General features: G+C 44.6%; 3 protein-coding genes and 1 pseudogene across 4 annotated transcripts in view; 1 reads left to right on the top strand and 3 right to left on the bottom strand.

Moving 5' to 3' along the window:
* Positions 1-11,393, bottom strand: part of ckap2l (cytoskeleton associated protein 2-like) — an 81,124-nt gene extending 69,731 nt beyond the window's left edge. The window contains exon 1 of the mRNA XM_084307995.1: positions 11,253-11,393. Within this exon, the coding sequence (XP_084164121.1) occupies positions 11,253-11,292 (40 nt within the window). The 5' untranslated portion in view covers positions 11,293-11,393. The remainder of the gene's footprint in view (positions 1-11,252) is intronic.
* Positions 11,394-16,711: 5,318 nt separating this feature from the next.
* On the bottom strand, positions 16,712-21,788 carry il1b (interleukin 1, beta). The gene is made up of 6 exons (XM_084307324.1): positions 21,698-21,788; positions 21,410-21,464; positions 21,089-21,281; positions 20,085-20,261; positions 18,480-18,613; positions 16,712-17,504 (listed from the first exon to the last, which is right to left on the bottom strand). The coding sequence occupies exons 2-6, from the start codon at positions 21,443-21,445 to the stop codon at positions 17,271-17,273; spliced, it is 774 nt and encodes a 257-aa protein (XP_084163450.1). The 5' UTR covers positions 21,446-21,464; positions 21,698-21,788; the 3' UTR covers positions 16,712-17,270.
* Positions 21,789-44,370: 22,582 nt separating this feature from the next.
* Positions 44,371-205,260, bottom strand: LOC311224174 (metal transporter CNNM4; the record flags this gene model as incomplete). Its single annotated transcript, XM_084309047.1, has 7 exons — positions 44,371-44,712; positions 53,165-53,349; positions 79,665-79,761; positions 114,152-114,321; positions 123,644-123,781; positions 128,066-128,209; positions 203,793-205,260. The coding sequence occupies 7 exons, from the start codon at positions 205,258-205,260 to the stop codon at positions 44,440-44,442; spliced, it is 2,475 nt and encodes an 824-aa protein (XP_084165173.1). The 3' UTR covers positions 44,371-44,439.
* A 23,663-nt stretch (positions 205,261-228,923) lies between these two features.
* LOC311223355 (tubulin alpha chain-like) lies at positions 228,924-254,005 on the top strand (annotated as a pseudogene). The gene is made up of 3 exons: positions 228,924-229,038; positions 253,231-253,372; positions 253,466-254,005. The product of its transcript is annotated as a tubulin alpha chain-like (transcript).
* The last annotated feature ends 26,402 nt before the right edge of the window (positions 254,006-280,407 follow it).

The raw sequence follows: 280,407 nt of genomic DNA, 5'->3' as shown, positions 1-280,407 counted from the left end.
ATGTGGAGAGTGTCGTGTAAAGAAATCAGGAAAAAGGGAGATGGAGAGAAAAATTTGACCAGAGGTCGAAAACATGCAATTAAAATCGATTAGTGGCCGCTACTGTTAAAAAAGGAGTCGCCCCAGTGTAACACACCTCACCGTGTTCGTTTTAGCCGTCCTTCCCAGACCTCGTCAACACAGTCCGCTCAACTTTTCCCTCCCGCAAAAACTCTGACGGATATTTATATAACAAGCTCAACGCTTACCTTTTTTTGTCGACAACCGTCAGAATTTCTACGGGAGAGGTCCGGAGCTGGCCGTGTGAGGGGGCCCGGCAGGGCGGTCTACAGGTCAAGGGTCACCAAATGTTGTGGAAAGGTTGTTTAACACAGCAGGAGACGATATTTCCAATTGTAACAAATAGGTAATTTATTTAAGAAAAGAAGTTCTTTAACAGCAAGAGCTATGGGTCAAAGATGATCGCCACAGCTTGAACAAAAACACTCTGTCCTGGATCCCTTTGCCTGTCCCTAAATCCCCTCTCAGTCCTGCCCCCATGACAGATATGATGACGTATCACATCATGTCAGATCTGACATGACGTACATTAAGATGATACGTAGATTTAACATCGGAGAGAGAGAGAACATGAGGAGAGATAAGCAAGATATGATATCCACACACGATATGATGTAAAACATTAAGAACATCGAAGAGAGAGTGAGATGTGTGTGTTTGTGTGTGTGTGTGTGTATGTGTGTGTGTCTGTGTGTGTGTGCGTCTGTGTACAGACGTGTGTATTGTATGTGTGTATTGTGACACAGGGAATGTGTGTGTGTGTCGGTGTGTATGTCTGTGCGACTGTGTGTGTCTGTGTCTGTGTGTGTGCTGTGTAACTGTGTGTGTCTGTGTGTGTGTGCTGTGTCTGTGTGTGTGCTGTGTATGTGTGTAAGAGAGAAAAGACACAAGATTAGAACACACGATATGATGTACTGAAATGTCCATCTGCTATCTTGAGGCTGTTTTAAGAACATCAGCCAGACTGTCGCCCTAGTGTCTTTGAGCCCTGCTAGTTGACCTATATTAAACTAGTCAAGACTAACCCCTTTCCTACCTCCACCCTCGTATACACATTTTCCCCAACACTACCCTGGGTAAATAAAGGTAACAAAAGAAAATGTAAAAAATAGATTTAACTGCGTTAATTATATTATCGCGCGATACTAGTATCGCGTTAACGCAGCACGGCCCAGCTCTAATATATATATATTAGGGCTGGGCGATATGGCCAAAAACGTTATCGCGATAAAATTATAAAATTATTTTCATATAATTCGATATCGATAATTATCGTCGATATAATTTCTGTCAAGTTTAATTAACTTCTTATGCCCGGCGCCGATGGACGGGCTATTAATAGACTTGTTTTGCTGCTGCGAATGTCTCGAGTTTAGGCCTGCCACGATAACACATTTTGCTGGGCGATTAATTGCCCGTGAAAATATCGCGATAAGCGATATTATTGCGACCGGTTAGAGAATTTTTTTTTGAGAAATGTATTTCCCAAAACTTTTATTTTGAAGCCCACCGCTCCGTCTTTTCCGGTGTTTTAGACTTTTATTTTGAAGCCCACCGACCGGACCGGAAGTATTGTTGTGATTATCCTAGCAGAACCTATGAGCCGACAACTTGTCTCGTCCGGTTCTGTGTTTTTGAGCTAATGATAAAACAAATATTGAGATTGTTGGTGAACAACTAACTTTAGGTTAGTTTTAACGTTAGCTACTAACGTTAGATGCAGCTACTACAGGCAATCAACGATGAGGAGGAAGCGTCAAAGCAGTATATAATAGAATAGCTGTGGTGCGTAGGCACTGCAGCACGACTCGAAACTACCTACTACGTTATAATAAATGAATTCATGTTTAACTTGTCCCCGTGTCCAGTCCTTTGACTAGCCCCACCCGTTCATTGTAAACAATGATGCATGTAATTGTATTAACGTTATTCTGTGTTGTAGCTATGCTATACGTTGTATTTCGTTTGTTAGCTATTTAGCTAATGTTGTTAGCATTGAATGAGAATCAACACTCGATCTTTCATCTTTATTTAGCAGTCCAGTTTCTCCGGGCAGCGTGTGGCTTTTTCCAAATCCAACAGTGCAAAAATGCGGAAGCATTCGTCACCGCACGCCACTACGGTAAAGCGCCTTTCTTTTCAGGCCCGCTTTGGGAGCTGTCGCGCGGAAATAGGCTGTCTATTGCCATTCTCTTTGACAAACTCTAACCTTAACCAGCTCCTTAACAGCGCCTAAACTTAACCGTTCTAACCTTAACCAACTCCGAAACAATGCCTAACCTTAACCTTAACCATGCCTAACCTTAACCATAGAAAGAATATTGCCATTCTCTTTGACAAACTCTAACCTTAACCAACTCCGAAACAATGCCTAACCTTAACCTTAACCTTAACCATGCCTAACCTTAACCGGCGAAAGAATACACGTTAAAAAAAAAATCACGTTAAAAAGAATATATTTGACGGGATTCGAACTCACCAGCAACTAGCTGAATGCGGAAGCATTTTTGCACAGTTGGATTTGGAAAAAGCAAAAGGCCTCCGGGCAGTAGCGAGTAACTACTTGGGTCTAAAAATAGCTAACGTTACACTATAAATAACGCTACTTGGTTAAAAGGAGCAACACTATTGAGAAATGTAGTTAAGCTATGTGGCGTTGCCCCACGGAGCTCCTGTGCTGTGCTCTGTAGTAAAGCCAGCGGCCCGCCTCCCAACACGGACAGTGACTGACAAGGGGCACTGGTTCCGCCTCATTAAAACAAACGCGCAAATAGCAATTAATCGCGCCCGTCAAAATCATTGCATTAATTTTAATTATCGCGGCAATTAATCGATTTATTGCTTATCGCGGCAGGCCTACTCGAGTTGATGTCGTCATCAGTCCGCGCACGTTAGCAGTTAGCCAGAGCAAACGGTGTATCCCATGACAATGTACTAACTATCACCCTAAAATACACCGTTGCAACGACGTCCACCGCATACCCCACACTACTCTAACCGTGACCTCAGAATTCATGCCACACACCCACTCGGCACGTAAACTATAAAATAGCGGTGTGCAAGCTAATTATCCTAGCCAGCCTTGTTTACTACCCAGAGGCAGAGGTAGCGGGTCTCCTTCACTGTCGCCATCTCCTTCACTGATTGGTTGTTAGCGCGTGTGCTCATATCCAAGCTTGGAAAATCGATATATCGAAACTTTGCGACCACGTTTCATGTTTATTTCGAGGAAATAATTTATCGCGATAGTTATCGTTATCGTTTTATCGCCCAGCCCTAATATATATATATTATATATATATAAATAAAGAATATCTGCTGATATATCAGAATAATCTACTCCCAAATATCGGTATGGGCCCCAAGAATCCAGTATCGGACGGGGGTCTAGTTCTTCCGGCTTCTTTCTCATCTCCACCAGCTTGTTCAGTTTGTTAGTGTCTCTTGAGTTACAATATTACTAGGTAGGTCGGGGTGTAAAGGTACGCGTATCCGTACGGAACCGAACCGCTTCAGTGTGTACACCGTACAGTACCGAACGGCTGTGTAGTGTACCGAACGAATACAACGGTATGTTAACCACTAACGACCACCCACAATCGTCACAATCGAATATAATTTATTTTTTTTATTTATTCTTTTACAAGTCGATTATTAATTTCAATATAGAATATTCGTTGACAGCCCTACAAGTACAATTAGTTACTGCACACTACATCACCCCTGAGTGGAACATGGAAAGCCAAACTTTCCCCCACTGTACCGAAAACCCGTACCGAACCTTGACTTCAAAACGGAGGTACGTACCGTACCGTGGTTTTTGTGTACCGTTACACCCCTATTACTAGGACAGTTGAATGAAATTGGTTCTTCTTAGGGATGTACCAATATCAACATTTTGACTGATAATAACCAATGATATAATTTCTGTACTTTTTTTTCCCAGTGATAGCTTGGTGCCAGCTTAGAAACAGATGCATGATCATAACTATAAGTGACTGCTCAGTGCGTGTGTTCACTGTTTCCCTGTTTAACGTTAAACTAGTGTGCAACCTTATACACTAAAATAAATAACTTATTTGGAACTTACTCTTGTGTTTGCTATTTTATTGAAATTACCTTTTTAAATGACAGCAAATGGCTTTCATGTTTTTACCTCCCACACAGCCGCCCTCCAGACCACCCTCTAGTTGAGACACAGCCCCCCTCCAGACCACCCTCTAGTTGAGAGACTCAGCCCCCCTCCAGACCACCCTCTAGTTGAGACTCAGCCCCCCTCCAGACCACCCTCTAGTTGAGACTCAGCCCCCCTCCAGACCACCCTCTAGTTGAGACTCAGCCCCCCTCCAGACCACCCTCTAGTTGAGAGACTCAGCCCCCCTCCAGACCACCCTCTAGTTGAGACACAGCCCCCCTCCAGACCACCCTCTAGTTGAGACTCAGCCCCCCTCCAGACCACCCTCTAGTTGAGACACAGCCCCCCTCCAGACCACCCTCTAGTTGAGACACAGCCCCCCTCCAGACCACCCTCTAGTTGAGAGACACAGCCCCCCTCCAGACCACCCTCTAGTTGAGACACAGCCCCCCTCCAGACCACCCTCTAGTTGAGACACAGCCCCCCTCCAGACCACCCTCTAGTTGAGAGAGACAGCCCCCCTCCAGACCACCCTCTAGTTGAGACACAGCCCCCCTCCAGACCACCCTCTAGTTGAGACACAGCCCCCCTCCAGACCACCCTCTAGTTGAGAGAGACAGCCCCCCCTCCAGACCACCCTCTAGTTGAGAGAGACACAGCCCCCCTCCAGACCACCCTCTAGTTGAGAGAGACACAGCACCCCTCCAGACCACCATCTAGTTGAGACACAGCCCCCCTCCAGAAACCACCCTCTAGTTGAGAGACACAGCCCCCCTCCAGAGACCACCCTCTAGTTGAGACTCAGCCCCCCTCCAGACCACCCTCTAGTTGAGACACAGCCCCCTCCAGACCACCCTCTAGTTGAGACACAGCCCCCCTCCAGACCACCCTCTAGTTGAGACACAGCCCCCCTCCAGACCACCCTCTAGTTGAGAGACACAGCCCCCCTCCAGACCACCCTCTAGTTGAGAGAGACACAGCCCCCCTCCAGACCACCCTCTAGTTGAGACTCAGCCCCCCTCCAGACTACCCTCTAGTTGAGACACAGCCCCCCTCCAGACCACCCTCTAGTTGAGACTCAGCCCCCCTCCAGACCACCCTCTAGTTGAGACTCAGCCCCCCTCCAGACCACCCTCTAGTTGAGACACAGCCCCCCTCCAGACCACCCTCTAGCTGAGACACAGCCCCCCTCCAGACCGCCCTCTAGTTGAGACTCAGCAGTCAGCACCCCTCCAGACCACCCTCTAGTAGAGCCATATGAAATCCGTTTTATTATTTTCCAAATTCCATTTTATTTTTTCCCAAATTCAGTTTTTTCCGTTTTAATATTTCAGAATTCTGTATTTTGCTTTTTATGCTCATTTTACCATCAGAAATAGTGTCTAATAAGTGGGAATGAATAAATGTCTACAATTGAATATGATATAACAGTCCATTTAATGTTTTTAAGTGCTGCAACTCAGAAATACAGTTACATTTTACACAATACTTTTCAAATAATATTGTGACAAAATAAAAATACACATTTCAAGTGTAAACAATAGATACAGCTAGCTACTACTGACATTATCACAATGTCAGTAGCTATAGCTATATCTATTTTATTGTGATGAAATATAGTAATGCATAATTTAGGCACCTTTAGTTTAGTTTATTTCGTTTATAAAGGACAGTGTATTTATAATGACAATCGTTTGCATTAAACAAATGAATTGAAAATGGGGGACCCTGATGTAAACAAGACGAAAGTCTTTCTCTGGTCTGCATCCCCTTAACAATTGTGTGTATTGAGCTGTACTGTATTGTACCCATTCTGCAATCTGTTAATAAAGTTTTCAATCAATCAATCAATCAACCAGATCTAGCAAGAAGCTATCATTTCCATCTATAGTCCTATGTACTGTAAAACGTTTCATAGCTATTTAAGTTTATTTCGATTATAAAGGGCAGTGTATAATGACTCGTTTGCATTAAACAAATGGATGGGTGCACTAGATTTAGCAAGAAGCGATCATGTCCTAACGTTATAGTAGCTATTTAATCACAATAGTGTCGCAAGTGTTTTTGTGGCTCCAGTCCACGGAACGTTGACAGAATTAGCAAAACACCTTATCGCCGGAGGCATAAAAGTCATTAGGATACTGCTCTGCTCTGAATTGAGGGCTTATTGGGGAATTTATTAGCTTCTTGACGATGTAAACACCGAAGCAGCGAGACGCTTGGGAGACTGCCTGTGTTGTGTGTAACCCGCTCTAGCGTCCGCCTCCCCGGTCGCGTGTGCACCAAGCGTTCCACCCAAAAACGGAATTTCAGTCCAGATTAGGCCAAATTCTGCAATATTCCACGTTTTGCAGTTGATTCCATTTTTATTGGTCAATTCCGCGATTCCGTCCGCGATTCCGTGAACGCGGATTTCATATGGCTCTACCCCAGGGGTGGGCAATTATTTTTCCCGGGGGGCCGAATGAGCAACTGAAAATATGTTGGGGGGCCGGGCCAAAATTCCAAACTCAATTATGCATAATATACATTTTATTTCTATATAAAAAGCAGTAAATGGCATTGTTTTGACCCCTGGTAAGAGTGTATGTTATTATTTGGCAATTAAAAGGTGAGGTTAGCTTTCAAAAATATCATTTATTCAAATAGAATTTATTTCCAAAATGATAAACAAAATGTGAAACATTAATAACAAAGGGCATTTTGAGTTTCATATACTATTGAAACAAGGATTTTCTTAGCTTTCTAAAGACATCACATCATCTTATAGCAAAAATAAACAAGACATGTCACTGAACTGTGTAAAGAAAAGTTTCCCAGTTTTGTAGCCTTTTTTACTTTACATGCCTATATTAAACATTTAATGTTTTCAGAACTGTGCAAAAAAAATAAAAAAAAATATCAAGTGTCCCATTTCACTTGTTATATTTCCACATTTTAGTGTTCTTCAGTTCTTTTTTTTTCATTCAGTGTGAGAAATCCAGTCTCTGTTGAGCTTTAACAAGTCCATCAAAGTCAGGTTGCATGTCTGAGGTGGAGATGCGAAGCACAGCTGCCAGATGTTCATCAGTGAGAGAGGGTCTGTACCTGGACTTGGTAAACGTCATGACTGAGAATGTCTGTTCACATATGTAGGTGGATCCAAAGAGAACCAACATCTTCTGAGCATGTCTCCTAAGCGTATACTGTGCGTGTGAACGTTGACATAAAAAAAAAAAAGAAAAAAAAGAAAAGAAAAAAAAAAATATTAAAAAAAATATTTTTTTTAATTTTTTTTTAATTTTTTTTATTATCGTGTAATCTTTCGCGGGCCGGTCAGAATCATCCCGCGGGCCGGATCCGGCCCGCGGGCCGTACAATGCCCAGGTCTGCTCTACCCTCTAGTTGAGAGACTCAGCCCCCCTCCAGACCACCCTCTAGTTGAGAGACTCATCCCCTAATCTGGAAGTGGATCATCCGGTACCGGTGGAAGTGGCAACAGCGGCGGCCACGGCACCTCCTCCTCTCACCCGCTCTCCAGTTTACTCAGGTTGGTAGGCGGCTAACGTTTTTATGTTATTTATTTATTTTTTTTTAATTTAGTTTATATTCCATGTCATTTTATTCCACCTTTTTTATTGTATTCTACCGTTCTTGTCTGTCGCACCAAAACGACCAAATCAAATTCCTTGTGTATGTGTAAAACTATATACTTGGCAACAATAAAGACCTTTCTGATTCTGGTTCTTCTGAGAAGCGGATGAATGGGGAGAAAGACCCTGTGAACAGCTTTGGACACTTCATGGGGATTCATTCAGGTCTCATTTTAAGCCATCTGTTGCCATTCTAGCTATAACGATTATATGGTTTAGCCACGTTTTGCTAGTATTGTGTTTACATCCATGATGCGACGTCCAAAACATGATTCCCCTGCTTCGCCAAAGAGCACCGTCACCAGTAGGAGCGCACTGGCAGTGAGAGATGCCTCTCTTTGTTGCCGTTAGCTCCTGCATACTACCTCCTGCATACTAGCTCCCCATGTCATGTGTAGCCTATATTTAAACCACCTGGTAGTCCTCCACACATTTTCTGCAACACAGTCCATGGGTTGGTTTATTCTTTTATTTTTGTGCCTAGACTCACTCAAGGCAATGGACATGCATGCAATGCTTTGTGTTTGTTTGTAAAGGGCTTCATCAAGTGCCCTTTCCACTTGAGTGTCCATAATATACTCTCATCACTGGGACGTTTGCCTGCACAACACAGATGTGACCATGATGCAGATTATTACAGTGGTCAGACTCTGCCCTGGGTGAACATATGCCTTTGTCACCAGCTTGGAGCTGGAATGCAAAACAACAAGTCTCTGACTTAACCTGCTAAACATGCTTGTTTATACAGTGTTTCTCCCCCCCCCCCCCCAACCACCTCCAATGTAAATTACCCAGTATGGTTGACAATATCCCAATGTACCCAACCCCCCCCCCCCACACAACCCCACCCAACCTCCTCCAATGTACAGTTTCTACGTCAAATGTATATACTCCCTTTTCTTGACTCCTTCTGTATCACAAACGGTACTGTATTTGCAAATCTGGTATGTCATAAATGTATAGATGTAGCAGTACTGAATATCTGTATGTCATGTATGTCATATATGTCCTGATGAATTGAAAATGGGGGACCCTGATGTAAACAAGACGAAAGTCTTTCTCTGGTCTGCATCCCCTTAACAATTGTGTGTATTGAGCTGTACTGTATTGTACCCATTCTGCAATCTGTTAATAAAGTTTTCAATCAATCAATCAATCCCTCCAGACCACCCTCTAGTTGAGACACAGCCCCCCTCCAGACCACCCTCTAGCTGAGAGACTCAGCCCCCCTCCAGACCCCTTTAACCTAGAAGCACTATACTATATTGAAAATGGGGGACCCCGATGTAAACAAGACGAAAGTCTTTCTCTGGTCTGCACCCCCTTAACAATTGTGTGTATTGAGCCGTACTGTATTGTACCCATTCTGCAATCTGTTAATAAAATGTTCAATCAATTCAATCAAAACCGGCATGATCCTTTTTAGATACCTTTACATACAGGTATACATATGTGTGTATATCCTGTACCTACTCTTACTAGTTATAGCACTGGCCTATATGACTTACCATAGTTTGTATACCTGTATCATTGTACATAATACTATAACTGTTGTGAAGGATCAGATTAAACCGAATATATATATTTATTTATGGATATATATTTAATAGTATTTGTATATCGTTTGATATCCCCTGTATATTCCTTGTACAATATGCACTGAATATCCCTTTAGTCTACTAAACAGCCCATAATAGTTTCATTCTACCATTGGACGAGAACCTGGCGCCAGCAGCCATACCCCCTAGGTTCAAGTTCAATCGTGCCGACCAACATGTCGTGGCAAGCCCGGTTCCGCGTAGGAATACGTCTGGCGAAATACGAATGCTACTATTTGTTCGCAGCGCATATATATATGGCGCAAGTAAAGTAGAGCTTTCTTTTAGTCCATTAGTTCTTTACCCTCCAACCTAGTAACAGACGCGAAGCCTCACCCACGACGCACGTGTGGTGCAGTAAGGCCTACTTGGCCTCAGAATAGGCATTGAGATATCGTGTGGATTAATAGTTGAATTGTCATAGTTTGGCACTATACCGTCGAGTTGGACGTATTTCTATTAAGCTAATAATAGTCTATTATGTATGGTGCATCGTTCGGTTAGAGTTATAAAGTGAGCAGCACCCCCATCGTTCCTGACGTTATCTGGAGTCTTAACCAGGCTGGGCAGACCACTTGTGGTGCTTGCATCCGAGGAGCTCCGGGCCAGGACGAGTGGACCTGTACATTGGATTACTTTACCCGGACGACGGCGAGCCTTCCACGGCTTGGATTATCTACATGCTTTGGGTGCTTTGATTATTCCATGGATAACGGCCAACACTGCTGAGTGTTGGAACTACCCCCCGGAGAGGAGTCCAGGTGAGACGGCGCTCTACACCAGTGAGGTCGCCTCACGTCTCTCCGTTGTGGACCGGCAGCTACCGTCCACCAGAGGGTCCAGCTGTATTCATCTGCGGACCGAGGTTCTGTGGGCATCGTGTTCAGGACTCTGAATTCTCCCAAGAAATCGTCGGCCAGATGGGATACCGCCAGCGGCTCTTCTAACCCCCCCCCTACTGTCTTACAACCAGCGGGACCCCCCCTTAGTGTATCCAGCTATAATCATTTAAGTACCATCGCTATAGTTCCCTAAAGAACCGGGTTGTATACTTACTCCCTGCGTAACCAGAGATTGGACATTCAATGTTGATTTACCTACGAATACTCATTTGCCATACAAGTGCATTTCAAATCATAAATGTCATCAAGTGAACGTTGTATATACCCTTTGCTATATAAAATATTCGATTTGTACATTTGTGTGGACTTCGTTTCATCAGGTGGGAAAGTGTTCATCATATCTATATCATGTACTGGATGGCCAGAAGTTAAAGTACAAGAGGTAGTGGTTTAATAATACCATACTTATCAATACAGTCAGGGAATTGTACCCCTCAGTTACAATAACACTGTACATACAACTGATCAATGTACAGTTCCCCCCCCCCACCCAACCTCCTCCAATGTACAGTTTCTTTTTTTGTATCACAAACAGTACTGTATTTGTAAATCTGGTATGTCATAAATGTATAGATGTAGCAGTACTGTCTATCTGTATGTCATGTATGTCATATAATATTATAACATATTATGTCCTGATGAATTGAAAATGGGGGACCCTGATGTAAACAAGACGAGAAGTCTTTCTCTGGTCTGCATCCCCTTAACAATTGTATTGAGCTGTACTGTACTGTACCCATTCTGCAATCTGTTAATACAATGTTCAATCGATCAATTACTGTTACTGGTCTGGGATTTAACGTTAACGACACACCACAACAAAGCGTTATTAACTGGGGTTTGGTGGTTAGCTGACGCTAGTAGCTAGTATCAGCTAGCAAACGATTACTAACTTATATCAGTTCACTTTGCGTTGGCAGTCTACCTTTTCTGGAAAGTTTCGGAACAATCCCTCCTTCGTCCATTATTATGATAATAATTCAGTGTTTCTTCGTCTTTAGGAGAAAAGGTCCTCCTACTTGTTCTGCTCGGTAGTTAGTGAGCGTTAGGAATAGGCAGCAATAGCTGGGAGCTGCAGCGAACTAGTTACAAACTCACCGCGGAAGGGACCGCCCTCGCCTCCCATTGGACCATTCGAATAATCCAAAAGCTGATTGGAGCAGATAAATGTAAACAATGCTCGCAGTAACTGCCAGACATACCATCACTAACCGTCTTTGACCTGATTGATTGATTGAATGAATGAATGAATGAAAACTTTATTAACAGATTGCAGAATGGGTACAGTGCAGTACAGCTCAATACATACAATTGTTAAGGGGATGCAGACCAGAGAAAGACTTTCGTCTTGTTTACACCAGGGTCCCCCATTTCCAATTCATCGTAACATATATGACATACATGACATACAGATAGACAGTACTGCTACATCTATACATTTATGACATACCAGATTTGCAATTACAGTACTGTATTTGTGATACAAAAAGAGTCCAGAAAGAAAAGAGTATATACATTAGGCGTAGAAACTGTACATTGGATTGGGTAGGTGGGGGTGGGACTGTACATTGGAGGTGGTTGGGGGGGGGGGGGGGGGGGTGGGTAGGAGTGGGGGGGGGGGGGGGGTTGGGTAGGAGGGGTGGGTGGGGACTGTACATTGGAGGTGGTTGGGTGGGTGGGGGGGGGGGGGGGGGTAGGAGGGGTGGGTGGGGGACACTGTACAACTGTACAAACAACACTGTACATTGGATTATTGACAGGACCATACTTGGTAATTTACTGTACATTGGCGGGGGTTGTGTTCGGACATTTACAGGGGCCAGTTTCGAGTTGCAGTCTCCCTTAGGTGTTTTTTTAGAGTGTTTTTGAAAGTGGGTAGTGATTCACATTCCTTTACAGCTTTGGGTAGGGCGTTCCACATTGATGTGGCATAATTGCGAAACGTGTTTAGTCCCTTGTTTGAGCCGAATCTGGGTTTAACATGATTTGTGGAGCTCCCTCTGGTGTTGTGATCGTGGTATTCACTGACCTTTGGGAAGTATTTAGTCATGTACATGGGTACCTTGGTCGTGTAGTGTATCTTGTAGACCAGGCCCATTGCAAGTTGCTGTACTCTGTCGTCTACTCTAAGCCATCCTAGGTTGTCAAAGTGGGCAGGGGTGAGGTGGGTTCTAGGAGTAAGGTCAAGCAGTAGTCTGACCAGTTTGTTTTGAGATGTTTGTAATTTTGTTTTTAGCGCCTTTGAGGTGCTTTGGTACCATGAGGTGCAAGCATAGTCGTAGTACCCTTGAATGAGTGCTCCTGCTAGAGTCTTCAGGGTATTCTTGTTTACCAGTGAGGAGATCCGGTACAAGAAACGAGTTCGTTGGTTGACTTTTTTTATTACATTGGATGCCATTTTGTCACAGGAAAGATTTGCCTCTAGGATGGAACCCAGGTAGGTAATATCTTCTTTCCTTGTGACAATATTGTCACCCACTGTAACTGAGAAGCCGTCGGTCTTGCTGAGTTTGTTATTTGAGCCGAAGAGAATGGACTCTGTTTTGCCCATGTGTAATGATAGTTTGTTATCAGCGAGCCATATGCAGATTTTGCTTAGTTCTGAGCTGAGGGTTTTTTCAACCTGTAATTTGTTCTTGTCAGAGACCAGCAGGGCTGAGTCGTCCGCAAACAGGAACAAGTTGCAGTCACAAGCTGACGACATGTCATTTGCATAAATTAGGAACAGTAGCGGACCTAGTATGCTTCCTTGTGGAACACCACAGTTTACTGTGAGGGGGGGGGATAGGGTACCGTTTACCTCCACCATCTGCTCTCTCCCCTCCAGGTAGGATTGCATCCAGCTCACTGATAGACTATCAAAACCAATTGCTTTTAGCTTGTCAATCAGAATGGTGTGATTGACAGTGTCGAAGGCCTTTTGTAGGTCCAGCATGACCATGCCGCAGTATTTGCCCGCGTCCACCTCTTGTTTGATGTGGTCGTTTAAATAGAGAAGGCATGTGTCAGTGGAGTGGGATGTTCTGAAGCCAGATTGGAATTCGTAGATTAGATTTTTTTCCGCAAGGTATTTTTCGACCTGTTCGTATACAATTTTTTCCATGACTTTCGAGATGGAGGTAAGGATAGAAACAGGGCGGTAGTTGCCTGGGTCTAATTTACTGCCTTTTTTGTGCAGAGGGGTCACTCTCGCAATTTTGAAGTCCTTGGGGACGTGTCCCTGTTTTATAGAGAGGTTTATTATGTGTGTGATGACTGGGGTGATGGCGGCTGCTGAGTCTCTGAGGAATTTGGAGGGGATGTTGTCATGGCCAGTGGCCTTGTTAGGTTGGAGGGCGCTCAGTTTTTTGAGTACCTCATCTGTTGTTACCATTTCCAGTTTGAAGTCGTCTTTGTGGACCCCTAGGTTTTTGTAGTAAGCTACTATGTGTTCTACCCCATAATGCCCTGAGTGGGAGGGTAGTTTGTTTACCAGTGTTGTGGCTATGTTTGTGAAGAAACTATTTAAGTAATTGGCTACATCCAGCTTTTCTGTGATGAGCGTGTTGTCCGTCTTTATGTTTATGTTTGAGAATCTGGTTTTAAGTTTTTTACTGCAGCCTAGTTGGTTATTGAGTAATTTCCAAAGTTCACGCGGTTTGTTTTTGTTTTCCTCGGTTTTGTCATTGATGAATTTTTTCTTTGCTGTTTTGATCATGGAGTTTACATCATTTCTTAGTCTGTTTCTTTCCAGTTTGAGTTCAGTCACGTGGGCTTGGAGTTCACTGCTCGTGCTTATGTTAAGCTTTGACTGACTTTTACGAAACTCAGAGCATTTTTTGTCTCTGGTTTTCATAGCGGTCAGTATTTCAGCGTGCATCCACGGCTCAGCGCGATTTTTTACCCTAGTGGTTCTTAGGGGGGCCATGTTGTTTAGTATCGTTGAAAATTTGGTTTTGAAGCCAAGCCATGTTTCTTCAACCAGTGTACCATTGAGTTCATCTGACCAGTCCAGACCCTCCAGTTCAAGGTTAAAGGCCTCGCTAGAGTAGGTTTTTAGGTCTCTAGATGTGACTGTTTTGTGACAGCCAGCCTTTTGTTTTAGCTTGATTGATTGATTGATTGATTGATTGATTGATTGATTGATTGATTGATTGATTGAAAATTGTATTAACAGATTGCAGAATGGGTACAATACAGTACAGCTCAATACAAACAACTGTTAAGGGGATGCAGACCAGAGAAAGACTTTCGTCTTGTTTACATCAGGGTCCCCCATTTTCAATTCATCATAAAGATTGATTGATTGATTGATTGATTGATTGATTGATTGATTGATTGATTGATTGAAAACTGTATTAACAGATTGCAGAATGGGTACAATACAGTACAGCTCAATAGGCCTACACACAATTGTTAAGGGGATGCAGACCAGAGAAAGACTTTCGTCTTGTTTACATCAGGGTCCCCCATTTTCAATTCATCATTATACACAACGACATACAGATAGACAGTACTGCTACATCTATACATTTATGATATACCAGATTTACAAATACAGTACTGTTTGTGATACCAAAATAGTCTAAAAAATAGAGTATATACATTTGACGTAGAAACTGTACATTGGAGGAGGTTGGTTGGGTGGGGTGGGGGGGGGGCTGTACATTGGAGGTGATTGGGTGGGGGGTGGGGTTGGGTAGGTGGGGTGGGGGAAACTGTACAACTGTACAAGCAAAATATGGAATATCGACAAAACCTTACTTTGTCCCAAGAAGAGGGTCTCGTGTATTATTGGGTTAGGACATTTACTGTACATTTACAGGGGCCAGTTTCGAATTGCAGTCTCCCGTAGGTGCTCTTTGAGAGTGGTTTTGAAAGTGGGTAGTGATTCACATTCCTTTACAGCTTTGGGTAGGGCGTTCCACATTGATGTGGCATAATTGCGAAACGTGTTTAGTCCCTTGTTTTATTTGAGACGAATCTGGGTTTAACATGATTTGTTGAGCTCCCTCTGGTGTTGTGGTCGTGGTATTCACTGACCTTTGGGAAGTATTTTGACATGTACATGGGTACCTTAGTCGTATAGTGTATCTTGTAGACCAGGCCCATTGCAAGTTGCTGTACTCTGTCGTCTACTCTAAGCCATCCTAGGTAGTCAAAGTGGGCAGGGGTGAGGTGGGTTCTAGGAGTAAGGTCAAGTAGTAGTCTGACCAGTTTGTTTTGTGATGTTTGTAATCTTGTTTTTGGGTAGGCAGGGGGGGGGGGGGGGACTGTACATTGGAGGGGGTTGGAAATATGCTGTTCATATGCTGCTCGTCATGCATACATATACAGATGTTTAGACAGAGACAAGAAAGGAATAAGCACTCAGTAGATAAGATCAGATAAATCAATGACAGTTTATTGCAATGAATGAAAAACAAGGTTAGTGGGCATCATTTCAAATAAATAAATTAATACATGTAATGATGCATAAATACATAAATAATATTTTTAAATGATTAATACAGTGACATGATACAGTTAGACAGTACAATAAAATACCAAGGGTGCTCACCAAACAATCAGCACAATGGTGCCATCTTGTGGTGAACTTAAACTATGTCAATACACCCAGTGCTAGCTAGCTGTACTTAGTACATAACAGTCAGACACTCTCTAAAAGCCTCTTTCTTTGCCCCACAGATAGTGGGGCAGTGCTTCCACCACCTGACAGTATTCTCATAGCCTCTAGCTTTGTCAGTGATGGAAGAAGTACACTGTTCCTTCACTTAAATAAATAATACAAATAAAAGTAATACGCAGATAAAATAGTACTCTGGTAAAAGTAAAAGTCCTTAATTTAAAATTCTACCTAAGTAAAAGTAGAAACATATTTTATATTGAATGTACTCAAGTATCAAAAGTAAAAGTACACAGTCATCTACATGATGTTTGTGTATTCCAGTCTCTGAGAGCATTCAACCCTCGAATCATTGACCTCTAAAGATATTTCCAGTTATGCTGTTCTGATTACGTCCTCTTGAAGTTGACGGGCTTCAAATTTGCAAGCACATTATGTTCATACATTTTTGCCATGTTTTCTATGCAAAATCCTTTTCTTAGTAAAAGTACAAAGGACAAGAGTAAAAGTACAAAGTTCCCCTACAATGTAAATACTTGAGTAAAGTACAAGTAGCCTACCTCTCTAAAATCGTACTTAAAAATACTTAGTTACTTTCCACCAGTGAGGTCTGGGTCTGTGGATGGTGAAGGTTTAGTTACTTTCCACCAGTGAGGTCTGGGTCTGTGGATGGTGAAGGTTTAGTTACTTTCCACCAGTGAGGTCTGGGTCTGTGGATGGTGAAGGTTTAGTTACTTTCCACCAGTGAGGTCTGGGTCTGTGGATGGTGACGGTTTAGTTACTTTCCACCAGTGAGGTCTGGGTCTGTGGATGGTGATGGTTTAGTTACTTTCCACCAGTGAGGTCTGGGTCTGTGGATGGTGACGGTTTAGTTACTTTCCACCAGTGAGGTCTGGGTCTGTGGATGGTGAAGGTTTAGTTACTTTCCACCAGTGAGGTCTGGGTCTGTGGATGGTGAAGGTTTAGTTACTTTCCACCAGTGAGGTCTGGGTCTGTGGATGGTGAAGGTTTAGTTACTTTCCACCAGTGAGGTCTGGGTCTGTGGATTGTGAAGGTTTAGTTACTTTCCACCAGTGAGGTCTGGGTCTGTGGATGGTGAAGGTTTAGTTACTTTCCACCAGTGAGGTCTGGGTCTGTGGATGGTGACGGTTTAGTTACTTTCCACCAGTGAGGTCTGGGTCTGTGGATGGTGACGGTTTAGTTACTTTCCACCAGTGAGGTCTGGGTCTGTGGATGGTGAAGGTTTAGTTACTTTCCACCAGTGAGGTCTGGGTCTGTGGATGGTGACGGTTTAGTTACTTTCCACCAGTGAGGTCTGGGTGTGTGGATGGTGACGGTTTAGTTACTTTCCACCAGTGAGGTCTGGGTGTGGATGGTGAAGGTCTTGTACGTGTTGGTGCTCTGCTGGGACACGGCCACAGGCTTGTTGTTGTCGGAGGACGTGCTGATGTACCAGTCCGGGTAGCGGGCGGACATGAGGGTGCTGGCGTCCACCCCTGTGTCCCGCCTGTAGAAGAGGAAGCGCACCCTGTCGCTGTCCCTGCTGATGCTCGTCAGCTGCTCCGTGTACTCCTGAGGAGAAGAGAGAAGGACACCGGGGTCAAAGGTCATTCATCACACTGAACCAAACCCAAGACCTGGCTAAGATAGGAAGTCTTAGGGGGGGCCGTTATGTGCCATGTCCTCTGTGTGCTCGGTTAGAATCAGTCGTTTCTTTCCGTTCCTGATGTGTTGATGATCAAGTAGGAGACACCTGGTCCATAGTTTCGCAACTATGCCACAACAATGTGGAACGCCCTACCCGCAGCCGTAAAGGAATGTGAATCCCTACCCTCCTTCAAAACCGCTGTCAAAGAGCACCTACGGGTGGCTGCAATTAGAAACTGGCCCCGGTAAATGTCAAAATACCCACCTCACCCAACCCCCTCTAATGTACATTTTCTTCCCCTTCTGATTGACATTTTTTTTATGATGTTCTCTCTTTCTTCATAGTACCGTATATTTGTATGTCTCTAATGTCTTGATGAATTGAAAATGGAGGACCCTTATGTAAACAAGACAAAAGTATTTTTATGGTCTTCATCCTCTTAGCAGTTGTTTGTATTGAACTGTACTGTATTGTACCCATTCTGCAATCTGTTAATAATAACGTTTTCAATCAATCAATCAGTCCTTGATTCTGCCTTTGATAAATCTGTCCCTGAAGCCATTTGTTTACCATTGGTTGTTAGGCCTCTATATACTGTATTTAGTAGGCTATCTATGCAAGACGTAGGCTGTATATTACACAGTGTTTGGTGTTACATTTACATACAGTCATTTAGCTGACGCTTTTATCCAAAGCGACTTACAAGTTTTATACGACAAGTCATCAGGAAGGGCACAACTCTATCAGCTGAGTAACAATGTTCATCAAAGTGTTGAGTGCTACAGTGTAGGTTAGTATATTAGGACAAGTGCATGACGGTAAGGTTAGTTAGGGTTCGATAAAAAAAAAACATTTTATAAAAAAAAATTAAATTCTTTTTTAAAATATTTTTTATTTACCTCCACGTTCAGGGTTGGCACGCCATCCTCCATGGAACAGGACAGGTAGAAGTTGGTACCCCTGATGCCCAGGGCCACAGGTCGGGCCCCGGCGCTGGGGGCCGCGCTCACATAGGTGGACATGTTCAGATGCACTGAGGAGAGGAGAGACGAGGAAGATTCAGATTCAGTTTTATTGTTGCATCTCGTCACATTTACAAACAAAAGGAGCAAAATTCTTGGGTCTCGCCCCCCCCGACCTACAGCAGTCAATAAAATACACAATAGAATACACACGAAAGAAAACACAATAAAAACCAGCATAGAATAGAAATACTTTTTTTTTTATTATAATAAAAATAGCATAATAATAATGATTTAAGAAAAAGTGACAGTGCTGAGAGTGGTGATATAAAAAGTGCAACAGTAGAATAAAATGTACATACAGTACTAAAAAATACTTAAAATACTACATACATAAAAACACGGAGTAAAATCATAGTTGTTTAGGTATTGTTCACAAGTCTGATGGCTTGGTGGTAGAATGAGTCCTTGAGCCTGCTGGACCTGGACCTTAGATCAACGTTAACAGAACTGAAAAAGTACTAAAATTTGTAATTTCGAGAATAAATAAAGGTTGATGATGACAATGACCACCCGAGACCTTGACATCTTTTTCTTTACCAGAGAGGTATACTTAACCCTTGCACTGCCACACTACCAAAACGGTTAACCCTTTCACTGCGGCAATACACAGAAGGTTAACCCTTCCACTGCCACACGACAGCCGGTCACCGGCGACCGTGGGTTGTGTGATAGTAAAGGGTTAACCTTCTGTCGTGTGGCAGTGAAAGGGTTCAAATAAACGGAGTTTTTCTCCTCAGCTAAAGCCAGAGTCCCTGAGCCAAATACTGAATGGAAATCTAGTCATAGAACTTGAATGGATAGAACAGCCAATCCTATTAAGACCTACATCCTTGAAGGGTGATTTGACAGATTTAACTTAATTTAACTACAACTTAAAATGGCTATGATGATACACTAGCATTCCTATCCATTCTTAGTTCTGTGATCCTAGTGGTCACTGGCACGCAGAACCCCCCCATGTCATGTAGGATGATGTCCGAAGCGGATTTTCCGAATGTTGATTTTTATCCTGAAGTCATTGCTAGGTAAGCTGCCCTTATATATATCTCCAGACTTCTGTCCTTTTATACTTATGCTTTTTTAATACCAGACGAGCAGCAAATGGGATGCTTTTAAATGTTCCTTTGATGCAGTCAGAGCTTGGTAAAGCTGCATTCTCCCACTATGCTCCCTTTTTATGGAATACGCTGCAGGGGGAAACTTTGTCTAGAGGCACTTCCTACTGTGAATGCTTTTATTAAAGGTATGCTACGACTAGCCCTTCACGAAACATGTAACTGTTTTACCTGATGCTATTGCTGATCTGATTATGCTTCTTGCCACTGCACAAATGGCCTTCTGAGTTTGTATTTGATTTGTATGTTTTTTGTTTAATGCCCTTGTTTTTATGTTGAAACTTTGTTCAGATCCTGTATCTCAATGGGACATTCCTGGATAAATAAAGGATAAATAATATATATTTTTTTTAAATATTATTACCTTTCCGGTCTGCGTTCCCCCCCTGGAGCAGCAAGGCGTGCAGCTGCATGGTCTCCTGCAGGAACACCCAGGCCCTCTCGTTGACGTCGGTCAAGGTGCACGGCACGGGAGACAGCTCCTCGTTCCTGGTGAAGGTTTGGACCGGCGGCTCGGCGAACACCTCCGACACAAGTTGCTCTGATGGGGGAAGAAAGAGTGAGACCACTAAGTTGAAGAGTAATTGAAGGGTTTCATTCCCATTTTTTTTTTTATATATTATAGACCACTTTCAGTAGAATTGACCTTAGTTCAAGCCACACCCTCTTTTCTTGATCCTCCGATCACGATTAACCCTTTCACTACCAAAGGGTTAACCCTTTCACTACGAGAATACAGAATGTTAACCCTTTCACTGCCACGCGACAAAGGGTTAACCCTTTCACTACCACACTACGGACGGTTAACCGTCTCTGTAGTGTGGTAGTGAAAGGGTTAACCTTCTGTAGTGTGGTTGTGAAAGGGTTAAGAAAAGACGGTGGGGCTTGAGATTGGTCCATTTCATTGCTAGGGGAACAGTTATCTAGTGTATTAGCCAGCGGTGCAGCAGGAACTTTGTGAATTGTGTATGCGTGTGTGTGAGTGTGTGTGTGAGTGTATGTGTGTGTGTGAGTGTATGTGAGTGTGTGTGTGTGTGTGTGTGTGTGTGTGTGTGTGTGTGTGTGTGTGTGTGTGTGTGTGTGTGTGTGTGTGTGTGTGTGTGTGTGTGTGTGTGTGTGTGTGTGTGTGTGTGTGAGTGTGTGAGTGTGTGTGAGTGTGTGAATGTGTGTGTGAGTGAGTGTGAGTGTGTGTGTGTATGTGTGTGTGTGTGAGTGTGTGAGTGTGTGAGTGTGTGTGTGAGTGAGTGTGTGTGTATGTGTGTGTGAGTGAGTGTGTATGTGTGTGTGTGTGAGTGAGTGAGTGTGTGTGTGAGTGAGTGAGTGAGTGTGTGTGTGAGTGAGTGTGTGTGCACACGTGTGGATGCTAACCTTCCACTACATTCTCCAGCAGGATGTTCAGCAGGTCCTCGTCTCTGAACTCTGACCCGCTGGCCTTGAACGTATCCATGGCGATGACCAGGTTGACCACACGCCTCATGGTCAGAGGATGCTGTGAGATCTCCAGGTTCAGTCCCTCGGGCATCTTGGAGCCGCTGCTCTTCTCGCCGCGAGAGATGATGCTCTGCAGAAGGGAAGAAGAAACAAAGGTTCAAGAGAAAACGTTGCGGGGGGGAGGGGGGGGGGGGCGTTCGTTCGGCGTTGTGTAACGTTGACCGTTCTAACCGGAAGCTTCTTGTATTTGTTGCTCACCTTCATCTGGCCGCATGTTGTAGACTCAAAGTCCATGGTTTCTGAGTGGTGCGATCTGAAAGACAACAAGCAGCGTTTATTTGTCACATACAATATATAAATAGTTTAAGTAAATAAAATCTAAAAACTAAGATCAGGTATAAGTAAGAAGTACAACTGAAGTATATTACAAACCGGTGTAGGGTTACAATATCAATGGTATAGATTGAAAAGTACAAAGGACATTTAATAATATAACCCCCCCACTTGTTAATGAATACTTCAATACTGCATAGAAAGCCCATTTACCTGTGTTGAAGTAAATAATCTGGTTTCACTGAGTGTCGCTGCTGTTTGTGTCGTCCAAGTAGTTCTTGTGTGACAATAGTTTTCTGACTGCTTTCGCCGACCTGGTGGGTATATATATACAGCCAGCCCAGGAGGAATTCCCCAGAGGAATTCAGGAAGTGAAAAGGATATTCTGCTCTGGTATTTGTTATTTCGCTGTGGTTGATGACGAAATACTGTACTGTACGTTTTTCAAAATGGACTCGCACTGTACATTTCATATTATTAGTTGCATTTGTAACATTTACCGTACCATATTTAATGACATACAAACGAACTCAAATAATAATAATAATATAAAGTAAAGGTGCAATAGGTGATCCAAATGTAAACAAACGAGTAGCCCCACCACCACCACGTTTTTATTGTCTAGCTGACAACTAGGGTGACCGGATGCAAAAAGTCCAAAAGCAGGACAACAGTAAGATTTTGGTCTGACAAAGTGGGACAGATAGATAATGTACATTTTTTGTATTAGAATAACTCGTCTTCACCAAATAGATAAAGGTTAAATCAAAATAAATACAAATTAAATACAGAATTATATCTCTCCACATTCATCTTGGCACTGGCAGCCGGCTTGTTACCACCTAACATCTGTTTTAAATATTCAAACTTTATCACTTGACAGGAATGTCTTGTGTTCGATAATTTTTTTTTGCTTCAAAAAGAGGGACATCCTCTCAATATGTGGGACGCGGTCTCAAATGGTGGGACAGTACAACCAAAAGGGGTTACAGTATAGCCCCAGCTAAGGACTAACACTAGACAACGGTTACAAATGCTGTATTTTGTCACTGTAAAAGGTTTGTAAAACACTAGACTAAAATACATGTTTTCTGCTTCATGAAAGTCCCCGTGACTCGTATGAATGTGTAGCATGTGACTGAATGTTGGTGGTGGTCGGAGGGGCCGTAGACGATGATTATTCGCCACGCTTCCGTGAGTCTGCCTCAGGGCAGCTCTGGCTGCAATTGTAGCTTACCACCACCGGTATGACTGTGTATGAACGAATAATGGACTCTGTGAAGCGCTCTGGGTGTCATGAAGAGCGCTATATAAATCCAAGTCATTATTATTATTATTATCAACAGATCAAACACCTTCAAGCATGCATCTAAGCATCATTAAAGGTGAATAATATAATAGTCATCTAATGATAATAAATCGCTTCATCCAAAACGCTTGACAATTTGTTCCTCACATTTTTACCCATTCACACACAGATGGCGGAGGCAACCATGCAAGGTGCCAACCTGCTCATCGGGGGTTAAGTGTCTTGCTCAAGGACACTTCGACACGCTGCCCGGGAGGAGTGGGAATCACTCTGTCGCCCCAGTATCCCAGATGGTGTAAGATAAACTTACACTGTGTCCTTTATGAAAAGGTTGGATGCCCTTCTCTGGTTGAAAGGTGTAACTATCATTGATATATATATATTTTAATTCTTTTTAAAGCCCCTTTTGGTAAACTTCACTCTTACATCACAACACTGTTGGAAGAGAATCTTGGAACCTACAATTATGTTTAAATGACTGGCTGGTTGTCAGGGTTCCTCAAGTTTGTTCTGAACTAAGAAAAACAGCTTTTTCCTTTAACCCTTCCAACACCTGGAATGCCCTTGTGGTGATATTGACATTGAATTTCATAACTAATATGTGTGAATAAATAGATAGTCATAGGGGCCCCCCAGGGCTGTGTTCTGAGTCCCCTCCTCTACTCCCTGTACACACACGACTGTGTGGCTCAGCGGAGTAGCAATACAATCGTCAAATTTGCTGACGACACAGTGGTGGTGGGCCTGATCTCTGCCAACGACGAGAGGGCCTACCTGGAAGAGGTCAAGGTCCTGGCGGGATGGTGCCAGGAAAACAGCCTCTCCCTGAACGTCAGCAAAACAAAGGAGATGATTGTGGACTTCAGGAGGTCGGGGGTCAAGGACTACAGCCCCCTCAGCATCGACGGGGCACCGGTTGAGAGAGTCAACAGCTTCAAGTACCTCGGAGCCCACATATCCGAGGACTTGACATGGACCACACACATTAACAGTGTGGTGAAGAAGGCACGACAACGCCTCTACTTCCTCAGGCGCCTAAGGAAGTTCCAAGTCAGCCAGAAGATCCTTAAGAACTTCTACTCATGTACAATAGAGAGCATCTTGACCGGCAACATCACCTCCTGGTTTGGGAATAGCACTGCAAAAGACCAAAGCAGACTACAAAGAGTGACACGTTCAGCCGAACGCACAATTGGAGGGGGGCTCCCCACCCTCCAGAACATTTACTACAAGCGTTGCAAGGGGAAGGCTAAGAGAATTATTAAGGACTCGAGCCACCCGAACAACTGCCTCTTTGAACTGCTGCCGTCAGGCAAGCGATACAGGAGTCTCAAGGCGAGCACAGAAAGACTCAGAAGTAGCTTCTATCCCCAGGCCATCAGGCTGCTAAACGAACAATGAATGAACACTACACAACAACAACCACCAAACACACATAGCACACACATCCACACGCACACACTCACTTTAAACAAACACACTGTAGCACCCACTCCACACACTTTATAGCACACACCCACTTTAAACAAACACACTGTAGCACCCACTCCCCACACTTTATATTTATGGATGAAGGATTGCACTACAACTCGTACACCTTACTGTAAATTGTACCTAAAATTGTACCTCATCCCATTTCTGCTTTGCACTAGATAGTACTGTACATTAGTACACTGCATAGTATTGTGTATTGTATATTATATGGTAACTCAGAACATTGTACATATGTCTATACCGAACACTGTGACCTCATTTTCTTCTTCTAAATTCATGCTATATTATGTTATTATGTTATTTGATACTATCTTGTCTAGCACAGTCTCTGGAGCGTAACAGTAAGAAGCATTTTGTATGAAAGTATTCTGTACTTCTGTATGACAACTATTAAAGAACTTGAACTTGAACTTGAATGTAGGAGAGACAGACATTCCAAACCAACCCCCTCTCATGACTGCTTACGAAACTGTATGTAGGAGAACAGTTGCAGGTCATAAAAAGCCCCACGCTAATGTAATCAGGGGACAACAAAGACTATGTAAATAAGTCACACCCCACAGACGAAACGGTGACTCACTCTAACTAGCAGACACATCCAAGGAACTATTAAGTCAGTATACTTTATATAGGAAATCTGGTATTAAAATATGTAACTTATTACATTATCTGGTATTAAAATATGTAACTTATTACATTAACCATATCAATGTAGAAGGTAACTTACAAAGAAGAATACCATTTAGAATGTCACCCGAGTATGAAAGTAATAGTGTTATTTCACTCTTGTTATAAATCCTGGTATATTTATCACAGTTATATTATCTGGTAAATAAAGGTTGGTGTGGTCTTCTATGATGTCTGGTATCAGCCTAGAAGCAATGACTGTACTGGGGTGATATGAGAGATCTATAGGTCATTGCATAAACCATGTACATTGGAAAATCAAAATGGTACACGAAGGAATGTTAAAGTGTTGGATTCATTCAGAGGAGACTTGAGCAGCCAAGGAGGGGGGTCATCAAAAGCGCCCTCCTCTGTACTCATCAAGAGGCCACACCGACGGGGGCCACCAGCAGACCCCCCCTGTTCACTGAAGGAAGACACCGGCAAGGAGATCGAGGAGGGGGGGGGCGGACCGCCTCCCCCAGAAGATTATCTGAGGAGAACTCCATATATAGAATTAAGAAAGCTGATTGGACCAACGTATTATTAGAATAATGTGCTACTATTGGGGGAAATCAGAGTATAAATAAGAATGTAGAGGAGAGAGAGAGGAGGCCAGCCCACCGACCCGTCCCCAGGGGGGTCCGGCTGAGCCTCCATCCCTCCACCAGAGAATGTGCTGTTATACATGAGAGTAGAATCATGGACTCATTATTGTTGGTTAGAGTAACATGTACAGATTCCTACCTTAGACCAGGTTGTGCCCATGTGTATGGCTTAGTACATTCTCGTTTCATACATAAACATGACTACTATATTTTATGTGCAGAACTGTCTTGATGTGAAGAAGCCACCGTGTTTGGGCTATTTTGATTATATAAACCTCATCAAACGTTCTGTACAATCATGTATTATGCTGAATAATTCCTGTGTGTAACTGATGCCTTATCCACCTTTGGCCCTTTGGCAAATAAATCAGTTGAGTTGAAATATAGTTCCTTTTGTCTGGACTGCACGTTTATTTCTCATCTGACTAAGTCAGGGGAGAAGACCATGTTACCATCACTCTCCTTTTCCTCCTTCCAGTTAGCAACCTCATTGTGCTGCAGATTACCTTAGGTATTGTATAGAATATACGACACCCTCCAACTGACTCTGAAGTTGTAGGTTCTTCCTTCTCTTGCTGCATTTAAAAGTATGATCTCCGACCACTGTGTGTCAACTTGTAATTTTTGTGCCTATATGTATGAAATTGCTGATAAACTATGTTACTTGTGTTGTAAGCTTGTCGTTGCTGTAAATGAGGGTGACCTCAACGTCTCACAAGTTGAAATAAAGGTTTGAAATTAAAACATCATGGCCCCCGAAAACACACTGCAGACTTAACAGTAAACAATAATGCAGAAATGCTTTGCTGTATTCTAACATTTCTTAATCTTGACACATCCACAATATGTCTTACATTGTGTGGTTTTTCAGATGAAAAAAAGGGAGAAATTCCACCCACTCAAGTGTCCCGGCTCTTTGTGTTCGTGAAGTAACAGCGGCCGCGGCTCACGTTGCTTCACTTCCCATGTGACGACACGGGACGTGACATCATCACATCACCACCATCAAAGTAGTAGATTTCCACCAGACAGACAAGGAAAGCGTGTCTTGTAAAATATAGTAGTCGGGAGACTGGCCCACTTCTGTAGAGTGTCAGCACCGGTGAGCACGTCATCTCACACGGATAACCAAAGCCCCTGCGTTTTGCATAACTTCCTTTGGTTCTGAGAGTTTGAATGTGTAATCCCACCAATGACATCAGAAGGAATTGACCATTTTCACACGGAGGCCATTTTGCTCTTATGTCATGTGTGATGCCCACTAGAAGTGGTATCACGTTAACCCTTTCACTGACACACGACAGCCGGTTAACCCTTTCACTGTGACAATACAGAAGGTTAGCCCTTTACTATCACACGACCGACGGCGATGCTCCATCATTAGCATCATTAGCTCTGCGGATGCGTGTATAAAACGTGTATAAAAATGAGTAACTTCTTCAATAGCCACCACAAACACATTTGCTCAAGTGAGACAGATTAACCCTTTCACTGCCGCTCTACCAAAGCGGTTAACCCTTTCACTGCCACACGACAGCCGGTTAACCCGGTTAACCGGCGACCGTCGGTTGTGTGATAGTAAAGGGTTAACCTTCTGTCGTGTGGCACTGAAAGGGTTAATATCATTAGATTATGTGCCAAAACGTTGTGAACATACAGTACTTATACAGTATTACTTCCATCAGAAATAAGGTAGAACAGTCATGTCATACTTAATGGACAACATTAATATAATTTGGTCAATAGGTGGCAGTTTAGGACTTGTGTTCAGTAACTTCGCCTTCTAGGGAACCGTACCCTGCTACCTACGGGCGCACATTAAATAGAGTGTTGAAATACAATTCCCCATTAATAGGGATACTCGATATTGGCTTTTTTACTGATACCGATATACCGATATTGTCCAACTCTTAATTTCCGATACCGATATCAACCGATACCGATATATGCAGGGTTTCCCCCCCCAAAAAATTGAATAATTTCAGGTAATTAACATTACATATCTCTTGTTGTGGAATTAACACAACATTATGCATACTTTTGACAATAAATAAAATCAGAATTTGTTCTTACTTGCTTGCCTGGGTAAATAAAGGTTATATAAATGTAAAAAAAAAATATATATATATATATATATTTTTTTTTGAAAACCGATACCGATATTTTCCGATATCACATTTTAATGTCGATATCGGCCGATAATATCGGACATGGGTCATTAAAGTGTCAGAGCTAAGTATCTCCAAGGGGATTATAAAGGTTATGTTTGGGAAATATGTACTGTTTGGTAAATGAATATTGACATATTTGGTATAAGTGTTAAAAGATGGTACTTTAGAGGACTAGAATTAGCCCACGCTAGCTAGAATTAGCTAGGCACTGGAGCTGTCCCTCGTGCTCACTCTCTCTCTTTCTATCCCCCTCTCCGTTAAATGTAAATATAAATCCATTCCTTTGGGTTTCACCATGGTCACGGTTTAGCAATTCCTAGTAAGGCTGAGATCGACCATATACAGTACATATATATAAGATAAGATATTCCTTTATTGATCCCCTTGGGGAAATTCCAGTGACACACACATACAGCTCATCGTCTCATTAACAACAACATATCACAATCATTAAATTTTTACAGTAACAACGGCACAACATAAATTCAAACAGACATGTACATTTGTTGACACATGTCGACTATACAGAATGCCTGAGACACCATATGCGATAGTCAATATAAATGCACTTTCGATGCACATTGATTAAAGGTTCAAATGAACTTGAGTTGGAACATAAATATGAGTGCCACAGAGGTGGTGAGGTTATTCCTGTGCACTATAGAATAGTGGATATGACTGATGATAAACGAATGATGATAAAGGTAATAGCTATTGATGATGTAAGGAATTGTTTAACAGACAATTAGAATGACAGTGTTTTATTAAAAGAAGACAGATACGATGTTCTCTTCCAATATGCTTAGACTGAGGTAAACAGGAGAATGCTCCCTTTTCACGTGCTTATATTTAAGACACCAAATATGCATAAAGACATAATTAATTACAATGTACACAGTATATAATGCTGGATAACTACATTTGAAAGGAAAATGCTACTGAAGTGAACAAGGGTATCCTAAAAGGGTAGAATGTGTACTGTAATGATGAATATGCCTTTGAATTAATGACAAGAACAGAACTATAAGGGAATGTATTAAAAGTAAAGGTGGGCATAGATAATTTTTTTTAATCTAGATTAATCTATCTGCAATCCTGGATTAAAATGGCTCAATTTTTTTTTAAATAAATCTGCCGAAGGCATTCAAAATATGTGTGTTCTACCCAAATAATGACCAGAAGTAAGTCCTTACTTTTTCTTTCCTCCTTATGTTTCTCAGGCCAGGTGGCCCATTACACCATGAGCCCATCTCCCGTTTCCAAAATGCATTACAGACTGTTTGAAAAATCTGTTTTGCTATGATAATTGGTAATGAAATATCAAAATAATGTTCAATAAGATGTACTTGTGTTTAATAAGTTGTTTTATTCAGAAGTTAACACAAATAAATAATATTACCAGTACAGTACAGTATCTAGCACACTCTCAGGAGCAAAACAGAAAGAAGCATTTCAAACTTGAACTATGTGACATGGCTTGACTCAATCAGTCCACTCTCTATTTCTCCTTCTTCCACCAGTCACTCAGGCAGACCAGCTTGTTTTATGTAGCGGTGTCTACTTATAGTGCCTATAATATTTTTCCTGTTGGGTGCCAGACAGGGCCAAACCCTGCCAATGCAAATCAACTGCTCCAGTGGAGTTGCTCAGTGGCCAATGGTGTCAACTGTGGTTGTACTGGGCAGCTCCCAGGTGTGAATGGAACTGTGTGAATGTAAAGCAGGACGTTCCTGAAAAAGAGCATCTGTGCTCAGCGAACCTACCCTGGGTAAATAAAGGTAAAAAAAAAACGTTTTTATTTTTTTTAGATGAACTGCGTCAATTATATTATCGGACGATACTAGTATCGTGTTAACGCAGCACGTTAACGCCGTTAACGGCCCGGCTCTAATTAAAAGTAATGTAAAGTAATTGAACTAAGTGATGGTATAATGTTATAATGATTGATTGAAGATTCTTATGAATAAATTAGTGCTGTTGTAATAAACAACTGAGAGGATTCAGAACCAGTAACATCATGTCCGCGTTTCCTTTTGTCCATGACTAACTACAACCTGTTTCATAGGTTGAACATATATCTGCTATCAGGTGCCATATCCTGGTACCTGTAACACATGCTCAGGTTGGGATTCCTTTCCAACCTGTTCCCACCCTGGATGAGATATATATGTATATATAATATGGCCTATTACTTGAATTTAAAGTGGAACTATCTTATAAATGGCCTTTTCCAGTGTTTAGCATTGTTTTCTAGCAATGTGGGTTTGTATCAATGGGGTCTATGTCTCTAATTCTCATTTTGGCTAATTCGTCCAGTTCAGATGTCACAAGATTTCCCCCCATTGAACTAAACCATTCTGAAACTTACGCGTACCTCTGACGTGTAAGAATTCTCATCCGGGGGAGCTCCAGTAGCTCACCATGTACCTCGACGCGAAAGCGTCGGGGAATACCGTGCTGCGTCACGGATCTGGTTGACTCCAAGTTCGATTCCCGGACCCGCCGTCATTTGCCGAATGTCTTCCCCTGTTCTCCCACCCGTTTCACCCTGCATCTGTCGGTCATGCTTGACCAGAAAAGCGATAAACGCTAAAAAATGAAGTTTAAAAAAAAAAGAATTCTCATCCGATAGTAACGCCCCCTCTATGTTTGCCACCGTACACGCTCAACCATTATTTATTGCAGTACGCAAGCAAATGCGTGGAATTGAAGTTTAACAGTTAGTTAGCATTGGGTTAGCATTTAAAAACATTATGATCAAAACGGGCAAGATATGTTGTGCTGTTCCCGACTGCCAAGCAACTGTCAACTGTCTGCACATGTGTCAATATGGAGTCTGGAAAAGGTCACACAGTGTATCTTCATGGAGTCTGGAAAAGGTCACAGTGTATATTCATGGAGTCTGGAAAAGGTCACAGTGTATCTTCATGGAGTCTGGAAAAGGTCACACAGTGTATCTTCATGGAGTCTGGAAAAGGTCACAGTGTATATTCATGGAGTCTGGAAAAGGTCACAGTGTATCTTCATGGAGTCTGGAAAAGGTCACAGTGTATCTTCATGGAGTCTGGAAAAGGTCACACAGTGTATCTTCATGGAGTCTGGAAAAGGTCACACAGTGTATCTTTATGGAGTCTGGAAAAGGTCACAGTGTATCTTCATGGAGTCTGGAAAAGGTCACAGTGTATCTTCATGGAGTCTGGAAAAGGGCAGAAGTGTATCTTCATGGAGTCTGGAAAAGGTCACAGTGTATCTTCATGGAGTCTGGAAAAGGTCACACAGTGTATCTTCATGGAGTCTGGAAAAGGTCACACAGTGTATCTTCATGGAGTCTGGAAAAGGGCAGAAGTGTATCTTCATGGAGTCTGGAAAAGGTCACAGTGTATCTTCATGGAGTCTGGAAAAGGTCACACAGTGTATCTTCATGGAGTCTGGAAAAGGGCAGAAGTGTATCTTCATGGAGTCTGGAAAAGGGCAGAAGTGTATCTTCATGGAGTCTGGAAAAGGTCACAGTGTATCTTCATGGAGTCTGGAAAAGGTCACACAGTGTATCTTCATGGAGTCTGGAAAAGGGCAGAAGTGTATCTTCATGGAGTCTGGAAAAGGGCAGAAGTGTATCTTCATGGAGTCTGGAAAAGGGCAGAAGTGTATCTTCATGGAGTCTGGAAAAGGGCAGAAGTGTATCTTCATAGAGTCTGGAAAAGGTCACAGTGTATCTTCATGGAGTCTGGAAAAGGTCACAGTGTATCTTCATGGAGTCTGGAAAAGGTCACAGTGTATCTTCATGGAGTCTGGAAAAGGTCACAGTGTATCTTCATGGAGTCTGGAAAAGGTCACAGTGTATCTTCATGGAGTCTGGAAAAGGTCACAGTGTATCTTCATGGAGTCTGGAAAAGGGCAGAAGTGTGTGATTCGGGGGACTAGATCCATGCAGAAACATGACACTGTATCTAGAAAGCTAGGCTTCTTGTTTTGCTTTTATATCTTTGTTAAAGGAGGATATGCTAGTTTAGTGTCTAGTATATTTGCCACAAAGCAGTATATTATTTACAATTGTAAATAAAGAAACACCCCCCCCCTGTCATTGACATCTCCCACCTGTATGAATCTTGGATCTAGCCGAACTAGATTGCCAAACAAAATTCCCAGTGAGTGATGTCACGGGGATGGGAGAAAGTAGATTTTTTTTATTTTCAAGAAGTGCTTTTGACACACTGCCAACATTCCCTTCCGTTGTGTTGTTTGCACGCCCCCGTTTTTTTGTCACAACAGGTCCATTGTCATTCCAATCACAAGCGTAAACCTGGAGCTGTGGACTGCAACACTTATTACAAGTTAGCATGAATCACCTGCTGGGTCATAGACCTAATTCATAATAAACAGTGTTTAATTTCCTTTTACGCACAAGTACTCAATAGCTCTTGCCATAACTGATAGGAAGGAAGTAAAGCCATTTCCCCTCTGTGACAATAAAGGTTGTAGGAGTGCCACCCCCTGCCCACGCACCACGCTGTTCAACAATGTATTCTGTGTATTCCAAGGTTCAAAACAAATATGGGCCAATGTTCTTTTAAATTCTGGGGAGCCACAAATTGGAATTTGCTACCTTCACAGCTAAAATGCATTAGTAGCCGACACAATTTTAAGAAAAAAGTCAAATCATGGCTCCTCGACAATGTTAAAAACTAGATTTAAAAATGTATGGGGGGGAGAGGAGGACGGGATGGGAAGTGCAGAGAACATTTCATCAGCGACTCTGTGCATGTTCCTGTGGGTCACCCATCGCATGTCTGTGTGTGTGTGTGTTAATCTGATGACAAATAAAGACTTATACTTATTCAATGTGCGTGGGGCAGTGCCGTGTTTGTAGGTCTATAGGCCTTGATCAGACATCTTTACTTTGAGAAACATTCAAACCTAGAGCTTGCAGAGTGTCTAGCTTGCTAGTCTTTCTAGAGACCTTTTCATAAACATTCCATTTTGGCCCGCTCGCTGCCACGTATGTCGACCTGTAAACCCCGCCGTTCAGTCGCAAATATTTTTTGCAAGTAGGAATCTCATTATAATATTGAGTAGCTCAAGTATAGACTCCTCAATTGTAAATGTTGTATGTCACCATCTTAGTCCTTACCATACCATACCCACCTATGGCTAAAACTTCCACCTTAATCAGCGCTGATCGATGTTATAAAAATCAATAGTGCAGGTCCCTGGCTGACTATCAACTTAGCTGCAATGTTTGATCCAAATCAGATGAGAAATATGTAATTTACAATGGAAAACACACATGCGGATATACACAAGCTGGGCCCTATTCCCCGTACCTGGTTCAACTAAGTCGATCATAAGTCCCATTATCCAGATTCAATTAACCCGATGTTTGAATCCAGGCTTTCCCTGTTCCTCGAATGCTGATTCAGTCTCGTTAATTCGAACCAGACTTGATACTCAGGATAATTGCGCGCGACCGCCTCACCTGAAAAGACAGCAGGTGTCGATCGCAGAAATCCTGATTTTCTAACGGCATTGATTGATTGATTGATTTAAAACTTTATTAACAGATTTCAGAATGGGTACAATACAGTACAGCTCAATAGCCTCGCCGACAAGTTAAATGCATAATCTATAGGCTAATTTTAAATCCCTCATTACCCCAATCAATCAGATTATATTTCTTTAAATGTGCTGCTGGCAGTAGACTTAATGGAATGAATAATCAAATGAGATCTTGCTAGCAAAAATAATTAGTTCAACTCTTTCAGAAGAAGGATAAAAACAAGCCCAAATAATTGATACAAATTATATTATGAGGATATCTGTACTGTATGGGCTTAGGTATTATGTACTATATAAATACATGGTTCCCAAAGAGAGGCTTGGAGGGAGGCTTGCAGTTACACTATTAATCAGGTTTTAATCTGTTTCGGACATAATCCATACATGCATTGAATTGATTACCCTGTGGTGACCTATATTAAGAGACATTCACCAAGGTGGGCTTGTGCCTTTAAGAGTGTGGGTTGTACTGTTTAGGGGACAGGTTAAATACCACTTCCGGTTCCGGGTTAACTTGGTTGTCATTTGTAAATGCTATGTGAGTGAGAAGTAAAGTACCTCAACTCGAACCACGTCTCTGGCTCGCTACTTTCTTATCGCCACATTGGTGACCCTGTGAAGAACATTTGTAACGTTAACAGCATTTAGCGTTATGTCTCAAGACAACGGCGTCGCGCAACCGCAAGCTCCCGCGCCGAATGCTAACGACGCTAACATGCTACAAGCGAACATTTACGCTGCGACCGTCAAGTTGCCCGACTTTTGGCAGCATAATCCCCGGCCGTGGTTTCAACACATCGAAGCCCAATTCCAGCTGAGAGGAATAACACAGGATATAACTAAGTACTTCCATGTTGTGGCGGCGTTGGATGCTTCAACGACGGCACGGGCGATGATGCTGTTGGAGGATCCGCCGGCAGCTGACAAGTACAATGCGCTAAAGACATTCCTTCTGAAGCTATATGAACTGTCAGAACTGGAGAAAGCGGACCGCCTGCTGTCCCTCAACGGCCTCGGCGATGGCAAACCGTCGGAGTTGATGGAAAAAATGCTGGCTGTACTGGGATCAGCTGATCCCTCTTTTCTATTTACACACATTTTCTTGCGACAGCTTCCAGTGCCTGTGCGCACAGCACTGGCGAGTTCCCTCCTCTCCTCCACCAAGGACTATCGCGGCCTGGCTGCAGAAGCGGACAGGGTTTTCCTGGCCAACAGGCAGCAGCAGTTTGTCCATGCGCTGCTGCCCCACCAGGGCACCTCTGCCCCACCACTGGAGGCCTATACAGACACCGCTGCTGCGGTGACAGCCCGACGCCAACCCGATGATGGGCTCTGCTATTACCATGCCAGGTTTGGGGACAGGGCCAAGCAGTGTCGCAAGCCATGCAGTTTCAAGGGGCAGGGAAACGCCAGGGCCGGCGCTCATTAGTGGCTGTGGGTGCCGGCCATGACTGCAAGCTATTGTTTATCACCGACTCCTTGTCTGGCCGGCGGCTGCTGGTGGACTCGGGCGCGCAACGCAGCATCCTGCCGGCACAGGGCGTGGACACCATGGACGGCAGACACGGGCCCCAGATGGACGCAGCGAATGGTACGCCCATACGTACCTACGGCACCAGGTATGTGGAGGTGTGTTTTGGGGGGCGCCGTTTCGGCTGGGGTTTTGTGATGGCTGCGGTGTCCACGCCGCTCCTGGGAGCAGACTTCCTCTGTGCTTTCAGCTTACTGGTAGATGTTAAAAACTGTCGCTTGATCGATGCGCTCTCTTTTTCCTCTTACCCCTGCACACTTGGGGCGGTTGGGGGGGGCGGAGCTCTCTGCCTGTTTAACACACTTGCCACCGGGGACCCGTATGAACGCCTGCTCGCCGGTTTCCCTGACCTCACCACACCCACGTTCTCATCGGCAGTGGCCAAACACGGTGTGGAACACCATATTACCACAGAGGGCCCCCCAGTCTATGCCCGGGCCCGGCGCCTCGACTCAGCCAAGCTGGCAATCGCCAGGGGGGAGTTTTCCACCATGGAGCGACTTGGCATTGTGCGCCGCTCGAACAGCCCGTGGGCTTCTCCATTACACATGGTTACAAAGGCTGGCGGAGGTTGGCGTCCATGCGGCGATTTCCGTCGCCTTAATAACGCCACAACCCCAGACCGGTACCCTGTTCCGCACATACAGGACTTCTCTACCCACCTGGCAGGGGCTGTCATCTTCTCCAAGGTGGACCTGGTGCGCGGTTACCACCAGGTGCCGGTCCATCCACGGGATGTGCCAAAGACAGCTGTCATTACACCCTTTGGGCTTTTCGAATTCCTAAGAATGCCTTTCGGGCTCATGGGGGCGGCGCAGACGTTTCAGCGCCTGATGGACTCTGTGCTCCAGGACATGCCATTTTTGTTTGTGTACTTGGATGACATTCTTATAGCCAGTACGTCCATAGAGGAGCACATGACACACCTCCAGCAGCTGTTTGAGCGGCTCAGTAAGCACGGCCTCATCGTGAACCCAACCAAGTGCCAGTTCGGGCAGTCCTCCATCACTTTCCTCGGACACCATGTCGCTCCACAGGGAGCCACCCCACTCCCCGCCAGGGTGGAGGCCGTGGCCAGTTTTCCTCGTCCCCGCACCGTACGGGCTCTACAGGAGTTCCTGGGCATGGTGAACTTTTACAACCGGTTCCTTCCCCATGCTGCCCACCTCATGCGGCCCTTGTATGAGGCCCTGCGGGGCAAAGTGCCCAAGGACGAGTTAGATTGGTCCTCGGAGATGGACAGCGCTTTTGGGGCTGCCAAGAACGCGCTAGCCAACGCTGCTCTGCTGGCGCACCCCTCTCCCACTGCCCCGGTCGCCCTCACGACAGACGCCTCTGACTATGCAGTGGGGGCGGTGTGCGAGCAGTGGGTGGGCGGTGCCTGGCAGCCACTGGCCTTTTTTAGCAAACAGCTCCGCGACAACGAGCGTAAGTACAGTACTTTCGACAGGGAACTGCTGGGTCTGTTCCTCGCCACCAGGCACTTTAGATTCCTGTTGGAAGGCCGCCAGTTCACTGCCTTTGTGGACCACAAGCCGCTAACGTTCTCCATGGCCAAGACCTCGGAGCCGTGGTCGGGACGTCAGCAGCGGCAGCTATCGGCGATCTCCGAGTTAACCACGGACATTCAGCACGTGGCGGGCAAGGACAACTTTGTCGCCGACTGCCTCTCTCGGGCGGTCATCGGGTCCGTCCACTTGGGACTTGATTATGCCGCCATGGCGGCAGACCAAGCCACGGACTCGGACATTCAGGCCTATCGGACGGGTCCTACCGCACTGCAGTTGGAGGATGTGGTGTTCGACACAGCTAACGCCACTCTCCTCTGCGACGTCTCCACTGGCCAACCGCGCCCTATGGTGCCTACGGCCTGGCGGCGCCGGGTTTTTAACATGATCCACAGCCTTTCCCACCCAGGTGTGAAGGCCTCGACTAAGCTGGTGGGGGTCAAGTTTGTGTGGCCTGGCCTCCGGAAGGATGTTAGGACCTGGGCTAGCTCATGTGTGGCGTGCCAGCGTGCCAAGGTGCACCGCCATACCAAAGCCCCTTTGGCACCGTTTATAGTGCCGGAGAGGCGGTTCGACCATGTGAATGTGGACCTGGTGGGCCCCCTGCCCCCCTCCCATGGATATACTCACCTCCTCACCATGGTGGACAGGACCACCAGGTGGCCGGAGGCTGTTCCACTGTCCTCCACTACGGCAGCGGAGGTGGCCCGGGCGTTCATCGGCTGCTGGGTGGCCCGTTTTGGCACACCGGGGGACATCACAAGCGACAGGGGCCCCCAGTTCACTTCGGAGCTCTGGACTGCAGTTGCGGAGCACCTGGGGGTGAAGATCCACCGCACTACGGCGTACAACCCGCAGGGCAACGGACTTTGCGAGCGGTTCCATAGGGACATGAAGGCCGCTCTTCGGGCTGCCCTTACGGATGGCGCCTGGGTTGACCGCCTCCCGTGGGTCTTGCTTGGTCTTCGTTCTGCCCCCAAAGAGGACCTCCAGGCCTCGTCCGCCGAGCTGGTGTACGGCCAGCCGCTGCGGGTCCCTGGGGAGTTTCTTCCGGGGGCCACAGCGTCCTGGTCCGTCGCCTCCCATCGAACAGCGTCCCGGGGTGTTGCCGATGCCCTTATTCCCATTCCAACATCCCGCCACTGCCTTCCCCAGTCCTACGTCCCCAGGGACCTGCCATTGGCCAAATATGTTTTCATCCGCCACGACAGCCATCGGACCCCGCTGCAGCCCCCTTATGACGGGCCTTTCCGTGTCTTGGAGGCAGGCACTAAAAACTTTGTTGTGGACATGGGAGGCAGGCCAGAGCGGGTCACTATAGACCGTCTTAAGCCTGCTCACTTGGACAAGGACGAACCAGTTAAGTTGGCCCTACCCCCGCGGCGGGGGCGCCCCCCGGTTTCGGCTCAGACCCCTGCCCTATCCTCTGTTCCGGCCTTGGCCCCTTCCGTGGCCCGGCCGCTGGTTCCACTTATCTCCCTTAATCCCCCTCTGGTTAAGCGCAGTCGGTTCGGCCGCTTGATCCGTCCCCCTCCACGTTGACTATTTCATGCTGTGATCTGTTCACTGATGGACTGTTCACTGGCTATTAATTAGTTGCAGTTTTTGTATTGGTGAATTCTGGGGGGGCCTGTGTGGTGACCTATATTAAGAGACATTCACCAAGGTGGGCTTGTGCCTTTAAGAGTGTGGGTTGTACTGTTTAGGGGACAGGTTAAATACCACTTCCGGTTCCGGGTTAACTTGGTTGTCATTTGTAAATGCTATGTGAGTGAGAAGTAAAGTACCTCAACTCGAACCACGTCTCTGGCTCGCTACTTTCTTATCGCCACAACCCTTTGGTTTATACCAGTGACACCTCATGTTCATCATCAGATAACAGTGCTTGAAAAGATAAATGCATTTTCTCAAATTCATTCATCAAAAACGTCAAAGGCTCATTCAATTTATCAAGTCACGTCACGTCATCAAATCCATCAAACAGCGCATCTCCTCATATATTTTAAACCCAGTTACAATATCACAATAACGTGTGACACTGTCACAGTGTCAGTGATACAATTAAACAATCCACAGATTCAGATTCCTCATAATTCATATCCACAATCCACGCTTCATATGCTTGAATGAAACACAATCCGGGTGCTCCGTTAAGCAAATACACAGCGAAGAATATGAAACTAATCAGAGCCAAACGCCCGATCATTCATTAAAAATATCCCAGCGGGATTCACATTTGCAATGATCCGTTTAGTCCGTTATTAAAATAACTGTGTGTCGCGACTCGAGCACCGTATCCGTATAACTATGACGTGCATTATTTAGGACAAAGTAAATTTAGTATCAGCATTTTAGGTCTATTATTTTACATTTCAAAAGCCCCCTCTAGGAAAACGAAGCACAAAAACATAATTCAGAATGGTATAAATGGGATCTACACTGTGATAATTATTTCAGAAAGCGAGCTGGCATTTCTTTGCGAGGGTGTGGCCATGGTTCATCCAGCTAACTGAACTAAACCCTGCCCTCGACCAGGTTCAAACATTCTGATCTGTTGCCATAGTGACTTAGAAAATCCGACGTCGGGGAACGGAAAGGTCTGGCTTAAGAATTATCCGGCTAACTCAGTTAGCCAGGTACGGGGAATAGGGCCCTGGTTGCGTGTATGCCTTCGACGACCAAACTGCATTTCCACGTTCGAGTTTTGCGCTCTGATTGGCCAGGTCATGTGACATGTGCGCCAATCGTGGGACAGCAAGTTCTGTGCCTATTTCCGGGTCTAACAGCCTGAAAACTACCTGGCGTTCTATCGCCATGCTCCAAGACAAACTCTAACCTTAACCAACTTCGAAAGAGTGCCTAAGCTTAACCGTCGGAATCAGGGCAGGCGTTCTATCGCCATGCTCTAAGACTTAGAGCATGGCGATAGAACGCCTGCCCTGATTCCGACGGTTTCTAAGACAAACTCTAACCTTAACCATCTTCGAACGAGCGCCTAAGCCTAACCAGTGTAGAAACTTGCTGTCCCACGATTGGGCGTACATGACCAGAAATGACCTGGCCAATCAGAGACGCGGAAATGCAGTTCTGTTGTAGAAGGCATTCAGGCGCCCTGGTCACCCCTTTTGAACAGAGGTGTGGAAAAGAGTGCATGGATAATGGACCTCTCTCAGGCCCGCCCTCTTTTCTTGATCCTCCTATCACAACAGTTTCTTCTGGAAGCAACCGTTGTGATTGGAGGATCAGGGAAAAGAGGGCAGGGATTGAGATAGGTCAATTGAATATATTGAAGAGTAGTACACAAACAGGAACAGAAAACAAATCAGTGGCAGATTTTCTGTAGAGAAATAGATCTCAGGTTTATTAATAACTTTCTTCATCTTCAAAACTCGTTAAGACAGTAATTTATAAAACAGTATTTACACATTGTTTCTCTTTTTAAGTTAAAGTATGCCAGGGAAGATGGAGGACGCTCCATTTTATTTATTTATTCATTTATTCGTATCCCAATTAACCCTTTCACTGCCACACGACAGAAGGTTAGCCCTTTACTATCACACAACCGACGGCGATGCTCCATCATTAGCTCTGCAGAGCATCACCGTCGGTGTGATAGTAAAGGGTTAACCTTCTGTCGTGTGGCAGTGAAAGGGTTAAAAGTCACTCCATTCTCCCTGCTCCCGAAATAAAGTCAATAAGAAAAAGAAAGAAAATAAGAAAAAAAATAAGATATATATATATTGTTTACCACATTTACTGACAGTGTTCTGAGGTACAAAAATAACCAGAGACTCAAACACACGCACACACACACACAGAACCCGAACCCTGTACACTTTGGAGGGGGTGGGGGAGTGTACGCAAATCTTAAGCTCAGCATGGATACACACACACATGTAGACACTTCAACAGCAATCTCTAACAGACCCGATTTAAAAAAATAAATAATGAATCCACTACTTTCTGAAGAAGAAAGAGTGTATTATGTACTATATTGAGGAAATCAGGAATGGAAATAACAGAACATCATGGTATAGTCACTGTAAGAAGCGGAAGGCAGAAGCACTGCTCATGTACACACACAGATCCTTTTAGACTGGGAGAAGTCCAGCGTAATTTTTAAGGAGATTTACAAAAACAAGGTTACAAAAGTACTCGTGAATAACGGTATTGAGACAGAGCGAGTGAGCGGGAAACTTTGGCATGTTTGTGTGGCTCCCCTTGAATACTGCCGTCCGTTTAGCTAAAGTGCTTCTGTTTTGTCATCGCAACGAGGTCCTTTTCACAATACAATGCTACAGACCCTCCAGAGTGCTTGGGGGGAGGAGGGGGATAACATGTGTAAATCTGTGGCAATTTCACTAAAAAGAAATGTATTCTCCCCACTCTGAACCTTTACTGTCTGGTATAATCCCAAACAGGTCAAGACATTGGGCAGTACCAAAATGTTATTTTTGGGGGGAGGGGGATGAGGGGGGGGGGTGGTAGGCAGGTTGTACCCAAAGAGTTCTAATATCTCTGGTTTAGTCCAACAGAAGTTGTGTGTTTTAAGGCAGCAGCGTCGGGCTGTGAACTGCACCGAGCTCAGAAACTCAAGCATCCTTCCCTCGCCTTCTCTCGTCTTTTTGGGGTTGAAGGAGTTAATCGTGACATGGGAAAGTCAATAGCCAATAGTCAAACCTATCAAACTATTTAACAACGCATTTTAATAACAGATCATTGGCATATCGTCAACGACAAAAGACAAAATACCCCGATATCAGTCCACATCATCTCAGCTAACTTGTGAGTCAAAGTTGGGTTGGGAAAGAGATAATATTTCATTGAAATATGACTACTCCTGTTGTCTCGTTCTCACTTTGAGATGTACCGGGACAGTTGAGGTTCAGCTCAGACCAATTTGATGCAAATACAATTTCAAACATTTTCCTACATGATATTTCTATACTCCATTTCTTTTTGTTAGAATCTGTTCGGTTGGAACCCAAATTTGCAAGTTATAGTGTGGTTTCTTGGGGGGGGGGTCTGGACAGCTGTTTTAAACGGTGCAGGTTTTGATTTGGTATGCAAGAACTACAACATTATGTAGAATGGGGGTCATTATCCTTTTATAAAAACACACAGTACCAGCTGATGTGGTCGAGTCATTGCAGCAGCCATTAACCCTGACTGATATATTAAAAAAAAAAATTAATTCTGATCAAATATCTAGGAAAAATTTAAACATTTTGGCTATTAATCATTTCTTCCCAGGCATACACAATGTTCAAATTCCATGCCCTCTCCGGGGGTCTTCCATGACCACAAATAACCCAGATAGGTGACCATATATTATAAGCAGAATCATTTAAATTTGATATAAAAACAGAAATGAAAGAAATGACAAATTAAAAATAAATCCCACAACCATTCTTTAGAACATCCTTTGGTTTCATAATTACACTGCAAAATATTGTAGGAGGAAAAAAAAGTGCTTGATCATCACCCTTCAGGAAAGCAAGAGTCCAGTTTTGGTTCAAATGCAAACACCTATTAATAAGGCAGAGAGAGGGGGGCGTCTGTGCAGCTGGCCAGCCCAAACTGAACAGGTAGTGTTTGCTACAACCAAATGATTCAGTAGTTTATCTTCACATCATATAGAAAACAAGATTATGAACGTTGCTTATGATTGTGGCTCTGATGGTGTGGACTGGTGATCTGACGGACAGGAGATTTGCAGCAAAGTGTCGACGAGGGCCAGCGGCGAGAGTGGAGACGACGAACCGTCCACAATACTGGGCACGATTTTCACGCTAAAGACTCAGTCATGCATGACCGAGTCGTGTGGCTGGGCACAGAAACGCTAATAGTGAGCGTTTATAATGTCTTAGCGTTGCAATGCACGCTGGACCGAGAGCCTGCCCCCCTCTGCCCTCTTGTTCAAATCAGAACGCTCTCACACCTGCTCCCCACACGCAATACAGGAGGAAAATAAAACACAAGACAACAGAACAGTACAGCGTTGCATGGTAAAACTACACCCCATCCCCCACCCCAAGAAAATATACACATCCGAGTTATATGCAAAATAAATTAAGTCAAATTGCCTATGTATATGAAAGTATATTCTAGTCCAGAGGCGAAAAAAAATAATGATTTCTTCCATCTTTTGGTTTCTGTTCCCACAGTCTGGCGTTGGCCATTTGGCCACACACCCACAATCTGTATTCAACCCCCCCCCCCCCCCATCTAAAGCAGGTAAGGACTAACGTCCTTTTTAGGCTTTGTCCCAATACCCTCAAATACCTTCCTTTCAATTTCAGTCATGTTTTGCCTTCATGACCACCGATTCCACTCTGACGTGTATGATGTTTACACACAGTAGGCTAACCTTACTAGCTCATATCCTGATGTTGCTCGTCCCTGGCTGTAATAATATTATGTAACACTATGCTAGCTACAGGTCACAGTAATATGTAAGGCTATGTTTGTTACATATCACAATCATATGTAATGCTAGCTACATATCACAGTAATATGTATTCTCAAGATTTGGTTAAGTGTATCCCATTATATATATATATCTCTCCTTTTCTTTTCTTTTTTTAATATAGCTATATCCTGAATATTATCGGGATACTCGTGTGCATGTAAACTCAAGGACAGGGCGGGAGGCTCCCGGGGGGAAAGGAGGCTATTGGAGAGTATAGGCACACAGCCGTAGTAACGTACCCTACACATTGAACACATTCATCATCATATTGATTGTCTTTATAATTACAACGCCGACGGGCTGCCGACACTGGCAATAAATCTCTCGACAAACCCTGGGCTAAAGGCTCTAGTGGCTGCTTCCATTACCAAGTCCCCCACACAAGTCTTACCAAGTCCCCCACACAAGTCTGAAGGACCTCTTAAGAATGTACAGTACAAACTAGTTAAAAAAAAAAAAAAAACACTGATGCAAACCATCAAAAGTATGTCTATGTCTATGCGTGTGACACACGCGTGTATGTTTCTTTTCTCTTCTCTTTTCTCTATTTCAGCATACATGGAATTTGTCGATAAATAGTAGTTCTTCTCTTTCTATATAGATTTCTACAGAACATATATTACTTTGTTTTTGTTTGGTTTCACTTTGACATGCGTGGATCGTCATTGCCTTATAGATATGTGTTATAAATGACGTCGGTGTGATGAGGAAGTGGATTTGCTACACATGCAGTGGGTTGGTGGGTTGGTGGGCTGGTTGGTGGGTTAGTGGGCTGGTTGGTTGTTTGGTTGGTTGGGTGGGTAAGCGTGGTTGTCATCCATGCTCATGTATAGTGGGCGTGTCTCCCTGAGTCTTTTGAATGGGGGGCTTTTACAGTGGTGACAGAATTGACTAATCTCAAACTCTGCCCTCTTTTCTTGATCCTCCAATCACAACTGTTGCTTTCCTTGGGGCAAGTCCGTCAGAGGAAAGCAAGAGTTGTTAATTGGAGGATCAAGAAAAGAAGGCAGAGTTTGAGATAGGTCTATTGGGGAGGGGGTAGAAGCAAACACACACAAAAGCACACAAGCAAACACACACACCATGGAACTCTTCTCCGATTGGCTAGTGAGATGGCCGAGGCCTCTCACTGCTCTCTCAGATACATTATCCCCAACAACAGGTTGCTGGTTCAGCCAAGCGGGTTCTCTTTCATACAAATAGATGGTGGACACACGCACCATGCACACTTACAGACAGACCGCTTCCCCTCGTTGTGGAGACAGTTGGGTGATTGGGGAGGGTTGTGAGGAAGCTACTTGATGACACCAACACCACCAGCCACAGATCGTTGTCTGGGATAGGGGAGAAAACAAGCTCCCTCAATACAGTTTGGTACACCTGTGTGTCTATGTATGTGTGTGTGCATGTGTGTGTGTGTGTGTGTGTGTGTTCATCCTTGCATATGTACACAATATGTACGCATGTGTCTCTTTGGGCCTTGCCATCAGTGCAAGGCGTGTGTATATGTCCGTGACGTGACCCCCCCCCCCCCCCCCCCCCCCCCACACACACCCCCCCACAATACACAGTGTCTCCTCTGTCCCTTTGGCCCCGTCCGTGGCATGACACATCCAGCACCCGTGTATGCAAATGAGGGGCCGTCAGACAATGTTGTCCGCCTGGCTGTGGTGGTTGGCTGTGGTGCGGTTGGGCGGGGCCAGGCAGTTCTGTTCACTGAGGAGGAGGAGGGTGGTCTCGTCCGGCCCGTTTTCCGTGGTGGGGGTGGAGTTAGGCGTGGTCCCCGTGGGTGTGGTGGGCGCAGCCAGGGGTGCGGTCTCATCCATGCGGGACACGCTGTGGCCACTCTCGGGGGACTGGGGCGTGCTGTCCAGGCGGGAGGCCACCAGGCCGTTCTGGTACTGCGCCCTGGAGATCTGAGCCGCAGGGAGATATTGTTGTTATTACTTGATTGAACCATTATCTGTGAAATGAAGAAAAAAAATCTAACCCTAACTAACCGTACTGTCATGCACTTGTTCTAATAAACTAACCTACACTGTAGCACTCAACACTTTGATGAACATTGTTGCTCAGCTGATAGAGTTGTGCCCTTCCTGATGACTTGTCGTACAGAACTTGTAAGTCGCTTTGGATAAAAGCGTCAGCTAAATGACTAAATGTAAATGTAGTTGTAGCAGTATTAGCAGTAGCAACAGTAGTAGTAGTAGTAATATAGTAAATACATATAATAGTATAATAGTAGTAGTGGTGGTGGTAGTTATATGGCAGTATTAGTATTAAAATGTATTATTATCTTTTTTCTCACCATCGCACATTGTGCTAACCATTGCACCTTACTGTACAGATTTATGTGTTTTATTGCAACCGATTGTTGATCGTCACTTCCTGGTTGGACGCACACAAATTCATTGCACTGTCTTGTACTGTGTAATGACAATAAAGTGAATCTCATGTCATCTCTCATCTCAAAAGCAGTTGTCATAGTAAATGGTGCATTTATATAGCGCTTTTATCCAAATGGCTTCAACATTTTTGTTCCTCACATTCACTCACACATTCACACACACCGATGACTGAGGCAACCATGCCTGCACATCGGGAGCAATTAGGGGTTAAGTGTCTTGTTCAAGGACACACCGACACGCTGCCCGGGAGGAGCGGGAATCGAACCGGGAACCTTCAGACTACCAGACGAACGATCTACCTCCTGAACCACTGTCGCCCCCAGTAGTAGTAGAGGTAGAAGAAATAGTAACAGTTGTAGTAGTAGTAGTAGTAGTAGTAGTAATGTGGCAGTATTAATATTAGTAGTAATAATAGTAGCAGTAGTATTAATAATAGTAGTAGTAGTAATGGTGGTGGTGGTGGTAATATTAGTAGAGTGGAATTGGTGGTGGTAGTAGTAGTAGTAGTAGTAGTAGTAGTAGTAGTAGTAGTAGTAGTAGTAGTAGTAGTAGTAGTAGTAGTAGTAGTAGTAGTAGTAGTAGTAGTAGTGCAATATTAGTATTCATAGTATTAGTAGTAGTAATAACAATAGTAATAATAATAGTGGTGATGATAATAATAATACAGCTCTTGCACATCACACACCTGGACTGCTACATACCTAAACTGCAATACTGATGTATACACTTGTCACTTTTACACACAAATCCTCATAGTCACATATGTATATCGTTTTATATTTCTCTCGTCCAACACATTCCATTGTACCGTTGACCTCGTCTTAACATATAGATGACTATTAAAAGAAACCTGAACTTTTCTTGATGTTGAAAAGCCAAAAAAGAAAAAAAACTAAATGAACAAATGATGAAAAAAGCCAGGTAGAAAAAAGGATATAGAGACTGTCATAAGGAAGGAAAGGAGGAAGGAGAAGTGAGAAGGGGAAGGGGCAGAAGTAGGAAGGGGCAGAATTAGGAAGGCAAAGGGAGCAGTCATCTACATATTATCCCCCTCTGACAAAGCAGTATTGAGGTTACAATCACATCACCCTTTATGTCACCAATGTACCGTACTTTTCGGACTATAAGCCGCGGCTTTTTCCCCCATTTTTCGACCCTGCGGCTTATATAACGGTGCGGCTTATATGTGGACCAAACCCGAAAATATTGCTTTTTTTACTGCATTGAAATGTCATTTATCTGTTCCCTTATTTGCTAAACTTAATACAACTTGTAAATTAGTTAATTCTTGTTATTTGTCCGACAGTATTGTGACAATCCCCTCTGTGCACGAACCATTACATATGGTAATTAAACATTAAAACACCTGCGGCTTATAGTCCAGTGCGGCTTATATATGTACACATCATTCAATTTAGCTGCTGCGGCTTATAGTCAGGTGCGGCTTATAGTGCGAAAAGTACGGTACTCATCCAAATTAAGGTGAAGAAAAATCTGGGTTTTACCTTTGGTCTCACAGTTTGTTGACATTTTGGGGTTTATCTAACACATAAAGTTATCACACAGTCACAATGTCTCGATGCTCCTCTTTATAAATGTAACATAACATAAAATAAAAACGCCAGCTGCAGCGTACAAGCCTAAATTGCATTGGTTCTCAAAGCGTTTACATAGGCTAGTATAATGTTTAGAGAAGCAAGCTTGTAACTTGAAAGTTGCTGGTGCAAATCCACAGACCCAGCTGGGAAACTGTGGGCAGGGGAAGTCATCGAGATGGAACCCTTGAACCCGACGTGCCCTTGAACATTGTGCTATACAGTAAAGCCAATACTCCCTAACAGTTGCACATCAGAGCAGCAAGACGTGGATTGGTGATCTTTTTGGCAACTATTGACAAACTGTGGTCTGACAATTTTCCACACAATTAATTATTAAGACCGACCTATTTCAGTTAAATATCTTATCTTTTATTAATATTTATCAAGTATTAAAAACAATATAGTGACAGAGATATTAATAAAAGATAAGGCATTGAAACAGGTTGGTCTAAGAGTAATTTCTTTCACTACCACTCCACCAAAGGGTTAACCCTTTCACTGCGACAATACAGAAGGTTAACCCTTTCACTGCCACACAACAAAGGCTTGACCCGTTCGCGTGAATATTAAAGGCAACCAACTTGTGTTTGGCTTTTCTCTGATTGGCCGCGACCCCCCCCGCCCCCACGTGCAGGCAAGCGGCAGCCGTCCCACGTCCCAAATGAAATCCAAGGAGCAAGCGGCAGCGCGGGCAACCAACTTGTGTACCAACCAACTTGTGTTCAGCTGCTGTACCAACCAACTTGTGTTCAGCTGCGGTAGCAGTGGAGCGCTGCTGACTGATTATTATGTTTCGCGTTTTTAACAACCAACTACCAGATTCACTTGTCACTGTACATCAATTTTTTAGATGAATGATTGTGGATATAATATAGAAAACACATCATTATGATATTGTCAGATGGCGCAAAATACAATGGTGAGTGAGAAATATATCTCCAGTGATAAAACCCAGTGCTCTATGTCTCTATGATACACAGCGTGGATGGGCTTTCAGAGGGAGAGGCATGCATGTACATAATTTCACCATAATCAAATACAGACATAATTGTGTGGCTTGACGCAGCAGCGGCGCACGGAAGCCGGGGATAAACCACCGCGTCGCCCCGCTGGCGCTTCAGCAGCCTCCACGGGCGAAATAACATATAACGTTACAGCGTACAGTTCCACACTGATGTACAGTGACACCCAGCAGAGTTTCTAGTTACAGTAGTGACGCGTGAATCGATAGTCCTAACAGTGTTTATTATTAAGAGTCAGATAGTCCGCACAGTGTTTATAGTCCTAACAGTGTTTATTAGTAAGAGTCAGATAGTCCTAACAGTGTTTATTATTAATTAACGTCATAAACCACATATCCGTTGTAGAAGCCCTTCAATGACAGCGCTCTCATATTTTGCGAATGCATAAACTATATCTTAAATTATGGCTATGTGTCTAATATGGCTGTCGCTTATCAATGACTTCGCGACAGCCATATTAGACACTCACTGTACATCAGTGTGGAACTGTACGCTGTAACGTTATATGTTATTTCGCCCGTGGAGGCTGCTGAAGCGCCAGCGGGGCGACGCAGTGGTTTATCCCCGGCTTCCGTGCGCCGCCCGCGGCTTGACTCGGTTCAGCTCCAGCAGCAGCAGCGGCCGTGCTCCGTTGTAGGAAGCCCTTCAATGACAGCGCTCTCATATTTTGAGAATGCATAAACTATATCTTAAATTATGGCTATGTGTCTAATATGGCTGTCGCTTATCAATGACTTCGCAACAGCCATATTAGACACATCGCCATAATTTAAGATATAGTTTATGCATTCGCAAATATGAGAGCTCTGTCATTGAAGTGGGTGGTGGCAGCGTTACTAACAGTAGCGATTTTTATTGTTTTGTCATGACCAAACATAATCCCAACATATATAGGAGGTGTACTGTATGTCAAATGTCGGTCATGTGGTGGAAGAGTTTAGTACAGTCACACAACAGAACACCAGTGTTTCTAGTAGATATGTTTATTAATATAAATAAACACCTCTGTCTGAACTGGTTCGACCAGCGCGTTGGTTCGACCAGCGCGTTGGTTCGACCAGCGCGTTGGTTCGACCAGCGCTTCTGCCGCGTCTCTCAGCGGAAAAGGGCGTGTGCTAGGGCGGTCACGTGGCCGTGTGGCCAATCAGAGAAACGCTGAACGAAAAGCTGAACACAAGTTGGTTGCCTTTAACACTTTGATTGCCTAAGGCTAAATTCATGATATACCATCCCTTGCCAGCTCTATTTGTCTATGGAAAAGTTCCCCTTCTTTGCAGGGCTATAACATTTTAAATTCTATTGCTAAATTGCCATTATTAGGGCCCATTCAAGGTCCTATATGTATTGTTCATTGTGTAGCAACGTTAAACTTTTTCATTCACATATTCATAGTAAAATATGGTCTAAAGTATACGGTAAGTATGTTTTCATCTCTTTCTGCAGCTTTCTCCAGAACGTGATTTATAGCCCCAAATGCATTATATTGATGATGAAATACAGTTTGGTAGGAATCTGTGCGAGATAAAAAATTTCAATTGGACGTACTTCTAGAAGTTTCTACGTATCATCTGATGATGACCGGATGGGCGGGGGATCGTTTATAATTCCGTGGGCAGCGTTATATCATTCATCTAGTGTGGGTGATATGATCATCAGAGCAGTTTATATCGAACACGTTCAAAAATAACGCTGAATCTTACCGTATCTTCCTCGCGCCGTTGGACGATGAGCGTGGAACTGAAATATTCCTATTATGGGATGTAGAAATACGCGATCTATTTCCAGGTTGTATAATAGTATATACGTCCAAATCATGTTGTTTATCGAGTTATTGGCAACGGATCGCTATGTATTGTGTCGAGATCGAGTCCCGGGACCTATAGAGAGTGCCCGGAAGTAATATGGACGATCAGCACTTCAACCACATAACTTCCTGTTTGGCGCTTCTGCCGATCGGCCACCAGATGGCGCTCTTGAACCGCTAGAGGTTTGAGAGGAGCTCAGAACTGTGTGTGAAGGCTGCGGATGGAAAATATGATTCCGATCACAGATTTTTGAAATATTGATATTAAAGACGAGTTACGGCGTCTTCTGCAACTTGAGCATGGCGGGGAAGGACGCCTAAACACGTTTTCGGCACTTAAAGTGTTAATATTCACGCGACCCGTTCACTACCACACAACAGAAGGTTAATGCTTAGCTTATGCCGATACATTTCGTTGTTAAGAATAATATCCAGTCATCCTATTTTGTGTGCTGCAATGGAGGTTACAATGACAATCAGCTGAATATGCACATGGCAGCGAGGGATTTGTCTTTGACCTCGATAGTTGGTTTAACCCTTTCACGACCACACTACCAAATGGTTAACCCTTTCAAGGTTAACTACAGAAGGTTAACCTTTCACTACCACACTACAGACGGTTAACAGTCTGTAGTGTGGTAGTGAAAGGGTTAACCTTCTGTTGTGTGGTAGTGAAAGGTTAACCGTCTGTAGTGTGGTAGTGAAAGGGTTAACCATTTGGTAGTGTGGACGTGAAAGGGTTAAAAATATCACCAGAGCATACAGAGACGGCGCAGTGGGATCAGAGGTCACTAATGAATGAATGAATGAATTCTTTTATTTCGAATGTTTACAAATAAATAAACAAATTATTTTTGGAAAATTTTCACAAATAAACAAACGAAAAGGATAGGTTTGAAGCCGAAGGCTTATAGAGCAACCTACCCCTAATTAAAAAAAAACGAATTCAAAAAAGTAAAAGTTTTCAAAATATAACAAAAAATTAATAAAAATCAACAATCAAAAATCAACAAAAAACGATCCAAAAAAGAACAAAAAAAGTTAAAGTTTGCAAGATAAAACAAACAAACAAAAAATCAACAATCAACAATAAAAAATAAACGTTCCTGAAAAGAACATAAGCCAACATAGAAAAAATCTAAAATGTATCTGCAATACCAGTTTCATGGTAAAAAAAATTGTAGGTTAAATTTTACTATAAGATTCTAGAACCCTGTTTTTAAACATATTTTTAAACTTAAAAATACTCCTGCTGTTTTTTTATTTCATCCAGTATATTGTTCCAGAGTTTCACTCCTTTAACTGACACAGACATACTTTTAAGTGTGGTTCGAGCTCTAGGCTGTTTCAAATTGAGTGTTCTTCTTAAATTATACGTCACCTCTCGTTCTTTAAACAAAATTTGTAAGTTACATGTCAGTTGATAACTTCTAGCTTTAAAAACTATCTCTGCTGTTTTTAGGTCAACTAAGTCGAGGAACTTTAATGCCCTTAGTTAAAAAAAACAGTGTGTTTGTAGGATGGAGATAACTAACATTGTTCACAACCATTATTGCCTTTTTCTGTAAGATGATAATAGGATTCAGATTAGTTTGGTATGTGTTTCCCCAAGTTTCTATACAGTAAGTTAGATATGGTAATTGTTGTGAAGGGCCAGATTAAACCGAATATATATATTTATTATATATATATATTTAATTGTATTTGTATATTCTCTAATATTCCCTGATATCCCTTGTATATTCCTTGTACAATATGCATTGAATATCCATTCTAGCCTACTGAACATCCCATAATAGTCCCCATTCTACTATTGGTCGAGACCTTGGTGCCAGGCTGCCATACCCCCCAGACCCAGTTCAAACGTACCGCTCAACATGTACGAACAAGTCCTAGTTCCGCGTAGGAATCTGGCTACCGCACCACTAATGGGACTATTTGTTCATAGTGCGTATATATACTGCGCTACTAAAGTAGGACTTCCTTTTCAGTCCAGTTTCTTACCCTCCAATAGAGTGACAGACGTAAAGCCTCCCCGCGACGCCACGTGTGGGAGTAAGGCCAAGTTCGGCCTACCATCGGTATTGAGACATCGTGTATATTAATATTTGAATAGTCATATTTGGCACTATATCGTCGAGTTGGACGTAGTCTATTAAGCTAATAATAGTCTGTTAATATATAGTGCTTCGTGCGGTGAGAATACTACCGTAGTCAGCACCCCATCGTTTCGGGCAGAAAACTGGCTGCTTATCCAGGATGATCGACCCCATGTGAGATTGCACCCGAGGAGCCCCAGAGCCGACGAGCGAGTGGACCTGTATACCGGATTATTCTACCGACGACAGCCCGCCTTCCCAGGCACGGATTATGCTTTGTATACGTTGATTATTCCATGGATAAAGACCCCCGACACTGCCGTGTGTTGGAACCCCCCCCCCTGGAGAGGATGCAAGGTGAGGAGACGCTCTGCAAGACGAGGTCGCTTCACGTCTCTCCTCCGTGGACCGGAGGACGCCGGCCCACAAAGAGTCCATCTGCTTTCATCTGCGGTCCAAGGATCGCCGGCGCATTGAACGGCACTACAGTGGGTTCACCTGGGATACCCTTGGCCGGATGAGGCAGCCGGACTCTACCCCCCCCCCCCCCTTCCTACTCCTGTCGGCTTACAAGCGACCGGATTAACCCCCCCTAGTGTATCCAGTCTATAATCATTACAGTATCATTGCTGTTCTTCCTTAACTATTCCAGGTCGTATATGTACCACCTGCGCCTTCAGAGATTGGACATTCTCTATTGATATACCGACGAATACTCTTGCCATAAAAGTGCATACTAATTCCCATTCATAAATGTGATTGATTTGATTAAGTGCTTGCTCTACACACCATCGCTGTGTAGAAATAAAGACCTATTTCTAATTCGTACATTTGTGTTGGATCCGTTTCATCTACGTGACAGTGTTCATCATAATATATTTATGCCGAGTACTGGGTGGCCGAATATTAAGTACAAAGGTAGTGGTAGTAAGTATCATATCTAGTAATACAGTCAGGGAATTGTACCCCTCAGTTACAGTAATAAAAGAGTACAATAAATTGTGTATAATGATCTCAAATTTAATATGTGTCTGGTTTTTCTTAAGATACCTAAGCTACGCGCTGTTTTTTTCTTTACATAGTTAATATGAGTTTTCCAGCTGAGGTTTTGGTCTATCACGACCCCCAAAAAAGTATATTCATTTACTCTTTCAAGATGAACATTATCTATGCATATCTCTACTTGAGTATGCGGATGTATTTTCTTATTACCAAACAAAATAAATTTAGACTTACTTATATTTAAGGAGAGTTTGTTAGTATCAAGCCAACATTTCAGCTTCCCCAGTTCACCTGTAATATTTGTTAGCAACTGTTGCAGGTCTGCACCTGAACAAAAAATGTTGGTATCATCTGCAAAAATTACAAATTTAAGTTGATCAGAAACAACTGAGACCCAGCAGCGGGGTCTATGACGATAGGAACGCCTCCCCCTACCTTGACAAACTGCAGGTCGGAGAGGGCTCGCACGTAGAAGTCCGGGGTGTACTGCGGCGAGGGGGCGCTGTTGTTCAGCTGACTGTTGCTGCCGCTCACCGACACCGACAGCGACTCGGTCCGATCGGCGCCGCTGAGGGACGCCGTGCGGTTCAGCCCGCTCACGTGGGAGGGGGAGCGGAACTCTGGAACCACACACACACACACACACACACACACACGATGCGTCATTAGTGATGGTTATAGGGTTATTAAAGTAATGGTGGAGGACGGGACAGTAGGTGCATGGGACTCAACCCTTTCACTACTACACTACAAAAGGGTTAAGCCTTTCAAGTCTGTGACAATACAGAAGGTTAACCATTTCACTGCCACGCGACAAAGGGTTAACCCTTTCACTACCACACTACAGACGGTTAACCATTTCACTACCACACTACATACAGTTAACCCTTTCACTGCCACGCGACAAAGGGTTAACCCTTTCACTACCACACTACAGGCGGTTAACCCCTTCACTGCCACACGACAAAGTGTTAACCCTTTCACAACCACACTACAGAAGGTTACCCTTTCACTACCACACTACAGACCATCCGATTATGAATAAAGCTCTCACACAGTGTAGATGTATAAACCATGCGGACGGACAGTCTGCAGTCCTTTGTCTTAGTGCAGGAAGACCAGCTGTCTGATCAGCCAATGTGTATGTTGTATGTAGAGAGATATATATATATATATATATATTTTCTAATGATATATAATCAATCAAATGTGTTCCGTTAGTGGAATAAATAAATAAAATACAAATCATAAAGAAAAATGTGATGATCGTAAACACACACACAGATGGAGCTCAATAGTGATGATTGTCTTAACACACACACACACACACACACACACACACACACAGAAAGACAAGAGAGAATCTAGGAGAGAGGGGGTCAAAAAAAGGTTAATGTCGGGTTATTACCTCACTCACACATACAAACTATTGATTCAGCAGCAGAACCGCAGGCGGTGCCATTCTATTAACCCTTTCACTGTCTGCCACACGACAAAGGGTAAACCCTCTCACTGCCACACTACAGAAGGTTAGGATAGTAAAGGGTTAACCTTCTGTAGTGTGGCAGTGAAAGGGTTAAGGGTCTGAAAGGGGTATTATTATTAATATTATTATCATCATCACATGTGTATCACACGGTGACATCATAAGGCACTGCTGGACATGAATGCATGCGAGAGAGAGAGAGAGAATGCCTTTCATAATCCAGACAGACACCAGCCGGTCTGAGCCAGACAGACAAACAGACCATGCTGTGATCTAACCCTTGCACTGGAGAACCATATATCACTTTGTTTTTGGAATATTTCAGAGAGCCCATGTATTTTCATGTGTAAAGTCAATCCAAATCACTTGGCGGGAGTGTGAATGTGATATATCACCAGTAGTCAACCTCTACTGTCTTTAACTATGAATAAGCACACAACACTCTTAACTCTAACCATTTCTAGAAATGGAATTATTATTGTTCTTCGTCTGAGCTACTCATTCATTGGCCAATAGCAGGTCATGGTAGTCGTCTCTCCATCTGGACACCGGTCCAATAGAGCTCTGCATCGCCCCCCGGTGGTTCTGGGAGAATTATCTCTATGGAAAAACTATAATTAGCCACAAGAACTTTACAAGGCAGCATAGAGTCCCACGGTGCTGTTAGGATTGTTAAGCAGAATAGTGACGATTGGTTGGATAAGGGTTTCTCAACCTTATTTTTTTTTAAAGTAATAATCTTGAAAATGTTTCATATAAAATACATTTTCTATTCTATTTTGCCACTCTCTATCACCGATTGATATAACACAATAGTGATTCTACCTATACCCTCAGACCCATGGCTTTCTATGCTGCAATGCAAAATGATTGTAAGGTAAGTTGTCCATTACAGCGGCATATACAATTTCCCCCCCCCCTAAACTGGCAGGCACTCAATATATTTACACAATATGTGGCATAATAACCCCACCGTTCTGGGACTGCAAGTAGGTTAAAACAAATATTAAGCCAGAGTTTATTGACAGGACCACTTCAGTCAGTGTTGTGGACGTAGAGTCCTCTATCGTGGTGTAACAGTCTATGTTTCAAAAAGCCACAGGCAACTTACACCAGTGTATTATACAGTATCGGGTTCGGGAAGTTAAAGCGGTTGCTAGGGGTTGTTAAGGGTTGCTAAGGACGCCGTCTATGGAGGATGGCTCCTATTCTATCGCATAGAGAAATGGATAAAACGTACAAAAACGAAGGGAGGGAGATTAAAGTCGTGAGATTTTCTGCTGCAACTTTTCAACAAGACTTCCTAACAATATTTTAACCTAAGAATCCGCTTGTCAACTGGAGTGATCCTCTACATAGGGTGGCTTGGCCCCAGACATTTTACACCGGCTTGATTTGATGGCTCAACGGTCGATGTTTATTTTTTTATTACTTAATAATTTTTCTGCTGTGGCATGCATGCATCAAATGTATCCAGGCAAAGCCACTGCTTGCGGCATGTTAATCATGGTGCCACTCCACACACACACAAAAACAAGCACATTACCGGTCAGGTATTACCAGTGGGCGTGAGTCGTCCACCAGGGGGCCTCAGTGAGTCATAGGAAACAGTTTTACCTGGACACGTCAGTTGGGTTAGCTTTCAAGGAATTACAGCAACTAGTTTATTTAGGAACTGTACAGCTAACATGCTAGTTAGCCATTAGCTAGAAACTAATTTATATCAGATGTGACACAATTTACAAGGTCTGTCATGCAAGGAATTAACTTTAAGGCTTGAACAGAAGGTGAAGGTGTTCATGAGGCTAACTTCTACCTCTAATTATCAATATTAAGAGTGAGTTAATGCTTTAAAGCTGATGACGGAAGGGCGATGGGACCAATTCCAAACAGAATCCACGATCCGACCCTCAACCCACATGTGGTAAATCTAATGGTTTTGGATGATTATCAAAATGATGAAACCGTGCCAGCCAGGCAGAGCTACCACCAGGAGACCATTATTCATGGACAACATACGCTCTGCCTCTAGGATCATGTGTAGAGGGAAAAGGGAAGGTACTAGGGTCAGGTTTGGAACTGGGGCCCAGGTGCATGGTGTGTTAACTGTGTTCTAATCTAGTAGACTACATACTAGTCACTACTAATCAGTACCCCAAGTCTTGAAAACAACCGTTTCTACTAGATGCAAATAGAGATACATTTCCACCCTAACATTGTGGGGAGCGCTTTGAGTGTCTAGAAAAGCGCAATATAAATGTAATGAATTATTATTATTATTAGAGTGGGAAGGACAACAGTGACCTAATTCATACCATATACAAATAGATATAGAAATGCTGGGGTGTCTTGTCAATAGTGTGATCTAGCCATCTTGCCTTTTCCTTTGTCTTAACACTTTCAGTGCCCAAAACGTCATATGACGTTTTATCAGCCCAATGCCTGAATGCCCACGACGTGTATTAGCGCTTTATTTTTTTATTAGCGATCTGATTTCATATTTCATCAACAGAGTCTCCCGTTGGTACAGCAGCTCCTCCAGCAGCTCAGAATGGAAAAAAGCGCCCCCTATCGTCTATCCCTGTGTAACTGCAGGTCAGTCGCTTAGACCTGGGATCAGTCGATATGTAGAGGCGGATAGGGCGATCTGCTCGCGGGACGGAAATTGGAATGATCTTTTTGGAGAACATCTGATCTGAGGTAAGGAATCTATTTTACCAGTCTTGGGATAATCAGAGTTGTATTCGGTGAGATCTCAGCGTTTGCCTAGATGTGTGTGTGTGTGCGCGATCGCTTTGAGGAAATCAGATAATCGATTTTCAGCTTGCGGCCCCAGCGTGCATACGTACACATACTATCGATAATCTAGCGTTTATTTGAAAACGATTCATAAATAGGCCGAAAAATGACAGTTTGTGTATTCTAGAATATTCCAGTAAATGTCTTTCATCATGGAACATTTATATTTTCCTTGAAAACGAGGGCTTTTCAAAATGCTATAAAACGAAAATGAACCGATAAAAAACAATCCGCTTCGACAATGTTGACTGGAAAATGAGTCATTGATAAGCGACGGGCAGATTAGACACATAGCCATAATTTAAAACATAGATTAGGCGTTTTTAACGCTAACATTGAAGTGGGTGGCGGCATTCAAGGAGGTTCCGGGGGCACCGAGCTCCGGCACGGAAAGTGTTAAAGGTCACAACCGTGATGTTGTCCTACCCTTCCTTCTCCTCCCGGGAGTGATGTCATTGAACTCTTCCCCTGTCCCTCACAAGGTGTAGTCGGTAAACAACCGGTGGGTTGTCATGGGACCAGTGTTTCACAGCACCGGTGTGCCTGATTGGTCCAAACAGAGTTCTGGTTACACCGTGCTGCTCCCATGCTCGCTGAACGTTGCCATTGTCTCTAAACCAAGGTCTTTAAAAGATCAGGTTTGGACAACGACTCAGGTTTCCTCGACAACAACGTGGAAGTTCAGTGACCATAGACCACAGCGACCCTTCCGGTATTCTGAAATCATGGCCGAGAGAGCGGGGGGGGGGGGGGGGGGGGGGGGGGAGAAAATGAATGAATGTGGATGAGAGCCTCGACATTAAGTGGTTGTTGTAGCTACGACTGCGGGGGTGCTGGAGACATGAACCAATAGACTTTTATATACACCCGAGTCTCCTGAACACGGAGCGACCAATCGCAAGTCTATCGGCACTTGAGCTATAGTCACTTTTCCGCACCTGCTCCTGAACTCTGCATGCGCAGATTGCCCACGGAGTCTAGGTTCATCAATCTGCGCATGCGTAGTTCGGGAGTAGGTGTGGGAAAGCGACTATAGCTCGGCTGAGAAAGTACCGATCAACTTGGGACGGGTCTCCCCGTGTTCAGGAGACTCAGGCGTATAAAAGTCTATTGGATCATGTCTCCAGCACCCCCACAGCCGTAGCTACAACCACTTAATGTCAAGGCTCTCATCCACATTCATTCATTTTCTGCCCGTGCTCTCTCCTCCATGAGCTCAATGTAACACGGAAGTGGTCTATGGGACTAGAATTCCATTTTAGAATTTTGGACCAAGTAGCTAGTAACACTGGTCCCATGGATCTTTTACTTCTGCAACCTCTGTAATATATAAACCTTGTACAAGACCATGGTCCCTCCTACACTAAACTACCCACGGGGGCCCCCAAACCCCCACCTGTGTTAAAAAACCCAGACATGCCGAAGGTTACCTGACAACCGAGAGAACAGAGAGAACCTCTTTATTAGAGCGAGGTGGCGGAGGCGAGACGTGGTCACTGAGAGGAGAGAGGGAGGGACAGGGGGGTTACCATCAGGATAGAGGGAGGAAGGGAAGAGTCTGTGAGAGAGTCAAGAGCTGAAATCGAGTGGACGAGTTCAAGCGAACGAGAAGTCTTCCCCCGCATTCGACGTAATTTCCTCAGCCATCCCAGAGTGCAGAGTGTCTAACACAACACAACATTAAATGGCCTTTTCCTAACGATCGTATTGGAGCTAAATATTAACTACCAGACATTACAGCTAATGTTAGCTAAAGAACAACAACATTACAGCTAATGTTAGCTAAAGAACAACAACATTACAGCTAATGTTAGCTAAAGAACAACAACATTACAGCTAATGTTAGCTAAACAACAACATTACAGCTAATGTTAGCTAAAGAACAACAACATTACAGCTAATGTTAGCTTAAGAACAACATTACAGCTAATGTTAGCTAAAGAACAACAACATTAGAGCTAATGTTAGCTAGAAACAACAACATTACAGCTAATGTTAGCTAAAGAACAACAACATTACAGCTAATGTTAGCTAAAGAACAACAACATTACAGCTAATGTTAGCTAAAGAACAACAACATTACAGCTAATGTTAGCTAAATAACAACATTACAGCTAATGTTAGCTAAAGAACCACAACATTACAGCTAATGTTAGCTTAACACATTGACGGCCACAGGGATTAGACAGGCCCCACTCTAGACGACCAGCATATGTAAACAGACTTGGGGCTGTTTGTAGAGCTAAATCTATACTTTATAGTATTGCTATCTGTCCATTCTCATTGTCAATTGAGACCATAAACATAAACCATCCCTTCAAAATGGATTAAAGAAATTTTTTTTTCATCAATACGTTCTAATTTTATAGCGCCGTGTAAGCGTTATACGGCATTTGGTCTAGTATATTTCCTGGAAGGGGAGATAAAGGGCTAATAGCTACTAACGTTATATCCAATGGCATTTCCGTTATACAAAAGCTACAGTTAAAACTCAAACTGCATATGATCGGTATGATCCTCAAGCATGTATGCATGAAAGGGGGGGGGCGGGGGACGTCGTTTCTGATTATTGATTACCAATAACCGTGTTCGTCTAAGTAGCCACATACGCTGGTCGGCTGGTTGAGTATCATAGCAAGCTCTGATCAGCATGTAATTTACGTGAAAAAGATCTTACCATGAGCCGGTTGGATCCCCCCGAGCATTTCCCTGTTATCGATCGCCATCTGGTAGATAGATATGTCCATTGGCTGATGATAAATCCTCTTATTGCATAGTGAAATCCGCAATCCAAAACGTATTCCGTGCAACAGACAATAGCGATCGCTTCAAGTGAATAGAAAACTACATTAGAGATAAAAAAAAAGCACCCCTAAGAGGATCTGGCCGGTAATGCACTTTCTCGAATTCAAAGAGTAGGGTACATCTGCAGTGCAGCTCGGCGACCTTGAATAGGTTATTAAAATGGAATAAAAGCCAAAACAACTTGCCACGGATATATCCGTCCTTCGGTCCATTAAGCATGGATTCGAAACACGTATATATCCGTGGTCGGGCGCCATTGTGTTAAGAACAACATTACAGCTAATGTTAGCTAAAGAACAACAACATTACAGCTAATGTTAGCTAAAGAACAACAACATTACAGCTAATGTTAGCTAAAGAACCACACCATTACAGCTAATGTTAGCTAAAGAACAACATTACAGCTAATGTTAGCTAAAGAACCACAACATTACAGCTAATGTTAGCTAAAGAACCACAACATTACAGCTAATGTTAGCTAAAGAACCACAACATTACAGCTAATGTTAGCTTAAGAACAACATTACAGCTAATGTTAGCTAAAGAACAACAACATTACAGCTAATGTTAGCTAAAGAACAACAACATTACAGCTAATGTTAGCTAAAGAACAACAACATTACAGCTAATGTTAGCTAAACAACAACATTACAGCTAATGTTAGCTAAAGAACAACATTACAGCTAATGTTAGCTAAACAACAACATTACAGCTAATGTTAGCTAAAGAACAACAACATTACAGCTAATGTTAGCTAAAGAACCACAACATTACAGCTAATGTTAGCTAAAGAAGCACAACATTACAGCTAATGTTAGCTAAAGAACAACAACATTACAGCTAATGTTAGCTAAAGAACAACATTACAGCTAATGTTAGCTAAAGAACAACAAAATTACAGCTAATGTTAGCTAAAGAACCACAACATTACAGCTAATGTTAGCTAAAGAACCACAACATTACAGCTAATGTTAGCTAAAGAACAACAACATTACAGCTAATGTTAGCTAAAGAACCACAACATTACAGCTAATGTTAGCTAAAGAACAACATTACAGCTAATGTTAGCTAAAGAACCACAACATTACAGCTAATGTTAGCTAAAGAACCACAACATTACAGCTAATGTTAGCTAAAGAACCACAACATTACAGCTAATGTTAGCTTAAGAACAACATTACAGCTAATGTTAGCTAAAGAACAACAACATTACAGCTAATGTTAGCTAAAGAACAACAACATTACAGCTAATGTTAGCTAAAGAACAACAACATTACAGCTAATGTTAGCTAAACAACAACATTACAGCTAATGTTAGCTAAAGAACAACATTACAGCTAATGTTAGCTTAAGAACAACATTACAGCTAATGTTAGCTAAAGAACAACAACATTACAGCTAATGTTAGCTAAAGAACAACAACATTACAGCTAATGTTAGCTAAAGAACAACAACATTACAGCTAATGTTAGCTAAACAACAACATTACAGCTAATGTTAGCTAAAGAACAACATTACAGCTAATGTTAGCTAAACAACAACATTACAGCTAATGTTAGCTAAAGAACAACAACATTACAGCTAATGTTAGCTAAAGAACCACAACATTACAGCTAATGTTAGCTAAAGAAGCACAACATTACAGCTAATGTTAGCTAAAGAACAACAACATTACAGCTAATGTTAGCTAAAGAACAACATTACAGCTAATGTTAGCTAAAGAACAACAACATTACAGCTAATGTTAGCTAAAGAACCACAACATTACAGCTAATGTTAGCTAAAGAACAACAACATTACAGCTAATGTTAGCTAAAGAACCACAACATTACAGCTAATGTTAGCAAAAGAACAACAACATTACAGCTAATGTTAGCTAAACAACAACATTACAGCTAATGTTAGCTAAAGAACAACATTACAGCTAATGTTAGCTAAACAACAACATTACAGCTAATGTTAGCTAAAGAACAACAACATTACAGCTAATGTTAGCTAAAGAACCACAACATTACAGCTAATGTTAGCTAAAGAAGCACAACATTACAGCTAATGTTAGCTAAAGAACAACAACATTACAGCTAATGTTAGCTAAAGAACAACATTACAGCTAATGTTAGCTAAAGAACAACAACATTACAGCTAATGTTAGCTAAAGAACCACAACATTACAGCTAATGTTAGCTAAAGAACAACAACATTACAGCTAATGTTAGCTAAAGAACCACAACATTACAGCTAATGTTAGCTTAAGAACAACATTACAGCTAATGTTAGCTAAAGAACAACAACATTACAGCTAATGTTAGCTAAAGAACAACAACATTACAGCTCATGTTAGCTAAAGAACAACAACATTACAGCTAATGTTTGCTAAAGAACAACAACATTACAGCTAATGTTAGCTTAAGAACAACATTACAGCTAATGTTAGCTAAAGAACAACAACATTACAGTACAGCTAATGTTAGCTAAAGAACCACAACATTACAGCTAATGTTAGCTAAAGAACAACAACATTACAGCTAATGTTAGCTAAAGAACCACAACATTACAGCTAATGTTAGCTTAAGAACAACATTACAGCTAATGTTAGCTAAAGAACAACAACATTACAGCTAATGTTAGCTAAAGAACAACAACATTACAGCTCATGTTAGCTAAAGAACAACAACATTACAGCTCATGTTTGCTAAAGAACAACAACATTCAAGCTAACGCTTGGCAACGTTATCAAAGATAGTAATGTTACCATGCATTATCAAGTTAGCAAATGTTACTAGTAGCAAATAGTTAAAAGTCTTGCATGTTCTGGCTTCTAGCGAGCTATTTTATTGATGTCAAAAGATTATTTTTGTTGCTGTTTTACTGGTAGCTAACTGAACTGGAAATACTCTACCAAGTGTATCAATTGGCTGGTAGCTAACTGAACTGGAAATACTCTACCAAGTGTATTGGCTGGTAGCTAACTGAACTGGAAATACTCAACCAAGTGTATTTGCTGATAGCTAACTGAACTGGAAATACTCTACCAAGTGTATTTGCTGGTAGCTAACTGAACTGGAAATACTCAACCAAGTGTATTTGCTGGTAGCTAACTGAAACTTGTCTAAGACGGGGAAAACCGAGTGACGTCAAACGAAGACATCTTGAAGCGCCTTGTCCAATGACAGAAATCGTCTTGTAGGCCTTCCTCGTCGAGACGAATGGCTTTTTGCATGCAATGTCTCCAGGTCAACGTGATTTTTTTATTTTTTTTTTGCAATGAGTGAAGAAGTTAAAAACTGTGGGGATAAAAAAAAAAGTAGACATCCAGCATCTCTTGCTCCAAGTACCTGAGAGAGAGAGAGAGAGAGAGAGCTGCTCACCTGAGAGAGCTGCTCACCTGAGAGTTAGGAAGGACAGAGGAGAGAAGGAGTGAACAAAAATGACGTAAAGAGAAAGAGACAAGACCTTGGTACAAACAGACCGGTGAGAGACAGGAACACTGTTTGAGAGAAGTAACAAGACAATGGCCCTCATTCAACAATACTCTTATTATTTTTCTTATATTCTTGCTTTCCTGTCTATTAACACATTAACTGCCACGCAGTTTGCCCCTCTCATACCACTCTCTGCCACCACTCTAAGCCTATGGAGATGTTCACCTTCTTTACAGGGCTATAACTTTTTAAATTGTATTGCTAAATTGACATTACTACTATGGCCCATTCAACATCGATTATCTATCGTTCAGGATGTAGGAACGTTATACTTTTTCATTCATAGATTCATACGAAAATACCGTCTACTCTAGAATAAAAATATATTTTTATCGTTTTCTGCCATAATTCCTAGAACGCTAGTTATAGGCCTAAACGCATAATATAGATTATCGATTGGAGTTTATTCATGATACACGCTATATTAAAAAATCCAACTGAATACGATCCTAAACGTTATGACTCATCATGCGCGGATGAACGGGGGGGGGGGGGGGGGGGGGTCGTTTATAATTCCGTGATAGTCAGTAAATGCTTTATGTAGTATGGGTGATATATTGATCAGAGCAGTTTGCATTAATAATAATAAACAATCACGCTGAAAGTATCGTTACTGTCCTCTTACCGTTCGCCGATGAGACTGGAGGAAAAAGATCCCACTTATTTGACGGCGATCGACTAGATCCATTTCCGGTTTGTATGGCGAAATGTGCGTCTAGAGTCCCGCAACAATATGTGAGTGCCGGGCGCATTTCCATGATGCACGGAGATCACCAGAGATCCATTTCCGGTTGTAACTCGCCCGATCATCCACCAGGCGGCGGTATTGAAGCGTTGCACGGTTGTGCCGAGTACCACTGTCTCAGCCGAGGCTGGGTGAGGGAATTATAAATACCATGGCGAAAAAATGAAATGTGATCTCAATAACGTCGTACGCCTTGGAATGGCGGAATTCGCATGACGTTGAAACCCGTCGTAAGACGTTTTTGGCGGTGGATGTGTTAAGAGAACAATAAGAAAATGACACAAACGACTCGCGACTCAGTGCTTGTGTGTGTTCCTGTGGGTCGCTCATCGCATGTGTGTGTGTGTTAATCTGATGACAAATAAAGACTTATACTTGTACTATCAGCAAAGTAGGCTTTGTCAATACTGAACGAGTTGACGACGATTGTCAAGAACCAATCGCGCAGTAGGTTGGGAAATACTGGAATGCGCTCAGAACTATAGGAGAAGAGAAGAGAAGAGAGGAGAGGAGAGGAGAGGAGAGAGGGGAGGAGAGGAGAGGTTGTATGCGTTCTATGCATATGGCCTGGGCAGCCAGCATCTAACTGTTCTAACAGCAATATATAATCCATTTCAGAAGAAGAACGCACGCAATAAGTTGTTATAATAATAATAATAATAGGGCGGCTGGGTGGCGCAGCGGACTAAGCGCTCTTCACCAATGCGAGAGACACTGGTATCGAATCCGGCTGTCAGCGTTGCCTCCGGCTTGGCCGGCCGTCATACTGGCTCAATTGGCAGAGTCAGCGGGAGGGAAGCCGGTGGGGTGGTATTCTGGTCGTTGTAAACAGCAACTCCTACAGGTCGGTCAGGGCGCCTGCACAGCGAGGGAGGGAGATGGTGAGGGTAGTGTGACCTCCCACACATTACACCTCACCAATGAGAGTCCGCGCTGGCAGGTGAAAAGATGCTGCTGGCTGTCTCCTATGTGTCGGAGACTTCAGGGCTCCCTAGACCGACCAATGGGGGGCACATGCGAGCAACAACCAGGAAGGGGAGGGGGGAATTGGTATAATGACTAAATTGGGATGGGAGAAAAACACAGAAAAACAGGAGAAAAAGTGGATCAAAAAGAAAAAAAATAATAAATTATTATTGAAAAGTTCTGAGTTTATAAAGTCGTATTTTTTGGGGGTATTTGGGGGCAATTGACCAATGGTTTGCTTTCAACCCATGAACTCCTTCCTCTCTCACCTTTTTTTTTTATTTAATTTTTAAATCTTTTTTCCCCCTCCTTTTTCCTCAGTTTTTCTCCCATCCCAATGTTAGTCGTTATGCCAATTCCCAATCCCCTTCCTGGTCGCTGCGCAGCTACCCCCTACACTACAGTCGGTCTGGGAGAGTGGAGGCTATCACATGCTTCCTCCGACACATGTGTTGCCAATCAACCGCTTCTTTTCACCTGGCAGCACGGACTCTCACTGAGAGGGTGTAACGTGTGGAAGGATCACACCCTCTCTCACCTTTTTATATATATATATTTTTTATTGTATCTATCTACTAAAACTGTATTGTATTGTTTGTCTTTGAGCATTAGGAAAAGCGCTATATAAATCTGATGTATTATTATTATTAGGAATGGTAGGCTTTTTTAATGTTTCTCATCTGGGTAAGAGTTTCTTATCTGGGTAAGAGTGCTCTCGACCACTCTTAGAATTTGGTCTTGCCTGAGAGAAAAGCAACAATAAGAAAACATTGCTGAATCCCAGGTAAGAACAAAATAAGAGGAAATGCTAGTTAAGAACGAAATCTGTTCTTATATCGTTTCATGAATGAGGCCCAATGAGTTTTATCTATGTTATGAGAGAAAGAGAGGGGGGGGGGGTCAAAGTGCATCAGTCGAGTTTTCAGAAGAATATTGTATTTTGTGCAAAAGTGAGGGAGGGAGAGGTCAAACGCCACCAGGATTCATTCCAATTCCCACCCAACATTTGCCTGATTATCAGACTGAATTCCTGTTCATCAGACCTTTTTCTTTATGCGGATGACTCAGCCATTCTGGTCTCCCATAAGGACTTGGCAGTAGTGGAGAGGACCCTTAGTGAGGAGCTATCAAATGTGCAGACATGGCTGTCAGATAACAAACTATCTCTTCATCTAGGAAAAACAGAGGCAATCCTGTTCGGATCAAAGAAACGGCTTGGTAAAGATATTGAAATGAAGGTAAGAGTAGGTGAGAAGCAAATAACAAACAAGGATTCTGTAGTATATCTGGGCTGCATACTGGACAAACATCTCACAGGAGAGGCCATGGCTAAAAAAGCCCACACTAAAATCTGCCAGAAAACGAAATTCCTAGCTAGACAAGGGAAACTACTGGACCAGGCAACACTTAAAATGCTAGCGGGCGCATTAGTACAGAGTCACTTTGACTATGCTGCCACCTCCTGGTTCAGTGGCGCTCCACAGGTCCTGAAAAATAAACTTCAGACAGCTCAAAACAAATTAATGAGAGTAGTCCTTAAACTACCTCCATGCACTCACCTAGGGCCAACTTTCTTTAGGCAACTAAACTGGCTTCCGGTCAATAAAAGGGTAATTCACATCAAATTAGGTCTCACACACAAGATAGTTCAAAATACAGGTCCGAAATATCTATCTAATTATTTTAATCGATTCCGTGACAATCATTCATACTTCACTAGAAGGAGCAGTACGGATTTTATTCTGCCAAAATTTAACTCCCTAATGGGCACAAATAAATTTTTATTTTCTGCAGCACTGGAGTGGAACAAGCTTCCAGTGGCCCTGAAAAACATCGAAGAGGGGGGAAGTTTTAGACATGCCACAAAGAAATGGCTAGCCAGTGAAGTATAGAATAGCCATAGGAAGGAGAGGGTAGGAAGTGTTTTTTTGTATGGGGTTGCTATTATGTTTTATTCTGTTTTTTATTATGATGATCTATGTTTTATTATGATGCTCTATGTTTTATTATGATGCTCTATGTTTTATTATGATGCTCTATGTTTTATTATGATGCTCTGTTTTAGTATGTTTTATTATGATGCTCTATGTTTTATGATGTCTGTCCATGTCCAAAATCAGGGACCATGATGGAAATAAGTGCTTGCACTTTCTCATGTTTTTATCCCTTGGATGCTGTCTTATACTCCACAATAAAAATCAATCAATCAATCAATCCATTTCAATTCACTATTAATTTAGTGAATAAAAAAATATTAAAATAATTTAAGAAAATATAGGCGGGACTAATGATTGGCAATTCAGGGTCTGGATCAAGGCACCCGCCACGTATATATACCCTACCTTCCTCTTCCTCGTTGAAGTCGCGCCAGAGTCTAAACAGGACGTGAAACTAACCTTTCAGTTAACCGACGACACAGTGGTGAGTTGATTCAGTATTATACCCACCAATTTAATTTCTTAGCAGCTATAATAGATTCTAGAATAGAAGCCTTTGCATAGAACATTTGTGTAGTTCTCGTTCTTCCAATATGGCTGCCTGTAACCACTGGTAACCACCTTTGAAAGAAAATGCCTCAGTTCCAGGGGTGTAAAGTACTTGTACTTCGTTACAATACTTAAGTAGTGTTTTGGGGGATTTGTACTTTACTCAAGTATTATTAGGTTTGTATACTTGTACTTTTACTCAATTACATTTCAGAGAAAAAAAACATACTTTTTCCTCCTTACATTTAAAATGCAGACCTACAAAGTACAAATTACAAATCTCGCAGGTCCAACAATTTTAATTAGTATATTTGTTTCTCTGGCCGAACTAACGTTAGCGTTATTAATCCTGCGGCCGCACTTTGTTTAAAAACAGCCAATCAAATCCCCATCAATAGAAAATGAACACGCCCATACCCATGCTGATTGGTCCTTGCTATCAGAAGAATAGACAGTCAGAGTGACAAGCTACAGAAGACGGCCACAAACGATAGTACGAGTGATGAAGAGGACGAAACGGAACATTTCATTGCCCCGGAATACTTTTTTTTTTTTTTTACTTTAACTTTTTAGTAAAAGTAGAGACTTTTACTCAAGTGTGTTTTTAGCCAGATACTTTTACTTGAGTAAGATTCTGAGAGGGTACCCATACTTTCACTTAAGTATAATTTCTGGGTACTTTTTACACCCCTGCTCATTTCTGTGCACTGGTGGAGTAGCTAGAAAAGCATGATATTACTGTGACTGGTTTCCAAGATCAAATGATCATATTTTTGCATAGAGCACCCATTGTTACATCCAACATGGAGGACAAAGGAGCATTCTGGACATTCTGTGAAAGCGTTTAGATGGACCACTGGACATGTACAGGAAACACACTCACATCATGCCTATCCTAACAAATAAAAAACTGAGAGGTTTTGGCATACATTTGAGGATTTCCTTCCTGTGACACAGGAGAGGTCATGGAGGACACCTGAGTGTGTATGAGTGTATGTAGAGTGAGTGAGTGAGTGAGTGAGTGAGTGAGTGAGTGAGTGAGTGAGTGAGTGAGTGAGTGAGTGAGTGAGTGAGTGCGTATGAGTGTATGTAGAGTGAGTGAGTGAGTGAGTGAGTAAGTGAGTGAGTGAGTGCGTATGAGTGTATGTAGAGTGAGTGAGTGAGTGCGTATGAGTGTATGTAGAGTGAGTGAGTGCGTATGAGTGTATGTAGAGTGAGTGAGTGAGTGCGTATGAGTGTATGTAGAGTGAGTGAGTGAGTGCGTATGAGTGTATGTAGAGTGAGTGAGTGAGTGCGTGAGTGAGTGAGTGAGAGAGAGTGAGTGAATGTGTGTGTATTTGTGTGTGTGTGTGTGTGTGCGTGCATGTATATGTATATATGTGTGTGTGTGTGTGTTTCAGTTCAGTTTCAGTTTATTTAAAGGACAGTACACATTAATCAACAATTCTGTAAATGTGTAAGTTTTAGCCAGCTGTAGTCCTTTTGGCAAGATGTTAGATGTGTGTGTGTGTGTGTGTGTGTGTGTGTGTGTGTGTGTGTGTGTGTGTGTGTGTGTGTGTGTGTGAATGTATTTGTGTGTGTGAATGTATTTGTGTGTGTATGTGTATGTATTTGTGTGTGTGTTCGGGGGGAGGGGTTACATGAGGGTACATGAGGGTACTACGACTATGCTTGCACCTCATGGTACCAAAGCACCTCAAAGGCACTAAAAAACAAATTACAAACATCTCAAAACAAGCTAGTCAGACTACTTGTTGTGAAGGATCAGATTAAACCGAATATATATATTTATTTATGGATATATATTTAATAGTATTTGTATATCGTTTGATATCCCTTGTATATTCCTTGTACATATACACTGAATATCCCTTTAGTCTACTAACAGCCCATAATAGTTTCATTCTCTCATTGGACAAGAACCTGGCGCCAGCAGCCAAGCCCCTTGGTTCAAGTTCAATCGTGCCGACGAACATGTCGTTACTAGCCCGGTTCCGCGTAGGAATACGTCTGGCGAAATACGAATGGTACTATTTGTTCACAGCGCATATATATATGGCGCAAGTAAAGTAGAACTTTCTTTTAGTCCCTTAGCCCTTAGTTCTTTACCCTCCAACCTAGTGGCAAGACGTTAAGCCTCACCCACGATACACGTGTGGTGCAGTATGGTCAACTTGGCCTCAGAATGGCATTGAGACATCGTGTGGATTAATAGTTGAATTGTCATAGTTTGGCACTATACCGTCGAGTGGGACGTATTTCTATTAAGTTAATAATAGTCTATTATGTATGGTGCATCGTTCGGTTAGAGTTATAAAGTGAGCAGTACCCCCATCGTTTCCTCGCGTTATCTAGAGTCTTAACCAGGCTGGGCAGACCACGTGTGGTGCTTTCATCCGAGGAGTTCTGGGCCAGGACGAGTGGACCTGCACATTGGATTACCTTACCCGGACGACGGCGAGCCCTACACGGCTTGGATTATCTACTTGCTTTGGGTGCTTTGATTATGCCATGGATAACAGCCAACACTGGTGAGTGTTGGAACTACCCCCCGAGAGGAGTCCAGGTGAGACGGCGCTCTACCCCGAGTGAGGTCGCCTCACGTCTCTTCGTTGTGGACCGGCAGCTACCGTCTACAAGAGGGCCCAACGGTATTCATCTGTGGACCAAGGTTCTGTGGGCACCGTGTTCAGCACTCTGAATTCTCCCAAGAAATCGTTGGCCAGATGGGATATCGCCGGCGGCTCTCCTAACCCCCCCCCCCCTACTGACTTACAACCAGCGGGACCCCCTTTAGTGTATCCAGCTATAATCATTTAAGTACCATCGCTATAGTTCCCTAAAGAACCAGGTTGTATACTTGCTTCCTGCGTAACCAGAGATTGGACATTCAATGTTGATTTGCCTACGAATACTCATTTGCCTTACAAGTGCATTCAAATCATAAATGTCATTAAGTGAACGTTGTATATACCCTTTGCTATATATTAAATATTCGATTTATACATTTGTGTGGACTTGGTTTCATGGTGGGAAAGTGTTCATCATATCTATATCATGTACTGTGTGGCCAGTAGTTAAAGTACATAAAGCGGTAGTGGTTTAATGATACCATACTTATCAATACAGTCAGGGAATTGTACCCCTCAGTTACAATTGGTCCTTCGAGCCGGAGGGTAACTAGTGTAATATTAATATAGTGTTATTAATATTGAAATGGCCTATGATGAACACTCCACGAAACGGTCCTCCTAACGTAGAACGCCCGCGGCGCAGACGACAGACACCTCAGTACTTAGAGGATTACGCTGTCAGTCAACTACCTAGCCTTCGACAAACGGTAAACGCGGTAAAAGTAGAAAGTAAAATTATGTCTGACCTTAACGACCAGGTTACCCCGACCACAGAGGCCCTAGTGGGTTCTAATGTAACTGACCAAGCTCACGGTGGGGACCAGGAGGGAGCTGACATGCCTTTACCCCCCCGCCAATACCGAAGAAGTAGTCCTCGACCAGCCCCGGGAGGAAGACAACCCTACAGAGAGAGAACTCTGCACGGAAGAAGAGGAGGAGAGCGCCGAGGAAATAGAGCTCCAGGACTCCCCAACGAGTACAGCCAGGAGCGGCTCACCTCTACAACCGTCTTCCCCCAGCGAAGCGGAGAGGATGCTATCACAGGCGTTCCTCGTCAGCCTGACAGCCTCTACCGAACGCGATCGACTCCAGGGTGAACGCGATCGACTTCAGGGTGAACGCGATCGACTCCAGACACAGCAACGGAGCGAAGAAGAGCGCATACGCCTGGAGATGAGACGCCTTCAGACGGAAGAGAATATGGCAAGAGACCGAGCAGACACCCAGCGTGCCGCTGCCGGTGCCCAAAGAGAAACAGAGCGCGACCTCGCTCTCATCCAGCGCGAAACAGAGCGCGACATCGCTTTCATCAAGCGCGAAGCCGAGCGCAACAGACTACAAGCGCAGCTAATGGAGCAGCTGATCACCAAGGCAACACCCTCTCCCTCCGCCAGGGGTTCAAGGAACTCGTCGAGACAACAGTCAAGGGCAGCATCCCCTAACCGAGCAAGCGACCCTGAACTTGACCAACAGACCAAGCCTATACCCCCCGCAGACCCCCTTCCCCGACCGGTCCAAGCGAGACCCAGCTACAAGGAAGGAGCGGCATACACTGCGGAGAAGCTAAATAAACGACTACAGGATCTAGAGGACCTGATAGAAGAAGAAGAGGGAGAGGAGGAGAACCAAGCCCGACGACAGCACAGTACTCCACCGGACCAGGAGGTCCAGTACAGCCCAGGCTATACCCCCGCGGCGCTGCGCTACAGACCCCCGACTCTATTCACGGGTGAGCATGACGCACGACCAGCCCCGAGGAATAGCACCTGGACCAGCGGGCCATGGTACCCTGCCGGTACCAGCCCACAGAGAGGCGCAAGAGGAGACTCGCCTAAGAGGCCTCTCCCCCAACGCTCGCCGATGTATCAGCCATCCACGGCGTCATACATTGGCACACCGACGTTTCCAGACTTCACCTATGAGAATCGAGCACAGTACACGGAGCTCCGGATGTGCTTAGAGACAATGATGGTGGATGTCGCTGATGAACGCCACAAGTATGCAATATTACTGAAGCACCTGAAAGTACCCCGAGCGCACAATATAGCGCTAGCCTATGCCACCTCTACGACCCCATACACCGCGGCTCTAGCAGCGCTGGACCAGAGATATGGACGTATATGGGATTACGTAATCCAAGAGATAAGGCATATTGACCGCCTACCCCCAGCAACAGACAATCGCTCATTAGACGACCTGTCTATAAAAGTGCAGTCCCTGGTAGGGATGCTGGGAGCGCAACGAGAAAAGGGTATGCACGAGCTATACGCCAACTCTAACGTCGAGAGGATTTTAGAGAAGCTGCCACCCGCCAGACAAGAGCGCTTCAGGCGGCAGAGAGACCACCGTGATCCTAACGGTCCCGAACCATCCCTCCTCGATCTAGCCGACTTCCTGGCGAGAGAAGTCAGCAGCCTACGACTGGATACGTTCGTGCGGAGCACACCAAGCTCCAGAGAGGGACCCAGGAGAATAAACGATGGAAGATCGGTGACTGTCATGCACCAATCAGAGTCAGTACCGAGCAGTAAGAACCACAGTACCCCCTCGAGAAAAGAGAAGTGGAAGATGGTGTGCCCGTACTGCGAGAAGGAACACTGGCTGTCACAATGTGACCTGTTCACAAAGATGAATGCAGAAGAAGTGAGTCAATGGATAAACTCCAACAGGCGCTGTTACCGATGTGCGCGCAGTCACATGGCAGCCGAGTGCCGCCTAAAGAAGAGGTGCAGTCGGTGTGACGGAGCCCACCTAGATGTCCTACACGACAGTAACAGAATAAAGCCTGCACCTGCACCATCGAGCAGCACCAAGGCAAGTGTCATGTACATTGACCCCGCCAGCAGCAGCGGCGCCCAAGTGCTCTTAAAGGTAGTCCGTGTAACATTGAGCTACCAAGATAAAGTCATGGACACTTACGCCGTCCTTGATGACGGGTCAGAGAAGACCCTTCTGCTCGCGTCCGCTGCGGCCCAGCTGGGACTGCGGGGGAGCGAGAACCAAATGACGATTCGGACAATAAGAAGAGATTTAAAGACGATAAAAGGCGAGAATGTCTCCTTCACTATCGCAGCAAGCGGGCAGCCAGAGCGACGGTATAGGATTACAAATGCTTTCACCAGCCAAGAAATAGGACTCACAGTACACCTACCCCATCGCCAAACTGATGGATAAATATGTGCACCTGCGTCAACTAACTATCCCGCTCATAGACGGCGCCACCCCGACCCTGCTGATAGGCTCCGACCATGCAGACCTCATAGTCCCGATAGACCGGGTCCATACAGGACCCAGAGGCTGTCCTGCAGCAGTCGAGACCCGCCTAGGATGGACACTACAAGGCCCCCTCGCTAAATCTCTCAACCGAACAGCAGCCACTAGCTGCCTCCACTCCAGAGTGACAGAAGAAGACACCACTCTCCTGCAGCATGTCGAGAGGCTATGGACACTAGAGACAATGCCCTTTAAGAACGAAAAGAAAGACATTCGTTCTAAAGAAGACATTTACGCCATAAACCTCCTCGAGCAAGGGACAAAGAGAGTCACAGTCGGCGGAGTGATGAGATACGCAACTCCACTCCTGAGGCGAGAGGGAATGCCCACCTTTCACGCAAAGAAAGACGCTACGGAGCGGTATCTATTGAACACAGAGCGGCGCCTAGCCAAAGACCCCGCTCAAGGGAGTGTGTACAGAACACTCGCCAGACAATATGACCCGTTGGGATGTATTCTACCTTACACCACCAGGGCAAAGATGATTGTACGAGCACTATGGGACAAGGACCAGGGCTGGGACGACCCAATACCCGCACCCCTTGCCTCCACATGGAGAGAGTGGGAGACGGAACTCCACTCACTCCCAGGCGTCAATATACGCCGCAGCTACTTCCCACCCACAGTGAGGCCAGAGACATGCAAGATGGATCTACACGTCTTCAGTGACGCCTCCGAAGTAGCCTATGGATCGGTGGCCTACTTGCGTGCCCAAGAGAAGGGAGGAGAGATACACACTGCTTTCATCCTGGCTCGCTCAAGAATAGCCCCACGAAAGCAACAATCTATCCCGCGTCTAGAGCTCTGCGCAGCCCTAGCAGGAGCGCATCTAGCCACGTTAATCCAACGTGAACTCACCATTCCGGTGCACAGAACAATCTTGTGGTCAGATTCCACGACAGTACTCACATGGATCAAGTCTGATTCATGCAGATACAAAGTCTTCGTGGGAGTCAGAGTCACCGAGATTCAAGAGTTAACAGAAACAGCGAGCTGGCGGTATGTGGACACCAAACACAACCCAGCTGACGTCATCACCCGGGGAATGTCCCTAGATGACCTCACCCGTCGCAACATCTACAGTGACGGACCAGAGTTCCTCAAGCTCCCGGAAGAAGAGTGGCCTACGCCCACCCCACGGGAAGCGAGTAAAGAGGAGGCTGAGAACAAGAAACCTATGTTCTGTGGACTGAGCACAGTCGCCTCCACAGACCCCAACATAGATGATTGCATCACCCTACAGAGTGCGCAACTAAAGACATTTCTGTGGCACCACCCAGAGATTCAGCCCACCACTGACATTTCAGCAGCTGACTACGAAGAAGCAGAACTTCTTCTACTACAACGAGCCCAGAGAGACTCGTTCCCCGATGAGCTAGACTGTCTACAGGGAGGAAAGCCCATCCCATCAGACAGCAGACTGCTCCACCTGGCACCCGAGAGTGACGCCCATAATCTCATCAGAGTGGGTGGTCGTCTGCGGAGAGCCCCCGATCTACCGGATGACGTTAAGTACCCGATAGTCTTGAACAGCCGACACAAGGTCACAGAGCTGATCATAAAGAAATACGACGAGGATGTACACCACGCAGGAGCAGAGAGAGTCTTCGCGGAGATCAGACGTCGCTATTGGATACTTCAAGGGAGAGAAGCAGTGCGACGCTTCCAGCGAACCTGTCTAGACTGCCGAAAGTGGCGCGCGCAGCCCAGCATACCCCGGATGGCTGACCTACCTCCCTGTCGCCTCCGAATCGGCGACAAGCCATTTCACTCCACAGGCATGGACTGTTTTGGCCCGTTGTATATAAAGAAAGGAAGAGGAACCGAGAAGCGGTGGGGTATTGTATTCAAATGCATGACCACCAGAGCGATACATATCGAACTCCTTCCAACCATGAGCACAGACTCATTCCTTATGGCCTTCCGAAGATTCACATCACGGAAAGGAAAACCGTCTACATTGTTGTCTGATCACGGGACAAACTTCAAAGGCGGAGAAAGAGAGCTGAGAGAGAGCTTCCAAGCTATGGGCCCAGAACTTAAGACCCACCTCGCTCCATCCCAGATTGACTTCCAGTTTAATCCCCCGAACGCACCCCACTTCGGTGGAACCTGGGAACGAGAAGTACGTTCTATAAAGACAGCCCTGTACGCCGTGCTTGGGGCCCAGACTGTGGCGGAAGAAGTCCTAATGACAGTCCTCACGGAGATCGAGGGAGTATTGAACTCCAAGCCCCTCGGCTACGTCTCCAGTGATATAGCAGATGTCGACCCAGTCACCCCCAACACACTCTTGATGGGGCGGCTGGACCCCGCGCTACCCCAGACAATGTACAGGCCTGAAGAAGCGAACGGCCGAAGAATGTGGAGGTACAGTCAAGTACTAGCTGACAAGTTTTGGAACAGCTTTCTACTCCACTACCTACCGTCTCTACAGACCCGCCAGAAGTGGGTAAAAGAGAGAGACAATTTGACAGAAGGAACAGTCGTCATGATTATCGACCAGTCACTACCCAGAGCTATGTGGCCGGCTGGCCGCGTAAGCAAAGTGATCACCGGTGCCGATGGCAAGGTCCGAGCAGCTGAGGTGCTCGTCCAAGGGCGAACTTACACACGACCCGTGGCGAGGCTAATAGAACTGCCCAGACTCCCAGACACTATCGATGACGACCATGACCCCACGACTTTGTGAGTTGACTGACCCTTACAGCGGACCTTGAGTGGTAGACAGTGCGGTTAATCTGTCTCTGCTTAGCTAATTAGGTGGGACTAATTAGGGGGCGGCTGTTGTGAAGGATCAGATTAAACCGAATATATATATTTATTTATGGATATATATTTAATAGTATTTGTATATCGTTTGATATCCCTTGTATATTCCTTGTACATATACACTGAATATCCCTTTAGTCTACTAACAGCCCATAATAGTTTCATTCTCTCATTGGACAAGAACCTGGCGCCAGCAGCCAAGCCCCTTGGTTCAAGTTCAATCGTGCCGACGAACATGTCGTTACTAGCCCGGTTCCGCGTAGGAATACGTCTGGCGAAATACGAATGGTACTATTTGTTCACAGCGCATATATATATGGCGCAAGTAAAGTAGAACTTTCTTTTAGTCCCTTAGCCCTTAGTTCTTTACCCTCCAACCTAGTGGCAAGACGTTAAGCCTCACCCACGATACACGTGTGGTGCAGTATGGTCAACTTGGCCTCAGAATGGCATTGAGACATTGTGTGGATTAATAGTTGAATTGTCATAGTTTGGCACTATACCGTCGAGTGGGACGTATTTCTATTAAGTTAATAATAGTCTATTATGTATGGTGCATCGTTCGGTTAGAGTTATAAAGTGAGCAGTACCCCCATCGTTTCCTCGCGTTATCTAGAGTCTTAACCAGGCTGGGCAGACCACGTGTGGTGCTTTCATCCGAGGAGTTCTGGGCCAGGACGAGTGGACCTGCACATTGGATTACCTTACCCGGACGACGGCGAGCCCTACACGGCTTGGATTATCTACTTGCTTTGGGTGCTTTGATTATGCCATGGATAACAGCCAACACTGGTGAGTGTTGGAACTACCCCCCGAGAGGAGTCCAGGTGAGACGGCGCTCTACCCCGAGTGAGGTCGCCTCACGTCTCTTCGTTGTGGACCGGCAGCTACCGTCTACAAGAGGGCCCAACGGTATTCATCTGTGGACCAAGGTTCTGTGGGCACCGTGTTCAGCACTCTGAATTCTCCCAAGAAATCGTTGGCCAGATGGGATATTGCCGGCGGCTCTCCTAACCCCCCCCCCTACTGACTTACAACCAGCGGGACCCCCTTTAGTGTATCCAGCTATAATCATTTAAGTACCATCGCTATAGTTCCCTAAAGAACCAGGTTGTATACTTGCTTCCTGCGTAACCAGAGATTGGACATTCAATGTTGATTTGCCTACGAATACTCATTTGCCTTACAAGTGCATTCAAATCATAAATGTCATTAAGTGAACGTTGTATATACCCTTTGCTATATATTAAATATTCGATTCATACATTTGTGTGGACTTGGTTTCATGGTGGGAAAGTGTTCATCATATCTATATCATGTACTGTGTGGCCAGTAGTTAAAGTACATAAAGCGGTAGTGGTTTAATGATACCATACTTATCAATACAGTCAGGGAATTGTACCCCTCAGTTACACTACTGCTTGACCTAACTCCTAGAACCCACCTCACCCCTGCCCACTTTGACAACCTAGGATGGCTTAGAGTAGACGACAGAGTACAGCAACTTGCAATGGGCCTGGTCTACAAGATACACTACGCGACCAAGGTACCCATGTACATGTCAAAATACTTCCCAAAGGTCCGTGAATACCACGATCACAACACCAGAGGGAGCTCCACAAATCATGTAAAACCCAGATTCGGCTCAAACAAGGGACTAAACACGTTTCGCAATTATGCCACATCAATGTGGAACGCCCTACCTAAAGCTGTAAAGGAATGTGAATCACTACCCACTTTCAAAAACACTCTCAAAAAACACCTACGTGAGACTGCAATTCGAAACTGGCCCCTACAAATGTCCTAACCTAGTTGTACAGTAAATTACCAAGTAAGGCTTGTCAGTATTCCAATGTACAGTGTAAAATGTGTGTGTATCCCCTACCCAACCCCCCCCCCCCCCCCACCTCCAATGTACAGCCCTCACCCAACCCACCCAACCCACCCAACCCCACCCCACCCACCCAACCTCCTCCAATGTACAGTTTCTACGCCAAATGTATATACACTTTTTCTGGACACTTTTGTATCACAAACAGTACTGTATTTGCAAATCTGATATGTCATAAATGTATAGATGTAGCAGTACTGTCTATCTGTATGTCATGTATGTCATATATGTTATGATGAATTGAAAATGGGGGACCCTGATGTAAACAAGACGAAAGTCTTTCTCTGGTCTACTCTGCATCCCCTTAACAATTGTATGTATTGAGCTGTACTGTACTGTACCCATTCTGCAATCTGTTAATAAACTTTTCAATCAATCAATCAATCAATGAGTATTGTGTGTGTGTGTGTGTTCGGGGGGAGGGGTTACATGAGTAGTGTGTGTGTGTGTGTGTGTGTGTGTGTTCGGGGGGAGGGGTTACATGAGTAGTGTGTGTGTTCGGGGGGAGGGGTTACATGAGTAGTGTGTGTGTGTGTGTGCGTGTGTGTGTGTGTGTGTTCGGGGGGGAGGGGTTACATGAGTAGTGTGTGTGTGTGTGTGTGTGTTCGGGGGGGAGGGGTTACATGAGTAGGCCACTGAGAAGTGTTGGATTCCAGCCTAACCCAGGATTAGAGGTCATGCTCTAGAGCCGCGGTTCTCAACCTGGGGTCCGGGGCCCGCGGGGGTCCCTGAGGGTGTCCCAGGGGTCGGACCGAAGAGAAAACATTGTGTGTCGCCGGGACCGTTTCTCCACAAGTATCTGAACTGTAGAATTCAAGATGGGGGTCCCTGAGACTAACTCTCATCAAATGGAGCTCCGCAACCTGTGTACTAATTCAGGGAATTTCCTTGACATGAAAAAGGTTGAGTATTATTGCTTTAGACTTAAGAGGATAGTATAGTGGAATAGAGTGATCACCACTATCTCTCTACACATATAAATATATATAAACATGTTGTATCAATTAATGTTAATCACAATAGCAAATACATGAATAACAATGTAACATGTTATTATAATCACTGTTATTATTATATCCAATTGAAAAGTACACAGTCTTCACCTGCATATTATTGTACAGTAGGCTGTGTACTTCTAAGTCTTTGCCACTAGGTGGCAGCAGTAGCTATGTTAGTGAAGACGATACAATGGAGAGTTCATTCTTTCAGACCTTCCAATTTAGACAGGCCTTCCTTGAAACAAAATTGAGGGGAGAAGAGGAGAGGGGAGAAGAGGAGAGGGGAGAAGAGGAGAGGAGAGGAGAAAAGAAGATGAGACATGAGAAGAGAGGACAAGGGAAGAAGAGAGAAGGGACGAGGAGACAAGGGAAGAGGAGAAGAGGAGACAAGGCAAGAGGAGAAGAGAAGAGAAGAGAGGAGAAGAGAATAGAGGAGAAGAGAGAAGAGAAGAGGAAGGAGGGGAAGAGAGAAAAGAAAGGTAGAAGAGAAGAGGAGAAGAGACAAGAAGAGAGAAGAGAAGAGAAGAAGAGAGGAGAAGAGACAAGAAGAGAGGAGAAGAGAATAGGAGAAGAGAGAGGACTATGCATAGAGTCCTCACCTAAGGTGGGTGCGGTGAGCGCCATGACACCATAGAAGGAGAAGGGTCCCGTCTCAAACTTCATGTTCTCGTTGCCAGCCTCCACCTCCACGCGGCCCTGAGAACAAACAAGATGGATGCCATGTCAAAGAACCATAACGGCAGAAACAACAACATTTGTTTTTACTGCAGTCAAGAATTTACTCCACATGTTTCTGAGGAGGACATTTTGGAATCAATCCCATGTACATGTCGAAATACTTCCCAAAGGTCAGTGAATTCCACGACCACAACACCAGAGGGAGTTCCACAAATCATGTTCAACCCAGATTCGGCTCAAACAAGGGACTAAACACGTTTAGAAATTATGCCACAACAATGTGGAACGCCCTACCCACAGCCGTAAAATAATGTGAATCCCTACCCACCTTCAAACCTGCTCTCAAAGAGCACCTACGGGTGGCTGCAATTCTAAACTGGCCCCGGTAAATGTCCAAACCCCTCCAATGTACAGTTTCTTCCCCATCGAATGTCAATCAATCAATCAATCAATCAATCAATCAATCAATCAATCAATCGTCCAAAGACACTGAACAACAAGCACCTGAAAGGGTTTGATTCCAAAAAGGGTAAATATCCATTTTAGAGAACAATTCCTTCATTTCATAAATGTAGGTGATATATCATCCTTAGAAATGCCTTCTTTTTTTTTGGCAAAATGTCTGAAGTTAGTCAAATGTTCCATTGTGAGTTGACTCGTTATCACTTAACAATTACTTTACAATCGGTTATCCCTTTACAAGATGAGATGACACTTTTTCCAGATGTTGATGGATACCTCGTTTTGGAGTGAAACTCCATGACCATTCTCCCACCATGTTGGAATAAACAACAGTTGCTTGCTATGTTTCTATGTGTTGATATAGGAGAAATAAATAAATGTTTTATTTGGTGTTTTATTACAGGGTTTCTGTAGACAAGTCATATAAGTGCACTTTCCCCGTGTGAAAAGCACTCTACCACTGCACAGAAATTAGGCATTTTCTTTTCAAAAGTAGTTACCGATGGTTACAGGCAGCCACGCTGGAAGAAAAGGTCAAGGTCAACTTTATTTATATAGCACATTTAAAATCAACCAAAGTTGCACCAAAGTGCTTTACAATATAAAAACGGAGAAATACACAAAATCAAAAGACACAATACACAATCACGACACGACCGGGGATGTATGACTTTACAAGCCTCAAAAAGCCAATGACGCAAACACTTAAATGCTGGATGCGTCACATTCCTGAATCCAGATTGACATGTGCACAAGAGAGGACAGATGAACGTCAAGACGGAGAGAGAGAGAGAGAGAGAGAGAGAGAGAGAGAGAGACACAGAGACAGAGAGAGAGACGGAGAACACACTACAGACTACATCCTTCCTAACTCTAACTAAAAGAGAGGCAGCAGAATGATAAGAGGGATGACAGATGGAGGGATGGTCCATGGAAGAGAGACAGATGGATGGATGAGCAGAGAGAGAGAGAGAGAGAGAGGGGGTAAGGAGGCCTCTGTGTTGGTACAGATAGTTGGCGAGAGAGAGACCAGCCCACTGGAATGTGTGAACTGCAGCAACAACACAGCACAGTTAATCCACACGAGCATCCACCCCCCCCCCCCCCACCCCCCCCATCAATCCATCCTCCCATCCCCCCCTCTCAACCACAAGTCAACATCCTGTGAGTGGTGGATGAGAGAGGCACAGGTGGTATGAGGACAAGAAGACGAAAGAAAAAGAGGTATTTAGAGCAATTGATCAGCCATTTTACACACAGTGTAATTAGGAATTAATGTCCTTGCATATCCCTCTGCGACACATAATGTACATACATGCTGTGGCAGATATCATCCCCCGTTCCATGGCTATGTGGAGGAAGGGAGATACTACTGTCACGGGCAGAGGAGAGTTAATTAAGGAGTTGATTAGGACTGATGGAATACACCTGTGCACCATGTGATCACCCACATCCCACACACACATAGCATAAAACCCTAGGAGAGACAGAGTAGAGTTGAGTGGAGGTGAGGAAGGAGCATAGATCGTGGAGTGTTATACTGAGTTTGTGAGGTGAGAGGTAGTTGGAAGGAGAGGTAAAAGCGAGAAGGTGTTCGTGGTACTGGACCCTGGACTGGCTGAGATACCCCCTTGTGGAACTGACCCTGGACCGGACGACAAACCCTGAGTATTGAACATTCCCTTTTTGTACGAGAGCCTGAAACGGGTTTTGACCCTGGACTGTTATTAGACTACTCTATTGCCCATCGGATTTGTTCTGTTAATCAATAAATATCATTTATTTATTGAAATTGTGCTTGTGTGGACATTGGAATTGTTTGTTTTGGTCCGTGTCGAGCCTGAACACCACCAGGCTCGTCACAATGCGTACATGTAGGCTTTCCATCAGAGGAGTCAAAGCGCAAGGTCGACCATTTGCGACACTCCCGAAGCAGGCAGGGCGGGTGTCTCGTTCAAAGACACTTCAATACGGCGGCTGGGTGGCGCAGCGGACATTGCGCTCGTCACCAACGCAAGAGACACCGGGTTCGAATCCGGCTGTCGGTGTTGCCTCCGGCTTGGGCCGGCCGTCATACTAACTCAATTGGCAGAGTTAGCCCCTCTGATTATAACATTTAGGTGTCTGCCACTGACTAACCAAGGCACAGCGCAGTAGGGCATTTTTCCAATATTGCTACCTTGATACTGGTGCTTTGACCGGCAACGTTATGATCACAAACCTGCTTTGCTAACACTAGTTTATAGCCACCATCCAGTAGAGCAAAGCCTGGTTCTCTAACCATTAGGTTAAAGTCACCATCCAGTCGAGCCAATCAGATCATCTCACCGTATGTCCTGTTTATGAGAGACTAACAACTCATCACGGCTTCCAGGAGTTAGAAAGACAGACCCAACAGACCAAAAGCTCATTATCTTTAAAGACGTAATGAGCCGTTTCAGCCTCTAGGTGTCACTAGAGCGCCACCAAAACAATGTGTGTTTATAGGCTGAAACAATGACGTTGACTGATCAAAATGTTCCAACAAGGCATGGCAGATCAAATACATATGACTCAAGATCTAGCAATATCATGTCAATCCTTCCGCAAATATTTTTTTTGTCAGAAACACATTTTAGGTTCAACTTTGGGTAGAAAAAGAGAAAGTTGACCAGCGCACGCTGCCATTCTTTTTAGCACAACAAAACAGAAAGAGAGAAATAAAAACCAGGCAGAGGGAGGGGTACAGATACACACACCCCTGTAGTGTGTGTGTGTGTGTGTGTGTGTGTCCAGTAGAATATGTTGCATGTGTGTGCTCCACTAAGGGTCAAATACTTGCAATATATCATACAACATCACACAGTGTGTATAGTATGGGAGGGGAGGAAGAGAAGACAAGAGAAGAGAAGACGAGAGAAGAGGAAAAGAGAAGAGAAGAGAAGAGGAAAAGAGCAGATAACAGAAGAAGAGAATAAAGGAGAGGAAGAGAAGACAAGAGGAAAAGAGGAAAAGAGAGCAAGAGAAGAAAAGAAGAGAAGAGGAAAAGAGAGGAGGAGAAGAGAAGAGTTAAAAGTTTGTTTTGTTTTTATTTGTCACATAAAGTACATGTACATTACAGTGAAATGTTTGGTTTTGTATGAGCCCCCTGAGAATGTGCTTCATACAGTAAAAAAGAATAAAGTCCAAATACTATACAAAACACTATACAAAATATATATATAAGTACAGCCAGAAATACAAAGTGAAGTACAAAATGCTAACTTTTAAAATGCAAATTGAGGTATGGGTGTAGTGCAAAGAGGAGAAGAGAGGAAGAGAAGAGAAAGGGAAAAGAGAGGAAGAGAAGAGGAGAAGAGTAAAAGAGAGAAGAGAAAAGAGGAGAAGAGACGAGAGGAAGAGAAGAGAGGAAGAGAACAGAAGAGAGGAGAGAAGAAGACAAGACAAGACAAGACAAGAGTTGATTGATTGATTGATTGATTGATTGAAAACTGTATTAACAGATTGCACACAATTGTTAAGGGGATGCAGACCAGAGAAAGACTTTCGTCTTGTTTACATCAGGGTCCCCCATTTTCAATTCATCATAACATTTATGACATACACGACATACAGATATACAGTACTTAGGGCTGACCTTCGAAGCTTTTTTTGGCAATCGAAGCTTCGGGGCCGAGCTTCGATTTTAATTCGAAGCTTCGAATTTTTTTTTAATATTTTTTTTTTAATATTTTTTTTTTAATTTTTTTTTGATATCTTATGTTGTGGGACTTGTACAGCACTTTCGTAAACGTTGTTGTTTTTAAATGTGCTCTATAAATAAAGTGGGTTGGATTAATTAATTAAGTAGCCCCTTTCGTGACTGACGCATCCAACAAGGTTTCACTCGGCTGTGTGATTTAATTCAAGGTGGATCGCTGTTGTCGTTTGAACAACTTCAGATTTCATGGGAACTACCAATCCCCCAAATCAAGAATGTTTAAGATGAATGAAGTAAGATTTTGATTATTTGAAATATGGCCTGTGTAGACTAAACTATGCACAGAATTATGTCAGTCTACAAGGTCCGGATTCTACATGGTCCGGCAATGTAGACCTTGTAGACTCCACTACAGACCAATTATCAGTGAATGTTCATGCATTTTTAAGAAGGGCAACTTCCACAAAAAAACAAAGAACTCACCAAAACATCTCAGTAGCACCTTATCTAAATGTTATATTTCATATATGGAGATTCATATTTATTTATGTATTGCATGCATTTCTACATTTTATTTCCTATTTTGTTTATTCATCCCAGTATCTTTCTTTCTTATGTGTGGAATTCTACAAGGTGCGCGCACACACACACACACACACACACACACACACACACACACACACACACACACTTACATTTAGTCATTTAGCTGACGCTTTTATCCAAAGCGACTTACAAGTTCTGTACGACAAGACAGCAAGAAGGGTACAACTCTATCAGCTGAGTAACAATGTTCATCAAAGTGTTGCGTGTTACAGTGTAGGTTAGTTTATTAGGACAAGTGCATGACAGTAAGGTTAGTCACGGTTAGATTTTTTTTTTTTTTTTTTTTATCATTTCAGATAATGGTTGAAGAAGTGAGTCTTTAGTCGACGGCGAAAGATTGGACGGGATTCGGCTGTCCTAACTGGGATGGGTAGTTCACACACACACACACACACACACACACACACACACACACACACACACACACACACACTTACATTTAGTCATTTAGCTGACGCTTTTATCCAAAGCGACTTACAAGTTCTGTACGACAAGACAGCAAGAAGGGTACAACTCTATCAGCTGAGTAACAATGTTCATCAAAGTGTTGCGTGTTACAGTGTAGGTTAGTTTATTAGGACAAGTGCATGACAGTAAGGTTAGTCACGGTTAGATTTTTTATTTAATTTTTTTTTATCATTTCAGATAATGGTTGAAGAAGTGAGTCTTTAGTCGACGGCGAAAGATTGGACGGGATTCGGCTGTCCTAACTGGGATGGGTAGTTCACACACACACACACACACACACACACACACACACACACAAATCGAAGTAAAAAAAAAAAAAAAAAAAAAACATTTAAACTTCGATTTTTTTTTTAATGTTCGAAGCTTGTGCCATCGAATCGAACGTTCGAAGCTTCGAAGCATTTAAGACAGCCCTAACTGTTACATCCAGACATTTATGACATACAAGATATACAAATATACAGTACTGTTTAAGAGACAGAGTTTCTAAAAGAAAATATATACATTTGAAGGGGAAGAAACTGTACATTGGAGGGGGTTGGGTGGGGGGGGGGTTTGGACATTTATCAGGGCCAGTTTAGAATTGCAGCCTCCCGTAGGTGCTCTTTGAGAGCGGTTTTGAAGGTGGGTAGGGATTCACATTATTTTGCGGCTGTGGGTAGGGCGTTCCACATTGATGTGGCATAATTGCGAAACGTTTAGTCCCTTGTTTGAGCCGAATCTGGGTTGAACATGATTTGTGGAGCTCCCTCTGGTGTTGTGGTCGTGGAATTCACTGACCTTTGGGAAGTATTTCAACATGTGTGTATGTGTTTATTTCTATACATCTGTGTGTGTGAATGTGAGTGCGTGCACAGGTGTGTGTAATAGGGGTGTAACGATGCGACCTCACAGCGATTAATTTCGATTCCGATTATTCAGGCAACGATTCAATGCATCATGAAATCTCTTCATTTGACCACGATTCGATTCAATTCGATACATTTTCGATTAATTTTCTATCAGTTAATTTCCCCAAAAATGTTGAATACACAAATGTGGCTGGGGGAACTGATTCACTCAGCATGAATGGACCATAGGTCAATAAAAAAAAAAAAAAAAAAAAAAAATTAGAATTTCTTTTTTTACATTTAGATTATAATCGATTCTATCATTTTCAAATCGATGCAGTTGAATAGTCACATTATAATCGATGCATTTCGATTAATCGATGCATCGTTACACCCCTAGTGTGTAAGTATGTTTGCATGCATGACATGTGTGTGCGTGTGCATGTGTGTGTGTAACACACATACTGTATCTGAGAGTCTTGGCCAAAGTGCATAAAGTGTATAAACGTGAAATGAATCATCAACAACACAAGAATCTTTGTTCCCCAGATGAACTCTCTCTCTGTAAACTATATTAAGGCTTCTGGTGGGACTACTGTGTGTACGTGTGCTGTTGTGTGTGTATATGTGTGTGTATGTGCTGTTGTGTCTCTCTGTGTGAGTGTGTATGTGCGAGTGTGTATGTGTATGTGTGTCTGTGCCTCTGTGTGTGTCTGTCTGTGTAAGTGTGTGTGTCTCTCTGTGTGTGTGTGTGTCTGTCTCTCTCTGTGTGTGTGTCTGTGTAAGTCTCTCTCTGTGTGTCTGTGTGCATGTGTGTGTGTGTCAGTGTCTGTGTGTGCGTGTGCGTGTGTGTGTGTGTGTGTGTAAGTCTCTCTCTGTGTGTCTGTGTGCATGTGTGTGTGTGTGTGTGTCAGTGTCTGTGTGTGCGTGTGTGTGTGTGTGTGTAAGTCTCTCTCTGTGTGTCTGTGTGCATGTGTGTGTGTGTCAGTGTCTCTGTGTGCGTGCGTGTGTGCGTGTGTGTGTGTGTCAGTGTCTGTGTCTTTGTCAATCATGTTTGACTGCCCTACTAGCCTTTCAACCATTTCACTCAATGATTTGACCTGTGTGTCTTTGTGTGTGTGTCTGTGTGTCTGTGTGTGTGGGTGTCTGTGTGTGTGGGTGTGCGCAGTTAGTGGCTAGTATGAGGCCATACTGTATGTGTCATAAAAGTAAAGGCTGAGCAGAGTTAATGGTTAATGTCAAACTGAACAGAAAACCACTTCACACAATAAACACACATGACTGTGACATAAGGCTATTCAGGCGTTTCAAAAGTCAGTGAGAGTCAACTTGAGCACCATACGTGGGGATATACACTCCGTGTGTGTTTAGAAGATGAAGATGATGATTACTTTATTGTTAAGATGTCTTTTCGCATATCCCTCATACTTACACAGTCACACACAGACATATATAAAGGCTAGATGACTCACCCGCGCTGCCGGCCAATGGAGGCCGACGTTGCCACATGGCGGCCATCTTGCCACAGGCAGCACGCCCCCACATAACATGAATGTCTATGGTGCATGTACTATTGAAATAACCATAGCTTGCTCAATCTTCAACCGATTTTCAAACGGTTTGGTTTGTTATAAACATCAGAGATGTAGTTATCATACTGCATATACTTATAATGGACTTTCATATGAAAATAATTTCAACATGTCCAAGCATTTATTACATTTGTATTAATGAACCAAACCGTTTGTAAATCCGTCTAGATTTCAGCGACTTAAAGAGTATTTTTGTTTATGCCTTACAACAGCTACCATAGAACGTACCAGAATAGTTGACTGTGACAAGATGGCCACCGGTGAACTACGCTGGAGACTCCGCCTTGCACCATCTAGTTATATATCTGCTTACAGATACATTACACACAGTCCCCTGCACATAATGCATTTCATCAGAGCATAGATTCTCCTGTATGTATGGGGGTTCGGTGCCTTGCTCAGGGGCACACACTGGGCCATCCTCGTATTATTATCATACTAGCATGGATTAGTTCCCGTCTCCTGAGACTTTTTACACGGCGCTGCCGTTAAACACCGAGATCGCTGCACACCGTCTCAAACACACCTGCGTGGCGCGGAGCTCCACGGGTCAGAAACATTTCATTTCAACCTTTATTTAAAATCGTAAGCTTCTGAGGTTTCCCTCGTTTACAGAAACGACGAGTTGTACAAAATGTAAACGGTACATAATACAAGCAATATTCACAGAAAATTAAACAGCAGAGTAAAAATATATATATATTTTTTTAAATAATTTAAAATAGATCAGCTAAAACAGTTACAGGTAGTCACACAGTGGTCTGAAATCATACGTTTAAACAGACCAAGGGAAGGGAGAACCTCCACATTTCAGAGAGAGTTGAAGGACATTCCATGAGTTCGAGGCATCAAAGGAAAAAGCTGACTTCCCTCGATCAGAACAAACTTTGAGGAACCCTAAGAACCATCCAGTCATTCGATCGAGTTGAATAGGTTCCAATATTCCAATCTAACAGTGAAGAGATATAAACAGGTTGTTTACCAATAAGGGCTTTAAAAATAAATAAATAAATACCAGTGTTTGTTGCCCCATCATACAGGACACACATGTCAGTTTAGTATCAAAATGTTACATGCAAACCCACCAATTCCGCAACTTGTGTAGCATCACATGACATAGTACAGGAAGTGAGAAGGACTTGGTTAATATGCCTTTGAAAGGTCTCTGCTAATATGGCGGCCATTGGCCAGACCGTCCAGTCTCTGGCTCTACTGGTCATGTCTGGTCTATGGCTCTGGCTCTACTAGCCGTCTCTGGCTCTACTAGCCATGTCTGGTCTATGGCTCTGGCTCTACTAGCCATGTCTGGTCTCTGGCTCTGGCTCTACTAGCCATGTCTGGTCTCTGGCTCTGGCTCTACTAGCCATGTCTGGTCTATGGCTCTGGCTCTACTAGCCATGTGTGGTCTCTGGCTCTACTAGTCATGTCTGGTCTATGGCTCTGGGTCTACGGCTCTACTAGCCATGTCTGGTCTATGGCTCTGGCTCTACTAGCCATGTCTGGTCTATGGCTCTGGCTCTACTAGCCATGTCTGGTCTATGGCTCTGGCTCTACTAGTCATGTCTGGTCTATGGCTCTGGCTCTACTAGCCATGTCTGGTCTATGGCTCTGGCTCTACTAGCCATGTCTGGTCTATGGCTCTGGCTCTACTAGCCATGTCTGGTCTATGGCTCTGGCTCTACTAGCCATGTCTGGTCTATGGCTCTGGCTCTACTAGTCATGTCTGGTCTATGGCTCTGGCTCTACTAGCCATGTCTGGTCTATGGCTCTGGGTCTACGGCTCTACTAGCCATGTCTGGTCTATGGCTCTGGCTCTACTAGTCATGTCTGGTCTATGGCTCTGGGTCTACTAGCCATGTCTGGTCTATGGCTCTGGCTCTACTAGTCATGTCTGGTCTATGGCTCTGGCTCTACTAGTCATGTCTGGTCTATGGCTCTGGCTCTACTAGCCATGTCTGGTCTATGGCTCTGGCTCTACTAGCCATGTCTGGTCTATGGCTCTGGCTCTACTGGCCATGTCTGGTCTATGGCTCTGGGTCTACTAGTCATGTCTGGTCTATGGCTCTGGCTCTACTAGCCATGTCTGGTCTATGGCTCTGGCTCTACTAGCCATGTCTGGTCTATGGCTCTGGCTCTACTAGCCATGTCTGGTCTATGGCTCTGGCTCTACTGGCCATGTCTGGTCTATGAATCACACTGTTAATGAACAAACACAGACGGCCTGGTCCCACGATGGGAGTCCGTCACTGCCCACACACACTGCCCACACACACTGCCCACACACACCCACAGAGCTATAATTGGAGTGGAATTAGATTTTTGGACGATGGACAATGAATTATCTGTACGAGGTTCCCGGTTCTCATGCGTCTCTGTCTCTACTAGCCTCACTCTCTCTCTCTCTCTCTCTCTGACACACAACCACACAAAGCTGTCCTCTGCAAAATGTTAAAATAAACTCCAAAGTGAACACCAAAATAGCTTTAGATAGAATGCGACCACACACACTCTTCAGAACTACGAAGCCAAGACCATCTCTCTCTCTCTCTCACCCCCCCTCACTCCCTCCCTCCCCTTCTCTCTCTCCCCGCCCCCCTCTTCCTTTTCTTTGTGTTCCTCACTTTACTCTTGTTTTACACGCTTAGCTTAATTTGTTTTCACAAAAGCAAGTGTACAAATACAGGAGCGCTTACAGTGTTTACATGACAAATATGAGTCACAGGAAACATGCAATTTTCCAGCAAGCGGGTTATTCGCGGGCCTCGTAAACACGCTCGCACTTTGAGGATGTTTTGAGAACCTTGTTAGGTCATTAAACCCGTTACATCCAGTCTTCCAGGAGCTGCGAGCAACGGTAGGGCCTGGTCGAGGAGCTGTGAGCAACAGAAGGGCCTGGTCGAGGAGCTGTGAGCAACAGTAGGGCCTGGTCGTGGAGCTGTGATCAACAGTAGGGCCTGGTCACGGAGCTGTGAGCAACAGTAGGGCCTGGTCGAGGAGCTGTGAGCAACAGTAGGGCCTGGTCGAGGAGCTGTGAGCAACAGTAGGGCCTGGTCGAGGAGCTGTGAGCAACAGAAGGGCCTGGTCACGGAGCTGTGAGCAACAGTAGGGCCTGGTCGAGGAGCTGTGAGCAACAGTAGGGCCTGGTCGAGGAGCTGTGAGCAACAGTAGGGCCTGGTCGAGGAGCTGTGAGCAACAGTAGGGCCTGGTCGAGGAGCTGTGAGCAACAGTAGGGCCTGGTCACGGAGCTGTGAGCAACAGTAGGGCCTGGTCACGGAGCTGTGAGCAACAGTAGGGCCTGGTCGAGGAGCTGTGAGCAACAGTAGGGCCTGGTCACGGAGCTGTGAGCAACAGTAGGGCCTGGTCGTGGAGCTGTGAGCAACAGTAGGGCCTGGTCACGGAGCTGTGAGCAACAGTAGGGCCTGGTCGAGGAGCTGTGAGCAACAGTAGGGCCTGGTCGAGGAGCTGTGAGCAACAGTAGGGCCTGGTCACGGAGCTGTGAGCAACAGTAGGGCCTGGTCGTGGAGCTGTGAGCAACAGTAGGGCCTGGTCACGGAGCTGTGAGCAACAGTAGGGCCTGGTCGAGGAGCTGTGAGCAACAGTAGGGCCTGGTCGAGGAGCTGTGAGCAACAGTAGGGCCTGGTCACGGAGCTGTGAGCAACAGTAGGGCCTGGTCGAGGAGCTGTGAGCAACAGTAGGGCCTGGTCGAGGAGCTGTGAGCAACAGTAGGGCCTGGTCGAGGAGCTGTGAGCAACAGTAGGGCCTGGTCACGGAGCTGTGAGCAACAGTAGGGCCTGGTCACGGAGCTGTGAGCAACAGTAGGGCCTGGTCGAGGAGCTGTGAGCAACAGTAGGGCCTGGTCGTGGAGCTGTGAGCAACAGTAGGGCCTGGTCACGGAGCTGTGAGCAACAGTAGGGCCTGGTCACGGAGCTGTGAGCAACAGTAGGGCCTGGTCGAGGAGCTGTGAGCAACAGTAGGGCCTGGTCGAGGAGCTGTGAGCAACAGTAGGGCCTGGTCACGGAGCTGTGAGCAACAGTAGGGCCTGGTCACGGAGCTGTGAGCAACAGTAGGGCCTGGTCACGGAGCTGTGAGCAACAGTAGGGCCTGGTCGAGGAGCTGTGAGCAACAGTAGGGCCTGGTCGAGGAGCTGTGAGCAACAGTAGGGCCTGGTCGAGGAGCTGTGAGCAACAGTAGGGCCTGGTCGAGGAGAACCGTTGGAAGGGTCCAGGTTCGATCCGATCACATTTTAATTGATCGGTATCGGCTATATTAATCGAAAGACCATTAAGAGAAAGCTGTGATGTAGGCTACTTTTTTCTTTAAGCAGAACTATTCAATTACCAAGCATATATTACCTCCATTTAAATGTTTTTTTTTACCAACTTATGAAGTATGCTATAAGCAGCTGTATTATCGAGGAAAATACAAATCACGGATCGGGATTCAGTATCGGCAGATACTCGATCTAGTAGTAGTAGTAGTAGTAGTAGTAGTCGTTTATTCAGTCATCATCTCACACAATACAATATACACCATCATTTAACAATATTTGATTTTACAGTGACTGAAAAGGTACAGACTGAAGCATAATGCTTATATATGCCTGTCCTATATTCTTAACAAAAATTAAGACTCCAAAACAGTATTCTAAAAGAAAATAGCAAAACAAAAACAGTATTATTCACCCTTGTAGTTTTCAAAAATAGCTTTACAAACCATTTTCTTAAAAAACAAAAGTGAATGACTCATTTTTTTTTTTTAACTTCATTTTTTAGCGTTTATCGTTTTTCTGGTCAAGCATGACCGACAGATGTAGGGTGAAACGGGAGAGAGAGCAGGGGAAGACATTCGGCAAATGACGGCGAGTCCGGGAATCGAACTCGGAGTCAACCAGGTCCGTGACGCAGCACGGTATTCCGCGACGCAGCGCGGTACATGGTGTGCTACTGGAGCACCCCGAATGACTCATTCTTAACTGTATATCAGCATTGTTCCACAAGTTAACCCCAATAATAGAAATACACCTCCTTTTAATCCCTTTCTTAGCTTTTTGAACAGTAAATTTACAAATATCTCTCAAAATCATATTTTCTTTCATGTATTGAAAAAAACCTTTGCACCCCGTCTGGGAGTAACTTTGCTTTAGCTCTGTACATTATTTGCATAGTTTTATAATAAACCAAATCAAATGACTCGGATCGGGGGTGCCCGCAGACCCACGCGGCCCACCCGGGCTCGCCTACCGCTCGCGGACGGATTTGTCGCATGTCCTCCCCCACATCTTCTCCCGTTCTCCCTCTCCTCTGTCGGTCATGTCCTCCCCCACATCTTCTCCCGTTCTCCCTCTCCTCTGTCGGTCATGTCCTCCCCCACATCTTCTCCCGTTCTCCCTCTCCTCTGTCGGTCATGTCCTCCCCCACATCTTCTCCCGTTCTCCCTCTCCTCTGTCGGTCATGTCCTCCCCCACATCTTCTCCCGTTCTCCCTCTCCTCTGTCGGTCATGTCCTCCCCCACATCTTCTCCCGTTCTCCCTCTCCTCTGTCGGTCATGTCCTCCCCCACATCTTCTCCCGTTCTCCCTCTCCTCTGTCGGTCATGTCCTCCCCCACATCTTCTCCCGTTCTCCCTCTCCTCTGTCCGTCATGTCCTCCCCACATCTTCTCCCGTTCTCCCTCTCCTCTGTCGGTCATGTCCTCCCCCACATCTTCTCCCCTTCTCCCTCTCCTCTGTCGGTCATGTCCTCCCCCACATCTTCTCCCGTTCTCCCTCTCCTCTGTCGGTCATGTCCTCCCCACATCTTCTCCCGTTCTCCCTCTCCTCTGTCGGTCATGTCCTCCCCCACATCTTCTCCCGTTCTCCCTCTCCTCTGTCGGTCATGTCCTCCCCACATCTCCTCCCGTTCTCCCTCTCCTCTGTCGGTCATGTCCTCCCCCACATCTTCTCCCGTTCTCCCTCTCCTCTGTCCGTCATGTCCTCCCCCACATCTTCTCCCGTTCTCCCTCTCCTCTGTCGGTCATGTCCTCCCTCACATCTTCTCCCGTTCTCCCTCTCCTCTGTCCGTCATGTCCTCCCCCACATCTTCTCCCGTTCTCCCTCTCCTCTGTCGGTCATGTCCTCCCCCACATCTTCTCCCGTTCTCCCTCTCCTCTGTCGGTCATGTCCTCCTCCCCCACATCTTCTCCCGTTCTCCCTCTCCTCTGTCGGTCATGTCCTCCCCCACATCTTCTCCCGTTCTCCCTCTCCTCTGTCGGTCATGTCCTCCCCCACATCTTCTCCCGTTCTCCCTCTCCTCTGTCGGTCATGTCCTCCCCCACATCTTCTCCCGTTCTCCCTCTCCTCTGTCGGTCATGTCCTCCCCCACATCTTCTCCCGTTCTCCCTCTCCTCTGTCGGTCATGTCCTCCCCCACATCTTCTCCCGTTCTCCCTCTCCTCTGTCGGTCATGTCCTCCCCCACATCTCCTCCCGTTCTCCCTCTCCTCTGTCGGTCATGTCCTCCCCCACATCTTCTCCCGTTCTCCCTCTCCTCTGTCGGTCATGTCCTCCCCCACATCCTCTCCCGTTCTCCCTCTCCTCTGTCGGTCATGTCCTCCCCCACATCTTCTCCCGTTCTCCCTCTCCTCTGTCGGTCATGTCCTCCCCCACATCTTCTCCCGTTCTCCCTCTCCTCTGTCGGTCATGTCCTGCCCACATCTTCTCCCGTTCTCCCTCTCCTCTGTCGGTCATGTCCTGCCCACATCTTCTCCCGTTCTCCCTCTCCTCTGTCGGTCATGTCCTCCCCCACATCTTCTCCCGTTCTCCCTCTCCTCTGTCGGTCATGTCCTCCCCCACATCTTCTCCCGTTCTCCCTCTCCTCTGTCGGTCATGTCCTCCTCCCCCACATCTTCTCCCGTTCTCCCTCTCCTCTGTCGGTCATGTCCTCCTCCCCCACATCTTCTCCCGTTCTCCCTCTCCTCTGTCGGTCATGTCCTCCCCCACATCTTCTCCCGTTCTCCCTCTCCTCTGTCGGTCATGTCCTCCCCCACATCTCCTCCCGTTCTCCGTCTCCTCTGTCGGTCATGTCCTCCCCCACATCTTCTCCCGTTCTCCCTCTCCTCTGTCGGTCATGTCCTGCCCACATCTTCTCCCGTTCTCCCTCTCCTCTGTCGGTCATGTCCTCCCCCACATCTTCTCCCGTTCTCCCTCTCCTCTGTCGGTCATGTCCTCCCCCACATCTTCTCCCGTTCTCCCTCTCCTCTGTCGGTCATGTCCTCCCCACATTTTCTCCCGTTCTCCCTCTCCTCTGTCGGTCATGTCCTGCCCACATCTTCTCCCGTTCTCCCTCTCCTCTGTCGGTCATGTCCTGCCCACATCTTCTGCCGTTCTCCCTCTCCTCTGTCGGTCATGTCTGACCAATAAAGCTGGAAAAAACGCTAAGAAAAGAAGACTCGGATGGGGATCTGGGACATCCCGTCGTTTGAACGGAGCACATGTCCAAAACGCTGTGCGTCTCTACAGCAGCATGTAGCAATGCATGTAGACTGAAATTCACTGTTTCAGTCGCTCCACTACATATTAGTTAACGTTTGTCTAGCAGAGTCACTTCAAACAGCAAACCTCAGCTCACGCCCGCCTCGCCGACCGCATCGCCATGGCTACGCTACGGCATGTCACTTCCACACGTCCCGTTGAATGTGTTATGGTTTCAAACCCGATGACTGTGCGGCAGTGATGTCATTTCATGTTTCGCCCCTAAACTATTCACAATATGTATGTAACCATTTGACTATTTATAGAAAGAAATTATCAATAATATCGTCATGAAGACATCTGTGCTGGACGAGCAAAGGCCTGGCGAAGGGTGCCAACCAGGTGACATAATACTTTAATTACAGTTACTTTAGTTTTGTTAGGAGGCGACAGGGTGAGGATCAGTTACTGCGCCATTCCCCAGAGTGCCATGATGCCAGTGTAGATCTGTACAAATGTGAAATGGAAAATTACCAGTCTTCCCATATGGCACCGTCATTGGCTGTAAATGCCAGCCAGCTAAATGCCGCATCCTCCCCCCCCCCCCCCCCCCCCCCCCACCAGGATAGGTCTCAATGGATTATTCCACATGTGGGGTCCGCTACATGTCCTGCCTCCCACGGGGAAGATTCCACAAAGATGAGCAGGGGGGTGGAAGACTTGAAGCCGGTATGATCCATGGATTACTGGCCCTGGCAAATGACTGTTTAGGGACAATGACATAACAGACACTCACAATGATGTGTGTGTGTGCGTGTGTGCGTGTGTGAAAATCAATTATACATAAGATCCTCTTCCGTGATTGGTTTACACACACTAGTGTTTACAGCCTCTATGACGTAAACACGGTGTGTATGAAAACTATATTAAAAAGGTGTTTAGTTGCTCTTTAAAGGTGTATGTTTTTACATGTTCAAAGTGTGTGTACATAGTGTGGGATAGAGGCTCCCTTCAGTGTTTGCGCGCGCGCACGCGCGCGCGTGCGTGTGCGTGTGTGTGTGTGTGTGTGCGCGCGTGTGTGCGCGCGTGTGTGTGTGTGTGTGTGTGTGTGTGCGTGTGTGTTGTTAGTCTATTGATAGCTGACTGACAGTAGGCCATTATGGTGGCCCCTCCCCTGATCCCAATAGGGATCAATTAGCGTAGAGCAGACCCCTATGAGACCTGTAACGCCCCTCCCTCCCCCTCCCCCGCTCCCTCCCTCCCAGGTCGCAGCTGGCCAAACCCCATTTATTTACCCTCTCCTCTCTGCCGAGCAATAGGTCAATATAATGCTTCATAACCTTTCCTGATTGGATGGTAATTAAATTATGATATTGTGGTACACATAATGCTGCCGTCTGATTCAGTGATGAGCAAGTATGAAGTCAGATTTCTCACAAAATGAGATATGAAATAAATAAGTGAGGGAATACAATTTGAAAGATTTAGAAAGCTTCGGTGCAGGGCGGTTAGGTGGCCGAGCGGAGATTGCGTTCGTCACCAGCCCCGGAGCTGTGAGCTTGGTTCGCCTGTTCGAATCCAGCTCACAGCTCCGGGGTTGTCACCAGCTTGGCTGGCCGTCTGCACTGATACAATTGGCTGTATCAGAGGGTGGGAGAAGCTGGCGGGGTGGGTCCGGGTCGTTGTAAACAGCGACTCCTACAGTTCGGTCGGGGCGCCTGCTAAGCGCGGATTGGACGTGAGGGGGATAGTGTGGTCCTCCCACACGCTACGCCCTCTCAATGAGAATCCGCGCTGCCAGGTGAAAAGAAGCGGTGATTGGCTGGACGTGTGTCGGAGGAAGCACGTGGTAGCCTCCACTCTCCCAAATGATCTGACTGTGGGGGGTAAAGCGCAGCGACCAGGAAGGGACTGGGAATTGGCATACGACTAACATTGGGATGGGAGAAAATCGGAGGAAAATGGAGGGGGAAAAAGACCAAAAAAAAAAAAAAAAAAAAAGCTTCGGTGCGAGTGCAACATTTTACATCGTTGTGTGCCGTTCAAAAGCTGATGAATTAATGATGAATAATCAAATGGATGATCCGACGTGTGGTTTTGCGTGCATCAGAACATCCAGACAATATTTCTACCGTCTACGTCATCTTTCCTTTAGTTGCCCCGATTTAACCCTTTCACTACCACTCTACCAAAGGGTTAACCCTTTCACTCCGACACTACAGAAGGTTAACCCTTTTCACTGCCACGCGACAAAGGGTTAACCATTTCACTGCCACACTACAGTCGGTTAACATTTCACTACCACACTACAACGGGTTAACCCTTTCACTACCACACTACAGAAGGTTAACCTTTCACTACCACACTACAGAAGGTTAACATTTCACTACCACACTACAAAGGGTTAACCCTTTCACTACCACACTACAGTCGGTTAACATTTCACTACCACACTACAAAGGGTTAACCCTTTCACTACCACACTACAGAAGGTTAACCTTTTACTACCACACTACACAAGGTTAACCATTTTCACTGCCATGCGACAAAGGGTTAACCCTTTCACTACCACACTACAGAAGGTTAACCTTTCACTACCACACTACAGAAGGTTAACCCTTTTACTACCACACTACAGAAGGTTAACCCTTCACTACCACACTACAGAAGGTTAACCCTTCACTACCACACTACAGAAGGTTAACCCTTTCACTACCACACTACAGAAGGTTAACCCTTTCACTACCACACAACAGAAGGTTAACCTTTCACTACCACACTACAGAAGGTTAACCCTTTCACTACCACACTACAGAAGGTTAACCCTTTCACTACCACACTACAGAAGGTTAACCCTTTCACTACCACACTACAGAAGGTTAACCCTTTTACTACCACACTACAGACTGTTAACCTTTCACTACCACACTACAGAAGGTTAACCTTTCACTACCACACTACAAAGGGTTAACCCTTTCACTACCACACTACAGAAGGTTAACGCTTTTACTACCACACTACAGACGGTTAACCTTTCACTACCACACTACAGAAGGTTAACCTTTCACTACCACACTACAGAAGGTTAACCTTTCACTACCACACAACAGAAGGTTAACCTTTCACTACCACACTACAGACGGTTAACCTTTCACTACCACACTACAGAAGGTTAACCTTTTACTACCACACTACAGAAGGTTAACCCTTTCACTACCACACTACAGAAGGTTAACCTTTCACTACCACACTACAGAAGGTTAACCTTTCACTACCACACTACATAAGGTTAACCTTTCACTGCCACACTACAGGTTAACCTTTCACTACCACACTACAGAAGGTTAACCTTTCACTACCACACTACAGAAGGTTAACCCTTTCACTACCACACTACAGAAGGTTAACCTTTCACTACCACACTACAGAAGGTTAACCTTTCACTACCACACTACAGAAGGTTAACCCTTTCACTACCACACAACAGAAGGTTAACCTTTCACTACCACACTACATAAGGTTAACCCTTTCACCACCACACTACAGAAGGTTAACCCTTTCACTACCACACTACAGAAGGTTAACCCTTTTACTACCACACTACAGACGGTTAACCTTTCACTACCACACTACAGAAGGTTAACCTTTCACTACCACACTACAAATGGTTAACCCTTTCACTACCACACTACAGAAGGTTAACGCTTTTACTACCACACTACAGAGAGTTAACCTTTCACTACCACACTACAGAAGGTTAACCTTTCACTACCACACTACAGAAGGTTAACCTTTTACTACCACACTACAGAAGGTTAACCCTTTCACTACCACACTACAGAAGGTTAACCTTTCACTACCACACTACAGAAGGTTAACCTTTCACTACCACACTACATAAGGTTAACCTTTCACTGCCACACTACAGGTTAACCTTTCACTACCACACTACAGAAGGTTAACCATTTCACTACCACACTACAGAAGGTTAACCTTTCACTACCACACTAAAGAAGGTTAACCTTTCACTACCACACTACAGAAGGTTAACCTTTCACTACCACACTACAGAAGGTTAACCTTTCACTGCCACACTACAGAAGGTTAACCTTTCACTACCACACTACAGAAGGTTAACCTTTCACTACCACACTACAGAAGGTTAACCTTTCACTGCCACACTACAGACGGTTAACCTTTCACTACCACACAACAGAAGGTTAACCTTTCACTACCACACTACAGAAGGTTAACCTTTCACTACCACACTACAGACGGTTAACCTTTCACTACCACACTACAGAAGGTTAACCTTTCACTGCCACACTACAGAAGGTTAACCTTTCACTACCACACTACAGAAGGTTAACCTTTCACTACCACACTACAGAAGGTTAACCTTTCACTACCACACTACAGAAGGTTAACCTTTCACTGCCACACTACATACGGTTAACCTTTCACTACCACACTACAGAAGGTTAACCTTTCACTACCACACTACAGAAGGTTAACCTTTCACTGCCACACTACAGCCGGTTAACCTTTCACTACCACACTACAGACGGTTAACCTTTCACTACCACACAACAGAAGGTTAACCTTTCACTACCACACTACAGAAGGTTAACCTTTCACTGCCACACTACAGAAGGTTAACCTTTCACTACCACACTACAGAAGGTTAACCATTTTACTACCACACAACAGAAGGTTAACCTTTCACTACCATACTACAGAAGGTTAACCTTTCACTGCCACACTACAGAAGGTTAACCTTTCACTACCACACAACAGAAGGTTAACCTTTCACTGCCACACTACAGAAGGTTAACCTTTCACTACCACACTAAAGGTTAACCTTTCACTGCCACACTACAGAAGGTTAACCTTTCACTACCACACTACAGAAGGTTAACCCTTTCACTACCACACTACAGAAGGTTAACCCTTTCACTACCACTCACGGTGACATGTCACTCCTCTTCAGCTCCAGTGGTTTCAGAGCATCTGGATTAGAGGAATGTGATGATGGACCGTTATTTCTCCCTCTGGTTGTTCTCTGATCACAGTTCATACAGCAGCAGGGGAGTTACAATAAGAAACTGCAGTGTGAGGGCCTCTCTCTCTCAACTATCTAAATCCGAAATACAGCACAAATGTGACATTGTGACATGGGACTCGATTCACTTCAAATCAATAATGAGTAAGTTTGATTTTCTATATAAAAAAACGTGCGTCATGAGAATATTGTCTAATGTTAATCTAAAATATGAACAGATACCTGAGAGATAATATTGCCATAGCAAATAAGCCACAATATCAGTTTACAATTTGAATTGATTGAATTGATCACATATGATAGTGTGTGATAGTCTGTTTATACTATATGCTAGTGTATTCAATACTATATGCTAGTGTGTTTATACTATATGATAGTGTGTTTATACTATATTATAATGTGTTTATACTATATGCTAGTGTGTTTATGCTATATGCTAGTGTGTTTATACTATATGATAGTGTGTTTATACTATATGATAGTGTATTTATACTATATGATAGTGTATTTGTACTATATGATAGTTCATTTGTACTATATGATAGTGTGTTTATGCTATATGCTAGTGTGTTTATACTATATGATAGTGTATTTGTACTATATGCTAGTGTGTTTATACTATATGATAGTGCATTTGTACTATATGATAGTGTGTTTATGCTATATGGTAGTGTTTATACTATTATGATAGTGTATTTGTACTATATGCTAGTGTGTTTATACTATGATAGTGTGTTTATACTATGATAGTGTGTTTATACTATATGCTAGTGTGTTTATACTATATGCTAGTGTATTTATACTATATGATAGTGTATTTGTACTATATGCTAGTGTGTTTATACTAGATGATAGTGTGTTTATACTAGATGATAGTGTGTTTATACTATATGCTAGTGTGTTTATACTAGATGATAGTGTGTTTATACTATATGATAGTGTGCTTATAGTGAGTGTGTTATGCCGACCAGGGTGTTAACACCAAATCTGGCTCTAAAACCTCAAAGCGGCCCGCTAATCTCCTTGTGGAGTTGATTGGCTTTGAACCAGACTTGGCAGACTGACTTCCAAACTGTTGTTGCGGTTGCAATGCAGACATACCGGCTGCATGAGTCCATTACTCTATTGAACCATAATAATAATAATAATAATAATAATAATAAATAAACTTTATTTATATAGCATGGCCAAAATGTCTTGAGGATTAGAAAGAAAAAGAAAAAAGAAAGAATCTAGGAAAATATCTAGGAAAATACAAACATCAGATCGGGACCGAGTATAGGAAGGAAAATACTCGATATTAAATTACATGGATCTGGAACCCCCCGTTAAAACATCTTTTAAACCCTAGTAAATGGATTGCATTTATATAGCACTTTTGTCCAAAGATAAAAAAGACAGAAACAAAGATTCCGCAATGGAATGCGCACCTTCCACTTCTGAACTGGCAAGAAAGAGTGAATGTGACATTGAGACCGATTGTACTTTGGGATGGGTAGTAACTAGGGGTGGGAATCACCAGTTTCATCACGATACGATATCGATTCTTTGAACAACGATACGATATTTTCCGATATCACAAAGTCTGCCACGATACGATACGATTCGATTCAGGTGCCTGCGATCGATATGAGACGATATTATATGCCCATTTAACACAATCAGTAACATAAAAAAAAAAAAAAAAAAGGCAATCAAAATATCATGACTTTTTTATTTTTGATCTCTTCCAGACATTTAAATGAAAAACAATCTATTGTTTTTAATACAAATATACCTCCTGTTCACCGTTTTTGGTTCGTTTTTTTTTATATATATCCTATTCACTGTCACAGCGCTGTATTTTGGCTGGAAAAGGCATATTGGGAGTCAGAAGGTGCAGTACCGGCCAGATCCTGGTAGTGGGGCTATCTCGAGAATGCAGTAACATCCCTCCTTCCCAGTCCCTAGTGGACCTCTGCTGTTCTCTCTATCGCTCTATCAGCTTAGCTTAGTTAGCTTACGCTAACGCAATGTTAATTTCGGTATTAAACGCAACGTGGGCATAAAGGAATGGCGAGGATGGAAAGCATGTTAGATGCATTTGACCCCTTGTGGGGAAAAAAACAACAGACATTTATTTCGGGTCGCAAAATAGGCGGACTCTGAAGCAATGCTGTCTAACGTTAACACACGCTGAGCTACTGTTGTTGCAGCCGGGCGGATATGCTCACAGGGGATTTTCAAAATAAGAGTATCGCAATATGAATCGATCTTTTTATGTTGCATCGATCCTATTTGATAATTGATAATAGATCGATATTAGGGATGCTCGATATTGGCTTTTTTACCGATACCGATATACCGATATTGTCCAACTCTTAATTTCCGATACCGATATCAACCGATACCGATATATGCAGGGTTCCCCCCCCCCCCCCAATTTTTTAAAATAATTTCAGGTAATTAATAATAATAATAATAATAATAATAATAATAATAATAATAATAATAATAATAATAATAATAATAATAATAATAATAATGGGGGGGGCGGAGCCAGGCGTTCATGGGGTGAGACGTGTTTCACGGGAGCTCCCTATTATCGTGCGGAAAACACTGTTTATTTTATTTTTATTTGTTATTGGTCTTTTTGTTGAGTGGTCGAGCATCTACTACTTTCATCGACCTTTTTTCAACTTTTCACGATGTCGAAGGGAACCAGAGCCATGAACGCTACAGCCGACAAAATGGCACCGAGCCCGTCCTCGCTTTCGCCTGAGATAAGTGAAATTCTCTCGGTCGTGACCAAACTCCATGCAGACTTTGAGGTACGCTTCGCTGATGCACAAATGAAAGCGCAGGCGGAACTTTTTGATACCTTCCATCGGGCAATGTCGGAGGAAATCAGGCTGGCGGTAGGTCCGTTGAGAGAAAAGATGGAGTCGCTACATGCTGCCGCCGCAGCTAACGCTAACGAACTAGCTTTACTAACGGTTGAGGCCTCTCGACAGGGCGAGAGGGTGGAGGGTCTGGAGTGTTCCCTGCTGGCTAGGCAGGCTGACGTCGCCAAATTACAGTCGGTAATTGCGGAAATGCAGTCCAGGGAGAGACGATACAACATCAGGATTGTCGGTGTACCGGAGGCGTGAATATTTTAGGCAACCAACTTGTGTTTAGCGTTTCTCTGATTGGCCAATACGCCCATGTGACCACGGCAGCGCGAGAGAGCTGCAGCTAGAGCTGCCGCGATAACCGCATTACCGCGGTATCGCTGTTGCATCACGCTCACCGCAGAGTTAGGCTGAATACCGCGTCACCGCTGTTTTTTTATCATAATAATAAAGTTGGCTTGCGGCTCTGCAGATATACCCTACTCGGTTCCAAGCGACCCTATTGGTCCAGCCTGGCTCTGCGGCTCTGCAGATACCCCCTACTCGACGCCTCTGAACGAAAACAGAACGCCGCCATCTTTACTGCCTCGCTAAGGATGCATTTCATTCAGGATTTGTTTGCGACAGAACCAAGTGCAATAAACAAAAAAGAATGGATTCACTGTGTATTCTGCCTTATTTATTGATGAAACAAAACCGACATCAACCCAATTTACCACCGAGCGGAGAGTTTAGTGTCACAACAAGATCGCTGATGTGTTAAGTTTGTTGTTGTTATCCGATATACACGAGAGGTAACGTTAAACCCGGGTTTGCTTGGTAGAATACACAATGAGAGGTAACGTTAGCTTTGGCAGAATAGACGCAACGAGAGTCTGGTTAATGTTGTTATTGATTGATTGATTGAAACTGTGTTAAACTCTGGCTTGCTGCAAGCCCTCGGACATCTATGCCCACGGAGCTTTCAGTGTACACAAGCGAGCGGCGGCGGCCCCGCCTGCATCCCCATTCCCCAAACGGAGTAGTACTTGGCTGCAGTGGAAAAGGAACGAAGTACCAGGTGCCTAAAGCGGGTCGAGTCGAGTAGGTAATATGCAGTGGAAAAGCGCCATTAGACTAGAGGCAGGCTATAAGAGTAGACTACTAAAAAAAAAAAATGCATTCAAACTTTTTTTATTTTTTTGTGCGCACTGTGCGGTAATTACCGCAGCGGTAGGAAATATTGCGCAAATTCGTGCGGTAAGGAAAATATCAATACCGCGGCAGCTCTAGCTGCAGCGCGGAAATAGGCTGTCTATTGCCTCGCGCTGCAGCGCGGAAATAGGCTGTCTATTGCCATTCTCCAAGACAAACTCTAACCTTAACCAGCTCCTTAACAGCGCCTAAACTTAACCCTTCTAACCTTAAGCAACTCCGAAACAATGCCTAACCTTAACCAACTCCGAAACAATGCCTAAACTTAACCGGCGAAAGAATGCACGTTAAAAAATATTGCCATTCTCTAAGACAAACTCGAACCTTAACCAGCTCCTTAACAGCGCCTAAACTTAAGCAACTCCGAAACAATGCCTAACCTTAACCAACTCCGAAACAATGCTTAAAGTTATGCCTAAACTTAACGGCGAAAGAATGCGAATGCACGTTAAAAAAAAAAAAAAAAAAAAAAAATTTAAGGGAATCGAACTTGCCAGCAACGGGCCGTGGGATCCACAGCAATGCAGCGCTGCTCTGCTGCTGCCGCGTCGCCGCGGGGGCGTGGCTAGTAGGGCTGACCTTCGAAGCTTTTTTTGGCAATCGAAGCTTCGGGGCCGAGCTTCGATTTTAATTCGAAGCTTCGAGAAAAAGAGAAAAAAAAATTATTTTTTTTTTATTTTTTTTTATCTTATGTTAAAAAAAATATTTATTTTTTATTTTTTTTATCTTATGTTGTGGGACTTGTACAGCACTTTCGTAAACTTTGTTGTTTTTAAATGTGCTCTATAAATAAAGTGGGTTGGATTAATTAATTAAGTAGCCCCTTTCGTGACTGTGACGCATCCAACAAGGTTTCACTCGGCTGTGTGATTTAATTCAAGGTGGATCGCTGTTGTCGTTTGAACAACTTCAGATTTCATGGGAACTACCAATCCCCCAAATCAAGAATGTTTAAGATGAATGAAGTAAGATTTTGATTATTTGAAATATGGCCTGTGTAGACTAAACTATGCACAGAATTATGTCAGTCTACATTAAAGGTCCGGATTCTACATGGTCCGGCAATGTAGACCTTGTAGACTCCACTACAGACCAATTATCAGTGAATGTTCATGCATTTTTAAGAAGGGCAACTTCCACAAAAAAACAAAGAACTCACCAAAACATCTCAGTAGCACCTTATCTAAATGTTATATTTCATATATGGAGATTCATATTTATTTATGTATTGCATGCATTTCTACATTTTATTTCCTATTTTGTTTATTCATCCCAGTATCTTTCTTTCTTATGTGTGGAATTCTACAAGGCGCGCGCGCACACACACACACACACACACCTACACACAAACACACACTTACATTTAGTAATTTAGCTGACGCTTTTATCCAAAGCGACTTACAAGTTCTGTACGACAAGACAGCAAGAAGGGTACAACTCTATCAGCTGAGTAACAATGTTCATCAAAGTGTTGCGTGTTACAGTGTAGGTTAGTTTATTAGGACAAGTGCATGACAGTAAGGTTAGTCACGGTTAGATTTTTTTTTTTTTATCATTTCAGATAATGGTTGAAGAAGTGAGTCTTTAGTCGACGGCGAAAGATTGGACGGGATTCGGCTGTCCTAACTGGGATGGGTAGTTCACACACACACACACACAAATCGAAGTAAAAAAAAAAAAAGTTGAAAAAAAAAGTTGAAAAAGAAAATTAATATTTTTTTTTTTTTTTTAACTTCGATTTTTTTTTTTATGTTCGAAGCTTGTGTCATCGAACGAAGCTTCGAAGCTTCGAAGTATTTAAGACAGCCCTAGTGGCTAGACGCAAGTTGGGCGTGGTTAGACATAAGTTGGTTGCCTTTAATATTTAGGCGTACCGGAGGGCAGTGAGGGAGGACGTCTCTCGGAGAACATGCCGGAGCTGCTGCAGAAAATACTGGGGAAAGATGTTCTTCCCGACCCGCCCTTATGTGAATCGGCCTACAGAGCGGGCAAGACCAGTCCTGATGTGGGCAAGGAGCCGAGGCCCATCATTGTCAAGCTAAACAGGCTACAGCAGAGAGAACTCATAATAATAATAATTTAGGACCTGCTCCGAGGTCATCAATTGGCACACATGCGATGCATGCATGCAATTCGTATCTGCGATTAACCCATCCCGTCGCCCTTCCCCCCCAAGGGCAGCCGGGAGCAGACAGGCGTCAACGTGAGCCGCGCCAGGGGACCAATCCAAGTGCTCCTGTCCGTCTTCGTCAAGGACGCCACAGCGTTAGCGATCTTGTTGTTGTGCATGTTTTTCCATTGGGTTTATCTTATCGGGGGGGAAACCCTTGCGAGCACGGGGAGAACATGCAAACTCCACACAGAAAGGCCTGGGAGATACCCCACCTGGATAACTGGCATCATGGAAACCTGGTCCCCAAGCGGGAATCGAACCATGGACCCTGGATCATGCGGTCGGCCCGGGCCAGAAGGGGGAATCTGGGTCTCGACAATCACAAAGTGGCCATTTTCGAGGACTTCAGTCACTTCACACCGGAGGTTCAGGCACAGAGGGGAGAATACAAACTGGTCATGGCCAAGCTATGGAAACTGGGCTTGAGGCCTACGCTATTCGCCCCCGCAAGATTGTCTGTGCTATGTAAGGGCGATGACCGTCGCTCATTTTGGTCGTTGGCCAAAGCGGAGGAATATCTCGGGGGGTTGGTCGAGACGGTGGCTTGATAGCTTTGTCGGGTGAGTGGCTTGGCGTTGTGGACCTAAATACATTGTTAGGGCGGACTACTCACAATTGCTTGTTATCAGGCCCAGACAGGCTAACTACCAGCTGCCCATCCGAGCTCTATGGAGGCTAACAAGCTAACTGAACAATGTACATGACAGATTCTAGCGTGCTAGCCGGATTCATCACTAGCTTACGCGCTGGCCTCGGGCTGGCTAGCGGGCTGCGTCTATCGTCTGCGCCGTGACATTTGAGACCCGTTAATGTTTACGTATTTTGGTTGCTGTTGCTGTTCAAAGTGACATTGGTTTGCACAATTCAATGGTGATCGGGTCCTTAACTAACTTCTTGTATGCTTTTATTTTTATATCCAGGATGTTTTGAGCTTTGGGCTCCAATAGTAGAAGGTCGGTTGAATATACATTTACAATATATGATAACAGGTTGGGTCGGGTATAGCTTTGCTTGCACTTTAGCCATAACCCTCTTTTCCTTTTCTTCTTATTGTCGCTGTTTTTATGTCGTCTGTATGCGCGATTTAAATGTGATCCGATTCTGCCTTAGACTATCTGCTGGTATGCTTTAATTTGATTTTGTTTTGAATTTTCCTTTATCCATTTATGCTATAACGTTGCGCCATTGATACGCAGACTCGGTAGTAGATGATCACAGGGTTGATGTTGAGTTATTATATAATAATGGCTATTTTTTCCATTATAGTTGTCTCGTGTTAGAGCCAAGGCTCACGGTGGTTTTCGACCGATATCTTTATTGAGATTAATTTTTATTTTTATTTGTGTTTATTGGACTAGTGGGGGTTTAATCAGGGGTTTATCTAGAGGGGGGTCGGAGTGGAGAGCGTCTTATTGGATCCATGACTCCAGTGGGTAATGAGAGGAAGATGACCATCCTCAGTGGATGGGGCATAGGGAGGGGTTTGGAGAGTGGGTATAGGAGGGTTAATAATAGGACGGGTGGGTTAGGGTTTAGAGTAGAAGGAGGGTGGGTTGTAACTGGGGTGGTATTGTTCTGTGTTTTATGTACCGTTGTCTTATATGTGTGTGATTGTTCCTCCTCTGAACTCCTGAGATTGACCGTCTGGGCCCGCCTGGATCAGCGCCTCGAGCCTAGCTGCACTGGTATGTTTAGAGCCATATGAAATCAGTTTAATTTTTTTCCAAATTCCATTTTATTTTTTTCCAAATTCCGTTTTAATATTTCAGAATTCTGTATTTTGCTTTGTACGCTCATTTTACCATCAGAAATAGTGTCTAATAAGTGGGAATGAATAAATGTCCACAATTTAATAAGATATAACAGTCCATTTAATAGGGCTGTCTTAAATACTTCGAAGCTTCGTTCGATGGGCATGGGATTCGAATATGAAAATAAAATTCTATTATTAAAAAAATAAAATAAATAAAAAGGTATATATATTTTTGCAAAATCAACTCTGCCTCTCTTTGTTAACTACAACAAGCAATGCTGTTTGTTATTTAAGATGAGATCGGACTCTGCACTGACAGATTTGTGTTCATTGTGCTGCTTTTATGAAGCCTCAAATGACTGCTTACAATATTTCATGAAAGCAAAGTGCTTTGTTTGTCTAATATTTAAAAAGGTTTCAACTTTACAGCACTGACAAAGTTGAACAAAGTGCTGTACAAGTCCCACAACATAAAAAAAATAAGTAAAAAAAAAAAAAAAAAAAAAAAAACTTTTTTTAATTAATTTTTTTTTTATAGTTGATTCCATTTTTATTGCTCAATTCCGCGATTCCGTCCGCGATTCCGTGATCGCGGATTCCATATGGCTCTAGGTATGTTCTCTACGCATTTAGACAAATTCGACCATGGCTAAATTGAATATTTTAATTTGGAACGCTGGGGGTCTTAACGCCCCTCACAAGCGTGCCAGTGTCCTTTGGTTATTGAAGAGAAGAAATATTGACATTGCTCTCCTTAGTGAGACGCATTTATTGGTAGGTGATGTGTCAAGGCTGGCAAATCGACAATATCATGTTATCTCCTCATCCTCAGCCGATGATAAGACGAAAGGAGTCGTCATAGTTACAAGACGTAACCTTGATATCAAAGTCCTGGACGTGTGGTCGGACACAGAGGGAAGGATTACTATAGCAAAAGTTGAGTTCTCTCATAGGAAGATGGCAATAATAGCATTGTATGCCCCTAACACATTTGATTCAGCGTTCTATAATACAATCACGAAGAATTTGTTGGAACTTACTGGATACGCTCTCATTGTGGGTGGCGATTTTAATGCGTGCTGGGATGCGGAGATGGATAGGTCCGGGTCCTCTGAAACAAGCGACCAACAACGGTCCTCTAAGGCCCTCAGGATGTGGGCCCAGGACACTGGGCTCACAGACCTATGGCGCATATCCAATCCCACCCTCAAGGATTACTCTCACCTGTCAGCCAGACACAAAACCTTCTCTCGAATAGACTATGCATTCGCGTCCCCTAATATGTTTGATGGTTTCGACGTCTCATTGGTTCCCCTGGCTCTCTCGGACCACAAGGGGATTTTCCTTACGGCAACCTTTAGCAGGCTCTCCACGAGAGCTCCCAGATGGCGTTTTAACTCAACCTTGTTAAAGAACGATGATTTCTGTTCTGAGTTCAGGAGTAAACTAGCTGAATTCTTGCAGATCAACGTTGGCACGGTCGAAGACCCTAGGGTCCTGTGGAACGCATTGAAAGGATTTATCAGGGGTCATGTCACACTTTTCGCCTCCAATTTGCGAAAATCCCGGTCAAAAAAACTAGAAGGACTGGAAACATTATATGCGGACCTATACGCATCCTTGCAAACTAACTATAGTGAACGACTAAACACACAACGTAAGATAGTCAAGAAAGAAATAAACTCCATACTTAAACAACAGTCTGAGTTCTTGATACATAGGACAAGACAAAATTACTACTTTCACAGCTCCAGGCCTAGCCATCTATTGGCAATGAAAATACGCTCGAATGATCATTTCTCGGATATCCCCTCGATCAAGACGAAACAGGGTACAGTCACTACTGATTCGAAAAAGATCAACGACACTTTTAAAGAGTTTTACTCACAGTTATATAGCTCAGAGGTTAATCTCGACGACTCTAAATTTGAATCGTTCATTGGCGGGTTTGAGATACCCCACATTTCTGAGGAAGAGGCCAAGGAACTGGGGAAACCGATCACTCTTGTGGAATTGAGGGAGACGATTGCTGAAATGCAGAGGGGTAAGGCACCAGGCTGGGATGGTATTCCACCCGAGGTGTATTTAGCTTTCTGGGACCAACTGGGTCCATTGATGCTCCATATGATCAATTATGCTATCGAACAAGGGGAGTTCTCAAGAGATGTCAACATGGCGTTGATTTCCTTACTTCTCAAGAAGGACAAAGATCCCAATGATTGTGGTAGCTATAGGCCCTTGAGTCTTCTCGGGGCCGATTTAAAAGTGTTTGCCAAGGTGCTGGCCCGCCGCCTGCAGAGATTTATGATGGTATTGGTACACTGCGATCAAACTGGTTTTATCCCAGGGTGCCTGGCTGCAGATAATCTTAGGAGGCTGTTGCATGTAATCGATAACAGTAAAGACAATACAGCTCCGTCCACAGTTCTGTCTTTGGATGCCATGAAGGCGTTTGACAGACTTGAGTGGTCATACCTGTGGAAGGTACTTGAGGTTATGGGTCTTGGAAAGAGTTTTATTCATATGATTAAAGTCCTGTATGCCTCGCCGTCTGCGATGATACTGACAGGCAAAAACTGTTCCACACTCTTTCCAGTCTCCAGATCTTCTAGACAGGGTTGTCCTCTGAGCCCAGGACTGTTCGCGCTTTCCCTCGAACCATTGGCCCAATTTATTAGGCAATCGGAGGACATCGTCCCCATAATGGTCAATAATACTGCACACAAAATTGCTCTCTATGCGGATGACCTGCTGATTTTTATGGACGACCCCTCCCGGTCGGCCACAAAATTATTGGGAATAATCGACGACTTTGGTAAAATGTCAGGCTTTAAGATTAACTGGAACAAATCAGCCTGCCTACCTCTTAATGAGCTGGCCAAGGCGGTACGACTACCAGCTGATATCCCCATAGTAGAACATTTTAAATACTTGGGCATAGAGATATTCCCCACGCTGAATCAAACTACTAAGTACAATTTCACGGGTACTTATGATAAAATACGTCAGGATCTAGACAGGTGGTCGTCCCTTCCTAACTCCTTACAAGCCCGGGATTCCATAATCAAAATGAACGTCCTGCCTAGGATAAATTGTTAGCTCAATGCTCCCCCTGCCCCCCCCAATAGACCACTGGCGCAAGGTACAATCGATGGTATCTAAGTTTATCTGGAATAACAAACGCCCGAGAAGCAAAAGGGCTACTACTCAACGTAGGAAACAAGATGGTGGCCTCGCAATCCCTGATTTTAAGCTTTATTTCTGGTCCTTCTCACTGAGACCTCTGATGTGCTGGCTAGACCCTGTAGATGCTGTATCTTGGCGCTACTTAGAAGCGGCGGCGGTCTCACCGCTAAGATTGCAGGATGTGGTGTACTCCACTGTCTCTATTTCAAAATGCCAGCTGAGGTATGGACTGATCATAACTCACGTGATCCAAACGTGGCGTAATGTACAGAGATCGTGTGGGGTTAAATGCCCATGGCACCTGGACTCTCCAATTTTTAATAACCAGCAATTACTTGTTGGGCACAAGCCGGTTAATATTCCTCAATGGCAAAGGAGGGGAGTTCATACTCTGGAGGATATTTATGATAAGAACGGCCTCCGTGCGTTTCAGGACTTAAGAGAATTTTATGATCTTCCCGGCGAGTCCTTCTTTCTTTACCTTCAACTAAGGTCAGCACTGAGGGCGCATGGCGTGCCGTGGGATCAAGCTTTGCACCCACACCCCTTCCTCAGGCTCATAGTGGACAGGACGACATCCAGAGGGTTTGTCTCAGACTTTTATACGCTCTTAATTCAATCCACGTATAAAAATGTATCATTGGATACAATCTGGCGTGTGGATATCCCGGAGTTGGACCCCGAGTTTGACTGGGATGATGTTTGGGCAAATGTGGCATTATCTTCCCGCAACCTTAATCACCAGCAAATTAATTTTAATTATATTCATAGGACCTATCTTACACCTAGGAAGCTATTTGCTATGGGCCTGATAACAGACTCTCGGTGCACTTTGTGCTCTCAAAAGGCCACTGGCACTTATATGCATATGTATTGGGATTGCCCACCAGTGGCCCGCTTCTGGAGGTCAATAACGGACAAACTTTCAGATCTGTGTGGCTTAACTATCCCATTCACAGCTGTTACGCTACTCCTGAACGATATAACAACACTACCTGCGTCCGTTCAACTAAAAAGGGTTGTCCTAGCGGGTGTCACAGCAGCGAATAAGCTAATAGCAATGAGATGGAAGGAGCCTGAGAAGCTTACAGTGATTAACTGGTCCCTAACACTATTGGATGTGATTTATCTTGAGATATCCACGGCGCGGGTGATTGGGGTGGGACAGGCAGGTATTGACCTGTGGTTTGCAGCAGCCGAAAAAGGTCAGGACCGCCGTGTGCGGCTGAGCGGGGTTGAGGTGCGTGTTCGGGTGAGTCCGGGGGTCTCTTGGGAGGGGGAGGAGGAAATGTTTTGTCTGTCTTGTTTTTTGTCTTGTCCTCTTGAGTTTAGCTGGGGATTTTATGGGGGGGCAGCTATTTAACTATTTCTTCACTGTTTGGTCACTTTTACACGGTCTCTGTGAGTCTATGGAACACCTCTACAGGTTTTTGTTTTTTCATGAAGGTTCATTGCTCTGTTTTCGGGTTGTGTTCTCAAAAAGTGGTCCTTGTGGTGAATTGGAGATGTGCGTTTTATTAATATAAGGTCACACAGCCGGGAATCGGGGCTGAACACTGGGAAAGACCATTTATTAGATAGTACCCCTTGGATTTAAAATTTTGAAGGTTGAACTCGGTTTTCTTTTCTCTTTGTCTGTATAAATTGTTATTCTGTATTATTATTGTTTTGTTATTTTCTTGTGAAGTTCTATGTATTGTAATTGTGTTTAATGTGTTGTCTTGTTTCATGTGAATAATAATAATAAAAAATTTGATAAAAAAATAATAATAATAAAATAATAATAATAATAATAATAATAATAATAATAATATAATAATAATAATAATAATAATAATAATAATAATAATAATAATAATAATAATAATAATAATAATAATAATAATAATAATAATAATAATAATAATAATAATAATAATAATAATAATAATAATAGATTCCATTTGTAATGCACTTTACAGTTGCGGGGCAATTCTCAAAGCGCTACAGTTAAAAGAACCTAAAAATAGGCAAGACTAAAACATAGAGTAACATAGAGAAACATAGAATAAATAAAACTGATAAAAGAAATTGGTAAAAGAACATAAAATGTGTGGAGCTAAAAATTTGATAAAAAGTCAACAGAAGGCTCTACTAAAAAGGTGAGTTTTGAGGCCTTTCTTAAAAACATCCACAGTCTGTGGTGCTCTCAGGTAGTCGGGGAGAGCATCTGTAGTGTGGCAGTGAAAGGGTTAACCTTCTGTAGTGTGGTAGTGAAAGGGTTAACCTTCTGTAGTGTGGCAGTGAAAGGGTTAACCTTATGTAGTGTGGTAGTGAAAGGGTTAACCGTCTGTAGTGTGGTAGTGAAAGGGTTAACTGTCTGTAGTGTGGTAGTGAAAGGGTTAACCATATGTAGTGTGGTAGTGAAAGGTTAACTGTCTGTAGTGTGGTAGTGAAAGGGTTAACCGTCTGTAGTGTGGTAGTGAAAGGTTAACCGTCTGTAGTGTAGTAGTGAAAGGTTAACCTTCTGTAGTGTGGTAGTGAAAGGTTAACCTTCTGTAGTGTGGTAGTGAAAGGTTAACCTTCTGTAGTGTGGTAGTGAAAGGTTAACCTTCTGTAGTGTGGTAGTGAAAGGTTAACCTTCTGTAGTGTGGTAGTGAAAGGGTTAACCATCTGTAGTGTGCTAGTGAAAGGGTTAACCTTCTGTAGTGTGGTAGTGAAAGGGTTAACCTTCTGTAGTGTGGTAGTGAAAGGTTAACCGTCTGTAGTGTGGTAGTGAAAGGGTTAACCTACTGTAGTGTGCTAGTGAAAGGTTAACCATCTGTAGTGTGGTAGTGAAAGGGTTAACCTTCTGTAGTGTGGTAGTGAAAGGGTTAACCTTCTGTAGTGTGGTAGTGAAAGGGTTAACCGTCTGTAGTGTGGTAGTGAAAGGGTTAACCTTCTGTAGTGTGGTAGTGAAAGGTTAACCGTCTGTAGTGTGGTAGTGAAAGGGTTAACCTTCTGTAGTGTGCTAGTGAAAGGTTAACCGTCTGTAGTGTGGTAGTGAAAGGGTTAACCTTCTGTAGTGTGGACGCCCCCAGCCGCTCCCAGGTCTGCAGCGCCACCTACCTGCAGGATGAGGACGAAGAAGTCGACCGCCTTGCCACGCTGGTAGACGTAGTGCGCCGCCGAGCGCTTGTCGCTGTCGCTGAACTTGATCTCCTGGATCACCTCCGGGTGGCGCAGGATCCGCAGCAGAACCTTGTCCGAGATCTGAGACGGACTGAACAAGCTCACCTCTGGAAGGGGGGGGGGGGGGGAGAGGGAGGGGGATAGAGAGGGAGAGAGAGAGAGTGAGAGAGGGCGGGGGGGAGGGGAGAGAGAGGGAGAGGGGAGAGAGGGGGGGGTGAGAGGGGAGAGAGAGGGAGAGGAGGGGGAGAGAGAGGGGAGAGAGAGAGAGAGAGAGAGAGAGAGAGAGAGAGGGGGGGGGGAGAGAGGGGGGGAGAGAGAGAGAAATTGAGATTTTCTGCACTTTTGACGCACAGGAAGATGTTAGGATCTCTCTAATGGCGAGTTTTTGTCCAATTACCCCCAAACTAATCATCTATAACTACACTATAATGTTTAGTAAAAGTAATAGGTTGGAACTTGGTACTCTGTATTGGTCGGAGGTTAACCCTTTCACTGCGACAATACAGAAGGTTAACCCTTTCACTGCCACACGACAAAGGGTTAGCCCTTTCACAACCACACTACAGAAGGTTAACCCTTTCACTTCCACACTACAGACGGTTAACCGTCTGTAGTGTGGTAGTGAAAGGGTTAACGTTCCAATTTTTAAAAGCCAAATTGCCAACACTAAAGGACCAGATGTAGCAGAGACTAACTACACACCCTCAAGACCCCCTACGCTCTGCATCTTCTGGCCGCCTCAGACCCACTCCTATCCGAGCTCCGGGAGGGTCATCAAGGAGAAGCCGCCTATTCTCAGTCCTTGCCCCACAATGGTGGAACGAACTTCCCACCCCAGTTAGGACAGCCGAAACCCATCCAATCTTTCGCCGTCGACTAAAGACGCACTTCTTCAACCATTATCTGAAATAATAAAAAATAATAATAAATAAATAAATAAAATCTAACCATAACTAACCTTACTGTCATGAACTTGTCCTAATATACTAACCTACACTGTAGCACTCAACACTTTGATGAACATTGTTACTCAGCTGATAAGAGTTGTGCCCTTCCTGATGACTTGTGGTACAGAGCTTTGGATAAAAGCGTCAGCTAAATGACTAAATGTAAATGTAATGCACTGACCTGATCTGCAATGCTAAGTTAGTTTTGGCTGAAATGTATATTAGAAGGCGTTGGATCTATTAATAGTCCGTTGAAGGGTGGGAATCACCAGAGGCCTCACGATACGACCACGAGTATTGCGATATTAATATTGCGATATATTGCGATTCATTACCTTTTTTCAACTGCAAAGTAAAACTTTGTCAACATGTTTTATCTAATAAAATAAAGTTCAGTCTGTTCATCTCACTTCAATCATTTTTATTGCAGAACATGGTATTTTCTCAAGCAGACAGATGTAAACACTAATCTGTGTTGCATATACCTGACAAACTGAACTGTTTGTATTACAGTCATATTCCAACTTAATTGAATGCACATGTGTGTGTGTGTGTGTGTGTGTGTGTGTGTGTGTGTGTGTGTGTGTGTGTGTGTGTGTGTGTGTGTGTGTGTGTGGACTACTGTACTATTACAGGTATTGAAATGAACAATGCAACTTCCTTATACAAAAAAATTATAATTATGAATAATTAAATATCGATACTTGGCGTCCATGTATCGATACAGTATCGCCACGCAAAGTATTGCGATACTACTACGTATCGATTTCCCCCCCCCCCCCACCCCTAATCAGTACTATATACCTGTATGTCATGGATGTCCCTATGCCATAAATGTCATGATGTCATGTATGTTGTGTATAGGGTTGGGCATCGTTTGGATTCCGGTTCCGATTATCCATATCGATTCCTGTTCTAAACGATTCTCGTTTCCGATTCTTTGAGGTGCAGGTCAAAACAGGTCACAGCTTATTTCGCAGGAGATTTATTTTTTTTGTAACATTTACATTTTTTTCATACTATTCACATTTTCAGTTGACTTGATACAGTTTAATTTGGTTGCTGTACTGTAACTAGGGTATTAATTAACAAAGTAAAAATTAAGAATCGAAATGCAAATATGTTACTTCCGGATATGTTACTTAGGAACCGGTTCCTATTAGAACCGGTTTTCGGTCCACCATTATCCCTGTACCCAAAAAATCCACGCCCGCTTGCCTCAATGACTACCGCCCTGTAGCCCTCACCTCCATAGCCATGAAGTGCTTTGAGAAACTAGTGAACAACACCTTGGACCCCCTGCAATTTGCATATCGCCCCAACAGGTCCACGGAGGACGCCATAACCCATGTGCTGCACACAGAAGCATCACCCCTGGACAAGAGGCAGGGGAACTATGTGATAATGCTATTCATCGACTACAGCTCAGCATTCAATACCATAGTCCCCTCCAAACTCGTAGCCAAGCTCAGGGACCTGGGCTTGAACTATGACCTCTGCCAGTGGGTCTTGGACTTCTTGACAGGAAGACCCCAGGTGGTGAGAGCAGGCAACTGCACCTCCTCATCCATCACTCTCAACACAGGGGCCCCCCAGGGCTGTGTTCTGAGCCCCCTCCTCTACTCGCTGTACACAGATGACTGTGTAGCACAGCGGAACAACAACACAATTATCAAGTTTGCTGACGACACAGTCGTGGTGGGCCTGATCTCTGTAAACGACGAGAGGGCCTACCTGGAAGAGGTAGAGGACCTGGTGTGGTGGTGTCGGGAGAACAGCCTCTCCCTGAATGTCAGCTAAACTAAAGAGATGATTGTGGACTTTAGGAGGTCGGGGGCCAGGGACTACAGCCCCCTCAGCATCTATGGGGCACCGGTCGAGAGAGTGAACAGTTTCAAGTACCTCGGAGTAGGGATGCCCCGATCGATCGGCCACCGATCGTTATCGGCCGATAAGCAGTATAAATATGCGATCGGTGATAATGCTTTATTTTCGCCGATCGTCAAAACCGATAGAAAAATATGATCCAATTCTTAGCGGAGATCTCACTCGCTGAGTTCTGTCTCAGAAACACGGAACTGCGGCGTCTGCTGCTCCTCCTCCTCCTCCTCCAGCCCCTCCCGCACCCATGTAAACACAGGTCTAGTCTAGTCTAGGACCTCCGTGAGCTAACGTTAGCTATCGTTACAAAATGACCCAGTCAACTATTCACTTTTAGTTTAATACATGAGGCATTGTTAACGGTATCTAGCCGGCTAGCTACTGATAGCTCCTGATATCAACAAATGCTCCAGCAAGTCTAGTAGTGCATGATAGCTCACGTTAGCTCACGTTAGCTCACGTTAGCTCACGTTAGCTCACTGTTCACAACGAAACGTCCCATTAAACTAAATAGTTCACTGAGGCGTTGTCTTAACGTTATCTAGCCGGCTAGCAGTAGCTACAGATAGCTCCTGATATCAATGTCTTATAACACTGATTCGATGAGTATTCGAGCTGAGGGCATGTTGAATGTGATCAATAGGGTCCAGCTGCAGCTCCGGAGAATCCTGGCCGTAGCTGGAGGCTACTCGAGTACACACAGACAGTGGAGCTGTTTGCAGATAGCGAGCATTTTGACTTGTTGCGTGGTGGCGATGTCTCGCAGATAATACAACTACACGTATGATTATATAATATATATATTTTATAAAAAAAAATAAAAAAAATATAAAATAAAAAATTCTTATATATTTTTTTTATCAAAAACGATCGATATCGGATCGGTATCGGCCAATATGGCTCAAGGCGATCAGTGATCGGTATCGGTGGCAAAAAACGTGATCGGGGCATCCCTACCTCGGAGTCCACATATCCGAGGACATGGACCACACACATCGACAGTGTTGTGAAGAAGGCACGGCAACGCCTCTACTTCCTTAGGCGCCTAAGGAAGTTCAAAGTGAGTCAGAAGATCCTTAAGAACTTCTACCCATGTACAATAGAGAGCATCCTGACTGGCAACATCACCTCCTGGTTTGAGAATAGCACTGCACAAGACCGCAGCAGACTACAGAGAGTGGCCCGTTCAGCCGAACGCACGATTGGAGGTGGGCTTCCCACTCTCCAGGACGTTTGTAACAAGCGTTGCAGGGCCATGGCTAAGAAAATAATCAAAGACTCTAGTCACCCAAACAACTGCCTCTTTGAACTGCTGCGGTCAGGCAAGCGATACCGGAGTCTCATGGCCGGTACAGAGAGACTCAGAAGGAGCTTCTATCCCCAGGCCATCAGGATGCTCAATGACAATGACACTATATAACAACCCATCATCTACACTCACTGCACACACCATAGCATCCTGTACACACTCACTTTAAACAAACACTCACCTTACCACTCACTTTAGACACTTTATATTTATCTATTATTAAAGAGATTTGCACTACATTCATACCTCATTTGCACCCTACCCTAAGTTTTGTATTGTATATATTGACTGAATATTCCTGTACTTACTTTTTACTTACTTTTTTACTTACTTCTTTTTACTGTATGTAGCACACTCTGAGGGGCTCATACAGAAACAAGCATTTCATCATAAAGTATTCTGTATTTTATTATGACAAATAATAAACAAACTTGAACTAGTGTTTCTGTTGCTCACATACAACTTTCCCTCAATACATCTCGAGGAATGAAGCCTGCATGTAAACAAAACTGCGGTATTAAGATGAAATTAAAGGGATAGTTCTGATTTTATAACCCTAGCCCAGGGGTCGGCAACCTGCGGCTCCGGAGCCGCATGCGGCTCTTTAGCCAATCAGCTGCGGCTCCCTACTTTTTTTTTTTATTATTATTTTGGAGATCGATGTCATACTGTGACACTGAAATGAAAATATATTTCATAAACAAAAATATTTAGTCAACAAAAATATTTCATCAACTAAAATATACAGTACGTCACACCCCGCGCCTCTCCCTGCCGTCTGCAAGTGGCTAATCTTGAGTAGCTAACCATGGATAAATCCAAAAAAAGGAAAGTCTGAGGAAAATAGAGGGTTTAATTCAGCGTGGACAGATTAATTTGCTTTCACGACTAACAATGCAGGCTTACCTGTATGCCTGATATGTGGTGCGAAATTTGATAGATTTTCCATAAATAAGGGAAGGACTCAAATATGTAAGGGATAATGTATAGCTACGAGGTCATTGTCGCAAAATAATTGACCGACAGAGTTTAAAATACAGAGGCGCCTCGCCGAGGTGTTTTAAACGTTAGTGAAGGTCAATTATTTTGCGACAATGATCGAGTATAGCTATACATTACCCCGCTTATTACATGGCTAACTTACTAACAATATACCTAATTCATTTTACATCGACAAGACGAGATCAAATGCAGACGCAGTTCTGTTCTGTCGCTCCCGCCGTCATCGTCACACAAGTTTCAAGTTTCTTTAATATTTGTCATACAGAAGTACAGAATACTTTTATACAAAATGCTTCTTACTGTTACGCTCCAGAGACTGTGCAAGACAAGATAAGTATGAAATAAAATAACATAGTAAAATTAGAAGTAAAAAAATGAGGTCACAGTGTTCAGTTTAGACATATGTACAATGTTCGATGCAGAATAGACGTAGTTACCATACAATATACAATACTGTGCAGTGTACTAATATACAATACTATATAGTGCAAGGCAGAAATGGGACGAGGTGCAATTTAGGTACAATTCACAGTAGGTGTACGAGTTGTAGTGCAAATCCTTTATCAATAAATATAAAGTGTAAAGTGTGTTTGTGTGATCTAAAGTGTGGAGAGTGGGTGCTGCAGTGTGTTGTTTGTTTGAGTGAGTGTGTGCGTGTGGGTGTGTGTGCTGTGTGCATTTGATGGTTGTTGCATAGTGTTTATTGTTCGTTTAGCAGCCTGATGGCCTGGGGATAGAAGCTTCTTCCGAGTCTTTCTGTGCTCGCCTTAAGACTCCGGTATCGCTTGCCTGACCGCAGCAGTTCAAAGAGGCAGTTGTTCGGGTGGCTCGAGTCCTTAATAATTCTCTTAGCCTTCCCCTTGCACCGCTTGTTGTAAATGTTCTGGAGGGTGGGAAGCCCCCCTCCAATTGTGCGTTCGGCTGAACGTGTCACTCTTTGTAGTCTGCTACGGTCTTGTGCAGTGCTATTCCCAAACCAGGAGGTGATGTTGCCGGTCAGGATGCTCTCTATTGTACATGAGTAGAAGTTCCTAAGGATCTTCTGACTGACTTGGAACTTCCTTAGGCGCCTGAGGAAGTAGAGGCGTTGTCGTGCCTTCTTCACAACACTGTCAATGTGTGTGGTCCATGTCAAGTCCTCGGATATGTGGGCTCCGAGGTACTTGAAACTGTTCACTCTCTCAACCGGTGCCCCGTCGATGCTGAGGGGGCTGTAGTCCTTGACCCCCGACCTCCTGAAGTCCACAATCATCTCTTTTGTTTTGCTGACGTTCAGGGAGAGGCAGTTCTCCTGACACCACTGTGACAGGTTCTCTACCGCTTCCAGGTAGGCCCTTTCGTCGTTGGCAGAGATCAGGCCCACCACTACTGTGTCATCAGCAAATTTGATGATGGTGTTGTTGTTCCGCTGTGCTACGCTGTACTCCGCTGTCAGTGCAGCCGGCAGGTGTGTCTGATTGGCTGCACTGATGCAGTGTGTCAGTGGGCTTGATTGCGAACAGCTGCGCACAGCGGTCATTATTGTTCGGCAGAGGTCCGTTATCGAGTAATAACGGACCTCTGACGAGCGCTATTGACCAATCACAAGCAAGCATTTCGGCGAATGTGAAAACGCCATGTAATAAAGCAGCATAGTTCAGGGTTTTATTTCAAAGTAGATCTACAGATGCCAGTGTTTTTTCTCTTTTTCTGTGTTTTATTTCAAAGTAGGTCTACACATGGTAGTCTTTTTTCAAAGTAGACTACTTTTTATTTTATAAATGTTCCACAAATAAGGGAAAGACTCAAATATACCTGAATAGTTCAGGGTTTTATTTCAAAGTCGGTCTACAGACACCAGTGTTTTGTCTCCTCTTCTGTGTTTTATTTAAAAATAGGTCTACACAGCCAGCCTTTTTTCTCCTCTTCACATCAGTTTGAGGTTTTCCTTTGTTATAACAGGTAAAAACAGCAATAAAAAGTCAACATTTTTATTTTTGTTTAACAAACTGTGTGCTATAAGTATAAAGAGAGGCAGAGTTGATTTCGCCACAAAAAAATATATATATATATATATATTTAATATATATATATATATATATATATTTTTTTATTTTTTTTTGAAATAATCAAATTTTATTTTCATATTCGAATCCCATGCCCATCGAACGAAGCTTCGAAGTATTTAAGACAGCCCTAGTATAAAGTATAATAAATCGCAAATTACTTTGGGTATGCAATTGTCAGGCGTTTTATGCTAAATGTGGGGTATGCTTGGGGATATAGAAAACGTTATCTTCATTTTAAGGGTAAATAGGTTGTGCTGAGCATTTTATTTTGTGGGAGGGGGGAAAAGTGGCTCTTTTGATAGTAAAGGTTGCTGACCCCTGCCCTAGCCCTATAGGGAGGTGTAGTCTGACGTCACTGGTTGTTCCACCCGTATAGGGATTTATCATTGGGAAAATGGATTATCGGCTATTGTAACAATTCTGCCGCATGGAAATTGAAAAGCTTTCCATTTTTGCACAAAATGAGTTCCCTTCTATCACTAACATTATTGTTTAAGCATTTTTGGTGATATTTCTTTATGATTAATTGCGAATATTTTCATGTTGAGCTATAGATTGTGGATGAATAAGCACAGAAAGGTACACCATGCAAATGTTAATGCTTTATTTGTTCTAAACGAGACGATTTAGAAATGGGCAATGGGGAAATACATTGCGTTGGACAGAGGGTGGAACACGAAAAACGGTAATGACGTAACCACTACACCTCCCTATTTGCTACATAGCAATGATGACGTTGAGTCCTTCATCAGCACAATCCATGCTGTTCCTCTTACTAGCTCCAGCTAGTTGGCCACAAACAAATACAGATTTAAGTGAGCCAGCTTGTACAGACAGGAGCTCGAACCCTTTGGTTTTGCAATGACTATGGATCAGCTCCAGTATTGGTCTCGTCTAGAATCTCTAGATGACATCATCACTAGAGACTCGTCTCTCTTAACCCTTTCACTACCACACTACAGAAGGTTAACCATTTCACTACCACACTACAGGTTAACCTTTCACTACCACACTCTGTAGTGTGGTAGTAAAAGGGCTAACCTTCTGTAGTGTGGTTGTGTAAGGATTTACGAGAGACAAGACTCTAGTGATGATGTCATGTGGCAGTGAAAGGGTTAACATTCTGTATTGTCGCAGTGAAAGGGTTAACATTCTGTATTGTCGCAGTGAAAAAAAGGGTTAACCCTTTGGTAGTGTGGTAGTGAAAAGGTTAAGGAGAGACTTGCTCATATTCACTAATACAAACTGATTATATAAGTAACACACGTGAATTATATTCTATCCCTTTAATCACAGTATTATTATTCTGCATAAGACCTTAACTAAAGTCAAATAATAAGATTAAGGTGTTTCCATGCATCATGATTTAAGATTTGAGGGAGCAACTTTAAGGAAGCAACAACTGCTCAGATATTTCCAGTTTCTGAAGTCTGGATTTCAGGATTCACATCAAAATTACATCACCACACATGTGTGTGTGTGTGTGTGTGTGTGTGTGTGTGTGTGTGTGTGTGTGTGTGTGTGTGTGTGTGTGTGTGTGTGTGTGTGTGCGTGCGTGCGTGTGTGTGTGCGAGAGAGAGAGAGAGAGAGGTGAGATGGTGTGCATGTCTCTTGTATTACTATACTTTTAAGAACCAATCCTTGACAAATCACCTTTAATGTGAGGACATTTTCGGTTGTGAGAACATTTTGGCCAGTCCTCTCACAAACAGAAGTGCTGATTATCGCGTTAACCCTTTCACTACCACACTACCCAACCCTTTCACTGTGACAATACAGAAGGTTAACCCTTTCACTGCCACACACAATAAAGTGTTAACCCTTTCACTACCACACTACAGAAGGTTAACCCTTTCACTACCACACTACAGAAGGTTAACCCTTTCACTACCACACTACAGACGGTTAACCTTTCACTACCACACTACAGAAGGTTAACCCTTTCACTGCCACACGGCAAAGTGTTTACCCTTTCACTATACCGTCTGTAGTGTGGTAGTGAAAGGTTAACAGTCTGTAGTGTGGTAGTGAAAGGTTAACCGTCTGTAGTGTGGTAGTGAAAGGTTAACCGTCTGTAGTGTGGTAGTGAAAGGTTAACCTTCTGTAGTGTGGTAGTGAAAGGTTAACCTTCTGTAGTGTGGTAGTGAAAGGCTTAAGGGTTAAGTGTGTGTGCGTGTGTGCGTGTGTGTGTGTGTGTGTGTGTGTGTGTGTGCGTGTGTGTGCATGTGTGTGTGTCCCCTACCGGTGGCCAGGAAGCGGTGAGCAGCCAGCAGCAGCTGAGGGGAGATCTTCACTTTGGATTCACTCTCACTCTGTTTGAAGGCAGAGAAATCTCTCTTGTTCTTGTTGGGCGCCACCTTTTTCCTGTTGCGGTTATCAGCTGGGGACAAACAAATAAACACACAGACACAAGAGTTAATCAGAATCATTTAAATGTTTAATTCAACTCAGTAGGGCTGGGCCCAAACGTTCAAACGTTTGGACCGTCGTTCGTTACATTGGCATTCGAATTCTAAATCAACATTTTATTAATTAATTTTAATTTGTAATACATTTGATTTATTATTTAAAAAAAATGTATGCGTCTATTCATTCTGTTTAAACCAATGGGGGTTTTATTCACAGTTGCAGATAAAGATTAGGCTACACTAATATTATAGTATTAAAACAATTTTTTTATTATTATTAAAAACGAAGGTTCGAACGTCTGTTCGAAAAACCCTGACGAAGTTCGAAGCCCAAAAACAGGCTTTGGGGAAACAGCCTTACGACTCAGACATGGTGTCACATCACCTGAAAGAGAATCTGGGTTTTTTAGTCAATTCACTTTTCAATTCATGAAGTGGATTTTTCGCCAAATTCAATATTGGATCAACTTTTGGCAGGTAAATGTCGTCTTATTCAACCAGCTATAAGATGATTGATGAATGAACGCTGTCGTTTTGAGTGCAAATGAAAACAGTCAGTTTGTCCTGCTGTTATCAATAGATAACATTAGCAAATGTAATCAGTGAGACGAAGAGATACGGTAACACTGACTACATAGTGACCAAGCAGCCAGTATACTACCACTAGACCCGCGGTTCTCAAACTACGGCTCGCGACCCAAAGTGGGGTCGTGGGTAGGTGACAGTGGGGTTGCGCATTTTCAAGTAAATAAACTAAAAATCTATTATTATTTTTTTTTATTTAAGTTCTGGCAACATATTTTGGCTAAATACGCCTCGTTTTATAAATGTGTATTGATAACAGTGCTGTAATTAAAGGTTATTTGCTGTAAATTAAATGTGGTAGTGAAGGGTTAACCTTTTTTTTTTTTATATTTTTTTTATTATTGCAAAACAAAAATGATTAAAAGTCAGTACTCAACACATAATGCATAATGAAACTATCAGTCAAGGTGGTTAAAATTACATGCAAGTACAGAAACAAGATAAAACAAAAAGAGTCTATAATAACATTTTAACCGTATACAGTGTATATCCAGCGAAATTACAATTATATAAATGTTTATATAGAACATACCCCTAATACCTATTTTCTAAAACCCTACACACATATGCTCCAGCTCGAACCCCCCCCCCCTCCCGGACCCCTCCTTGGATAGTACCTCCATTATCCCTCACTCCTAACCAGACACTACCATTATAAGCTAGCTTTTATTCTCTCCACCACTTCTACCCACATTGACATTTTGGATTCATTGAGACCCAGAATTCTTGCTGTAGATATTTCTTGATATATCACATCGAGATATGTAAGAAACCAAACTTTCCGGCACATTTTTTCCGGTTGAAACCAGCGTGATGCGATCAGCTTTTTAGCTACTGTGATACCCGATAAAACCAATCTCTTTAACTGTGGATTCACTGCAAACTCAAAAACATCATTCAATAGTAATACCGAGGGGTGTACAGGTATATTCCAAGATACGAGTTTTGATAATTGATGGGACACATCTTTCCAGAATGCCTTAACTGGTGGGCAGTCCCAATACATGTGCATAAATATCCCTTCGTCCCCATTTGTACATTGGGAGCATTTGGAGTCTTGTTTAAGCCCCATTCTGCACAGTCTTATAGGAGTCAAGTATGTCCTGTGAATATAGTTCAGATTGATTTGTTGATGATCCGGGTTCCTTGATGTAAGTCGGACATTTGCCCAGGCTCCTTGCCAATCAAAGTCATTTTCCAGGTCTGGTATATCCCTCCTCCAGACAGTGTCTAGTTGAAGGGTTTCATACGAGGACGTTAGTAATTGATAATAAAAACCTGATACAAAACCTCCCAATGTTTCTCTTTCATAGAAAAATGTGTGGTATCTGTGGTGTTCAACTGGTATGTGTAATGGAACACCGTGAGACCTCAAACATAGTCGTAACTGTATGTAAAAAAGCCATGTGGACTCGGTGAGGTTAAACTTTGTGCATATTTCGCCATAACTACAGAAGCCCTGGTTATTAAAAATATCCCCTATCCCCTATACGCTATTTAATTCTTTAAAATACAACAACTCTACTAGACTAGAAAATCAAGTTAACATTCTAAAGACAGAGATCAAAGCAATATACAGACAAAAATCGGAAATGCAAATACGCAGCACAAGACAACAGCAGTATTTCCAAGGTTCTAAACCTAGTCACCTATTAGCCATGCGATTAAGAATTAATGCAAAATTTGCAGATATAACTGCCATTAGAAAACAACAAGTACTTGTAACAGACCCCAAAATAATAAACGATACATTCAAAGAATTCTACTCCGACTTGTATAATTCAGAAACGACCTTTGATCAAAACAAATTAGACACATATCTTAATCAAATTACTCTCCCTAAACTTTCGGAGGACGACGCTAAACAGTTAGAAGCACCGATCACATTAGAAGAACTCAAGGAAGCCATATCCGGAATGAAAAACGGTAAGGCTCCGGGAAAAGACGGTATCCCATCAGAAATGTACCTTTCTTGTTGGGACATATTTGGACCCTTATTACTAAATATGATCTTATACTCAGTCAAGGAGGGGAGCTTCCATAAACACCACAATATCGCACTCATTTCAGTCCTTCTCAAAAAAGACAAAGACCCCACTGAGTGCGGTAGTTACAGACCTTTAAGCCTCCTCGGAACCGATGTCAAACTGTACTCTAAGATATTAGCCATCAGATTGCAAAAGCATATGACGTCTTTGGTTCATCCGGACCAAACTGGCTTCATAAGAGGTCGCCTGATCAATGATAACATAAGGCGAATACTGCACGTACTAGATGCAGACAAAGAGGACACCACACCTAAGGCGATGCTATCCCTGGATGCTATGAAAGCATTTGACAGGCTGGAATGGTCGTTTCTATGGGCAGTATTAGAAAGGATGGGGTTAGGAAAAGGATTCATTGATATGATTAAAGTACTATACAAGGACCCATCGGCCATGATTACAACAGGCACATTCATCTCCGAAATCTTTCCGGTATCACGCTCAGCCAGACAGGGTTGCCCTCTTAGTCCCGGACTATTCGATCTATCATTAGAGCCTTTAGCACAATATATAAGACAATCCCAACACATAGAACCAATCGTAATCAAGGGCACACAACATAAAATTTGTTTATATGCGGACGACGTAATATTGTTCATGCAAAACCCCAACACCACATTGCCGCATCTACTCAAGTTGATAGAGAACTTTGGTGATTTATCGGGATTTAAAATAAATTGGCCGAAGTCGGCTTTCCTTCCTATTAACATCCGTGCAAAAAAAGACACAACCCTCCCAGGTGCGATACCCATGGTTAAACATTTTAGATGCTTGGGTGTGGAAATATTTCCCACCATAAGACAAACGGTGAAGCACAATTACACAAAAATACAGAACAAAATCAAAGACGACCTGGACAGGTGGGCAAAACTTAAAAACTCAGTACAGGCAAGGGTATCAATAGTTAAGATGGATGTATTACCAAGAATCAACTTCATCAGCTCAATGCTACCGTTACCTCCTCCAGAGGGCTACTGGAAAAGATTACAATCCTCCACATACAAATTTATTTGGAATAACAAACCACCTCGCATAAAAAGATCCACCGCACAGAGAAATAAAGCAGACGGTGGCATGGCAGTTCCAGATTTTTTACAATATTTTAAGGCTTTCACATTAAGACCATTGAAAATATGGTTTGATCCCCAGGCTTTGGTATCTTGGAGAGAATTGGAAGAAAACATAGTAGCCCCACAGAGACTGAAAGACATAGCACACACTAAACTTTCAATCAAGCATTGTGAGCGGGAATTTGGCCCCATAATTACCCATGCAATCAGAACATGGCGGGAAACACAAAAAAAATATCCTAACCCTCAAAAATGGCATAATCACACTCCCATATTCAATAACAATGCACTCTTAATGAGAAAACGCCCTATAAGATTCCCTATATGGGAAGAGCAAGGCATACACTCATTAGGGGATATTTTTAATAACCAGGGTTAACCTTCTGTAGTGTGGTAGTGAAAGGGTTCAAACATATTCACATGTTAATTTCCATCGTCGATTTTACAGATGGATGCGATTGGCTCTCACCGTTAATATCAATGCATCCGTTCACTTTGTTACCTGCTGATCGAGAGCGAATGGAAACCCATCCTTTGTAATAACAAGCCGACTTACTGTAAAGGTCAGACTCATCCAAGATCTCTGATTTGATGATCTCCTCGATCACATCCTCCAGAGTGACCAATCCCAGCACCTCGTAGAAGGGATCTCCCTCCCCCTCGTTGTTCACCTTCTGAACAATGGCCAGATGGGATTTTCCTGTGAGAGAGAGAGAGAGAGAGAGAGAGAGAGAGAGAGAGAGAGAGAGAGAGAGAGAGAGAGATACAGACAGAGATACAGAGACAGAGACAGAGAGAGAGAGACAGAGACAGAGACAGAGAGAGAGAGAGAGAGAGAGATACAGACAGACAGACAGAGACAGAGAGAGAGAGACAGAGACAGAGAGAGAGAGAGAGGGAGAGATACAGACAGACAGACAGACAGAGACAGAGAGAGACAGAGACAGAGAGATTAATTAGATTAGATCAGTCAGTCAATCAGTATATTCATTAAATAGCACAATCCTATTCAATAAACCAAAGGGTCAGCTGACCTCATAGATGTTGTCGTTTTGGGTATTCTTTGGTACAGTGATACTTGGTGAGGTGCATTTTATATTATGCAAAAATTGTGGTAATGTGACAACCTTCGCACAGACGCAGCATACAAATAATATGGGGGGGGGGGGGGGGGGGGGGGGGGGGGGGAAAACCTAAATCTGACAAATCTATCAAATCCACCGGTATTTGACCCGGCAGTGTCACTGACTCAAGCGCTCATTCGGTCACTCACTCATTCGTTCCACTCCAGTTATTCATTCAAGGTTTAGCCAATCTGCCCCTAGTGGCGGCTCACGGGCAATGCATCTACGACACGGTGTCCTTTTTATTCTTCTTCACAGCGTGGAATTGTCATGATGACGCACCTTTTCACTGCCACACGACAAAGGGTTAACCCTTTCACAACCAACCACACTACAGAAGGTTAACCCTTTCACTACCACACTACAGACTGTTAACTGTCTGTAGTGTGGTAGTGAAAGGTTAACCTTCTGTAGTGTGGTAAGTGAAAGGGTTAACAAACTCACTGATTTATATGTGTATTCCATCATCATAAAGTGATAAAAAGCTATTTGGTAACTTTAGATGTGATCCAGCCACTCCTCTGCTTGCACTGCAAACAGCATGTTAATGTTTACGGGTCCTCGCAGTTAAGGGCTGGGCCTGGACTTTGGCCATGTGTGTTACTGTACCACCCACCCACCCACCCACCCACCCACCCACCCACACACACATATATATATATAAACCCACCCAACCACACACACATCTACACACACACACCCATGCCTGTGTTTGGAAGCAAACATACATGAATACACACACGCTCTAATGAACTCTTAAACCTGGTACTTAATCAGTGGTATCGACAGTTCAAATGTTGATACAGGCTCGCTCTCTCTTGTTGTCTCCAGGAGTTGGCCAACAGCGTGGCGTTGTAACCCGGGCTGAGGGCTGCATTATTAACCCATTCACTGCCACACTACCAAAGGGTTAACCCTTTCACTGTGACAACACAGACGGTTAACCTTCTGTATTGTCGGGTTAACCGTCTATAGTGTGGTTGTGAAAGGGTTAACCATCTGTAGTGTGGTAGTGACAGGGTTAACCTTCTGTAGTGTGGTTGTGAAAGGGTTAACCGCAGGGAACAAAATTAACTTTTTGGCTTACCAGCCAAGGTGGCTGGTAGATTTAAAAAAAACGACCAGCCAAACATTTTAAATCGCTTTTTAGTATATCGCCATGTGTTATTATTACTATATAATACTCTCATATCCAATTTTCAATTAATGTTATAAACAACATAAGGAATATTAGCATAATTTTTAGTGGACTGAAGAAATGAGTCAGTGTTAGTTTAAAATGCAGATCATTTATTAAAACATATATATTTAGTGTAGGGCTGTTCCAAATACCATTTTACAGGCTTTGAATACTCCTTGGTGTTTCTGCGTGAGTATTCGAATACTCTCTCAAAAACACTATTAAAAACAATAAGATTTCCAATTAACCAATCAATCACAAATCATAAGTGTTGGCTACCATTCTGTTCTATCCAGTAGCAACCTGAGACCATCACGTCAAATTGCGTTGGCAACATGCATTCTGATCACCATTGTACTACGAGTATGCTTCTGCGTGTATAGACAATTGTGTGTACATCCACACAGAGACGGAACCGATCTTTTTCGTTTTCATAAATAAAAAGATAAATAAAAAGTTTCTGTGTTTTAGACTTCACTCTTTTATTTTGAAACCCCCCGACCGGAAGTATTATTGTTGTCGTCCGGTTCTGTGCTTCTGAGCTAACGCTAGTTAAGCTAGCTAATATTTGTCTTTCTTTGACTTGTTGAAAATGTCTAGGATACAAATGTTGAGATGGTTGGTGAACAAGCGACTAACTGCAGTTATGTTGCAGTGTGCACACACACTGTTGAGTCTTGACTTTAGGCACAAAGCGGACATTTACGCATACAGTATAACGTAGAACATTTGCGCATATTGCTCCGGTCAATAATAGTTAATAAAAGTTGAGACGTATGTAGTACTTACATACTGGTCACAGGAGTCTTCAATAACGTTTGGATGGTAATCAATTTTGTGAATACATTTGTTGAAACAACATATTTGTTGGCAGACGACTCCTTATAAACACTGCTATCTAACGTTGGCAAGCTAAGCGTGCATAGCTCGACCTGTGTAACGTTAAGTAATTTGTGTTCCACTGGGAAAGACCGTTCATCACTGCATACATTTTGAAGTAAGCGGCGCCCTCATCTCATGCTACGAACGGACACACAGACGCGTCACGTATAGAAGCGACTGCTGACACAGAAGCTATTTCTTTTATGAAAATTCAGAAAGTTGGCTCCCAATTTTTGTACACGCCAGGGTGGCGAGTAGCCTCCGTAATTTACCAGCCAAAGAGTAAATCTACACGCCATTGGCGCTTGGCGGGTGCTTATTTTATTCCCTGGTTAACCGTCTGTAGTGTGGTAGTGACAGGGTTAACCGTCTGTAGTGTAGGAGTGAAAGGGTTAACCTTCTGTAGTGTGGTAGTGAAAGGGTTAACCTTCTGTAGTGTGGTTGTGAAAGGGTTAACCTTCTGTAGTGTGGTTGTGAAAGGGTTAACCGTATGTAGTGTGGTAGTGACAGGGTTAACCGTATGTAGTGTGGTAGTGAAAGGGTTAACCTTCTGTAGTGTGGTTGTGAAAGGGTTAACCGTCTGTAGTGTGGTAGTGACAGGGTTAACCGTATGTAGTGCGGTAGTGAAAGGGTTAACCTTCTGTAGAGTGGTAGTGACAGGGTTAACCAATGTGGTAGTGAAAGGTTAACCTTCTGTAGAGTGGTAGTGACAGGGTTAACCAATGTGGTAGTGAAAGGTTAACCTTCTGTAGTGTGGTAGTGAACGGTTAACCGTCTGTAGTGTGGTAGTGAAAGGTTAACCTTCTGTAGTGTGGTAGTGAAAGGTTAACCTTCTGTAGTGTGGTAGTGAACGGTTAACCGTCTGTAGTGTGGTAGTGAAAGGTTAACCTTCTGTAGTGTGGTAGTGAAAGGTTAACCGTCTGTAGTGTGGTAGTGAAAGGTTAACCTTCTGTAGTGTGGTAGTGAAAGGTTAACCTTCTGTAGTGTGGTAGTGAACGGTTAACCTTCTGTAGTGTGGTAGTGAAAAGTTAACCTTCTGTAGTGTGGTAGTGAAAGGTTAACTGTCTGTAGTGTAGGAGTGAAAGGGTTAACCTTCTGTAGTGTGGTAGTGAAAGGGTTAACCTTCTGTAGTGTGGTTGTGAAAGGGTTAACATTCTGTAGTGTGATTGTGAAAGGGTTAACCGTATGTAGTGTGGTAGTGACAGGGTTAACCGTATGTAGTGTGGTAGTGAAAGGGTTAACCGTATGTAGTATGGTTGTGAAAGGGTTAACCTTCTGTAGTGTGGTTGTGAAAGGGTTAACCGTCCGTAGTGTGGTAGTGACAGGGTTAACCGTATGTAGTGCGGTAGTGAAAGGGTTAACCTTCTGTAGAGTGGTAGTGACAGGGTTAACCAATGTGGTAGTGAAAGGTTAACCTTCTGTAGAGTGGTAGTGACAGGGTTAACCAATGTGGCAGGGTTTCCGTTCGAAAAAATTGTTGCCGGTCTCCGTGACCTGCAAGATTTCAATCTACCGGACAAATGAGATTAATTCCGGTCATAGTTTATTGAGCTTTAAAACAATTGATAGGCAGGCTATATAAAGAATGTCATCCTCAAGGCATGTAGATTTATAATAGTATTACTTAAAACTAGGCTACTTTTGCGTATACAGTCATTAATATATTCCAAATAAAATAAGTCCCTCGATACTCCGTGCTGCTGCTGACTTGAAATAAAATAGACCGCGTATGTGGGCAGTCGGTCCGACACTAAACAGCAGTCTGTTATAATCACATTTTTATGAGCTAACGAATTCCGTTATATTGGACATTTGTATTAATTATATCAAGCGAAGAACTGAGAAAGCAGAGAGACGGCAACATTATCGTGGTTTGCGTGACGACTCTCTCCACCTCGCAACGACTTATTTGCAAAGAGTATGGCGCTGCAGAGCAGCTGATTCAGCTGTTATTGGCTCTTTTCTGGGAACCGCACAGCAGCGCCCCCCACCCAACATTGGCTGAAAATGGCTGAATTGGAGTACTGCTGGAATACTGCATTGTGCTGCTGTTGCTATGGCTCTGCAGCTTCACAAACGTTCGCACACCCAGCACTAAGCTCTCGCTGACAACGTCGTTGTCATTATTAGAAGCAACGAGGAAACAAATGTAATGATAGTTTCGTTCATCGCATAGGCTATTTAATTTTAGCCTATTTTAATACAATTCAAATAATCAAATTGTGCTTAGACTCAGGGAATTATTTTCACCGGACATTAAGACCGGAGAGATTAAATATGTCGGACTTCAACAGATTTTGCCGGTCAAATACCGGTAATTACCGGCTAACGGAAACGCTGCAATGTGGTAGTGAAAGGTTAACCTTCTGTAGTGTGGTAGTGAACGGTTAACCGTCTGTAGTGTGGTAGTGAAAGGTTAACCTTCTGTAGTGTGGTAGTGAAAGGTTAACCTTCTGTAGTGTGGTAGTGAACGGTTAACCGTCTGTAGTGTGGTAGTGAAAGGTTAACCTTCTGTAGTGTGGTAGTGAAAGGTTAACCGTCTGTAGTGTGGTAGTGAAAGGTTAACCTTCTGTAGTGTGGTAGTGAAAGGTTAACCTTCTGTAGTGTGGTAGTGAACGGTTAACCTTCTGTAGTGTGGTAGTGAAAGGTTAACCTTCTGTAGTGTGGTAGTGAAAGGTTAACTGTCTGTAGTGTGGTAGTGAAAGGTTAACTGTCTGTAGTGTGGTAGTGAAAGGTTAACTGTCTGTAGTGTGGTAGTGAACGGTTAACCTTCTGTAGTGTGGTAGTGAAAGGTTAACCTTCTGTAGTGTGGTAGTGAAAGGTTAACTGTCTGTAGTGTGGTAGTGAAAGGTTAACCTTCTGTAGTGTGGTAGTGAAAGGTTAACTGTCTGTAGTGTGGTAGTGAAAGGTTAACCTTCTGTAGTGTGGTAGTGAAAGGTTAACCATCTGTAATGTGGTAGTGAAAGGTTAACTGTCTGTAGTGTGGTAGTGAAAGGTTAACCTTCTGTAGTGTGGTAGTGAAAGGTTAACCATCTGTAGTGTGGTAGTGAAAGGTTAACCGTCTGTAGTGTGGTAGTGAAAGGTTAACCATCTGTAGTGTGGTAGTGAAAGGTTAACCGTCTGTAGTGTGGTAGTGAAAGGGTTAACCTTCTGTAGTGTGGTAGTGAAAGGTTAACCTTCTGTAGTGTGGTAGTGAAAGGTTAACCTTCTGTAGTGTGGTAGTGAAAGGGTTAGGGCTGTCTTAAATACTTCGAAGCTTCGAAGTTTCGTTCGATGGCACAAGCTTTGAACATTTAAAAAAAAATCGAAGTTAAAAAAAAAAGAAAAAAAAAAGGTTTTTTTTTAACTTCGATTTTTTTTTCTGTTCGAAGCTTGTGCCATTGAAATAACGTGTGTCCATTCAACTAGCTGCTGTACTGCTATGGTAGCTAGCCTAGCCGCAATGCTATGGCCGATCCCATTCATGTTAGCATGTAAGCTAACAACAAGAGCTTTAGGTTTAGTCTCTCGCTTTTTGAGAGACATAAACTCTCCGCTCTTGGTGGTACATTGTGTTGATGACTCTGCACCCCCCCTTAACAACTGTTTGTATTGAGCCGTATTGTATTGTACCCATTCTGCAATGTTAAATAATGTTTATCCATTCAACTAGCTGCTGTACTGCTATGGTAGCTAGCCTAGCCGCAATGCTATGGTCGATCCCATTCACGTTAGCATGTAAGCTAACAACAACAGATTTAGTCTCTCGCTTTTCGATTTTAATTTTTAATTTTTAGTTTTTACTTCGATTTGTGTGTGTGTGTGTGTGTGAACAATCCACTTTATTTATAGAGCACATTTAAAAACAACAAAGTTTACCAAAGTGCTGTACAAGTCCCACAACATAAGATAAAAAAAGATTTTTTTTTTTTTTTTTTTAATCGAAGCTTCGAATTAAAATCGAAGCTCGGCCCCGAAGCTTCGATTGCAAAAAAAAGCTTCGAAGGTCAGCCCTAGAAAGGGTTAACCTTCTGTAGTGTGCTAGTGAAAGGTTAACCTTCTGTAGTGTGGTAGTGAAAGGTTAACCTTCTGTAGTGTGGTAGTGAAAGGGTTAACCTTATGTAGTGTGGTAGTGAAAGGGTTAACCTTCTGTAGTGTGGTAGTGAAAGGTTAACCGTCTGTAGTGTGGTAGTGAAAGGTTAACCTTCTGTAGTGTGGTAGTGAAAGGGTTAACCGTCTGTAGTGTGGTAGTGAAAGGGTTAACCGTCTGTAGTGTGGTAGTGAAAGGGTTAACCTTCTGTAGTGTGGTAGTGAAAGGTTAACCTTCTGTAGTGTGGTAGTGAAAGGGTTAACCGTCTGTAGTGTGGTAGTGAAAGGGTTAACCTTCTGTAGTGTGGTAGTGAAAGGTTAACCTTCTGTAGTGTGGTAGTGAAAGGTTAACCTTCTGTAGTGTGGTAGTGAAAGGGTTAACCTTCTGTAGTGAGGTAGTGAAAGGTTAACCTTCTGTAGTGTGGTAGTGAAAGGGCTAACCTTCTGTAGTGTGGTAGTGAAAGGTTAACCTTCTGTAGTGTGGTAGTGAAAGGGTTAACCGTCTGTAGTGTGGTAGTGAAAGGGTTAACCTTCTGTAGTGTGGTAGTGAAAGGTTAACCTTCTGTAGTGTGGTAGTGAAAGGTTAACCTTCTGTAGTGTGGTAGTGAAAGGGTTAACCTTCTGTAGTGTGGTAGTGAAAGGTTAACCTTCTGTAGTGTGGTAGTGAAAGGGCTAACCTTCTGTAGTGTGGTAGTGAAAGGTTAACCTTCTGTAGTGTGGTAGTGAAAGGGTTAACCTTGGCCCGCCCGCCGCAGGGAATCTGCTGGAATTCTCCACCTGCACAACCTAAAAGTAGTAACTTCCGGCTGACTTCCGGTTGCCAATGGTACTTCCTGTCCCATCCAAATACATTGGTTTTAGCTACTTTTCTCCCCTTATTTAAACAACTTTGTCGTCACAGAGAGGCAATGAAATGTTTGTATTATTATAGTATAGAATGTATTTAATAAGCAAACGTTTGTCAGCAGGGTTTTTGGGCTGTATTTCATGTAAAAACGTTCACTGTTAGTTTACTTGCTCACGCTAATTAAGGCTAATACTGGCTAACAGAAGCTAGCGCAAGAAACGACGCCGCAAAGTATTGTTTATAGTGCATTTCTTGCCACCTTATAGCATTTGTACATTTGTATGACAGTCTATAATGCTCCCGTGAGGTTTTTCCGGACGTTTTGGTAATGATTTTCACTATAAAATCATATTTCTAAATGACAGGAAGTTGATGAAAACTGGCCGGAATAGCTTTGAGCTAACGATCTTTGCCGATGCATTCCATTCTAAACGTAACGTTAGTTGTTCAAAACATTACCCGTCTATATAATTTGTTCCTCGACATTAGCTTCTAACTGTAGCAGGCTACAGCTTGCTGGCTAACGTTAGCTTCTAACTGTAGCAGGCTGCAGCTTGCTGGCTAACGTTAGCTTCTAACTGTAGCAGGCTGCAGCTTGCTGGCTAACGTTAGCTTCTAACTGTAGCAAGCTGCAGCTTGCTGGCTAACGTTAGCTTCTAACTGTAGCAGGCTGCAGTTAGTTTACAAAACATTACCCGTCTATATAACGTTGAGGAACAAATTATATAGACGGGTAATGTTTTGAACAACTAACGTTACGCTTAGAATGGAATGTATCGGCAAAGATCGTTAGCTCAAAGCTATTCCGGACAGTTTATCAACTTCCTGTCATTTAGAAATATGATTTTATAGTGAAAATCATTACCAAAACGTCCGGAAAAACCTCACGGGAGCATTATAGACTGTCATACAAATGTACAAATGCTATAAGGTGGCAAGAAATGCACTATAAACAATACTTTGCGGCGTCGTTTCTTGCAATGCATCTGCAAAGATCGTTAGCTCAAAGCTATTCCGGACAGTTTTCATCAACTTCCTGTCATTTAGAAATATGATTTTATAGTGAAAATCATTACCAAAACGTCCGGAAAAACCTCACGGGAGCATTATAGACTGTCATACAAATGTACAAATGCTATAAGGTGGCAAGAAATGCACTATAAACAATACTTTGCGGCGTCGTTTCTTGCGCTAGCTTCTGTTAGCCAGTATTAGCCTTAATTAGCGTGAGCAAGTAAACTAACAGTGAACGTTTTTACATGAAATACAGCCCAAAAACCCTGCTGACAAACGTTTGCTTATTAAATACATTCTATACTATAATAATACAAACGTTTCATTGCCTCTCTGTGACGACAAAGTTGTTTAAATAAGGGGAGAAAAGTAGCTAAAACCAATGTATTTGGATGGGACAGGAAGTACCATTGGCAACCGGAAGTCAGCCGGAAGTGCCTACTTTCAGGTTGTGCAAGTGGAGAATAGACGCCGGGGTGGAGGCGTACAACGCCCTTAGCCCCTGACCTCCCTCGCTGACACACACACCCCTTCCTTATCCAACACACCCACACACTCGCTCACCCACTCCTGCTCAAATACTAGACACTCGCTTTGCATACGCTGAAGGAGTGAGGACAGTGGAGAGAATCTGATTCCTAAATATTACTAACGGAATTAAGACACTTTGAACTGAAGCAGCCTCTGTTGTACTAAAGAGACACAGTGTGTCGGTCACACAGAGAGAGAGAGCGAGAGAGAGAGACAGAGACAGAGACAGAGACAGAGACAGAGACAGAGACAGAGACAGAGACAGAGACAGAGAGAGAGACAGAGAGAGAGAGACAGACAGACAGACAGACAGACAGACAGACAGACAGACAGACAGACAGACAGACAGACAGACAGACAGACAGACAGACAGACAGACAGACAGACAGACAGACAGACAGACAGACAGACAGACAGACAGACAGACAGACAGACAGACAGACAGAGAAGGTGGAGGGGATAGAGACAGAGAGAGAGATAGAGACAGAGAGAGAAGGTGGGGGGGATAGAGACAGAGAGAGAGATAGAGACAGAGAGAGAAGGTGGGGGGGATAGAGAGACAGAGACAGAGAGATAGAGAGAGAGATAGAGAGAGGGAGAGACAGACAGACGGATACCGACACAGAGAGAGGGAGATACAGACACAGAAGAGAGAGAGGGAGAAGAGGGCGAAGAGAGAAAGAGAAAAGAGGGAGAAGAGAGAGAGAGAGAGACTGTCATCCATCCCGTCTTTGTTTGGGGAAAGGAGGGGTCCTCAGACCAATGGGGATTATTTGGCGAGGAGCTGGTATAGTCTGTGATGATCACAGGGCCTAGACGTGACTCCAGAGAGTGACCCTTCCTGCCACAGCCAACCTGCCTGCCTGGCCACTGGGGATGGGGGGAGTGGCTAGGGCTGGGCGATAAAACGATAATGATAATCAATTATTGCGATATATTTTAATAATCGATATCGATCGATAATAAAAAAAATATCAATAAAAAAAAACATTACCTGTTGTTGTGACCTGCAACAGGGCAGTTTTAAAACCAGAGACAGTGGACAGACTTGTCTTTCTTGCCTGCAACTTAAAGTAATGGCTTTGCTTGTCCAAATGACAATACTGACCAAATTGAGATTTTTTTTTCTCTTGTCCATTTATTTAGTTTGCTTTCTAATTTAAAATACAGTTTGAAACCGTCTGTACACAGTAGGCTATGTGTGCTAGCAGAGCTAGTCTCCAGTCGCGAGTCACGGTGCACATGTGCGGTGGTTTGTCCACAAGAAAAGCGGCAAAAGATAGAAAAGAAACTAGCAGAGCCAGAACTGTTCAACTCCCCTGGAGCCACAGCCAGCAGAGAACCCTGTTAACTAGGGATGCCCCGATCACGTTTTTTGCCACCGATACCGATCACCGATCGTCGTGAGCCATATCGGCCGATACCGATCCGATCGTTTTTGATTAAAATTTTTTTTAAATTATTTTATATATATTTTTTTTTATATATATAAAATATATATATTATATAATTAGACTTGTACTTGTATTATCTGCGAGACATTGCCACCACGCAACAAGTCAAAATGCTCGCTATCTTCAAACAACTTCACTGGCTGCGTGTACTCTAGTAGCCTCCAGCTCCAGCAAGGATTCTCCTGCGCTGCAGCTGGACCTATTGGTATAACGTTACTGTGCTTTGGTCATATCACATTCAGGAAGCCCTCAGCTCAAATACGCATTGAATCAATGTTATAAGACATTGATATCAGGAGCTATCTGTAGCTACTGCTAGCCGGCTAGATGACGTTAAGACAACGCCTCAGTGAACTATTTAGTTCAATGGGACATTTCGTTTTGAACAGTGAACTAACGTCAGCTAACGCGAGCTAACGGAGGTATCAACATGGACTACTAGACTTGCTGGAGCATTTGTTGATATCAGGAGCTATCAGTAGCTAGCCGGCTAAATACCGTTATACAATGCCTACTAAAAGTGAATAGTTGACTGGGTAATTTTGTTTAAACAGTAACGATAGCTAGGTAGCTAACGTTAGCTCAGGTCGAATGCACTATAGACTCGAGCAGAGGAGCCGCCTCTCAGTCCTCTGTGTTTACAAACTGTACACGGGTGCGGGCGGGGATAGGGAGGAGGAGCAGCGGCAGTTTGCAGGTCCTGTGTGTCTGAGACAGACAGCGAGTGAGATCTCCGCTTGATCGGTTTCCGCGATCGGCGAATATGACTCATTATCGGAATTCACCGATCGCATATTTATACTGATTATCGGCCGATAACGATCGGTGGCCGATCGATCGGGGCATCCCTACTGTTAACTTTTGCTTTCAAACCAGCTGCAGCCTGAGAACTGGAGTGTGAGGGGCTGTAACACTAAAGATGGCGGCAACGACAAAGAATTGCTGCAAAATAAACACACATTATGAAAAATAATAATAATAAAATTAAATTGGCCACGGGTTGGCAGCGCCACACGCACAAATGCATTCTAAACATTCCGTCCTCTCCATGTTCCGACCTTGTGGCGTTGGTCCACTGGAATAGAATAGATAGAGAGCAACTAGACAGTTTAAAAGTAAGCCATTTCCTACACGGCCCCGGGCAGGGTCACACTGAAGGAGGCCGTGATGTCATTACACACAACGGCCCCGGGCAGGGTCACACTGAAGGAGGCCGTGATGTCATTACACACAAATGGCTGCATTTTATATAGTAGCTTTTATCCAAAGCGCTTTACAATTTTGTTCCTCACATTTTTACCCATTCACTCACATTCACTCACCGACGGCGGAGGCGACCATGCAAGGTGCCAACCTGCACATCGGGAGTGATTAGGGGGTTAAGTGTCTTGCTCAAGGACACTTCGACACGCTTCCCAGGGAGGAGTGGGAATCGCACCGGGAACCTCCGGATTACCAGACGACTGCTCTACCTCCTGAGCCACTGTTGAAAGGGGGGGGGGGGGTGAGAGAGGGATGGGGGGTATATTTAGTCTGGACTCTTGTCTCTACAGAGCGTTGAGTGGACTGGTCACCCATCAGGCTTCTGGTCGTAGGAGACTAGAGCTGATGTTGTCAGATTACAGTTGTGTCGCCAAATGTGATTTCTCCCCCACTGGCACTAGTGCCACCAAGTCAAATACGAACATGCACTTCCCCAAAAGAGAAGAGGTTGCATTACTCACAGTCCTAAAGCCCTGAAATAAGGTCCTGGAGCAGCAACAGCACAGCAAATGAAAAAGAATAGTCTTTGCAACCTCTACATACAATGAGGCAGATCACCACAAAAACCTATACAAACACGAGTCTAACATGCTAGTATATACTTGATTGATTGTATGTGACGTAGACACACTTCCAGTTTCGTATGATCAATCTGCTTGATACGTTCATCTTCAGGGTTCCCACAGACATTGCGAAATAAAAAATTCAAGGACTTTTAAGTACTTTTCCAAGCACTGTCTGTTTTTCATTTTCACGGATGTCACTCGAAGGATACAATTCACTTTTAAATGCAGTTTTTTTTAACCATCTTCTTGGCCTGCTTGCCAGCTAGAGCAAGCTAGAGCATCACACACGAAGAAGAAATGAGGAAAAGCAGTCGGAGCGCATGAGACAGCGACTCGTCAGATTTGATAAAAAAATTATAATAATAATTGATTTGATTCAGAACAATTTTATCATGGATGAACAAAACATTCAATGCAAATGGTTGATTTGAATTTCAAGGACTTCTTAAGCACCTTGTTAAAAAAATTGGCTGTTTTCAAGGAATTCCAGGTCTAGGCTTTTTCTTTTTTTTTCTTTTTCATACTTTAAGCCCTTCAAGGACCTTGTGCTGCCGTGTACTTACTTTTCAACTGTAAATGCAGGGCTCTACAGTGCGACCATATTGCTCGCATATGCCCCTAAAAATATGTGTGTGCGAACCTGAAAAATCAATTACTTGCACACTGTGCGAGTGCAGCTTACAGCCTCATTCGTTCTTATTTTTCTCCGCTGCGAGAATCGTTAAAAAAACTACAAGTCCCACAGTGCACAGCCGCATAAACGTTCCAATCACAGTAGTTTCCTGTGGTCACGCGACTGGAAACTGAAAGTAATGATCAGCGTCACTGTCTGAGTCAGACAATACAGCCATGTCGAAGCCCATTCATTTTTATTTTGTGCGAAAGATACCGGAGAATGAGAAGTCAGGCGAGGCAGCTCATGTTACAGAGGTGATGGTTAACGTTAACCAAGATACTGACGCTAGCCAGCATGCTAGCGAAGTTGGCCAAGCTAGCGAGGCTACACCCACTACTACCCCCACTGTAGCACCCAATGTACCCACTGTAGCTAGCGAAGCTACACCCACTGGAGCCACTGCAGCTAGCGAAGCTACATCCACAAATTTAACATGAATTGGCTAAACATTTTCCCATGGCTAGAGTTAGAAAACAATGTCATGTTTTGTAAATATTGCAAAGTAGGATTGATGCATTGCAATGCATTGTTACACCCCTACACCAAAGTAACTGGCCCACTGTGTATGTGTGTACAGCTAACTTGGCTAGCGTTATCAACCGCAGAGGTGGGCAATAGGGTCCAGCTGCAGTGCCGGACGGCCGGAGTGCAAGCGGTGTGACGTAATTGGCAGACTCGACTGTCAATCAATGGTCTACATGTTGATTTTTATCCTTAAGTCATTGCTAGGTAAGCTGCCCTTATATATCTCCAGACTTCTGTCCTTTTATACTTGCTTTTTTAATACCAGACGAGCAGCAAATGGGATGCTGTTAAATGTTCCTTTGATGCAGTCAGAGCTTGGTAAAGCTGCATTCTCCCACTATGCTCCCTTTTTATGGAATACGCTGCAAGTGAAACTTTGTCTACAGGCACTTCCTACTGTGAATGCTTTTAAAGGTATGCTACGATTAGCCCTTTATGAAACATGTAACTGTTTTACCTGATGCTATTGTTGATGTGATTATGCTCCTTGCCACTGCACAAATGACCCTCTGTATTTATATTTGAATTGTATGTTTTTTGTTTAATGCCCTGTTTTATGTTGAAACTTGTTGTGTGCTGTGTTGGTCAGGACTCCCTGGAAGAAGAGATCTTGTATCTCAATGGGACATTCCTGGATAAATAAAGGATAAATAAAATAAAATACCTGACACGCAAACTCATAAACAATGTTTCTGTACTGGAGGTGTACAGTATTTCAATAGGCAACCCTGAAAGGATTATTTTTCTAGAAGAGCAACACTAGCTCCCCCCTCTACTGATGGCCCTGGTGGTAATGCCAGTGTCTCCTTTTTGTTCAATGTCACTGCCTTTCTTATTAGGCCTAGTTGTTGGCTACAACTTTGCCACAGTAGGCATTAATCACTTAATTAATAGTTCAAATGTCTGTGTCCCATTCCCGTTTGCACACGCAGATGATACACACACACGCACACAGTGGGCCAGTGACTTTGGTGGTATGTGCTATTGCACAGATGTGTGTCCCGTTCCCGTTTGCACATGCACGCACAGTACAAATATACATTTATTTTTGAAAAAATAAATAAACTCTGTTACTTGAAATATTTTCACTGTGCTCCTAAATATTTTTGGGTGCTCCCTAAATTTCTTTGTGTGCTCCTAAATTTTTTCATTTAGGAGCACCTGTGCCCCTAGTGAAAAAGGTTAGCGTAGAGCCCTGAAATGTATCAAGTACATGAATTATGAGCCAAGCAGGCCCAGTCCTTATGTCCTTAACATATCCTTAACCGTATGTAGTGTGGTAGTGAAAGGTTAACCTTCTGTAGTGTGGTAGTGAAAGAGTTAACCTTCTGTAGTGTGGTAGTGAAAAGTTAACCTTCTGTAGTGTGGTAGTGAAAGAGTTAACCTTCTGTAGTGTGGTAGTGAAAGGGTTCACCGTATGTAGTGCGGTAGTGAAAGGGTTAACCTTCTATAGTGTGGTTGTGAAAGGTTAACCTTATGTAGTGTGGTAGTGAAAGAGTTAACCTTCTGTAGTGTGGTTGTGAAGGGGTTAACTGTATGTAGTGCGGTAGTGAAAGGGTTAACCTTCTGTAGTGTAGTTGTGAAAGGGTTAACCGTATGTAGTGCGGTAGTGAAAGGGTTAACAGTCTGTAGTGTGGTTGTGAAAGGGTTAACCGTCTGTAGTGTGGTAGGGAAAGGGTTAACCTTCTGTAGTGTGGTAGTGAAAGCAACAATGTTTTAAATGTGTCAGACTCTGAATTATAGACTTTTTATAATAAACAACAAATGCAAAAGACTAACAGAACTGTGACACTCGTTCACCCTATCCTCGGTCATCCTTCCTCTAGCTGCTAGGGAGAAAGGACTTTGGGTGGTGGAGGTAGAGGGAGGATGTGTGGTGGCCGGGCTCACTGGGCTGGGACATGGTGGCTGACGCCTCAGCTTGAAGATCTATAAAACGTTTTTAGATTGTAGTATTTGTAGCTAAACAATTATTTTGTTTATTAGCCTATTTGTAATAATTCGTTATTAGCCTAGGCAATTCCGTATCTTGGCTTACCGCAGTGCTTCTCAAACTTTTTCTGTCAGGCCCCCCTTTGGCGGACCAAAATATTTTGGGCCCCCCCCTCGCCCCAACAAAATAGTCATGAAATGGGCCATGTTTAAATTTATTGAAATAACACCAATATCATGACCTTTCAAATTGGCCCTATATTTTGTTTTCAGAGCCGTCATGGATGAAAAGCCAGCGTCACACAGATACTGTATGTGGTGCTGAATGGTATCAACACCTTAACTGCTGCATCATGAGATACTTGGTGGGCCATGAGATGAGATACTTGGTACTCAGCACCACACTCTGAAACTAGCTCTCTAGGTGGTATCAGATGAGATTTCAAAGAGTTCTTCCAAGAGTTTGGATGGAGATGTGTCAGGAAGCTTTGTCTCAATGTTGTCTGTAAAGTTTTTTTTTTTATCCAGAGTAACTTGGTGATCCCTTTCTGTGTTTTATTAAATAATGATTTTCAGATTTTGAGAAATGGTATTTTCATGGAGAACAGTGCAGCTGCAACAGATAGCACTTTAGTGATAATTTTCTGTAATAAAAAAAAAAATAAAAATCTCAAGGTCCCCCCTGTAATGCCTCTGCGCCCCCCACTTTGAGAAACACTGGCTTACCGGCTGCAGTGGACGTGGATGCAGATGTAACACTGCGCGCAAGGCAGTCGAATACACGCATTTCTGCACACTAATATGATATCATGTTGTGCCAACAGTATATGCATACTTTCGAGCGCTTCGCTCTATCCGCCATCACGAGGCAGAGCTGTCTGTGTCTCACTTCAGCACGGAGACAGCACCTTCCTTAAGTTAAGAAGTACCCGTATGTGTATGACTATCGCGACTCGCGAGGAGTGTGTGTAATAATAATGGCTCGCTGCAGCTCGCTTCTCGTGCAGAGACAGAGAGAGGAGAGATCATTCGCAACTTTTAAATAATAATAATAATAATAATTTCTCTAGAGTATCGATAGCAGTACCGATGACGTCGGAGCTTATAAATACTCCGGTCTTTTCTAATATAGTACCGGTTCCCGTTTAGAACCGGGTCCGGGGGGCATCCCTACCTCTAAGACATCGTCCTCTAAGTCTAAGACATATCATCCTCTAAGACAGTGGTTCCCAAAGTCGGGGTCGCGACCCAAAGGTGGGCCGCGAGCAGCCACGGGTGGGCCGCGAGATGATTTAAAAAAAAAAAAGAAAAAAAAAACTTTTTATTTTTTATTTTTTTTTATTTATTTTTTTTTATTTTTTTTTTGTCAGGCCACTGAACTTAAGCAGGCCAGGACAGTGTTTCTAGTTGTATTCTAAAATTCTATTCTATTGTATTCTAAAATGTGACTATATGGTTTTATATTAACTTAATAAATAAACAAAAACGAAAAATCTACTTATTTCAACGAACATTTCAAACTAAATAACAGATTATGCACATAAAACGCTGAAAACAACCGAAGCAACAATAGTATTTTAATGAGGCTATTATTATTATCATTATTATTTTGCAACAAGTTAGCCCTCTCATAAATAGCACATATAAATTAATAACTAACTTGAACTAACTTAATAGGATTGAAGTGATATTTGGCTTAAAAAATCGGTCACCTGGCAAAAAAAAAAAAAAAAAAAAAGCCTGACGATGTCCATTGGGCCGCGGCTCTCTGACGCCTTATTTTCTGGGCCCTGGCCTGAAAAGTTTGGGAACCCCTGCTCTAAGACATCATCCTCTAAGACATTAAACCTCTAAGACATCGTCCTCTAAGTCTAAGACATCAAACCTCTAAGACATCAAACCTCTAAGACATCATCCTCTTAGTCTAAGACATCATCCTCTCTAAGACATCATCCTCTAAGACAGGGGTGTCGAACTCATTTTCACAGAGGGCCACATCAGCATTATGGTTGCACTCAAAGGGCCAAAGACTGTATAAATGTTAATGTAATGTAAAATAAATGTAGCTACTCATTTACATATTGTTAAACATGTTGTTTCTGTATTTATTACTTATTCAAGTTATACATATTGCATATGCATTAGCATAGATGTACAAATATATGTTAGCTTATGTTATTTTAACAAATAAGTTTTGTTTATAAGAACCCCATATTACTCCATTAATCAATGATCAAACCATTCAAGTAAATAACAAAGAAGAAGATCATCAAATACAAGCTATGACATTAAGTTTGTTCAAAACCTTTTTGTCACAGTCAAGAGGGGCAGAACTAACAACTGAGCTGCAAAGAACACGTGGGACAGATGTAGCAGATGTTACAAAAACAAATGGCTGCACACAACCTTGCAGAGGCCATACATCCAACTAATGGAAGATAGTTGAATTAACTTTAATTAACAGATTGCAGAATGGGTACAGTACAGTACAGCTCAATACACACAATTGTTAAGGGGATGCAGACCAGAGAAAGACTTTCGACTTGTTTACATCAGGGTCCACCATTTTCAATTCGTAATGAAATTGCTATTATGTGTCTGCATGAACACACAACTGTAACTGTACTCAAAAATAACAAAATAAGGGTTGTCTCAGTTCACAACTATATTGGTCAAGTTTTGGGTGGGACTTGTTTGCGTCCCTACAGCTTCTTATTCAATTGAGCGAGATGCTCGGTTATGTCACACAGCCAGTTTGCATCTGACAGTTCAGACAATATTTCTTCAACCCTTTGTTACCTATTCCGCCTGGATCTTTTTTGTATTTTGGGCTGTAAAATCGTCAAAGAATGTCTGAGGAGTAAGTGCTTTTGGCTTTTTTCCTTTGTTACTTCATCAATACCTCAGATGTTCAACATACATGTATGTGTAAGAATGTGTAATAACTAAGGCTGTCAAAGTTAAAGCTTTATTAACGCATTAACCCACAATTATTTTAACGCCGCTATTTTTAACCCAAGATTAACACTTTGGCTGCCATGGGTTAAATTCATTATCAACCGTAGGTTGCCGGCTCTATTTGTCTATAGAGAAAGTCCCCTTCTTTGCAGGGCTATAACTTTTTAAATTCTATTGCTACATTGCCATTATTAGGGCCCATTCAAAGTCCTATATGTATTGTTCATTGTGTAGCAACGTTAAACTTTTTCATTCACATATTCATAGTAAAGTATGGTCTAATGTATAAGTATGTTTTCATCTCTTTCTGCAGCTTTCTCCAGAACGTGATCTATAGCCCCAAATACATTATATTGATGATGCAATACAGTTTTATGGCAATCAGCGCGATATAAAAAATTCCAACTAGACGTACTTCTAGAAGTTACTACACGTCATCTGATGTTGACCGGATGGGCTAGGGGGCGTTTATAATTCCGTGGGCAGCGTTATACCAATCATCTAATGTGGGTCAAATGTTGATAATAGCAGTTAGTATCGAAGACGGTAATTTTACACGCTAAACTCACCCCAGTCTCCGCGCGCCGTTGGGCGATCATCGTAGAGTAGAAATTTTACCATTATGGGATGTCGATTTACCCGGTCCATCTCCAGCTTGTATAATGGTATATACGTCCAAATCATGTTGTTTATCGAGTTATTGGCAATCGATCGCTATGTAGTGTGTCGAGATCGAGCCTCGGGACCTATAGCGAGTGCCCGGAAGTAATACGGCCGACCAGCACAACCTCTACGGCACTTCCTGTTAAGCGATTGCGCCGATCGGCCACCAGATGGCGCTCCTGAACCGCCAGAGAGCTCAGTGGGTCTTCCTGGTGGATCTCAGGCCAGCGGAGGGGAAATATGAATCCGATCCCAGATTTTTGAAATATTGATATTAAAGACGCTGTAAAGCGTCTTCGGCAACTTGAGCATGGCCGGGAATGACGTGTTTAGGCGTTTTCCGGCAGCCAAAGTGTTAATGTTTATATATATATATAAAAAAAAAAAAAAAAAAATGTTTACCAGAGCTCTTGGGGGGCCACATCAAATGACGTGGCGGGCCACATTTGGCCCGCGGGCCATGAGTTTGACACCTATGCTCTAAGACATCATCCTCTAAGACAGTGGTCACCAACCTTTTTAAGCCCAAGATCACCTTTTTTTTTTTTTTTGGTGAAGGCAAGATCTACCTATTGAAGCGTTGAGAAAAAGACAGCCAAGATTGTACTTTAAACTAAATTACTTTTATTTGCCTGTATTCTAATTACATGCAATGCTTTGGTCCAACATTAAAACGTCAAAGTAGAACTATTATGTACTTTCTCAGTCAGTGCTAAGTGCAGTCATCTTATGCAGAATCACTTTTCACATCAAAACAAAAGTAGAACTGTAATGTGGACTTTCTCATATTATTAACATTGACAAACATATTTACAATTAGCATTTTATAAAGTAGAACTGTAATGTACTATCTTGTCTAGCACAGTCTCTGGAGTGTAACAGTAAGAAGCATTTTGTATGAAAGTATTCTGTACTTCTGTATGACAACTATTAAAGAAACTAATGAGTACTTTCTCAGTCAGTGCTAAGTGCAGTCAGTGCTAAGTGCAGCATCAGTTTTCACATCAGAACAAAAGTAGAACTGTAATGTGGACTCTCATATTATTAACATTGACAAACATATTTACAATTAGCATTTTATAAAGTAGAACTGTAATGTGTACTTTCTCAGTCAGTGCTAAGTGCAGCATCACTTTTCACATCAAAACAAAAGTAGAACTGTAATGTTTACTTTCTCAGTCAGTGCTAAGTGCAGTCAGTGCTAAGTGCAGTCAGTGCTAAGTGCAGCATCATTTTCACATCAAAACAAAAGTAGAACTGTATGTGTACTTTCTCAGTCAGTGCTAAGAGCAGCATCACTTTTCACATCAAAACAAAAGTAGAACTGTAATGTTTACTTTCTCAGTCAGTGCTAAGTGCAGTCAGTGCTAAGTGCAGTCAGTGCTAAGTGCAGCATCATTTTCACATCAAAACAAAAGTAGAACTGTATGTGTACTTTCTCAGTCAGTGCTAAGTGCAGCATCACTTTTTTTTTTTAATTTTCATGGAAAGATCTACAGGGACAGTCTCAAAGATCGACCAGTCGATCAAGATCGCCGGGTTGGTGACCACTGCTCTAAGACATTAAACCTCTAAGACATTAAACCTCTAAGACATCATCCTCTAAGACAGGGGTCAGCAATCTTTACTATCAAAAGAGCCACTTTTCCCCCGTCCCACAAAATAAAATGCTCAGGGAGCCGCACAACCTATTTACCCTTAAAATGAAGATAACAGTGTATAACGTTTTATATATCCCCAAGCATACCCCACATTTAGCATAAAACGCCTGACAATTGTATACCCAAAGTAATTTGCGATTTATTATACTTTATACTTATAGCACACAGTTTGTTGCATTAATGGAATTATAAAGCAATAAAAAGAAAGTTTTGACTTTTTATTGCTGTTTTTACCTGTTATAACAAAGGAAAACCTCAAACTCTTATGAAGAGGAGAAAAAATACTGGCTGTGTAGACCTATTTTTAAATAAAACACAGAAGAGGAGACAAAACACTGGTGTCTGTAGACCGACTTTGAAATAAAACCCTGAACTATTCAGGTATATTTGAGTCTTTCCCTTATTTGTGAAACATTTATAAAATAAAAAGTAGTCTACATTGAAAAAAGACTACCATGTGTAGACCTACTTTGAAATAAAACACAGAAAAGGAGGAAAAACACTGGCATCTGTAGACCTACTTTGAAATAAAACCCTGAACTATGCAGCTCTATGAGTCCTTCCCTTATTTATGGAAAATCTATAAAATAAAAAGTACATTTTTCATTGTTCGCAAATTTCACACCACATATCAGGCATACAGGTAAGCCTGCATCGTTAGTCGTGAAAGCAAATTAATCTGTCCACGCTGAATTAAACCCTCTATTTTCCTCAGACTTTCCTTTCTTTGGATTTATCCATGGTTGGCTTACTGGGGGGTCGGAAACTCAAGATTAGCCACTTGCAGACGGCAGGGAGAGGCGCGGGGTGTGACGTACTGTATATTTTAGTTGACGAAATATTTTAGTTGATGAAATATTTTTTCATTTCAGTGTCACAGTATCGATCTCCAAAATGAGAAAAAAAAGTTAAAAAAAAATATATATTATTTGTTTGGGCCAGGGAGACGCAGCTGATTGGCTAAAGAGCCGCAGGTTGCTGACCCCTGCTCTAAGACATCGTCCCCCGCTGGTTATTTGAGTAGACTCTATGTGTTCTTCATGAACTTCAATAATGCAACGGCCGTCCATTCTGCACCAATGATCTTAGTTTGGCCCACTAACAATAAGAGTTCAAACAAGACATCAATGTGATATACGATGATGATGATTACATTTTAATGAGGGAAAGGCCTCCCTTGTTAAAATGGTCATGTCATGCCCTAGGTGAGTGAGGCTTTAACTCGTTAGCTGCCGTTAGCTAACACGTAGCCGGGGTTAGTTAACAAGTAACTGGCATTAGCTAACACATATTAGCTGGTGTTAAGCTAACACGTAGTTGGCGTTAGCCAACATGTTACATGAGCAGACCACAGTGACATTAAGGCCCTGTCCAAACGAACGCGGGGTGTTATGCAACCGTGATTTAATGTGCACGGTTGGACTGTTCATCCACACGCAACCGGGTTTTTGGAACACTGCAACCGTGGTCTTTGAAAACCGGATTCCAGGGTGGAGTTTTGGGCGCATCCCGGTTGCGTGTGGACATAGTAACCGAGGTTATTTCCAGTGTTTACGGCAGAGCTGTCCCAAGTAGCTGCGGCTACCAACTAAGCTCATGTGTTGTCAAGTTGTTATAAGGAACCCAGTCCAAACTACAACAGTCTGCATCCCCTTAACAATTGTTTGTATTGAGCCGTATTGTACCCATTCTGCAATCTGTTAAATAATGTTTTCATCCATTCATTCTACTAGCGTTAACGTTACTACGCTAATGTACACTAGCTGCAATGCTAACTATTATAATGGCAAATGGCATGTAGCTAACAACATCAGAGATCTTTTTGTGAGACTAAACTCTCCGCTCTTGGTGGTAAATTGTGTTGATGTTGGTTTTGTTTCATCAACAAATGAGGCAGAACACACAGTGAATGTATCCTTTTTTGTTTATTGCACTTTGTTCTTGTTGCAAACAATGAATGCTACGTTGCTAATGTTCATGCAAGGTCATTTAAAGATGGCGGGTTTCTGTTTTGAGCAGGACGTGTAGTAGGGCTGGGCGATATGGCCTAAATATGATATCACAATATTTTCTGACCTTTCGGCGATACACGATACGCATTACGATGTTTTTCTTTTTTTCCCCAAACAATTCATTATGAGGCTTACCAAGACAGTATTTGAGTTTGCAAGCTAACATTAAAGACAAAATAAAATACCCATGCATTTAGCATTTTTATATTATATATTAGATTTAGATTATTGGATTATTAGATTATATATTGCATATATTTAGCAATGAGATATTATATGATTTAGATATGAAATATGATGAATTGAAAATGGGGGACCCTGATGTAAACAAGACGAAAGTCTCTCTGGTCTGCATCGTCCAGTCCACTGTTGACTGTTGTTGTATTGAGCTGTACTGTATTGTACCCATGCTGCAATCTGTTAATAACGTTTTCATTCATTCAGTCGGCAAACAGAATAATTTTGATTGACAGTCGCGTCTGCCAATTACGTCACATCGCTTGCACCCGCCCTGCTGTTCTTAGCACCAATCGGCAAGCGCATATTCATTTTTTACTTCCGCCATTGGAGAGCTCAATGACAACAACAATGGCAGCGGTAGCTCGCCGCGGCCGACGTTTAGCTTTTAGCTCCGCAGGAAGACTAAACGACTGGAGGCATAATGATTTTACTGCAACGGATGTTATAATAAAAGCCTTTCCATACATCTGTCTGATTGAAAACGTTATTAACAGACCGCAGAATGGGCACAACTGAGTCAGCACGGGCTGAGATATGAACGACTAATGCTTGCTATATCTAGGTCGACCTCGGTCGTTGCTATGTAAATACACTGATGTTATTGAAAGTGTAACTATATAACATTAATGCCACAAAACGAATGCCTTTGTTATCATAAGTAGTAACTTTTGATGCAGTAGTGTGTGTGTGGGGCGGCGCTGTTCAAAAGTGTCAACGTGTGGACCAGATTGACGCGACACAAGCCTCTTGGGCAAAACATCACGATATCCACGATACGTTTAAAAAGTGTATAGTTAATGAACTGTACCCGATATTTATATAATATCGTCATATCGCCCAGCCCTAACGTGTAGTGACGTGTTCAACCCTTCTATTGGTTGAAAATGGCCTTCATGTTTGAACTACAAGTCAAGTCAAGTCAAGAGTTTTATTTGTCACGGCATACAAGCATACAGTGAAATGCGGGGGGGTCTTGCCCGCAACAATTGTGCAATAATACAATAATAAGAATAGGATGAGAATAAGACATTTGTGCAATAATACAAGTAATAAGAATAAGACATAACAGGTATATGTACATCACCACCTATTGCTTTGGCATTGTACTACATGTATATTACATCACTCGGTGCGAGTTTAAACCAGTCGTGTGTACAGAGTTTTTTTTTTTTTTTTTTTTAAATCTCGGTGTCAAAAATATCCATGATCGTGTGGACTGGGCCTAAGTCAGTGGTATACTATGAGGAATTTCGACAGAGCTTTTAATAATCCAGCCAGTTGATGTTAACATTACCTTGGGTTGATTTCTCATAAATACAATCACGCAACCCCCGGTCATTTACTTTGGTAACGTAGGCCGTCCTCCTCTAAACATGAGCCACTGTTACCGGCAGCTAACAAGAATACACTTAAAACAATCAATGTGTGTGTGTGTGTGTGTGTGTGTGTGTGTGTGTGTGTGTGCGCGTGTGCGTGTGAGCCCTCTCCCAGACCTCCCCATGGAGCTGAGTCAATATTTCAGAGGAAGTCAACCCACAGGGGACGTACTTACTGCTACTTACTGGAGAGTCACTTGACGACTCTTTACAGACAGGCAGACAGAGGAACAGCCTTCATTACTAACGGAATTAAGACACTCTGAACTGAAGCAGCCTCTGTTGTACTAAAGAGACAGTGTGTGTCAGAGAAAGAGAGAGAGAGAGAGAGAGAGAGAGAGAGAGAGAGAGAGAAGAGAGAAAGAGAGAGAGAGAGAGAGAGAGAGAGAGAGAGAGAGAGAGAGAGAGAGAGAGAGAGAGAGAGAGAGAGAGAGAGAGAGAGAGAGAGGCAGACAGACAGACAGACAGACAGACAGACAGACAGACAGACAGACAGACAGACAGACAGACAGACAGACAGACAGACAGACAGACAGACAGACAGACAGACAGACAGACAGACAGACAGACAGACAGACAAGGATGGTCTGCTCCAGTGTGCACGCAGGATTTGACCTCTGTCCAGAGACCAGTTCAAAAACCTGAACCACTACAGAATGAGCCGGCCGTTTGGCTGCTGTTTTGGGTACAGACACACAGGACGGTGTGTTTGTCACGAAACACGATGCAAGATGGTAAAATCAGCGCCTGTGCGCTAACACCTACTATACACAGGTCAGCTACTATTGTCATCTGGACACGGCAACGTGAGGTCTTGTAGTCATTGTACCAATGTATCCCCGTTGTACTATGTATTTTATTTTTATTTTGAGATGAGCGTAACCATGAATGAATGAATGAATGAATGAATGACCTTTATTTATAGAGCACCCTTCACAGCACGAATGCACAGGGTGCTTTGCACTACAGCTAGCATATAAAAACAAAAACAAAAATCTGAAATAAATGACAACAGCAACAGACAGCAGTTAAAAACAGTGAACCAACGAACAGTGACCGTGGAGTGCTCTGAAAGTAAAAGTGAGGACTTTGAAGTGAATTCTATAGTGTACCGGCGGGAGCCAGTGCAGGGATGCCAGAATGGGAGTGATGTGACATGATTTTTTTGACCTTGTGAGAAGCCTGGCTGCAGCATTTGACCATTTGCAGTTTGTCTGTGGATGATTTGGTTAGACAGGTGAAAAGTGAGTTGCAGTAGTCAAGCCTAGAGGAAATAAAAGCATGCACGGACAGTTCTAGTTCAGAGTGGGATATGATGGAGCAGAGTCTTGACTGGAGTCTACCAGGCTTTAAAAGGTGCTAGTAGAGAATAAAAAGGTTTGTGTCCAAAATGTATGTCATTGTTTACATGTCGGGTGCACATCCCCTCCCTACTTCCCATTTCCCCACGTGGAATGCACCCGATTGGATAACATTTGTGTTGGTGCTCTAGTGCTCTAGTCCCTCACCGCCCCACCCGTTCCCCCCGGTCCTCCTCCACTGCCTCCCTCACTGTCCCGTCATCCAAACTTAAAAACGTTGGCGATCGGGCCTTCTCTCGCACTGCACCCCAACTCTGGAATTCCCTCCCTCAGTCCATCCAGAGACTCCCCCACACTCTCCACCTTCAAATCCCACCTCAAAACCCACCTGTTCTCCCTAGCCTTCAACCCATAACCCCCCCCCCCCCCCCCCTCCAACCTGATTGATGTTTGTTACTGTCGCTCTATGTTGCTGCTTTCCCCTGTTTCCCCCGTGGTCTACTCTTATGTTCCTTTTTTGTTTCTTTGTTTTACTATGTTCCTCTGCCTACTGTCAGCGACTTCGGGTCCTTGAGAAGCGCTATATAAATGAAATGAATTATTATTATTATTATTATTAGTGCAACATCTAGTGGCTGAATATTATCTTTAGCGCCTTTAAAATCCGTGACATTCCTGGCACAGACATTCCCGTGGTGGTGTGACCGTGCTCTCCTCCGCACGGCATCGTCGGCAGCTCTTTGGTGACGGTGAGAACGTCACACTTTCTAGGACTTCTGCCCGTTCAGCCATCAAGTGACGCCACACCCATTTCAGCACAGATCTATCTGCGGAGAGCACCACACTTGTTTCAGCACAGATCTATCTGCGCAGAGGAGCGCCACACCCGTTTCAGCTCAGATCTATCTGCAGAGCACCACACCCGTTTCAGCACAGATCTATCTGCAGAGAGCGCCACACCCGTTTCAGCACAGATCTATCTGCAGAGAGCGCCACACCCGTTTCAGCACAGATCTATCTGCGGAGCGCACCACACCCGTTTCAGCTCAGATCTATCTGCAGAGAGCACCAGACCCATTTCAGCACAGATCTATCTGCGGAGAGCACCACACCCGTTTCAGCACAGATCTATCTGCAGAGAGCACCACACCCATTTCAGCACAGATCTATCTGCGGAGAGCACCACACCCGTTTCAGCACAGATCTATCTGCAGAGAGCACCACACCCGTTTCAGCACAGATCTATCTGCAGAGAGCACCAGACCCGTTTCAGCACAGATCTATCTGCAGAGAGCACCACACCCGTTTCAAGCACAGATCTATCTGCGGAGAGGAGCGCCACACCCGTTTCAGCACAGATCTATCTGCAGAGCGCCACACCCGTTTCAGCTCAGATCTATCTGCAGAGAGCACCACACCCGTTTCAGCACAGATCTATCTGCGCAGAGGAGCACCACACCCGTTTCAGCACAGATCTATCTGCAGAGAGCACCACACCCGTTTCAGCACAGATCTATCTGCAGAGCGCCACACCCGTTTCAGCACAGATCTATCTGCAGAGCACCACACCCGTTTCAGCTCAGATCTATCTGCAGAGCACCACACCCGTTTCAGCTCAGATCTATCTGCAGAGAGCACCACACCCGTTTCAGCACAGATCTATCTGCGCAGAGGAGCGCCACACCCGTTTCAGCACAGATCTATCTGCAGAGAGCACCACACCCGTTTCAGCACAGATCTATCTGCAGAGAGCACCACACCCGTTTCAGCTCAGATCTATCTGCAGAGAGGAGCGCCACACCCGTTTCAGCACAGATCTATCTGCAGAGAGGAGCGCCACACCCGTTTCAGCACAGATCCTATCTGCGGAAAGCACCACACCCGTTTCAGCACAGATCTATCTGCGGAAAGCACCACACCCGTTTCAGCACAGATCTATCTGCGGAGAGCACCACACCCGTTTCAGCACAGATCCTATCTGCGGAGAGCACCACACCCGTTTCAGCACAGATCTATCTGCGGAGAGCACCACACCCGTTTCAGCACAGATCCTATCTGCGGAGAGCACCACACCCGTTTCAGCACAGATCTATCTGCGCAGAGCACCACACCCGTTTCAGCACAGATCCTATCTGCGGAGAGCACCACACCCGTTTCAGCACAGATCTATCTGCGGAGAGCACCACACCCGTTTCAGCACAGATCCTATCTGCAGAGAGCACCACACCCGTTTCAGCACAGATCTATCTGCGCAGAGCACCACACCCGTTTCAGCACAGATCCTATCTGCGGAGAGCACCACACCCGTTTCAGCACAGATCTATCTGCGGAGAGCACCACACCCGTTTCAGCACAGATCCTATCTGCAGAGAGCACCACACCCGTTTCAGCACAGATCTATCTGCGGAGAGCGTGCCACATATTTATGTTGATAGCAGTGAGTGCTGCTCAGGAAGCACTATTTATTTGATTTTAATTATTTGATTTTAATACTTTATACTAATAAGTACCTTGCACAATATCATCCTTAACTGAGGATGAGATTGTTAACACTTTGATCGCCATGGTTAAATTCATAATTTACCATCCCTAGCCAGCTCTATTTGTCTATGGAGAAGTTCCCCTTCTTTGCAGGGCTATACCTTTTTAAATTCTATTGCTAAATTGACATTATTATGGCCCATTCAATGTCCTATATCCATTGTTCAGGGTGTAGCAACGTTATACTTTTTCATTTACATATTCATACTAAAATATGGTCTAAAGTATAAGTATGTTTTTATCGTTTTCTGCAGCTTTCTCCAGAACTTGATTTATAGCCCCAAATGCATTATATTGATGATCAAATACAGTTTGGTAGCGATCGGTGCCAGATGAAAAATGTCAACTGGAGGTACTTCTAGAAGTTACTACGTATCATCTGATATTGACCGGATGGGCGGGGGGTCGTTTATAATTCCGTGGGCAACGTTATATCATTCGTCTAGTGTGGGTCATATGGTCATCAGAGCAGTTTATATGGAACACGTTAGAAAATAACGCTGGATCTTACCGTATCTTCCTCGCGCCGTTGGACGATCAGCTTGGAGTAGACAGTTTTCGATTATGGGATGTTGATCTATATGAACCATTTCCAGGTTGTATAATACTATATACGTCCAAATAACGTTGTTTATTGAGTTAGGGCGAGCGATTGATTATCCAGTGTGTTGAGATGGAGTCCGGCTAACGATCGCGAGTGCCCGGACGAAATATGGATGAGCACTTCCTGTTTGGCGCGTCACTTCCTGTTGGCCGATCTGCCGATCTGCCACCAGATGGCGCTCTTGAACCGTTAGACAGTTGAGTGGAGCTCACCAGTACATCTCATGTCTCCGGAGGAGAAATATGATTTCGATCACAGATTTTTGAAATATTGATATCAAAGACGAGTTACGGCGTCTTCAGCAGAATGAGCATGGCGAGCAAAGACGAGTTACGGCGTTCCCGGCGATTAAAGTGTTAAATGATAATTAACATTACATAATTAGTGATAATTATGTAATTGATGATGTAATTGATGTTGATAATGATGTAATGTATTGAATATTGTTGTATGCCGGACCCCAGGAAGGAAGAATAGCTTTGTCAAGTGCAAAAGCTAATGGGGATCCTAAATAAACATAAACCCGTTTCAGCACAGATCTATCTGCGCAGAGGCCGGGGAAGGCTTCACACTAACTGGTCTGAGGCGACACATACAGAAGGTCTGTGTAACGGGAGGGCTGTGATGATGACAACACATAACAAACTGATGTCGCAACGTTCAAACTCCCTCTCTCTCTCATGGGCCAGAAGCCTGCCGTTAGCCCCGTGTTGCTAAATTTGACGCAGATGAGCCAGGGTTGTGAAATCGCTGGGGGAGGGGGGGGGGGGGGGGCGGGGAGAGGGAGAGAGAGAGAGAGAGAGAGAGAGAGATAAAGCGAAGAGAGATAGATAGAGATGGATTTGAAATTTTACATTTATTTGAAGGATAAACCCCTTGATATGCCATCTCGTTTTCAAGGGGGTCCTTAACACATTGGACGCCAGCGCCAGCGCGTTATTAAATGGATATAGTTTTAGAATGCCAAACTTGCGATTATATATATTATATATTATTATTACTTATTTTATATTATAGCTATGGATCTAATAATGCTGTCAACTGTCAGTGAGTTGCTTCTGGTCAACATGCAAAAAACTGATTGTTTTTTCATCCGTACATTTCCGTTTTGAATATGAGTATAGTTTGAGTGATTCTGAGTAATTCCAGGAAAAGACAAGAAAAAGGCATTTTAGTGTAATCCAGTTATCACGTTGTAATCTTTCGGCTGATTATCTAATCATCCTGAAATCAACGCTAGATTATTGGTAGGGATGCACGATATTGCTTTTTTGACACCGATACCGATAACTTTATGCTCCTCAAGCCGATAACCGATATCGATAACCGATATTTATTGTATTATAAAAAAAATAAAAAATAAACATGAAACAAAACATATCACAATACAATAATAATACATAAAAAGACTTCCCAGGACAATAACTTAACACCAACTTAAATGTGACTTAACCAGACAACAGAAACAAAAGCCAAAACAACAGTACTTTTGACTGATAAAGTGACCATATTTATTTTTCCAAATGAAAATTCACAATTCGTCAACAGCTTGTGGTGCATCCAACCTAAGACGCTCGAAGCTTTTTGTTCTTCTTTTTTCAAAGCGGAGCCTTGAAAAAGAGGCTTTGAGTGGACACATCACCACCACAACAACGGGTCACCTGCGGCATCACCACCGCCACGGTGTTGGGGGCCCGCGACGACAGCGCGAGCACGCTTGTACCTATTGACGAGTCGTTTGCTAAATTAAAGAAGTTTGACAGAAGGGCAACCAGCCAGGCAGCGCCGTTATCTCACAGGACGAGTAGCTACATTAGTTAGCCAACAACCAGCCAGGCAACGCCGTTATCTCCCGGGACGAGTAGCTTCATTAGTTAGCCAGCAACCAGTCAAGCTAACGTTAGCTGGCTCCAGCAGCTTGTTGATGTCGTCGGGAGCATTTAGCCTGCTGGCTACCTAGCTCCACTTCAACCAGCATCGGGAGATCCAGCAGCTTGTCGATGTGCTAATAGCCTCAGCAACCTAACGTTAGCTGGCTCCAGATCGACAAGCTGCTGGAGCCAGCTAACGTTAGCTTGCTGAGGCTATTAGCACATCGACAAGCTGCTGGAGCTCCCGATGCTGGTTGAAGTGGAGCTAGGTAGCCAGCAGGCTAAATGCTCCGCGACGCTGAACTGCAGGCGGTGGTGATGCCGCAGATGACCCGTCGGGCTGGATGTATTGCAAGTTGTTGCCCTTTTCCCTCCTTGTGGAACGTCTGCATTGCATTTATTACAAATAGCAAGCAATCTTTTTTCTCTGAAACTCCGAGTACCGATGCGGCCATCTTTGTTGTTAACGTTAACTTGCGTGGCTACGTCACAGCCAAGAAAGGGAGAGCTGGATTTGTGTAAAACGCCCTGTTCCTAAACCACACGCTGTCAGTCGTAGCACAGTACTGACAAAACGGGAGGAGCCTTTAGGCAAAACAAACGCACTTCATTCCAATTCACCCACACCACATTTTTTTTTACCAAAAAATATATTATATTATCGGAGCTATTAATAACGTTATCGAGTTTATCGGGATGACGTCATAATTGCTGATATCGGCCCGATAATTATCGTGCATCCCTAATTATTGGTATTATGTCTCCTCGTGTATACATGAAATGTTGCTTGATTATTGAATGTTATTTGATCGCCATTCCAGTTATCCACAGCGATCCTGTCGCCGACATTACAGAGCATTACACATGAACGGGCGGGGGGGTTAGTGTTCCATGCCATCGTTGTAAGCGCCTGCCTCGCCTGAGTATTTAAACCCCGCCCCCACGGCTCAGATCGGCTCAGAAAACACACCAGACCGTTTCAAATGGAGTGCAATAGCTCCGCAAGGCAGTAGAGGGCAGTGTTGACCGTCTGCGAGCTCAGACACATTCACCAGGGTCTGCAGAGGCTGCAGCCATGAATTATGAATAGGCATTTTTAAGAAGAATCCAGATCGATTGATCGCATGCTATACTCGAGGGATCGCGAATTACTCGAAATCGAAAATTTAACTTATTTTTTGTTAAGGAAACCAACAAACAGTTATAATCTTACACATACATGTGAAAAGATATGTAAACAAATTAAATTAAAAATTAAAAAATCATAAAAATTTATAATTTCTTTTTTTCTCATAGCTACAAGTAATCGAGGAATCGATTACTCACGCCCATCCATGGAATAGATATAGCGAATAATAGAAATAACGATCATAAAACAGAGTTAACTCGCTGTTGCCGTTATTCGATTGGCGGGCAATAACGAGTTAACTCGTTCTTGGTGCAGAATGTGTTAACATAAAATACAAAACATACAATACATAACAAAACAAAACACAGGACAACAAAATACACTTACACACTGACAGACGCTCTCCCAAGCTCACCCCCACAGTCCACACTGGTTCCTCCCAAGAGGATCACCAATATATAATATATGTTCGCAATAAGAAATTAGTTTGATCTGTAAACATGTAAAGTTTAAACCATAACACAGTATATAGAGAAGATAGATAGATTAGATAGAGAGAGATTAGATAGAGAAGATAGAGGGAGATTAGATAGAGAGATAGAGATAGAGAGACACCGTCTGAGAGAGAGAGAGAGATAGAGATAGAGATAGATAGATAGATAGATAGATATACAAAGAGAAGAGATAGAGTGATAGAGATGGACCAGCAGTCCTGTCTGTGTGTATGTTGACATGCAACATCACAAAGGGGCGAGGAGTTTGTATGGGAAAGGAATGCCACGCGCATACCACCCACGCACACACCCCCCACCCCGCCGCATGTCAACAACACTGACCTATACTGGCAAACACAGAGGAAACACACACGCACACACACACACTGTGGGTCAGGTCATACTCTCCCAACCAGTTTTTCCAGTGACAGTGTCTAAAACTGGAAACACTCTCACAGAGTTCCTCTCATGCAGATAAATGCTCCTTCCTTTTCACCCCTGAGCTTTAGCCACGCTCCTAGTCTATTGGAGGAGAGCGTCCTCCCAGGTGCCTCAGGGCCGTCTGACCGGCTGGTTCCATGATATCTCACTTTACAGTTTGTGGCACGTGACTGACCTTTGACCCAACAAGAGAAAACCTTCCGTCTATTTTGGTGGAAATGTGAATATATAAACAAGAGTGAGTTGTTTACAATAGCTGCGGTTGTTACGTAACTATCTTCGTAAACCATCTTCATAAGACGTTTTTGTACAAAGTAATTTACGAAAATCCTCCTGCGGATGCCTGAACGTGTGAAACGCGTCATTGAGTGGCCAAAATGATCGCAGCTGGATTCCCATGAATGAAGTATGTCACTCATTCTTAAACTGGAAGCGCGTTCTCGTACGAACCATCGTGATGTCCAAAAATAAATAAAGGCCCTACACAAACACTGAAAATGACAACAGACACAAAGGATAAGTTTAACAAATTCCATATAAATCAAATCTATAGCTTATTAGCTATAGTTTATTAACATTACGATGCACCAGCCTAATGACACGCACACAAACACACTGTATACGTGTGTAATGAATCGAATTAATGGAAGAGGACAGTGCCAGTTAGCCTAGGCATTGTCCAACTAACTAACACCTCTCCCGAAGGCTAACTGGCACTGTCCGCTTCCATTCATTGTGCTAAGCTAGGCTAACATGCAGCCAGATAGCTTTCTACTGAACGCACAGAGAGGAAACTGGTATCCATCTTCTCGAAGACGGTAAGCTAATTTCGCAAAATGTTGGCGTGTTCCTTTAAGACAGAAGCACAGGAAGACCTGCTACACTCACCACCTATTCTGCTGCTTATTAAGACAGAAAGACCTGCCACACTCAGCCCCTCTCACACTCACCACCTATTCTGCTGCTTATTAACCGTTTCTGCGCCAAAAACGAGTTAACTCGTTATAGCCCTCCAATCGTTGGACGCCAACAACGAGTAAACTCGTTATTGGATCCGTTTTTCTTTTATTCGCCATTTCCATTCATAATTCATCCTGCTGTGCTGTAGGACTGGGTGACACTCTGTCTGAAACCGCAGCGGTCCGATACCGCCGCCTAACACCTTGCGGCCGCTATTGCACCCCATTTGAAACTATGTGGTTTCTTTTCTCGGCCGAGCTGAGCCGTGCAGGCGGGGTCTATACACTCCGGCAAGACTCCGAGCTTATATCGATGCATCGACTAGGCCCCCCCCCCCCCCACCCTTTCATATGCAATGCTGGATAACGCTGGATACACTGACGCGAACAGTATTTGGAATGGCGATCAGATAATTGAATTATTCTTTTTGCAGTACATCATAGACAAGGTAAGGACTATATGTTATCGATCTTGCGTTGATCCGATAATTTTTTCCCCGCGATCGAAGCGTGCCGGGGTGGTGTGTGTGTGTGTTTGTTTGTAGCGATCAAAAGCATGGAGTGGCCCCGCGTCCCCGTCTCCCTTTCATGCGTGCATGATGAAAGATAATACCGATAATCTAGCGTTGATTTCAGATTGATTGTTGATCCAAGCGAGGAATGGCAACGTGTTTTGTGAATTTCACTAAAACGCTGTTTTCGTGTCTTTTCCTGGGATTACTCAGAATCACTCAAACTATACTCATATTCACCACGGTATAAAACGGAAATGTACGGATGAAAATGTTTTTTGTTTTTTGCATGTTGACCGGAAGAAACTCACTGACAATCGACAATGTTATTAGATCCATAGCTATAATATTTAATATAGTTTTAGTAGTTGCAAACACCGGCATTATCCCATTGAACAAAGCGCTGGCACAAACAGCCATACGCCCACAGCGCCATCTGGCGATCATTGTGTTAAGACAGAAAGACCTGCTACACTCACACTCACCACCTATTCTGCTGCTTATTAAGACAGAAGCACAGAAACTAATTTAATTTCATTCAACAACGTGTCGTTTCCAGCCTTTCAACCTTCATCCCGGCCATAATGTAAAGCCACACTAGCCAGGGACCAGGAGGTCTGTGTACTAACTAAGTACTAACCCTTTCACTACCACACTACAGAAGGTTAACCCTTTCACTACCACACTACAGAAGGTTAACCCTTTCACTACCACACTACAGAAGGTTAACCTTTCACTACCACACTACAGAAGATTAACCCTCTGTAGTGTGGTTGTGAAAGGGTTAACCCTTTGTCGTGTGTCTTCTGTATTGTCGTGGTGGAAGTGTTAACACTTTGGTAGTGTGGTGGTGAAAGGGTTAATGTACAAGTCAGCGAGAAAACACTATATGGTCAAATCTTCATTTGGAAAACATGACGGAAGAACAAGTTGGATGCCCACTACACAGACTGACCATCCAGGCATTCAACAATCCTTTTAGTTAACCCTTTCACTACCACACGACAAAGGGTTAACCCTTTCACAGCCACACTACAGAAGGTTAACCGTCTGTAGTGTGGTAGTGAAAGGTTAAACGCTACGCTAAGCTTACAACAAAGACAGCCGCGGAAATGTTTTGTTGTGGAATTTTCCGGCAAACTCCTTCACATCACTTAACAACGTCAAAGAGCTTAGACGTTATGCCCACATGGGGCAAACATACACAGGCAGGATATGTAGCCCAACCAGAGAGCGGATCAAGCATGCACATGGTTATTAGGTGCCAATATTAAATATATAGATTATATATATATTATATTTTCCTATTGACCAGATTATCAAAAGGTTTACACCACCCCATAATAAGGTGCAGAACAAAATGTAATTTTGAGGTGATGAAATCACTGTGCCCAGGCAGCAGTGGTTCGGGATTTTTTTTTTTTATAATTTTTCCACGTGGTAACTACACAGGTCACAACGTTTTGGAGTTGTATATATAGTGTATTTCCTGACTGTTGGGAACTAGGCTACACTGGCACACCTACTTCCAGTGAATGACGCTAAGTTAGGCTAACGGTGCGGCTGTCCCCTAAGCCTAACGCATGCACACAGAGAAGAACAGGGTATGTATCTGCTTGTCTAACTCCAGGGTAGATGGCAAATAAGCTAATTTCCAAAAAAGTTGGCTTGTTCCTTTAACCTTAACCAACGACTACATACGTCCCTAACCCTAGAATAACTGCCTTTACCTTGCGGGGTCCGGCCATGTCCCCACAACAACAAAGAGTCTTTGGTCCCCACAACGGTAGGAAAACAAAGGCACACACACACACACACACACAGACACAAGACACAAGACACAGTAAGGAAGCGGAGTGGATTCTGAGCACAGTCAGCACTTCTAGCTAAAGTGACAAGACAGGAAGAGAAAGAAAAGCACGAGGTGGATGATAAGAGCAGAGCGAGTGAGAGAGAGAGAGAGAGATATTAGAGAGACACACACGGATTATTAGCATCTAGAACTGGGCAATATGAAAGAAAGAAATTTGGGGCGGCTATGTGGCGTAGTGGGCAAGGCGCTCGCCATGAAATGCTGGAGACGCTGGGCTCGTCAGTTCGAGCCCAGCGCTCCACATTTGCTTTCAGTTTAGCTGGTCGTCCGTACTAATACACATTGGCCGTATTAGGGGGTGGGAAACTGATGGGTGGGGATCGGGCGTTGTGGACAGCGACTCCTACAGGTCGGTTGGTGCGCCTGCGCAGTAGAATCAGGAAGTGTCGGGGGCAGCGTGAGCCTCCCACGCGTTACTCCTCGCCACTGAGAGATCGAGCTGCGCAGGTGAAAAGATGCGACTGCTGTTACCTCAAGTACCGGAGGGGACTTGTGCTATGTATGACTTAGTCCACATTGCAGCCGGCTTGTGGGAGGCAAGAAACAGCGTCCGTGACAGGGGAGGGTTGAATTGGATGATACGAAATTGGGATGGGAGAAAAATATAGAAAATGGGAGAAAAAGTGGATAAAAAAAAAAATGAAAGAAAGAAATTTCACATCATTCAAATTCATGATCAACTAGATTTTCTTTCCGATTTCGATATGGACCAATATCACGATATCACGATATCTGTATGCAAAAATCAACAAGATTGCTGTTCATCGCATTGAACTGCATGATGATGACTAGAATAGGGGTGGACGGTATGGTCTAAAATTTATATCACGGTATAATTTGAAGCATAGACGGTAACGGTATATATCACGGTATCAGTGTTTCCGTTAGAATACTTTTTTTTGCCTGATAGGCAGGCTATATTTATAAAGAATGACATCCTCAAGGCATGTAGATTTATAATATTTTAACTTAAAACTAGGCTACTTTTGCGTATAAAGTCATTATATTCCAAATAAAATAAGTCCCGAGTCGAGACTCCGTGCTGCTCCCATTGCAAACAGCGAGGCTGGATGATGGATTTTGCTAGAAGCATATGTAGCTGCAGAGCCGCAGAACCATGGGCGCTTTCAGGAGCCATTGGCAATTCAGCCGTTGGGTGGGGGGGCGCTGTTGAGCGGGCCTGTGACCAGACCTAAAAGCGCCCATGGTTCTGCGGCTCTGCAGCTACATGCTATTCGCAACTCCACTGCTGCAGCCGTCCTCCCGCTGCAGCCGTCGTTATCATAACACTACACACATATCATAATGTTTACAGCAAACTGTAGTTGATCACCAGGTATGTTTTATTAACGTAGAATAATTCATATAAGAAAAACGATAGGGAAATGCCTTACCCTTCTCCACTGGTTAAAAATGCCAGGAACTGAAATTGAAACTTGCTGTGCGCCGCGGTGATATGTGTTTATTATGAAATGACAATTGCGTGTTGACACGCCCACTGCGCGAAGCCTCCTAAATAACTTTTTCCAGTTTGCACATATCTATTATCTATGACTAATTCTATCTATTTTTAGGGGCAAATGCGATTGAAATAGTCGCGCTGTGGTTACATGACGTCATTGCTCTTTTAGAGCTGCTCTACCGGTTACACGGTATAGTCAAAATCCATACCGTAGAGCAGATTCATACCGTTTATACCGTATACCGTTTATACCGTCCACCCCTAACTAGTCATACCACTGGCCAGTATGGCTTAGTTACTACCATAGTGTATTCATACTAGGGGTGGGACAATACATCGATCCAGATCGATATATCGATCTATTATCAATAATCAAATAGGATCGATGCCACGTAAAAAGATCGATTCATATTGCGATACTCTTATTTTGAAAATCCGGCGACGGCGACGTCATCGCCCCGCGCCCAGTGTTGTGAAACTCAAACTCCGTTAACATCAACAGCAGTAGCGTCTAGAGCGTCACTAGTGTGCCTATTCTGTGACCCAAAACATGTCCCTGCTGTTTTATTCCACAACGGGTCCAATGCATCTAACCTGCTTTGCAATCCTCGTCACTCCATTATGCCCACGTCGCGTTAAAGATCGAAGATAACGTTACTTTAGCGTGAGCTAACAAGCTAACCCAGCGCCATAGGCAGAGAGAAGTGGGGACTGGGAGGGTGCATTCTCGGGGATAGCCCCACTAACAGGATCTGGCCGGTACTGCACCTTGGGACTCCCAATATGCTTTTCCAGCCAAAATACAGCTCTGTGACAGTGAATAGGATATTAATATCGAGAGAGAAAAAAGAAAAATGAACCAAAAACAGTGAATAGGAGGTCTATTTGTATTAAAAACAATAGATTGTTTTTCATTTAAATGTCTGGAAGAGCTCAAAAATAAAAATGTCATGATATTTCCATTGCCTTTTTTTGTTGATTTAAATGTTACTGATTGTATTAAATGGGCACATAATATCGTCTCATATCGATCGCAGGCACCTGAATCGAATCGTATCATATCGTATCGTGGCAGACTGTGTGATATCGGATAATATCGTATCGTTGTCCAAAGAATCGATATCGTATCGTATCGTGATTAAACTGGTGATTCCCACCCCTAATTCATACCTGTACATAATAATACTGTAACATTCATCAGATTAGCATATTTACTCGGTAGTACTCGTTTATATATATTCCATTTTAAAATCAATTGTACATTGCACCACTACCGTTACCTTGCCGAAGTTAAGATGCCCAACTTATTTCCGTTGTACTGTACCGTGTGATGACAATCCATTTGAATCTAACCAAATCCAATATGAAGTGTGATATCAAACCAAATATAACCACTGTGGGTTTTGCCTTGTGCCGCGGGAACGGATCAGGAGACGTGGAGGCAGCCGGCGTCGTTCACCTGGTTTCGTACGCATGTCAAACAAACGTTCCCCGATTACACCCCACTAGGGCTGAGCCCAAACGTTCAGACCTTCGTTCGTTACGTTGGCATTTGAATTCTAAATCAACGTTCGAATTTGTAATCTTTTTTAAATATTTTTTTATATATTTTTCTTTTTTTTATCCATTCTGTTTAAACCAATGGGGTTTTTCTTCACAGTTGCAGATAAAGATTAGGCTACACTAGTATTACAACTGATGAGTTATATTCATTAAAGAAAGTTGATTTAATAAAAATAAAAAAATACTAATTTAATCCGATTAATGACTTTATTCAAATTGAGGATTTAGTTTGAGGATATTTATTTATAAAAAATAATAAATAAACAGAAAAATGTAAAAAAATATATTTTTGAATATTTTTTTAAATTATTATTAAAAACGAAGGTTCAAACGTCCGTTAGAAAAACCCTGACGAAGTTCGAAGCATAAAAACAGGCTTCGGGGACAGCCTTACATCCCACGCACAGAGAGCTGGCCAGGGGGGGGTACTGCCATCACCCCCGTCTACGTGACCTCATCAGCCAACCACAGCGCTGCTCTGATGATTATCTGAATTTGAAAAAAGTTTTAAAATTAAAAATATATATCTAACCCTAACTAACCTTACTGTCATGCACTTGTCCTAATAAACTAACCTACACTGTAGCACTCAACACTTTGATGAACATTGTTACTCAGCTGATAAGAGTTGTGCCCTTCCTGATGACTTGTCATACAGAACTTGTAAGTTGCTTTGGATAAAAGCGTCAGCTAAATGATAAGTGTTTATTTATTTTTTTATTCCTTTTTTTCGTCATCATTTAGAAATGAAATCACATAGGTCTATGAATCGAGATCGCAAATTTTTTTCGAATAATAATCGTGCAGCCCTAATCTGAATCCCTGAATATATATAATAATTAGGGATGTCCGATATTATCGGCCTACCGATATTATCGGCCGATATCGGCATTAAAATGTGATATCGGAAAATATCGGTATCGGTTTTCAAATTTTTTATTTATATCTTTTTTTACATTTCTATAGAAATGATGTCCAATATTATCGGCCGATATTGGCATTAAAATGTGATATCGGTATTAGAAATTAAGAGTTGGACAATATCGGTATATCGGTATCGGTAAAAAAGCCAATATTGAGCATCCCTAATAATTATTATTATATTGGTGGGGCACGTGACATATAATAATAAGAATATCGCTGACATTACCTAGATGGGGGGAGAACAGCACTTGATAAGTGGACGTATGAGTCTCTGCGAATCACGCTCTAGTTCTTTTTGTGACGTTTTTAGCTCTTATCAAAGTGTTAAAAAAACATTGAGACACTCGTCTTTTAAATGCCGTCTCATTTCTTAACAGTGCGCTACGGGTGAAGGTAGGGGTGGACGGTATAAACGGTATAAATTTGCGCTACGGTAGGGATTTTGACTATACCTTGTAACCGGTAGAGCAGCTCTAAAATAGCAATGACGTCATGTAACCACAGCGCGACTATTTCACTTGCATTTGCCCCTAAAAATAGATAGAATTAGTCATAGATAATAGATATTAGGCTTGGGCGGTATCCTTTTTTTCACACCGTTATACCATTATGACATAATACCCCGGTGTACGGTATGACTTTCATTTTCATCAGGGGGGGGGGGGCAACCCGTGTTACCAAGTAAACAAATCATCGTCAGCTCTCAGAATGGTAGCCAGAAGCCTGCAGCGTTAGCGTTACTGCGTTAGCATCTAGCCTAGCCATGGCAGACTATTTGATTCGTTAAGGGCTCGAAATTGCCTGGGTTTTGGTCATATGCCCCCGAAATGCTCCCGTTGTTTGGCTACTTCTATGTGCAGTGAAAACTACTCGAATGCTTTATAACCTAGTCATTGATTTAGTTCAGGGTAATCTAAGATTAGCTGCAGAGCTAACGCTAGTTAACGTGAGCTAACGCTAGTTAATCAAGCTCAGTAGCTCACAGAGAGAGATAAACAGCTGACAGCGGATAGTACAGGACGGTACAAATACAATAAAAAGGCGGGTGGGGGCTGTTAATAATAATAATAATAATAGATTTCATTTGTAATGCGCTTTACAGTTGCGGGGCAACTCTCAGAGCGCTACAGTTAAGGGACCTAAAAGCTAGCGAGAATAAAGGAAAGAAAGAATATAAAAATAGGCAAGACTAAAACATAAAATAGCAGAGAAACATAGAATAATAAAACTGATAAAATAAATTGGTAAAAGAACATAAAATGTGTGGAGCAAAAAAAATTTGATAAAAGGTCAACAGAAGGCTCTACTAAAAAGGTGGGTTTTGAGGCCTTTCTTAAAAACATCCACAGTCTGTGGTGCTCTCAGGTAGTCAGGGAGAGCATTCCACAGACTGGGAGCGGAGGAGCAAAAAGCCCGATCTCCCATAGTGCATAGATTTGTCCTTGGGCGCTGGAGGAGGTTTGCCTGGCCAGAGCGGAGATGTCGAGAGGAGGAGTGAGGGGTGATGAGTTCTTTGAGGTATAGGGGGGCGTTTCCGTAGAGGCATTTGTGGGTGAGCAGGGAGACTTTGAATTCAATCCTGAGTGAGACAGGGAGCCAGTGAAGGGACTTGAGGATGGGGGTGATGTGGTGGTATTTCCGCACTCTCATCAGGATCCTAGCAGCGCTGTTTTGGATACATTGTAGCCTTTGGATGTTCTTGCTAGGAATCCCGATGAGTGCGTTGCAGTAATCCAGCCTGGAGGAAACAAAGGCGTGGATGAGCTTTTCGGCATCTGACAGCGTGAGTGAGGGGCGTAGTTTGGCGATGTTTCTAAGGTGGTAGAAAGAATTTTTGTATAGTTGATTTATGTGTGCCTCAAAGGTCAGGTGAGGGTCCATTTTTACCCCTAGGTTGGTTATTGTTGGTTATTGTTGCTGTTGTGTAAACCTTGTACTCTTTAGTTCACATATAATAAGAGACGGATTATTTGCTTGCTCCACTAGTGCACCACAACAACACACATCAACTCTCGTCACAACGCTTTACGGTATTTTCACAGCACTGTCGCAACATTACCGTAAAACGTGAACACCGTTGTGACCCACTCGCTCCACTAGTGAGGACGCCTGGTCTCGCCCTCTGCTGGCGCGTGTGTGCACTACACTCAAAACTCCGTTTCACTGTAATAGAAGCTGAAGCGCATCTGTGATTTTGACGGTGATGGACGGTATTGATTTTCAATACCGTCGGGATTTCTAAATACCCTGGTATGCCGTAATACCGTCATACCGCCCAAGCCTAATAGATATGTGCGAACTGGAAAAAGTTATTTAGGTCGATCCCAGCGCTCCACATTGCTTTCAGTTTGGCTGGTCGTTCGTACTAATACATTTGGCAGTATTAGGGGGTGGGAAACTGAAGTGGATCAAAAAAAAATAAAAAGTTATTTAGGAGCACAGAGGCTTCGCGCAGTGGGCATGTCAACACGCAATTGTCATTTCATAATAAACACAAGCAAACTAGTAGCTCTTCCGCCCTGCGTTTGACGGCTGTGTGACAACTTCTCTCGCAAGTCGCGCAGTTTCTATGTGTAATGTAAACTCTGCGACGAGTCCAATGGTCTAACATGGAATGCCCACATCGCGCTAAAACCTTATGTAATGTTAACTGTTAACTGTTAGCAGGATGTCGAAGTAGTAGTAGCATCAGCAAGCTAACGTTAGCTGGCTCCAGTCCACTAGCAGCATGTCGAATTGTAGTAGCATCAGCAAGCTAACGTTAGCTGGCTCCAGTCCACTAGCAGCATGTCGAAGTAGTAGTAGCATCAGCAAGCTAACGTTAGCTGGCTCCAGTCCACTAGCAGCATGTCGAAGTAGTAGTAGCATCAGCAAGCTAACGTTAGCTGGCTCCAGTCCACTAGCAGCATGTCGAAGTAGTAGTAGCATCAGCAAGCTAACGTTAGCTGGCTCCAGTCCACTAGCAGCATGTCGAAGTAGTAGTAGCATCAGCAAGCTAACGTTAGCTGGCTCCAGTCCACTAGCAGCATGTCGAATTAGTAGTAGCATCAGCAAGCTAACGTTAGCTGGCTCCAGTAGCAGCCTCCTCCCTCCCTCTCTCTCTGCTAACAATCCTGATTCGATTCTTGAACCAATTTAATTAAAAGGGAAGATATTGATGGACATTAGCTATAGTATAGCTCAGCAGCTGTAACAGAATAACAGTGTTTTACCCTTTCAGAATAATTTAAAAAAATATATAAATGAATATACCGTGATATATACCGTTACCGTCTATGCTTAACATTATACCATGATATACATTTTTGACCATACCGTCCAGCCCTAGGTGAAGGAGCAGCCAGTGAGTGTCCTGTAGTGTGTCCTGCAGTGTGTGTCCTGTAGTGTGTCCTGCAGTGTGTGTCCTGTAGTGTGTGTGTCCTGTAGTGTCCTGCAGTGTATGTCCTGTAGTGTGTGTGTCCTGTAGTGTCCTGCAGTGTGTGTCCTGTGGGGGTCCTAATGTGTATCAGTGTGGGGGTCCTAATGTGTATCAGTGTGGGGGTCCTTCCTAATGTGTATCAATGTGGGGGTCCTAATGTGTATCAGTGTGGGGGTCCTAATGTGTATCAATGTGGGGGTCCTAATGTGTATAAATGTGGGGGTCCTAATGTGTATCAATGTGGGGGTCCTAATGTGTATCAGTGTGGGGGTCCTAATGTGTATCAATGTGGGGGTCCTAATGTGTATCAGTCTGGGGGTCCTAATGTGTATCAGTGTGGAGGTCCTAATGTGTATCAATGTGAGGGTCCTAATTAGGGATGCACCGATATGAAAATTGGCCACCGATACCGATTGTTCAACTAACACAATCGGCCGATACCGATACTTGTGGCAAAAAATAAGTATTTGTAATTTTTTTTTAATATTATTTTTTTTTATATATTTTTTTTAATATATATATTTTTTTAATGAAACTACTGTATATTTGTATGTGTATGTTTGTATTTGTAGGCCTCTTTACTTACTTAAAAAAAGGAAACATCAAGAAATATGTTTATGGTATTAATTCCACCATGCCATGTATCACTATTATTATTATATCCCTCTCCCAGTATCGTCTGGCCGCTCTGGCGGCCTGCAGATGGATACTATTCTCTCAACCAGAGCTTTCAACCAATGCAATAGAACCATTTTGATTGACAGTCGATTCGGCCAATTACGCCACACCGCTAGCTAGGGTTGGGCACCGAAAACCGGTTCTAATAGGAACCGGTTCCTAACTTCCGGTTCTGGAACCGGAAGTAACATATTTGAATTTCGATTCTAAATTTCGATTTTTTTTTTTTTTTTTTACTTTATTTTTTTACTTTGTTAATTAATACCCTAGTTACAGTACAGCAACCAAATTAAACTGTATCAAGTCAACTGAAAATGTGAATAGTATGATTTTCTTTTTGAAAAAAAAAAAAAAAAAAAATCTCCTTCGAAATAAGCTGTGACCTGTTTTGACCTGCACCTCAAAGAATCGGAATCGAGAATCGTTTAGAGCAGGAATCGATATGGAGAATCGGAATCGGAACCGGAATCGTTCAAATCCAAACGATGCCCAACCCTACCGCTAGCACCCACCTCCTGCTGTTCTTACCACCAATCGGCAAGCGTTTATTCATTTTTTACTTCGGGGCATGCCGCCATTGAAATGATCTGCTTGCGAGAGCACAACAAACTTAACGTAGCTAATACGTTAGCTTCCCACCGACCATCGCTCCACAGGATGACCAAACGAGACACAATGATTTTACTGCAACAAATGTTATAATAAAACAAAGCCTTTCTATACATTTGTCTGGTTGAAAACTTTATTAACAGATTGCAGAATGGGTAGTTGGGTACGGAATGGAACTGAGCTATGAACAACGGAGTAATGCCTTGCTTGCTTGCTATCTTCGGGTAAATAATATGCTGATATTATTGAAGGTGTAACACTAACTATATAACGTTAATGCCACAAAACGAATGTTTGTGTCATTTTAACAGCAGATACTTTCTTAAATGCCACATCGTCCCGACAGAGCGCTGTTGACGGGGAGCTGTGATGGGTTCGCTTGGTGGTGTTATTAGCATTGAACAGCTAACCGAAAGCTAGCGTTACCTAACGTTAAAGGTTTAGCCATAACGTTACGTTGGCTAAAGTTGGGGCTATTCATAATCCAGCAATAATGGCTGCAGACCTGCAAGCAAAGTACAGCAAGTTGGCAAAGGAGTATTCCAACGTAAATCACATTTTCACCAGTAACGTTAGTCTTCTGCCTCCCGGTAGCTCATGCTAGCTAACCTAACTCATGTTAGCGTCGTCACTGAGCGACCACCTCGCGTACACAATTAATGACATGTTGCGGACAGCCATATCGGTGACAATGTTTAGCTTTTAGTGCCAAATGATAAGAGTCTGAAGCGGAGTCTCAAAAGAGAATGTTGAATATTTAGTAGTAAATGCCACATCGTCCCGACAGAGCGCTGTTGACGGGGAGCTGTGATGGGTTTGCTTGGTGGTGTTATTAGCATTGAACAGCTAACCGAAAGCTAGCGTTACCTAACGTTAAAGGTTTAGCCATAACGTTACGTTGGCTAAAGTTGGGGCTATTCATAATCCAGCAATAATGGCTGCAGACCTGCAAGCAAAGTACAGCAAGTTGGCAAAGGAGTATTCCAACGTAAATCACATTTTCACCAGTAACGTTAGTCTTCTGCCTCCCGGTAGCTCATGCTAGCTAACCTAGCTCATGTTAGCGTCGTCACTGAGCGACCACCTCGCGTACACAATTAATGACATGTTGCGGACAGCCATATCGGTGATAATGTTTAGCTTTTAGTGCCAAATGATAAGAGTCTGAAGCGGAGTCTCAAAAGAGAATGTTGAATATTTAGTAGTAACTTTGATTCAGTAGCTTGTGTGTGTGTGGGGGACTGGGGGCTGCGCTGTTGGCAGGACGCAACTGAATTTATCGGCTACTGCCATCGGCACATTCCAGCTTATCGGCCGATAGGCCGATTGCAGTCAACAAGGCACTTATCGGCCGATACCGATACCCGACACATACATCGGTGCACCCCTAGTCCTAATGTGTATCAATGTGGGGGTCCTAATGTGTATCAATGTGGGGGTCCTAATGTGTATCAATGTGGGGGTCCTAATGTGTATCAATGTGGGGGTCCTAATGTGCATCAGTGTGGGGGTCCTAATAGGGCTGGGCGATATGGAAAAAAATCATATCGCGATAACGATATGATAATTTTATTTTATTTCTCGATATCGATAATTATCGAATTGTTATAAGTATAAAAAAAAAAAAAAAAAAAAAAATTTATTTTTTATTTTTTTTTAACAACAGATGTATGTTTATTTTGCAGCAATTCTTTGTCATTGCCGCCATCTTTAGTGTTACATCCCCTCACACTCCAGTTCTCAGGCTGCAGCTGGTTTAAAAGCTAAAGTAAACCGGCTTCTCTGCTGGCTGTGGCTCCAGAGGAGTTGAACAGTTCTGGCTCTGCTAGTTTATTTTCGATCTTTTGGCGCTTTTTTGGTGGACAAACCACCGCACATGTGCACTGTGACTCGTGACTGGAGTCTAGTTCTGCTAGCACACATAGCCTACTGTGTACAGACGGTTTCAAAATGTATTTTAAATTAGAAAGCAAACAAAATAAATGGACAAGAGAAAAAGAAATCTGAATTTGGTCAGTATTGTCATTTGGACAAGCAAAGCCATTACTTTAAGTTGCAGGCAAGAAAGACAAGTCTGTCCACTGTCTCTGGTTTTAAAACTGCCCTGTTGCAGGTAAAAAAAAAAAAAAAAAAACGATTTTTCGATTTTTTTTTTATTTCGATATTCGATATCGATTATTACAATATATCGCGATATTTATCGTTATCGTTATATCGCCCAGCCCTAGGTCCTAATGTGCATCAGTGTGGGGGTCCTAATGTGTATCAATGTGGGGGTCCTAATGTGTATCAGTGTGGAGGTCCTTGACAACCACTGTTCTACTCTGATAAATATGATACTTTATTTGTTTGATAAGTTATTATGACTGACTGTATTTTTTTTTTATCCACTTTTTCTCCCATTTTCTATATTTTTCTCCCATCCCAATTTCGTATCATCCAATTCAACCCTCCCCTGTCACGAACGCTGTTTCTTGCCTCCCACAAGCCGGCTGCAATGTGGACTTAAGGCCTCTACATGCTACAGCAAATTCAAAGCAACTTCAACACAACATCGGCGCAATTTCAGCGCGCTTGTTGCAGACAGTCTTGTAGACTGTGTTGCGAGGACGTTGCGTACCTGTCTCCAAAATCTAATCTAAAGACCCGTTGCGTTGGTATTGCGTAGCAGTGATTGGTTGGTAGTGAATGGGGGCGGGGCTGTCTGTCACTTCTAGTGTTTTCCTGGCTCGAGACCAAAAGAAAACTTTCTGACAGGAGCTCGAGACCAAAAGAAAACTTTCTGACAGGAGCTCGATAGCTAGTGTATTGTTTCATTACACTTGTTTAATTGTTTGTTTAAAATGAATCAAATGCAGGAACGTATTGCAGAGGAGGTCCGAAAGTACAAACATTTATATAATAGCGGGTCTAAAGACTACAAGGATAGCATTATGACGATGAATCCGTGGAAGGAGATTGGGGAAACAATGGGGATGGACTGGGTTGATGTGGCGATATAACTATATTACACTATATACAAGAACACAAGCGAAAACAAACATAAACAGGGCTATTATTATACTAACGATGTATGGTTGAGAAGGGAATCCGTTTGTAATTGCTAGAGTGCGCACCTTCGGCTGCCCAAAGTATTCAGGCGGGCTGGGCGCGCTCGAGCCGCACATCCGGGGTACATTTTGTTGCATCATAGGCTGCGCGTTGATTTTGCAGAAGCATAAAGGTAATGTGTCTGCAACACCGTTGCTTTGTCGATGTTGTGTTGAAGTTGCTTTGAATTTGCTGTAGCATGTAGAGGCCTTAAGTCATACATAGCACAAGTCCCCTCCGGTACTTGAGGTAACAGCAGTCGCATCTTTTCACCTGCGCAGCTCGATCTCTCAGTGGCGAGGAGTAACGCGTGGGAGGCTCACGCTGCCCCTGACACTTCCTGATTCTACTGCGCAGGCGCACCAACCGACCTGTAGGAGTCGCTGTCCACAACGCCCGATCCCCACCCATCAGTTTCCCACCCCCTAATACGGCCAATGTGTATTAGTACGGACGACCAGCTAAACTGAAAGCAATGTGGAGCGCTGGGCTCGAACAGGCAAGCCCAGCGTCTCCGTCATTCGTGGCGAGCGCCTTGCCCACTACGCCACGTAGCCGCCCCATGACTGACTGTCTTTTAGAGTCGGCTACTATTCTCTGAACTGAAATCTCAGCAGTCGGCCACATTGTGCAGAGAGCTAGTTCCTCGTGCGCTTCCCATGTGAGAAACCACAGTGCAGAGGGAAGTCAGTAGACAAGCTGCATGTGTGTGTTCTGCGTGTGCGTGTGTGTGTCTACTCAGTGACTCAGCAAACACACCTGAGGGCCTATCTCATAAAAATAGAATATCTAACTCTCTCACACACATACATTCATTCATTCATACATGCATGCAAGCGCACACTCACACACAAACACACAAATCCTCAACAAACAGCTGTCAGTTAATGAAAACATCTTAATAAAATATGTCAACACTTCATAAAGAGGGAGAGTAGAGAGAAAGAAAGAAAGACAAAGAGGTAGAGAGTGACAGATAGACAAAGAGGTAGAGACTAAAGAGAGAGAGACAAAGAGAGAGAGAGAGAGAGAGAGAGAGAGAGAGAGAGAGAGAGAGAGAGAGAGAGAGAGAGAGACAGGGAGGTAGAGAGACAGAAAGAGAGACAGAAAGAGAGACAGAAAGAGAGACAGAGAGATAGAAATAAATAGACACAGAGAGAGAGACACAGAATTAGAAATAGAGACATAATGATAGAAACAGGAAATAGATATAGAAAGGGGGGGCTGGGGCACACACCCATCACACAAATTAAGGTGTGGAGAGCAGTACTGTTTCTGCCACTCCTCTGACAGGCCTTATCAGAAGGGGATTGGGCTACCTTTGCCACAGTCATAAACGGCTGTGTGTGTGTGTGTGTGTGTGTGTGTGTGTGTGTGTGTAGGTGTGTAGGTGTGTAGGTGTGTGTGTGTAGGTGTGTGTGTGTGGCTACAGGGAGTGTCAGGCAGGGACAGCATTTCAAAAACCAAGCCCTTGTGCGACTGGGAGTGGAAGTGCGCGTGCGTGTGTGTGTGCGTGTACGTGTGTGTGTGTGTTTGGAGTACAAAGGTGAGCGAGGGCAGGAGAAGGAGAGAGCAACACAGGACACAATGAGCGGTTGAGAAGTGACGACAGGGAAACGAGGAGGGAGGAGAGGCAACAAGAAAGGGGAGTGAACGTAAAGGCTCACCATTAGCTAGTGAGCTAACGCCATCAGAACCACTGGAGTCCTGGGGGCGGTCAGGTAGTGTAGCGGATATTGCGTTCGTCACCAACACCGGAGACGCTGGATTCGCCTGTTCGAATCCAGCTCACAGCTCCGGGGTTGTCACCAGCTTGGCTGGCCGTTCACACTAATACAATTGGCAGTATTAGAGGGTGGGAGAAGCTGGCGGGGTGGGTCCGGGTCGTTGTAAACAGTGACTCCTACAGTTCGGTCGGGGCGCCTGCTCAGCGCGGATAGGATCTAAGGGGGGTAGTGTGATCCTTCCACACGTTACACCCTCTCAGTGAGAGTCCGCGCTGCCAGGTGAAAAGAAGCGGTTGATTGGCTAGACGTGTGTCGGAGGAAGCACGTGATAGCCTCCACTCTCCCAGACCGACTGTGGGGGGTAAGTGCGCAGCGACCAGGAAGGGGATTGGGAATAGACATAACGACTAACATTGGGATGGAAGAAAATCGGAGGAAAAAGGAGGGGGAAAAAAATAAAAAAAAAAATAAATAAAAAAATACAAAATAAATAACCACTGGAGTCGACCACGGGCAGGTTAGCTAGCGAGCTAACGCCATCAGAACCACTGGAGTCGACCACGGGAAGGTTAGCTAGTGAGCTAACGCCATCAGAACCCCTGGAGTCGACCACGGGCAGGTTAGCTAGCGAGCTAACGCCAGCAGAACGACTGGAGTAGACCACGGGCAGGTTAGCTAGCGAGCTAATGCCAGCAGAACGACTGGAGTCGACCACGGGCAGGTTAGCTAGCGAGCTAACGCCAGCAGAACGACTGGAGTCGACCACGGGCAGGTTAGCTAGCGAGCTAACGCCAGCAGAACGACTGGAATCGACCACGGGCAGGTTAGATAGCGAGCCAACGCCAGCAGAACGACTGGAGTCGACCACGGTCAGGTTAGCTAGCGAGCTAACGCCATCAGAATCCATCTGAACACGCCAACATTTTGGGAAATTAGCTTACCGTCTTCTCCAGAGAGACAAGAAGATGGATACCAGTTTCCTCATCTGTGTACGTTCAGTAGAAAGCTATCTGGCTGCACGTTACCCTAGCTTAGCACAATGAATGGAAGCGGACAGTGCCAGTTAGCCTAGGCGTTGTCCAACTAACACCTCTCACGAAGGCTAACCGGTCATGTCCGCTTCCATTCATTGTGCTAAGCTAGGCTAACATGCAGCCAGATATCTTTCTACTGAACACACAGAGAGGAAACTGGTATCTATCTTCTTGTCTCTCTGTGGAGAAGACGGTAAGCTAATTTCCCAAGAAAATTGGCGTGTTCCTTTAACGCACATGTCCAGTGAACAAGAGAATAACACTGACGAATACATTTCAGTGGACTGTTGTTGGCGATTGACAAGATTGCTCTCTATTTAAAAGTTGACCAACCACAACGAAGGCTGTAGTCTTCTGAACAGGGAGGAAGGAACTGGAATATGGAAGAACACTGTTAAGCAGAGTAGCCTACTGGCCCAGGGTAGAAACCTGGCTTGTGTCTCACTCTCAACCCTCCCCCAGTACAGTATATTCAGTCCAGAAGATCAGCGTCTTCTTGATGGATGGTCATTTTTGGGTGCCCATTCAGTAATGTTCAAAATCGGTGGATTGTCTACATATACCATCATCTGGGTTTTACCGAGTATGCTTAGCATGGTTACGTTCAGGAAGTGGATTTATACTTTTACTCCCAAAACATACAATAGAAGGTGTGATTTCACTGACATACCAAAACCAAAACAAATCCTGTGAGCTGCTAAGTTGTAACCCCCCATGCAGACAATGCACCTTTCAAAGTGTCGGTTGATGAACGGTTTACTTTTGTCTGCTCATGATGTCATGGTCCCCACGGCCCCACCAAGTGAGATGCTGCGTATACTGTAGACACTAACAACATGCAATGTGATGTCCTTGTTTTCCATGACGAGGGGGCGGGACACAAACGGAACCTCCCTCCTGCACAGTAGGAGCTGGTTTTGACCGGCACTGTTTGAACCTACTGAACCAGTTCTAAAAGCACCTGGTTTAGTAGCTTCTGTCCGATTGTGTACCGAGGGAATTCAGACACGACAATTGTCTTTATAAAAAAAATTATCTAAAAGACCTGCCTCTCTGATTAACCCTTTCACTGCCACACTACCAAATTGTTAACCCTTTCACTGCAACAATACAGAAGGTTAACCCCTTTCACTGCCGCATGTGTGGTAGTGAAAGGTTAACCGTCTGTAGTGTGGTCACTCTCTGGATTTCCTGTAGTCGTTTCTTTTTGCTTTGAAACCTGTTGCCGGACTCAGAGGGCCGGCCTATAATAGCAAACATGACGGACATTGTTGAAACATGCTATATAACCACACTTGTTGTTATCTACTCCTGGATTATTTTAGCTGAGCTACAAGAAGGCCGAAGGGAGATCCATTGTAACGTTGCTGTGGGTATTTATTCCTCCAATGGTGAGTGGCCAGGGGAATAATATCCTTAACGTCAGCCGGGATGCGCTTAACTAGGCTTTAGGCTTGGGCGGTATCATTTTTTTCATACCGTCATACCATGCTGACATAATACCCCGGTATACGGTATATGACGGTATGACTTTCATTTTCATCAGCGGGGGGGGGGGGGCTAACAATATACTCGTTATCACCATACATAACGCTTATATTGAAACACGTCGACATTAGGGCCGTTCTTTCAACCTAAAAGTGCACTTTCTTCAACCTCCAACCTAAATTCCTTAGCAACCCGTGTTACCAAGTAAACAAATCACGGAACGATAGCCAGTTAGCCGCGACCAGCCAGGTACTACTATAACTTTAGCTCCCAGTCCCAGAACGATAGCCAGTTAGCCGCGACCAGCCAGGTACTACTATAACTTTAGCTCCCAGTCCCAGAACGATAGCCAGTTAGCCGCGACCAGCCAGGTACTACTATAACGTTAGCTCCCAGTCCCAGAACGATAGCCAGTTAGCCGCGACCAGCCAGGTACTACTATAACGTTAGCTCCCAGTCCCAGAACGATAGCCAGTTAGCCGTAACCAGCCAGGTACTACTATAACGTTAGCTCCCAGTCCCAGAACGATAGCCAGTTAGCCGCGACCAGCCAGGTACTACTATAATGTTAGCTCCCAGTCCCAGAACGATAGTTAGCCGCGACCAGCCAGGTACTACTATAACGTTAGCTCCCAGTCCCAGAATGATAGCCACGTAACCCTTTGCTGGCGCGTGCTGTGCACTACAATCAACTCCGTGTCAGTGTAATATAGGGGTGGGAATCACCAGTTTAATCACAATACGATATCGATTCTTTGGACAACGATACGATATTATCCGATATCACACAGTCTGCCACGATACGATATGATACGATTCGATTCAGGTGCCTGCGATCGATATGAGACGATATTATGTGCCCATTTAATACAATCAGTAACATTTAAATCAACAAAAAAAGGCAATGGAAATATCATGACATTTTTATTTTTGAGCTCTTCCAGACATTTAAATGAAAAACAATCTATTGTTTTTAATACAAATAGACCTCCTATTCACTGTTTTTGGTTCATTTTTCTTTTTTCTCTCTCGATATTAATATCCTATTCACTGTCACAGAGCTGTATTTTGGCTGGAAAAGCATATTGGGAGTCCCAAGGTGCAGTACCGGCCAGATCCTGTTAGTGGGGCTATCCCCGAGAATGCACCCTCCCAGTCCCCACTTCTCTCTGCCTATGGCGCTGGGTTAGCTTGTTAGCTCACGCTAAAGTAACGTTATCTTCGATCTTTAACGCGACGTGGGCATAATGGAGTGACGAGGATTGCAAAGCAGGTTAGATGCATTGGACCCGTTGTGGAATAAAACAGCAGGGACATGTTTTGGGTCACAGAATAGGCACACTAGTGACGCTCTAGACGCTACTGCTGTTGATGTTAACAGAGTTTGAGTTTCACAACACTGGGCGCGGGGCGATGACGTCGCCGTCGCCGGATTTTCAAAATAAGAGTATCGCAATATGAATCGATCTTTTTACGTGGCATCGATCCTATTTGATTATTGATAATAGATCGATATATCGATCTGGATCGATGTATTGTCCCACCCCTAGTGTAATAGCAGTCTATGACGTCACGGTATTGAGAATCATACCGGCGGGATCTCGAAATATCCTGGTATACCGTAATACCGTCATACCGCCCAAGCCTACTAGGCTTGCCTAGTCTTGTTCGCATTTGTTCTAATATGAAGTTCAAACTACACTTTGAGAAATCTTTCAACCAAGCACGGTCTGATTCAATTCAGAAAAGCATATGACACAAATGTTGAATTGAAAATAATGTGGGGGGGGGGGGGGGGTTGTAATTTCAAAGCTGGTATGGAATCTGAAGCATCACTACGGGTATTGGTGGTATGGAAAGATCTGCAACAACAATACACAAAACTAAACCACAAAGCCTTCTATCTTCTAATAAAGCATCTAGTTGCCATGCCAACCTTTCAACACCATGACACTAGGGTCCCGTCAGTGACTTATACATGGGGACATTAACACTTTCCGTGCCACGAGTCCGGTGCCCTGGAACCCTGTTGAATGCCAACGCCCACTTCAATGATAGAGCTCTCATATTTGCGAACGCATTAAGTATATCTTTAATTATGGCTATGTGTATAATATGGCTGTTGCTTATCAATGACTTGTTTGCAGTCAACATTGTCTAAACGTATTTTTTAAATTTTTTTATAATCTGTTCATTTCCGTTTTATACCATTTCGAAAAACACTCGTTTTATGAAAGTTCCAGATGATTTCAGAAGATTCTGTGATAAACGCCCTTTACTGGAATATACTGCAATACACAAAAAACTGTCATTTTTCGGCCTATTATGAATCGTTTTCAAATAAACGCTAGATTATCGATAGTATATGTGTACTTATGCATTGCACGCTATAGACGCTATTCTCCATTTCCTGATCAGCACACACACGCACACACACATAGGGGCCATGTTGATATCTGTGAAAAAAGCTCTGATTATCCTAAGACTGGTAAAATAGATTCCTTACCTCAGATCAGATGTTCTCCAAAAAGATTATTCCAATTCCTGATCGCCATTCCAAATATCGATTGCGTTTATTGATCCAACGCTGGGTGGTCAAAACACAGATTCCACGCTGTTCTGATGGTGGGCGGTGACTCCAGTAGGCTCGGATTACATGCCTGAGAAGTAAAATGTGGAAGCAGGATTTTTCTTTTTCATGCGTTTCATTCAGTCTAATCCAATGGGGTGCAGTACCACAGGGAGTAGGGATGGGAATTGATCAGATTTTATCGATACGATTCCATTATCAATTCTGCTTATCGATTCGATTCTTTATTGATTCCCTTATCGATTCCCGATACATTTATAATTTAAATAAATAAATTGGAAATGCAACAGAACTAAGCTGGTTAGAATAACAACATGCAACTTGACATTTCTGATTGTCATTTATCATTTATTGTTGAGCCCCCATGTCAGAAAAATACAAAAACTGTAAAAAATAAATTAACTATACGCTTAAATAAAATAATGTATTTGAGAACTAATTTAATCTATTGAACTGTAGTTGCATTCAACAGTTCGTTATTGCAAAAGAGAATGTTAGCAATAACCTACCTGTATAAATAAAGGCCAGCTCAGTGTTCTCTCTGTCTCTCTCTGCAATGAGCATGGCTATTTAGCTAGCTAGCGGCTAACGTTACTTTGCCATGTAAATGAATGACTAGGATGCAAAGCACTTTCAGTTTTCACTGCACACACAAAATGGTCGCAATATCGAGCCCTTTAGGTTTTCCTAGTCAAGGAATCAAATAGTCTGCTATGGCTGCATGCGTGGCGCTAACGTTATTGTTTTTAAATGCGCAACTGTCGGAAAAACATGGCATCGATAAGAGGAATCGATAGTCACGGAGGCATGCGATTCCAGGAATCGGACAATTAGGAACCGGTTCCCAATCGATTCAGATTCTCGATTCCCAACCCTAAGAGGGAGAGATGATAGGGGGCGGTATTTTCCCAATGGAGATCATAGAGAGTTCCAGTGGTAAACGGGAGGCTAGATTGATGAAATATGAATGAAAATCGCTAATAAATAAAAATAAAAAAAACAATAAAAAACTAGATCTCTCGTCTCGTTGGCACTGAACGGTTGGCATGAACTAACGAGAAATCTCGTCGTTGGCACTCAAAGTGTTAACGTGGGCCTTACAAATAAATTTGATATACGTACACACACACACACACACAAGGTGTGGCTATGTGTCCTTGCCGCGTGATTACCAAACGTAGCCGCATTTCTGGCAGACGTTTCTGGTCATGTGACATGTGCGCCCAATAGCGTGACGAGCTGTGTCTTTGCCCATTTCCGCGTCGAACAGCCTGCAAACTACCTGGCATTCTATCGCCATGCTCTAAGACAAACTCTAACCAACTTCGAAAGAGTGCCTAAGCTTAACCGTCGAAAGAACTTGCCGTCACGCTCTAAGACAAACTCTAACCTTAACCAACTTCGAAGAGTGCCTAAGCTTAACCAGTGTAGAAACTGGCATCGGCCAATCAGAGAGCGTCTGCCAGAAATGCGGCTACGTTTGGTAATCACACGTCCTTGCCTCATGATCAAGCTTCCCAAACGTTTGGTCATGTACATGAATCCAGATCGATATATTAATAATCAAATAGGATCGATGCAACATAAAAAGATCGATTCATATTGCGATACTCTTATTTTGAAAATCCCCTCGTGAGCATTTCCGCCCGGCCGGAACAACAACAACAGTAGCTCAGCATGTGTAGACGTTAGAAAGCATTGCTTCCGCCTATTTTGCCCGAAATAAGTGCCTGTTGTTTTTTTCCCCACAACGGGTAAAATGCATCTAACATGTTTTCCATCCTCGCCATTCCTTTATGCCCACGTTGCGTTAAATACCGAAATTAACATTGCGTTAGCGTGAGCTAACTAAGCTAAGCAGCTAACCGTGAGAGGAGAGGAGAGAGGAGACTTGGGAAGGAGAAGGGGTGGGGGCACTGGGCAGTCTACCTTTCTGTGGGGGACTGGGGGAGGGGCATTGTGTGTGTGTGTGTGTGTGTGCGCGCGTTACTGAGGATGGACAGATAATGTTGATATTTAAACATGAATACATAATAAATGTATTCATGATCATGCAACATAAAACAATTGTAGGAAGTTTGGGAGAGGAAGGGGTTTTAGCTTGAGTGTTGTGAGTTCCAAAACATTTTACTTAAAGTTTAAAGCTCAATATATAAAAAGTGAACAGGAGGTCTATTTGTATTAAAAACAATAGATTGTTTTTCATTTAAATGTCTGGAAGAGCTCAAAAATAAAAACATCAATTGATATTTCCGTAGCCTTTTTTTAGTTGATCTAAATGTGACTGATTGTGTTAAATGGGCACATAATATCACCTCATATCGATCGCAGGCACCTGAATCTAATCGTATCGTATCGTGGCAGACTTTGTGATATCGGCAAATATCGTATCGTTGTCCAAAGAATCGATATCGTATCGTGATGAAACTGGTGATTCCCACCGCTAGAAATGATGCATCTTTTTGTTATAGGTCAACAACTCTCCTTTTAGCCAATTGGCATGAAGAAGACACACACACACGACCTCTCTGCTAAATTTCAGTATCCTAGGGCGAAAACTATGGCCGCTAGAAAGTAGGGAATTTTGTGGACCGACCGACGGACCAACTGACCAACAGTGTGACCCATAGAGTCACAGCTAAACATGCTGTACACTGACGGGACACAGGTCTGCTCTCTGATTGGTGCTCACTCGTGCTAGAGGAGGGGGAGAGAGGACAAAAAGTTGAAGAGTCAGAACTTTGTCCAGATTGTCACTTGCTGGTGGTCGCCCTCTCTACCCCATTGGCAAGAAAACCAGAGGCTTTTCTGTGGTGGATATCGGGACCCTAAGCGTGACACGTGAAGGCCACGAGGACCAGTGATGCCACTAACGCGTTACTAAGTAATCTGATTACTTTCCCCCGAAAATAGTAAACTAACGCGTTAATCTTTACAAGCCAGTAATCTGATTGCAGTTACTTGTTCAAGTGGCTGTGCGTTACTATTTCGTTACTATCTCATCATAATGCAGGCGGAATGCAGTATTTTCTTTCGTTTTCGACAGTCAAATATACGTTTGGAAAGCTTTTCCTTGTATTGGGGAGTGACGTCACAGCACGCAAACTCGCGTGTTGAGCCATGCTGGTGGGCGCGGCTGTTATTGTTATTATCAGGCTGACCTAAACTGCGAGCTAGCAGGGAGACGCTCGCGCTCGTAACGCTTCCTTGCACTGGAAGTTCACTAGTCTACTTAACGTTTGTGTAAACTAAGCCGGGTGAAAAAAACATTCACTTTGCGGAGGAAACAAAATACTGTCTACCGCATATGGAATATACAGCACAGCACGACCATCGACTTCTACAGGACTCGGAGTCGGAGCTGCACCAGCCAAACAGTATGTTCCACCTTTGAGTCTTTTGCTTGCACTATTCATGAACATGGAACACCATACTGCAGTATGTAGGTTGTCAGTAGCACACTGACAACACTGCAGTATATATATTCCCTCCCCGCCGTATGTATATTTCCCTCCCACCCACCCACCCCCTCCTAATGTACAGTCCCCTCCCCATCATATGTATATACTCTGTCAGGATCTAGGGGTAACAGTACTGTATATTTGAATACCGCTTATGTCACAAATGTATCAGTACTAAATACCTATATGTCCCTATGCCATAAATGTCATGTATGTTGTGTATGTCATAAATGTCTATATGAATTGAAAATGGGGGACCCTGATGGAAACAAGACAAACGTCTTTCTCAGGTCTGCATCCCCTTAACAATTGTATGTATTGAGCCGTACTGTATTGTACCCATTCTGCAATCTGTTAAATAAAGTTTTCATTCATTCATTCACACAATAATAAATAATAATAACGTAGAACCATATCTGAATGGGGCAGGCCTCAAAGGTAGGCTACATATCAGCCTACATGTGGTGTTATTGACCATTTATCTTTTGTGAAATCTATAGATCTATAGATAGCAAGATAGGCCTACCTGCCCTATTAGTACATTTTACTCAAACTGAGTACATTTTACTAAAATTTTTTTGTCATTCTAAAACTAAACCGCAATAATATCGCTTATCGCAATAATTTCTGGGACAATTAATCGCCCAGCAAAATGTGTTATCGTGACAGGCCTAAGTACAGATATGTAAAAGTATTACAGTGTTTCCCCTATATGCATTCAGCAGCGGCGCAGCGATTTTGTGTTGTGAGCACAAAGTTCATCATAGATCTAGCCTCTTTATTTTGCTCTCAAAGTGCACCAGATTGATGCATTTAACTTTAAAATGTAAAAAAAATTAAAGTTCCAGGAGAGCATGCCCCCCGGACCCCCGAAGAGGCACAGCACCGCTGCTGAATTTTTTTTCAGGGGAAACACTATTATATGCAGGTATCTCTACAGACAGATGTGAATAGATATATATGCGGTAAGAATAAATATTAGGGCTGACTGATTAGTCGACTAATCGGTCGAAAGGAGCCGTAGTCGACTGACCAACCTCTTAGTCAGATATACCAGGTCTGTAGTCAGAGGGGACTGTGTAGTCCCAAACAGGAGGTCTGCTTTTAGTCAGACAGCCTTTTCCGTGAGAGCAGCCCACACCTGGAACAGTCTGCCAACACGGCTCAGGGAGTATCAAAGTTACATTTCATTTAAAACTAACTTAAAATCATGGTTGAGAGATGGTCAAGTGTGCGACAATTTTAACTGAGGGGTTGTATTGTAATGTATTTTAATGTATTTATTTGTATGTATTTTAGTGTATTGTAACCTATACTGATTCCTACTGTGTTTTAATTATTGTACTATGTTTTAATTATTGTTGTGCTCATGTCACCTGCCCCAGAGACTACAGTTGAAAATTAGCCAACTTGGCTAAACTGGCATATTTACAGTCAAATGTTCCTTAATATGCACTGTCTCTGTATTTTAAACCAATAAATACAAATACAAATTAGTCGAATATTAAAAAAATATTATCATTCTTTCCAAAAGAAAAGAGGCCTAGAAGCATGGCTAACACTAATGGCACGCATACCAGAGGCTAACTGCCTAAGAAAACAGGCACAGAGGCACTGAAAGAGGATTTCACCCATCTAATGAACACACTAGACTAGACAAATATCAAGATGTATCCATCAGTGGACCAATTGCATGCTTTTGCAGAGGACAAGAAGCCTTCAGTCGACTCCTTCAGACATTAAGTACCCCCACAGCCCAAATGGAGTGATAAAATAAATTGTTAATATTTTTATATTATACTTTTTTTTTAACCAATAGTAGACTAACGGCAAATTTTGGCCAATCATAGTCGACCATCCAAATCCTTAGTCGGGGACAGCCCTAATAAATATATATGGTATATACAGCATTATTGTACATGCCATCAGTTATATGGGTTATATGCAGGTATATAGTAGGGCTGAACGATTAATCGATTTTCAATCGAAATCGCAATTAGCAAATCACAAAAAAAAAAAAATCGCAAATTTATTTTTAAAATTTTTATTTAATTTTTTTTTAAGTCCCATTGAGATACAAGATCTCCTTTGCAAGTTTATTTTAGACTTCAGAGAGGGAGAGTAAAGTACAGTAAAAAAGGTACCGTTGGGTACCGGTAGGGGTGCACCGATGTATCGGTCGGGTATCGGTATCGGCCGATAAGTGCCTTGTTGACTGCAATCGGCCTATCGGCCGATAAGCTCGAATGTGCCGATGGCAGTAGCCGATAAATATCCATCAATTTGTGTAGCGTCAAGACAAAAAAAAGTTCACTCGCGACCTACCTGCACAACGCCGCCCCCGGCCCACACACACACAAGCTACTGCATCAAAGTTACTACTTATGATTAACAAGGCATTCGTTTTGTGGCATTAACATTATATAGTTAGTGTTACACGTTCATAACATCAGCATATTATTTACCCGAACGTAGCAAGCGTTCATACTAGCTCAGTTCCTTCCGTTGCTCACAGAGCCCTGAGTTTGACCCATTCTGCAATCTGTTAATAACGTTTTCAATCAGACACATGTATAGAAAGGCTTTGTTTTATTATAACATTAGTTGCAGTAAAATCATTATGCCTCATTTAAGTCATCCTGCGGAGCTAAAAGCTAAACGTCGGCCGCGCCGTGTTGTTGTTCTAGAAAACCTCTCGTCAAAATCAATGGCGGACAAAAGCAGGAGTAAAAAATGCAACACGCTTGCCGATTGGTGGTAACAGCAGAGGCGGGTGCAAGCGGTGTATGACGTAATTGGCAGAATCGACTGTCAATCAAAATGTCATTGGTTGAGACAATAGTATCTCGCTGAAGCCCAGCAGGTAGACCATGCTGGGAGAACTAGTATCTAGCTGCAGCCCTGCAGAACATACTGGGAGAGAGATAGTGCTATTTCTTGATGTTTACTTTTTTTAAGTAAGTAAAGAGGCCTATGTTCATATCGGTGAGCACAATTTGTAAGACAAATATACAGTAGTTTCATAAAAAAAATATATATATATTACAAAAAAAAATTACAAAAAAAAATTATATTTAAAAAATATTTAAAAAAAAATATTTTGCCACAAATATCGGTATCGGTATCGGCCGATTGCGTTAGTTGAACAATCGGTATCGGTGGCAAATTTTCATATCGGTGCATCCCTAGGTTAGGGATGGGAATAGATAGGATTTTATCGATACGATTCCATTATCGATTCTGCTTATCGATTCGATTCTTTATCGATTCCCTTACCGATACCTGATCAATTTATAATTTAAATAAATAAATTGGAAATGCAACAGAACTACATTTAGTCATTTAGCTGACGCTTTTATCCAAAGCGACTTACAAGTTCTGTACGACAAGCCATCAGGAAGGGCACAACTCTATCAGCTGAGCAACAATGTTCATCAAAGTGTTGAGTGCTACAGTGTAGGTTAGTTTATTAGGACAAGTGCATGACAGTACGGTTAGTTAGGGTTAGATATATATTTTTTTATTCAGATAATGGTTGAAGAAGTGAGTCTTTAATCGACGGCGAAAGATTGGACGTGATTCGGCTGTCCTAACTGGGGTGGGTAGTTCATTCCACCATTGTGGGGCAAGGACTGAGAATAGGCGACTTCTCTTTGATGACCCTCCCGGAGCTCGGATAGGAGTAGGTCTGAGGCGGCCAGAAGATGCAGAGCGTAGGGGTCTAAGCTGGTTAGAATAACAACATGCAACTTGACATTTCTGATTGTCATTTATTGTTGAGCCCCCATGTCAGAAAAATGCAAAAACTGTAAAAAAAATAAAACATTAACTATAGCCTACACTTAAATAAAATAATGTATTTGAGATTCTCTTAAAATGTATTTATTTTTTTATTCTTAAACTAATTTAATCTATTGAATAACAGGTCGTTATTCCTCTGACTTCTGTCTCTCACTCACACTCTCTCTCTCTCACACACTCTCACACACACACACACACACACACACACACACAAAGAGAGAGAGAGCTCCCTCCCCGGGCCCCTGTCCTAAGGTATTGGCTTGTGTTGCTACACGGACACATTTGTATGTTGCACCACTGTACTTCCTGGCTTGCACTTGTAAACAAACTCTCCGTCTCTCATTATATGTGAAATAAAGAGTACAAGGTTTACACAACAGCCCCCACCTGCTGTTTTATTGTATTTGTACCTGTACTATCCGCTGTCAGCTGTTTATCTCTCTTTGTGAGCTTGATTAAATAGCGTTAGCTCACGTTAGTTAGCGTTAGCTCCGCTGCTAATTTTAGCTCACCCCGATCTAAATCAATGACTAGGTTCTAAAGCATTCAAGTAGTTTTCACTGCACATAGAAGTAGCCAAACAGCAGGAGCATTTCGGGAGCATATTACCAAAACCCAGGCAATTTCGAGCCCTTAAGGAATCAAATAGAGTCTGCCATGGCTACATGCTAACTCTAACATTATTGCGCAACTAGGAAAAACCTGGCAGCGATAAGGGAATCGAAAGTCACGGGAGCCACAAGGTTCCAGGCATCGGCCAATTAGGAACCGGTTCCCAACGGGAACCGGTTTTCGATTCCCATCCCTACCCTAGGTACCGGTATCGATTCCCAGGTAAAAAGAAACATTTTCAGGCTCTGTGTCCCGAACAGACCCACCGCGTAGGCCAGATGCAAGACGCATTTTACAATAAACCTCTGAGAGGCTGCTTAATTTTTTTTTTTTTTATTATTATTATTTTTTTAATAATCGCAAATTTGATCACAATCTCAATATCTTTCAGAAAAATCGCAATTAGATAATTTCCCAAAATCGTGCAGCCCTAGTATAGAAGGATTAGTGTAACTGAGGGGTACAATTCCCTGACTGTATTAATCAAGTACTGATATCATTGAATCACTACCGTCTATGTACTTCTGGCCAATACTGTACATAAGTATTATTAGATTAGAACACTCCAACAATAACACGGTTTTCCACACAAAATACTCGTTTACAATATTTATTACATCAAAGGGGGTATTAGATTACAGTACTTTGGTCAATTGCGCTTATAAGGCAAATAGAATGTGCATAGGCAAATCAATAGTGAATATTAAGGATGATCTCTATGGTTCTCTGGGAAAGGGTGTACTACCGGTTGTAAGCCAGCAGAGGGGGGCAAAGCTCTAGGCAAGTCAATGGTTCACAGAGGCGATGTCACCCCTGGAGCAGCGGGGAGAAGCAGCCTGTTCCCAGGATGCGCGCCGTGTAGGTGAGAGCCGTGGAGCCTCTGGTACAACAGAAGCGGGCTTGAGTGATGTCTCCACGGGCACGTGGATCCCACAGCCGTGGGTGTAGATGGTTCTCTGCTTCCAGCAGCGTGGTGAAGAATGAAGAATAATAATCCTTGCCGGAGAAGTGGCACTGCGGGCGGGGTGTAAATCCCCCGTGGTGCTGCTGCTCCGGTGTAAATCCTCCGGTGCGGTAATGCACGGTTGACCTTGACGTTACTATACTATTAGCACGGGCAATAAGTGCTCTATGTCGACGCACAATTACTCACTCCACGTGGTCTTTGACTCGTAATGAAGGTTTACTAATAAACAGCGAACGATACGACAAACAGACGTATTAGGATAACACGAGACTATCTTGGGGCGATGCGAGCCCTGCTCTGCCCACGTTGCGTAATGGGTGAGACGTTGCTTGGATAACTGAACCAGACTGAACTGAAGGCGAACTGAAAAGGAACTGCAAGAGGGTTCTGTATTCGCCGCGCTATATTTATATATGCGGGGGGTAAACGATGGTGCCAGCCTGCTCACTGTCTCGTAGCCTTGGGCGAAAGCGGGCATGTTTGGGCAAGTCCTGGCGGTAGCTTTCAAGTCAGCTCGAGGGGGTAAGGCTTTACTCGGTACCTGGCGCCTAGGGGTCGCTTCCAATAGGGGAACGAATATTATGGTCTGTCCTGGAGACTAAAGGGATATTCAGTGCATATTGTACAAGGAATATACAGGGAATATCAAACGATATACAAATATTATACATGGGATCTCAGGCAATAAATATATATATTCGGTTTAATCTGACCCTTTGTAACAGCCGCCCCCTAATTAGTCCCACCTAATTAGCTAAGTAGGGGCAGATTAACCGCACTGTCCACTACTCAATGTCTGTGAGGGGTCGGGCAGTTCACAAAGTCAGGGGTCATGGTCGTCATTAGGCAAGTCGGGGAGCCTTGGCGACTCTATCAGCCTCGCCACGGGTCGGTTGTAGATCCGCCCTTGGCCGAGCACTTCTGCCACTCTGACCTTTCCGTCGGTACCAGTGGTCACTTTGCTTACGCGGCCGGCCGGCCACGCAACTCGGGGTAGTGACTGGTCTATGGTCATGACGACTGGACGGGATGAAGGGGGGCTTAGGAGGAAGCGGGCCTGAGACTGCTTTGATCTGGGCTTGGCTGTGCTTTCTCCTCCTCCGTCTGTTTCTCTTGTTCGCTCTGTACCCCGTGTGAGGAGGGGCCGGTCCCGGCCGCCCCGTCAAGGAGTCGCTTGGGGTGCTGGGTTCGAGGTCAGCTACGTCTGAAGCGCAGCTGAGGGGGGTGGAGTTCCGAACTCCCTCTGGTACCCACGGTTCTCTCCCGGGCCTCTCGCTTAATGTCAATAGCCTCTGCTGTACGGGGGAGAGGCCGGTGTCTTCTTCTGTCGCTCTGGAGTGGAGGCAGCTAGTGGCTGCGGTTCGGTTGAGAGATTTAGCGAGGGGGCCTTGTAATGTCCATCCTAGGCGGGTCTCGACTGCTGCAGGACAGCCTCGGGGGCCTGTATGGACCCGGTCAATCGGGACTATGAGTTCTGCATGGTCGGAGCCTATCAACAGGGTCGGGGTAGCGCCGTCTATGAGCGGGATAGGTAATTGGCGCAGGTGCACATATTTATCCATCAACTTGGTGACAGGGTAGGTGTACTGCGAGAGTCCTATTTCTTGGCTGGTGAAAGCATTTGTGATCTTGTACCGTCGCTCTGGCTGCCCGCTTGCTGCGATAGTGAAGGAGACATTCTCGCCCTTTATCGTCTTTAAATCTCTTCTTATTGTCCGAATCGTCATTTGGTTCTCGCTCCCCCGCAGTCCCAGCTGGGCCGCAGCGGACGCGAGCAGAAGGGTCTTCTCTGACCCGTCATCAAGGACGGCGTAAGTGTCCATGACTTTGTCCCCGTGGCTCAGGAGCACTCTGACCACTTTGAGGAGCACTCGGGGGGTCTCGCTGTGCTGGTCAATGTGGAGCACTCCTATGGGTGGTGACGTAGACTCTATGTGGCACGAGTCGCACCTTGACTCCCAGTGTCTGCCGTAGCAGTCGGGACAGAAGGGAGCGGTCTGGTGGAACTTTGGTTCTGGTGCCACCGCCTCGGCATGGTACAGTACCGCGACGGGCCCACTCGGTTGTCCTGGCTGACGCTTGTTGATGTCGTGCAGGACCTCCAGGTGGGTGCCACCGCACCTGCTGCACTTTTTCTTCAGGCGGCACTCAGCTGCTAGGTGGCTGCGCGCGCAGCGGAAGCAGCGGCGGTGGTCCTTGACCCACTGGCTCACATCATCCGTGGTCAGCTTCTTGAAATCTTCGCACTGATGGAGCCGATGTTCTCCCTCACAGTACTGGCACTCAATCTTCCACTGGTCCTCTTTCGTCGAGGGGGTGTTGTGGTTGGAGTGCTGCGGTACTGACTCTGATTGGTGCATGACAGTCACCGATCTTCTTCCATCATTTATTCTCCTGGGTCCCTCTCTGGAGCTTGGCGTGCTCCGCCCGAATGTATCTAGTCGTAAGCTGCTGACTTCTCTCGCCAGGAAGTCGGCCAGATCAAGGAGGGATGGCTCGGGGCCGTCGGGGTCGCGGTAGTCCCTCTGCCGCCGAAAGCGCTCCTGTCTTGCGGGTGGCAGCTTCTCCAAAATCCTCTCAACGTTAGAGTTGGCGTATAGCTCATGCCTGCCCTTCTCCCGTTGCGCTCCCAGCATCCCCACCAGGGACTGCACTTTGATTGACAGGTCGTCTAGTGAGCGATTGTCTGTGGCTGGGGGTAAGCGGTCAATATGCCTTATCTCTTCTATTACGTAAGCCCATATACGTCCATATCTCTGGTCCAGCGCCGCAAGGGCCGCGGTGTATGGGGTCGTAGAGGTGGCATAGGCTAGCGCTATGTTGTGCGCTCGGGGCACTTTCAGGTGCTGGAGTAATATTGCATACTTGTGGCGTTCATCAGCGACATCCACCAGCATTGTCTCTAAGCACATCCGGAGCTCCGTGTACTGTGCTCGATTCTCATGGATGAAGTCTGGAATCGTCGGTGTGCCAATGTATGATGTCATGGATGACTGGCACATCGGTGAGCGTTGGGGGAGAGGCCTCCTAGGCGAGTCTCCTCTTGCATGTCGTCTTGGGCTGGTACTTGGTGGGTACCGAAGGTCGGGTACCCAGGTGCTGTTCCTCGGGGCTGACGGTGCGTCAAACTCACCCGTGAGTTGAGTCGGGGGTCTGTAGCGCAGGGCCTCGGGGCTGACTTCTGGGCTGTACTGGACCTCCTGGTCCAGAGCACGTTGCTGCTGGTCGGCTTGACACTCCTCTTCCTCCTCTTCCTCTGCTAGGACCTGGAGTCTTTTGTTCAGTCTCTCGGCGTGGTTCGGTTCTGTACCCCGGTTGCTAGGTCTCGTATGGACCGGCTGGGGAGGGGGTTCAGAGACGTGGACAGGCTCCTCCTGTAGGCGGGGTCCCGGGTCGCTTCGTCGGGTAGGGGAATGTGTCCTAGACCCATGTCTTGACGACCTCTGGGAGCTCCGTGCGGAGTGAGGGGGTGTCGCCATGGCAACCAGTTTGTCCATCAGCTCCGCCTGCAGCCGGTCGCGCTCTGCCTCGCGCCGGGCATGGGCTGCGTCGCGCGCGGCTTCGCGCTCGGCATTGGCGATGTCGCGCTGCGCATTGGCGCTGGCTTGGGCAGCGTCGCGCTGTGCGTTGGCGACGTTGCGCTGGGCATTGGCGCTGGCATGGGCGGCGTGGAGCTGTGCATTTGCGACGTCGGCGCGGCTTCGCTCGATGTTCTCTTCTGTCTGGAGGCGTCTGGTCTCCAGCCTTATTCGGTCGTCCTCGCTCCTTTGTTGCGCCTGGAAGCGCTCTCGCTCACCTGCGTAATGTTCGCGCTCGCACGTCTGTTGCGCTTGAAGTCGATCGCGTTCGGTGGAGGCTGCCAGGGTGGCGATGAGTGCCTGCGCCAGCATCTTGTCCGCCTCGCTGGGGGAAGACGCCGTTCGGGGCGATCGGCTCCCGGCAGTACTGGTTGGAGATCCGTTCTCCGGTTGCGTACCGAGGAGATCCGTCTCCTGGGTGCGCGTTTCTTTAGGGTTGTCTTCCTCCCGGGGGTGATCGGGGGCTATTTCTTCGGTATTGTCTGGGGGTAAAGTCGTGTCAGTTCCCTCCTGGTCCCCACCGTGAGCTTGGTCAGTTACATTAGCACCCACTAGGGCCTCTGTTGGTGGGGTAACCTGGTCGTTAAGGTCAGACATAATTTTACTTTCTACTTTTACCGCGTTTACCGTTCCTTTAAAGCTAGGTATTGGACTGACAGAGTATGCCTCTAGGTAGGGAGGTGGCTGTCGTCTGCGCTGCGGGCGATCTAGCTTAGGAGAACCGTTTGTGGAGTGTTCGTCATCGGCCATGTCAATATTAATATTATATTAATATTACGCTAATTATTATCTCGGCTATCGAAGGACCAATTGTAACTGAGGGGTACAATTCCCTGACTGTATTAATCAAGTACTGATATCATTGAATCACTACCGTCTATGTACTTCTGGCCAATACTGTACATAAGTATTATTAGATTAGAACACTCCAACAATAACACGGTTTTCCACACAAAATACTCGTTTACAATATTTATTACATCAAAGGGGGTATTAGATTACAGTACTTTGGTCAATTGCGCTTATAAGGCAAATAGAATGTGCATAGGCAAATCAATAGTGAATATTAAGGATGATCTCTATGGTTCTCTGGGAAAGGGTGTACTACCGGTTGTAAGCCAGCAGAGGGGGGCAAAGCTCTAGGCAAGTCAATGGTTCACAGAGGCGATGTCACCCCTGGAGCAGCGGGGAGAAGCAGCCTGTTCCCAGGATGCGCGCCGTGTAGGTGAGAGCCGTGGAGCCTCTGGTACAACAGAAGCGGGCTTGAGTGATGTCTCCACGGGCACGTGGATCCCACAGCCGTGGGTGTAGATGGTTCTCTGCTTCCAGCAGCGTGGTGAAGAATGAAGAATAATAATCCTTGCCGGAGAAGTGGCACTGCAGGCGGGGTGTAAATCCCCGTGGTGCTGCTGCTCCGGTGTAAATCCTCCGGTGCGGTAATGCACGGTTGACCTTGACGTTACTATACTATTAGCACGGGCAATAAGTGCTCTATGTCGACGCACAATTACTCACTCCACGTGGTCTTTGACTCGTAATGAAGGTTTACTAATAAACAGCGAACGATACGACAAACAGACGTATTAGGATAACACGAGACTATCTTGGGGCGATGCGAGCCCTGCTCTGCCCACATTGCGTAATGGGTGAGACGTTGCTTGGATAACTGAACCAGACTGAACTGAAGGCGAACTGAAAAGGAACTGCAAGAGGGTTCTGTATTCGCCGCGCTATATTTATATATGCGGGGGGTAAACGATGGTGCCAGCCTGCTCACTGTCTCGTAGCCTTGGGCGAAAGCGGGCATGTTTGGGCAAGTCCTGGCGGTAGCTTTCAAGTCAGCTCGAGGGGGTAAGGCTTTACTCGGTACCTGGCGCCTAGGGGTCGCTTCCAATAGGGGAACGAATATTATGGTCTGTCCTGGAGACTAAAGGGATATTCAGTGCATATTGTACAAGGAATATACAGGGAATATCAAACGATATACAAATATTATACATGGGATCTCAGGCAATAAATATATATATTCGGTTTAATCTGACCCTTTGTAACAATTAGTGTTGTCAAAAATATCGAAGTATCGATACATATCGATACTGAATATTTAAAACGGCTTCAATACTCATTTCCCGAAGTACCGATACTTTCTGCAGTATCGGTACCAGCTGGCTTGCTCCCGCAAGTTGTTGACAGACAGACGCGCTGCCAGAGCCTTGCCCTTCCGCCTCCTCGCTCAGAGCAACAGACACAAGCTGCTGCAGCCTCCTCGTTGGAAACGGGGTAGTTGTGTCGAGTTCATGCGTCACAACAGCTAACGTTAGCTAATAATAGCGTTGTTTACAAACTGAAGACAGGGCTGCCTGCCCGGCTGTGAGGGGGAGGAGGAAGAGAGAGAGAGAGAAAGATTTCTCCGGAGCTATGCTATGCTATGTAACGTTAATAAATGCTCCGAGCATAGCTCCGGAGAAATCTCTCTCTCTCTCTCTCTCTCTCTCTCTTCCTCCTCCCCCTCACAGCCGGGCAGGCAGCCCTGTCTTCAGTTTGTAAACAACGCTATTATTAGCTAACGTTAGCTGTCGTTCCTCCGTTAGCTTAATGCTAGCTAGCTGGCCACCTATTACTTCATGGAAACGGAGTAACGTCAAGCCGAGCCCACTACACCAGTACACGCATGAACTCGACACAACTACCCCGTTGCCAACGTTCGGTCGAGCGGAGCCGGAGCCCATCCTACACCAGTACACGCGTAACGTTAATAAATGCTCCGAGCATAGCTCCGGAGAAATCTCTCTCTCTCTCGCTCGCTCTCTCTCTCTCGCTCTCTCTCTCTCTCTCGCTCTCTCTCTCTCTCGTCATAACTAGGAAGGTGCGCTCAGTAGACCTAAAATATCCAGCAGCCACTCTCTCTTTCTCTCTCTGATCTAAAGATAAACAAAGGGTTTTAAAAGTGTATTTATCTTCTCGTATAGTACCAGAGAGAAGCTGAGGAGAATCAACCAGCAACAAAAGCAAAAAAACACTGCCAATTGTGTTAGTATGAACGACCAGCCAAGCTGATAGCAATGCGGAGAAAAAGAAGAAAAAAAGCAACGGTATTTCTCGATGTGTGTTTTGCAAAGCTGCTTCTTCTAACAAATTGATAAAAACGGGATTCAAATGTGTACAGCCGACCCAGTTTTTTTGGGGGGGGGGGGGGGGGGGGTAAGGTGTGTATAAATAAATAAAAAATTCACAAACAAAACATTTATGCATATTGAACTTTTATGAAAATGTTCTTAGTAATTCATTATTTAATAACCAATGTGTATGAATTAGGGTAATAATACACCAGGCTTGAGGTTTTAGGATTCAGTTCATCTCTTTGTTTTCAATATCTTAACACAATCCCGCCCAATGGATATATCCGTGTTTCGAATCCATGCTTAATGGACCGAAGGACGGATATATCCGTGGCAAGGTTGTTTTGGCTTTTATTCCATTTTAATAACCTATTCAAGGTCGCCGAGCGGCACTGCAGATTTACCCTACTCTTTGAATTCGAGAAAGTGCATTACCGGCCAGATCCTCTTAGGGGCGCTGTATCAATAATGCCGTGTTCCCTGTGGCAGAAGCTGTATTTTTTTTTCTGGATCTCTAATGTCGTTTTCTACTCACCTGAAGCGATCGCTATTGCCTGTTGCAAGGAATACGTTTTGGATCGCGGATTTCACTATGCAGTAAGGGGATATATCATCAGCCAATGGACATATCGATCTACCAGATGGCGATCGATAACTGGGAAATGCTCGGGGGATCCAACCGGCTCATGGTAAGATCTTTTTCACGTAAATTACATGCTGAACAGAGCTTGTTATGATACTCAACCAGGCAATCAGCGTATGTGGCTACTTAGACAAACACGGTTATTGGTAATCAATAATCAGAAACGACGTCCCCCGCCCCCCCCTTTCATGCATACATGCTTGAGGATTGTACCGATCATATGCAGTTTGAGTTTTAACTGTAGCTCCTGTATAACGGAAATGCCATTGGATATAACGTTAGTAGCTATTAGCCCTTTATCTAGCCTTCCAGGAAATATCCTAGCCGGAATCCCTTATAATGCTTATATTCACGGCGCTATAAAATGAGAACGTATTGATGACGTATTTTTTTCTTTAAGCCATTTTGAAGGGACGGTTTATGGTCTCAATTGACAATGAGAATGGACAGATAGCAATACTATAAAGCAGTGGTCACCAACCCGTCGATCTTGATCGACTGGTCGATCTTTGAGACTGTCCCTGTAGATCTTTCCCTGAAAATTTAAAAGCATTGCATGTAAGTAGAATACAGGCAAATAAAAGTAATTTAGTTTAAAGTACAATCTTGGCTGTCTTTTTCTCTCAACGCTTCAATAGGTAGATCTTGCCTTCACCCAAAAAAAAGTGATCTTGGGCTTAAAAAGGTTGGTGACCAGGGCGGTCAGGTGGCGTAACGGAGATTGCGTTCGTCACCAAACCCCGGAGCGGCTAGATTCGCCTGTTCGAATCCAGCTCACAGCTCCGGGGTTGTCACCAGCTTGGCTCGCCGTTCACACTAATACAATTGGCAGTATTAGAGGGTGGGAGAAGCTGGCGGGGTGGGTCCGGGTCGTTGTAAACAGCGACTCCTACAGTTCGGTCGGGGCGCCTGCTAAGCGCGGATAGGACTTGAGTGGGATAGTGTGATCCTTCCACACGCTACGCCCTCTCAATGAGAATCCGCGCTGCCAGGTGAAAAGAAGCGGTTGATTGGCTGGACGTGTGTCGGAGGAAGCACGTGATAGCCTCCACTCTCCCAGACCGACTGTGGGGGGTAAGTGCGCAGCGACCAGGAAGGGGATTGGGATGGGAGAAAATCGGAGGAAAATGGAGGGGGGAAAAGATCAATAAAAAAAAAAAAGGGGTTGGTGACCACTGCTATAAAGTATAGATTTAGCTCTACAAACAACCCCACGGACTGTGCAAGTCTGTTTACATATGCTGGTCGTCTAGAGTGATATTAGACGCATCCCAGTGGCCACCAATGTGTTAATGTTGGGGTTAGGGCTGTATTATTATTAGGTCATTTTATAAGGGTTGGAGCTGTATTATTAGGTCATTGTAATGTTATGGCTGTATTATTGTCATTTTAATGTCAGGGCTGTATTATTAGGTCATTTTATAGGGCCATTCTCAAAAGGTCATTCTCAAAACATGTGGATTGTCATCATATTTGATGCAGGAGGGAAGAGATGAAATATGCATGCAGCGCACACACACACACTACAGTGGGGGATCCTTTGGTATGAGTGTGTGAGAGAGAGAGAGAGAGAGAGAGAGAGAGAGAGAGAGAGAGAGAGAGAGAGAGAGAGAGAGAGAGAGAGAGAGCGAGAGAGAGAGAGAGAGAGAGAGAGAGAGAGAGAGAGAGAGAGAGAGAGAGAGAGACTGAGAATAAAATAAAAAAATCACAAGCGCATCATAAGGTATTTTATGGCGAGTCATTCAGCTCATTCAGATCCCTTGACAAAGTCCTCTTTCACAGTTGTTGCAATACATCTGTACTGTAACAAGTGCAAGTTGTACTAGTAGTATCTGATTAAATAATATTATAATGATGATGATGTATCATCATTGTGTGCCCCCCCCCCTCTGAGACAGGTGAGGAGAGAGGACACAAGAAGCACTCAAAACTACATAACCTGGGTACACGGCGCTGTTGGATTCCATCACTATGGCAACTGATGCCAAGAGGGGTTAGAGAATGGAACTCAGCTTGCATGCAGGGGGTAGCAGCACCAGAGGACTTGGCAGGGGGCTTGGCAGGCAAGCAATCACACATGTAAAGGTGATAGACTGTTATGGTGACACACACACACACACACAAACACACACACACAATTACAGCTTGGCGCCTAGAGGGCCAAGCCTCAATAACTTCTAATGGATGGCATGTTATCTATGTTATCGTGTGTGTGTGTGTGTGTAGGGCACTCTAAGTGGAGAGAGTGATAGTGAGGAGGACCTCTACCTCTATCAGCGATGAGAGCCCTCAAACTGGAGTGTGAGCGAGTGTGAGTAGAGATATTCCTAATAAACCATGATGAGGAACCAAGTCCTCCGAGACATACAGATGGCTACGCATTTCACCATAGGGTCAGCGCACATACATACATGCAGGCAGGCGTTCGGTGCCTTGCTCACGGGCACTTCAACCAGGACGGACACACAATGGCTGCCACTGGTGGTAGGGTTGCAGCTGGTCTCTCTCTCTGACCACCCGGCCAGCCTGAACTTTCTGTGTGTGTGTATGTGTGTGTGTCTCTGTGTCTGTCTGTCTGTGTCTCTGTCTGTCTGTGTGGGTGTGTTTCTGTGTATCTGTGTGTGTCTGTGTGTCTGTCTGTCTGTGTGTCTATGTGTGTGTGTCTGTGTGTGTAGACTCCAGCCTAGGTCCTGTAACTACCTGCCAGCTCCGCTCACCTCCCAGGCTAAGCCACTTGAAACGAGCTGCAGAGCTCTTCTCACAGCCAAGCCTCACACCACACGCCACCCAGACCCCCGGCTCAGGAGCGGAGGCTGAAATAATCACATTAGCTGTAATGCGCGATAGCCGTTGAAATAGACCGCTTCTCATTCTAATTGGTTTATATGTGGCTGGCTGGCTGCTCACCACCACAACACCGGAACACCACCACCGGACACAGCAGTTGTTGTGTGTGTAGCTAGCTGACTCACACACCGTGCCTTAGGTTTTGTATTGAGGGGGGAACATCGAGAGAGTTCAGGGGAGACTCAGCCAGAACGGCACACACAGTCTAACTGTACAAAGTGTTAAAGTGTTACAAGTGGATCAGAGTTGCTACAACCACGTTATGGAGACATTCCTCACTGTTCTGGCATAGGTGGCGGGTCTATTAGGCCAGGCTAGGCTATGCCTACCCAGAATATTATGCTGGGAATTTTGAAATGTATATATAATATATGTGCGCAGGCTGCTGGTGTGGTATTGTGTGGGTCTTGTGCTGCAGCCCGCTGGCCGAGGTGTCAACGACGAAGGTGTCAGTCGGCTAGTGGCAGCGTTTAACATCCCAGCCAGGTACAGGCAGTGAGTAACCAATCACGCATAGGCTCAGGTTATATAATGTAGCCAATCACGTCATTCACATGATCATCCTGATCCCGCAGGCCGAGTAAAGCAAACATCTGCGTTCTGAATCTCCGCTCGCTGATCGCTTTGTAGCGAACACCAGCACACTATTTTGAGTCAAATTTCAAAAAGCAAAATGGATACGGTATTTTCCCAAGGCATATAAACAATAAAGTAATTTAGAAGCTGCACCGGGCTGCCCCTGGGCATAACTACACCGGAGGCTATATGTTGCTTTATCTTGGCAAACAAGGGCTTGCTCTAAGTCTAAGAGGACATGATGAGAGTCCGAGTTCATCAAATCGTGGAAACTTTTTAGAGCTACCATATGTACATTGTTTTCAAAGCATGATGAGATCTAAATGACGAGAACCGTTCCCTTCGTTGCTGTCAGCACTGCAACTTGTCATTCAAGTCGTGAACAGTCTCTCAGCAATGAGGCACATCACATCCAAGACCAACAATGCGCCAGTCTGCTTCACATTGAAAGTGATCTCGCAGACAAAGTTAAAGCCGAAAAGATCATTGATGTCAAGACGAAACGTCGCATTTTGCTGCATTAAGGTAAGACAATGGTTCATCTATTATTTGGATGCCTTCATTTGAACACTTAATTTGCACTATATATTAAAATGAGTGGGGCTCGCCTCGCATATAGCCTAGTGGGACGTATTGACAAAAAAGGAAAGATTTTGCGTTAAAGCCTACTCTAATGTCCCGTTCACGCGCCTATGTGTGCTGGGATATATAGTACACACAGACGGACTGCGGTGTGTGTGTGTCGTCTACCGTCTGTGACCTTGAGACGGGACGCCTGAGAGGGTTAAATACACCACTGCGGGAGATGGCGTCTGTGTGTGTCTTAGTTCTGAGTGAGAGAGAGAGATTGTTTGTTTGTGCTGGTGTTCATCCTGAGAGAATGTGAGGATGTCTGGACTGTGTGTGTGTGTCTGCGTGTGTGTGTGTGTGTGTGTGTGTGTGTGTGTGTGTGTGAGAGACTCTGGAGAGACCAGCATGGTCAGTAAACACCACATGAGTGACTGAACTCAGAACCCCCCCACACACACACACAAACACACACAGTAGGACAACTGTCTCATAGTAAACATGATTCTTGGAAGTGGGGCCAGCATCTCTCTCCCTCACACACACACTTCTCTCTCTCTCTCTCTCTCTCTCGTGTGTGTGTGTGTGTGTGTGTGTTTGCACCTGCATTTCTGATGCAGATTTAAGTTGCACAGGGAAGAAATCAAATTACACCCGACATCTGTCTCCGTCTCTGAATAGAAAGTAATTCACCCACACTAATGAATGGGGAAAAAACAACCCACGAGTTGTCTGCTAACAAACAAACAGTAAGTCCATTCGGAACACACATTTTTGTTATTAAAAAAAGCCTCGACCGGCGATTCCCCGGGAGAGAGAGAACAAAACAAACCTTTCTTGAACTCCTCCAGCATCGAGTCCAGCTTGGTGTCGTGGAACACGAAGTGCACCGGGTGGTTGTAGAACTTGGTGATGGTCTTGAGCGTCGTGCAGTCGTCCGGGTCCACGAACGCCAGGTCCTTGACGTACAGGATGTCCACGATGTTGCTGCGCTCGTCCTCGTACACCGGGATGCGCGTGTAGCCGGACTCCATGATCTCCGACATGGTGTTGAAGTCCAGCACGGTGTCGCTGTGGAGCATGAAGCAGTCGGTGATGGCGGTCATCACGTCCTCCACCGTCTTGGTGCGCAGCTCCAGGGCGCCCTGGATCATGTTGAGCTCCTCCTTCACCAGGTCGTTGGTGACTTTCAGCATCTCCACCAGCTTCTCCCGGTTGTACACCGTGCCGATCTCCTGGCCCAGCACGCAGTCCAGCAGCTTGCTGATGGGCCACGACAGCGGGAAGGTCAGCAGCATGAAGAACTTGGTCGCCACGATGGTGTTGGCGCCCACCGCCAGGCCGTGGCGCGAGCACAGCGCCTGGGGCACGATCTCACCGAAGATCACGATGCCCACGGTGGAGGCCACCACGGCGCCCAGCCCCGAGCCGATGAGGTCGTCCAGCAGGATGGTGAGCGTGGTGTTGACCAGCACGTTGCCCAGGAGCAGCGAGCACAGCAGGTAGTTGCCTTTCCGCCGGATGGGCAGGATCTTGCGGGCGTACTTCTTCTCCTTGTCCGTGCCGCAGCTCTGCACGATCTTCAGCTCCATGGGGTCGAGGGCCATGAGGCCCAGGTTGAGCCCGCTGAACATGCCGGAGAGCACCAGGAGCACGGAGATGAGGATCACCTGCAGCCACAGGGGCAGCAGCGACTGCTTCTCCTCCACCACCTGCAGCCAGCCGTCGTCCTCGGCCAGCAGGTAGCCCCTGGCGTCCTGCAGCGGGCCGTCCTTGACGCACAAGCCGTACACCCGCTGCTCCTCCTTCTTGCGGAGCCGCCGGACCTTCACGCCCAGCACCCCGGAGTTACTGCCCCGGGCTCCGGCGCCGCTGACCTTCATGTCCCCCTGCACGGTGATGTCTTTGGTGTACTCGGCACAAGTCCTGTTGAACGGGCCGGTGTTGGCGGCCGCGGCGACCCCGACCCCGGGAGGACCGTCGTTGTCGTCCCCTTGGTCCAACTCCATGAACTTGATGAGCAGCGAGGTGTTCGGGAAGATGTGCAGTCCGTAGAACCGGAGGGTGATGTTGCTTCCTTCCGTCACCTGGATCATCCCGTCGCCGGTGGTGGTGGCCGGCATGTCGCTGCTCTCCAGCCGCATGCCGAAGACCCGGGTGCCGCCGCCGGTGGCGGTACTAGCGGGCAGCTCCGCGACGCCGACCTCCGCCTGTCCGCCCGCCGCGAGAAACAACCACGAAAAGACGAATAAAGTTCGCGTAAAAAAACCCTCCTGTCCACCGCTCCGGTCTGTCGCCATGTTTGTTTCACTCTGGGAGCTGCGCGCTGACGTCACCCGCTCCTCATTTCGCACGGGCCCGCCCCCTCATTAGCATATTACACGACGCCTCGCGCGCTGGTTGGTTGGCTTGACCGTGCTGCCTTCACGTGAACCGCGTGCGTTTCTGCTCTCGACGTGGGAAGTCGAGTGCGCATGCGCGCTTGGCGTTCAAGCCGTTCAAGTTGCGTGATTACGAAACCTAGCCGCATTTCTCGGAGACGCTCTCTGATTGGCCGACGTCAGTTTCTACACTGGTTAAGCTTAGGCACTCTTCGAAGTTGGTTAAGGTTAGAGTTTGTCTTAGAGCATGGCGATAGAACGCCAGGTAGTTTGCAGGCTGTTTGACGTGGAAATGGGCAAAGACACAGCTCGTCACGGATTGGGCAAAGGCGTCAGTGGCCAATCAGAGAGCGTCTCCGAGAAATGCGGCTAGGTTTCGTAATCACGCGTTCAAGTTGTGTGAGGACACGTCATAGGCAAATAGGCAATCTTGACACAAATAGGCGTCTTGATTGAAAAACCACTAAATGCAAAGTCATAATGGCGGAGGAAATAATAATAATACATTTATTTTATATAGCGCCTTACATTAGGCATCTCAAAGCGCTTTACATACATGGCATTATATAGCACTAATAATGGCACTAATCCTGATGAATTGAAAATGGGGGACCCTGATGTAAACAAGACGAAGGCCTTTCTCTGGTCTGCATCCCCTTAACAATTGTGTGTATTGAGCTGTACTGTATTGTACCCATTCTGCAATCTGTTAATAAAGTTTTCAATCAATCAATCAAGCATACGGACAAACACAGTAGCCTACATGGACTTTCAAAATGACGACATGGCGGGGATAATACAGAGAAAGGGAGACAGCTCAGAGACAAGACAGAGAGAACATTTTAAAATAAATAATAATACTAAAATATAGGTGTGTACAGATATGAAAATGTGAGTGATGCAGGGGTTGGGGGGGGGGGGGGGGGGGGGGGGTGGTCAGGAGTGAGGGTATGCCAGATTGAACAGGTGTGTTTTGAGGTGGGACTTAAATGTTTCTACAGATGGGGCTTCTTTGATGTAGATGAGACCATTGGGAATATCAGCATTGTCCAAACATATTTTTATTAATTTACTAAGAAATATTAGTACATTTACAATAATTCCATGGGGGAAAAACTAACTTCCACGGGCTCCCGCATTCTTAAAAACGTCAGTACCTCAGAGTTTTCAGAACATTTCCACTTACAACGTTGTGAATCCCACAACTGTGGGCCGCTTCTCGTGAACACGGTAAACACAACCCCATATGAAGGCACCAGTAGAGCGAGCCCCTTTACTTTTATATTTTTAAGGTTGACTGATATCAGGCTCTTAAGGTGTACACCGTGGTGCATATCAATGTAGTTTGTGTGTCGTGCGTAATTGCTCCATGAAGTAATGTGTTGTTACTTTGTAAATATTGATTCCCTGATTGAACATATTTTAGCTTATAAAACTAATTATTTCTCTTCACTTACAGCTGTGTGTGTGTGTGCGCGCGCGTGCGTGTGTGTGTGTGTGCGTGCGTGCATGCATGCATGCCAGACAGATGGAGAATGAACAAACAGACTCCTAATATGCTTGGTGCCTCTGCTATGTAGGTCCCTATTCTCACTGCATGACATGCCCTCCATACTGGGGGCTGGCACACTGTTATTACTGGGCCTTCCTGGAAGACAGCGGATTATGAATACAGACCGGATGCCAGCAGGCAACACCTAAGAAACTGTATACTATAGACAACACACTGCCTAAGAAACCACTGTATACTACAGACAACACACTGCCTAAGAAACTACTGTATACTACAGACAACACACTAAAGAAACTACTGTATACTACAGACAACACACTGCCTAAGAAACTACTGTATACTACAGACAACACACTGCCTAAGAAACTACTGTATACTACAGACAACACACTGCCTAAGAAACTACTGTATACTACAGACAACACACTACCTAAGAAACTACTGTATACTACAGACAACACACTACCTAATGTAGCAGGGTGGATTATCCCGTTTATGGTAGTGGTTGTACACTGCCACCTGGTAGCGGGATGCAGCAGAGCTGAGTCTAGCTGGACCCCCGACTGTAGGCCAGGAATGTCGAAATGGAGGTCGAGCCGCAGGAGCGGATGGGGCCTAGGATTCACTGACCTAGGGATGGTACTCTGGTCCTTCTTGCCTTCCAGGGCGATCAGCAGTAGCTCCCCACACACCCCCACTTTCCCCAATATTTCCTGAGCCCTCCCACACCTGATGGCAGTAAGATGAATAATGTTTTCGCTCCCCAAAGCAGTACCCTTCCTTAATGACCTGTAGAGACCTTTAACAATAAACTATAGGCAGGGGTGGAGAAAGGGTTAAATAATAATGAGCATTACCCAGGCAGAAAAGGGTTAAGACACAGACTCAGTAACAGACACACACAGTGCTCCCATTCAGTATTTGTTTAGTGAGAAGTCTGATTCAAGTTACAATTAAATACAGTCTGATTCAAGTTAATTACGCCCTGGACACCAAGTGCTCTCGCTCTGTAACACAGACTAAAGTGCTTCCCACACTGGGCTAGACACAGTAACAAGACCTTCCCTTTAAGGGTTTATATATACTGTTCCACTACTCCATAGGTGGGGAGGGAGGGGAGGAAAAGGGAAGGGATAAAAGGGGTTACTGAATGGGAATTTTATAAAGGAACACACATATTACACTCAAAAGAAATTAACAGTGGGCCCACAGTTAGCAAATAAAATCCTATCTAAAGCCGGCTTGAAATGGTTGGGGCGCCCCTATACACTGCTCTCCAGTGTGCATTCAAAGCACCGTTTATCTTCACTCTTATAGAGCTTGCTCCCCACAGTGTACTGTCTACCGAACACGTTTCAACACTCAGAGCGCCGCTACTTATCCAAGATGGTGGGCCCAAACTCAGCACCGCTAGTCCGGATGCTAAGATGGCAGACGGAGATCCCACGATAACAGCCGGCGGGGCGGAGTAGACGCTGGGGCAGGTGCTGCTGGCACCGGCTTGAAGAGGCTGGAGAAGCATGCAGTGTAGTGGCGTCCTCTGCTGGGCTGAAGAGGGGAGCCGGTGCGCGTGCTAAACTGTGGTACTCGCCTAAACACAGCTAACGCAAGGTAGCTAATGTCTACCACCTGTCTTCAGCGATGCTCGCCCGTTGATTCCTTCACAGTGTCTCTGGCACATGAACCAAACACTAAGCTACCGCAGATATTTCTAGGATAACCCGTTGTGTAACTGAGCTTATCCGGCGCATTAATCAAACGCTCAACTACCGCATGTATTTCTAGGATAACCCGTTGTGTAACTGAGCTTATCCGGCGCATTAATCAAACGCTCAACTACCGCATGTATTTCTAGGATAACCCGTTGTGTAACTGAGCTTATCCGGCGCATTAATCAAATGCTCAGCTACCGCATGTATTTCTGGAAAAACCCGTTTTGTAGCTGAGTCTATTCCTCGCACGCTCACTCGCTGGGCTCTTGTTGTCGACGTCCTTCCTCGTCTGTGTCGAACGCCGAAGAGAGTCTTCCTCTGTGCTGCACTTCACGTTGAACTCCTTCTTCCTCGCCCCTGATGTCCTTCCTGCCCAGCCTTCCACCACCGCCCCCTGCCGGCACCTGTAGTCCTGTCCCGCTATGAAACGCCCATGTTTTGAAGAGGAGAATCAAAGGGCAGCAAGTTAATAGTCAATGTCAGGGAGGGGTGATCAAAGAGAACCCCACGTTAATTGTCCATGTCCGGGTAAGTATGATCAAGAGCAGTCAACTGGTTACAACGCCCACGTGAACACAGGGAATGCAAAAGATTACCGTTAGACACTCTGAATAATAGCCAGACATATTCAGGTGTCTACACTAAGAAACTACTGTATACTATAGACAACACACTGCCGTGTTGCAGCTAATATTTATGCTAAATGTATAGACTAGAGACTGAGTGATAATAATGTGTACAGACTACAGAGTGATAATATTTATGCAATTAGTACTAGTTTTATGGAGAGTGATCCATATAGTCTACTGTGCAGGTAAAAAGCAGGAGGGTTGGAGGTATACAAAGTATGAAGCTATACTGACTGTCATGGATCCATGAAAAGGTCGATTTTTACCCCACCGTATCATCCACGATACACACACAAATGTGTTCCTTCCTAGTAGCTATTTTATTTGATTGATTTGTTGTCTATTCTACTAACTATTTTATTGCACTGCACTATTTTACTCTGTCTATTCTATTTTACTCTTATCATTCTGTCTATTCTATTTGACTCTTTTGTTACTTTTTATTACAGGTTTTGGACTGTGTGGTGTCAAGCAGGAGGAAAGACTGTCAGGTTTTAAACAGTCGCTGCACTACTTTACTCTTTTATCATTATGTGTCGTCAGATTTGTCCCAGTGAGACAACGGGTAGAAACCCCTGGACAGAAGTCACTAACCCTATAAAGGAACAATGATGTTATTAAGAGTTGTCCCAGTGAGACAAGGTCGAAACCCCCGGGCAGAAGGGTGAGAGTTTCGGGGGAGTTTCGGGGAGAGTTTTGGGGTACCTAGACCAAGATGTAATGTACTATACCAGCAACACTGTGGGCTTGCGGCGTACCCTTGGACCGTACCTACCAACCCCACCTACCAACCTCCTCCAATTCGTCAAATGTATATACTCTCTTTTTTAGACTATTTTTGTATCACAAACAGTACTGTATTTGTAAATCTGGTATGTCATAAATGTATAGATGTAGCAGTACTGTCTATCTGTATGTCATGTATGTCATATTATGTTGAATTGAAAATGGGGGACCCTGATGTAAACAAGACGAAAGTCTTTCTCTGGTCTGCATCCCCTTAATAATTGTGTGTATTGAGTATTGTACCCATTCTGCAATCTGTTAATAAAGTTTTCAATCAATCAATCAATCAATCAATCAAACAAACACACATCCATGTTGACACTGACAGCTCGCGGCCATTTGCTAGAGTCTGGCGCCCTCTACTGGAACAAAGGGCGCTCTACAACATGCGTCTGATTTTCTTCGCGCTCAAAAAAAATAAACTCTCATAAAATAAATGTGGGTCGCACATAAATCAGCAGGGTCGGTCGGCAACCGGAACCAAACCATTTATTTTGTTAGGTGTTTGTATTTACATGTTCGAAATAAATATTTCGAATCAAATCAAAATAAAAAATGATTACCGCTCAGTCCTCCTCGTGCCAGCAGGGATAACTTTGTATCCAATAGAAAACGGCTCATGTGATGCTCAGCCAATCGGATACAGCGCCGGGCAGCCTGAATGCGTTATTTTTTTTCCTAGACGCATTTCTCGGAGACGCTCTCTGATTGGCCATGGCCACTGACTGACGCTCTCTGATTGGCCACTGACATGTTTGCCCAATCGCGTGACGAGCTGTGTCTTTGCCCATTTCCGCGTTGAACAGCCTGCAAACTACCTGGCGTTCTATCGGCAAACTCTAAGACAAACTCTAACCTTAACCAACTTCGAAAGAGTGCCTAAGCTTAACCAGTGTAGAAACAGGCCAATCAGAGAGTGTCTCCGAGAAATGCGGCTAGGAAAAAAAATAACGCAGCCTGAATACTTTAGACAACAAATGTTTGTTTCCGCGGCTCTGATTGGCCAGGTCATGTGACATGCAGGGGTGCAGTGCTGGGCATACGCGGTCAAACGACGTTTGGGCTTCGTCACTGAGGCAGAATTGCGCGCATCCTATTATTATGCAAAGTCTAGGTGATAAGTGCAGGCCGGCACTTATCACCTAGACTGTGTGTGTGTGTGTGTGTGTGTGTGTGTGTGTGTGTGTGTGTGTGTGTGTGTGTGTGTGTGTGTGTGTGTGTGTGTGTGCGTGCGTGTGCGTGTGTGTGTGGAGTGTTGGGCGTGTGTTATGTGACAAAAGACCGCCCGTCTCGTCCCCAGCTCCCACTCATGAAAGAGGAGAGATACATGTATGCCCGTGCGCGCGGGAGCGCGCGTGCACGTCGCGTTTGGCCTTGGCCCATATTACGACTGCACCACTGGTGACATGTACGCCCAATCGTGGGACCGCAAGTTTCTACACTGGTTAAGCTTAGGCGCTCTTTCGAAGTTGGTTAAGGTTAGAGTTTGTCTTAGAGCATGGCGATAGAACGCCTGCCCTGATTCCAAACTCTAACCTTAACCAACTGCGAAAGAGTCGCCTAAGCTTAACCAGTGATAAACAAGGTGTTAGGTAGTTTGCAGGCTGTTAGGCGTGGCGTTTGGCCTTGGCCCATATTACGACTGCACCACTGGTGACATGTACGCCCAATCGTGGGACCGCAAGTTTCTACACTGGTTAAGCTTAGGCGCTCTTTCGAAGTTGGTTAAGGTTAGAGTTTGTCTTAGAGCATGGCGATAGAACGCCTGCCCTGATTCCAAACTCTAACCTTAACCAACTGCGAAAGAGTCGCCTAAGCTTAACCAGTGATAAACTAGGCGTTAGGTAGTTTGCAGGCTGTTAGACCCGGAAATAGGCGCCGAACTTGCCGTCCCACGATTGGCGCACATGTCACATGACCTGACCAATCAGAGCGCAAAACTCGAACACGGAAACAAACATTTGTTGTCGAAAGTATAGACGCGGCCGGGCAGCGTGATTACCAAACCAAGCCGCATTTCTCGGAGACGCTCTCTGATTGGCCGACGCCTGTTTCTACACTGGTTAAGCTTAGGCACTCTTCGAAGTTGGTTAAGGTTAGAGTTTGTCTTAGAGCATGGTGATAGAACGCCAGGTAGTTTGCAGGCTGTTTGACGTGGAAATGGGCAAAGACACAGCTCGTCACGGATTGGGCAAACGCGTCAGTGGCCAATCAGAGAGCGTCAGTCAGTGCCAATCAGAGAGCGTCTCCGAGAAATGCGGCTTGGTTTGGTAATCACGCCGCCGGGCAGCGTGAATACTTTCGGCAACCAACATGCCCTTCCGCGTTGCTCTGATTGGCCAGCGATAATGCGCATGCACGCGTTACCGGCGTAGGGGGGAAACGAGCGTAGAGGGCTGGCCGATCGCTGGCCAATCAGAGCAACGCGAAAGGCATGTTGTGGTACCAGAAAAGTCACGTGAAACACTGCAGACCACTGATTGGTCAGAAGAGAGACGCGTCACTCGTTGGAGGCTCTCCACAAAAACAGAAAGCTGCCATCTTTAAAGGGGAACTATCTTATAAATGGCCTTTTTGAGTGTTTAGCATTGTTTCCTAGCTATGTGAACTTATATTAATATGATCTATGTCTCTAATTCTCATATTGGCGCATTCTTCCAATTCTCCTCTCACAATATTCACCCTCACTGAACTGAGTCATTTGAAAATGTGATGATTTGTGATGTCAGAGAGACACCGCTGCATGATAATGTGGCTGTGTGGCATCAGGTACATGATGCGCTGCACACACAGTGGTTGGAGCCCGGCCTCAAAACGGCTTAAGATCTTGAGGTAGAAAAATGCTGTTTTTGAGGACTTGATTAGAAATACAAAACAATGAATAATAAAAAAAATAATACAGAGGTGTTCCATAGACTCACAGGAATTGTGTAAAAGTGCCCAAATAGTGAAAGAAATAGTAAAATAGTTCCCCTTTAATGTCTCGCATAGGATTTAATTTGCAGCAGGAACAAGTGCAATAAACAAAAAAGGATACAGTCACTGTGTATTCTGCCTCATTTATTGATGAAACAAAACCGACATCAACACAATTTGCCACCGAGCGGAGAGTTTAGTCTCACAAAAAGATCGCTGACTTGTTAAGCTTGTTGTTAGGTTAGGTGCTAATGTTGTGCTAGCGTTTTAGCATGGCTATCGTACATAGCGTGATCAATATAACTCGCTATTGATTGTTTGTACTAGTAACTAATGGTTAATGCTAGTAGAATAGACACAACGTGAGGTAATCACCATCCATTTTAAACCGGTTATTACCTAATGCTAACGTTAGCAGATAGACGCGAGACTGGTGCCGTTACAGCTTGTTAGCCTAATGCTAATGCTAACGTTAACGTTAGCAGAGAGACGCGAGAGCCTAGGTAACGTTAAAGCAATGAGAGGTAGTGATAGATTTAGTTCATTGATGTCTAGTAATATTTGATGTCTAATATCTTATATATCTGAGCTCCCATTATCTCTCCATGATGTGCATGCCTTGTTGGGGCCATGGCTCTTTGTCTCCCTACATCCGGCCTCACACACACGAAAACACACACACACACACACACACACACACACACACACACACACACACACACACACACACACACACACACACACACACACAGAGACACACACACACACACACACTCACACACGGCTGCACCCTTGTAGGGGCCTGTCTCCCTCTCTACATCTGGAAGTCATTACCCCCTAGCCCCCCTTCTTCTGACACAAGCACACACACAGACAAGCACACACCACACACACACACATACTACACACACAAATACATACACACACACACCCCTCCCCTCCTCCTCTGTATAAATGACATGTAGTGTGATGTATTCTGCAAATCAAATCAAATCAAATTTGATTTGATTTGATTTGATGTATTCTGCCCTTCTTCTACTGGTGCGAGAGGATGTGCCCGCGCGGGGTGACTGTTCTTCTTCTCTGTGAATAAAAGCTCTGTTTGAAATACTCCGTGTTCCGCTTCGTCTTTCGGTCGACTGGTCCACAACTATATCAATTAAGAATTCACGAGGGATAGGAAATCCCTAACAAATGGAGGTTCCAAAGTGAGAATTGATGTGGGCCAGCCGCAACCAAGGACGGAACGAGGAATGGAGACATGGAGGAGGAGACGGTGCGGAGGATCCAGACATTCACTACCAGCTGTCTGCAGCGCGTCTGAACCAGGGGTGAGATACCAGCAGCCCCTCAGACGTCCGTGACCAGACCACCAGACGACCAGGTGACAGGCAGGAGGAGACGGAGGACAGGCCAGGATGAAGAGAGGCAGACCAAAGGAGATGGCAGCTGAGCAGCAGAGACCGGAGATCGTCGACAGCAGCCAGGCACCGCAGATCATAGGCACCGCTGATCGTCGTCTACGACACGCAGTTCATCCACGACGAGAACGGGGGAAGCGGCAGCAGGGGAGACACTGAGCTGAGTTGGAGTGACGGTGGGCAGCTGGCGAGAGGTGGAGAGGACAGTCCAGAGACACTGGGAAGGCAGCAGACCAGAGGAGACACGTTTGTCTAGGGCAGTGGTTCCCAAACTGTGGTGCGCGCACCCCTTGTGGTGCGCAAGCTACCTCTAGGGGTGGTGCGTGACATGAAAAGGCTAATGGCGTTATTTTACTAATAAATATATAACTAATATACATTATTTCAAATGGGGATTTTCACTGTGTAAATCATGAAATTCAAGAAACGTTTTAATAATAATAATAATAATAAACAATGTCTCGGGCGAGGTGCGCTTCGTCTGTGCTGATGCGCTCCGCTCTGCCTGGAGTCTGTCGTCAGGTCTCCTATATGCGGGCTTAACAGCGGGCCGATGACAGTAGCGAGCGCGAGCCAGTGCATTAATAACTTCCTGCCAAAAGCGCGGGATTGTGGCACTTACAACATGCAGAGCTGGCTAAAAACAGTGAAACTGTCAGGTGAATCTAAAGTCAATAAGTAATGAAAGAGGACAGGAGGAATGAGAGAAGCGGAGAGCAGCGTTAAGTGGAGACAGAGTGATGATGACAGCTGGAGCACAGACACAACAGCCCGGCCGCCCGCCCCTCCACCAAGAAAACAGGGTAATAATGACAACGATGTGTGTTCTATAATTATGATATGTGTGTAGTGTTCTGATAACGACTATTGGTGAAGCGATGTCGAGATTCATTTGGTTTGGCAGCGAGAGCTAGACTGCATGCGAGAAGCATGCAGCCGCAGAGCAGACAGTTGTGCGAGCACAGTGCAATACTCCAATTCAGCCATTGGCAATTCATCTGTTGGGATGAGAGCGCCGCTGGCTCTGCGGCTCTGCAGTTGCATACTACTGGTATGTTCTTCGTTGGGACTGGGAGGCGGAGATATAATAGTCATCACGCAACGTTTATATTTCACGATAATGTTGCCGTCTCTCTGCCAAATTTCTCAGTTATTCGCTTGATATAATTAATACAAATGTCCAATATAACGGAATTCGTTAGCTCATAAAAATGTGATTATAACACACTGCTGTTTATTAATGTCGGCCGACTGCCCACAGACACCTATTTGATTTAAAGTCGGCAGCAGCACGGAGTCTCTGGACTTATTTATTTATTATTTTTTATGTTTGCATTGGGGGGTGCGCGAGCTAGGTCGGCATGTGACAGGGGGTACGCGGCCAAAAAAGTTTGGGAACCGCTGGTCTAGGGGACCGCACCCTGGAACGGGAACCAGCTCAGGAGGAGACCCACGCCCTAGAAGACGGGACCAGGGGTGCACTGTAATAGAGGGGTGGGTTCCTCTGGGTTAGGTGAATGAGTAAGGGGGGTCCAACGGGGTTACGTGTATCGTCTGGAAAATTGCAGAATCGTGTTTCTCTCTTTCTTCTCTCTCTCTCTCCCGCTCCCCCCCCCCCCATCTCTCTCTCTCCTCTCCTGATGTTCTTATCCCGTCTGGTATTGGATGTGATGCATGTAATGAGGTGACAATCGACGGGTACAGATCCATCAATGAACTTTTGTGTTGACATATGGATTTATATGTCAAAAGGGGGAATTGATAGATTTAGTTCATTGATGTCTAGTAATATTTGATGTCTAATATCTTATATATCTGAGCTCCCATTATCTCTCCATGATGTGCATGCCTTGTTGGGGCCATGGCTCTTTGTCTCCCTACATCCGGCCTCACACACACGAAAACACACACACACAGACACACACACACACACACACACTCACACACGGCTGCACCCTTGTAGGGGCCTGTCTCCCTCTCTACATCTGGAAGTCATTACCCCCTAGCCCCCCTTCTTCTGACACAAGCACACACACAGACAAGAACACACCACACACACACATACTACACACACAAATACATACACACACACACCCCTCCCCTCCTCCTCTGTATAAATGACATGTAGTGTGATGTATTCTGCCCTTCTTCTACTGGTGCGAGAGGATGTGCCCGCGCGGGGTGACTGTTCCTCTTCTCTGTGAATAAAAGCTCTGTTTGAAATACTCCATGTTCCGCTTCGTCTTTCGGTCGACTGGTCCACAACTATATCAATTAAGAATTCACGAGGGATAGGAAATCCCTAACAGTAGCGTTAGCAGAATAGACACAACGAGAGTCTCGTTAATGTTATTATTGATTGATTGATTGATTGAAAACTGTGTTTTACTCTGGCTTGCGCCTAGCTCGCGGACATAGCTATGCTGGAGCTCTGGGCGGCTACATGGCGTAGTGGGCAAGGCGCTCGCCACGATTGACGGAGACGCTGGGCTTGCCTGTTCGAGCCCAGCGCTCCACATTGCTTTCAGTTTAGCTGGTCGTTCATACTAATACACATTGGCCGTATTAGGGGGTGGGAAACTGATCGGTGGGGATCGGGCGTTGTGGACAGCGACTCCTACAGGTCGGTTGGTGCGCCTGCGCAGTAGAATCAGGAAGTGTCGGGGGCAGCGTGAGCCTCCCACGCGTTACTCCTCGCCACTGAGAGATCGAGCTGCGCAGGTGAAAAGATGCGACTGCTGTTACCTCAAGTACCGGAGGGGACTTGTGCTATGTATGACTTAGTCCACATTGCAGCCGGCTTGTGGGAGGCAAGAAACAGCGTTCGTGACAGGGGAGGGTTGAATTTGATGATACGAAATTGGGATGGGAGAAAATATAGAAAAATGGGAGAAAAAGTGGATAAAAAAAAAAAAAAATGCTGGAGCTCTCAGCTGTACACCAGCGGCCCCCGCCTCCCCACAGGGAGACAAGTATGAAATGCGCATGCGCGCGTTGCCGGCGTAGGGGGAAAACGAGCGTAGAGGGCTGGCCGATCGCTGGCCAATCAGAGCAACGCGGAAGGGCATGTTGGTTGCCGAAAGTATTCACGCCGCCGGCCATGAGAGAGGATAATAGCCCCGCCCACTGCTCCCAGCAACACCTCTCCTCGAGGCACCCCAGCCGTTCCATGTATTTGTTAAATTCCACCACCAGCACACCTGATTCAACTTAACATAACAAGCCCTTTATTAGTTGAATCAGGTGTGCTGGTGGTGGAATTGAACAAATACATGGAACGGCTGGGGTGCCTCGAGGAGAGGTTTGAGAACCACTGTGAAGTAACCTAATAACGGGAGTTATTTATCTTTAACTTCTTCACTTTCGACGCTAACTCTTCAGAAACATGTGGATTGGTGAGTATTACAATTAAACCTCTTATCTGTCAGATCAGTAAGCCGTTAACTTTGAGAAGGATGGATGGAAACGGTCTCGTTTGAATGACAAAGCGTCGCTAGCCACAAATGCTAACTGAACGGCCGATTCATAACCAGGGGTGTAAAAGTACTGTACTTCGTTAAAATAGTTAAGTACTGTTTAGGGGGATTTTTTGTACTTTACTTGAGTGTTATTAGGCTTTTATCACATGTCAGAGGGGAAACAACATACTTTTTACTCCTTACATTTAAAATGCAGACCTACAAAGTACAAATCTCACAGGTCCAACCATTTTAATTAGTATTTGTTTCTCTGGCCGAAATGAATGAATGAATGTAAACAAACTACCCTCCCACTCAGGGCTTTATGGGGTAGAACACACAGTAGCTTACTACAAAAACCTAGGGGTCCGCAAGGACGACTTCAAGCTGGAAATGGTAACAACAGATGAGGTACTCAATAAACTGAGCGCCCTCCAACCTAACAAGGCCACTGGCCATGACAACATCCCCTCCAAATTCCTCAGAGACTCAGCAGCCGCCATCACCCCAATCATCACACACATAATAAACCTCTCCATAAAACAGGGACACGTCCCCAAGGACTTCAAAATTGCGAGGGTGACCCCTCTGCACAAAAAGGGCAGCAAATTAGACCCAGGCAACTACCGCCCTGTTTCTATTCTCACCTCCATCTCGAAAGTCATGGAAAAAATAGTCTACGAACAGGTCGAAAAGTACCTAGCGGAAAAAAATCTAATCTACGAATTCCAATCTGGTTTCAGAACATCCCACTCCACTGACACATGCCTTCTCTATTTGAATGACCACATCAAACAAGAGGTGGACGCAGGCAAATACTGCGGCATGGTCATGCTGGACCTACAAAAGGCCTTTGACACGGTCAATCACTCCATTCTGATTGACAAGCTAAAAGCAATTGGTTTTGATAGTCTATCAGTGAGCTGGATGCAATCCTACCTTGAGGGGAGGGAACAGATGGTGGAGGTAAACGGTACCCTATCCCCCCCCCTCACAGTGAGCTGTGGTGTTCCACAAGGAAGCATACTAGGACCGCTACTGTTCCTAATTTATGCAAATGACATGTCGTCAGCTTGTGACTGCAACTTGTTCCTGTTTGCGGACAACTCAGCCCTGCTGGTCTCTGACAAGAACAAGTTACAGGTTGAAAAAACCCTCAGCTCGGAACTAGGCAGAATCTGCATATGGCTCGCTGATAACAAACTATCATTACACATGGGCAAAACAGAGTCCATTCTCTTCGGTTCAAATAACAAACTAAGCAAGACCGACGGCTTCTCAGTTACAGTGGGTGACAATATTGTCACAAGGAAAGATGAAATTACCTACCTGGGTTCCATCCTAGAGGCTAATCTCTCCTGTGACAAAATGGCATCCAATGTAATAAAAAAAGTCAACCAACGAACTCGATTCTTGTACCGGATCTCCTCTCTGGTAAACAAGAATACCCTGAAGACTCTGGCAGGAGCACTCATTCAGGGGTACTACGACTATGCTTGCACCTCATGGTACCAAAGCACCTCAAAGGCGCTAAAAACAAAATTACAAACATCTCAAAACAAACTGGTCAGACTACTGCTTGACCTTACTCCTAGAACCCACCTCACCCCTGCCCACTTTGACAACCTAGGATGGCTTAGAGTAGACGACAGAGTACAGCAACTTGCAATGGGCCTGGTCTACAAGATACACTACACGACCAAGGTACCCATGTACATGTCAAAATACTTCCCAAAGGTCAGTGAATACCACGATCACAACACCAGAGGGAGCTCCACAAATCATGTTAAACCCAGATTCGGCTCAAATAAGGGACTAAACACGTTTCGCAATTATGCCACATCAATGTGGAACGCCCTACCCAAAGCTGTAAAGGAATGTGGATCACTACCCACTTTCAAAACCTCTCTCAAGGGACACCTACGGGAGACTGCAATTCAACACTGGCCCCTGTAAATATCCTAACCCAACCCCCTCCAATGTACAGTCATTTACCTAGTATGGTTTTGTCAATAGTCCAATGTACAATTTTGTTTGTTTGTACAGTGTCTCCCCCCCCCTCAATGTACAGTTTTGCCAATGTACAGTCATTTACCTAGTATGGTTTTGTCAATAGTCCAATGTACAATTTTGTTTGTTTGTACAGTGTCTCCCCCCCCCCCCTCAATGTACAGTTTTGCTTGTTTATACAGTGTGCCCCCCCCCCCCAACCACCTCCAATGTAGATTACCCAGTATGGTTGTCAATATCCCAGTGTACCCAACCCCCCCCCACCCAACCTCCTCCAATGTAATTTTTTTTTTTTTGATCCACTTTTTCTCCCATTTTTCTATTTTTCTCCCATCCCAATTTCGTATCATCCAATTCAACCCTCCCCTGTCACGAACGCTGTTTCTTGCCTCCCACAAGCCGGCTGCAATGTGGACTAAGTCATACATAGCACAAGTCCCCTCCGGTACTTGAGGTAACAGCAGTCGCATCTTTTCACCTGCGCAGCTCGATCTCTCAGTGTCGAGGAGTAACGCGTGGGAGGCTCACGCTGCCCCCGACACTTCCTGATTCTACTGCGCAGGCGCACCAACCGACTTGTAGGAGTCGCTTGTTCACAACGTTCGATCCCCACCCTTCAGTTTTCCCTCCCCGTAATACGGCCAATGTGTATTACTGCGGACGACCAGCTAAACTGAAAACAATGTGGAGAGCTGGATTCGAACACGCGAATCCTAGCGTCTCCACACTGGTGGCGAGTGCCTTGCCCACTACACCACCTAGCCGCCCTCTCCAATGTACAGTTTCTACGTCAAATGTATATACTCCCTTTTCCTGACTCCTTCTGTATCACAAACAGTACTGTATTTGCAAATCTGGTATGTCATAAATGTATAGATGTAGCAGTACTGACTATCTGTATGTCATGTATGTCATATATGTCCTGATGAATTGAAAATGGGGGACCCTAATGTAAACAAGACGAAAGTCTTTCTCTGGTCTGCATCCCCTTAACAATTGTGTGTATTGAGCTGTACTGTATTGTACCCATTCTGCAATCTGTTAATAAAGTTTTCAATCAATCAATCAATCAATCAATGAATGAAAACTTTATTTAACAGATTGCAGAATGGGTACAATACAGTACGGCTCAATACACACAATTGTTAAGGGGATGCAGACCAGAGAAAGACGTTTGTCTTGTTTACATCAGGGTCCCCCATTTTCAATTCATATCGACATTTATGACATACACAACATACATGACATTTATGGCATAGGGACATACAGGTATTTAGTACTGATACATTTGTGACATAAACGGTATTCAAATATACAGTACTGTTACCCATAGATCCTGAGTATAGAGCAGGGGTGGGCAATTATTTTTCCCGGGGGGCCGAATGAGCAACTGAAAATATGTTGGGGGGCCGGGCCAAAATTCCAAACTCAATTATGCATAATATACATTTTATTTCTATATAAAAAGCAGTAAATGGCATTGTTTTGACCCCTGGTAAGAGTGTATGTTATTATTTGGCAATTAAAAGGTGAGGTTAGCTTTCAAAAATATAATTTATTCAAATAGAATTTATTTCCAAAATGATAAACAAAATGTGAAACATTAATAACAAAGGGCATTTTGAGTTTCATATACTATTGAAACAAGGATTTTCTTAGCTTTCTAAAGACATCACATCATCTTATAGCAAAAATAACCAAGACATGTCACTGAACTGTGTAAAGAAAAGTGTCCCAGTTTTGTAGCCTTTTTTACTTTACATGCCTATATTAAACATTTAAGAAAAAAAAATATCAAGTGTCCCATTTCACTTGTTATATTTCCACATTTTAGTGTTCTTCAGTTCTTTTTTGTTTCATTCAGTGTGAGAAATCCAGTCTCTGTTGAGCTTTAACAAGTCCATCAAAGTCAGGGTGCATGTCTGAGGTGGAGATGCGAAGCACAGCTGCCAGATGTTCATCAGTGAGAGAGGATCTGTACCTGGACTTGAGAATGTCTGTTCACATATGTAGGTGGATCCAAAGAGAACCAACATCTTCTGAGCATGTCTCCTAAGTGTATATTGTGCGTGTGAACGTTGACAAAAAAATAAAAAATATTAAAAAAAAATATTAAAAAAAAAAAAAAAAAATTATTTTTTATTTATTTTTATTATCATGTAATCTTTCGCGGGCCGGTCATTATCATCCCGCAGGCCGGATGCGGCCCGCGGGCCGTACAATGCCCAGGTCTGGTATAGAGTATATACATATGATGGGGAGGGGACTGTACATTAGGAGGGGATGGGTGGGTGGGAGAGAAATATACATACGGTGGGGTGGATACTGTACATTTGGAGGGGGTGGGTGGGTGGGAGAGAAATATACATACAGCGGGGAGAGAATATATACATGCGGTGGGGAGGAGACTGTCTATTAGGAGGTGGTGGGGGGGTTGGGCATTTTCTAATTGCAGCCTCCCGTAGGTGCTCTTTAAGAGCGGTTTTGAATGTGGGTAGGGATTCACATTCCTTTACAGTAACGTGTCTTTTCAATGATTCTATTTGCTAAAGTCTCAGGATCGTATAGTGGATCGCTACTGTATCTCTGCTGATTGTACTCACACGTTTGTTCAATTGTCTTATAAAAGATTTGGAATCGGAGCCAGCGCTGCGGGTGAAAACGGTCTGACCGTTGCTTTATTGGAATATCCAACAGCTTAATCAATCAGGTTTACAGCAATCAATTATTTCTATTTCTAATCAGCTTGTCTCGAAGGTTTCTTCTCGGCTCTGTTCTCGAACTCTGGTGGGGTGGATTCTCCGTCTCTGCTTCTCAGTTCTCTCTGCGTGTCTCTCTGCGTCTCCGTGTCTCCGTGTCTCTGTCTTTCCCCCATCATTCAACCTGCAGGTTTTATAAGAGAAGAGAGAATCCCCCCGCCCTTGCCATCCCGTGCCGTCACCCCAGAGAGCCTGCTTTCCTATTGGCTAGAAGGTCTCCCCTCTAAGTGATTTGGGTCTTGCGAAACAGCGTTACAAGGTGACCTTACAGAGGGGATGTGAACTAGTTTCCTTTTAGAATGATTTACCCAAGTGTCCCTGAATGCGACCCTCATACAGATGGAAATATAGTACCCACTCAACCTAACAGTGGGTATCCCAGAATGGTCTGTTTGGACTGCTTAGCTAAAGTAAACAGAACTCTGGTGCTGGCCTTCAGGCCGTAATTTTCTGACTTGAAGTTAAGTATTGGGCCTTCCTTCCCACTTTGTTGTGTGGGGAAAGAGGTTTCATCTGTTTGCCATTTGATCTGTTCTTATTTTTATGGTACTCTGGGCTTTTTCCTATAGCTGCTAGGTGAAGGGTGAAGGGTTGCACTGTTAGCCTTTGACTGAATTCTCCTATGGCCTTTTCCAGAAACCGCTAGATGATTTTGATCCCTCCTGTAATGCTTATACGGGTCATTTTGATCAATTTAATTTACGACAATCCCTTCTCTGAGGGGTCTACCCTCATTATGTAACCAGTAAATTTCAAAATCAAAATGATATAATATTTCCATAAAATATAAACAATTTTTTTTTCTTTTAAATCCAAAAATCCAAAAAATTCCAAAATTCCACTTACTTCTTCTTCTTGCACAGTTATACACATTATCAGTTATTATTATGACTTCAGACTAAGAAAGCTGTTCCTGTTTTTACAAGGAAACACTCTTTCAATAACAGCTTTTTTGTTTAGACTATTTTATCCATGTAATTAACCAAATGTCTATTTTGTGTAATGGACTCTGCAAGAAAAGATTATTACCTCACACCAATATAAGACTAACAGTTCTAATAAACATGAAGGAGACTTAAACCATAAACATAAAAACTGAATTTCTCCTTCGCAAAAGACCTTCTGAGGTCTATTTCCTCTTAGCTGCAATTCTACCAGTTATCCTCATTGAAACCTCTGAGGTCTATTGATAACCCTTTTTGGCCGTGTCCTTTCCGTTGCATTTGCGCTAATCGCTATCTCCTCCGGCGTCTTCTGTTCCGCTGTTGGTACTCCGCCAAAGTCCACAGAGGAAAAATCATAATTTTTCAATTCCAATTCATGATCTCCTCTGTCTGGCTCCTGCAAAAATTCTTCATTTCCCATAGAGGGACCCTCATGTTCGCCCCTGTCTGGTTCCCCATAATCGTCTTCATTTTCCCCTTCGTCGTGCATTTCCTCCTGTTCTTGATCAATGAACAGGGGTTCGGATTCCAATTCTTGCCCATCTTGCAGGGCTTTTACGCAATGCGAAAGGTGAAACCACATTGAAGATCCTTTTACCTGTAGAGCTCTTTCCGTAGATCTTACGACCTCGTACGGTCCTTCCCGCCGCGCGCCATACCACTTGCGTCTGAACACTTTGACATAAACGTAGTCCCCTGGTACTATCTGGGGAGCATTCCGCCTATCCTCCTCCTCCTCTGTCTCTCGTTTACTAGAGACATAATCATAGATTGCCCCGTGGAGCTTTGACATGTACTTCACGTACTCACGCATCTCGTGGTCTAGAATATCCAAACTCTGACCTTTTCCTGCTGCGCGCAATCCGGGCACAACCATACATCGGCCAAACAACATTTCGTGCGGAGTTAAACGCAGGCCCCGGATCTCGCTTGATCTACACGCCATCAGTGCTAACGGTAACGCGCTCAGCCAACTTAGACCTGTGTGTTGACAGATCTTAACCAATTTGTTCTTAAGTACCCCGTTCATGCGTTCCACAGCCCCCTGGCTCTGAGGGTGGTAAACGGACCCGAAACGCTGTTTTATCCCCATCTGTTGGAGTACTAAACGTACAGTTTTGTCCACAAATTCTTTTCCATTATCTGACGAGATCTTATCTGGAATTCCATAACGGCTTACTACCTCACGGCATAAGAACTTAGCCACTGAGGCAGCATCCTTATGTTTAGTCGCGCAAGCCTCTACCCACTTCGAAAATCGACACACCACGACAAGAATGTACCTTTTTTGGTTAATCGGTTTTATCATGTCTACATAGTCAATCACAAGTTCTCTCATTGGGCCATTTGGGGTGGGGATGTGTCCCGGAGACACAACGATCCCTCTGCGTGCATTGTTCTTCAAGCAAATTGCACATCTACTTATTACCCAATCAATCTGCCGTAGCAGGTTTGGCGCCCAAAACCCATACTCCTCTATTTTCCTACTCACCTCTCTCCGGTGTGCATGACAGAACTCATGCGCAGTTTGGATCAGCAGTCCGACCAGGCCCGTTGGTGCAACCACAAGTCCTTCATGGTTCCGCCACAAACCTGCCCCATCCCTACTAGCCCCCCTTGCTGACCAGAGATTTCTCTCCACCTGACTCGCCTCTTCCTGAAAGGTCAAAACATCTTTGTAAGTAATCTTATCTTCCAACTCCACCTCATGTGTGATAACCAATACCTTACCTGCTCTGTCCGCACCTGTCACTTGTTTGGCAGCGACATCCGCCATGTTGTTACCTCTGGTCACCTTAGACTCATCAGACTGATGGGCAGCACATTTGATAATCGCAATTTGTTTGGGTTTCATTATTGCTTGCAACAAATCGGTTATCTGACTACTGTGTCTTATGGCGGTACCATCTGCTCTCTTAAAACCTCGCCCTTTCCACACCGCTCCGTAGAGAAAGGCTATGTTCTGCGCGTAGCTACTGTCTGTATAGATATTACAGCTCTTGCCTTCTGCCATTTTGCACGCTTCAGTCAGAGCGATTAGTTCCGCCAGCTGAGCTGAACAGGGTTGTGTCAAGGCTTCGGCCTTTTCTACGACAAACCCATCACCTTGTGATTTTACTACAGAGTAACCTGCTTTTAGGTCCTCTCCAACTCTGTAACATGAGCCGTCTGTCCATAGTTCCAAATCAGGACTGCTAAACGGGAAAGCCTGCAAGTCAGCTCTAAGTCTGGAGTACCTCTCAGCTTCCTCCACACAGTCGTGAGGTTCTCCATCCTCAGGCTTAGGAAGGGTCTGCGCTGGGTTCACTATGGAACACCTAGTCAAAGTAACATCTTCCTGTTCCAAAATGTAATAATTTTTCAGACGGGGTATCGTTAGTGCAGATTTACCAGATTCCAACAAATTTTGGATCGCATGTCCTACCATAATATTGACTGGATACCCCATCATGATACTTGCAGCTTTCTCGTACATCAGGAAGACTCCGGCGCAATCTCGGTAGCACGGAGGCATTCCCATTTCCACCTCTGAATAGGCGATGGAGTAGTATCCTATTGGTTGTGGATGGATCCCCACTCCGGTGTTTTGTGCCAGTACTGCGCATGCATACCTCTGATCTGAAGAGGAAGAGACATACAGTATGAACTGCTTGGTATAATCAGGCAAAGTCAAGGCCGGGGCAGCTAACATACAGGTCTTTATGGTCTCAAATGCCCTCAGGCCCTCCTCAGTCCAGGTTACTTTAGCACTCAACTTATCATTTCCACAAACTTTTATCATAGCTCTTAAGGGCCCTACTAGTTCTGTATAATTTTCCACCCAAGTGGAACTATACCCGACGATTCCCAAAAACATCATCATCTGTCTTACAGTCACTGGCTTGGGAGCTTTCTTAATAGCCACCAAATGTTCCTCTGTAATAGCTCGATGGCCTTTTGAAATCGTTTGACCTAGATATGCTACTTTAGGTCGACAGTACTGCAATTTTTTCAAAGACACCTTGTGTCCCTTCTCTGCTAGTAGTTGCAATAGTTCGATAGATTCCTTATGACATGTTGTCTGATCGTCGGCACACAAGATAATATCGTCCATATACTGAATGACTCTGGATTTTAATCTCAGGTCTAACCCGTCCAGATCCTCTCTCAAGATCTTGTTAAAGATGTGTGGGGAATGCTTTAATCCCTGTGGGAGCCTAGTGTACTCATAATGCTCATTCTTATAGGTAAAACCAAAAAAATGCTGGCACTCTTTGCTCAAAGGTACACTAAAATAGGCGCTACACAAATCTATAACCGTAAAATACTCAGCTTGCGGCGGGATGAAGGTCAGTAGTGTGTGGGGATCTGGGACATCGGCGGGATAGTCAATTAAAACCTCATTGACGGCCCTCAAGTCGTGTACCAGACGGTACGAGGTGTCAGGTTTCTCCACTGGCAGCAACGGCGTGTTGCTCTTGGGGCTCTTTGTCTTTCGTAGTACTCCGGCTTCTAGAAGTCCTTTGATTTGTGGCTCGATTCCGGCCACCGCTTTTTCCTTCAGTGGGTACTGACTTTGCCAGGGCAGGGTTGCTCCTGGTCTAAGCTCCACCCTCACTGGTTGAGCAGATTTGATCAGTCCAATGTCGGTGCTATGTTTTGACCACAGCACTTCTGGTATGGCCCCCATCATCTCCTCCTGGAGGCTCAATTTCTGGGGGTTTTCTTCTACTGTCTCCTGTGACAGCTGCACCGTCTGGGGACGTCCCATCCCTGTGCCTTGAATCATTATCTTGACGAACCGTTTGTCCGGGCTTATCCATATGAGTCGGTTCTCCGTCGTCTGTTCGAACTTTATTCCTTCTGCCTCTTTCATCATCCGTCCGATGTGTTGTTGGTTGCACGAGTCGGTCACTTTTAGCGTCACGTGGGGAACGCTGTCTGTGATCTCGTGTTCCTTTTGCAAATAGTTGCTCCGTGCAAGTCGTATTGCTGCTCCTTGGGGACCCATCACTATGCTGGTGGCGTTGAGCTGCACCTCCTCTGGTTGATTTCTCATCCACTCCTCGGCTTGTCTTTCATCCGCATTTTTATAGTACTGTAGTGTGCAATGGTATGGTGTCTCTGGGTTCTTTGCAGCTGGCATATTGGCGGTGATGAATGTCTCCCATTCCAACGCTGGTCCGAGCAATTCCTGGCTTAGGTTCCCCAACCAGTATACTTCCGGGGGTCGGGGGTCTGTTCTTTGCATCATTTCGTAGTATTGGTCTTCTGGGACGTCGATCACACAACCATCAGGCGTGCATAGAATGTTCATCCCCAACATACCAAGGCCGTCTCTGCCCAGTAAGCCAATGGGTGCGGTGTCGGAGACCAAGATGGAAACCGTCGCCTCTTTGCCTCTGTACTTCAGGGTGACAGGCTCTGTCACTGGAATCAGCTTCTTTATCCCTTCAAATCCAATGGTCCGTACATATCGACTGGACATGGGCAGGTGTGTCGCATCTTTAGGTTGGACCACAGTGTACGCCGCCCCGGTGTCTGCCATCATCCTGACAGATTTATTATTCACCGCTACGTGCACTATCGGTTCCTCCCTTAAGTGTGACAATGACAGCTGGCACCCCCCCATTGAACTCTCTGGGCCTCGTCAGAACTCCTGTTCCGGCCCTCTGGATGGATTCACTGGGCCCCTGTTCTGTTGCTGGTTCTGGTCTTGCATCTGGTCTTGGTCTTGGTTCTGGTATTGGTTGGGTCCGTACCACTGCTCCTGGGATCGGCCATAACCTCTTCGGCCACCTCCTCTGTTATTTCCTCGACCCCTGCTGCTGGGTCCTTGGCTTCGCCATCCTTTTTCACAGTTCCGGGCGAAATGTCCGATTTCTCCACAATGCCAACACTCCGCCGACGCCGGCCATTCCAGGGGTCCGCTTCTTGGCTGTCCATTTCCTCTTCGTGACTGCCCGTTTGATCCCCTCTGATTTTGTTGTTGAGTGGGTGCCGGTGCTTCCTGTTTGGTGGGCTGTGCTGTTTCCTGGTTGTTCAGTTGTCCACTATTCCCCGTCTCGGCTCTGGGCGGTGTGGCTTGTACCATGGCTTGGAGGTACTCCACCATCTTGATTGCCTTGACCGGCTGTTGGTACATGAGCTTTCGCTGACTTGCCGTTTCTTTGTCTTTGGCCTGTTGTTCCTTCTTCCTGTGCAGCTCCACTTGATGGCTCACGTTCTCCATGTATGCATCTAAAGGAAGGCTTCCCAGGCATACCACTTCGTTCAGTTTTTGTCTCACCTCATTGGAGAAGCCCTTCTGTATTTTTTCTCTTAGCATCGCCTCTCCCATTGGATTTTGTGCGGGGTCTTGGCCAGTCATGTCTCTCCAGGTGGCGTAGGCTTGTGCCACATACTCTCGGGGGGGGGTATCAGGTCCCAACGCACCAATGTGGATCTTGTCTGGATGCATCAGGGTTTGATAGGTCTCCCGCAGGACCCGCCACAGTGCTCCTCTGTGAGCGGCGAAGAGGTCCTGGTCGTGGGCTCCAGACACTACATACCGCACCATGGCAGCCTTGGTTAGTAGTTCTTCCATGCCAGCGACTCCTACTGTGTGAGAGAGTAGTCGCTTGACATCGCCGATAGCCAGCTGTTGGCCTACCATCATTTCCTCCAGCTTGGCAATCCATGGAAAAGCCCCATTCTGGAGGGAGGGCAACTTCTCCGATATTTGGGACATGTCTGAAGCATTCCATGGCTGGTACTCCAATCCCTGATGTCTTATCATCAAGGGTTGCATGCTGGCCGTATGCTCTCGGGTATTGGATCTGGTCACTCTTTTTTCTTCCGTCTTTTTCAACGCTTTGATTTCATCCTTTGCTTTTTTCATTTGTTCTTCCAATTCTTGTCGTGCGGTGGTGCCCCTTCTCCAGTTCTCGGCGCTTGCTTGGTATCCCGCGGAATCAGTGTCTTGGGCCTCGTGGTAGGACTGTATCTGTGCTTCCATCTCTCGGTTTTCCTTACTCATTCCCTGATGTCGTCGCTTTAATTCCTCCATGGTAGCCGTCAGTTTCAGCATCTGGTTGCTTTCTTCGAGGGTAGGTGCGGAAACGAGGAGTGGGGTAGTGAATCGTGGAGCAGGTCTTCTGCTTGGCGTCACTCCTCTGGGGGGTCTCTCCCTTCTCTCCTCTTCCTCTCGTTCTCAGTCTTTCTCCTGGTATTTGTTCAGGGGCTCCCATGTCTGTTCCTCGTCCTCTGTGTCTTCCCAGTATTCGCGGGATGCGTGGGGAGAGAGCCGGCGACGGCGGGGAGCTTGTCTTGACCTCTCCTGGGGATAGTCTCTTCTGTGGCTGAGACTCCTGTCGTATAGACTATCTATTTGGTCGTCTAACTCCCTGATGTCGTCGCTTCGGCGTCCCTCTCCTTCCGCCCAGAGAATTTCTTTCTGTGCGGCAGTGAGCGGTTCATGTATGCATCGATGTCTCTCTTCGTCTCGATATCTCTCCGCCGCCCTGGGATAAGGAATACTGTGGGACTGAACGTCTCGCTCCCTTCTTCTCTCCCCCTCTGTTTCGTCTGCTTCAGGCGTTAGGGTGATTGTTGTCACTGCCCGTCCCATCTCTGTTCTAAGGCCGCTATTGTTGGTTATCTCATATTGGCTATCCATGTCTATTATAGGCAGGATAGGGTAGATTGGTTCCCTATTCCTGCTGGCATAAGGTGGGGGTGCTATATTTACCTCAGTTGCTCTTTGGGAGGTGACTATTGTCCTTTTAGGGGCCATGGGAGTGATCAGGATGGGAGCTAGCTCCTCTGTCGGCAGGGCCTCCTCATTGACAGTCGAACTGTCCTCTCCCTTACTCTTCCTTCTCTCAGCTTCCCGAGCGAATTTTGATAAGGCGTCCATTTCTTGCATGCGTTTTTTCCCTCTCGTTGTCATCTTTCCCACTTTTTCCTCCCCCGTTCTATATGTCCTAATTAGAGCATGCAGATCTGATATTATTTCTAAATCAAAAGAGCCCTCAATAGGCCAGGGTTTGGTGATGTGTGGCCATCTTTTATTCCATTTCTTTGATAATTCAATAAGTCTTTCCACATAGTAAGGATTGTCCTCTGTGTAAGGATTATTTTTAGCAAGCACTTGTATCGGGTTATCCTCCATCCAACCAATTGGTGTACTCACATCTTTATTTGCCTCCGTTGTCATTTTTCTATATGCGTTTCTTCTTCTCATGTACTAGAGTTTTTTTATTCCTCTTTCTGTGTCCTATTTTATTTTTAAAAATGGCAGCAGGCAAGAGTGATCTTTGTATTCCCTGTCTAAATGTAGGTGTCTATGCTTTTGTGACTATCTCCTACTCGAACAACCGCTAACGGTACTTGTAGCCCTGTCTATTCTCTTCTTTCCCTTTTCACTGGTGATCTGTAGTCTTACCTGACTTGCGGTGCCCTTGTTGCCTGGCAGAACTGCTGAAAAATAGAGCACAAAATACAACAGTTCTTTTTAATTTTTCAACTGGAATTTCACTTTACTCCGTCTTTTCAGTATGAATATATCTTCTATCTAATATTCATACCACATCTAATTTTTGAGAGATTTTTTATCAACAGTATGAATAATCCTTTACTTAATTCATACAACTTTTTCAAATTTTTGAGAGATATTGTGATTGACAGTGGTGTTTGCGTTTCCGGTGTCTACTCCCTTATTTCCGCTTCTATGTTGACTCCTCCTTCGTCGAATTTCCGCTTTCCGATGTTTCCCCCGTGGTCCCGCTCCAATATTCTGTTTCACCTCAAAAATCAAAAAAAAATTTGATTAGTGTCTCAGCCCTCATTACACATTTCATTCATTCTTCTGTTTCCATTTTTCAATACTACTTCCCCCCAGTGGACATTTGTCCTCCTCAGACACGTGTCCACCAACATTGTTCTTACGCACCTTCTGACATCACTCCCTGCACGCCGCGAGGCCCCACCCTTTTTTCCGAAGCATCCATTACAGACTCCCCACAGAGGACAGGATAACCTCACCACAGGTACAAGGTAGTCAACGCCCAGGCACCCCACCTTGTCACTATCCCCAGGAAGCCCAGTGCCCTGCTAAACGGTCATGCATAACCGTACAGACTCAGCACCAGACCCCAGGGACCTAACAACACTCAACCCATTTCTTCTCCATGTACCTATTATGGAAACAAAACTCATTCACAAAAACAAACATCACTTTTACAATATCCCCAGGCACATCCCCCCAGTACCATACCCCTCTGCACACCCCATCCCCCACCCATCGACCCAGACTGTCCAGCAGTCCAGATAAAAAAATGACAGACAGGGCGTAGTCATGGTACCTCGGCACCAACGGAACGCCCACCTCCGCTCGGCCCCCTTCCTCCTCCTCCTCTACCGCCATCATCTTAGTCATAACAGGTGCAGCCGAGCGGAGTGACTTCTCCACCGCCGGACCGGCTGCGCAGAGAGTCCTAATCAGATACCCAAAGCATGCTCTAATCACCGACACACACACGACCAATATCACAAATACCACCACTGCATAGAGAACGTACTTAACTATCACCCAACCTATATACCCCATCTGCTCCTGACCCCAATCTTCCCACGACCTCTCCCGAGTGTCATGGAGATCCCTCGTAATGTTCCTCAAATGTTCTATCACGTCTGGCATCCCTACTTCGTCATTATCGGGCACATACGTGCAGCATTCCTGACCAATTAACGCACACGTACCCCCTGAAGCTGCCAACAAAAAATCCATAGCCGCCCTTGTCTGCATCTCCATTAACCTCAACGACCGCATCTCCTCATTCTCTAGGCTAAACCCCTTCGTCGTTGTGGTCGACATCTCCTCAAACAATGCCGCCAAATGATCAATCTCCTGCCAATTAGCATATGTCCCATACGCAGGAAGTGCCACCCTGAAAAAATGATCCGCACTCACAGCTCGCGCCTTCCTAGCCCCAGGGTGCGTCAGCAAAACATCAGTTATTCTCATTGCCGGTACCAGATATCCCAACGCACACCTTCCTTTCCAACCCGCCGGTAACGCCGCATACGCATTTTCACCACAAATCCAATACGTACCCTGGGGAGCCCGCGCAGCCACCCTCGCAGCCCCCAGGCTCACCCCACCCACACAATTTCCTAGCGTGCCCACATATTTACCATTCTCGCCGTCCTCACATCTCGTAAACTCCTCTGGCCTAACTGCCACCGGAATAGGCGTAACATCCAACTTAGCCTGCTCCGCCACCGCCCCTAACAACCCCTTCGTCTTATGATACACCTCTAACCTCTCCTTACTCACTCCCTTACATAGGAAAGGCAGATTAAAACCCTTCAACACAGAGTTATGACACTCAGTGACTGGGTGGGCCATAAGCGGTAAACCGGCTGCAGAAGATTCTGGCGCTAGGCCGCACACATAACAATCAGTCTTATTCGCACTTTTCGCCACCTCCCTTGCTATTTTTATAAACATATTCGTGTGAGGCTCACGCAATTCCCGCTTGTCCACATCTATATTTATAAGCTCCGGCCCCTGGGGCCAAAAATAAAACAAAACTCCTGCCGTAAATAATACGAAAACCGTTACCAGAGTGCCCATCACCAACACGCACTCCGCACGCCTAGACAAACCAACCATCCTTTGACCGGCCTGCCCTCCTCCGCGTTATCCCTGCTTCCCTCCTCCTGCTGCGCATTTCCTACTCTTCCTGCAACGCCCCACAAACAACAACCAACAACATCCCTTATTACAACATGTTCACCATACAACATACAACCCCGTTCTATTCCCCCCCTAACCAACCCTCCAATATATCCCTAATAGGAGAGTGGAAGAGAGGGGGTGGGAAGGCGCCCCCGGGCCGGGGATGGGGACACACACTGGGAAAGGCCCGGGAGGGAGGGAGCACACCCAATTTCCCCAGAGGAGAGGAGACCAGGCAAGACTCGAGTACGTCACGCTAGACAGGAAGGGAGGGAACGTCTAGTGAGGGAGTATACCACTAGGGAGGGAGTGACGTACCTAGGAAAGGAGCTAGGAAAGGAGGGGAGGGAGGAAAAATACTCGACGAGGGGGGGGCCGAAACAACAATACCACCACATACCACAACACGACAACACAACCTATCCCTAACTGGAGGTCGGCGGTGCCTCCTAACCTTCCGATTTTGGTGGAGACCGCCAGCCAAATCTATCATGGGTCTTCACCAGTGTTTTAAAGGCTGCCTCCGCTTCTTTTTGACTCAAAGACACCCCCTCTGCTCCCTCTCCCCCCCTAACCATGCGACTCTGACCCATCACTAGGCTAGTAGCAAACTGCCTCACGACAGCCTCCATGGTGTATGTGCTAGACCAACCACTCGGTGTCAACAATTCCATACATATGACCCCACCCTTACTCACATAACCATGTTCTAATGGCGGGGAGAGCACCCGCATGAATGGCGGAGAGAACGGGAAATCCTCAGGGAAAGAGACACCCAGCAATATAAACTCTGTCTTAGTCTCCTTCATATCCTGCCACAACAACGAGTCTACATCTAACTGAAACAACCTAACTTCCCAGCTGAACAGATTATCCTCAACCAACTCCACTGTAATAAAACCGCCGCCCAGTCGTCTGATCTCCTGAAGCTCCCTCATAAGCCTCTTTGACCGGACCAGGGCACCCCGAGTCATTGGTGATGATGTAGATGGCGTACTGGTTCCCCTCATTCTCGCGATTGTCCTTGCGAACCAGCCCTGTGGTGCAGACCGCCGCTCCACCGTCTGGCCATTCACCATCTTTCACTGGTCAGATCAGTCAAGCATTAGTCAACCTCAATAGATCAATTAATCCCCATATTCAACATCCATACTTGTTAGTACCCTAAACCCTGCCTACAATGTCTCAGACCCCAGACCGGATCCCCCTAAAAGGGACCCAGAAATAAGGAAAGAAAGCCAGGGCAGTAAACAGCGCGTGGGGGGGGGGGGGGGGCAAAAAGAGCACTACCTTCGTACGGGGGCACACACCACGTCATGGAGAGAACTGATATCTCAATCCTACAGCGGGGCGGGGGGCATACACCATAGTATAAACGGGAATGAGGGAACGAGACACTAGGAAGGGAGGGGAAAGAGGCACCTAGGGAAAGAGGGGAGGGTGCATCAATGTAGGGAGAGGGGGGTATTCCTAGGGAAGGAGCCACGTAGGGAGGGGAGGGGGGGTTCACACTAAACTTCCAGTATCACCACACCTCTGCTGTGCACACTGCACCACATAGGGAGGGAAAGAGAAGTGAGGGAGATTGGAAGGGAGAGAGAGAAAGACGGAGGGAGGGAGAGAGAAGTGAGGGAGACAGGGAGGGAAAGGAAAGGAGGAAGGGAGAGGAAGGAGGGAGGGAGGGTAGAGGAGAGGAGAGGAGAGGAGAGGAGAGGAGAGGAGAGGAGAGGAGAGGAGAGGAGAGGGAGGGAGAGGAGGGGGGAGGGAGGGAGGGAGGAGAGGGAAGGAGGGAGGGAGGGAGGAGAGGGGAGGGAGGGAGGGAGGGAAGGAAGGGAGGGAGGGAGAGGAGAGGAAAGAGGAGAGGAGAGGGAGGGAGGAGGGAGGGAGGGGGGGGGGAAGGAGGGAGGGAAGGGGGGGGAGGGAGGGAGGGAGAAGAGGGAAGGAGGGAGGGAGGGAGGAGAGGAAAGGAAGGGAGGGAGGGAGGGAGGGAAGGAAGGAAGGAAGGAAGGAAGGAAGGAAGGAAGGAAGGGAGAGGAGAGGAGAGGAGAGGAGAGGAGAGGAGAGGAGAGGAGAGGAGAGGAGAGGAGAGAAGGGGAGAGAATGAGGGAGGGAGGGAGGAGGGAGGGAGGGGGGGGGGGAGAGGGAGGGAGATGAGGGAGATGAGGGAGCACGCAAGGGCGAGAGATTGAAAGCACCCCGCACAACATACCAGGGGGACCGTGGAACAATAGGCTATAATAATTTCTAAAACAATATCGCCCCCTGCTGCCTTTTTTCGCACATCACCCCTATTGCACCACAGTACCCCCAACATCCTGCAGGAGGCGCCCTCATCCTTCTAACAATACGTGCGTCAACACGCAGCCACACCCCCCACAACGTCAGCCCACGTGCCCACTCAACTTTAACCCCAACTCCCAGAATCCCCTGCACCGAATTGTAGTTCGTCTTCTAGGCCGGCCCCCTACAACACGCCGTCACCGAAATTACGTCACGTCCACAATCCTGAGGTCTCGTTGACCACCAGAATAGCTACACGCGAGGCTTTGTCACGGGACTTTTCATTTGTTTACAAAAATTATCTCTTTCTCATCCATTCCTAACCTTCTAATTCAACTCATTTTCACTCTATCTCACACAACGCCACAGTCACACACATACTCTCATCCAGCATCATAATAATCTTTAGCCCTGGGCAGCCTCGTACAGCATGTAGCACCTAACATTAGCCCTCGGGTTCCAAACGGCAACCTCTTAGCACGGTCCCCGCCGTATCCATAGCAACCCGCGACGCCAATGTTACGCCGGTATTACACACTGAATTAATACATATGTCAATTTACATCCCTAAACCATATAGTTATACATTTCTACACAGGTCCTCATTAGCCTCGCTACTAAACAGTGCTTTATATACTAACCCCAAACGCTTCTAAGTGCCTTTCTTTAATTCTAACATAAGCGCAGTTACCCCACAAGTGCCTTATTCCAAGGGTTACCTTCCCCCCGTCATCCCTCTTCCCATCCTCTTAATCTTCATATTTAGCGCTGTCGGGGAGCTTAACTGTCTCACCCCCAACAACCAAATACCTCCCCAAAATTCGTACCAAAGGCGAATTTTTAAGCAGATTACGTCGGACCACAATACAACAGATCTGCATGAAACGTCTTTCTAAACTCGTCTGTCATACGCGCCGATTCTAAGAGTGAAGCCGCGAATGATGGTGTGGCAAAAAAGCAACAACCTCTTGGTTGACGCGGTCTGAACGAACACAATCCAGTCTATTCCTCTCTTTCCCAGGGACCACATCATGTTAACTGAGGGGACGGTCCTTTTTAATAATCACCCCGTCTCATTCATTCACTCGCCCTTGAGTGGACGTAGTTAAAATAAATGAACCGCGGTGTTATCACAACCATTCTCTCAACCAACTGTATAGTCCCCAGCCTGTTCCCCGTTCATAAACACTTCGCCCTTTCATTCATGATTGCGTCCGTTTCAACTGACCGCGTCCTCTCCTCCTTCTTCAAGCGCTTAATTCATATCACAACGGCCGATACCAGTCCAATCTTGTGAGAATTGGAACCAAATCTCGGCCGTTTTTTATGTCATTAGCCGCTCCGTCTTAACCCTCGATTCACAGCTGTCCCATCTCCACCCTTCTAAATCCATCTCCCCTGCTTCAACTCACCGTTACTTTCCGCCGGCGCGTTGGATTGTTTGTAGAGTGTAAACAGCCAGATGTCGTTGAAGACGTCGTTGCTCTGCTTCTGAGAGATCTTGTATGTTGAAGACGTCGTTGCTCTGCTACTGAGAGATCTTGATCTTCGAAGGATGGTAGGATCGGATTTTTCAGCCCAGGAAAACGGCTCCAGATTAACGTGTCTTTTCAATGATTCTATTTGCTAAAGTCTCAGGATCGTATAGTGGATCGCTACTGTATCTCTGCTGATTGTACTCACACGTTTGTTCAATTGTCTTATAAAAGATTTGGAATCGGAGCCAGCGCTGCGGGTGAAAACGGTCTGACCGTTGCTTTATTGGAATATCCAACAGCTTAATCAATCAGGTTTACAGCAATCAATTATTTCTATTTCTAATCAGCTCGTCTCGAAGGTTTCTTCTCGGCTCTGTTCTCGAACTCTGGTGGGGTGGATTCTCCGTCTCTGCTTCTCAGTTCTCTCTGCGTGTCTCTCTGCGTCTCGGTGTCTCCGTGTCTCTGTCTTTCCTCCATCATTCAACCTGCAGGTTTTATAAGAGAAGAGAGAATCCCCCCCGCCCTTGCCATCCCGTGCCGTCACCCCAGAGAGCCTGCTTTCCTATTGGCTAGAAGGTCTCCCCTCTAAGTGATTTGGGTCTTGCGAAACAGCGTTACAAGGTGACCTTACAGAGGGGATGTGAACTAGTTTCCTTTTAGAATGATTTACCCAAGTGTCCCTGAATGCGACCCTCATACAGATGGAAATATAGTACCCACTCAACCTAACAGTGGGTATCCCAGAATGGTCTGTTTGGACTGCTTAGCTAAAGTAAACAGAACTCTGGTGCTGGCCTTCAGGCCGTAATTTTCTGACTTGAAGTTAAGTATTGGGCCTTCCTTCCCACTTTGTTGTGTGGGGAAAGAGGTTTCATCTGTTTGCCATTTGATCTGTTCTTATTTTTATGGTACTCTGGGCTTTTTCCTATAGCTGCTAGGTGAAGGGTGAAGGGTTGCACTGTTAGCCTTTGACTGAATTCTCCTATGGCCTTTTCCAGAAACCGCTAGATGATTTTGATCCCTCCTGTAATGCTTATACGGGTCATTTTGATCAATTTAATTTACGACAACAGCTTTGGGTAGGGCGTTCCACATTGATGTGGCATAATTGTGAAACGTGTTTAGTCCCTTGTTTGAGCCGAATCTGGGTTTAACATGATTTGTTGAGCTTCCTCTGGTGTAGTGGTTGTGGTATTCACTGACCTTTGGGAAGTATTTTGACATGTACATGGGTACCTTAGTCGTGTAGTGTATCTTGTAGACCAGGCTCATTGCAAGTTGCTGTACTCTGTCGTCTACTCTAAGCCATCCTAGGTTGTCAAAGTGGGCAGGGGTGAGGTGGGTTCTGGGGGTAAGGTCAAGTAGTAGTCTGACCAGTTTGTTTTGTGATGTTTGTAATCTTGTTTTTAGCGCCTTTGAGGTGCTTTGGTACCATGAGGTGCAAGCATAGTCGTAGTACCCTTGAATGAGTGCTCCTGCCAGAGTCTTCAGGGTATTCTTGTTTACCAGAGAGGAGATCCGGTACAAGAATCTAGTTCGTTGGTTGACTTTTTTTTATTACATTGGATGCCATTTTGTCACAGGAAAGATTTGCCTCTAGGATGGAACCCAGGTAGGTAATTTCGTCTTTCCTTGTGACAATATTGTCACCCACTATAACTGAGAAGCTGTCGGTCTTGCTGTGTTTGTTATTTGAGCCGAAGAGAATGGACTCTGTTTTGCCCATGTGTAATGATAGTTTGTTATCAGCGAGCCATATGCAGATTTTGCCTAGTTCCGAGCTGAGGGTTTTTTCAACCTGTAACTTGTTCTTGTCAGAGACCAGCAGGGCTGAGTCGTCCGCAAACAGGAACAGGTTGCAGTCACAGGCTGACGACATGTCATTTGCATAAATTAGGAACAGTAGCGGTCCTAGTATGCTTCCTTGTGGAACACCACAGCTCACTGTGAGGGGGGGGGGTATAGAGTACCGTTTACCTCTACCACCTGTTCTCTCCCCTCCAGGTAGGATCAAAACCAATTGCTTTTAGCTTGTCAATCAAGTCAAGTCAAGTCAAGAGTTTTAATTGTCACGGCATACAGGTATACAATGAAATGCGGGTGGTCTTGCCCGCAACGATGTGCAATACAGTGGTACATATAATAGAATCAAAAATGAAAAAATGAAAAAATGAAAAATCAGAATGGAGTGATTGACAGTGTCGAAGGCCTTTTGTAGGTCCAGCATGACCATGCCGCAGTATTTGCCCGCATCCACCTCTTGTTTGATGTGGTCGTTCAAATAGAGGAGGCATGTGTCAGTGGAGTGGGACGTTCTGAAGCCAGATTGGAATTCGTAGATTAGATTTTTTTCCGCCAGGTACTTTTCGACCTGTTCGTAGACTATTTTCTCCATGACTTTCGAGATGGAGGTAAGAATAGAAACAGGGCGGTAGTTGCCTGGGTCTAATTTGCTGCCCTTTTTGTGCAGAGGGGTCACTCTTGCAATTTTGAAGTCCTTGGGGACGTGTCCCTGTTTTATAGAGAGGTTTATTATGTGTGTGATGACTGGGGTGATGGCAGCTGCTGAGTCTCTGAGGAATTTGGAGGGGATGTTGTCATGGCCAGTGGCCTTGTTAGGTTGGAGGGCGCAAAATGTTTTGAGTACCTCATTGGTTGTTACCATTTCAAGTTTGAAGTCGTCTTTGTGGACCCCTAGGTTTTTGTAGTATGCTACTATGTGTTCTACCCCATAATGTCCTGAGTGGGAGGGTAGTTTGTTTACCAGTGTTGTGGCTATGTTTGTGAAGAAGATGTTTAAGTAATTGGCTACATCCAGCTTGTCTGATGAGCGTGTTGTCCGTCTTTATGTTTATGTTTGAGAATCTGGTTTTAAGTTTTTTTACTGCAGCCTAGTTGATTATTGAGTAATTTCCAAAGTTCACATGGTTTGTTTTTGTTTTCCTCAGTTTTGTCATTGAAGAAATTTCTTTTTGCGGTTTTGATCATGGTGTTTACGTCATTTCTTAGTCTGTTTCTTTGAATTTTTAGTTCAACCACGTGGGCTTGGAGTTCACTGTTTGAGCTTTTGGAAAGCTTTGTCTGACTTTTATGAAGTTCAGAGCATTTTTTGTCTCTGGTTTTCATAGCGTGCATCCATGGCTCAGCGCGATTTTTAACCCTGGTGGTTCTTAGGGGTGCCATGTTGTTGAGTATTGTGCCATGTTGTTGAGTATTGTTGTGAATTTGGTTTTGAATCCAAGCCATGTTTCTTCAACCTGTGTACCACTGAGTTCATCTGACCAGTCCAAGCTCCCCAGTTCTTGGTTAAAGGCCTCTCTAGAGTAGGTTTTGAGGTCTCTAGATGTGACTGTTTTGTGACAGCCGGCCTTCTGTTTTAGCTTTTTGCGGGTACAGAAAATCATATAATGATCACTTAACCCGCATGCTATCACCCCTTTATTGGAGATCATGGACTTGTCAGAGGTCAAAATGAGGTCAATGGTGGTTTGTGTCGAATCACATACCCTTGTGGGTTGGGTGATTAGCTGGCTGAAACCGTGCAGATCAGAAAACCTACTGAAGGCCTTGAAGACGGGTGCTGCTTTACGCAGCATATCCGTGTTCCAGTCCCTAATAAGAATTTTTTCTACCCCCTCCACCCCAGCTAAACACCCATCAAGTGTGTCATAGAAGCCACTCTGTTCTGGCGGTCTATAGATTGTGCCTACTAGTACTGGTTTCGCCCTATCGAATAAGATTTCAATCCAAACAGTTTCAATTTCGTCATGGTTAAGGTCAGTACGGTTGATGAATTTGGTATCTTTGTGTATATACACACAGACGCCACCTCCATACTGGTTTCCATCCCTCCTGACTATTGAGTAGTTTTCGATTTCAATATCTGGATCCTGTACAGATGAGTCTAGTTTTGTTTCTGTGAAACACAAACTAACGGCTGCACTTTATCAAATCCCCATAAATGGAAAATGAACCCGCCCATACCCATGCTGATTGGTCCTTGACTAGAAAGTGGGGATCCTTGATTAAACACCTGCTATCAGAAGAATAGACAGTCAGAGTGACAAGCTACAGAAGACGGCCACAAACGATAGTACGAGCGATGAAGAGGACGAAACGGAACATTTCATTGCTCCCGGAATTAAAAACAAGTTTTAACTTTTTAGTACTTTTTACTTAACTCTTACATTTCAAAGTAGAAACCTTTTTACTTTGACTTGAGTACGATTTTGAGACAGTACCCATACTTTCACTTAAGTATAATTTCTGGGCGGTCAGGTGGTGTAACGGGGAAGCCTGTGAGTATATCCACAGTCACAGAAACAGGGGTGTTGACAAGTGACTGTGGCATTACGGGCTGGTAAGTTAAACTCACTTCCTCATAACAGGGTTAATAGACGCATAGGTACGGTACATAGGAGTGGATTCACTTCTTAGTGCAGCGGCCTATGTCGTCGCCCGCGGCGCGGGAGCTCCCCTGTTCGACTCCCCCTCGGGACATAAGCATTTAACAACAACACAACGCAGACCAGTACGATCCGTCACAGTGGCGTAGCGGAGATTGCGCTCGTCACCAATGCAAGAGGCTGCGGTCTTGACTCCCGGAGTCAGCATTGCCCTGTAGCTTGGGCCGGTCGTCATACTAACTTGTTTGGCTGAGTTAGGGGGAGGGAAGTCGTGGGTGGTAATCTGGCGTTGTGGACAGCGACGCCTACAGGTCAGGTCTGGGCGCCTGCTCAGCGAAAGGCAGGAAATGGTGAAGGCAGCGTGACCTCCCACGCGTTACGCTTCACCAATGAGTCCTCGCTGCCAGGTGAAAAAAAAAGAGCCACTGGCTGTCTCCACATGTGTCGGAAGAAGCATGTGGTGGACTTCAGGGTTCCCTTGTACCGACCAGTAGGAGGAACATGCGCACAACAACCAGGTAGGGGAGGGGGGGGGAATAACAACTAAATTGGGATAAAAAAAAAAAGAAAAAAAAACAGGCAGAGAAAAAGAGGATAAAAAAAAGTATAATTTCTGGGTACTTTTTACACCCCTAACAGTTAACTTAACTGATCTGACAGATAGTTATGGACGCAGACAGACTGTGTCTGCAGTGTTAAACCGTTCCTTTTTAACACTATGATCGCCGTGGACGAATTAAGACGTCATTCCTAGCCATGCTCATTCTGCCGATTTCCTTTCCGGAGCCCTGAGACACACTGCAAAGCTCCACTCAACTCTCTAGCGGTTCAAGAGCGCCATCTGGTGGCCGATCGGCAGATCGCGAACCGGAAATGAGCCTTTGAACCAGTAGTGCTCATCCATATGTGGTCCGGGCACTCGCTATCGTTAGAGAGACTCCGTCTTGATACAGTGGACATCGATCGGTGCAAATAGCTCGAAAAAACAACATGATTTGGACGTATATACTATTATACAACCTGGAAATGGATCGGGCATTTCTCCATCCCATAATAGAAAAAAATCTGTTCCACGCTCATCTGCCAGCGGCGCGAGGAAGCCACGGTAAGATTCAGCGTTATATTCTAACGTGTTCCATATAAACTGCTATGATGAACATATGACCCACTCTGGATGAATCATCTAACGCTGCCCACGGAATTATAAACGATCCCCCGCCCATCCGGTCATCATCAGATGATATGTAGTAACTCCTAGAAGCACATCCAGTTGAAATTTTTTATCTCGCACAGATTCCTACCAAACTGTATTTGATCATCAATATAATGCATTTAGGGCTATAAATCACGTTCTGAAGAAAGCTGCAGAAAACGATAAAAACATACTTATACTTTAGACCATATTTTAGTATGAATATGTGAATGAAAAAGTTTAACGTTGCTACACCCTGAACAATACATATAGGACATTGAATGGGCCATAATAATGGCAATTTAGCAATAGAATTTAAAAAGTTATAGCCCTGCAAAGAAGGGGAACTTCTCCATAGACAAATAGAGATGGCGAGGGATGGTAAATTATGAATTTAACCCATGGCGATCAAAGTGTTAACAAACGTCTTTTTTATGGCGTGGGGGTAACAAAACAGATGTATTGGACAACAGAGGGATACCTGTTCGTGACCCCCTGTCCCCCCCCCCCCCCAAACAGAGAATGCTGCTTTGACTCATCTTACCTTCAGACTTGACCATCTTCTGACATCGACATCAGTTGGCGGCTTTAGACGTCTTGTGACCCCACCCTCAGATTTAACCACTGTCATCTCTCCAACTACAGTAGAATGTTGTAATTATGGACTAAATCAAACGACATTACCTTCTTGGCTGGGGTCCCTGGGACAAGGTCTTATCAAATGGGGAGTGTCCATGGCATATCACGTTACTAGTGCTTGTCATGGGATTTTTTTTTAACACCACTCTGCTACACTGTTAACTTTGTTGTTCATTTTCCCACCGGGTCATAGGTGACGAGTGTAAAGACAAGAGGATCAATGACACTAGTCTAGCACTGATTTAAAGATGAAGGACTGTTGACTAGGGCTAGACACCTTTGGCCCCAATTTCAATATTTGGTTGCTTAGATTTGACAAAAAAATGTATATATTGTGCCGATGCATGTCAAATGGACAGATCTTTTTTTTTTATTATTATCTTTTCCCCCCTCCTTTTTCCGATTTTTCTCCCATCCCACTGTTAGTCATTATGCCAATTCCCAACCCCCTTCCTGGTTGTTGCGCACCCCCCCCTACTGTTGGTCCGGGAGGCCGGAGACTGTTACATGTTTTCCTCCGACACATGTGCAGCCAGCCGGCAGCCAGCCTGGCAGCGCAGATTCTCACCGGGAGAGTGTAACGTGTGGAAGGTCACACTACCTTTCTCCAGATCCTACCCTCGCTGTGCAGGTGTAACAGGTTAATATGTTCCTCTTGTGAATTTCGCCAAAACACCCTTTTTCATTGTTTTGTTAGAACCTCGTACCTTTGTTTTGGTGTGGATTCTGAACGTGTAGCAGGTATATATGTGTAATATACTGTTATGTATTCAATGAATAATCCTTCCCTCACGTTGTATTTTAATTTGTTTTGTTTACTATTATTATTTTATTATCAAAAGTATTTTATTTTGAAATCGTCACTTCCTGCCGAAGTGACGTATTTCCCCTTGCGTCCCTCTGCGCGCCAGTCTCTCTGGGTGTTTTAAGAGGTAAGAGCTGCTCTGTGGTTCTAAACATATCTTTGGGTTAAAAGAACGTCATGATGGTGTAAATGTATGGATAAGTTGCCGGGCAATGAACCGGATTGTATATAATAACTATAAAATAAAATAATGATAGACATGGTATCATTTTTATAGGCCAGTAGATCACTTTATTTATTTATTGTATTTATACATTGTTATTTGTTGTATTTTGATAGACTACAGGCCACCTCTTTGCAGGTTTAAATGACTCTACGGACATACTGTCACTTTTATAGGCTAAGTAGATTACATTATAGTATTATTATTTTTTTGTCTTGCATTACTCAATGCTCTTACATTGTTGTTTTTTGATAATTTTTGATAATTGTTTATATTATTATTGATCTATTCTATGTTTGTTTTGACTCATTTCTTTATGTTGTTATAATATTTTGAGTTTGTGTGTATATATACTTATATAATATACAAATGTGTTTATTTCTATTTAGTATTATTGTATATTTCTTCAACTCAAGTTGAGAATGTTGCTTTGCCTTCATTTATTTGGGACCAGCTGTCCCCCATTGTAATTAGTCACTCCCTGAGTTATGTTTTTTCCTTTTTTCCTCTATTTAGTCACAGTATTGTTTTTGTCACAGCTACAACACCCTGAAGAAGGCCATGTAGGCCGAAACATGTCGGTTTTTTAAAAAGATTTTTCTAAATAATGTAAGCCAATAAATAAAGGCTTTTTAAAAAATTGTAGAGCTGCCTTGGATCTCAACCTTTCTTTTATAAGCGAATCCTACCCCGGATTTAATCCAAAGAGCACCTACCTGAAACAAAATAAGAACGCTGAAGCCCTCTCCATATCCTCTGTTTTGTTCAAATTCAAGCACACAGGGTAAGCTTTTTGGAGAGGTGCTCCACCTGGCTAGGTGTAGTGCGTCATTTTTATATAATTTACTAAACTCAACTCTTGGATTCAACTATGGAACCCAATGGATTTTCTTATTCTAACGAGGATGGAAAACGGATCATCATAAGCTCATCATTACTTGATGGAGCACAAGCTGACACCTCAATGAACTCTGAAAAGATATCTTTACCGACTTGAAATACCTTAAGGAGAAAGACATTAAATTGGACCTTAATTCTATCACGTTATCCGATTACTGGAGAAAAGGATATATTCCACGGGGCCTAAGAATCAAGAAATTCCCTTCATTTGGATCAAAGGACAATACTGATTTAAAAAAGAAATGGGAATCTATTCTTAATAAATGCTCGTCCGATTTAATGCTCCTACTGATAGAAGAAGCTACCAAAGATCGACAGATTGTTCAGCATGAAATTGAGGAAATGAACAAGAAGGTGGATACACTGAACAAAGACCTGGAAAAGGCTCAACTTGAAATCAAATTAACAGAACATTTGAACAAATTTGCAATGACACTCAAACAAGATAAGCTCCGGAAATTCCAGCGAGATGAAAAAGATTTTAAAGAGAACAATGTTTACTCATGGCACAGACCAGGGGCTGCCAACCCATGGCATAGACGCAAGGCTAAACACTTCCATGAACCCAAGCGCACACGTCCCCGCACTGTCTCCTTCAACTTCACCAGTGAAGAAGAAGACTCTGATGCCCCACGAAGGAACCCCGGAGTGGATTTTTTAGGAGAAGACCAATCTCTAACGAGCCAAGACAAGGACACACGGACACCCCACAAGGAAAACAGAGGAAGAGGACGAGGAGGGGGAGAAAGAAACCTGCATCGCAAATATCACACACGGAGCCAACAGAGGTAGTGATCAACTTGTCAGACGTACAGCTTACTGATGCGCAGAACAAGGTATTATCCAAGGGTCTCTCCTTCTCCCCTACCAATCTTCCCAATGACTTTGAATTAAAAACAGACTTGTTTCGTTTTTATAGGAATCTACACATTAAGGCATGGTATAAGCAGAATCCACAGTGTGTGTTTACCCCAGTTAGTCAAAATATTATTACTCCTTGTACTCCTTTTAAGCCTAAATCATATTTTTGTCCAGTAGTACAGAATACTACGTTGAGCACATTCGAGAAAAAAGTAAATTATGAAGTAAAGAAATTAACTAATAGCAAGACACATGTCCACCATAATTTGACTAAAAACGAACGAGATGCCCTCAAAGAACTCTCAGATAATAGAAATATTGTCATTAAGAGAGCCGACAAGGGAGGAGCCATAGTGGTTTGGGGTGTAGAACAATACGTTAAAGAGGCGTCCCGACAACTTCAGGACACTACTTTTTATCTCCCTCTTACTTCTAACCCGTCAACTATATTAGCAGAAGAACTTAAAGACTTGCTAGTTAGGTCGAAAGAAGATAACCTTATCTCTGACCAAGAATTTAAGTTCTTATACAATGATAACCCTCGTATGGCCTCCTTCTATTTATTGCCTAAGATACATAAAAACCTTACTGAACCACCAGGGAGACCAGTGATTTCAGGGAACGATAGCCTAACTGAACCTATATCTAAATACGTAGATTTTTTTATTAAACCACTACTTCCAACGCTTCCAGCTTATTTATAGGACACTACAGATGTTCTCAATAAAATCAAAGAGCAAGGTAATATTGGACCAGGCACTTACTTGGCGACAATGGATGTAGAAGCCCTTTACACCAGTATTGCCCATGACCAAGGCATGACAGCCATGAGAAATTTTTTAGATACTCGCACTGACTCACAGGACCCCCCTACAGATTTTTTGGTCGAACTAACTACATTTACTTTACTTAACAATGTGTTTTTATTTCAGGACAAAATGTATCGACAGGTAAAAGGCTGTGCTATGGGTGCATGTTTTAGCCCTTCATATGCAGGCTTGTTTATGGGGAAATGGGAGGAGGACTATGTGTTCAACACTCAAAACGTATTTAAAGATAAGATCATCTGGTGGGCCAGATATATAGATGACATCATTATGTGGTGGAAAGGCACTATTGATGAATTGAAAGCTTTTCATAGTTATTTGAACAACACTAACCCAAATATAAAACTGTCTCTAGATTTTAGTCCTGATAAGATCCATTTTCTGGACTTAGAAATCACTAAAGATTTGAATGGTGACCTACATACGTCATTGTACAGGAAGTTAACGCATAAAAATACTATTTTACATGCAGAAAGCTTCCATCCCTCTACTTTGATCAACAATGTTCCGTACGGCCAATTTAAAAGAGTACGTAGAATCTGTGACAGTGAGGCTGATTTTAGAGAAAAGAGCAGAGAAATGTATGATCGCTTTAGAGAACGTGGCTATACACATAATACTCTTAAAACAGCTATATCTGAAGCCGCTACTGTAGAACGCGACTCCCTCTTAAAAAGAAAGACACTGAAAGAGAAAACCGATAGGGTGTTTTTCTCTACCACTTATAGTACTAAGGCCCTTGCTGTTCGCAATATAATTAAAAAGAATTGGAGCTTGATCCAATGTGATGAGGCCCTGTCTAACATATTCCCTGACCCGCCCCTCTGTACATTTAGGAGAGCTCCCAATCTCGGAGATAAATTAGTACGAAGCCATCTACCGGCAGATGTCAAATCTACATGGTTACCAAAGCCTCCTATAGGAACGTATAGATGTGGTCACTGCAAACAATGCGATGTGGTGATAAGATCAAAAGGTTTTACCCACTCAGTTACAAAACAGACATATACTTCTAACAGCTTTATTAATTGTCAAACGACACATGTTATTTATATACTGTCTTGTTCCAAATGTGACTCTTTTTATGTTGGTTGTACGAAACGCTGCCTACTTGATCGACTGGCAGATCATAAATATGCTATCAAAACTAACAACATGGATTATGCAATGGCTAAACATATTCATGAAGTTCACCATAGTACCTCTGCTTTATTTACAGCTATCGGAATTGACAGTGTTCCGCTCACGTCTAGAGGAGGAAATAGACAAAGAATTCTAAACCAGAAAGAAAATCGCTGGATCGATAGACTACAGGCCACCTCACTCCCAGGTTTAAATGATTCCATAGACATGGTATCATTTTATAGGCCAGTAGATCACTTTATTTATTTATTTATTGTATTTATACATTGTTATTTATTGTATTTTGATAGACTACAGGCCACCTCTTTGCGGGTTTAAATGACTCTACGGACATACGGTCACTTTTATAGGCTAAGTAGATTACATTATAGTATTATTATTTTTTGTCTTGCATTACTCAATGCTCTTACATTGTTGTTTTTTTGATAATTTTTGATAATTGTTTATATTATTATTGATCTATTCTATGTTTGTTTTGACTCATTTCTTTATGTTGTTATAATATTTTGAGTTTGTATACTTATATAATATACAAATTTGTTTATTTCTATTTAGTATTATTGTATATTTCTTCAACTCAAGTTGAGAATGTTGCTTTGCCTTCATTTATTTGGGACCAGCTGTCCCCCATTGTAATTAGTCACTCCCTGAGTTATGTTTTTTCCTTTTCTCCTCTATTTAGTCACAGTATTGTTTTTGTCACAGCTACAACACCCTGAAGAAGGCCATGTAGGCCGAAACATGTCGGTTTTTTAAAAGGATTTTTCTAAATAATGTAAGCCAACAAATAAAGGCTTTTTAAAAAATTGTAGAGCTGCCTAGGATCTCAACCTTTCTTTTATAAGCGAATCCTACCCCGGATTTAATCCAAAGAGCACCTACCTGAAACAAAATAAGAACGCTGAAGCCCTCTCCATATCCTCTGTTTTGTATATAATAACTATCTATGTTAAAGAGGAGCAGTTGTGCACATTCTGTGGAGCTAGTTAGAAGTGACGATCTCTTGCTGTGTGACACATTTGGGTAGGCCTCAACCTGACACTATATATTTTCCCATTAGAGTCTGTGAACCGAGGGCGCCATCTTGTGGCCAAGATAAGACAAGACATTAATCCTGTTTGTATCTGGTTTTAACAGATAATGAGTAAATCTTATTAGTGGTTTTGTATTATTTTAATGTATCTGTTTTAACAGGTGAATGAGTGACTCATATTGGTTATTTTGTATTGAGTTATTGTACTGTTTCATTCCATGTAAGCTGTAAAGGAATGTGGATCACTACCCACTTTCAAAACCTCTCTCAAGGGACACCTACGGGAGACTGCAATTCAACACTGGCCCCTGTAAATATCCTAACCCAACCCCCTCCAATGTACAGTCATTTACCTAGTATGGTTTTGTCAATAGTTCAATGTACAATTGTGTTTGTTTGTACAGTGTCTCCTCCCCCCCCCTCAATGTACAGTGTTACTTGTTTATACAGTGTGCCCCCCGCCCCCCCCCCCGAACCACCTCCAATGTAAATGACCCAGTATGGTTGTCAATATCCCAATGTACCCAACCCCCCCCACCCAACCTCCTCCAATGTACAGTTTCTACGTCAAATGTATATACTCCCTTTTCTTGACTCCTTCTGTATCACAAACAGTACTGTATTTGCAAATCTGGTATGTCATAAATGTATAGATGTAGCAGTACTGACTGTATGTCATGTATGTCATATATGTCTATATGAATTGAAAATGGGGGACCCTGATGGAAACAAGACAAACGTCTTTCTCAGGTCTGCATCCCCTTAACAATTGTATGTATTGAGCCGTACTGTATTGTACCCATTCTGCAATCTGTTAAATAAAGTTTTCATTCATTCATTCATTCATGTGCTATTTCAATGTGATTTAAAATGGAGTCTCTCTGGGTGTTTTAAGAGAGTCTGTGAACCGAGGGCGCCATCTTGTGGCCAAGATAAGACAAGACATTAATCCTGTTTGTATCTGGTTTTAACAGGGCCAATAAAAAGCCTGAGATGCAGTGCTGTCTCCTGCCTGGTTACTGATACCACACAAGAACACAACGCAGCATAATCCATCGGTTACACAGGCGCCCCGACCGAACTGTAGGGGTCGTTGTCCACAATGCCCAGGACCCACCCACGGCTTCCCTTCCCCTAACTCAGCCAAACGAGTTAGTATAGCGATCAGCCCAAGCCAAGGCAATGCTGACTCTCCGGGAGTCGAGACTGCAGCCTCTTGCATTGGTGACGAGCACAATCTCCGCTACGCCACCTGACCGCCGACAGATCCTTTTTAAAGAGTGAACAAAGGAGTTTTTAATTTCAGCATGTTTGTTCCAAAAACATGGAACAAGCACCACCGGGTTGTTCATCAAGAGCTTTGTTGGCAGTGCCTTGCTATTAATATCTGCCAAGAGGTTCAGCTGACCAATACCAGGACATCACATGCAGGGCCGCCTCAGGGGGTGTGCGAGCAGTGCGGTCGCACAGGGCCTCGCGGGAAGGGGGGCCTCGCAAATTTTTAATTTTATTTTTATTTTATTTTTTTGCAAGGCCCCCCTTCCCGCGAGGCCCTTTTTCATCACAGACCTAAAATCTAGTTTTGCTTATATGCTTATATATTTCACATTAGACACGTTTGTAGAATGTGTCTGACTTGTTCCTGCCTCTGCGGCTCTGCAGACTGCAGTTTTCCGGTTTCTGCGGCTTTGCTGCTCTACAGATTTTAGGATAGTGTTTCCGGTCTCTTCTCCCGTCCGCCGTAATAGAAGAAGAAGAAGAAGACACACGACACGAGGTAGAGGGATGATCAAATTCAGCGCTATTCAGAGGAGCCAGTGGATGTCTTTTCAAAAGCAGCATGGATCAGAAGAAATTACACCGTGGGCCAAGAAAGTCTCCTTCCAACTTTACCATTGGCGCCGCATTGATACTGCGTTATGGTGAGTCAACCTATTATTATATTCCCGCCGTGGACCTATCTCTCTCTCTCTCTCTCTGGAGCCAAACTGGTCGACTAGCTAATAGTACTACTAGTAGCTAACGGTGTGTGCCTGGTGTCAGCACCTGGCTGTATGTAGCCGCATAGCTTGCTTCTGCGTTAGCTAATGGTTAGCGATAGCCTGGTTGAGCTAACTGTTAACGTCGAAGCTAAACAGCTAACTCAAGGCTAACTGATAGCATCAAACGAACGTTCCCAGCCGAGCGCAGCCGGCAGTTAACGTCGAAGCTAAACAGCTAACTGGCTAACTGCCGGCTGCGCTCGGCTGGGAACGTTCGTTTGATGCTATCAGTTAGCCTTGAGTTAGCTGTTAGCTTGTGCTACGACCATTGACATTAGCCGTGAGAATAGCAGGGGGTTCTGGCACTCTGACTACGACATCATCTTTGACAGAAGATGTAGTCGGGCCTGCACCATGACAAGGCTCTGGCAGCAGCTTATTTTTGTCCCGACAGCGAGAGGCCTTTCGTCAACGTGGAGACCTGTGTTACGGCCTTTCGCCCTGCGTTCCTTGGTGCAGGTAAGATTAATGAAAATGTCATGACATTACCCCACTCTTCCTTCCTTCCCCTCCCGAATGTTTTGTTAATAACGATGTTTTTTTCCAGGCAAAACATATGCTACTTCACAACATTTGGAGATACGACATGTGCTGTGTGTGAATGTCTTGGTCGTTTGTGTAGCTTGGGTAGCGTTGGGCCGTTGGCCAAAGCTGTGTGTGTCACAGTACCTGGCTAGCCTATTTAGCTGATGTCGGCCATTGGCTCCTTGCTGCTTTGGTTTCTCTATAGACCCTCTTCTCTTTGGGGGGGGGGGGGGGGGGCTCGCGTTAAATCTCGCACAGGGCCTCGCATTTCTCCCAGGCGGCCCTGATCACATGGGCCTGGCTGAGGCACAATACATCATAATAGAAAACAATAGATGGCATGGGATGAGTTATAAATACATTAAGTGAGCCATAACCAAAAGAAGCACACTGGAACATCTGGGTTCACACTAGACGGATATTAAATGGAGATGTTTTAAGATGCATTAAAAAAAATCCAGTTTACATAATTTACTGTAATAATATTAAGGCTTGGTATCATTTTGAAAATGTACGATTATTACACCAAAACGATACCTTACTTTGCTGAGTCATGTGCGTGTGCTGTGTGAGTCAATCAGAGCTGTTGTTACATTTTGGATTGTGATTATACCAAAGAAATGTTGTATCTTGGAACAAACAAACTTACTGGCTCACTCACTGATGAGATGAACTACTTTGGTAACTAATTAGATTTGATATCTTAAAATAATCTCTACCCAGCCCAAAACGAAGGAGGGGGAGTGGTAATTACTTGTTTGTTACTAAAGGGTAGTAATTGAGCTGGTTTAAATTGACACAGTTGGAATTTGGCTTTTGTTCTTTTTTTTATCATCTTTTTTCTTTTCTTTTCCAAACATGAAACAAAACATATCACAACACAACTATAATAATAATACATAAAAAGACATCCCAAGACATTAACAACACAACAATGACTAGACAATAAATGAGACAGAACGTATAGTTAACATCCCAACTGGACTTGAACTTGTGTTGCACTGTATCCATGTCCCCAACCACTGCACTTTCACAGTCTTATTGTTGTCTCACTGTTCTGTCCTGTCTTGCACTTTACTTAAAATTATTTATTTACTGTTGTATTGCTCTTAATTGTGAAAAAAGTATGCACTGTAATGTCAAATCACGTTCCATTTTGTACCTGTATAAAATGGCGAATAAAGTAATCTGAATCTGAATCTGAAGCCCCCTCCATCACCACCCACCGCAGCCACGATCCCCAACCCTCGCGGGCCCAGAGTCTGGCACCCCAGCGAGTCAAAGCATCATGCCTCTTTAACACCACGACTCGCCGAGGCCCCGAACCAAGGCCCCCCCCCCCCACCCCGAGCCCGTGACCCTCCGACCCAAGCCAAAGGGGCCCAGAACACATACATAACCAGTTATACAAGACACACACAAAAAAATACAGAAACCGATATACATGAATTCTCGAATTCTCGCTCGCTCTCTCCCCCCCCCCCCCCCCCCCCCCTCCTCGCTCACCCCAGGTCCTCAACGTGAGCCACATACCCTATGCACTATTCTGTAATAAAAAAAATACAACCTCTAGTCTAAACAATGTAAGTTCTAATATTCTAACAATATAAATCCACCAAGTCGGTTTCTGCTTCTACACTTTCATTAGCTCTCATCTAACTTGATACTTGATCTTTCCCCTCAGATGAGGTGCGCACTGGAACCTACTGCCAGTTGTTCCACCCTGAGCAGCTGATCACTGGCAAGGAGGATGCTGCCAACAACTACGCTCATACAACGTTGGCAAAGATATAATTTACCTGGTGCTGGACAGGTGCCGCAAACTGGTGGGTACCACAGCAGAGATGAATAATATCTAATTAATATATCTAAATGTGAAAATGGTTTTATTGACCTATGTTCCCCTCCTTTCTCCTCAGGCTGACCAGTGCACTGGCCTGCAGGGCTTCCTGATCTTCCACAGCTTTGGAGGTGGTACCGGCTCTGGTTTCACCTCCCTGTTGATGGAGCACCTGTCTGTTGACTATGGCAAGAAGTCCAAGCTGGAGTTCTCAATCTACCCAGCTCCCCAGGTGTCCACCGCTGTGGTGGAGCCTTACAACTCCATCCTGACCACACACACCACCCTAGAGCACTGCGACTGTGCTTTCATGGTCGATAATGAGGCTCTCTTTGATATCTGCTGTAGGAACCTTGACATTGAGCGTCCTACCTACACCAACCTCAATATGCTTATTAGCCAAATTGTGTCCTCTATTACTGCCCCCCTTCGTTTTTATGGTTGTGCTCTCAAATCATGTCTCAATGGTTATCTGAGAGTCTTCCAGACCTATTTGGTGCCATATTATCCTCTTCTCCATTTCCCTCTGGTTAGCTATGCCCCAGTTATCTCAGCTGAGAAGGCTTACCATGAGCAGTTAACCGTCTCAGACAAGGAGACCAACCTTGTACAGTGGTGATGTGGTGCCCAAAAGACGTCAACGCTGCCATTGCCACCATTCAAACCAAACACTCCATCCAGTTTGTTGACCGGTGCCCTGCTGGTTTCAGGGTGGGCATCAACTACCAGCCCCCCACTGTGGTCCCTGGTGGAGACCTGGCCAAGGTCCAGAGGGCTGTGTGCATGTTGAGCAACACCACAGCTATTGCTGAGGCCTGGGCTCGGCTTAACCACAAGTTTGACCTTATAAGGGCCTAACTTGACTAAACAAAAACAATAAATCTATAAAGCCCTTGAGGAGGCTGATACCGGCTAAAACATATAGTTGACGCGTCTGTTGCTCGTGCTGGGTACTTGTCTGGTGAAAGGATGAATGTCCACAAGGTCCGTTCCAATAACAAACACCCCAACTGGGTTTATTTACCTCATAATTACCGAATGCACAATTTGCATGTGATATGAGTAAACGCTAATACCTTCAAAAGAACAAACAAACACTATACACTACAAACAAAACGATAACCAAACAACGTGCCGTGTCGACGTGACGGTCAAAAACTGTTAAGTAGCTAAGTATGTCACCTACTGGTGAGCAACGGGAACTGATGCCACAAACCCAATTTGGCAGGCTGGCAGGCACAATGTATACAGGCAGAACTCAACATAAATACATAAATCCAAACAAATACATAAAAATATAACATATGGCAATACAACCTCTAATGTCAGTTTTGGCTTCTACACACCGGCCCCTAATTGTGCATTAAAATAAACACGATTACAAAATATATATATATAAAAGAAACTACAGACATTATTTCATATTAATTTTCTAAACATAAATAAACTTGACTGGGTCCTCGCCTCCACTTGTCTTTTTTAATTATTTTCTCTTGATCAGAACAAAGAATGACCGACATGAAATGTACAAAAATATAAAGAGAATTATGAAATGCCTCGATGCCACATATACAACAGGAAAATATTTTACAGTAACAAAATCAAGTGTTAGGAAAAAGCACAAGCAATCTTACATAAAACCACCGAACTATTGAAACAGACATCCCACAACTTTCATTCGTCGTCATCATTCCGCCTCTCGACATCTCGCAGACCATCTACACATGAGAAAACCTTCAACCACCTTGCCAGTAACCGTCACATTGTGTGCAAACCACTTTGTTCAAACCCTCAAAGCTGATTTACTCGTTTCAACCTTTTGAGTTAAACTTTGTTATTCCCAGGATCCAAGTTTTTTTCCTGGAGCAATATGTTTATAAATGCTGTTTAATGATGCACTTAAGGTTGCGACTATCTGTTTCCCCACTGAATAACTGTACCCTTACAATGATACTCCACTGCAGAAAGGGAAATACCTTTTGAATTTCAAAACATTAATATCACTTTTCATTACAAACAAGTTCAATATCTCAGTTGAAAATAGGGAATATACATTTGCAATGAGAAAATAATGTTTGAGGTAAGATCTGAATAAAAACAAGTTTCAATATTTACCAAGTTCAATGATCTATATAACGTTGAGAAAGATCAGGCAACTCGACTCAAATCTATTACATCTCCAATAGGAAAACCTGATAGTTGTTGTAAATGAATCCGATCCACCCATTTCCTCATGCCATCTATACAAGATTTAGTTGTCTTGCTTATCAAACTTGAACCTCCGATGCCATAGTTTGTAGATACAGCATCTAAATACACAAATAGTGTCGCCATAGGAGTTTAAGTTCCATAGGTTGGCCCTGCCACTTCTCCCTCACTGGCTAGAGTTGTAAAAGAGCCAGGTGGCTAAAACTGGGTATCTGTAAGGGACCAAGCAGCCAGACACGCAGGACGCCTAAATATTAAAGGCAACCAACTTGTGTCTAACCACGCCCAACTTGCGTCTAGCCACGCCCCTGCGGCGACGCGGCAGCAGCAGAGCGGAGCTCTGTCGCGGCAGCATTATATGCCAGTAACCGCGCCTTATTCAGTATCCAGAAATAGCTCAATTGGCAACGCTGCATGGCTGTGGATCCTACGGCTCGTTGCTGGCTAGTTCGATTCCCTTCAATTTTATTTTTATTTTTTTTTAACGTGCATTCGCATTCTTTCGCCGTTAAGTTTAGGCATAACTTTAAGCATTGTTTCGCAGTTGGTTAAGGTTAGGCATTGTTTCGGAGTTGCTTAAGGTTAGAAGGGTTAAGTTTAGGCGCTGTTAAGGAGCTGGTTAAGGTTAGAGTTTGACTTAGAGAATGGCAATATTTTTTAACGTGCATTCATTTCACCGGTTAAGTTTAGGCATTGTTTCGGAGTTGGTTAAGGTTAGGCATTGTTTCGGAGTTGCTTAAGGTTAGAAGGGTTAAGTTTAGGCGCTGTTAAGGAGCTGGTTAATGTTAGAGTTTGACTTAGAGAATGGCAATAGACAGCCTATTTCCGCGCTGCAGCGCGAGGCAATAGACAGCCTATTTCCGCGCTGCCGCTCTCTCGCGCTGCCGTGGTCACATGGGCGTATTGGCCAATCAGAGAAACGCTAAACACAAGTTGGTTGCCTAAAATATTCACGCAAGGAGGACACAGTGGTTTTGGCAAAAGATATATGGGTTTTATTTTACCCATTTCAAAAACAGCCAAAGAATAAGGGTTTTATTTACCCATGCAAATACATAATTTACTAAATATAACATAAATGGTCCAAATAATACAGCAGGACAAAAACAGACCTGAACAGAACAGAAGACCAAGACAAATGAGAACTCAAAACTATATATAGGCCCTGGCCAGATACATTAACTTAAGTGGGCTAATTGATCATTAATATTTTACTAAATAATATCTTACAATTCTGATTAATCTAATAAACAAACACACAACACCGCTACCAAACTGAACAACCAATCATCTTAATTAATAAGGAAATACATATGGAAGCTAAATTACAATACAATAAACCCCCCCTGACATCTCCCGCAACATGGTTCGGTCCACCACCCCCATCCGGCTATTTAGAGTGGACCAGTCGCAGCTGCTCTGTTTGCTCAGAGCGGACGGCTGGCTGCAGAGTTGGAGAAACAAACAATGAACGACATGCATGCACTTAAAGTAAACCATGTAAGTCAAATAATAAAGAATGGATATGATATCAGTACGCAAGTCTATGTGTCGTGTGTCATTATGTGAAATAGAAATTGTGTATGTGCATCATGAATGTAAACGTGTACAAACATTAACTAACTAAACAAACAATACGGTGAGGGAACAAGTTAACATGTGCGGGTGCGGTGCACAGACGTGTCCGTCACATACTCCCCCTCCTCTGGAAGCTCGCTGGCACAGCGGGACAGGTAGTCAGCAGTCACATTGTCCTTGCCCAGGATGTGGAGGACGCGGAATCTGTAGGGCTGCAGGTCGAGATACCAGCGAGTGATCCGGCCGTTGGAATCTCACATCCTCTCCATCCATGTCAGCGCCTTGTGGTTCGTCTCCAGAATGAACTCACGTCCCAGAAGATAGTACTTCAGAGAGGAAATGGCCCATTTGACTGCCAGACACTCCTTCTCGATGGTGGAGTACCTTGTCTCTCTGGGAAACAGCTTCCTGCTGATGAAAACCACGGGTGTCTGTCATCAGGTGGGCCCTGCAGAAAAACGGCCCCTATAACCCTATACTTGCTGAAGGTCTTTAAAGGCCAAAACAGCCTCTTCTGTCCACCTTAACGGGTTGGGACAGTTCTGACTGAGCATGTCAGTGAGGAGGGCAGCCCTGGCAGAGTAGTTGGGCACAAATCTATGGTACCAACCTGACATGCCCAAAAACGACCAACTGCTTCCTGGTTTGTGGCAGGGGACACTGCTGAATGGCTTGGACCTTGTGGACCTGAGGCCGGCAGACTCAGTTCCCGATGACATATCCCAGTCAGTCTCGACTCTGGCGAATGCACATTTGGAGGGGTTGATGGTGAGGCCAGCCTCCTTGAGACACTGAAAGACTCTTCAGGTGTCCCAGGTGATCTGTCCAGGTGGTGCTATAAACAACAATGTCATCCAGATAGGCTGAGGCAAACTCTGACAATCCACTGATGACCCCATCCATGAGCCGCTGGAAGGTGGCCGGCGCGCCATGCAATCCAAAGGGCATCACTGTAAAGTGGAACAGGCCCCACAGTGTCCGGAATGCAGTGAGCTCACGTGACTTGTGGGAAAGGGGAACCTGCCAATATCCTTTACATAGATCAATGGTGGTAAAATATTTGGCTTGACCCAGACGGTCAATCAGGTCATCGATACGGGGTGTTGGGTAGGAATAAAATTGACACTGAATTTAAATAACGAAAGTCAATACAGAACCTGATCGATGCATCTTTTTTCGGAAGAACAATGGGGTTGCACCACTCACTTCGGGACTGCTCGATGATGCCAAGGGACAGCATGAGGTCAATCTCCTTCTTGAGGGACTCTAGCAAGCATTCAGGAATGCGATAACTCATGCATTTAACAGCAGCATTGTCCTTCAGGAGCTTGGACATGAAATTTGTGCCCTGGTCCGTAAGTATTTCACAGGGGAACCCTACCCTGGAGAATAACTGCACCAGACAGAATGCAACACTCTTGGCTTTGACTGACTTGAGGGGGAACACTTCAGGATATTTTGTGGCATAATCTGTAATGACTAGCAGAAACCGGTTACCAGACTTGCTCTTTTCTAGTGGACCGACCACATCCATACCTAGTCGTTCGAATGGAGTGCCTATAACTGGTAATGGCTGGAGAGGCGCTTTGGCATAGTCCCGCTTTGAGGTCAACTGGCATTGACGGCAGCTCCGACAGTAGGCAGCTACATCTCTACGTAGGTCAGGCCAAAAAAAATTCTCTGTATGCGGGCAGTGGTTCTATGCTTTCCTAGGTGGCCAGCCCAGGGAATGGAATGTCCCAGATTAAGTATTACTTCCCGGGTTGCTGTTGGAACCACCATCTGCTCAGTGGACTTAGTCTGGCGATAAAGGATACCTCGCTGTAAAAAGTAGTTATCAGGGCCACTCTCAAGTCCAGCCTCAACTTTCCCTCTCCCTTTAGCCTTGGCTGGGGTCTGCTTGTTGCATGTCAATAATGTTGGTCGGTATTCTTTTTTTTTTATCCACTTCTCCCATTTTTTTCTATTTTTCTCCCATCCCAATTTCGTATCGTCCAATTCAACCCTCCCCTGTCTTCGAACGTTGTTTCATGCCTCCTACAAGCCGGCTGCAATGTGGACTAAGTCATACATAGCACGAGTCCCCTCCGATACTCGAGGTAACAGCAGTCGCATCTTTCCATTTGCGCGGCTCGATCTTTCAGCGTCGGGGGTCTGGGCTTTGGAGGGGCCCCGCCCCCGTCGCTTCCTGATTCTACTGTGCAGGCGCACCAACCGACCTGTAGGAGTCGCTGTCCACAACGCCCGATCCCCACCCATCAGTTTCCCTCCCCCTAATACTGCCAATGTGTATTAGTGCGGACGACCAGCTAAACTGAAAGCAATGTGGAGCGCTGGGCTCGAACAGGGAGATGATCTGTTTGAGCCCAGCCTCCAGTATTCGTGGTGAGCGCCTTGCCCACTGCACCACGTAGCCGCCCTAGGGTTGGTCGGTATTCTAAAGCCTAGGGGAAGCTCTGGGTTTGGTTCACCTTGGGGATGGACAACAGTACCTTGAAACTTCTCTCCTTTCCTTTGCTTGTGGGGTTTCCGTGGTTTACCTGGTTCTGCCCCCACCTCTACATCATAGAATGGCAGCACAGCAAGTGTCTGATCAGGTTCGGTTGTCTGCTTAGCCTGAGCTCGGGTGAGGGCAGCATTGCAGGTCTGACGGGACTGCAGCAAATCAAACAGCACCGGCAAGTCGTTTCCTAATATGACAGGAAATGGCAGGTTATTGGAAATGCCAACAGTGAGCAGGTAAGCTTGTCCCTGTACCTTTTTTATTTTTTATTTAAATTTTTTATTAATAGTTTGAAACACAAAACAGCTCAACATAAATACAGTACAATACAGACAAAACTAAACTCAAACAGTACAATACAAATAAAACTAAACTCACAAACAAACAATACAATACAGTACAATACAGACAAAAAAAACTCACAAACGGTACAATACAGACAAAACACACTAACAAAATGGGGGGGGGGGGTGCAGATCAAACACTCCTGCTTTCAGTCATAACTATTCTCCAAGTATGTCCTTATATAGATCCAGGGACCGTCCTCTCCATGGTCATGTTCAGCGAGCGTTGAGTCTGCTCGTTCCATTGTCAATAGGTCCATGAAATCCCTCATCTAGGTGTCCATCTAGGTGTCATCTACATCTAGGTGTCCATCTACATCTAATGCTCTGCAGCATTTACAGTAGATTCACTTTTAAAAATAATCTTAAATTGTTTTTAAATTGTTTTTAACACTGTAAAGTAATTTTTTGTTTTTGTTTTACACTAATGTAATTTTAGCTATATTAATTGTTACAGTAGGTTCATTATGCATTGTGTGTACTGACTTTTAATAATTTAGTTTTTTGCAATAGTGATTGTTTTTGTGTGTTTTTTTGTGTGTGGACCCCAGGAAGACTAGCTGGTTGCTATCGCACCAGCTAATGGGGATCCCTAATAAAATCAAATCAAATCAAATCATGCAGAAACAATTTGGCTTTTGGATCTTCCAGTTCATCATAATTGTACGCTTAACTGACATATGTGCTAGTGTAATGATGCGTTGCGTAAGTGCTGATTGTATACCAACTACCCCTATGCCCAAGAGGCAGACTTTTGGACATAAGGGTATTTTAACACTGAGAATAGAGGATAGTCTTAAAATGACCTTGTGCCAAAATATCTTCACTGTGGGGCAATGCCACAACATGTGGATGAGTGTTCCTACCTCCCCACATCCATGCCAGCACAAATCTGAGATGGCTTGATCAATCTTTTTAAATTTTACATGGTGTAATATAGGCTTGATATTAATTGTATCATTTTATATCTTACACATTTGGATGATGTTGTTGTATTTTTTAAAACCGTCTCCCATTGTGGAGCAGTCAAGGAAACCTTCAAATCTCTCTCCCACTGCTGTTTAATGGAGGCCAGGCCATCTGATGAGCTAAGTGACAGTAACCTGTAGATCTTAGATACTGACCTCCTTTCTGAAGCGATCCTTCTTAGTCTGTCATCCATATCCTTGTTTATCCCCATATCTCTATTTTTAATGGATCTTACTACAGATCTTAACTGAAAGTACAACATGAATTCACTATCTCTTAAATTATACAGATCTTTCAATTCATTAAAGGGTATTGTCTCTCCATCCTTCACAATCTGTCCTAGTTGATGTATTCCTTTACCCTGCCATGAAGTATTTACTAGTGTACTGCCCCCAGCCATTAATAGGGGGTTAGACCAAATGGGGAATGAAGGTAAAGAGTGGGGCGGCGTGGCTCAGGGGTAGAGCGGGTCGTCCAATGATCGAAGAGTTGGTGGTTCAAATCCCGCTCAAGCCCATGTCCATCCCACTGCCGTTGTGTCCTTGGGCAAGACACTTAACCTACTTGCCTCGTATGAATGTGTATGCATGTGAATTAATGTTGGTGGTGGTCGGAGGGGCCGTAGGCGTTGATTATTCGCCACGCTTCCGTGAGTCTGCCTCAGGGCAGCTCTGGCTGCAATTGTAGCTTACCACCACCGGTATGACTGTGTATGAACGAATAATGGACTCTGTAAGCGCTCTGGGGTCTCTGGGGTGTCACGAAGAGCGCTATATAAATCCAATCCATTATTATTATTATCCCTTTGAAGGCAAACCGTTTCTGTAGGGTTTTGATTATCTCACATGAAAATCTTATTATAGGGTTATCCATTTTAAAGTTAGGTTTGGGGTGAAACCATAATGATACCAAGGATACCGTTTTACTGGGTTCTGATCAAATATTCTCCTCAATCCATTTCCAACTGCCTATTTCGGTCTTCCAAGGGGAATCTGGCATTATAAGAGAGATAGTATGAGTAAACATCCGGAATACCAAGTCCACCGCTATTTCTTGGTCTCATCAATTTCTTGTAGCTGATCTAGGTGTCTTCTCCCTCCACAAGAAACCTGTAAATAACTTATTTATCTCTTTAAACCAATAAGAGGGGAATTTGAGTGGAACAGCTGATATTAGAAATGATATTCTAGGTAAAATATTCATTTTTATTATCTCTGCTCTACCCCACAATGAAATGGGTAGCACTGTCCATCTCTTAATATCCTCCCTAATTGTCTTCAAGAGGTGTGGACCATTAGAATAAAAAATCATGTCTATAGGTGTACAAAAGGCCCAAGGACTGGGCAGACATAAGGACTGTGGGGTGCTGTTCTGCTGTTCTGCTGTTCTGCAGCGGGACGCCTCTCAGACATAAAGGCTGTGGGGGGCTGCTCTGCTGTTCTGCAGCTGGATGCCTCAGACATGTCTAGACATGTCTGTTGATAGCCAGCATCTATATATACTAGTGGGCTTAGTGACTCCTTCAGTTCATGTGTGCGTCCCTGATCACAAGTAAGTGTTAAATATGTGCATAATGAGGACGCTTAGTTATTGTTGGTGATTTATATGGTTAAGGCTTATACTAATGTTATAATTCTACCAGCTGTTTAGGAAGCAATTTACCAGTATGTTTATAGTGATAATCTAGCCTATTGGGTATAATCTATGTTGTTGATTATAGTATTTAGTATCTGTTTAGCACAGTTTATCCCTGTAACTAATACAGGTAAAGCACTGCTTATCCCCATTGGTAGTTCTGAAGGAATATCAACCATCAAATTCCTGTCATACCCTTTTGATAAGGTGATAGAATTAAGATGTGATAGAATTAAGATCCTACATTGTGTTCTATGTCTGTTCTCTCCTCTCCCGCATTTTGGTTTGACCTACTTACTCTGCAGGCCAAGCCAAGTCTGTTTTACACACAGCTTGGTTTGACCGACCTGCCGACCTTTTGGCCCCGGACCCCTCTCCCCACACAGACCCACACATGCACACACAAGCAGATCTCCTCTTGCTTGCTGCTTGCGTCTGACGACTGGCCGGCTCACATGCACGCACACATGTACACATACACACTGATAGAAAGTTCGTTTCACACACTCTTACACACAAACATACACACAGATAAACACAAATAGGATTTATAGCCACCAGATGGTTGCTTAAGTATCACAAAGAGTCAAGGACAAGAGTGATGATCAATATCTGAGGACACGACCTCAGCCTAGTCCCGCACACACTAAGTTCAAACGCATACACAACTATCTACACACAAAGACACAACCGTCCAAATGCGGGGGACCCAAGAGAACACTTATCGTTCAGCCCCCACCCTTACTGGAAAGCACGTACTGAAAACGGCCCCTCCTTCTACTTCTCTTCCCGCCTAAAGTTCTTTGTCCTCAAACTATGACGCGACAACTGTCAATCATTAATCCAGGAGGAGGGGCAGCCACGACAAATGTATAAATGATGTGACGATGTATTATCGAGGGACCACTTTACAACTGCTCGCTCCGTGTGTGGAGGTGCATGCTTGCGTGGTCCGGATTGTGATCTATTCGTGCTGTGAGAGTTCAGTAAAATTTACAGACTGCCATCTGACTCTTCATCTCTCTGTTCACCTCGCCGACATTCAATTAAAAGAACCCAGGGTTAATTTACAGTATAAGTGGAAGATCCGAGAGTATATCTTGATCCTTTTCAAGTGGAGGCACCGTAGGTTACACTATAAGGGCTCGTCCGGGGGGAAAACCTTTCAGTTCCACTCGTGAGGTTTATGTTACTTGTAGCAACAGTATATTGTATAGTATATAACAGACTGATTAATAAGTACTAGTAACGCTGATGTCTTTGTTTCCTCCCAATTTAGAACCACACACACTCTCACATACTCCCACCGTGTTAATGGGAAATAGAAGTAGAAATTGCCTGTGCATCTGTCTGACCATTGATAATAAAACTCATCAAAGAACGTTCCTGCCTCCCGTGTCCTGACTAGACACCCCGTGTTGTTGACTACATTTCCTAACCACCAAGAGCTTCACTACAAATGGTCCTTCGAGCCGGATAGAGTCAACGATATGGCAACCAGTCAAGAAGGGACGAGCCTCCCCGCTTCACCATCCGTGCACCCCAAACGCACCGTGCAGCGCCCGAGATGGCTAGACGATTACCTAGTGGAACATACACGCCAGCGTGACATAGTGCAGCTGCGCAGGCATGAAGAGCATAAAGCACAGCCCAGTCCCGCTAGAAGCACGTCCCCCATGCCACTAATGCAGAATGTGCACGAAGCAATAATGCACCAAGTTCTGGAGACTGCGCGGCAACAGAGTGAGACGGCTCTGGAGACTGCACGCAGTGCGCGGCAACAGAGCGAGACAGCTCAGGAGACTGCGCGGCAACAGAGTGAGACAGCTCAGAAGCAAACCGAGCTTTTGGAGCTTGTTCTGCAGCACCATTCCTCCCGATCCTCAGCTCAGTCGTCAAGGAGGTCATCACGGCATCAGACTCCAGTTCGCCAACTCCACCCAGAAAGAGTAGGTGAAACGCAGGTCTCCCCTGCCCGTGCACCTCACTACTCCCCAGCCGAGGATCACCCAAGTATAGCTGCAGTGGAGCTTGTTCTGCAGCACCATTCCTCCCGACCCTCAGCTCAGTCGTCAAGGAGGTCATCACGGCAACAGACTCCAGTCCGCCAACTCCACCCAGAAAGAGTGGGCGAACCGCAGTTCTCCCCTGCCCGTGCACCTCACTACTCCCCAGCCGAGGATCACCTAAGTATGGCTGCAGAACTAAGCGACCAGCTAGAAGATTTGAGTATCCACGAGCCAGAGTGGACACTTCCCCCACCTCTCAGCCGAGCCACTCACCCCCTCCAACGTGCAATCGAAGTACCCCACGGCCTTCAGGCTTGCAAGCAGGAGAACCAACAAAACCAAGGCTCCTCTCGTCAGCCCAGCCAGCCCAATAGGCCAACCCAGAACCTGCCGCAATCAGAGGGCCTGGCAAGAAGCGGACCCTCATACTGGCCACCGACCTTCCACCCGAACCCACGAAGCACATCCAATGTGGCTTCGCCTAGCCGCAAGTACGAGGAAAGGAATGAGCCTCAGCAGAGTTACCCGCCACCAACCTGGGCGACACCTCAGGTCATGCAGCAACCCATGCATCAGCACATGCCTCAGTCTGCACACCAGTCAGCACATCAACCTCTGTATGTGCCCTACCTCGCCTACTAAGGGAACCCAGTCATAGCGAGACCATATCCCTCCACAGTATACCAGCATGCACCCCCCAATATAGAAGGTCCAACATTCCCGGACTTTAACAAGGAGGATAGAGCCCAATACGTGGAACTACGCCTTTCCCTCAGTACACTCCTCAATCCTTCTCATTCCGAGCATTACAAGTATGCCATTCTGCTGAAGCATATAAAGGTGCCGCGTGCCCACCGCCTGGTGCTGGCTTACGCAGAGTCAAGTATGCCCTACTCGGAAGCTCTGAGGGCACTGGACGAGCGATACGGACGCCCATACCAGTTTGCTCTGAAGGAGATAGAGGACATGGAACGCTTACCACCCATTCGAGACGATAGAGCCCTCGACGAATTTGCCATCAGAGTGCAGTCGCTAGTCGGGATGCTGAGGTCTCTTCAAGGCGAAGGTCACGAGGAACTCCATTGTGGCTCAAACGTGAAGTGCCTCCTCAACAGGCTTCCCAAACACCAACAAGAGAGGTTCCGTCGTCAACAGTACAGGAAGAACCCAGACAAGATGAAGCTGTCCCTCACCGACTTCGCAGAGTGGCTGAGGGTAGAAGTCAGATGCCTGGACATTGAGCCCTCCCTTCATGCTCACAGTGAGAACGACAGGAGAGACCCCAAGTATCAGCCCAAGATAAAGGTCACTACGGTGATGCATGGTACAGACAACCCCCAAGATCCTCCACCTCAAAGGCCCTCCAAAGTATATCAACCTGTCCAGACCCAAGGGAAGGGTAAGATATACTGCCCCTACTGTGAGTCAGAACACTACCTCAGCCAATGCGAACGCTTCGCTAAGCTGACCAGAGGGGAGATAGTGGACTGGACCAAAGCCAAGAGAAGGTGTTGGAGATGCGGTCGTCCTCACCTAGCCTCTGCCTGCGACCTGAAGAAGCTGTGTCGACTCTGTAAGTCCAAACACCTCTCCGTCCTGCATGAGGTTAACCAGAGGAGTGGGAACGAGCCCACCATCACCTCAACAGCAGAGACTCACTACCTGGATCAGCCAAACGGATACAACCGAGTGCTCCTGAAGATCGTCAGAGTCAACCTGCACTACATGGACAGAGTCTTCAACACCTATGCAGTGCTGGATGATGGCTCAGAGAGAACCATCCTGCTCGCTTCAGCAGCACGCCACCTGGGAATACAGGGTCAAGCGGAAGACTTGACCCTTCGCACTATTCGCCAAGACGTCAAGACCCTGTCAGGCTCACGTGTCTCCTTCGCCATCGCCCCAGTATCCGAACCAAGGAAAAGGTTCCCTATTCAAGGTGCCTTCACCGGTGAACAGCTAGGTCTGTCTCAGTACAGCTACCCAGTCACCCAGCTCCAGGAGAAGTATCGCCATCTGCGAGGCTTGGTGATTCCACCAATCGACGGAGCTCAGCCAACCCTCCTGATTGGATCTGATCACGCCAACCTGATCGTACCGATCGAGCCGGTGCATCTGGGCCCCCACGGTGGCCCTGCGGTAGTCAAGACTAACCTCGGCTGGACACTCCAAGGCCCAGCAAAGTACATGCAGCAACAGCTTCAGACCACACAGTGCTTCTTCACTGCTGCTTCCTCCCCGTCTGCCGAGCTATTCAGCCAAGTCGAACGGCTGTGGCAGCTGGATACACTGCCTTTCAAGAGCGAGAGGTTAGTGAACAGATCCAAACAGGACAAGTACTCAGTGGAGCTGTTGGATGCCGAGACCACCCGTGTAGAGGTCAACGGAGTGCAGTGGTATGCCACCCCCCTCCTGCGAGTCCAAACCATGCCCAAGCTGCAAGTTTCAAGGGAAGTTGTAATGAAGAACCTGCGGAACACAGAGAAGAGGCTAACTCAAGATCCACAGCGTGCATCTACCTACCAAGAGGAGATCAATAAGCTAGAGATAGCTGGGTACATCACCAAGATTAACCCCAGCCAGGCCGACACATCTGAAGAGTCATGGTTCCTGCCCCATCACATGGTCAGGCACAATGGCAAAGACCGGATTGTCTTCAACTGCAGTTTCCAGTACGGCGGGCAGAACCTGAACAACTACCTCCTTCCAGGCCCAACACTGGGACCCTCACTCCTTGGAGTCCTCCTGCGATTCAGAGAGCATCGAGTCGCCATAAGTGGGGACATCAAGGGAATGTTCCATCAGGTTTGCCTGTTGGACAGAGACAAGCCCCTACTGAGGTTCCTCTGGAGGAACCTAAAGACAGACGAACCACCATCAGTGTACCAGTGGGAGGTCCTGCCCTTCGGGACAACATGCAGCCCCTGCTGTGCAACCTTTGCCCTCCAGAAACATGTCATCGAGTCTAGCCAACCAGCAGAGGATGTTCGCCACAGTGTAGAACAGTGTTTCTATGTGGATAACTGTCTGCAGAGTCTGCCCACCAAAGAAGAGGCAAGCAGCATCGTGAACAAGCTGAGAGCCCTCCTAGCCACAGGCGGCTTCGAGATCCGCCAGTGGGCCAGCAACCAGCCAGAGGTTATCGGCAACCTGCCCAAAGAGGCCAAGGCAGATAGCAGTGAGAGATGGGTCTCCCAGACCCACGGGGAAGCTCAAGAAATGACACTAGGACTCAGTTGGCACTTCATGGAGGACACGCTCCACTACAGACATCGCCCGGTCGCCCCAAGCCAGACGACTATGAGAAATATCTACAAGATACTAGCAAGCCAGTACGACCCCCTAGGTCGCATCCTGCCCTTCACCACAAGGGCCAAAATTCTGGTCCAGAAACTGTGGGACACAGACCGCGACTGGGATGACCCACACTTACCTGCCGATCTCCTGCAACCCTGGACCACATGGGAAGAAGAGCTCCCACAGCTCCCAACAGTCAGCCCCTCACGGTGCTACTTCCTCATGGGGCGGCCCGACTCCTCACTCCCTCCAGTGGTGTACCCTGAATCCGAAATCCTCAGCCGGAGAAGATGACGACACAGTCAGGTGTTAGCCGACCAGTTCTGGACCCACTTCCTGCATAACTACTTACCCTCCTTGCAGTCCAGGCAGAAATGAGTGAAGGACACAGAGAACCTCACTGTCGGCACGGTGGTGATGGTGATTGACCAGAGGCTACCTAGAGCGCTGTGGCCTGTAGGACGGGTCACGAAGACCATCAGGAGTGCCGACGGGAAGGTGCGGTCTGCAGAGGTGCAGGTGGACGATAGGACCTACACCAGACCAGTGGCCAAGCTTATTGAGTTACCAGCCATCCCAGAGGACGCCCCGACAACGACTCCGGAAGACAGTTGAGCCTTTCCATGAACTAATCCACACCGTGGATTAGGGGGCGGCTGTACAAAAGGCCCAAGGACTGGGCAGACATAAGGACTGTGGGGTGCTGTTCTGCTGTTCTGCTGTTCTGCAGCGGGACGCCTCTCAGATATAAAGGCTGTGGGGGGCTGCTCTGCTGTTCTGCAGCTGGATGCCTCAGACATGTCTAGACATGTCTGTCGATAGCCAGCATCTATATATACTAGTGCATGGGCTTAGTGACTCCTTCAGTTCATGTGTGCGTCCCTGATCACAAGTAAGTGTTAAATATGTGCATAATGAGGACGCTTAGTTATTGTTGGTGATTTATATGGTTAAGGCTTATACTAATGTTATAATTCTACCAGCTGTTTAGGAAGCAATTTACCAGTATGTTTATAGTGATAATCTAGCCTATTGGGTATAATCTATGTTGTTGATTATAGTATTTAGTATCTGTTTAGCACAGTTTATCCCTGTAACTAATACAGGTAAAGCACTGCTTATCCCCATTGGTAGTTCCACTCGTGAGGTTTATGTTACTTGTAGCAACAGTATATTGTATAGTATATAACAGACTGATTAATAAGTACTAGTAACGCTGATGTCTTTGTTTCCTCCCCATTTAGAACCACACACACTCTCACATACTCCCACCATGTTAATGGGAAATAGAAGTAGAAATTGCCTGTGCATCTGTCTGACCATTGATAATAAAACTCATCAAAGAACTTTCCTGCCTCCCGTGTCCTGACTAGACACCCTGTGTTGTTGACTACATTTCCTAACCACCAAGAGCTTCACTACAATAGGTGTCCGGATATTTATTCCGAGGTATCTCATACCTTGTGATCTCCACTGTAAGGGAGCAGAACCAATATGTGAAGGATGGGTCAAGTTATTCAGAGGAATAGCTTCACTCTTATTAAAGTTCACCTTATATCCAGAAAACTCCCCAAATGCTTTAATCAGCTTCATCACCTGTGGGATTGATTGACAGGGTTGTGTAGTGTTAATAGTACATCATCTGCGTACAGATTAGCTTTAAAGTCATGCCCCCCAATCAGGGACCGAAACTAAAGCCCGCCGCCCGCCAGGGGCGGTCAGTTTTTACCGTTGGCGCTTGACACTTAGAGGGCTGCCCGCCGTGTGACGTGTAATCAATCAAGTTCATAACGATACTCTTATTTTGAAAATCTGTGCGGGTCTCACTTCCGCCCCAAGCGCATCTCCAGTCATAATATCGATGGCTCTGGCAGTTAGCAACAATTAGGTTCGTATGATACTCTTATTTTGAAAAAAACCATGGCAACGAGTCATATCCGCCCAGCCCTGCAGCGGGATACTATTGGCTAAGGGCTTCTGCTCGCAGTGCTCATGTCAACACAGGCAGTCTGCTCTAGAAGAGCGGACCTCCGTTACTGTTTAAACAATGACCCAGTCAACTATTCACTTTTAGTTTAATACATGACGAGGCATTGTCTAACGGTATCTAGCTGGCTAGCTACTGATAGCTGCTGATATCAACAAATGCTCCAGCAATAGTCGAGTGCGTAATACCTCCGTTCCCTCGTTAGCTCGCGTTAGCTAGCTCACGTTAGTCGATCTGTCCCAGTAAACTAAATTGTCTTAACGTTATCTACCGGGCTAGCAGTAGCTACAGATAGCTCCTGATATCAATGTCTTATAACATTGATTGAATGCGTATTCTAGCTGAGGGCATGTTGAATGTGATTTGACACAATAACAGTAACGTTATAAATGGGTCCAGCTGCATCGCCGGAGAATCCTTGCATGCTGAATGTAGGGTCTAGCTGAATATAGGGTCTAGCTGCAGGGCCGGAGAATCCTTGCTGGAGCTGGAGGCTACTCAAGTATACACACACAGACAGTGGAGCTGTTTGCAGATAGCAAGCATTTTGACTTATTGCGTGGTGGCGATGTCTCGCAGATAATACAACTACAAGTATTGTTACAAAGGGTCAGATTAAACCGAATATATATATTTATTGCCTGAGATCCCATGTATAATATTTGTATATCGTTTGATATCCCCTGTATATTCCTTGTACAATATATACGGAATATCCCTTTACCTGGTAGCAGGACAGACCATAATATTCGTTCTCCTATTGGAAGCGATCCCCCGGCGCCACTGCCTTGCCCCCTCGAGCTGACTTCAAAGGTACCGACGAGATATGTCTGTACATGCCCAGCTTCTGCCCACTAATACGGCTACCGAAAGCAGAATGGCACTATTTGTCCACGGTACATATAAATAGGGCGCAAGAAATGTAGAACTCCCCTTGCAGTTCCTTTTCAGTTCGCCTTCAGTTCAGTCTGGTTCAGTTATCCAAGCAACGTCTCACCCACTACGCAACGTGGGCAGAGCAGGGCTCGCATTGCCCAAGATAGAGCCTCGTGTTATCCTAATACGTCTGTTTGTCGTATCGTTCGCTATTTATTAGTAAGCCTTCATTACGAGTCAAAGACCACGTGGAGTGAGTGATTGTGCGTCTACATAGAGCACTTATTGCCCGTGCTAATAGTATAGTAACGTCAAGGTCAACCGTGCACTACCGCACCGGAGGATATCTACACCGGAGCAGCAGCACCACGGGGGATTTACACCCCGCCCGCAGTGCCACTTTTCCGGCAAGGATTATTATTCTTCATTCTTCACCAAACTGCTGGAAGCAGAGAACCGTCTACACCCACTGCTGTGGGATCCACGTGCCCGTGGGGACATCACTCAAGCCCGTTTCTGTCGTACCAGAGACTCCACAGCTTTCACCTACACGGCGCGCATCCTGGGACCAGGCTGCCTATCCCCGCTGCTCCAGGGGTGACATCGCCTCCGTGAACCATTGACTTGCATAGAGCTTTGGCCCCCTCTGCTGGCTTACAACCGGTAGTACCCCCTTTCCCAGAATAACCACAGAGATAATTCCTTAATATCCATTATTGATTTGCCTGCACATTCTATTTGCCTTATAAGCGCATCCCAAGTGACCAAAGTACTGTAACCTAATATCCCTTTTATGTAATAAATATTCTAAACTAGTATTTTGTGTGGAAAACCGTGTTATTGTGGGAGTGTTCTAATCTAAAATACTTATGTACAGTATTGGCCAGGAGTACATAGACGGTAGTGATTTAATGATATCAGTACTTGATTAATACAGTCAGGGAATTGTACCCCTCAATTACAAGTATGATTATATAATATATATTTTATTAAAAAAAAATGTTTTATATAAAATATATATATATATTTTTTTAATCAAAAAAATGTTGGCAGGTAAGAAATATGCTTGGCGGGTAGACTCTTCCCATCTACCCGCCACTGGCCGGTGAGTCAAAAAGTTAATTTCGCTCCCTGCCCCCAATATTGATGCCCATGATTTTCTCCTCTGCTCGTATGGCACATGCCAGCGGTTCGAGGGCGAGGATGAAGAGTGATGGAGAAACCGGACAACCCTGTCGGGTGGACCTGAATAGCTGAAACGGTTGAGATATAATGCCATTTGTTTTAATTGAAACTAGTGGTTTGTTGTAGAGCGCCATCACCCAATGTATGACCGTGGGTCCAAAACCGAATCTGGTAAGAACATAAAACAGATAGTGCCATTCTATTCTGTCGAAAGCTTTCTCAGCATCCAAGGATAAAGCTACCGCTGGTTGTTGTAGGTTGCCTGCTTTTGACATGACATGAAATAGTCTCCTCATATTATTAGAAACGTGGCAGCCTTTAATAAACCCTACTTGATCAAGGTGGATCAGTGAAGGCATGACTGTCTCTATGCGCATGGCCAGGATCTTAGCAAATAGCTTATAATCGCTGTTCAATAAACTTAAGGGACGATAATTACCCATTTGTGAGTGATCTTTATCAGGTTTAGGTAACAAAGAGATAGTAGCCTGGCACATACTCTGAGGCATGGATTGATGAACTATTATGTCATTGAATACTAGTGTAAGCAGTGGGGTTAGCCTGTGTTGAAACTGTTTGTAAAACTCTAAGTTGTATCCATCATTCCCTGGTGCTTTCCCTGTTGAATGGAGGTTCATGGCAGATATGATTTCTGATTCTCTGATAGGACCCTCTAAATGCTCCCTTTCTACCTCTTGTAATGTAGGTAAGGATATGTCCTTAAAAAATATATCCATGTGGGCGGCTAGGTGGTGTAGTGGACAAGGCACTCGTCACCAGTGTGGAGACGCTAGGATTCGCGTGTTCGAATCCAGCTCTCCACATTGTTTTTCAGTTTGGCTGGTCGTCCGCAGTAATACACATTGGCCGTATTACGGGGAGGGAAAAACTGAAGGGTGGGGATCGAACGTTGTGAACAAGCGACTCCTACAAGTCGGTTGGTGCGCCTGCGCAGTAGAATCAGGAAGTGTCGGGGGCAGCGTGAGCCTCCCACGCGTTACTCCTCGACACTGAGAGATCGAGCTGCGCAGGTGAAAAGATGCGACTGCTGTTACCTCAAGTACCGGAGGGGACTTGTGCTATGTATGACTTAGTCCACATTGCAGCCGGCTTGTGGGAGGCAGGAAACAGCGTTCGTGACAGGGGAGGGTTGAATTGGATGATACGAAATTGGGATGGGAGAAAAATATAGAAAAATGGGAGAAAAAGTGGATCAAAAAAAAAAAAAAAATATATCCATGTCTTCCTGTTTTTTAGATCCTTCTGACTGATAAGAGTTTACTATAAAAATCACTGAAAGCTTTATTAATTTCTGTTTGTTCATAAATAACTGCACCTGTACTATCACATATAAATGGTATTGATTGGCGATTTTCTAATCGTTTTAATCTTAGTGCTAGCATCTTACCGGCTTTATCTCCTGATTCAAAATATTTCCTACTGAGTCTGAAAAGAGAAAACGCTGTCTCCTCATGTATAATTGATTGCAACTCTGTCTTAACACTTTAACTGCCGAAAACGCCGTCATTCCCTGCCATGCTCAAGTTGCCGAAGACGCCGTACCTCGTCTTTGATATCAATATTTCAAAAATCTGTGATCGAAATCATATTTCCGTTCCGGAGCCTTGACACACAGTGCTGATCTCCTCTCAACCCTCTAGCGGTTCAAGAGCGCCATCTGGTGGCCGATCGGCAGATCGAAACCGGATATCAACCTTTAACCCGGCAGGACTCACTCCATATGGGGTAGGGTGACCACCTGTCCCGCGACTCGCGGGACAGTCCTGATATTGGGCCGTTTGTCCCGCGTCCCGCAACAACAAAACAATGTCCTGCAATTCAAAGATAAAAAAATTAAAAAAATTAAAAAAAAAAATTATTTTTTATTTTTTATCTTTCAAAGATTATTATTTAATTTTTTTTTTAAATGTTGTTAATTTAATGCCTCGTTCCAATACCCTGTTATATTTAAAATAAAAAAATCAGGCGACGCCACAAACTAATGCATTGCACAGCCGAGCAATAGTATCGATCTGCAGGACCACAGCACCGACACATTCAGGACCGCGACACTTTGCGGACCCACACTCTCCAGACCCTCGCTCCAATTGGCTGATTTGGGTCACGTGACCGTCCCACCCAATGGCTGAATTGGAGTGGGACGGTCACGTGACCCAAATCAGCCAATGGGAGCGAGGGTCTGGACAGTGTGGGTCCGCAAAGTGTCACGGTCCTGAGAGTGTCAGTGCTGTGGTCCTGCAGCAGGATGCATCTCCAGCCAAGGCTGCTGAGCAGCTCACTCGAGTCGCGCAGCGCGCTGCCTGTCACCTGTCCGAGCCGGTGTTCTGCAAAATTCTACTACTCTGCTGAGAACTGCTGCCGTAGCGCGAATCGCCTATATGTTTGGACAGCTGGGTGACGTCACCCTATAGTTCACTCCGAATTCCAACAGGTGTACCGACATTTTATCATCTACAAATACATTCGGCTGCAAAGCCAATTACATGCAAATATTTACATGCATATACAGTTCAAAAGGTGCAATGAAAAACATATGTTTAAGATATATCAACAACAAGACTCAACAAGACGTTCGTCAGCAAGGTGGCAGGATATTGTAGTGTGAACGATTGTGGGTCATGCGCATGCGTGCGCCATGCGTGCCAGCAGGTAGTAGAATTTCGCAGAACACCGTTTCAGATGATCCCCAAAAGGTAGAATGCAGGATCTGCCACTGACAGGAGCTTCACCCATGGAGGAGAGGGGGACGTCACATATAGTTGTTCAGAGGAGCGCCTCTTCAGCAAGTCTGGCCCCGACTATTATTGAGAACTGAATCAATCAGAGGGTCGGTTTGTTATAATAACAGAATACACGGGGAATATCGCCGGGACACTGTCCAGAGGGGGGCAATAGAATCCGGAGGCTAATATCCCCAAAACCGGAGGTGAGTTTAATAAGATTAATAACAAAATGAGCTATATATAGCCTACCATCTGCGTCGAATATGATATATAGGCATTTAAATAATAAATACATTTATTTAATTTTAATTAGCATTGTCCCGCAAAAGCAGTGCTGCTGTCCTGCGACTGAACCATTTTGACCTGGTCACCCTAATATGGGGTCCGGGCACTCGCTAATGTTAGAGAGACTCTGTCTTCACACAGTGAACATCGATCGGTGGAAATAACTCGAAAAAACAACATGATTTCGACGTATATACTATTATACAACCTGGAAATAGATCTGGCATTTCAACATCCCATAATCGAAAACGCTGTCTCCTCATGTATAATTGATTGCAACTCTGTCTTAACACTTTAACTGCCGAAAACGCCGTCATTCCCTGCCATGCTCAAGTTGCCGAAGACGCCGTACCTCGTCTTTGATATCAATATTTCAAAAATCTGTGATCGAAATCATATTTCCGTTCCGGAGCCTTGACACACAGTGCTGATCTCCTCTCAACCCTCTAGCGGTTCAAGAGCGCCATCTGGTGGCCGATCGGCAGATCGAAACCGGATATCAACCTTTAACCCGGCAGGACTCACTCCATATGGGGTAGGGTGACCACCTGTCCCGCGACTCGCGGGACAGTCCTGATATTGGGCCGTTTGTCCCGCGTCCCGCAACAACAAAACAATGTCCTGCAATTCAAAGATAAAAAAATTAAAAAAATTAAAAAAAAAAATTATTTTTTATTTTTTATCTTTCAAAGATTATTATTTAATTTTTTTTTTAAATGTTGTTAATTTAATGCCTCGTTCCAATACCCTGTTATATTTAAAATAAAAAAATCAGGCGACGCCACAAACTAATGCATTGCACAGCCGAGCAATAGTATCGATCTGCAGGACCACAGCACCGACACATTCAGGACCGCGACACTTTGCGGACCCACACTCTCCAGACCCTCGCTCCAATTGGCTGATTTGGGTCACGTGACCGTCCCACCCAATGGCTGAATTGGAGTGGGACGGTCACGTGACCCAAATCAGCCAATGGGAGCGAGGGTCTGGACAGTGTGGGTCCGCAAAGTGTCACGGTCCTGAGAGTGTCAGTGCTGTGGTCCTGCAGCAGGATGCATCTCCAGCCAAGGCTGCTGAGCAGCTCACTCGAGTCGCGCAGCGCGCTGCCTGTCACCTGTCCGAGCCGGTGTTCTGCAAAATTCTACTACTCTGCTGAGAACTGCTGCCGTAGCGCGAATCGCCTATATGTTTGGACAGCTGGGTGACGTCACCCTATAGTTCACTCCGAATTCCAACAGGTGTACCGACATTTTATCATCTACAAATACATTCGGCTGCAAAGCCAATTACATGCAAATATTTACATGCATATACAGTTCAAAAGGTGCAATGAAAAACATATGTTTAAGATATATCAACAACAAGACTCAACAAGACGTTCGTCAGCAAGGTGGCAGGATATTGTAGTGTGAACGATTGTGGGTCATGCGCATGCGTGCGCCATGCGTGCCAGCAGGTAGTAGAATTTCGCAGAACACCGTTTCAGATGATCCCCAAAAGGTAGAATGCAGGATCTGCCACTGACAGGAGCTTCACCCATGGAGGAGAGGGGGACGTCACATATAGTTGTTCAGAGGAGCGCCTCTTCAGCAAGTCTGGCCCCGACTATTATTGAGAACTGAATCAATCAGAGGGTCGGTTTGTTATAATAACAGAATACACGGGGAATATCGCCGGGACACTGTCCAGAGGGGGGCAATAGAATCCGGAGGCTAATATCCCCAAAACCGGAGGTGAGTTTAATAAGATTAATAACAAAATGAGCTATATATAGCCTACCATCTGCGTCGAATATGATATATAGGCATTTAAATAATAAATACATTTATTTAATTTTAATTAGCATTGTCCCGCAAAAGCAGTGCTGCTGTCCTGCGACTGAACCATTTTGACCTGGTCACCCTAATATGGGGTCCGGGCACTCGCTAATGTTAGAGAGACTCTGTCTTCACACAGTGAACATCGATCGGTGGAAATAACTCGAAAAAACAACATGATTTCGACGTATATACTATTATACAACCTGGAAATAGATCTGGCATTTCAACATCCCATAATCGAAAACTGTCTACTCCACGCTGATCGCCCAACAGCCCGAGGAGACTGGGGTGAGTTTTAGCGTGTAGTATTACTGTAACTGAGGGGTACAATTCCCTGACTGTATTACTAGATATGATACTTACTACCACTACCTTTGTACTTAATATTCGGCCACCCAGTACTCGGCATAAATATATTATGATGAACACTGTCACGTAGATGAAACGGATCCAACACAAATGTACGAATTAGAAATAGGTCTTTATTTCTACACAGCGATGGTGTGTAGAGCAAGCACTTAATCAAATCAATCACATTTATGAATGGGAATTAGTATGCACTTTTATGGCAAGAGTATTCGTTGGTATATCAATAGAGAATGTCCAATCTCTGAAGGCGCAGGTGGTACATATACGACCTGGAATAGTTAAGGAATAACAGCAATGATACTTCAATGATTATAGACTGGATACACTAGGGGGGGTTACTCCGGTCGCTTGTAAGCCGACAGGAGTAGGAAGGGGGGGGGGGGTAGAGTCCGGCTGCCTCATCCGGCCAAGGGTATCCCAGGTGAACCCACTGTAGTGCCGTTCAATGCGCCGGCGATCCTTGGACCACAGATGAAAGCAGGTGGACTCTCTGTGAGCCGGCTCTCTCCGGTCCACGGGGGAGAGACGTGAAGCGACCTCGTCTTGCAGAGCGTCTCCTCACCTTGCGTCCTCTCCAGGGGGGGGGGTTCCAACACACGGCAGTGTCGGGGGTCTTTATCCATGGAATAATCAACGTATACAAAGCATAATCCGTGCCTGGGAAGGCGGGCTGTCGTCGGTAGAATAATCCGGTATACAGGTCCACTCGCTCGTCGGCTCTGGGGCTCCTCGGGTGCAATCTCACATGGGGTCGATCATCCTGGATAAACAGCCAGTTTTCTGCCCGAAACGATGGGGTGCTGACTACGGTAGTATTCTCACCGCACGAAGCACTATATATTAACAGACTATTATTAGCTTAATAGACTACGTCCAACTCGACGATATAGTGCCAAATATGACTATTCAAATATTAATATACACGATGTCTCAATACCGATGGTAGGCCGAACTTGGCCTTACTCCCACACGTGGCGTCGCGGGGAGGCTTTACGTCTGTGACTCTATTGGAGGGTAAGAAACTGGACTGAAAAAGGAAGTCCTACTTTAGTAGCGCAGTATATATACGCACTATGAACAAATAGTCCCATTAGTGGTGCGGTAGCCAGATTCCTACGCGGAACTAGGACTTGTTCGTACATGTTGAGCGGTACGTTTGAACTGGGTCTGAGGGGTATGGCAGCCTGGCACCAAGGTCTCGACCAATAGTAGAATGGAGACTATTATGGGATGTTCAGTAGGCTAGAATGGATATTCAATGCATATTGTACAAGGAATATACAAGGGATATCAAGGAATATTAGAGAATATACAAATACAATTAAATATATATATATAATAAATATATATATTCGGTTTAATCTGGCCCTTCACAACAGCCACCCCCTGATTGGTCCCAGACCTAATCAGTTAAGCAGAGACAGATTAATCGCGTTGTCTATTTACACATAAGGGTTTGCTGTAGGGGTCAGTCAACTTCACAAAGTCATAGGGTTATAGGGTCATGGTCATCATCGATTGTGTCTGGGAGTCGGGGCAGTTCTATGAGCCTCGCCACGGGACGGGTGTAAGTGCGACCCTGGACGAGCACTTCAGCTGCTCGGACCTTGCCGTCGGCACCGGTGATCACTTTGCTTACGCGGCCGGCCGGCCACATAGCTCTGGGCAGTGATTGATCAATAATCATGACGACTGTTCCTTTTGTCAAATTGTCTCTCTCCTTTACCCACTTCTGGCGGGTCAGTAGAGACGGTAGGTAGTGCAGTAGGAAACTGCTCCAAAACTTATCGGCTAATACTTGGCTGTACCTCCACATTCGTCGGCCGTTCGCTTCTTCAGGCCGGTACATTGTCTGGGGTAATGCAGGATCTAGCCGCCCCATCAGGAGTGTGTTGGGGTCTGCGGAGATAACAGTGCTCAATCCACAGAACACAGGCTTCTTATTCTCAGCCTCCTCCTGACTAGCTTCCCTCGGGATAGGCGTGGGCCACTCTCCTTCCGGGAGCTTTAGGAATGCTGGGCCGTCACTGTAGACATTGCGACGGGTGAGGTCATCCAGGGGCATCCCCCGGGTGATGACGTCAGCTGGGTTCTGTTTTGTATCAACGTAGCGCCACTCTGTTTCTCCGGTTAACTCTTCGGTTAAGTCTTGAATCTCGGTGACTCTGACTCCCACGAAGACTTTGTACTTGCATGAGTCCGATTGGATCCAGGCGAGTACTGTCGTGGAATCTGACCACAGGATTGTTCTAGACACCGGTATGGTGAGCTCACGTTGGATGAGCGTGGCTAGGTGCGCTCCGGCTAGGGCTGCGCAGAGCTCTAGACGTGGGATAGATTGTTGCTTGCGTGGGGCTATTCTCGAGCGGGCGAGGACAAATGCTGTGTAGATCTCTCCCCCCTTTTCTTGGGCCCGCAAGTAGGCTACTGATCCGTATGCGACCTCTGAGGCGTCACTGAAGACGTGTAAGTCCATTTTACATGTCTCTGGCCTCACCGTGGGTGGGAAGTAGCTTCGGCGCATATTAACGCCTGGGAGTGAGTGGAGCTCCATCTCCCACTCTCTCCAGGTGGATGCAAGGTGTGCGGGAATGGGGTCGTCCCAGCCCTGGTCCTTGTCCCACAATGCTCATACAATCATTTTTGCCCTGGTGGTGTACGGTAGAATACATCCTAGCGGGTCATATTGTCGGGCGAGTGTTGTGTACACACTCCGTCTGGTGGTCGGCGCCGCCGCCGGCCTTCCCTGCTCCGTAGTCAGGGGCTTGTGTCTGTAGAGAAGCGAATCTGTTTTGAATCGCCACACCAATCCCAGGGTCATCTCCTGGGCTTCTCCCGGGATTGTAGCCATCCAGGTCTCGCTGCTGGCTGCCTTGTCCTCGGAGGAGAGGCTGCGCAGTACTTGCGGATCGCTGCTGGCCCACTGCCTGAGATCAAAGCCGCCTTTGATCAATGAGGCGCGGAGTTTAATCAGGAGAGCCTCGGCTTCTTCCTGGGTTGAAAGGCTTTGTAGACAGTTGTCTACGTAGAAGCTGTTCTTTACGCTGTGTCGGACCTCTTCGTCCGCTGCTGGGTCCTCTGCTACATGTTTCTGTAGTGCAAATGTAGCACAGCAGGGGCTGCACGTCGTTCCGAAGGGGAGGACTTCCCATTGGTAGATGGCTGGGTGCTCATCTCCTGGCTTCTCTCTCCATAGGAACCGTAACAGG

This window comes from Notolepis coatsorum (assembly GCF_963971535.1).
Source record: "Notolepis coatsorum genome assembly, chromosome: 2".
In the NCBI taxonomy this organism is placed as follows: domain Eukaryota; kingdom Metazoa; phylum Chordata; class Actinopteri; order Aulopiformes; family Paralepididae; genus Notolepis; species Notolepis coatsorum.
This window is presented reverse-complemented; position numbering and strand designations above follow the sequence as displayed.

What these genes read in the sequence shown, in the direction of transcription:
- il1b (XM_084307324.1), bottom strand. Translation starts at nt 21,445, where the DNA reads ATGGACTTTGAGTCTACAACATGCGGCCAGATGAAG. An exon ending in GGGGAACGCAGACCGGAAAG is followed by an intron (nt 18,614 to 20,084) that starts GTAATAATATTT and finishes TCCTCTCCTCAG; the next exon opens with TGCATCTGAACATGTCCACC. An exon ending in TGCCAACCCTGAACGTGGAG is followed by an intron (nt 17,505 to 18,479) that starts GTAAATAAAAAA and finishes TCTTCTCCTCAG; the next exon opens with GAGTACACGGAGCAGCTGAC.